Source organism: Anas platyrhynchos, chromosome 1 (genome assembly GCF_047663525.1).
Source record: "Anas platyrhynchos isolate ZD024472 breed Pekin duck chromosome 1, IASCAAS_PekinDuck_T2T, whole genome shotgun sequence".
NCBI lineage: Eukaryota > Metazoa > Chordata > Aves > Anseriformes > Anatidae > Anas > Anas platyrhynchos.
In genome coordinates, this window is record NC_092587.1 from 1,610,667 (window position 1) to 1,824,648 (window position 213,982).

Sequence of the window (213,982 nt, forward strand, 5' to 3'; positions counted from 1 at the left end):
TTGGTCAAAAAAAAAAAAAATCTGCACAGGAGGAGGTTTTAGCATGTGAGAGTAACGGAGCGCTGAGAGCTCGGCTGTTCCTCCTTGCTATCATTTGTGCAAATCCCAATTAATTCAATCAGCGATGCCGAAGCACAGGAAAAACCCCAACAGCTGTTTGATAAGGTGAACCCAATTAAGCCGGGAACCAAACGAGCCAGTTTTTGGGCAGGCACCGGGAAAAATCCGCATCTCCCCGGGGGGGCAGAGGCACGAGGAAGAGGCAGTTCTCCCCTAAACTCACGCCAAAAATCAGCAGCCTGCAGAGAAGTGACCATCCCAAATTCCCCTTCCCCTTTCTGTGTGCATGACGTAGGCTGGCAGAACAAAGCTCAACACGAAAAACATGGTACAAAAATATATTTTCATAACAAAACACACAGCACTTGGCTCCAGTGACAGGCCCATTATTCTCCCTCCTGCATGTACAAAGGTTTTTTTGGCATTTACAGGCACACCGGGCTCCGTTGGTCGCTGGGACAGAGAGGAGAACGAGGCGACATCCTTGCCTTAAACCCACAGAAACCATCAGCAATGAATTTTTATCCCTGTTTATAAAAATTACAGACTATGCACACTTCTGAAACCCTGCTTTGCCAGAGCCCCGAACAGATTCTTCCCCCTCCTTGTAAAAAAAAGATTTTTTTTTTCCAAATATTCCAAGTGCTCTTCTTTGAAACCAAGGCTTTTTTCCCCAAAAGGTCCATTCCAAAGCGGGGCCAGGTTTATACAGCCTGGTCTCACACTGAGATGTAGAAGCTGTGCGAGAGGCTGTATAGCCCCCAGGAGGAGGTTACTAAAAGAAAAGCTGATGAGAGGTTAAAAAAAATAAATTAAAAAATTAAAAAGCCAAGGCAGGGGAATGTCGTGGTTGTTCTCGAGATGCCCACAGTGTCACACAGCTCATGAGACAGTCACGTGTGCCTGGCATGCTTGTTTTGCTTATAAAAATAAAAATGTATTTTAAAAAACACCTTACATACTGAAAGCAGCAGGGTTTTCTCTTTCCTTTACATCTGCAACACGGAGACAGCTGGCAAGGTTACAACACCCAATCATAGCAGCAGTTGGGGATAAAAATTAATGTTTTTCTTACCGTCCTTAATAATATCAATGAAAACGGATCTGGCAGGGAATGGTACACACAACACAGACACCAAAGGGCCTTGCAAGATGGACTCGCTCAGGTGAAGGGCTGGAAAGGGAAAACCTGCCTGGAATTCGTATGTAGGAGCATTTCAACAGCAAGACATTTTAAAGAAAACGTTCACAAAACCCGCGGAGATTTACAAACGCTTCCCCTCTGCCCACAAAGCAGAGCTTAAATTATCTCGTTTCAGAGAATTCTGTGTTCAAGTAACGTAAGGATCCTGCTGGGTTTGTCTTGCCAGAGAAGCCAGGATCAGATCAGCGCTCTTCTGGCCTGGAATCCCGCCAGAGAAGTTGTTATTCTCCAAAAATCCACAGGACGTTGACTCCCGACAAGCCAAGATTTACACGCCTGCAGAAACAAAGTTATGACAACAAAACGCAAGTAAATAAAAGCGCCTGTTTAAACCAAACATTCGTTACAGGAAAAAAAAAAAAAAGCTTAATAAAGCTGCCACTTCCACAGCTCTGCCTTTCACCCCACTCCCAGGTGCTGCGCCCTGCCCCGCAGCGAGCAGAGCACTTCCAGAACAAAGAGCTCTGAGCAGAGGGCAAGTCAGGACGCTGCTTTTATTCCCCTCCTGGCTTTCAGTGTATGTTTCAAACAGGACTTGTTGTGCCAAAAACAAGAGGTTATGGCACGACTTTTTTTTTTTTTTGTCCCTGGTTTATAAACAGCAGAGCGCCTCAGGCCAGAAAGCAGAAGTCTGGCTGCTGGGCAAGGCCACAGCTCCCTGGCACGGATTCAACTCCATTTTCCTGCAGCACAAGACCAAGAAAAGCACAAACCCTTCCCCCCTGTGGTTCTCACACAAATAAACCATACCTAATTTTATTTAAAAGCTGGTATTTCGAGTGAGATGATTTTAATATCATTAATATCGTAGCAATTTCAGTTCGAAAGCACTTCAAACAGGACACCTGGCACGAGGACAGCGCTGGGTACTCACCCCAGCATCCCGGATTCTTTTGTCTTGATGATGTACAGAAACATCAGCATGGTGTGGAACATGTTGTTCCTGCCCTGGGTCCACAGAAAGAGAAAAGGGATGAGAAAGTAAGACACAGCGTGTGGTGTCAGGCTTTTGGCCTTAATACTTTGCTTCTTTCCACCAGGCAAATCTCAGAGAAAAAAATAAATTGTTTTTTGGCTGGAGCGTTATCCCCAAACACACATAAAGCAGAGATCCAGCTGCAGCCAGGGCTCAATATAAAATCAAAATTTGCAGGAGAATTTCACTGTTTTCATTTTGAAACTGAAAGCTTTCCCCCAGAATTCCTACAGGCAGTGATGATGATGCACTTCACAGATTACATGGCTTTTTTTTTTCCCTGATGATTTACTCTAAAATAAAAAAATAAAATAAAAAACAAGAAGAAGCTACTGCCTAGTTACTTATAAACCTTAAAATAACTATTACAGGTATTATTTAGTAACAGACTTAGTACTATGTAGCAGGCTAGGACCAAGTTAACGTTTGCTTTCTGCACTGAAAATGCAAACAGTGTGTGGCTAGTTCCTAAAAACATCTCAAAATAAAGGAAAAAAAGCCCATCTGCTGATCCTTTTCTGACAGCAGAGCACCACGACCACCGTACCTTGGGCAGGTTGTAGACGTGGCGCTGGTAGATCAGCTCGTAGTGGGGCGGGTTGATGCTGCTTTGGTAGATGCAAAACACGTTTTCATTTGAAGTGTCTGTGAATGAAAAAATTAAGAGAAAACGGGGATTTCAAGGGTGCTGTCATGGTCTGAGCAGCAAGTTTAGGGAGCGCTCTGCGAATGCCAGTACCTGGTTTATCTGGAGTCTGAATGAAGTGCTGGGAAGTGAAGGTTTTGCCATCGGGATATTTGGGGTGCGGGGGCAGCCTGGAGTCAAGGTAAGTGCAGAACACGTGCATAATGATCTGGGTAAACACAAACAGATTGCACTTAGTGTCCTGAAGGAGACAAAGTGCTACCATACCTCGCCTTTCTTTCCCTTATCTCAGGCACTTGATAGTGTTGCAACCAGAGACTAACTTAACCCCGCTGTTCAGGATCATTTTAGCACCATTCCAGTGGTCCAGGCCTGCTGCTGGGGCGAAGACAAGCTCATTTTTTTTCTAATAAATGAGACAGTGTCAGGCACGAGGTGATGAACTGATGCTGGACGTCAGGAGCTCAGCTCACACACATGTAACTTTATCCTGGTGTCTCGCAGAATTTGGCAAAGTCACGGATCTTATTAATATATTTGGGACACAAACTGCAAGCCATCTGCTTCAGAGATGGGTTTTCTCCTAGCTGCAAGGCTTTGGCTTAGAAGGGCAGATGCAATTAAGCTCCAGGTTTGCAAACACTACCCCTTATCCAGCAAATTTCGCCTTCTTCCTCAAAGCAGGCAAAACAAAAATAATTGGAGAAACCCGAGATGCCCACGAGCCTTACTAACGATGCCAAGATTTTGGAATAAAGTCCTAGGAAGAATATCTTAGTTCCCTACAGTGAGAACGCTGCACGTTCTGCATGTTTTAACCCAATTCTCAACGTTTTACGTGGGCAACGTGACCAAATTGCTCTATAATCTGATACTTTCTGTGTTATCTGTAGCATGACATTTTTTAGAGGCTTATTATACTGTCCAACACTACCTATCCTACCTGGTTTTGAGAAAAGATTGAATTTGAGGGTGTGATACTCTGCCTTGGGATCTTTAAACACTTCCAAGCTGTTCAGCTTGCTCTTAAGAGTTGCTCTGCAGCCAGTCACAATCAAATATTTAATCATCTTCACAATTAGAAAAGTAAATTCTATTTCAGGGCTGATTTTGTCCAAGTTTGGCTTCCAGGAGCTGAATTTCGTATCTTTGTCAGCAAGCTGTAAAGCTCTGACATTCAGATTTCCCATTTTATATTCTCCCAAGTAACTGAATATCCATACACAGTGGGGGAAAAAGAAAATCACTAACTCTACTTTCAAATACAGAGTTTAACTGAAGACTAAAAATGCAAGGCCTGTTTTCCACTTCCTGGATTGTTCTGTGGTTTTTATTATTTTTAATTAATTTCTCAGTTGATTTTTCAAATCATTGTTTAATGACTCAGGTGGTGTTATCCTGACCTTCCAGATTAATGGGATAAGCACCACTACAAGTCTGAAGTAAAATATGCAGCATCTTCAAATTTCTCCAAGAACACTGAATCAAAGAGCAGACGTGCCACCCAATCTCCATTTTTCCCTCTCCATTGCAGTAAATAAAGCGAGAACAAGGTGAAAGCTTCCCCTTGCATTAGAAATTACTAGATTTAGTTAAGGCACAAAGTTTGCTTTTTGTTTTCATGTACAGAAGAGAACTGCCCCAGCAAGACCCCGATCCTCACACTGCTCCCCAGAGTTATCTCAGGCTCTTTCAGACGAGTTTAAGTAAGAGGCTGGCCTAAGACTAAGATACTCAATTGCATTTTTGTAACAAACACAATGTCTAATCCCGTTTGTATCATTCCCCATTTAATCTCACTGACTACAATGGGATTATCTGTGCAGGGAGGCAAACACGATTTTTACCGAGTTCCTCAAAAGACTTACTGGCCACCACCTCCAAAACTGATGCTGACAGCAAGCCACTTTAAGCAGTTTTTAAGTCTTCAAAAACTTACAGCAGAGTCGGTGGGCAGGTCAGTGTCCCACTTACGGCCTTTGAAATCCCCTCCTCTGTTCCATCGGAAGGAGCTCATGCATCCGCCCTGAGAAAGCTCTGAAAGCAACAGGATTTATTCAGTTACTGGGGGTAGAAAGTGTATGAGAACAATATTCTGTGCTAGTTTCAGGGACTTCAAGCATATTTGCAGCATACAAAATAGGAAAAAAAAAACAACTAATGAAATGCTTGTAAAGATATAAATGTAGGGGGAGCAAATTTACAATTTTTTGTAATTAATGAAAGGATTAAATCCAGCACTTCAGAACCACAGTACGCAGGAGGAACACAAGACCAAGCTTTCAAAAACATTACAAGCAGCTACATCCAAGTCTTGCATCGTGATATTGCTATAAAAATAGAAGGTTGTGAAGACGTCTCTCCCACTTCAAAGCAGCTCTCATCCCCGCGGCGCTTCGGCTGAGATGTTCAGCCATCAGCATCCCACACCAGCAGCTCCTGGCTGCAGTAAATGAAGTTTTTTTACCCTTAGCACGGCGACACCACGCACCTTTGATCCTTTCCACCAGGTATTCCTGGTTGGGTGTGAGATCCAGGTACTGCACGATAGCGTTCAGGGTTGGAATGAGCGGAGCTTTGACGAGCGCTGCCTGCTTCAGGCTGCTGATGCTGGCTTCTGCAACACAAAAAGAGCCAGCACACATCAGCAGCCCCCTTTACAGGCCTCGACACAAAGAACTCTCCTTTCTGGCCCACTGTTAAGCCCTAGAAATGCTTAAGGTGTGACACAGCACCCTAAACACTCCATTCAAGGGCAGTCAAGTAGTGGAATTCAGAATTGTTCAGAATTGAAATGTTCAGAATCAAATGAAAAGGAGCTCTAGCTTATCAGATTTTTACCCAAGCAGTTCTTTCAGAAAGCAGCTCATTTTAAGGAAGACTTTGCAAAAAGCACGTAGTACTGGAAACAGTTTACAGCACGTCTATCCTCGAAATGTTTTCTGACAGTTTAATGCACAATAATGGATGATAATTCGATCCTGTAATTCCTGAGGAGTGAGTTTGGGGAAAAAAAGGGTTTATGAATTTTATATGAGACAAAAATCACCAAGCCTTCATCAGTACTATGAAGTCCTATGAAGAACCTTTCCAGCTTGATGAAATTAATGATGTGAAACAAAGCCCACACCAACACACAATGGAAATGGAACAATAAACTCCAGCAGACTGAATTTAAATGGCTCCCATTTGATGTCCCAGCTAAGGAGCATCCCCTCCAGGAATCCCAAAGCTCCTGCTGCATCCTACCTCCGATCTGCAGCTCCGGACACCCCATTCTTCTCAGCTGAGTGCTCACAGACTCGATCTCTTGGACAAGCGGCACGAGAATTGTTTCATTTATCCACTAGGAAAGAAAAATGAAAAGTCAAAAGCTCAAAAACAAGAATACGTAAAAAAACACCCTCAGCTTACCCCCTAATCCTTGTTACAATCACACAAATGGTTACCAACAGGAACACTGAAGCCAACGAAGGAGCACAGCAAGTAAATCAGAATGCCAACTTATGCTGAACTTCAAGGACTGGCTTCAAGGCCTTCTGAAAGGCCAGAAAAATCAGTGTAAAGGAGTTAGGAAAACAAATCTCTACCAAGTCCTAGATAAAGCTTTTCTGAACAATGAGGGAAGGGGTATTACGGAGCGCAGCCCTTCATCCATAAAGATAATTTGTACTGAGATGGGTCGGCTCCCTCCCAGGTTGGTTTCAGGAAAACAAGGAGCTGATAAGCACCCCACGTGGTGTTTGTACGTGATGGGATTTGGGAAGTGAAGCAAACTGGCCCTGCTTTTGTGAAAAGATGCTCAGGAATCTAGTAAGGATCTCACACAAGTCTATTTTCCACCCATCTCGCTACTATTTTTTTTTTAAACAAGCAAAACCACATATTTGATAGATATTAATGACTATAGGAGGATTCCAGGTTCAATTTATTAATTACATGGCCATCATGTGCAATTAAATCTCTGCTATAGCAGGTCCTAGTGATGAGATCAAGATTTTTAGCTTTTATTTTTATTACATTGCTCAGGATTGTCAGAAAAAGTCAACTTTTGGGTTGGAATTTTCCACGCTTTGAGCCCAGAAGAACATGTTTGAAGCGCTGCAGAAACATTAACTCAGCCCTCTGAGTTACTGAAAGGAAAAACAAACCTTGTCCTATCTAAGATGCTTTTGCTCGTCATTCAAAGGAGGCTGAACTTTACAACTGCATGATTTTCAGGACACAAAGCACCTGGGGCAGGTCGCAAACACAGCTCAGTCCTCCCCTCTTACAACCACGCTGTCTTTATCTCCTTGCACAAGCCCACCCCAGCCCCCAAACAGAGGGTGGGATTCCTCCCGCCACCTTGGGCACACAGGGGAGGTGGAGGCGCTTTTCTACTCCTCTCTGCTTGTTTCTAAAAGCCTCACAGTCCTCACGGACAGGACTTACATTTCTAAACTTAGCGGTCCAAGAATCCATGTGATCCAGCAGCTGTCGATTCATTGTCACCCGGGCCCAAACCTATTGAAAAAGAATTATTATATGGTAAAAACAAAGTAGTTTCTAGGGACTAAAATAATTTCTGATACTAACTACACCACATGATTCAAATCAGGTGTTCCCAAATTCATATACGACTGCTGGCTGTATCATGAATTCTACAGCAGCTTCAATACCACACTCCTGCTCTTTATTCGTGGAACAAAAGCCTTGCAGAAGTCCAAAATCATTTTTAAGCTCTCAGTTCTGCAAAGATAACATTGGTCTAAACTGTAAGATAGATATGAAAGGCATTTGAATTAGGAAGCCTAATTAGGTTTACGTAAAAAAAATAAAAAATGATCAAATTTAATTGAAGACAAGTATTATTTCTTCAAATCAGACTTCTCTGAGACCCTAGCGTGAAGGAGAATGGTTTTTTATCCTTCACATATACAGAAGGCACACAAATATACAGACTTCCAGTCAATTTTTACATCACAAATACATTTTATCCAGAGCACTCCTTGCTTTCCAAGGGAGAAATCATTTTTCAATGACCACTTGGAATTTGAAATGTCCCTTTATGGTGACATGGAACTTACAAATTGTATGACACTGGGTTAAGTGCTACAGGATTTCTCCCTCTCCAACTTTTCTGATACAGCTCAAATCCAAACCGCTGGATGAAGCTGTTTATTTTAGACCTGTTTCTTTCTCTCGGGTACCTTGCTGCTGAATTTACCTCTTCTGCAGCCTGTTTCGAGCTCAGATCAGCCTCATCTTTGTGTGCTGATGGAGCCTGGGACCTGCAGGCCAGCTGATACTGGAACTTCCTCAGAATCTGCGCATAGTCTCCCATGGAGCGGCTGTAGTTCCAAAAAGTTGGGCTGCTGGAAGGCGAGCTGGAATCTGAACTTCCTGAAACGAACCATGCACGTACAATTATGGCCAAGTAACTCTGGAAGCAACAGCACAGGCACTAGGTCAGTGCAGCAAGGCTTTGATTAGAGACAGACTTGAATTATCCTTAACACACACTGAAACCAGTTTGACTAAACACCGATTTCATTCTTTATCACGATAAGTTTTGTCCCTATCCAGGACAAGAACTGCCTGCAGGTGATTCACTCTTTATCTGGAATTCCTTCTCCCCAAGATATACCTCTCATTAAAGCATTTTGTCATGGTCCACACACAGCCAACACGCTTGGACATAATCCATCAGCACACACTTCAACGAAGCCCACTCCTCGGCTCAGCAGCCCTTATCCCATACAAAGGATTTTAGATCCCATACAACGCGATAAAAGGAGTTTAGAGGAAAGTTTCTGAAGCTCCTAAACCATAGGGATGTGTAGAAATTAAGGCATTCTACCTCATATCTTAATTATTCAGTAGAAGACAAAACTTTTCAACCTTTACCAGGTTCACAGGTGAAACTTCACATGTTGGGTTTAATTTTTAGTGCTTTCTGCTGGAACCCTTTGCAAATTTCTTTATCTGCAAAAGCACCTCTTGCATCCCAGCGACCCCTCCTCACCGCCAAGCTTTTCAGATCAACTAATTCTGCTTATTTACCCAGTTGAACTCGGTGCTGTTTCTCTTCTTCACTTCGAAGGAAGGTGTCCAGCGACTTGAGGTCTGTCATGTAGTCTTCTTTGCCAGTAGGAGAATTATACAGAATGGGCGAGGAGCGGTACCGAGACCTCAGCCCTCCGCTTTCCATCGGTCCAATACTCGCGGGGTATGGAGAGCCACTAGGAGATGGGCTGAAACTGGAAACCTTTGGCAAAGAAAAGCAGACAGTTGTGTCTGTAAGACACAGAATTCCACTTTGATTCACAAACTACATTAATATTAAAGATTCTTGGTCAGTTATGTTGTGTTTTTTTTTAGCTGATTTTGTCCAGTTTTGTTTTTTTTTTTTAGCTGCTTTGTATTTACATTTCAGTTTCTTATTTTTGCTTCGTCCTGAAACAAACCAGCTACCCTAAAATAAAGTGAAACCGGGGAAAGAGGACACAAATCCTGATACGACAATTTTACATCCCCTTTACAAACGGAGCAAACACACGTATGCACAACTCTGCTACCTGCTCTTCACCTCCCACGGCACAACACGAGGACACGATGAGCAAATCCAGCCTTTGCCTTGCTCCTTACCTTGCTGTAGCTGCTGCTTGGCGAATAGGTGATGTTACTGCTGTAGGAAGCGCTGTTGTTGGACAGAGCCTGCAGCTGAGGGCTGTACCCTGCCATACAACCCGTAGCAAACTTCGGGCTGGCACTTGGGGAGCGGGACGGGCTGTAACTCAGCACGCTCTGCCCCTGGATCGGAGGAGAAGGCGTTGAAGAAGGGACTTTTTTTGCCGCCAGCTCACGGGGTGGAGTTGTCTGTACCACTGCAAAAGGAAAAACAGGATTACCGGTGTGAACGCAGCAGCCCCAAACTTTCCTCCTCCCTGTAAAAGCACACACACAATGCTATTGTAAGGCAATTTTATAAAGATGCTAGAAACTTGCTGTGATGTTCACCAGCTTTCTGACTGACTGCTCTCTAGGCTGTCATTTTGCAGACTTCACGCCAACACCCCTGTCCCTCTACTCTGGTTCATGTCATATTACTAGGATATTGACATTAAATATAAACCTGCACTCTCCGTCTTGCTCCCAGGCCCATGTACAGGTTACAAATTCCTTGTCCAGCCTCAAAATACTTGACTTTTTTTTTTTTGCAGTCCTTCAGCAGCCTGCTATCCTGCACTTTATTACCTGTTTTTCCGCTCCAGTTCTCACAAACACTCGAATTACCACCTGATCTTCTGAGTTTGAATAAGCTGCATATAATTCAGCTTCCTGCTCGTGTCAGATGGGGTAGTTCAGAACCCTTCACTACAGAATTGGGCACTAAAAAAAAGGCAGCCAGAGACACTCATCACACCCACCTGCATTCTGCAGCCCCAGCAGGGTCTGCTGTCCAGGGCTCATCACCAAGCTCGTTGGTGCCACCGTGTACTTGAAGTACCTCCAGAAATCAAATAAGGCGTTCAGGCTGAACAGAGAGGCAAGTGCAAGTTCTAGAAAATAAAAAACAACAGAGAAGCTTTTATGATACTGGGTAGTTTGTGCACAGGGAATTATACAAGTATATGCCCTGGAAAAAAAAAAAACAAAAAACACAGAAATATGCTCGTTAAAAACATGTCATTATCAGTGCTTTCCCAGCTTGGGCAAGGATGTAAGATTTCTTCACCTTCTTACACAAGAAATACAGATTTCTCTTCCTATAGTGACATTAATTTATATTGCTAAAGATTTTTTTAAATGGAAGATTATTTCCCCAAAGGACATAAACTACTGCAACAGTTTCACGCTTTCTCAAATATCTTCTGACAAATCACCTGTCACTCATCTCGTGATTTTTCTCTCCCTCTTGCTCTTTTTCATCCTCTGGTTGTATTTGATACATCTAGCTTAGATTCTACTCACTTGAAACAAACTTTAACTTTTTTAAAAAAAAACTTTTTATTTTTTTTTTTAATAAAAATTGTAATAAATTAAAAACTTTTTTTTTTTAAATTATTGGGAAACACCACGTATACCCACAAGGTAACACAGCAGTAAAATCTGCAGGGTTATCCAAGGCCTTTAACATTAGACATGTTAATCAGACTTAAGGGAACAAATGAGCTTTTTGTCCCGTTTCAAGATGTAACTAAGAAAACTGTTACCACTCTTTACTTGTCACTAAAAAAATGACAGAATGCCAAAAGTTTCATGGAAGAAAAACGTTTGAGTTCAAAGAAAAGAGAAAGAAAAGAAGAGAGAGAGAGGAAAGAAGAGAAAGAAAAAAAAATGCGAGTTTAAAAATAACATCTCTGTCAAGAAAACTGACAGTAGAGAAGGGAAAAAAGACGAAAAGGGAAAAAAGACGAAAAGGGAAAAAAGACGAAAAGGGAAAAAAGACGAAAAGGGAAAAAAGACGAAAAGGGAAAAAAGACGAAAAGGGAAAAAAGACGAAAAGGGAAAAAAGACGAAAAGGGAAAAAAGACGAAAAGGGAAAAAAGACGAAAAGGGAAAAAAGACGAAAAGGGAAAAAAGACGAAAAGGGAAAAAAGAGAACCCTGAAAATTAATTTAAATGCTGCAGCAACTCACCAATATACCAGAGTGGCCAGTAGGTGATGTTGTAATAGGAGCTTATGAGTTTTCCAGTCCTGAAAAGAAAACCAATTAAGTTACTTTTTAGCAGCAGTTGGGTCCGAGGAAATATTTAGGGAAGGACAAAGCAGGATGCTTTGGTGGTTTGTAGCAGATATACCACTCAACACACATCTCAGTGTATATCATTCCTGCAACAGACACGTTAAGGAGTCCCCAGGCCAAAACCACTTTCCGGGCCTCAGTTTCCTTCCTCATCTTGATGGTCCTGTCAATGAGGGAAGCTGCTGGACTCTGTTCCGCCGTCATTATCTGGAAAACAGAGAAATGATAGAATTTGTCAGTTTTTATACAGTTAGATCTTTAGTCAGGATAGAATTAAAGAAAAACGAGTAACTCGAGACAAACTATGTCACTTGGCTTCACCTTTAGACCTTGAGTCGTTTAATGAATACAAAAAAGGGCTCAAATTCTGTATTTTCTGTATTTTTTATGTTTTATGGCCGTTCTTCATTAAACAGCAACACGAACGATTTGGGTTTGGGGACAAATATTTCAACTGAAAGGTGCTTCCTGCCAAAAATCACGTTCCTGCTGCTTACTGGTAGGGCTCAGAGGCGAGGCAGGACCACGACTACTGGAAGAATTATACAAGAACACGGAATATATAATAAAAAAATAAATATATAATAAAAAATATAATATATATAAATATAATGAAATTATCCAAGTTGTCTGGGATAGTTTGGGGAAGTTTTTTTATGTGGTTTGAGCCCTGAGGCTTCTCTCCCTGCCCTGAAAACAGCAGCAGCCGTAAACCTTTTTATAAACCTTTTTTTATAAAGTTATTTTCCGTTTCACTTCCCAGCATCTCCCCCCCGACCTACACCCTCCCCCAGCTCCCCCAAAAAGGAGACACCCCCAAAAAAAGCAGAATCCCCCCCCAAAATACCCCCCCAAACAGACACTCCCTCAAAAGAAGACCCCCCCAAAAGCCAAACCCCTCTCAGAAATCAGAAGCCCCACAAAAAAAAGAAGCCCCCCCCAAAAGCAAACCACCCCAAATAAAGCAGATCTCTAAAAAAGGAGCCCCCTCAAATTAGCAGAATCCCCCCAAAAAAAAGTAGGAGCCCCCTAAAAGGGCAGAACCTTGTCCAAAAATAGCAGGCCTCCCCCAAAAAGCTGAAAATCCCCCCCAAAAAAACAGAATACCCCCAAAAGCAGACCCCCACCTCAAAAAGCAGACCTCCCCCATAAAAGCAACCCCCTAAAAAATAGCAGAGCCCCCAAAAAGGAGACCCCCCAGAAAAAGGAGAAATCCCCCCAAAAAAGGAGAAACTCCCCCAAAAAAGGAGAGCCCATAAAAAAGTAGATCGACCCAAAAAAAGCAACCCCCAAAAACCAGAGCAGATCCCCCAAAAAGGAGACCTCACCCAAAAGAGCAGAACCCCTCAAAAAAGCAGAAATCCCCCCCAAAAAGCAGAAAATCCCCCCAAAAAAGCAAAAATTCTCCCAAAAATGCAGAAATCCCCCCAAAAAGCAGAACCCCCTCCCAAAAAAACCGACACCACCACCCCCAAAAGAAACCCAGACCCCTCTAAAAAAAACAGACCTCTCCTAAAAGCAGAAATCCCCAAAGAGCAGAAATCCTCAAAAAAGCGGGAATCCCCCCCAAAAAGCAGTGCCCCCCCCCCCAGCCCCGCTCCCAGCCCGCACCGCCACAACCGCCTCCTCTGCGCATGCGTTAAGGCGCCGCGCGCGCAGCGATGACGTCAGCGGCGCGTTGCCATGGCGACGGCCCCGCCGCGCCGTTAAGCGGGCGGGAGGGGGGGCGCGTGAGGGGGGTGGCCATGTTGGCGCCTCTGAGGTGCGAGGCGTGAAAAGTGTGAAAAATAGAGTGTAAAACACAAATTATGCAACGTAGAAAGCTGGAATTGCTAAATTGTAATGGAATCACGTAATAAGACTCAGCTTTAGTCACAAAATCGAGGCTGAAGAAGGAACGCGGTGCCCAAAGTCGAACTTGAAGGGTTAAATGAGCAGAATTTGTAAAAAAAGCAAAACTGCTGAAGTGGTAAACAATGACAGAATACACACAAAAACGGAAAGGAGAAAGTACAAGGTGTAGAAGATTACAAACCTGCATCAGAAATCCCCCCAAGGGTGACCACCAGAGGGTACTGTGCATGCGAAAGTAGGCAGGATAATAGAATTAATTGTAAGAAATAATTAACATAAATCCTGCCCTTTATTGGAAATTACATGAATTAATTTAATAATAATAATAATAATTAACTAATGATACATTACATGTATCACTGTACCATAAATAAGTACTCATTGTCTTACTTAGGTGTACGTGTTCAGTGGAATTATCCCCCACATACCCAGAGCTGTTAATAAAGAATTATCTGCTCACTATTTCTCCAAAATGAGTCTTGGGAAGTTACATCGCTTTTTGTATTTCTGTGTGTGTGTGTGTGCACGCACGAAGGAGGTGTGAAAATGTCTGTGGGTGTGGGCGAGGTGTGAAAATGGGTGGGTGGGTGGGTGGGTGTGTGAGGTGTGAAAATTGGGTGTACGTGTGAGAGAAATTGCCTTGGGGTGTGTGGATTTGTGTGAATTTGCTGCCTCCGTGTGCTGCTCCAGTAGTGTAGCATCACACATCACCATGAGATTTGTATAGCCCGACCAGTCGGTGACACACGGATGTATATCTGACCTCACGCTGCAATAAAAACTTAAAGAGACTGGCTATTTGTGCACCGTGCAGGCATAACTTCATATTTCTCACCTGAAGTGCTGTAAGTGAAGAGGGCTGGGTGAATTTTGTGGTGAATTGATGCATCTAGAAGGTATTACCTGAGGTATCCCCCCCCCAGTTTGACAGGATGGCTTTGGGTGGCATGCTCGACTCATAGGACTGGATGGAAAATCACACAGCATCGTCATGGTGTTGAGAAGGCTCTGAGGAGACCTTACAACAGTTTTCCTGTACCTAAAGGGGGCTGTAGAAAAGCTAGGAAGAGATTCCTTATCAAGGGGTGTAGGGATAGGACAAGGAGTAATGGCTTTAAACTTAAAAAGAGGAGATTTAGATTAGATATAAAGAATGAATTCTTTACTTCGAGGGTAGTGAGGCACTGAAAAAGGTTGCCCAGGGAAATTGTGGCTGCCCCATCCCTGGCAGTGCCCAAGGCCAGGCTGGATGGGGCTGGGGGCAGCCTGGGCTGGTGGGAGGTGTTGTGCCCAAACAGGTTGAGAGTTGGTTTTGTAGAGCCATGCCAACAGACAAGCTCAGCAGGTCTGAAAGCTCTCTTGCTCTTTGACTCATTTCCTAAGCAAGAAGATGAAAGCCTGAAAGGCATAAAGTGGAGATAATATTGAGGGGTTGTTAAAAGTCGAATTTAGCCTTCCGATATCAAACAGATGCTTGATATTCCCTTGTTCTGTTCCCTCGGAGAAGGGACAATGCTGGGTCCCACATCCAGCAATGAGGCTCCATGGCAAACCCTTTTCCCTGTCTTTTGTGGTACTGGCAAAATGACTTCTTGCTGTCTCGCACCAGTCAGAAACCAGATGAGAGGAAATATGATGAAGATGAAGAAGGCTTTGGGGGGATTTTAGGGAACATACTGCCTTGGTGCTGCACTGGCATTTTGATGACCTGTCTTGTCTGCTCTGCTTATGCTGGAGTAAGATATTTAGTTTTGTATTTTGTGCTGACATCTGCTGGTTCTTAGCAGAAGGTTATTGTGGGTCTAGAACAACACTTCCCTGCTTAAAAGGCTTGCACAGCCTCAGAAGTTGTTATTATTATTTATAACTATCTCACTCAGGGGATGATGTCACGGTTAGAACTGGTCTTTAATCTGCAGGTACAGGTAGCTGATTGTATCTCTCCCAGTACCCTTCCCATCCTCTTGTTATTACTAGTTACAATTCATACGTGTGCTTGGTGTCCTAAAATGCAAAGCCACAACAGGATCCGATGCAGTATGTGGTGCTATGTGACTCAGACACACGAAATCTGGGAACCCTGCAAAGTTGAAGGCCTTGATTTCCTGATTTGAAGAAATTTAAGCTGAAAATAAGTAGCTTCACTGCAATCAGTGTTGCTACATTGGCGTATAGCTGCAAATTTTCCAGAGAGATCAAAATGAATGTTCTAGTCCTAAAATGATGCCAGTGATGTCTACAAATGGTGAACCACATACTTAAATCCTGACTCATTCCTTATCCAGGGCATTGCTAAGGTGCCTTATGGATTAGGAATGCCTAAATAATCTACTTAACAGAAATAATAGTTCTCCTAGCAGTAATCCCTAGTGAATTGCATTATAGCCAATTGCATGGGATTAACTTTGACCATCCAGGAGCTGAGTTGCAGATGGAGCCCTCTGCCGCGCTGCTGTTGCAGGTCGAACTTGAGGTGGTGAAAAAAATAAAGATGTTTATATGTAACGTGTGCTTTGGATTTCCAAGGACTGCGGTCTTATCGGGAGACTCAGCAGAAAGGACAAGGACATGAGGGCTCCCCTCCTGGCAGCATTTTCCTCTGGCCCATGCTGAGGCACAGCAGCAGGGCAGCAGGGCAGGATCTGGCACCACTCCCTGTGCTGTAGCTGTGCAAACACCACTTGGTCTCACGTCCCAGGGCCATCACAACTGCCATTCTCACAAGCTTGCACACGCTGTGAGAATTAGCATTATGTATGAGCATTATGAGGATCTGGATAGGCTGCACTGATGGGCTGAGGTCAACTGTATGAAGTTCAACAAGGCCAAGTGCCGGGTCCTGCACCTGGGGCACAACAACCCCAAGCAGAACTACAGGCTGGGAGATGAGTGGTTGGAGAGCTGCCAGGCAGAGAAGGACCTGGGAGTGATGGTGGACAGTCGGCTGAATATGAGCCAGCAGTGTGCTCAGGTGGCCAAGAAGGCCAACGGCATCCTGGCTTGTATCAGAAACACTGTGACCAGCAGGGCTAGGGAGGTGATCGTCCCCCTGTACTCGGCTCTGGTGAGGCCGCACCTCGAGTACTGTGTTCAGTTTTGGGCCCCTCGCTACAAGAAGGACATTGAGGTGCTTGAGCGGGTCCAAAGAAGGGCGACGAAGCTGGTGAGGGGCCTGGAGAGCAAGTCCTATGAGGAGCGGCTGAAGGAGCTGGGCTTGTTCAGCCTAGAGAAGAGGAGGCTCAGGGGTGACCTTATTGCTCTGTATAAGTACATTAAAGGAGGCTGTAGAGAGGTGGGGGTTGGCCTGTTCTCCCATGTGCCTGGTGACAGGACGAGGGGGAATGGGCTAAAGTTACGCCAGGGGAGTTTTAGGTTAGATGTTAGGAAGAATTTCTTTACTGAAAGGGTTGTTAGGCACTGGAACGGGCTGCCCAGGGAGGTGGTGGAGTCACCATCCCTGGAAGTCTTCAAAAGACGTTTAGATGTAGAGCTTAGGGATATGGTTTAGTGGGGACTGTTAGTGTTAGGTTAGAGGTTGGACTCGATGATCTTGAGGTCTCTTCCAACCTAGAAATTCTGTGATTCTGTGATTCTGTATTTTCCCCTTAGATATTAAGGAAGCGACGTTTAGGCTTTGTTGTAAGTAACAAAATCTGTACTGCATGTTATTTTCCTACAGCAGGTCCTCCAGAAAGCTCAAGATAAATGGTTATGTTCTGACAAAAGGCAGACTAATTCTAAAGGTAAAGATAAATTTTGTAAATTTGTGCCTAGAGTTCAAAAAAGTTTTATAGAAAATGCCCTGGGACCCTGTGAGAGGGCAGGAGGTGATGCAGGAGGTATGTGGAGAAGGCAGAGGGGACACATGGGGAACTAGGAGCACAAGCAGAGCTCACTCCAGTGCTGGTCATCTCCCCTTCCCGGTCCCCCTCCTCGCTGAATTGCCAAATTCTTGTTTTGAGGCACAGAAGAGGACAGGTGACAGGCATGGATGGCGTCACAAGGCATGGACTTAGGCTCAGACATACCCTGAGAGCACAGCGAGGACAGAAGCTGCCTCTTCCTTCCCACAGGAGGGACCACTATGCTGGCATCTTGGTTGCAAAAACCTTTTTCCAGACAGGGAAGAGAGCCCAATCTTTACAAAAAGGAGCGACTCCACCTGAGCGTGGTGTCTTTGGAGGCCCTTCTGCCTGGCAGGAGGGGTTATGCCCACTCCGCTCCTGCATCAAAGACAGCACAGACAAACTTTGTAAGGCAACTGGAAGGAGGCAAACCTTGAGATACGTTCAACCTTCTGGTTATTAACGTGTTACCGTGGTGTTTGTGATTCACCGCCTGAGACCGCATCCACTTGGGGCCTGCGCTCAGACGTCCCACCCTGCCGGGTGAATGCGCCAGGGCCCAGACCAGCCTCGTGTGGGGCCCCCACCCACTCACCCTCCGCCCATTGACCCGGGAGCTGCATTTAAGCTGAGGCCATTCGATTTGGGCCCTGTTTCAGCTCTGCTGGTGGTGCACGGTGTCCTTGGGTTTGTGCTTCGTGACATCCCGGCCTGGCTTTGGACCTGCCTTGCAGCTGCGGATTTATCTGGGATCTGGAGCGCGGCTGTCCCCGGTCAGTGTCTCCAGACCTGTTTTGCTCCTCATTTTTGGGTCCTGTGGAGCCACGCAGCTTGCGGTGAGCTCTCTACCCTTGCCTGCCTTGCTGTCATCTCAGGCTTCTGGCTCACTCTTGTGGTACACCCCTGCTCCTGCTGCTCCCTAATTTCCTCAGGTGTTTTGAAACCTGAGCTGCGAGGCTGCCTTTCAGGCAAATCCTGCACAGGATTTTGCCCACAGGACTTCCCGTGTGGTTCAAGGCTTATCTCCAAACCCTGCAGGACCGCATGGCTGCAGTGGGAGGACACAGCGCCGCGGGCTTTCACAGCACCATATCCCCCGACTCCTTCAGTAGGAGTTAGGAAAGGGTGCAAAGATTTGGGCTTAAAAACAGTTCTTTAAATGCAGTGGGTGGAGGCCTTAGATGAGGCTGGTGATGGCACTTGGAGCTTGTCGGTGTACCCTGGGCCCTGACATAATGTTTGGCAGGATCTCTTGGCAGCATGTAGCTCCATGCAGGATATAGCATGAATAATGAAGCAAGCTGTAATTTTGCCCTAAATTAAGTCCCTCCTTCCTGTTTTCAAAGAGCGAATCCGCAGGAGATGGTGTGGACTGTCTATCAGTTCTTTAAGACATTTCGAAGGCCATCAGCTACAGTTTGAATTTGTCTCCCACCAGAATTATCGCAGCGCTAGAAGCAGGAAATTCTCATGGTGGACCCTTAGGATCCTAACATGACTTTTAGGAGAAGCTCGCATTACCTGATTTACTTTGAGGGGAGCGGAGATACCTGCTTATTTCCCAAGGACGGGGTTAGGTTAAACCTCAAAGACCTGAGGACTCGCAGGAACACACCTCTCCTCCACAGTGTGCCCCCAAGATATGGCCACTGCGGGATGAGTAATTCCCATCTGTCAAAACAGCCAGAAGCTCCTTTTCTTCCCCAAAACACGGGGCCTGCCCTTAGCAGAGACGTAACCTGGAATCGGCTGCCGAGGAGCCCCTGCCCCAGCTCCAGAGGGGCAGGGTGGGAGTGGAAGCCGGGGGAAGCTCCCTCAGGGAGGTGTTGATAAATAATTTAAGGAGAATATTATGTGGGTGAGGTCTGCAGCAACACCTCCCGCTGAGGATTGCCAGCCGTTTCCTTCCCTCAGCCCTTCACCTAGATTTTCGGAGTGGAAGGTGTGGTTCCTGGGAGGGGATGCCCGAGGCCGATTACGGAGGAGCTGAACTGTCTCCGTTCTCTCCCATATTAGCTCCCGGGATCTCTTTCCATATTGCAGCAGGCTCAACGCCTGGCTCTTCCTCAGTCACATTTGTAATGGGACAAAGGAAAAGTGCATCCAACAGCCCTACGGCTCGACCTGTCATTCTGGGACGACCGCAGCTGGGTGTTCCTGTGAGCAAAGGCAAGAGAAGAAGCTTTCGAAGCTCACCGTTACTCCTTTAGTGTGGAAAGTGACAGCTCAGATACCCGGGCACCTGTGTGGAAGGGAAATGAGATGAAGGCCTTCCCCAAAACATGAGGCATAGGCAGCATCCAACACGAGAACAAAGGGACACGCAGAGCTATCGGATCAGGAAAAAGCACTGCAGGTGTTGTAGAGCTACATGGACCCAACAGTGGCTGTTCCAGGACTTCTTTAAACCCATGTCACCTTCTTCTGGGAAGAATTATTCCTTGGAAGAGGTGTCTAGCAAGGTTGTCCAAGGTTGAGCTCCTGTGTTCCTGTTCACCCGTGGCTTTGCTTCTGCTCCTGTTGTACAATGGTCTTCACGTGAAGCTTGCTGCATCTTTAATTTGCTTGAAGCACTAGCAAGGCTGGCTGGATCTGAATGAAACCACCCCAACCGAGGACTGGGGGATACTAATAATTTCAATAAAGATATATTTAAGCCACCTGGAGTACACCTAGAAACGTGTAACTTATAGATAAGAGAAAATGTATAGCATTGTCTGGGCCCAGTCTATCAGAGACAACTTGTTGTATAGCAAACAGAATCTGGAGCTCATCCTTCAAAATAATTGCTCAATTTCTGTATTTTTGCTTGAGTGAGAGCTTTCTGCTAGCTGACTTTTTGGATCAAGGAGTAGGCTACTAGAAACCTATTACAGGAGGAAAAAAAAAACACGAGCAAGAATCTAATGGTAGAGCTCCATCCCAGTGAGAGCTGGGATAACATTCGGTTTGACTCCATTCCCCTCTACCTAGCAGAAAAATGTTTACCAGGTCACTGAAACATTTTGTGGGCAAAGCTTTGAAAACAATTCTTGTTACAGGTTTACATGGAAATTCAGGAATTTCCAGCTAAGTGGAAAATATTTTTGGAGGTGAAATCGGCCTTCAAGCTGCTGGTTACCTTGAAATGCTGATACATGTGAGAATGTAGTCACATGGAATTCAGATGTGTTTTGTCTGAAGAAGGGATTCTTAACAAGTCCTCTATAAATTCACCTTTGCCAGATTGAGTCGCTCTTCATATCAAACATGAAGCTGATTTTGATCTTCAGTGCCCTCTTTGGGGCTGCCTTATGCCTGGAAACTTTTGTTGGGTGAGTCACGCTTTTGTGTACGACCTTTCACTTCGAGACCTTCAAGACTGCATTTTCCAGTAATTCTTTTCCATTACTTTAACTTTAAAAAATCTGCTTGGGGCACATTCTTTGCTTTTTGTGACTGCCTTCTCTCACGGCTTTGGTTCCCCAGTGCTTGAAGGAATCTTTAGTTTCATCTGGGGTGTCCAAAGAGAAGGGTGTAGCTGCAGACTTGAGCTCCTGTATTCACCCAAGGCTTTGTTTCAGCTTCGGTGCTACGTAGGGAGTGGTCTCAAGCCTTGATCCCGAGCTTAACACACTGCGAAGCTTGAGAGCTTGACAGATCTGGTCCAGCACAGACCACAGCCAGAAAATCAGAACTTGCCTTCAGATCTGACAGGTCAATGGCTTCCCATTGTGTTTGCGAAGATTCGTATTTCTCTTTAAATGTTTAATCCTCTTCAGAGCCTTTCTAATTGACCTGACTCTATATTTCTAGCCATTACATCCTAAAGGGTTTTTTTTATGTTTCATAGCAAAACAATCTCATTCTGGGGTATTTCCTCACAGCCTTACTGACCGTGGAAGAACCTTAATCGAAAATAATAAAAAACCCTAATGAACACTAGATTCCAGTGAGCAAACAGTATATTAAAATGTAAGGATTAAGAATAAGTAAAATAGTGTACTTAATTTACTAAAATTCTGGCATTTGTTAAGATCAGAATAAACTATTTTTAGTCTTTTAATCTGGTCTCTGGCATATTGTAGACTGGGTTCTCATGGATTAATTCCTCAATCACCTTCAGTAGCTGTGGTTAATGAACCTCATCTCCTCTTCAGAGAAGAACCCAATCCAAAATAAGGCTTATGACTGTGGAAAATCCAATAATAAGTTAATGTGGTAAAGTACCTTCAGTGTTGGTTTAAGTTGGGCCAACAAAATAATTATTCTCCGTGGCTCTCAGGTTTCCTTCAGAATCCCCACTGGCTCTCCAGAGTAGGATCTATTATCCCACAAACATCGTGTACACTTGTTCGTAGATCCTTTTGCTATTTCATAAAAGCATTGGTTGGAAGGGACCTCCAGAGGTCTTAAGTCCCCTTTCCTGTTCAGAGCAGGGTGTGAAGATGTTACCCCTTGATACCATCATTTCATCGTTCACAAACTCTCTTTTTTTTTTTTTTTTTCCCAAGTCCTTGACTAAGAACAATAGATGCAGTGTTAATCCTTGTAACCAATTAAAAACTCATTCACTCGATGTCTTGTTTATGATGAAATCTTAAAGATTGCCATTTAACTAGTTACTAATCTAGTGCACGAATACCAGGCTGGCTCTGCAGGTTGTTGATTAAATTCTTGGGTAGCACGAAGTCAACTTCATTAAATGAGTCCATATCAGCTGATATCATGCAAGTAACTACTCACCAAATTCATAACCTCAATAGCCAGCTAGCTCTTTTATTGCAGGCACCAGGTCCTCCGAATCAAGATCAAAAATGAGGAACAAGTTAGGAATTTACAGTTTTTGGAAACGCTGGAACACCTGAAGGTACGTTATTATCACAGTGGCATTTTTTAACATTTCAGACTGGGGTAGGACTTATCCTGGTAGGACTTTGCATCGGATTTGGAAGGATCATACCATAATATAGCAGCTGCCGTGGATAGACATGCTCAATATTTGGGTTTTGATCTACAAGTTAATTTTCTTCCCACTGGGTTGACAGTCATATTTGAGTTGGTCTGCTCTTAATCTTAGGATCAAAAATGTTGTTGTTAAAATGGGAATGCTAATACTTTTGTACCTGTCTCCCAGAACAATGGGAAGAATTTTAATAAATTAGTCTCACCTCTATTGAAACAGGAAAACATGCTAGAAATTTCTATGTTATTATTGTTGTTATTGTCATTGGTGAAAATTTTTATTATCATTTTTAAAAATACTGTTAATGTTAAAATTTTTATTATCATTTTTAAAAATACTGTTTTGAATGGTATAGAAACTAAAATTTAGAAAAGCTCTACCAAAGGAGAAGTAAAAGCAATGGGTTTTATATTATCATATAATGTAATATGGAGCTTTTCTTGAAACTACTACATGTAGAAAGAAGAATAGTAAAATAACCACTATAGAAGACTGAATTTTTCTCTTGCATCCATTACCGGAGCTCTGAAGTCAGTGAAAGTGCTGCCTCTAACCTTCTGCTGGATCCTTATTTTTTTTGTGTGTGAGAATTTGTCATGGTACCTGATACAGGGTTGAGGTGAGGGAGCTACAGGATGGAATGTGCTGTATGATTGATGGGGAACAACGCTGCAGAGTTTGTTCAATTTGGGAGAAATTGATGTTTCTATAGCTTTAGGAAAGCTTGTTTGCAAAGCACGCTTTCCCCCAAACCAAATCCATTTTCCTTTTTCTTTTCAGCTTGATTTCTGGATAAATCCCTCCACCTTCTCCCGCCCTGTGGATGTGCGAGTCCCTGCTAACAGCCTCCAAGCAGTCAAAGTCTTCCTGGAGTCCCACAGGATTGAGTACTCAATCCTGATCGAAGACCTGCAGGTAGGTGATGCCACTGGCCCATGATTAGTTTTCAAATACAGTGGAAATAAATAATGGTTCACAGTCCAGCCTCCTTCATTAATTCACGGATTCTTCCATAGTCTGCCTTCTGTGAGGTCCTCCCCTTATTTTTATAGACTTTATAGTCCTCCTCTTATTTTTATAGACTGTGTTTTCTATGTTTTTTATAGATTGTCACTAATTTTCCAAAGGTAAGCTCATTGCTGCACTGAGAAACTGTGGAGATCACTTTGCAGATGCTATCCAAACCCATGTTCGGACCCGAGACCACAATTCCGTGTGGTCTTTTGGCCCCAAAAGTTTGGGAATCCCTACTCTCAGATACTTGTAACTCAGTAAACTGTTACGAGTGGCTCTGCATCATAGGCCATGAGAACTGTACACCACCATGTGAGAGAAAAATCACCTCTGTGAGCCCTAATCCAACATTTCTTCTTAAGCAGTAATGCCACGAGAGCATCTAAAATAGCAGAAACGCTGCCCCTTTTTCCAGCTTTCCAGTGCTATTCTTGTCCATCTTAACGTGTTAAAAACTTCATGCTGACCATTTAAACAGCAGTATTCTTGCCACTTCACTACAGATAAATTCTCCAGAAGCATGTTTGCTCCACAGCGGTGTGAAGTTTGGGACTGTGGCTGGAGCCAGTATGCAGAGCCACCGTTTCATTATCTTATAAACATTTGGTCAGGAGCTTATAAGTGAAGCAGGCTTTCCTCAAAATTTGAATTATTTCTTTTAGGCCGTTCTCGACAGAGAAAAGCAAGAAATGGTCGCCAGTCAACAGATGGAGCGCAGCAGCACTTTCAACTATGGAATTTACCATTCTTTAAGCTCTGTGAGTTCCTTAGAACTAGCTTTTGGGGAAAAGGATTCTTTTTTCTGGCTTTTTTTTTTTCATATCATCTTCAATCAAACATAGAATCATAGAATAGCTTGGGTTGGAAGGGATCTTAAAGATCATCCAGTTCCAACCTCCCTGCCATGGGCAGGGACTCCTCTCATTAGACCAGGTTGCTAAAACCCCGCTCCAACCTGGCCTTAAACACTTCTTCTGGTAAAAGTTTTGTTTTTAAATATATTAATTTCATGGTCAGAGTGTTGGAACAGGCAAGTGCTGGTCATACTTTTTGATGAACTCCCACAGAGTTCTCTCAAAACCCGTCAGTTCTGACCCTCAAAAGAAATTGGGAAATAAATGAATTTAGGAAAATACAGGAAGCCAATAGCCATCAAGCAAAGTGGAGGAAAAGGTATTTGCTTTACCAGAAGTTCTTAGAGAGGGTTCTGAACTTATTCCTGAGATAAATGAATCTTGATACGGCAGTGTTTCCCTCTGCATCTGTGACATTAGGAACAGCACCAACTGCACTGACGTAAGGTGAGGTGGGGCTTTGGTGAGGCCACGGTCATGAAGACAAAGGGAGATAAAAATGGATTTCAACAGATCCTATGGTTGGTCTGGGCAGCACAGTATACAAATGGAATGTAAATATTATCGTGGCTTTTCATTCCAGATTTATGAGGAACTGGATAATCTCGCATCTGAGTACAGCAACATCGTCAGTAAGCTCCAGATTGGGCAATCCTATGAAAAGCGGCCTTTGTATGTGCTCAAGGTATGGTCACACAGCATATCTTGGACTCTGAGTGTACACGTGTATGGATATACAGCACAACTCAGTCCAAAGCATCCTTGTGTTGGGGTTTAAGCTGGCAGGCAGCTCAGCACCACGCAGCCATTTGCTCACCCTCCCCCAGTGGGATGGGGAAGAGAATTCAGGAGAAAAAAAATAATAAAAGCTCATGGGTTGAGATAAAGACAGTTTAATAGGACAGAAAATGAAGGAAAATAATAATGATAATGATAATAATAATCATAGAATGTACAAAGCAAGTGATGCACGATGCTCACAACTCACTGTCTATATGGGATGTTTTGTGTTATCAGCATTATTCTCATCCTAAATCCAAAGCACAGCACCCTAACAGCTACCAGAAGGAAAATTAACTCCATCCAACTGAAACCAGGACACCCTGTCTATATGAGACGTTTTTGACTAAGTCAGTGAGGGTATTAAAACTTTTTCCTTTGTTTTTCAGTTCAGCACTGGAGGAAGCAACCGTCCTGCAATCTGGCTCGATGCCGGCATCCATTCCCGAGAGTGGGTTACCCAAGCGAGCGCGATGTGGATCGCTAAAAAGGTCACTTTGGCAGCACCTGATTTTCTTTTGCCTTGGGAATGCCTCCAGTTAAAAACATACTGCACCTGCACGTGTTCAGCCTGCTCTGAGAACTCTCCATCACCCCTCTTAAAACACAGCTGACTCCAGACACAGTCTGGCAACTATTTAGACAAAGAATTGAAAAAAAAATTGAAAAGAATTGAAATTAAAAAAAAAGGCAGACAAAATGTCCAGGTGAAAGTGTTGAGGATTCCAGGGCTGATAGCTCTGGGAATGACCAAGGACTCGGAGAAGGTCAGTGTGCTATTTCAGTCTGCACACGCAGAGGAACACTGTGTGGTTGGCTGCTTTCCACAAAGGTGCCAAACATTCCAGTTCTCGCTAAATGAGCATTTATTTCTCTTGAAAATGACCTAGCCACCAGGGGAGAGCAGCACAGCTGTACGTTCCCAACCTGGCTAATCTGCCTCAGCCCTAGTGCTTGTGTTGCCTTGGCCCGTGTTCAGAGACAGGCAGAGGAAAATGTTGTCGCCCTCTTCCATTAAATTCCTATTTTTGGAACAAAATAGTGAAATAGATTCATTGCTCTTTCCAATCTCCAAGTCTAATGAGGAACGGTTATTGCCAGTAGATAATTAGTGTGTCTTGTTTGCCTGCTCTGAAAGCCAGCTTTGCCTCTGCACGTAGTTTTTAGAGCACAAATGAGTGGGAAAGAAATATGCTGATAATCACGGTGTGCCTTATTGCCTCTGCATAGCTTGCTTCTGACTACGGGAACGATCCATCCATCACCTCTCTGCTGGACAAAATGGACGTTTTCCTGCTGCCAGTTACAAACCCTGATGGCTACGAGTTCACTCACACCACAGTGAGTAAACACATTGCGCCTCTAAGCCGGTTGAGAAAGCTGTCATGCTCTCCCAAGCCAACGACTGCAAGAGAAATAGGCTCTGAAAGTCCTTTTGCTGATGTTGTAATATATAAAACTCTGTTATAATAGAGTTGGGAAGCCAAAGATACCAATTACTTGTTTAACCCATCTTTCTCCTTCACTGCAAATTCACCAGTCCTTCAGTTGTGTCCATTGGCCCATTTTGGCTGTCAGCCCATCAGAAATGTTCTTAGGCTTGTGCCTAGGATCAATTTTCACTGAACAGCAACTATTTCTGGGTAACAGCATTAATTCAAGGATGAAGATTTGCTCCATAGTGTGTGTTTTTTTTCAGAATCGCATGTGGCGGAAGACCCGCTCCAAGCATGCAGGCAGTCTGTGTATTGGAGTTGATCCAAACAGGAACTGGGATGCGGGTTTTGGAGGTAGGAATAAAGTTTCTGGATTCTGGCTGGAAGAAGAAAGTTCCTTCCCTGCTCCTGGATCCCAGCGATCTCCTTAACATAAGGGATTCAGAAAGAAAATGGTCAAATAGAATGGTTGCTGTCTTTTGTGAAGATTTAATTAATTGGCAACAAGCAAAAGATGAAGGAATCTGTATCTTCCAGCAGTTGTGTCCCTTGAATATTCATGCTCTGTTGTTGCTGTTCCAGCATTTATCACACTTTGTGTTGGTCTGCTTTGACCTTTCACGAATCCTTACAGATCTCTCTGTGTTCCCCCTTTGTACCAACAGGTCCTGGAGCCAGCAGCAATCCCTGTTCCGACTCTTACCGTGGGCCCAGTGCCAACTCAGAGGTGGAAGTTAAATCTGTTGTAGATTTTATTAAGAACCATGGAAACGTCGTGGCCTTCCTCACCCTGCACAGTTACTCGCAGCTCCTGATGTACCCCTATGGTTATAAATGCACGCAGCCAGCAGACTACGCTGAGCTGGTGAGACACAATGACTTGGTTTTACCTTCCTCTGCTCTGTCCAGCTGGCTTTCCATACTGAAGTATTATAGTGAGCTATCAGGATAAAAACAAGGGGCTAAACTCTGCCATCCACAACAGTAACCACTCATGAGAGCAAGCAAAGACCTCGTGCAGTGCAAAGCCTTTAAAAGAGAAGTCTTGGTCACACACAAACGTGTGCCATCCCCACCCATTCTTGGCATTCTTGGATCATCCAGAAATCCTTCTTTCTGCTTTAACAACAGCATCACGTCTTTAATAATATCTTTGAGGGAATATAATTTCACTGCCTTAATTTAATTTAAGACCTCGGAGGTCTCTGGTCTGACCCTCTGCTCAGAGCAGGCGGGCTTTGGTGTCAGAACCAGTTTCGAGATCAGATCAGGCTGCCTAGGATTTTGCCCAGCTGAGCTTTGACTGCTTGCAAGGACAGATTCCACAGGTTCTTGGAGCCTGTTCCAAATTTTTCCCATTGTCATGGGGATTTTCTTTTCCCCTAATACCTAAATGCCATTTCCCTTGTGGCAGTTTGGTGTTGCCCCTTGTCCTTTTGCTCTAAACCTCCAAGATAAAGCCTGGCTCTGTTTTCTTTACAACCACTGGTTGCAGTGAGCACAAAGCTGGTGTTGGAAGGTCTCCAACTGCCTTGGCATTTTCTGGTGTATTTTGAACCTTCTCTTGACAAGGGCAGTAGGTGAGATGAAACACCGGATGATCAGATGTGGAACCTGCACATTTAATTTAATTCACCCCAAAATACTGGGAAAGCTGTGAGTGCTGTCACTAGTGTGAGTAATAAAGGAATTGATTGATTTGGCATAACTTGCTTTTATGGGGAGTGAAAGCAGGCTGTAAACTAGTTTGGTGTTTTCCCTGAGCATGGTTCAGGCTGGTGAAATCTTAACATTTAGTCTCATTAAGTGTGGCTGCTTTCTGACTTGTCCTTTCTCCTCGCCTCTTCAGGATGCCCTGGGCAAAGCTGCTGCCAACGCCATCCAGTCCCTCCACGGCACCACCTTTACAGTGGGGAGCATTTGCACTACTATCTGTGAGTATTTTTGCTGTTCTGAGCATCTCCGGGCTGTCCCAGGGCAGCAGCCTCTGGACATCCCCCTCAAGGTCTCTCCCTTTTGGGAGGAGGGATGCTTCTGTAGGGTGACCCCATCAGACTTTGAGTTTTTGCAGGAAAACCAAATCCTTGCCCTCACAAATATAACAAGGGTGGCAGCAGAGCTCAGATCAATCCTGTATTCACCCTCTGTGCCTTTTCTCATTTTTCAGACCAAGCCAGTGGAGGCAGCATAGACTGGAGCTACGATTATGGCATTAAATACTCCTTCGCTTTTGAGCTGCGAGACACCGGGCGCTACGGCTTCCTCCTGCCGGCCAGCCAAATTATCCCCACGGCGGAGGAGACGTGGCTGGGCCTGAAAACCATCATCGAGCACGTGCGAGACAACGCACACTAAAAGCAGGGCTGGGAGTCAGATTTTTGGAACAGCAAGCTCAGAAATGCTCTGAATAAAAACCCGTGTGCATTCCTCCAGGCGCTTCGTGTTTGTCTTGTGCATGGTAGACCCTTACGAGGTGTCACAGGTTTTAGGATTGGGTCAAAAAACGCACTTGGAAAGGAGAAATCCATCCCCTGGCCTGTGACTGCAGCAAATTATCCTGCCTTGTGCCCCTTTGGGTGCCCTCTGCAGTTAGTCAATGGAAAATGTTGCTTGCAGCAAGCAGCAACAGCCCTTGGCAGCGTTTTGTACCCCAGCAAACCTCCTCGCCCATGCAGTAGCCCCCTTCTCACAGCCAGCCCTGGCACCAGCACCGAAACCACCTCCCAGGGGTGATGAGGCAGCTCTCTAAAATGTTTCAGAAACTTGTGGCTGTCCCTTGAGAGCAGCGTGAGCTCTTCAGAGCTGCCAAAAATAAATTACACCATGCCGAATTTCTTCTGTCCCCGCTCTCCCTCCCTGGTGGGCACAGTCAAGCGGGAGGACCAGGGCAGGAGGACGCCTGCTCTCACCCTACAGGGCCAGTCCCCTGTCCCTTGAGCGCCTGCCTCCCTCGTTTCCCTGCTCAGCCTGCTCATTTCGTGGGGATTAAGGGCACACAACCCTGCATGGGAGCCACGAGAGGACCGGAGGAGATTAGCAATCCCTGCTCGGGGTGCAGCAGGCACCGAGTCGAACAGGTTTATCTCAACATCTCCTAATCCCCCAGCAGCTGGCGAGTTACTCACCGCTCCGGGAGCCGTGGCAGGAGGGCAAACACACGGGTAAAACATTCGGGCAGCCTTTTTGGCAGGGAGAGAGGAGGCGGAGGTGCAGTTGAGGCCCACGTGGGCCCATCTTTGGGTTCGACGTGGCCCTTTGGGAAGGCCAAGCTGGGCACGGGGCAGGCAGCACTCCCTGCACCCGGTTTTCCCACTGACCTCACCCTGCCAAAAACCAGCTGGTGAGAAAGGTAAAACCCCGCTGGCGGGCAGGACTCGGGGCACACAGCTCCAGGATCCGGCCCATCTGCTGCTGCTGCTACTGCTGGAGCTGGGCCCCTGCGTTGGGTGCTGGGGGAGGTCGGAGAGCTTCAAAACCCCATCCCAACACCCGTGTCTTGAGGCCACCCGGCTCCTCGTCTCGTAAACGTGTGGCCTGATGGCAGCGGCGTCCAGTTTGGGGATCCTCGGGACTAACAAGACCCAGAGCAAGGCTGGCGGAGGCCTAACAGCGACCCTCCCGCCCCCCGTGAGGAGATTATTGGGAACGTGGAACCGGGATTTCCACCACAACGTGGCGGTGAGGCAACGGCATCAGCTCCACCAGGAGAAAAAGGTTTTCTACCAGGACAGTGCAGCAGTGCCCAGAGGGGCTTTGTGGTCCCCATCCTTGGAGGGCTCCAAGACCCAACGTGGAAGGAGCTGGGCCGACCCCAAGATGAGTTTCCGTGGGCCAGGAGGTCGCTTATGGACCTCAGACCTCCTCAGCTCCCGTCCCACCTCGCCTAAATGAAGACCTCAGTGCTGGGACCTCCTCACCAACCTCATCTCCAGTGCCTGTAGGGTTTTCCTGGCCAGGAACCCCACGGTTGTGCATTAAGGAACCCTAAAGGACCCCTGAGCTTGGCGCCTTCCCCTTTTTACACCCAAATGGGGTGCACGTGTCCTCTCTAGACACCTACGCCACCACCCGAGCCCCGAGGAAGATTTTATCAGCTCCTCCCCAGCTTGGCTGCTCTTTTGTTGACTCCTCCAAATAAAACAAACGTGTGGGCTCACGGAAGCCGTCCTTGGCTTATTTGTTCACAGCTACCGGCCCCATGGAGGTGGCCTTGGTGGGGAGGTCCATGAATGTCCCCGGGGGACTATATAGGGCCCTGTCAACGCCCTTTGGGGCTGAGGCTCGTCCGTATCCACTCACCATGAAGGTCCTCCTGGTCTTCTTCGCCGCCCTCGTGGTGGGCGCCCTCGGCGAGCAGCTTTTTGTGGGGTGAGTCCTGTTGAAAGCAGGGATGGGGGGGACGGATCCTGCTTGCCTGTGCCCTCCTGCATGAGAAAAAAAGAAAAAAAAAGCCCCGTGAGGTATTTCTTTCGCTGAAAGGAAGGCTTGAGACCACCTCGGGCTCTCCAATGCTTCCTTTTTTTCCCCTGCCAGCCGTTCTGAATGTGCATTTCCCCCTCTCCACCCCAAACCTCTAATAACCAACACGATTTCTGCTGCTGCAGACCCATTAGAGCCACCTCGAGCTTCCACCCAGCCCGTGTTTGGGGCCACGTTGGTGGCTCGGGGCTGGGCTCTGCTGCTCACACTGCGTCCCCTTATGCTCCTTCGTGTCCCCCTGTGCTTCTCCATGTCCCCTCGTACCTGCTGATGGCTCTGGCTCCCCGCAGGGACCAAGTTCTCCGCATTACGGCCAGCAACGAGAAGCAAATCGCCCTGCTCAGGGCGCTGGGCGAGCGGGAGGACCTGCAGGTGAGCCACGCCGGTGCCCCACGAGCCAGCCCCGAGCTGTAGTATCGGGGTTTTGGGTTGGTTTCTTGGTTTTTGGTTGAGTTATGAACTGCCCGTGCGCCCGCTGCGTTTGCCGTGGTCGCTCTGGGGGAGTGAATCCTGGCAGAAAATTGGGATGGGGAGCAGGATCTGCACCCCCAGCCTGATTCCTGGAGTTACCTTTATGGAATTAAAGGTCCCCAAGCCCTCCTGATCCCAAAACCTGTCCAAAGACCTTCCCAGACCCTTCAGGGCAGCAGCAATGCCTCTTCTTGTCCCCATCAGCTTGATTTCTGGCGCGACCCCACCAAGCCCGGGCACCCATCCGACCTGCGCGTGCCCTTCCCCAGCCTGCAAGCGGTCAAAATCTTCCTGGAGTCCCATGGAATTTCCTACAGCATCATGATCAAGGACGTGCAGGTGAGGGCAGAGTTGCAAAACCCACCGGTTTCATGCTGAAGGCTCGTGGTCTTCCTCTTAGTTTTTTTTTCTTGTCCTTCCCCTTTGTACTCCCTTGGCACCGTATCGAGTTTATAGAACATCCCCTGCAGGTCTCGTCTCCCAGCCGTCCTTCAGCTTCTTTTTTCTTCTCCTTAAATCTCCTGGCCACCTGGCCAGATATCAGGGGCTTGCATAGTGTCCCATAACAGTCGCTCGTTGTTAGCAGTTATTCTGAAACCCCCAGACATCAGAGACTTCAAAGAAAGAACAGACAAACACAAAATTGCACGCTCTTCTCCAACCGTGCTATCTGCGCGCACAAAATGCCCTGAGCCAACCCCCAGAACCTCCCAGCCCCCTTTATGGCTTTATTCCCCATAACAGCAACTGCTGGACGAGGAAAAGAAAATCATGCTGCTGTCCAAGGAGAAGGAAAGAAGCGCCAGCACCTTCGATTTCGCGTCCTACCACACTCTGGATGAGGTACTTTGCTCTGCAGAGCATTCCCTTCACCTCCCCGGGGCCGTGCCGTGGTTGTGTGCACGGGGTGACATCGGTGGTGGTGGCAATGAGACCCTTGGGACACTTCTGCTCTCCTTGGGGGGGGAGTTTTGTAGAGCCTGGAGAGCAGGAATCCCTCCTCGTGTATAAATGTACAGCTTGGGCTCTCCCGGCACCTCCCTGCCTTGCTGGGAGATGTCTTCGACTTCATTTTGAGGTCAAACCCTGTCCTCGGAGCCTGGTGGGTTGTTGGTGGAGGCTGTGATGGTGTTGGGGGATCTCAAAGATTTTTTTCCCAACCGTTCACCTGGTGGTCCACCAACCTCCCTGCTCACACGAAGGGTTTATATCCAGTCCTGAGCACTTTTAGGGTGCCAGACACCCTAAAAACTAAAAAGAAAAACCCGGGTGAGTGGCATGACCCAGCAGCTCCTCCTTCCAGATCTACAACTGGCTGGACACCCTGGTGGCCAATCACCCCGGCCTCGTTAGCAAGATCCAGATCGGGGAGAGCTACGAGAAGAGACCCCTGTACGTGCTGAAGGTGGGTTTGGGGCCAACCTCACCTCATCCTCGTCCTTCCTGGGTGTCCCCAAGCACCCATCCTGAGCCCTGGCATGGTGGTGGGGGGTGTCCTCCTTGGGGAGCTTCAGAAGCCACCTGGAAATGGTGCTGGGCACCCTGCTGGTGGCTTCCAGAGGTGGCCCCAACCTCTGCCAGCCTGAAACCGGGGGGGTTTTGGGGTCAAATCCTGCTTTCTCCTCACAGTTCAGCACCGGGGGGTCGAACCGGCCGGCCATCTGGCTGGACACCGGCATCCACTCGCGCGAGTGGGTCACCCAGGCCACCGGCGTGTGGACGGCCAACAAGGTAACCCCACGATGGGGACGTTGACGTTTAGGTTTGGGATTTCCATGGGTTCAGCCCAGCTGCAGGTTGGGGGGTGGCTGTGAAGGGAGGGGAATGACCCGAAGGACTCCGGGATGGGACAGGAGATGTTGGAGATGGTGTCCCCCATCCCTGGGCCCACACGTGGTGAAGATCTGGGTGAAGGAGGGGCAGAAATTGCAAACCAAAGCCACTTCTTGGGTGCTGTGGTTGGACCCAATGGGGAAAAAAACCCTGCAGCATCTCCACTTCCCCCTCTCCCTACCTGAGCCCTCTTTTAACACCTTCCCTGGTGCTGCTCGGTCGCGTCCCTCATCCCTGGGGGGTCCCGAGGCAGCTCCTGCCCCTTCCCCTTGCAGCTCGCCGAGGAGTACGGCCGGGATCCCTCCATCACCGCCATCCTGGACAACATGGACATCTTCTTCGAGATCGTCACCAACCCCGACGGCTACGCCTTCACCCACAGCTCCGTGAGTGTGGGGACACCGTGAGCTGGGGACTTGTCCCTTGTCACCCGAGGTGGCATCAGGGCAGGGATTCACCTCCCTGCGGTCTCGTCCGTCTGCTCCTAGAACCGCATGTGGCGAAAGACGAGGTCCATCAACGCCGGCTCCTCCTGCATCGGCGTGGACCCCAACCGAAATTGGGACGCGGGCTTCGGAGGTGAGGCACGGGAGGTGTGCGGAGAGCCCCCACACATCCAAATGTTGGATCCTCCTGCACAAGGGGAGGAATCCAGGGGTAAAAAAACCCTTCCCCTGGTTTCACGGTGTCTCCTCCACGTTGCCCCAGGCCCCGGCTCCAGCGGCAGCCCCTGCTCCGAAACCTACCGCGGCCCCTACGCCCACTCGGAGAGCGAAGTGAAATCCATCGTGGACTTCATCCTCGGCCACGGCAACGTGAAAGCCCTCATCTCCATCCACAGCTACTCCCAGATGCTGATGTTCCCCTACGGCTACAAGAGCGAGCCGGCGCCTGACTTCCAGGAACTGGTGAGATGGCCCCAAAACGTCGGGGCTGCGAGCACCCCGGGACCCCCGCGGAGGTCTCATTAGGCTCAACCTGCACTTTGAAGCCTGTCTCGATTCTCGTCTCGTGGGGATTGCGAGATGTGCCTCCTGTCTCCCCAAAATTAAGGGTGTTTTGGGGAAAAGCAAGAGCAGAAGGGGTGTGGAGGGATGTAGGGAAGGTGCCCTGGGGTCTCTGCTACCCCAAGGAGATGGAAATGAGGTTTGTGTCCCACAGCTCTCAGTGTTTTGTTTTTTTTTGTTGCAGAACGAGCTGGCCGAAAAGGCAGTGAACGACTTGGCCGCGGTGTACGGGACGAAATACACCTACGGCAGCATCGTAGACACCATCTGTGAGTCCCCCCCTCAAATAAAATCATCTCCGTCCTCCCCCCAAGCGCTGCCACCGCTCACCGGGGCCGTGTTTCACCTCCTCTCCCCGCAGATGTGGCATCCGGCACCACCGTGGACTGGGCCTACGAGAACGGGGTGAAATATTCCTACACCTTCGAGCTGAGGGATACGGGGCGCTACGGTTTCCTCCTGCCCAGCTCCCAGATCATCCCCACCGCCACCGAGACGTGGCCGGCGCTGCTGGACATCATGCTCCACGTCCAGCAGCACCCCTACTGAGCCCACAGGGATCGGCCGGGGAGGGGAACCCCGACCCCATAGGTTTGACCCCGCTGCTCGTCTCAATAAATGACCCCACAGACAATCCCACAGCCTGTTGTTATTTTTTTTTTTCATGGTGGATTTCAAAGAAAGGGGAAAAAAAATGGTTGAAAAAAGGATTCTGAGCCCTGAGGGGGTTTTATTCTCCCCGTGCCACCAGCAGCCCCACCACGTCCCTGTCCTTTGGGACCAACGACCCCAAAGGGTGCAGGAGATCATGGGTGGCTGTGTCCAGATCTGTGGCTTTTGGGACAGCACCACCCCCAAAATCCCTCCCCTTTTCTTGGGGCTGGCACCCTCGGGGACAAGTGGGGACACTTCTGGGTGCCAAGTGCTTCCAGGCATTTCCTCGATTATTTTTTCCAGCTGGAAAAACCGCCACCCTCCCTAATCTCCGTCCCACACCAATTTTTAATCCAATCCCCCCCCAAAAGCAAACACAGCCTCTCCTGAGACCCCAGGCTCGTGAAAAAACCCACACCCTGCGCCTTTCCCAGCCCGGTTTCTCCCTTTTTCTCCCCGTAGCACCGAACCACGGCCGGCCCCGTGGGCGGTGGGATTTGGGATCCGGCGTCACCTCCCCACGTCCTGCCCCGCCACCGGCTGAGTCACCGACGGCCCCGGCCGGTTTCCAGCTCCTCGGGACGGGTTTGCACCCGGGGCCAGCAGGTCCACGGTGTCCAACCTTGACCGGTGCCAGCAGGAAGCTTTCCCAGGGCCCTGGGAATTGGGGCAGCTGGTGGGGGCCGGGTTGGGCACCGCCGGGATTTAAGATGCCCCGAGGTGCCGTGGGGATGTGGGGCGAGCTCTTTCGGCTGGAAATGAAGGTCCTCCTGCTGCTGGCTGCCCTGGTGGCAGTGGCTGCTGCCACCGAGGATTTTGTTGGGTAGGGAGGGGGTTTGGATGGTGGGGGTGGCTGGGATGGGGGCACGTCTGGGTTGGAGATGGGGTCCGGGATGGGGACAGTGGCTGGTTCAGCCCCAATGGGACACAGGCACTGGGGGAATGGGGATGGGATGGGATGGGATGGGATGGGATGGGATGGGATGGGATGGGATGGGATGGGATGGGGAGGGGGCTATGGTGGACCCCTGGGTGCTGGATTTTCGCCCCGTGCCCCTCCAGCACCCTCTGACCCCACAGGCACCAGGTGCTGCGCATCGTCCCCAGCAGCGATGAGGAGCTGAGGAAGGTGCAGGAGCTGCAGGACCTGGAGCATCTGCAGGTATCGGGTGCTGCAGTGTGGGGTGGGGGAGTTTTCGCCCCCCCCTTTACCTTTTTCCCCTGCTTTGCACCCACAGAACAGAGCAGGGGTGGCTGTGGGTTAGAGGTGATGTCTCCTTGGGGTGCCCGTGCCCTATTTTGGGGTGCTGTTGGGGACGGGAGAGGGGTTGAACCTCTCAGGGTAGAGGCTTGGGGAGGGGGCGATGGTGTCCCATGGGTGGACACCCCCTCCCCATTTCCTTTTCTCCCCCTCCCAGCTGGATTTCTGGCTGTCCCCCCGCGGCACCGGGGACCCGGTCGATGTCCGCGTGCCCTTCCCCAGCCTGCAGCCCCTCAAAGCCCACCTGGAGGCCAACGGCGTCCCCTACTCCATCATGATCGAGGACGTGCAGGTCAGCAGCGGTGGTGGCAGCGGGGGGGCGAGGGGCTCGGCGTGGCGGGGGACGAGGTCTCAGCCTGCCCCGTGTCCCCCCCCAGGCGCTGGTGGACCAGGAGCAGATGCAGATGCTTCGCCAGCGCCGCCGGCTCCAGCTGCTCTCCACCGACACCTTCGACTACAGCAGCTACCACAACCTGGACGAGGTGACGCCCTGTGGGTGGGAAAACACAAGTTTTGGGGCATTTTTTTGGGGAAAAACAAATAATAATAATAACGTGCTGGAATTGCTTTGGCCAAGGGGCTTGCTCCAACTGCAGGGGTCGTTCATTGCCCTCCCAATCCCTCTCCCACCCCCAGATCTACGCCTTCATGGACCTGCTGGTGGCTGAAAACCCCAACCTGGTCAGCAAGCTCGAGATCGGCCGGTCGACAGAAAACCGCCCCCTCTACGTGCTCAAGGCAAGGCAGGAGGGGTTTGTGGGGGTGAGCAGGTCCCAGGACCACGGGTGGTTCCCCCACGGCCCCATTTCTTCTCTTGCAGTTCAGCAAAGGGGGCACGAACCGCCCGGCCATCTGGATCGACACCGGCATCCATTCCCGCGAGTGGGTGACACAAGCCAGCGGTGTCTGGTTTGCCAAGAAGGTAGGGGCACCTCCTGGCCACGTCTCATGTCCCCAAAGGGCCACAAGGTCCCCTCTTTCCCCCTCTCCCCGGCTACGGCGTGGCCATCCCCATGGAGGTGATGGTGGTCCCGCAATCCCCAAACTTCCACCCACTGTAGATTGTCCAAGATCAGGAGAAAGATGAAGGTCTGGCCTCCATCCTGGACCAGATGGACATCTTCCTGGAGATTGTCACCAACCCAGACGGCTTCGTCTTCACCCACACCTCGGTACGGCTGGGGATGGGGGCAGTGCACAAGCTCCAGGTCTCCTTGTCCACATTTCCATGGGGTGGGAAGGGAACAGCTGTGACCTGTTAGTCCCCTCCCAGGACACTGTTTTGGCTTTTCTGCCCAAGGTTGGCGGAGCCCCAGCCCTGGGCACGGGCTGAGGTGGCTCTGTCCTTCCAGAACCGCATGTGGCGCAAGACCAGGTCCAAGAGATCGGGCTCCCTCTGCGTCGGCGTGGACCCCAACCGCAACTGGAACGCAGGTTTTGGAGGTCAGAGCAATCCCGTTCACCCCACAGAGGGGTGGTTGCACCCTCCAGGACATTTCTGACTCGGAGAGATTCTCTGATGTCCCTAGGGAAGGGCTGGGCTTTGCTCTCCTTGGCCAAGACATGGGTTTGGGCTCTCCCAAGGCTTTGGTGTCCCCTAGTGACCAGTAGGGAAGGAACCACAAAATGGGAACCGTCGTACAAATGTCTAGGTGGAGCCCTAGGAGTGTTCCTCTTTGGCCACCAAGCAGCCAAGTGGTGGGAGAAGCTCTTGGGGTTGTAAATGGTGAAGGGTCCTTTGCTCTTTTGGCTCTCCAAGCCATCCACCCTGAATTTTCTCCGTCCTCTTCTCCACAGGGTCCGGGTCCAGCAGCAGCCCCTGCTCGGAGACATACCACGGGCCTTACGCCAACTCGGAGCCCGAGGTGGAGGCCATCGTCAACTTCGTGAAGAACCACGGGAACATCAAGGCTTTCGTCTCCATCCACAGCTACTCCCAGCTCCTGCTCTACCCCTACGGCTACACCACCACCCCCGTGCCTGACGTGGAGGAACTGGTAGGGGCTGCTGTGGAGGTTTGAGGGGGGCCTGGGCACCCTGAGGCTGCTCTCCTCCGAGGGGTGGCCTCCCCCAAGGGGCAGCCTCCAAGGGGCCCATAAGGATCATCGGGTCCAGCTACTGGTTCCACACAGGTCTACCCCAAAATTCAGACCATAGGACTGAGAGCACAGCCCAAACGCTTCTTAAACTCTGACAGGGTCAGTGCTGTGACTACGTCCCTGGGGAGCCTGTCCCAGTGCGTGACAACCCTCTCAGTGAAGAACTTCTTCCTGATGTCCAGCCTGAACCTCCCCTTCCTCAGCTTGACACCATTCCCTCAAGTCTTATTGTTGGTCACTAAAGAGAAGAGATCAGCTCCTTCCCCTCCATTCCCCCTCATGAGGAAGCTGTAGGCCGCCATGAGGCCTCCCCTCAGCCTCCTCTTCTCCAGGCTGAACATGCCCAGTGCCCTCAGCCCCTCCTCATACATCTTCCCTTCACCATCTTAGCAGCCCCATTAGCCCTCATTTTATCAGACTTTGTGAAAGGAAATTGATTGGGGAGTTTGAAAAAGCTCAAAGGCCATCACCTCAAGAAACTCCACCTTCCTGGCATTGTTTTTGCCCATGGCATTAGTATGAAACCTCTTTCTGCAGCCTGCCCCAAGCCTTCCCCACCTCATCTTTCTCCTTTCTGTGTCCCCCCCACCACAGCACCAGGTGGCCAAGGAGGCTGTCACCGCTTTGTCGTCTCTGTACGGCACCAAGTACACGTACGGCAGCATCATCACCACCATCTGTAAGTAACGGGGCTGCTCCGCTCCCACATAAACCAAAACCCAAATTCCCAGGACGAGGGGGGACACCTCCCCACGCGACCCTACAAGGCGGAGTGACCCCTTTTTGCCGTTTCTTCCCCCAAGATCAAGCGAGCGGAGGAACCATCGACTGGACGTACAATCAGGGCATCAAGTACTCCTTCACCTTTGAGCTGCGGGACACGGGGCGCTACGGGTTCCTGCTGCCCGCCAGCCAGATCGTGCCGACTGCCCAGGAGACGTGGCTGGCACTGAAGGTCATCATGCGCCACGCACTCGAACACCCCTACTGAGGGGAGCTGAGCAGTGGCTGACTCAGCTGGAGAGAAGAATGCAATAAATTGTTGGAAAGAAGGAGAAAAACGCCTCTTATTGTGGGTTCCCTTCTTCCAATTGTGTCAAAAAGTTTTTTTTTCAGTGTTTTGGGGGGTAAAATGTTCTTTCTGAGTGACTCGGTGTTCCTGGGGGTGGTCAATGTGTTGGCCCAGCAGCCCCACAGTGGGATTAAGCAGTGGGACATGAAAAGAAAGTGCTTTTTTTCCCTCTGCTGGAGCAGAGGATGGAGTAGGGAGAAGCTTAGTTGGACACTGGGCAAGCAGAGACCTCAGATACCTCAGCCGTGCACCGTCCCCAGGGGTTGAGGTGGCTCTAGGATGTCCTCAGGGCAGGTTAGCAAGATTTATTTTGTGTTTCTGGTGTTGAACACCAACTTGCAGCACTGTTAGAACAGACTCTCCTCACCTGCTGCGATCCCTGGGTGATGGGAGCTCAGCCCCTGCAGAGCCTCAGCCCCCACAGACCCTCTCCAAACTGAAAAGAGGAACTCAACCATACATCATTTATTTTTTATTAAACATTTAAAACCCCCAGGCTATACACAGCCTGACTGTACCCATCCCCTCCAAGCAATGCCAAATCAAAAGTCCAAAATATACAAATCCATCAACAGTAGGGTGACAGGGAAGCACGTTCAGTTCTTGCTTTGTTGCCCTGGGTTAGGAGGATCGCAAACAGCTCTGAGAGTTTTGCCCCTCTGCTTCAGAAGTAGGTTTTCATGCAGCCCAGAGCAGCCAGGGATTTGGGATCCTTCTCATTTTGCTACCTGGTGGTTGGAGGAGCTGCCTGTTAAATCTATTTTTTTTTTTTTCCCTAATGACATTGTGATGGAGCTGCCTGCAGACCAGATAGGAGCAGCTGATTTGGGACATCAAGATCAAAATATGCAGCTGTACAAGCCCCATTACACCCCCACACTCAAAGATAGATGTAGCATTTTGAGGATGCTTCAATATCAAATTCCTCTGAAAGCTTTAGGGGGACATCCAGCCAGTAAAACCATCAGCCAGAAACTAAAACCCCAAGAGGTAAGTCCACGGCTCTAGACCTAGAGCATAGGAAAGCATGGTCAAGGTTCCTGCAGCTCCCGCTTTGGTCTCAGACCATTTAAACAACCACTTCTCTCCCCAGAGGTGACACAAAGACAGGCTGCTTCATTCAGAATGTGGTTGATTATGAAAGCTGAGCAGTTCATAAGATGGTGAGCTGCATTCACCTTCCCAGGGACAGGAAGAAATAAGATTAAGACAGACAGCCCCATTTTTTTTTTTTAATTTTATTGTTTTATTTGGGTGTTCACACTCGACGAGCCTGCCTCTTGCAGCACTAAGTACAAACATACACCCTCCCTGTAAAAATGCAAGAGACCTGTGTGGATAGGGTGGAAGGGCAGCTTGCCCAAATTAAAACTGCTTTGCACAACCATTTAAGGGTTCTCTGGGAAGCTGAGGGCTCTAAGATACCTCACTTTAATTGGCTTTTGTTACCTAGAAAAATATAGATCTGTATTTGATAACACGGGCATTCAATGCTGAAGTATGCATAGGCCTTCAGGATATTTTTAACATGGCTCTGCCCCTCCTTTCTCCCCTTATTCTTCCCCTCAGGGCATCCCTACACAGCATGGGAGGTTTGTGCTGGTCACTGCACAGAGCTAAATTCTGTGGTTCTGCTCTGCTACCAAAATTTGTCACTAAGAGGAGTGAAAGAATCTGAAAAGATTAGACCAGAGGCAGAAAAGCAGCTCGTTACACAACCTCTTGCTTCCACAAATCCTAAACATTCAAGGGGTCATGGGTACAGAAGGCAAAGCTCACTGCTGTAGTGGAGGTACAAAGAGAGGTTGTGATAAGTGTCCTCAGGGATGCTGAGTCTTAAACTGATAAACTTGGCCTTGTAATTTCTCTCACCTTGTCCTTTCACCTTAAGTTTCCCCTGTGACCTGCACCAGGGTCTGTTAAAGATCATTTGGCTTTTTTTTTCTTCCCCTTCTGACATAAGCACACAGTAAAACACGAGACCAAGAAGCCAAAGCCAGGTAAAGCTGAGCAGCACCAGGTGAGGGCGAGAGGAGCAGGATCTCTCCACAACCATCTACAAACGCAGGCAACCTCGGTTCTGCTTTCTCCTCATCATCCTGCATCAGTTTTTTCCACTGATGAGTTTCAGGTGATTTCTAGGTCACCCAGGCAATACTGGTAAGATGAAAGCACCAATTTGATGAAAGCTGTGATACCGGTTTCCTATAAAATCTTCTTGCCCTGCTCAGTTCCCAGATTTGTGTCCTTTCTAGGTTGTAGGGACCCAGTGAGAGGACAAAAGAAAATTTCACCCTAACCTTAAAGCAGTTGCTCCAAGTAGGAGTGAAGAAAGCACTGGTGTGCAGTTGAATCAGGGAGACAACTCTGCTTGCACATCTGGAAGAGGGGCATGGCAGCTGATCCTGCTCTAAGAGGCAGCTAAAACCCTGCTCAGCTCACAGCCTTACCCTCTCATCTATATTCAGAGCCCCAAACACAGCACAGGAGCATTCTCATAACCACAGCAGAACAAAGCAGAAAAAGCACAGTTAGAAGTCAAAACGACTGACAATAAGGGAGAAGAATCAGTTGTTTTCCTTTCCGACTCACTTTCAAAAATACAGAACTACTTCACAAATTGCCCACGAGTCAAGACAACCATCACGTTACTGTGCCATGCTGGGCATTATTTCCAAAACCAGCTTTATTACAAATACTTCTGTTCATAAACATTTTTTTAAAAAAGAAGTCACGGAATCCTTTCTCCATTATTTTGGCAATTTGCATCTCTGCTAAAAAAAAAACACCGAGGTTTTTGCTCACAGATGCTTTCCTGGCCCACTGACCTCCACGTGTTCTGCTGTTAGCACAAGCTGCAGTTCTGGGCACGGCACAGAGGGAGCGTTTGTTACAGACACAAATTTTTTTAGCCTGAACTACAAGTTTCACAGCACCGTTCCTGCTGGTCGCAGGCTTTGCTACCGGTTTTATTTCCCTCCCCTACAAAATCAGTTATTCCAGTCCTATCCTGCCACTGCACTTACAGGCCAGCCTTGCCAACGCGATGCTGTCGCTGCTTCTGTAAAACCTCAACCCCTCCAGCTCTCCTCCTGCCTTACCCAAGCTGCCTTTTATAAACCACCGCTGCTTTTCCCCCGTGGATTCCTAAAACGACAAACGGGCTGCACTGCTCAGGGTTCCCAGAACCTGGACATTCGTTTATTCAGTGCAAGGAGACGCCGCTGCTTATTTCCATGGCCTGTTCTGGAGGCTGCTCCTGCTGAACGAGCGGGTGGTGAGAGACCCCACATTGGCAGCAGTGGTGGGGAGGCTGGGGTTGCTCCTCACGGTCGTTGCCTTGGAATCGCGCCCTGAAGAGCCACGGCTAAGACGGCCTGGGGAAAAAAAAAATAAAAATCAGAAATCCAGGTGAAAATGTGTGTGTGATGGAGCACAGCAACATAAGATGATTTGCTGCCCCTCGCTGGCTGTCCAGCTCTTACCCTAAACACACAAACCTTTCAAAAATTCAGATTTTGGGGCAGTCTCAATCTAGCTGTGCAGGAACAGAAGGGCTAAGAGCTTGCCAAACCTACTAATGGTCAGGAAAACCTAAAGGCTGTATGGAGCCTGCCTGCCTCACAGAACCAGGATTTTGTCATAATGCTATAAAAAATTTAGTTTTGGGATCAGCACAGTGTAGTTCTTTCTCAGTTTGGAGAAAAAAACCTCTTCTTCTCCCAGCTGCCTCACGGAAAGAATTTGGCAAAGCAGGGAACTGCTGCAGGGCAGGCTCAAGGGCTACAGGATTTATCCTAGCATTCATCCTGGAGTCTTACTGGCAGTATCCGAAGGAATCTGCTCCTCTTCTAGGTAGTACTTAATCTTTTGTAGATCTTCTGCAGTAAATCTCCATTTATTCTCGGCACGTGTGGGTGGCGCTTTGGGAGCAGCCTTTTTTCGGGCGGATCCAGGGGGAGCTGCCCCCTGGCAGGATGGGGGGAGCGAGCCGGTGACGAGTCCTTCTGGGATTTTCTGTGCAAGGACTTTCAGGCCTGCAGACGGACAGATCGCTTATCAGCGGTGACCACCAGCTAAGGTGGGATCAGAGATTTGGGATTTTACCAGCAATGGGTGACCATCCATCCATTCCCACCCTCCAGCTCACAAAACCCTTGCTTTCATCCCACAGTGCCCTGTGCCCGTTGCCCCTTACCTCCAGATAACATGAACAAGTTCTCAAAGCCCCTCTCACACATGGTTGTGGCAGCCTGGCTGGCCAGCCTCTCGTCGTCGTCATACAAAATTATGATTTTTCCATGGGCATTTTTCTGAGAGGCAGTAGAGCTAAGGATTCGTTTGTAAACTCAGGGTGACCATCAAAAAAAGAAGAGAGAAACAAGCAGGGATGGAGGCAGAGAGACTCCCTTTTTGATTTGCAAGTACCAGGCAGGAATGCATTCCCTTCACCTGTGCTTTAAAAAAAGATTCTCCAGTAGCTGAAGCTTGCCAGACGCTGGAAGGACACAGCCTGATCCCCACTGCAGTGCAGCCCTGTGGACATGTTTCAGTGCTGATTTGAAGACTGGTTAGTAACAGGCAACAGCAAGAGGCAATTTGTTGAAAATCTCCCCTGCAGCCCTCGCAAGCTTCCAATTTGGGAAGTTCTCAGCCTAATCCCAGCTAATAATCCTCTTTGTGCCCTCCAGAGAAAAGCCAATCCCTATCAAGGTACCGAGAGGAAGCCAAAGGATTTGATCAGTGCCTCCCTCAAGAAGCTCAGCACTCCAGCAACAGCCTGGAACAGGCAAATGGCACAGAATTGCCTTCCAGCAGCCAGAGCAAAGCTCACAAAGTGCCAAAAAATTCAGGCAGCTCCCACTGGCACCAAGAGGCATTCGAGCTCTGAGGAACTCAAATCCAGCACCTGCTGGCTGCGGCAGAGCCCCCCAGGTAACCACAGCTAAGAGAAAGAACCTCCCCTCCTACTCTCCTTGGAATCCCAGGATCTTCATGGTTAAACTCTGTCCTGGTCACAGCAACTGCTAGAGCTGCAGCTGTTTTTGAAAGCCTTTGCCAACACCCCCCCCCCAGTTTTATTCTTATTTTTCTGTTTGATTCCAGCACTTTATAAGTAAAGGATACATATTCCAAAATACTGTTTGTATACGGGTTCATGGTTCTAGATAGTGTTGCGATAGGATATGAATAAGCTGCAGAGGAAGAAAAAAAGAAAAAAATCATACAGTTGCTGAACAATAACCCTCACATTCCGGAATAAAACTGACACGGGCCTGTAAGAGAACAACAGATTTGGAAACCTGCTGACTAAGGGATTAAAAGCAGCTTGGTGCCCTCATCCTTTTCCATGAGGGATGGGTGTGCTGGATGAGTGCAGAGAGGTTCTGCAGCCAAGGGATGTCCTCCTCAGGGGGAAAATTTGAAGTCTGGCCTGCCAGCACAACATGCAGAGCTGTGTGACCCCAGCTCACGCAAGCTGTGGTGGAACTCCATCTCCTCACCTCCAACAATGTGACATTGGTCATAAGCATCTCGGTCTCGCACGTCCAGAAGCAGGAAGGGGCAGTCGGGGTAAGGCAGGTCTTTAGCCTCAGCGTCCTCTTTCTTTGGAGTGTCCTTTTCTATATCCAGCTCGCCAACACCACTTATCACGCTGCAAAAGGAAAGGCGTTATGCTGCAAGCCTCCCTCTGAACACTTCTGTACCTTTTAACCAAAGTATTTTTTGATTAACTTCTCTTATAGCCTGTTTATGTTCCAATAGAGCACGACACCACATAAAAATGGAGAGAATCTATTTTGGGCTTGCCAGTACATTGTAAGAGACTGACTTCATTTTTATTTGTGTAAGAATAAACAGTACAGTGTCACTGTATCACCAATTCAGTCAAGTCCAGGTGTTTTACTCAGCACCCTAAGTGACTAGGGAACATTCTTTGAGGTGAGGGAGAAAAATTCTTCCTTGACGAGTGATGTGTTGGGTTTGGAAATTCTTTTTCTAAGTCTCGGGACAATGCATTAAGATTGATTGGGAAGACGTTACTGGGTTTATAACAGTTTATAACTCCTTGAGCCCAGGGAACTGGACTGAATCCCACAAACACATTTCTTTGTCAGCCATTCAGATGATCAAGTGGCAACAGCGTTGGGTTACAACCTCAAAACAGACTCAGATAGGAAAATCTGCTAACTCTCTATCTTAATTCCATCCTCAGACTTGCAAAAACAGGCTTTAATGAGAAAAAAAACAAACAATATAAAGCCACTAATAGCAATTTAAAATAACCAGTGGGGTAAAACCAGTCATCTGCCAAGACAGAGTTGTGTTAACATTATCATCAGGTACCTCTGCAGCGTGGACCGGTACGATTCCCCAGCTCCTGTGCTGTTTATGAACAGGACTGGACTGGGTGGTGTCCCACTGGGGCTTCCTTTCCCATTTGTCCCTGCCGTGAGTTCAGCATCTGCATCAGAAGAACCATCTGGGAAGAGAACGTGGCACCAAGAGTTAAAATGCTGCAGGAAACAAACAGGTTTTAAGCCTGGTTTCTATTTTTAGTCTCAAAGTGCGTCTCAAAGACGGCCTTATCTTCATCCTCTTCTTAAAATGACTTACTGAGAGCCCCATAGGAAAAAATAAAGAACCATACGATTTTTAAGAGCTCAAGATCTCACTTTTAAGCATTCAATAGAAATGTAAACCACGCAGCATGAGGTCTTTCCTATTTGCAAGCCTGCAAACAGCTGCAGGCCACAGATGATGCCATTTTTCTCCTTGATTAAAAGACTTGCTGAGTAACTATGTCTGTCAGGGCACAGTTCAGCACATGACAGTGATCTACAGCTCTCTCTCTTTGTGCTCAAAATAAATGTTGTTACCTTCCAGCTTGTGGATCTCCTCATTCGTCACTCCTAAGGTTTCATCAGATAGAGAAGCAACCTGGATGACCTGCAGCAAACAAAAGCAAGCAACAATGCCTCGATACGCACACACTGGTGTCACTGAAAGACAACAGGGATCATCTTAAGGAAAAATAATCCTCCAGCCAAAACGCCTTTAACTCAGCGTACCTGCTACCGGACTTCAAGGTCAAACACAGTCGGGTATTTGAGGTCTGCACTGCAGGTCTGCCTTTTTTTTATTAAATGGAAGTTGTACCAAAAAGAAACAACAAAACCTTAGGGCACAGAACAGCCAGCTAGGCCGTGCTGGTGATATCAGATGTGTCAGATGTTTTCTGACATTTACAAAGTTCAGTTGCTTACACCAACTGAAACAGCTCAGAATATATATCCTGGAGAAAACCTCAAACAGCTGGTATAAGTGGCCACCTACAACACTCCCATAACAAATCAGTTCATCCCAACAGTGGGAGTCAGTTTTGGTTGTGACAATCCAGTGTAACTGAAGATCTAATCCAGCAGAAGTCTGCTCCTTCAGTATTTGCAAGCTTAGCCTTCCCTTTTCCCTTTACTCCTTAGAAGAAAGCTTGTCTTTTTCTTATACCAACATAAGAAACACTTGGCTCTATTTGCTGATCAGATTTTTCAATTTAATATGTTGATTCATTAATTAAAAGCTATACAGAAAGCTTTGAAGCCTCAACCTTCCATATTCTGCAGTTACAGCTGCAGTTAGGGAGGGTTTCAGGCTGGGGCTACTTGACCCAAAGCTCAATGAAATCAGATTTGAATACTACTTTATGTGGTCCTTTTCTTCTGTAAGAGGCTTGAAGATCCTCTTAAGTGAATGGAAAAAAAAAAAAAAGCAAACAAGAAAACAAATAAACAGGGAACAAATTTCAAAACCAGAGTTATTGCAGCCTTCAATTTGCCATTGCAGGAGTTCGACTGCTCTGAAAACTTTGGCCTGTGCAGGAAAATACGAAGGAGCAGGAAAATCCAATTACAAAAGAATTATAGATTGTAAAATCCTACATAACTACACAGAAGGCATTAAGCAAAGCAAGCACGCTGTTCACAAGAGGGAGCTTTCAGCAGTCGGGGAGAAGAGCTATACATACCAGCTGGGCAAAAGTCGTCACTTTCAATCTTTTAAACAGCTCATCCTTCTTGTATCTGTAATCTTGAAAAACAAAACAAAGAGAACAATGAACATTTTGAAGCAATTCTCAGCTTTTGCAGATGCCAGGTGACAGGCTTGGTCTCAGCTATTTTTGTAGGCTCTTAATGTGTAAGATTTCAGGGCAGTAAGCTTGCTCCGAAGGATCAGAGCAGCAAACCTAAAGGCCTAATGAAAACTCCTAACAGAGAGAGATTGTGTCCAGGTACCATTAAAACACAGAAGACAGATTTAGTTGCTTTTACATTCTAGTTTTACACCTCTTAGTTTGGGCTTTCTGTTCTCAGAAGTCAGCTTCATGAATTTACCCCCCGTCGTTCTTTGAAGCCCACTATGACTGCAAATTCTTATATAAAAGGACTTAATTTACCTGCATTTTTAATTGTATGCATTTTGGCAGAATCAGTGTGGGTATACCTCAGCCTCAGCTTTTTAAACTACTAAGCTCAAGTATTATACACGTATATTTAATCTTACTGATAAAAATGGTCCAGGTTTTCTTGTTTTACCTGCCAATCAAATTTCAATTCCTATGATTTTTTAACACACATTTCTACGGAAGTGTCTTTGTCTTCTTAAGCCTGAAAACCAAGCGGGCTGTTGGAGCAACTGGCAGGGATTAAGGGTGCTAAAGAAGCGATGACAAGGATGGAAGCACTGAGATACTCGAGATGTGTAAGAACCAGGAGGAGAGGAGCCTTCAGGTTTGAAGCAAGAGGGTGTGTGCAGTAGGAGAGGGAAGCTAAGGCAAGTATCAGTAGGAACATCTTGATATGAAAGAGCCTCCCCAGGGAGATAATGGAAGGCCCATCCCTTGGGAAGTTTACAGCTAAAAAGAAGACATCGGGGAGGGTATGAAGGAAAAAGAATAAAAATAAAAACCTGTCCTGTACTGGCAAGGAAAGGCAAAGAAGATGAACAAGATTCCTTCAGTCCCAGGCATGGTGGCTGTAACAAAGCTCTGCGTGAAGCTCTTTAACCCCAAAAAGCCAAGCTCCAGTCACCCTAAGCTCCCTAAAACCCACAAAATTGCTCCTCCTTTTTCACCTCCTCGCTTACCGGGCTCCAGCCCTCAACTCCCACGTTTTTATATTTTAAATAAGAAAAATCCTTTGCGTTTTCCTAATATCTTAAATACCTGCTGGAGGATATTCCCAACTGCTCTCTCCCCAGCTGTTCAGCTAAGAGGGCTGATAACGCAGCCCAGGAACTTACCAAATCCAGCCAGTTAAGCAGCTCTAAACCTTGCCATCTGCTGAACGCTCCACAGCTTAACCAAGGGAAAATATGGGGAAGGGAGAGAGGCTCCATTCCATACCCCTGTAATCGCCACACAAGCAGCAGCCCCAAAATTGGCTCAGGGAACCCCTCAAGATGAGATATTTATAGAAAAGAAGCCAAGTGGATGCTGGAGGCTGGAATCTCTTCCTGGTACAAGGGGCAGGGAGCAGCCTGAAAGAAATTCTGCTCGGAGAGGATTCTCCCTGCACACAGTCAAGAGGCACTAAGATATTGTGAGCTTTTCCCTCTAGTTTTTTAATTCCCATCTCTTAAATACGGTTTCTTCAGAAGCAAAACAATTAATTTCCAGCATTCAGAGCAAGGAGAGTTCCCAAATTCAACATCCTGCCCTATATGATTGTTAGGCCACGAAGAACTGAATGTGCCACTAAATTTGTCTGAGCAAAATCAGTGCCCATCCAAACTAAGCCAGCGTGTGCTGTCCATTTCAAACCACATCTGAAGGACAAAACGAGGTTTCAGAACATCAAATAGCTTCAAAATGATCCTCGTGGTCCTTGAAAAGCTGACTATTCTCAAGCCTGAAGCTCAGGTTGTTAGAAACTCCCTCTGTAGCTCGGAATCAATCGTTATTTCAGCTGCCCAACACAAAACCCACACGTAGCCCACGACCAAATGATTCAAAATCCCCATCCACAGGCAAAAAGAGCTTGAGCCTTGTGGAGGGCAAGAAATTATTTTAATTTAGAGGGAAAAATAGATGGAAACACGGAAAAAAAGCTGCTATTCCTAAACCTGACCTGGAGCAAACCTCTTTAAATGCCTGGAGCTGCTACTTCCAAGCAAGAGCAGGTACCTGGTGCTGTCCTGGGAAGTCCATTTGGGTTCTCTGACATTTTGCTCCAGAAAACGGGTCTCAAGCCACGATTACTCTGGTGTATATTCAGAGAAGTTCTTCTCCGTGCTTCAGCAACGCCAGAGAAAGGGAAGAGACTTGGTGCCTCTCAAGCCAGCCCTCCAAAGGACGAATAATCGGGGTTCCAGCTGCTTTATTTTTGATTCCACGGCAGGCTCACGGTATAAAGCCCCTCTCTCACGTTACCCAAGGAACAGAGAGCTGACTGTGCTGGGTACCCAAACCTGAGGCCAAACGGTGTCATCTACCCATGAGAAATCAAGGGAGGGGAGTTTCTAAATTGCCTGGGAACACAAGGTGCCCATTCAGCGCCACGGTAATGAGAAAGCTTCTGCCGGGCTCCAAAACCCCGCTGAAACAAGAGATCTCCTGCACGAGATGAGATCAGATTCGCGGCGGAGATTTCAAACCAACAGGCAACACAACAAGATTTCCAGGGCAGATAGAGAGCGACGGCGAGCCGGCGTTGGGGGCTGAAACTTTAGCCAGGTTTTGGAAAAAGGAGGGCATTTCTCTGCTGACTTTCCCAGAAGCAAGCAGCAACAAAAGGGCCATTCTGCAGGAAGCCCGGCACGAACACACCCTGTGACCTCCCTTTCAACCCCAGCCCCGTTTTTAGGAGCACAGTAAGCGGGTCGAGGAACTGAAAGCGAGCATTCAAAAATCCTAATTAATCCCTGTTAATTACGAGGTGTTTTCTTTCACCTCAATAAACGCGCCCTGTGGGTTCAAGAGCTTTCTGGCTCTCCGTGTGAAAATAACCCTGACAATAGCTGAAAATAAAGCAGCGAAACATTTTTCAAAGCTTATTTTCAGGAGGAATACAGCCACAAACAGAAGTCAGCTGGGTTTTCAATAGCCCAAATAACCCAAAGCCTTCAAAACCTTGGTGGTGCTGGTAAAAAACTGATGAGGAATACAGGAAGGAGCTTGTCTAGCTCCTGTTTTGTAATATTCTGACTAAGTGTGCTAAAATTATATGAAAAAGAGACCTCTCACACCTGCCTGTCTCCTACCTTAAGTTAAATCTGTAATGTCCTACCAGGAGAGAGAAAAAAGATACTCGAGATACTCACTTCTTTTGATCTCCTCCAACTTCTCAATGTATTTCGTTAAGCTGCACCCTGTAACAAGCATCAGTTAAAATTTATTAGTGGATTTCTTAAGCTACAAAGGCTTCAGCATTTTGATTTTGAAGGAAGGGACCACACAAGAATAAAACAGTTCAGTTGAGAGGGACCCACAGCGATCATCACGTAAAATGGCCCGACCACTTTGGGACTAATTGAAAATTGAAATCATATTAACGAGGGCATGACCCAAATGCCTCTCCAACACCAAAAGCCGTGGGGCATCAGCCACCTCACTAGGAAGTGCCCCCACTGTCTCTGGGGGCACACGGTGCTCTGTAGGTCAAAGCCCCGGCCACTACCTAAGCCTCTGTATCTTAACAGAGTCTGAAGTTACCATCCTGAGTCTGAGGGAACCAAAATCAGGACCTTGGTACCCAAATCCTGCCTCTTAACACATTGTTTTGAGTGCAAACGTGGCCATGCAGCCCCTTTCCTAACAACTCTTCAGGTACTATAGGCAAATTGGGTAAAATTTGATCACTTCTACAGTGAAAAAAAGTTCAGCACAAACCCTCCAAGTAATTATTTTGATTTATCCCTTTGTTAAGTTATTAGTTAAGGCAAGAAAAGCTCGCATACAGAAACCTTCACAGCAGAACCTGATGTAAATAATAAGGGAAGACACAACAATGGCAACGAGAGTTCTGAACCGACTGCGTGGGGCAAAACATGGCCAGTTTGGGGCAAAACACGGCCAGTTTGGGGCAAAACATGGCAAGTTTGGGGCAAAACACCCCAGGCAGTGTATCCATTTGTGCTCTCTTATACCTGTACCCAGTGTTTTTACCCCCCCAGTTCCACTTACCGGTATCGAGGCGGGTTTTTATGTGCTGGTACTTGGGGTTCTGAGGGATGCGCCTGCTTAAATACTGGTTTAAAAGGGAAAAAAAAGAGACGGGGGTGTCAATGCCCAGCCACGCATCCCCTTGGAAGGCTGAGAGCCTTCAAAAAACCGGCAGAAAAGGCAATTTTAGGAGCTCCGAGACCATTTTAAGAGCTCCAAAAGACAGCGGGGGGGACGAGACTGCGGCCACCGCCCCAGGCAAGGCCAGCCCCGAGCCCCCAGCCCCTCACCACAGCGCCTGCAGGCCCCGGGGGCCGCCACAGCCCCAAAAATCGCATTTCTACCCCCAAACCCGGCCCCGCTCCCCCCGAACCCTCCCCAACGAGCCCCAGCCGAGGTCCCCTCGCCTCACGGGAGGAGGATGAGGAGGGGAGGAAGGCCCCGGCCCGCCCCCACCTCAGGCTGCCCGCCGCTCCTCCTGCCCGACATCTTGCCGCCGCCGCCGACTCCTCTCCTCTGCCTCACCCTCCCGCCCAAACCCGACCCCGCAACAACCCCCGCCGCGATTGGCCGCCCGCCCCAACCGCGGCCAATCGGACGCCGCCGTTCGGGCCCTGACGCCGCTCAATCGTTGCCAGGCAACGGGGGGGGGGGAAGACGCCGAGGCTGGGGGGAGGCCACGCCCCCTGGAGGCGGTGGGCGGGGCCTGGAGGCGGTGGGCGGGGCTTGGTGGTGGGCGGGGCTTGAAGGGGGGCGGGGCTTGAAGGGGGCGGGGCTTTGAAAGGGGGCGGGGGCTGAAGGGGGCGGGGCTTGGGCTGCCTCCGGCCTCCAGGTGGGGCCGCGCTGGGGCTGGGGGGGGCCTGGGGGTAATGGGGGGGTTATGGGGTCATGGGGGGGGCTATGGGGGGGGGTTATGGGGTCATGGGGGGGTTATGGGGTCATGGGGGGGCTATGGGGTAATGGGGGGGTTATGGGGAGGTTATGGGGTCATGGGGGGGGTTATGGGGTCATGGGGGGGGTTATGGGGGTAATGGGGGGTTATGGGGTCATGGGGGGGTTAGGGGGTCATGGGGGCTTTATGGGGGGGTTAGGGGGTCATGGGGGGGTTATGGGGGGGGTTATGGGGTCATGGGGGGGTTATGGGGTCATGGGGGGTAATGGGGGGGTTATGGGGGTAATGGGGTTTTATGGGGTCATGGGGGAGGTAATGGAGAGGTTATGGGGGTCATGGTGGGGTTTCGAGGTTGGGGGGGCGTGGGGGTAATGGGGGGGTTATGGGGACAGGGGGGTTTATGGGGGGGTCCTGGGGGGTAATGGGGGGGTTATGGGGTCATGGGGGGGTCATGGGGGGTAATGGGGGTCATGGGGGGGTTATGGGGGTAATGGGGTGTTATGGGGTCATGGGGGAGGTAATGGGGGGTTTTGGGGTCATGGGGGGGTTATGGGATCATGGGGGGTAATGGGGGTCATGGGGGGGTTATGGGGACATGGGAGGGTTATGGGAACAGGGACATGGGGGGTAATGGGGGCAGTGGGGGGTTATGGAGGTAATGGGGGCGTTGGGGGGTTATGGGGTTATCAGGGGCATGGGGGGGTTCTTGGGGGTGTGGGGGGTTTATGGGGACGGGGGGGAAATGGGGGGATATGAGGGTAATGGGGGGGCTATAGGGGTAATTATAGGGGTAATGGGGGCATGGGGGGGCTATGGGGAGTTTTGGGTTATGGGGGGGTTATGGGGACATGGGGGGTTATTGGGGTATCAGGGGTATGGGGGTATTGGGATTTGGGGGGGTTGATGGGGATGGGGGTGTTATAGGGACATGGGAAGGGCTATGGGGACATGGAGCGGGGTATGGGGGTAATAGGATATGGGGGGGTTGTTATGGGGGTATTGGGGGTTGGGGGGTTACAGGGACATGGGGGGGTACGGGTGGGGACATGGGAAGGGCTATGGGGACATGGGGAGGGTTATGGGGACGTGGGGAGGGCTATGGGGTCAACAGGGGGGGTTGTTGGGTTATGGGGTGGCTTATGGGGATGGGGTGGCTATGGGGCCACGGTGGGTTGGGGCTATGGGGGCGGACTAGGGGGCTGCTCTGAGCCCACGGGGGGGGGGTTATGGGGCTTTTGGGGACGGGGCTTATAGGGTCAGGGCCCTGGGGTGCTGTGGGGCCGATCCCACAGTTCCCCGCCGCCCCCCCCGCAGGATGAGGGGGCGCTGGGTGTGGGTAGGGCTGCTCGGCGTCCCCCTCCTGGCCCTATACCTGCACCTCCCGCCCCCCCGGCTGTCCCCGGAGCTGCTCTCCTGGCGCTCCTCCGGGGCCTTCTTCACCTACCAGGAGCGCAGCATCTTCTACAGAGGTACCCGCGACCCCCTTTTTTTGGGGGAAAAACGGGAGATATTGGGGCTGAAAACCTCATTTTTTGTTTTTTTGGGTTTTTTTTGTCGCCCCCCACCCCAGATTCAGCCGGCGCCGTGGGCAGCTCCGACGTGGTCGTCCTCCTGCACGGCTTCCCCACCTCCAGCTACGACTGGAACAAGGTAAAAAGGGCTCTGCGATGTGGGATCCCTCCTTTCCCGGCACTTTTGGGGCGAAATTTGTGGGTTTTCGTAATTTTTGGGGGTGTTTTTCCCCTCCCTGCAGATCTGGGAGGGGCTGACGCTGCGCTTTCACCGGGTGGTCGCCCTGGATTTCGTCGGGTTCGGCTTCAGCGACAAGCCCGTGAGTATCGGGGCGGGAGGAACCCGTTCCCCTTCACATCCCAAATCCCTTCCTAAAAAAAGAACCCTAAAAAAAAGAACGGGATGTTTTAAAGGTGGGGGGGGGCGAGGAGCTTCCTCGTGTCCCCAAATCTTGTTTTTTGGGGTGCCTCCAAAGCACTCCTGGGTCCCTTTGGGGCTCTACCAACCCCGGACGCCCCGAATGCTCGCAGATCCCTACCCTAAACCCCAAACTCTTCCACTGGGGGCTTTATTTTGGGAGGATTTGGGGTTTTTTGAAGCCCTCACGGCCCCGCTCTGCTCGGCAGCGACCCCATCGCTATTCCATCTTCGAGCAAGCCAGCATCGTTGAGGGGTTGCTGCGCCACCTCGGCCTCCACCGCTATGGGATCAACCTCGTGTCCCACGACTACGGCGACACGGTCGCCCAGGAGCTGCTCCACAGGTCCCAAAAACCCCGTAGGGATCCCCCCCCCGTGCCGCGTCCCCAAAAAGCCAAGTCCCTCTCCTCCTGCTTTTATGGCTGAAAGCGAAAAGGCTGGGATGGGGGGCGTTGGGTTTCGTCCCGAATCACGGCCCCGGGTGGGGGATTTGGGGATCCCGTGCGTCCCATCGCAGCTTTTGGGGTTTTTAAATTCCCTCCCCAAATTTTTCCTATTGAGCCGGGGTGGGGCTGTCCCCAGGTACGAGCACAACCGAACCGGGAGCATCCTGATCAAGAGCCTCTGCTTATCCAACGGAGGTGAGCTCGGTTTTGGGGTGGCAGCGTTTGGAGAGAGGTGACCCGGATGATTTGGGGTTTTGGAGCCCATCGGGGTGGGGTCAGGCGCCTGCCCTCCTTCCCTAATTAATTCCGCCACGGGGAATTAATAAAAAGGATTGCTGAAGGGGAGGAGAGGGGATGTGGCCTCACGGTTCTGCTTTCCGAAATATTTCCAGGTATTTTCCCCGAAACGCACCGGCCCCGGCTCATCCAGAAGGTGAGTGGGGTGGAAAAAATGCTTTTAGGGTTTTAGGATTTGCCCCCCTGGCCGATGCTGAGCGCTTTCTCCCCCTGCCCCAGGTCCTCAAGGACGGGGGCCTCCTGGCGCCCATCATCACGCGGCTGATGAATTTCTTCTTCTTCTCCAGAGGGTGAGTTTGGGGTTTGGGAAGGCAGGAATTGGGGGAATTTGGAAAGGGAGGGATCCCCGGGCTCTGTCCTAGTAGAGATTTACCCCAAATCTGAGTGGCCTCGGTCCCATGAGCTGTTCCCGTTGGGTTGGCAGAACATTTAATAACCACGTGGCTTTCCTCCGCACCCTACAATCCTCCTCTCCCGCATGTGCTCCACCTTATGGGGTCAACAAAAACCCTAAACCACTCCCCATACGACGCACGACCAAATAAATCCCTTCACCAACTATTACGACCCCTTTGGGGTGCTTTTGGGGGATGATTTGTGGCTCCCGAGGGATTCACGGTGTAGGGTTGCTGAGCCATGCGTTAATGGGGTCGCTGCCCTCGTTCCCCGGACCCTCTTCAGGCTTGGGGCCGTTTTCGGACCCTACACGCAGCCCTCGCAGGCCGAATATTGGGATATGTGGGCGGCGGTGAGGACCAACGACGGCCACCTCGTGGTTGACAGGTGAGCCGGGATTTCCGTGGGAGATCTTGGGGTCGGCCCCAGCAGCGCGCCTCGGGGCTTAAAGGGCTGGGTATGGGGTGCTCGGAGCCTCCAGGTGCTTTTTGGGGGCTTTGGGGTCGCTTAAACCCAAAAAAAGATGTGGGGTGTGATGGAGGAGCAGCTGGGAACAGGACGGGGTGGGGTGATGTCGTGTGGTAGGGACAAGAAACTGATGGGGAGAAATCTGGGGGCACGGCTTGAATTTTTGGGGTTTTGTTGACAAGCGGAGCTCAATCTGGCTCTCTACAATTTTGGGGTTTTTGGGAAGACCCCAAGCTGGTGGTGTGATTTTGGTGGGGCTGTTTTTCGTCCTGTTCAGCATGCAGACTCCTCTCCTCCTGCTGCGGGGGCACAGCCAAATCACCAAACGCAATAAGGCCCCAAAAATAAATAAAATCCGGCTCTCCCAAGGGCTCACCGGCCCCCAAATAGCTCCAGAACCCAAAATGCCGTGATTTGGGTTGTTTCTGCTCCTGGGAGGCAGCACCTGGTGGTGTTTAAGATGATCACGACGGGCTTCCCGTCAGTATTTTGCAGTACATCAACCAGAGGAAGAAGCACAGAGAGCGCTGGGTGGGGGCTCTGAAGGCCACTTCTGTCCCCCGTGAGTAGGATTTGGTGTTTTGGGGTTTTTGGGGAGGGGATGTGGGGAATTGGGCCCGTTTCCTGCAGGTGCTGGCTCCTTCCAGTCCCTGTGGGAGCCTCTCGGGATGAAAACGAGGAAAAAAGCTCGAGGAAAAAAAAAAAGCTCGAGGAAAAAAGCTCTTGGGGCTTCTGGTTTGCTGAGGGCTTGGGGCCCTGCTGGAAGTTCCCCGAGCTCCCTCCTGGGGTTTTTGAGTCCAACAATCCTCCCCAGCCCTGTTTTGGGATGTTCTCAGACAATAAAACTTCTGTTTGTGCCGTTTTTTTGCAGTGCATTTAATCTACGGGCCCCTGGACCCTGTGAATCCGCACCCGGAGTTCCTCCAGCTGTACAAGTAAGGCACCACCCCACAGCTGGGGTTTCATTTCGAGGGGGATTTTTGTCTCCCTTTCCATCCGGGCTGGTTTTTCTCCCCACCTGTAACCCACGCAGCCAGGCAGTTGGGAAGCTTAGAAATCCTTCCCTAATTTTAGGCATCAAAGTCCCAATTCTCAGTCGCAGCAATCACGCATTTGAAAATCACATCAGAGAGTTAAGATTTATTGTCTGAGTTGATTTTTTCCTCCTGTGGACCTGAATTAAAGTCCAAGCACGTGGACCAGAGGCCGGGTGGAGCTGTTATAAGATCTTGGGGTTTTATTTTGTGCTAAAACCACGTCACAGACAGCACCCCAACTGCACAGGAGCTCGCTGTGGGTGCTGTGCTTACCCCTCACTGCGTTCTTCCCCCAGAAAAGTGCTTCCCGCGTCCACGGTGTCCGTGCTGGATGACCACATCAGCCACTACCCGCAGCTGGAGGATCCAACGGGCTTCCTCAACGCCTATCTCAGCTTCATCGACTCCTTCTGAGCTGCTCCTCGCTCTCTGGTGACGAGTCAGGCTTCAGGGGCAGGAAAAAAATGATTATTTTTTATCCCCGGATCAATACTTTGCGCTGCTTTGGCTGCCAACCTGCTGCGTGCACACAAATCCTTGGAGCAGCACCAAAAAAATGAGCCTGCAGGGAGGCGTGGACAAAATCAGCCTAAGAGTTAGAGGATGCTGACAGCTCTGACTTGGTAAGGAGAGAAATGCCAGAGAGAAATGCGTGGCAGAACTCCCCTCCCAAGGAAATCACCACCAGCTCTTTCTTCCTCCTTTTCCTTCCCAATCTTTGATAGCTTTAAGCCCAAAAAAGCTGCAGGGTTTTGCAGTGTTACCTGACATAAGGCTCAGAGAGCCGTTAGGCCAGAGTAAAAAGGGAAAAACCTTCACCGCTGAAGTATAATTTCTCTAGACATTGATTTTTGTCTCCATCTCACGCAAAATCTTCAAAAAACTATATTTGCTGCAGGTTTTGGGTGTTTTTTAACTGCTTTGTTTTAAATTTATTAGCAACCTTTAAGAATAAGGGGCTTCTGCTGAGTGAACAGCCCCCGGGGACTGATTTTTCTGAATTGAAGACAGGGAAGCAGACAGAATTAGAACAAGAGTTTTCTATTTTATTAACAGCAGTTCATATGAATTCCAACCACTTGGACCAGTGTTTCTGTTAATAAAAATTAGTTTTGACAAAAATCCAGTTCCGTTTTCTTACCACCTACCTCTTTTCTTTTTCCCCGCTCTACCTCAAGTGGCCCGAGATGCAATAAGTTAGAGGGGAATGTGTAAGTGTCAGGGGGAGGAGAGGACACGGGAGAGGCTCAGTTCCAGCCAGCCACTACTGTAACATCATACAAAATATTTACCAAATCGAGGAATAAAAACTACATGCAGAAAGAGGGGCTGTGACAGCTGGGGGAACGCCCAGCTGGTGGTTTAAGGGATGTTGTTTCCACCTCGGCTGTGGCGCCGCAACGCTCAGCCCACGGAGGCCAGGATGACATCGACGGGGGTTTCTTCCTTGCTCCTGACTGTCACCTGCATGGTGACACCATCTCCTAGCGCCAGCCTCGACCTCACCAGCACGTCGCAACCGCCTCTGTACACACCTGAAGGACAAAAAAAATATATATAAAAATAAACCATTAAAATGTTTGGCACGTTTCTATTATGAGGGGCTCAGTAAGCGATGCAGTTCTAAACCAGGAACAACCAGCCTGGTGAGCGCGAGGCAGATACAGGCTACGGCCAGCTGCAGGGAGGGCGAAGTGACCCCAAAAAATCCCAAAGGTAACAGATTAATGCCTAAATTAGTAACGTGGAGTCAGCACGAGTTGCTGGAGGGCTAGGGAGGTGGAAACGGGCAGAAACCAGGCAGCTGAAGGTCACTTTTAGTCTGGGAAGGCAGCACACTGACTGCAGTTGTGTTTTTGGCTCAGTGCCCCTGCCACGAAGGAAGAACAGACCCAGGTTTATTCCAGAGGGCTTAGAAGCGGTGTTCCTGGAGGCAACATGCTGCAGGATGAGCCATCTCCCACCCCTCTCCAATATTACTATGAAAACAGCCCTGGAGTTACCCATTCTGTGCCTGGAACAGATCCAGCCCTACGGTCAGACCATTATATGCGAAGTCCATCGCAGTTTAACAACTGCACGAAGGTTTTGTGGAGTTCTTAACTTCCAGGGATTGCCCAAAAGCATAAGCCAGGAACACAGCCAACAAATAAAAAGTTGTAGGTACTGCAGGCTAATTTAGGATGCGTCTTCAGAGGCAGGAACTTGAAAACAAGATGTTCATAGGAACCCACTTCCAAAATAACAACTGGCAAGGAACTGAGTTTGGTGTGTTCTCTGGAGGTTCTCTGGAAGGCTTTGCTGCTGTTGCCACAGGCAGAACGCCTCCGTGCTGAGGCACAGAGCCTAGCCCGAGCGCACCCACAGCAGCAGGCTGAAAAATCAGCACCAGCTTCAATCAGCTCACAGCTTTTTAGAGCGAAACTCTCAGAGCAGAAACCCCAAACCCATTCCTCTTCGTTTAGTGAGAATCTGTCTGTATGGGGACAGGGAAACACCGAGCTCAGCAGCGTGAATACGTACCAGCTAAGTAGAGTGTGTGAGAATTTTTGTTCTCTGGCACTTTATCTGATCGCTCGCAGGGCTGCATGCCCAGGAATTTGATGATGTTATTGACAGCTTCTGCATTGAGATCAGAAAAGAAAGTTAGCTCCAGGTCGGCGCCAAGATTTCTGTGAGAACTGGTTCTCAAAGAACATTCTCCAAGCATCCACACAGCTTAATCGTTTTTTCATTCATTATCCTGGTTCACAGCTAACGTGCGATGTCTTTTCTGCTGCCTTAGCCTAGGAACGCACCCTTCCCTTCAACAAGGCTCAGCATGACAGCTCTGCCAAGCTTCTGCTCACTGTGATCCCAAACTGCAACAAAAACCCTCGTCACTGGGACAATGTCACATTAGAAGGCCCCAAATCCTCCTGCTCCTCCTCCTACCACACCAATTATTTCCCCACCATGGCAGATTTAACAGGATTACTATGTGGTCACCAATAAATGAGAGATCATCTCACCATCGAGGGTTTTAATGGAACTCAGCGCAAAGGTTTCTTCTTTCTCAAAGTCGTCCCCCACTTCTTCCCACGCAGCTGCGAAGTTCGGCTTTAAAACCTTCTGGATGTGATCAGCCACTGTCACCTCCAAATCTTCCAGCTGAGCAAAGCAAGGGAGAGTTTCAGCTGCCAGTTACAGGAAGGAACCTCATCTTAGAGAAAGACAGGGGGACAGCAGCATTTTGCCAAGACAACTCAGGCATGCCTGGCTTTAATTTCAGCAGAATTGTACAATAATATGCTAAAAAGCAGAGAAGAAAATCAGCATTTATAGTGGTTATCTGTAAAGCTTAAAAACATACATTAAATTATCAGTGAGACCAAATGAGTGCAAAAAACAGGGCAACTGCTTTTCAAGTCAATTCCATTCTCACCCTTACTGGGCATCCAAGCAGAGAGACTTTCCCACGTCTACCCCCACAAATCTTGTCTCCACAGAACACTAAAGTTAAACAAACTTCTGGCAGAAGCATGTTTTTGGGTAAGGATCTAATCACTCACAAGCTCTGGTATTTTGGAAGCGTTTCAGGCAGACCCCCCCCCATTTTCTCCTACTGGTTTCAGGTCTGGAAGGAAACTGTCAGCCCAATGGCTGGAATTAGCGGCAGGAAAAAAGAAAAAGAATCATGAACTCACCACATACTCATCATCGTAGCCATCTTCTTCCGGCACTCCTGTGTTTGGGTCACAGTCCCGAACGGTGAATTTCATCGTGCAGCTGAAAGTACAAGCAACTGGGGAGGAAAAGGAAAGCCCTTACAGGTTAGTAGCGCAGTTTCTTCTGCCTGAGCCTTTGCTTCCCAAAAAGGATTGAGAAGAAAATAAGTTAGTTTTCCCCCAGGAGATACAGACACAGCAGTGGTCAGAGCACTTCTCAGCTTCACGTAAAATTTCCCTCAGACTCCAAGATGAAGACTAAAAGAGGATCTCAGAGGAGGGAGGAGTATGCCAAGGCCCAGGCCCAATGACTTGCAGGGTGCTGCAGTGCAATCGGTCAGCACTAGCCACCAGCAGAAACCCTGCAAGGATTTCTGACCAGTGGATTACGATCCAAAAGCCACAGTGCAGTGAACTCAGACCAGTTCTGATCTTCTTTGGTTAAAGTGTTAACCAGGAAATCCACCTCACTGATAAGCTGAGGCACGTTAAATCAACTCCAAATCCAATACAGTTCCTTTCACGTGTGAATAAATTAAGAAAGTTTTATGCACAAGAAAATCACTCATTTCTAAATTTCACAGTAGTTTCCAATTCCCTAGGGAAAGGAAAATTTCCATGAGCTGAATTTGCAAAGGCCCAAGCCACCAATCATGTGTCTCCACTTGCATTTTTCTTTTGACAGTCTGTTCCTGAATAATATCAAGCATCCACGTTTTCAAACGTGCTGCTTTCGCTAACTCAAGCTAACAGGTTTAGTTTCCTGTATTACCTGCATGCTCTCCAGTCCTCATTACCACCTAATTTTTAACCACCCGATATCATTAATTAATGATTAATCATTAATTAATGATATCGGGTGGTTAACTTAATGATATCAGGTGGTTATCTAATTAATTCAAAAGCATGCACACTATTCTGCACTAACATAGGTGCTGCATAAATAACAGCAAGTGAGACACATCAGAAGAACAGTGCTAGCACCTCGGTATGCACTCACCAAATCCCACACCCTGAATGTTGTAACACCTGATCTCAAAAAGCTTTTTTTCCCCCTCACAATTTATTTATTCCCTCGCAATCCTTACCTGCAGTGGGGTCATCCTGGGGAATCTGCACGAGGGTGTAACACATGCCTGGCTGGTTGTAGGGCAGGCTGGGTGCTGGGATGCAACAGATCACATCGTAAGCGTCCGAGGGCTCCATCTGCACAGTGACTCTCTCTAACAGCTGATCGTTTAACGTGTTTGTGCAATCAAACTGCAGAAGAATAAATTGAAGAGGACTCAAACGCAGAAGAAACATTTCCAATCAGGTTTTTCCCAAGTCAGTCTCACTGAACAGCTTTTCTCCAATTTTACCAGAATTCTGCACCCTCACAGGGGTTTTTATTTCCCTTACCTGGAAAACAATGTGATTTGTGAACACGTGTTTGATACAACGGACAAAATACTCTGTTTCTGCTTCTGTGAGCTGCACCGGTTCTGAAGACTTGAATAATGGACCCAAGCTCTTAAACTCTGGAATGGCTGCCAGTTGCTCTGCACAGAAAGGAGAAGACAACAACAGACTCTCAGTGACAGGATTGCCCATTGCTCCTGTCTTATTTGTAGCAATCCTCCCCTTGCTTCAAGCACTGGCCACCCACTGATCTCCTCTCGTACCTTGGAATATATCCTGACGGGAAGGAGCAACTTTCTCAGGCTTGCTGGTCACTAAGGCAATCTCTGTGATGAGAAAAGCAAAGAAATCGTGCTGTCAATTCCACAATGCAGTGTTTTAAATGCCTTTATAGCTCCACTAAAAATTCATTAACCTGCAGCATTTCACACATTCTTATCGCTGCCAGCTCCTCACACACACACCAGAGTATTTTTTGCTTGGCATTGTAAGGAGAGAAGAGGAGAGATGTTTGAATCATGATGAAGAAAGGGCACTTCAGTCTGGAACAGCCAGCAAAAAGCTCACTATGCTGACTGCTCCAGCTTCAGTATGACCACAGCCGTGATATATGAGAACAGCAGTGTACAAGACAAGCTGCCATTTCTCAGAAAGCATTAACTTATTTACTCTACGTGACAAGTGACCTGTGTGATTTGAAATTAATGCAGCTCCTATCTCCCATATCTAATAGATAAGAAGGGAAAATGTGAAAGGGGAGAAAAAACACCTTCCCTAGAAAGCTTGTGCAAGGTCAAGATGAGAGAATTATGCAGGACCATGGAAGAAAGCCAGTGAAGTGACTTAGTGCTTCTGGAATGCACTTTTTCAAACATCTGTGAACACACTGATTCTGATGACGTACAAGCTTCCCTCTGACAACAAGATCAGCTGAATGAATAATGAAATCTTGCCAATCTGTATTTCTTTGGAAGAGGCTGTTTTTCCTCTAGCTGTGAGGATCAGGCAGGCTTACCTACACAAAGCCCGTGACATTAAACTGTGAGGCGTTCAGCTGAGTCACCTCTGCCTTGGCCTGACCTTGCTGCGAGGGCAGCAGCCAGTTTGCAGGCATCGAATATCATTACAGCAACACGAATGCTCGCAGTCTTTCCTATTTAAAGGAAGCCTGAGTGTTACCTGCTTTCTGTTCAAAGATTGGTGCAGTAGCCAGGGGAACTGTTTTCATATCAAAGGGTTTGTCGGAAGGCTCCAGCGTATACTGGTGCAGGGCTTTCTCCATTCCAGGAACAGAGACGGTCAACCCTGCAAAGCAGAACCACAGGCAGAAGATTTCAGTTTTAATGCTGAACCTGCCCCAGAATCAACAAGGTGCCAGGGTCTGAAAAAAATTATCAGCATTTCATTTCCATCCCTCGAGATCAGGTAAGGAAACATATTTTAAAAGCTCTTTTCTGCAGCTCAGGCTGCAGAGTAATACTCTTGCATGGAATCTAGTTTACAGCTAAATAGATACGGTTTGGACTTTGGCTAATAAAAAGCTGGTAGAAGTACTTCTGCTTCTCAGTAAACACATACAGAGCCTTGTATACATGCATGTGTGAAGCACTTCAAGACACTGCATAGAATAAAAAAGCTGCTCTGAAGATGACTGAGACTAAGCTGCCATTCCAGAGAGTATTGGAGTCACAACAGTTCACTCGAGAGAAGTTATATTGCAATAAACTTAATCGTTAAATATTTTGCTGCATAATTTCTCTGGCATAAACTCCAATACATTTTTATAACCGGCCCTCACAACAAGATGTGTCATCCGCATTTTGCAACAGAGAAGATGGTGCAAAGGTTAAGAAACTTGTCTCAAGTGAAGGAAGAGGCAACGATGAAAAAAGCCCAACCCATCTTCCTGCTCTATTTACCCAGACAAGCCCTCCTGTGTTTTGCTAAGCCTGCCATTTTCAGTTGACACAAATCCTTCGAGGAAAGCAGTAGTGCCAGAAGAAACACACGGTTCCATTTCTGGTTATTCTGACCTGAGTTACCCCAGATGCATCACAGAAAACTATTCTTACAGCAACTAAGCCCACCCATAATACAGAATGTGTAATAACAGCTCAGACTTCAGGCGTGCATACATCTCTTCCTATCACTGACCGTTAAAAATATAAGCAGCATTCAGGGCTATCTGTCTCTGCTGAAGGACATTCAGGTAGAACGTTGCTCTGTCCCGAACTTCATCGTCGCTGTCCATCATGCACCTGGTTTGGGGAACAAAAAGACAGAAGTCAGCTTGCTCAGGACATTGTAAGCTGAGCTACAAATGGCACTGACCAGGCTGGACTTAATATCGCAGTGATAGTCTGAGCTCTCCTGATGGATTTGGGATTAAAAAAAAACAACAGAAGATGATTGCAAAAATCATCGTGTTAAAGCTGCTTGCTATTTCAGACTGAAAAAATGGCCGTGTGCTCAAATATTCACCTAGTTTTTCCAATTAGAGCAGGTGCCTTATAAAAAGGGATCTTCTCCCCCTCCTAGCAACTCGTTCTGTTTTTTGATTCCACTTTGCTCCAGTCACTTGTCACAGCAGTACTTTGCTTGCACCTACTCTGAGGTTGCCTTTTGCCTGAAGCATTTCATAATTTGAATTATTTATTTCACAACAGAAGTCAGTCATAGCCTGGGTTTCTGGTACACTATAGTGCTACACACAGGAAGAACATGACATTTATGGAATAGATAACTTAGGAAGGTTGAGTGGTCTTCGTATGATGCACACAAACCTGGGGAACTGGAACACCTGAGAGCAGCCACAGACATTTTACTATTTACAAGTAACATGGAAATCTATTTTCTTGCTTCAAAGAGATGTGAAAATACACATGTTTACTAAATCAGTGTACATTTATTACCCAATTAAGGGATTCTCACATCAGATTAACTGTCAGATGATTTTATGACCCATCACATCCTTCATTCACATATAGTCATCGTGTGTTCCCACCAGCCAGGAAGGAAGGCAGCCACCTGCTCAGCAGATCCACCACACATTCTGGCTTGGTCTAACTTGCTTTTATTTTTTGGAGCCAGAGCACCTGGTGTCACCAACACTCAGCACGTACACAGCACAATCAGACCCGCTCACCTCTGCAAAAGCACCAGGATGCTTGGAAGAAGACTCTCATTCTGGGCACCAAACTTTGCCAGCGCGCTTACAGCAGCTGGAAGAGAAAACAGGGAAGCATCAGAGGTGTGAACACTACACGCACAGATTTTCACAGCAGACACGGAGCACTGTGCATACGGTTGTCCTGAAGTTCCAGTTACAAAGGTTGTCACTTCCTTGCCACTAATTCGTTAAAGATATGAAAAGATTAAACTATTTCTGTATTTTCAAAAGGAAATAGTTTGATGTTAGGGACTAACAGGCCAAGGCCTGCTTGACTTCTGCAACCCTGTTCTAAGAGAATCCTCTGCCAGATGAGGTTAGGTCAAGCTCCACAGCTTGTTCCAGTCTTTGACCCCTCTATCCTCAGCAGTGGCTCACACTCCTGGCTATCTTTGTTTTTCACATACAGATACTTCCAGTGGTGGGCAGGGCCAGTGACTCTGCGAGGAGGTGAAACTCCTCAGCAATTATCTAAAGCAGCCTGGCCAAACTACTCTCATTTCAGCTCAGCTTTGCCTTTGAGAAACTCCATATATGCAAGCAGAAAGCTCTATAAGGAACTTCAGTCTTTATGGCCTTAAGAGTTAATAAAAAAGCAGCTGTATGATGAAATATCTGTACAGAGTACGGTCTCAGAGGGATGCTCTTTGTGTGTTCCCAGGTTACAAGTGAGGAAACGGTGACCAGAAGAGCTGCCATCAAAAACCAAACACCAAGGCGACCATACTGTATTTGTCAGCTCATTTTCCTTCCTCCCTCCCAGCAGGGCTTCCACCTCCAACACTCTGGAGATTGAGCCAAGGCCAATACCTCTCCAAAACCAACCCCAAAACGTGAAAAAAGACTGCACACTCCAAAGGGTTTATCATTGAGGCCCTGCAGGAAGGAAGCATCTGTCTGTGTATTGGGTCTGGCAACAACCTTTTTTGGAAGAATCCTTATTTTGTGCACGGGAGATTTCCATGCAAACAGATGACAGGCAGAAGTCAGACATCAAGCCAAATTTTTAGCTCAACTCACCAGCCCTCACAGCCTCGTTCTCCAGCACCACCCTGTTGAATATGAAGCGGATGTACTTGGATGGGGACGGAGTCCTCGGCCCCTCTTTTCCCAGCAGGTGCAAGATCTTTGTGGCTAGGACGGTATGTTCACAGTCTTCGATGAACTCGCAGAGGTGAGCCAAGCCAGATTCTTTACTCTCGGGATTTTCCTCGATGATGCTGATTATGCAGTCCACAATGGCTCGCTTGTACTCGAAGCCACCCTGGGAAGAGCAAAGCAAGGACACTCACCCAGCAGGCAGAGCTCAAGCTGCAGTGCTATGCAGTTCCCCTCACGCTTCAATTCTTTCCATTGAGGAAAACAAAACATTTGTACACAAACAGAGAAGAAGAGATGGGCTGGATAATCTAATAGGGTTTTCCCAGTCCCCATTGGCCAGTACAGGCACATCATCTGAGAATTCCTTCAGGTTGTTTTTTTAATGTACCAGCTCTAATCCATAAGCGCATTTCAGACAGGTCTGACCCACAACATAAACAAGGTCTTGGTAATCACTCAGGCCCCAGCATTGCTGCGTACCCACTGGTGCAAGGACAGAGACCCTTCACACCACCAGAGCTCCCTGCCAAAAACTACACAGAATGTTTCAAACCTACATCATCCCTGAGCATATTGGAGAGGAAGGTCATCATGACGCTGTGCTTCCGAGGGTATTTCTGGCACAAAGCACTGATGGCCTGCACTACCACTACCTGCAAAACAACAGAGAAGGACGTTAGGCACAGGCATTTGCTTTTCCAAGAAGAGCACAGGCTTCTCCCTATCTCAAACTGTCACTTTGACAGATTACATTCTTGCACAGGAAGGATAAAATCTGGTGGTGGACTCTCAGCATGGATCGTTAACAGCTCTATGCTAGCACGCTGCAAGACTTGGCTGCGCTCGAGGGGCTGTATTCAGATGTTGTATGGCAATTCAAAGGCCCACCCCTCCCTCTGCCCAGTGCGAATCCTGATTTAATTTTAATTTAATTAGTTACATCCTGGCACTAAAGCTCTTTGCAATTTCAAAGCTATCTAAAACTTGGTTCTTTTGCTCATACAGACAGTTCAGACCACCGTAAAATAGCAGACAAGGACTTTGCAGGCATGCTGTGCTCCTCAAGGTATCTCTGCAGTGTAAGAGGGACAGGTACAGATCAACAACCATCCTTAACCACATTATCACCTGAATTTACAGTGATTAAACAAATTAGTAGTGTGAACTGTAAGTTTCCTATCAGACTGAGGTCATACAGACTTGATTAAGACATTTAAAATCCCTCTCCAGAGGCAACCAGAAGATGGTACGAAGTTTTACAGGAGACTGCACAGGAGCCAGGAATCTACCAAATGATGTTCATCCTTTTTCAGAGTGGAGGGAAGAAATGGAAAAAGTGTATTTTGACAGTTGGAAAACACAAAACCACATCTTCCGAATTTCAAGTCGGCTTTGCTCTGTTAGACTAAGTCACTGAAGGATTAAAAAGTGGGAAAAGCTTCATAAAAACAAGAATGGGAGAAAAACCTGCAGCTGGAAAGAGGAGAGGCCTCCAATGCCACACCTTAAACTCATCTGATATTTCTGACACGAAGGAAGAGATCTGTTTCATGAGCCTGTCTACACTGCTCTCACTCCCTGTCTTCAGCAGCGTGGTGATGGCGAGGGTAGCAATACTGCGGTTGGAGTCCGTGATGAGGTTTTCCAGGTCCAGGTTGCAAGCAGTGACTGCAGATGGATGCTTCATGGCCACCTGTAAAGGAAACAATTTTAAAAGTTATGTGAGAGCAGCGCCACCCTGCAGAATTCAGAGCTTTCAGTGGAGCAAGTATCAAAGTCCCTGTTTTTTCAAGCACTGCTCTGTTCCACAAGGACTGCAACTAAACCTATATCATGTGCTGCTGGCATGATGCAATCAATGCATTTTGATTTCGGTTTGCATTTTTGTTTCCGTTTTTGAAATGAACTCTTCTAACTTAAAGTTACAGCTCATGGGTTTGTCAGTTGCATAACTTGACCCACGTGTTGCTCTACTTCTGGTGTAGCGTGCTGCTCTGAAACCACAAGGTGATTTCCTTCACAGACACCCTATCCACACTTCCCACGGCATTAAATAGCAGGGGTTCTGCTTCTTTATACAGCTGAGAGGTTATCCAGCTACAGCTTGTTATAGCCCTGTGGTCTGGAAATGAGCAAACAGAGCTTGAATGAAGAAAAGATTTCTGTCACCCCAGGAAATTTGGCACAGAAAAGCCAATCCTCCAACATAGAATATTTTGGATTACAGTAATCACATGAGCAGTTGCTGGTTTAGGTAACACACCATTAGGCACTGAAATCTGGCTTCCTCTGATGCCCAGAGACTTATGCTTGTTTAGAAGATCTTGGAAGCACTCACTTTATTAAGGGTCCGTACAGCTGCGTATCTCAAGACAGGTTTGGGAGAACTGCAGAAAAGCTGCAGCACTGAAAATAAAGAATCAAGAGAAGTAAGCAACAACAAAATATTACGGAGAAGAGGCTGCTTAACAAAAACTGGCTTCCAGTACTGCCCCTTCAGAAGAAGAGAGCCCTTATGCCCATACTAGATGAGGAAAGAGTTGCCTTGTGCCAGCACTTTGATATTGAGAGGTGCAAATAGAGTCAGAGATCAGCACAGCAGGAAAGCAAACACGGTCTCTTTCTAGGAAAGGGAGCGGAGAGGGAAGTCTGACGTATCCGCATTCAACTATGCAGATGGCATGCTAAGCATTCGTGCAGCTCCCTATTAATAACTGATTTCTAGTTTCAACCGCTAATTAAGATCAACAGCAAATTAAAAAAAAAAGCTTGTTTTTCATCTTATAACAATAACAGGCTGTTTGTATAGTAGTTAGTGACACATCTTTGTTATCAAATTCTCCTCTACCTTCCCTCCCACCTTCCCTTGCTGCTGCTGGAAGAGGGCAAGCATCACCCTGTGCCACCTCTCCTGTCCCTTCTCTAAAGCTCTGGATGAAGAGGAAAAAGGGATCAAGTTGTTTCCCATCCAGAAGCCCCCTAAACTTGGGAAGAATCAGAAAATTTAGGTTTTGAGTCCAGTACTCCAGTTATGCCGTACTGTCTCTATACCGTGTTTCACCGCCCTTTCTTTCAGCCATGTCAGCAGCACAGAGGACTCTCGGACCAACCTGAAACAGCAGGTGCCAGCTCCCTCGCTGTGCAGTTTGGCAGGTGGATGATTGCAGAAGCAGCTTCATAAATAACCATTTCGTGCTTATTCCGCAGACAGCTCTCGATGAAGTCGAAGAGTGGACTTTCATGTCTACAAAGAGATGACACCTCACATTGAACTGCATGCAATCATTAATGCTGCATTCCTAAGAACTTGACAGAAAGCACAGTTAGTGCACAGGGTCTCATGTTTCTGGCACTGCCTAACCCATACTTGAGCAATAAATTTCCAATTTACTATTTTACTATTCTTTTTTAATTTATCTTCTACAAGCCTGAACTCCTGCACTCTACAAATAAATACTTTGTGGTTAATCATGTATCGCACACCACTAACAAAAATTTTTCACTGATAAAAAATTTCATCAGGAGGTTAATTCCTCAGATAACTCCTCTGCTAGTATGAGATCAGAATAGAGTTTTCCTTTTGTTTTTATCACCGTAATATAGATAGATCCTTACTCAGTCTGAAATACAACTAAGGAGGCAAAGTACAGAACACTCCTCCCCTCCAGAGATTATTCTGCAGTTTTAGCCGTGCTGTCAGGTGAGTTCTGGTGTGGTGCCAAAACAAAAATAAGAACACCACACACAAAACTCACAGACAAACTGCTACTCAGTTCAGTCTAGTGTTCTGCTTTTACCTGTGCTTCATTTTTAACATTACAGTTCTGTGTGTAGACTTCCACGTACATAAAAATAAATAAAGCAAGTTTCCTAGCTACTATTTACCTGAAACGACAATTAATTTTGTAATTCACACCTTGCTTCTTACTCACCCCTCTTCAGATTCCTTCAGGAGTTTGCTCGCAATTCGGATCAGCATGCAGTACGCAAACTGGGATTTCAGTCCGGATTTGGTGAATTTATTCAACATTTTGGTAACTGCGAGGCGATCATTTTTTCTAAGGTGATAGAGCAGTCCCAGAGCGTGGTACTGTTAGATCAGAAACAGATGTGCACAAGAACACATGAAGATATTAAATGCATCACACAGTTGGAAAAGACAGATCATCAGCCCTCTTCTGTGTCTTCAAATTGCTATTTCCTAGCCCAAGTACCTGTTAACCTCAAATGATCCAAGTTTCCTGACAAATAACAAAGACCTGCTGTACTTCCTTTCCTTTCCCGTCTACCCTCAAGAAAGCCTCAACGCATTTCTAAAGATCAAAGGAGTCATGAAGTTAGTTTACTTCACTTTCTCCCCATTAAACATGAGAACTTCAAGGGCTTCAGCTTAACTACGATACACAGTAGCATTTGCTTTTCTAGTATACTTAATATCCAGGGTACCCCAAGCCCTTCAAATCACAGCTGAGCACATAAAAATCCTTGAGACATTTATGTTTAAGGTACAAAGAACCATTTCCAATTGCTTGCAGTGTTTTGTTTTTTTTTGTTTGTTTGTTTTGTTTTCCATGAGACTGATTCCCAGTAAAGCTTAATGAAGCTGCTAACTGGGCACAAACAAAGCTGGAATTGTGGATTTGTTTCCAATTGTTAGCCATATATAAATACTGTCATTTCCATAACTGTTTTGATTATTTATACAAAGATTTTGCTAATAGGGCTATCACAGGTATTTGGGCTATTCCCTGTGGTCCTGCAACAACTGGTGAATTTTATGAAGGCCAAGACAAAAGATGCTGGTATTCTGGAAAGCAGTGAGATTTGTGAAAACTCAGATTTAAAGCCCTTCTTCCACAATACCTATTTGTGAAACCTGTCTGTAGCATTCCAGCTATCAAAAGGCTCGCAGGGAAAGGGCAGAGGATTGCACTAAAGAGCCACTTATTGTATTGCACTGCGATTGTGAAGGAATTAATGGTTTTTGAAACAGTGGAATCATTTCCCTCAAAACAAAACCATTGTTTTTAAAAGAATAAGGAAAAATGAATACCAGTTCCTTTTTCTAAAGCTATTATAAGAACTTCCAGAACACCATTAAAACCTTGTAGTGTTTGCAGTTTCCTGGGGCAGCCCCCTGAAACGTACCTGTACCATAATGTTGTCACTAGAAGCTGCTTCTTGAGCCTCGTTGATCCACCGTTTGACGACATCGTAACTGATCTTCATCATGTGCTGGAAGAAGCCACAAATTGAGACTGCAAACAAGCTGTTATCAGAAGCACCGTGAAGTATCATGAGCCTTGTTTTGCAGTTTCACTACTTCAAGATCATCAATTGCTTTATTGCATGCTACTGGGAACAAAGATTAACTCCCAGATTACATAATGGGACACCTGTTTCAATGAAGCTAGAAGTAGCTCAGAAAGATTTTGTTTACGTCCAAAGCAGACAAAAGACAAAACCAGGACAATCTATCTACCTGCTGCTAGTTCAGGAGGAACTCTTCAGTTGTCAGTATTAATACAGCTTCCCTTGCACCCCTGGGGTCTCACACAAGCCCTATTCTACCCTATCAGCTAAACTTCTTAGCTCCCGCTTTTTATTATTATTTTTATTTATTTCCCAGTGCAACCAGTCTTGTTATGTAAAAGCCAGCTGCTTTTACTTTCTGTTGCATAACTCAAACGCTCTTTCAGTCATCATTGTTAGTTCTTTCCCAACACAGAGCAGGTTGCTTTAACTTACTCTCAGCAAAATGATAAGCACTTTTATGGCTGTCAGTGTGCCTGACGTTTAAAAAGAAAGACAAGTCCCTCCACAAACAAATTAATGTTCCACATTAACTACACGCAGAGATGACCAAGCACTTTGTGCTTGAGCGATGCAATCAAAGTACTTTAAAGCAAGAGAAGATTAAGGAAGGAGCTAGAGAGGCTACTTGAGACAAAGGAAACTCCATTGCTGCTATTTATGTCTATTTTCCAGTGAGAAGACAAAGAGGAGCCCTATCAAAGGGAAGGGAGACGAAGAAAGAACAAAACAAAAGCCAAGCAAAGCTACACATGCAGCAGACCCACAACACAAGGCACAGATTTACAACAATTAACTGCTGCACTTACCAAGGAAGACACCAGTGCAGAACTTGACACACTGGGGACTTTGTCCACAATGGCTTGTTTCATGTATCTCTCAATGGCTTGTAACATCGTACCCTGTGAGAAGAGGGGGAGAAAAAGCATTGATGCTCAACCCCTGGTGGCTGAGTATAAATGCTTAGACAAAAACAAATGTACAACATGTTCAAAAAGCCCTCAGAAAAATGTTTCACCTAATTCTAAAAACTCAAGGGAGACATCAGTGCCCACTCCTGAAGATTCAGTGACACAAAGCCTACAGCAAGGCAGTCTCAGAGCAGAAACCAAAACTCCATAGCTCCTGATCTTTAATTCCATCTTTACAGCACTACAGCTCCAGAGCCTTCACATCAGCACAGGGCTTCGGAGCAGTCCTCCCTGAAGTGGAAGTTCCCTTTTTACTTTAAGAAAGCACCCTGCCACAGAGTAGTTTATTTTATTTTAAATACACTTTTAATCTCTCCAACAGAAGTGTTTTGTACTTACGTCAGTGATCCTGCACAGTGCTCTGATGGCTGGGCCTCGGTAAACATCTTCCTTCCCTGTCATGTCTTTGGTCAAACTGAAATAACCAAAGACAACCTGTTAACACTTCTGTAGTATCTCAATGTCTCAGTCCTTTTGCAACATCTCGTTTACCTATCCTTCAAGCTGTTACCACGTAACTGCTAAGATACAGTATTGGCTAGAAACAACTTAATTAGTTATTTGAAAATTATTAACATCAGATTCTATAGAAATACAGAGCATTAAAAAGATATGTAGTCCATAAAATTGCTCTGCCGTAGAATCAGTTTATTTAGCACAGCCGTTCTTCTTTCTACCTCATTAAATTTTGTTTGCTGAACAGCTACAGTCAACAAAAATTCTCGCAAAAACTCTCTCTGGAATTTGTTCTCACAACAGCTGTCACGTCTACTCTGCAGTGATAAAAATTAATAGTTCAGTGCTGGAGCGAACTGAGTTTTGCTGTTTTCCATAATTGCTCTCACGGCAAAGTGAAACAGAAACCACACGTTCAAAACATCAGACAAACAAGCAAAACGAATCAGCTTCGTAACATCAAAGCAAAAGCATCAGCACCAATGAAGTGGAAGAAAAAAGAAAACAAAAAAAAAGTAACAAGCTATTAATAAAGTGTATATACATTTTTCATTGTTTTTTAAGGAAGGCATAACAACACAGGAGGAAGAAATTAACACCTCCTATGTGGCATGGAACAACTTGTTTTCCCTTGCTGTATCCTTGCACAATTACAGAAAACCCTAGTGGCTAAAACAAACATGTCAAGATGTAGCTACTTGTTTCAGAGCTCTGATAGGGTAACTGCAGAAAAATCTGTACCTGCTTGTGACAATGATGACATCCTCAGAAATATTGGCCATCTCTTTGATTGTAAGGTAACACATTCGTCTAAGGGTTTGCTGTGAAAACAAATTGCAGAAAGCCATTCAACTCACAGGCAAGCATGAATAAGCACTTCCTGTAAGTTTTAGAAATAAACCGGACAAGTACACCCTCTTCCCCGTGTCCGTACAAAGTCACAAGCACACAATAAAACCCTGACTGAAAACTGGACACTGCTCTTATCTCCCACTATCAAACAAATCAGGAAACTAAGAGATGTCTTACAAAATGACAGGACTAATGGAAAGAAAATCTGTGTGTTGTTTACGAGTGAAGCGGCACACCAAGTCTACACACAGAAACCTCACAATTATCAGCCAAATGCTTTAAAACTTCCTTTTTTATTGAGAAAGAAAAACAGAGATATGCAAAGAGCACTCACATTTTAATTCTTTGAAAGCAGAAGACATTTTTGCATTAAAGAAAAAAAAACACAATGTGGATATGACAGAGGTCACAGAACACATTGTGTTTCCAAAATTTTCATTCTATCTTTTGACAGTTACACACGGGACTCTCTTCAGACAAATCTCCCCCAAACTGAAGTGCTAGCTCATTCTAACCAACGTGAATGAAATCCAACCCACAAAGCATATTCTGCTAAGTTCTACACCCTCTGCAGAAGAGATCAGAAAAGGACTTTACATCGGACAAAACCCAAAGCTTACTCCAATATTTTTAGGATGTTGTAATGCCTCTATTGCATGTTGATTAACAAATACAGCAAGCCGTTAGGGAACAGAATCACCTGAGCTACAAGCAACTTTTTAACTTCTGTTTTGAGATCCGAGCAGCTGCAGATTATTTGCAAGCATAAGAAACATTCATAAAGTTATACAGATTGGTATACTAAACCTTTCTGTCATTATTCACATTCTTTACAACAGGAATTCAAAATAAACCACCAAAAGCAACCTGCAGAAGGAGCTGCGTGTCACTGCAGCCATTTCAGTCATTTGTTTCCCAACAGTGAATTGCCTTCAGCAAGTGGTTTGCTCACCTCACCCTCCTCCCACAGCCCAGCACTCAACTGCTTTGTAATTACTGCAAGCAAAAACTAAGGAGGCAGAAAGCGTTAAACGCCTGGCACTTACATCATTAGACTGAAACAATCTAGTCATTGCGAAAAAAGCTTCTGTGGCTTCAGTGGTTCCAAAGTGTTCACCCTGAAAAAAGAGTAAGAGATATGAGAGGGAAAAAAAAAAAAAAAAGTATCATTATCCAGTAACCTCCACCTTAATTCCCACCTCAAACACCTACTCACATCCCAACAATCTTTTTCTTGAAAGACTTCTTCCTCACGTGAGGAGCAGTCCCTCCCTCGCCTCATTTCCCAGGGAGTAAGGCCAACACTGGCACTGTTACCCACTTGGCTTCAGTGAGTGTCACCCACAGCTGTACAGGGACACAACAGTCGGCCCCATAACCTCTGGTCCCTCTTTGGAGGTTTGTGTGTCAGCAGCTGGCTTTGCACCACGCTTCTTAACCACATGGATGCCCTTGCTTAAGAGGCACCTACTCGAAGATGACTGGTGTCAATAAAGAGGGAGCTGCACAGGTCATCCCAAGCAGCAGTAACCCTGTGTCAATAGCACCTGGCTCAGGCCACGTAGGCAGGAGACTTTTGTGATTACCCAGAGTAAAATTCCTTTCCTTACCACGCTTCCAATTGCTTCCAATTTCCCCACGAGCAAAATGACACCTTGTTTTCTTATCTCACCTCAGTTATTCCTACTTTAGGCAGGCAACCGCAAACGACTCTTAATTGCTCAATGACACTGAATACAACCAAACAGCAGCTCTCACTTGGCACTCGGAAAATATTTAAAAGCTTCAGGGACACACACATACCTCACCTTAACCAGAAAGGGATGCATAATACTATAGCATAAGCACTCTCTTTCTTAAAGCCTACCCCCTGAGTCTGACAGGAATTATAAAACCTCTTTCACAATGAAAATTATCAGAAACGAGCCTTGGGAACACGCACTCTGGCTGGCAAGAAACGATCATTACCTGGTTCAGCAAGTAAAGGATCTTGGTAAGTATGTGCAGGCATCTTCGTGGGTTTATGGGGGTCTCATTAAAGATACGCGCCTGCAAACACAGCACAAATACTGTATTACACTATAATCCAACACCAACAATTTGTCCTTCACCATAAAAATTAAAGCCGTTTGCTTTCAACCGAGCAGCTTATAACTTCGTTATTCTAAAATGTGTCCCAATGAACATATTTTTGGTGTCCAGTTCAAGCGTGGCTATCTCTTGTGTCTCAACAAGAGACAATGACTCAGTTTACTATTTGGTACTAACTAAATAATTTAAAATAAAAGCATAATCTATAAAACTTCAACTCTTCTCTCCTTAGCATCTGTAGCCCAAACACTACTTAGTACTAATCTATGGGTTAGAAAATTAGAAAATTGAAATTAAGCTCCTTCTTGTTGCTGTCTGTATCCCCAAAAAACTGTTATTTAACCACATATTCACCTCATCACTTCAGGGAACACAAGGAGAAACAGGAAGACCCATAACACAGTATATTGAATGAGAATAGGAAATCAGGCAGAGCATCTCTTCAGAAAGCTCTAATTGCCATACAAAAAAAAAAAAAAAAGCTTAATTAACTCTGATTTTAAAGCAGCTATCCAAACTTTGCTGTTCACTTTGCCTGCCAGTTCCTCCTCAGGCTGCTAACCCCTTCCGATCAGAAAGGGTTAAGTTACTGTTCATACCTCCTGCAGCACAGCGCTCTTCTCCAAATGCTGGAAAGGATTAGAGCCACTCCCTGGACAACAAGAGAGACCTCTCAATTAAAGAAATGTATCCATAACAGCGACAATAAAAGCAACAGAACCATACATGCAGGAACAGCTCCTAAACTTTAGAAAAACGCCTCAATGCTACAGTGACATCCCTCTTTGAATAACTCATGTTCCCCAACAACAGCTGTGAATCCACCTCCTTAGGCTGCATATTCAGAGCTACAGGAAAAAATGGGTGACAGGATTTAAACATAGCTGGAGGGTGAGGGAGAAAAGTATTAACCACTGAAGTAGTTAATAACGGTCATTTCATATAAAGATATTTGTTCTTTTTTTCTCCTAGCCCCCCCTACTTTATTCCTTCAGACACAGAGAGCACCAAACAGAGCAGGATGGGGCTGCTGCTCAGGATCTATAAGACAAATACACCACTAAGCAGGGCTACACAGCAAGCTCTGCAATCAGCCTGGCCACAGCACATCACAAAACCACCGCTCCAAGACTTATCTCCATGCTGTAACTTCTTAAGCTTTTAACCACCCAAATTCAGAGGGTGGGAAGTTACCTAGTGGCTAAAACTCAAATCTGCAGGAGGACTTCAAAAATATTTGTGGGGAGAGGGAGATAGCGGATGGACAACGGGATGGGACATGGCATGAGGCTCAAATCCATCTCGTGTCCATTTCAACTCCTGTGCCCCGTTTGGAGGGGCCAACTATTGCATATCTAGTGTCTAATACAGTCTGAATCTCTGCTGGGAAGCAGAGGGAAGCCTTTAGTTTCAGAGGTGGTTAAGCGGGACCATCTTCTCTTTGAGATTTCCGAAGAGCGCTGATGTTTCACTCTGAGCTTAACTCTGCTCTGAATGCACTGAACTTCTTGCAGGTGGCATTTCTCTGCGGGCAGCACACTGACAGCAAAAACACCCCTCAGAACCCCTGCTGCACACACACACAGACCCCTTCAAACCCTGCTCTTGATCCTTTTCCTCCAATAAGCACTTTTTAATGTTGAATTCCCTCTCCTCTCACCCCTCACACCCCCAGCAGAGGGGAACTGGGACCGGCACGACACCCAACCCCACCGCCCACAGCTCGGGGCCTGTAACGGGGCAGCCTCAGGGCAGCACCAGCTCCTCTCTGCCCCCTGAGCCCCGACCTGCGCCTCAGGGGCTCCCTCACCCCCTGAGATGCCCGACCGCGGCCCCCCGAGCCCCCAAACGGCCGCAGCCGGCCAGGGGCTGGGGCCCGGCGAGAGGAAAGCCGGTAACGGCGGCACGGAGAAACCCAATCCCCTCAGTTCGCACGGCCCCGGGGCTCCTCAGAGCCGCTCCCTCAGGGACCCGCCGCCCACCCCCGCTGCCGCCCCGCCGGACCGGGCTCCTCGTCCTTCTTGTCCGCCTTCTTCAACATGGCGCCGCCACCATCGCCGCCTCAGCGCCTGCTCCCGCCCTCTCCCCCCTTGCCGCCTCGCAGCCCGCGATCTGATTGGCTCCCGGGGACGCCACTCAAAGCTCTAAGCCATTCAGGGCCGTCCGTCGCTCCAAGCCACGCCCCCTCCCTGCTGCGGAGGGGTCGGGGCAGGGACTGAGCTTCTCGCCCCCCCCCAGTCTTAAAAGAGCCGCGGCCCCATTTTGTGAGGGGGTGTTGGACCCCCCCCGACTGACAGACAGACAAAAAAAAAAACAAATAAATATCTGAGCCCCTTAACAAAATAACGAACCCACATTTTAGCCAGATACTCTCATAAAGGGGCTTGAGTTGCCTGAGGTGTTTCAGCTGCTGTCTCAGCGTGCCCTTGCTTCACCCTGCGCGCTGATTCCCTTCTAAAAATAATAAAGCTAAAAATGGAGCGGTCATAAATCATTAATGCCTCCGAAAAGGCTTTCTGAATGATGTGGCGCAAATGGCCTCCCTCCTGGCTGGAAATGAGGAGATGTTTCTTCTCACAAAGAGCAGTCAGGCGTTGGAAGGGGTTGCTCAGGGAGGTGATGGAGTCAAACAAAAAAACAAAAATCAGAAATTAGGATCCTCCCCTCTCACAACACCATTCTCTACAGCAGTGGCCAACATGTGAGGCAACAGAGGGGTTTCTTAGGTGCCAAGTGCCACCAAGCCTTTTGGTGGCCATCATCCACTTTGGGAGCCATTGCCACCAGGCTTGGGGTGACATGGTGGCTCCGGACAACGGCAGATCGGGGATATCGCCAGGCTTTTTGGTGTCAAAATCCCCAAATCAGCAGAAATTTGCTGAGACTGGACTTGAGCGGGAATGTGAGTTAATTAACAGACAGGAATTAACACGTACATCTCGTTCGTCTGGCCAAAGTACAGAACAGATGTTGGAGGTTTGCAGTTGGACAATAGGCCTGGCAACTACAGTAATTAAGCGATCTCTCTGCAGCAATTAAACGATGTCTCCCCACAGCCTGATGTTGTTTCAAATAAACCTGGAAAGCAACCTGTCTCTATACTGAACACTGGAGGTCAACAGGAAAGGATCATCCCTAAACCTCCTTGCTTCTTCTCTTGTCTTGGATTGAAAGACAAAGACATAATTTCTTCTGGGGGGATCTTATAAATCTTTATGCTCCGTCTGATGTCCTGAGGACAGCCCTGTTAGCTTTCTACATGCAGATGGAAGAAGTGGTCACGTCCCTTTGCTCAATGCTCCTACAGACCTTGAATTTACAGAGGACTGGAGGACCTCTTCAGAGGGCTGGAGCACCTCTCCTATGAAGAAAGGCTGAGAGAGCTGGGGAGTTTCAGCCTGGAGAAGGGGGTCCACCTGCTCTTCTTAGTATAAAATGGGAAGCCCTAATCCATAAAAAAACATATACTGAGGGAATTGGTCAGATCTGGGGGCTGGAGATGAAGGGGTTTGGAGCATGGAGCTTAGCGTTTTTAATGGTGAAGAGTGGAGAGCCCCACAAAAGGAAAAAGCTGTACTGAGCAGGATGTGGGATAGGGAGGCTTTGATAGTGGCAACATCAAGGTCTGAGTGCTAAATTAGTTTGATATAAATAAGGGGAACAGGCTGAGAGTAGGCAGCAACACTGAAGAAAAGAGATAGAAGAAAATGAGAAATAAAAGGTACTGAGTGTAGAATTAGTTGTCCCAGTAAAGTATTCAAGGCAACATGTCATGCCTTACCGCACCTGTGATGTGTTTATGTCTTGTCATCTAGGAACCACTCGCTTGTGTGTCCATAAAAGTTTAATTTACCTTAAAAATAGGCTTGTCACGTTGATGTAGCTTCTTCACATGCACAAAGCATTAGCGCTTACATGGAGGTCTTCAATGGTGAGCAATGGTGTAACAGGTGATACGTACAGATCCCTGGGGCTGGGTGTGTGCAGGGTGAATTTCTGTATGGGTTTAGGGTAACTACAGCTCCCAGAGCAGCTTTTATTCAGGGAGCCAAGAGGTGCCTTCACTCACCACCTTTAAAACCTTACTGATTGCAGCTTTTTAGGAAATGGTGTCTGTTTATAGATCTGGTAAAAAGAATAGCTGCTGGTAAGCTAGAGAAGGAGAATCTGTTATCTTATTACACATTATTACCCACGGACTGGAAAGGAGGGTATCAACACCATGTTTCACCTTCTCCACACCCTCTGGTCCTCTTCTTACAGCTACTCGAGGAACTAAACATTGGTTGCTCTTTCCTTCTGACTTAAAAGCTTTGCAGTAGGTGATGACAGGGTGCTGGATATGTTCAACCCTTTCACTCGTCTTCTCAAGGAGTGGTAACTTCCCCCCGGGTTTAGGGAAGGACTGGTAGCAGAGTTGTGTTTGCTCCCTTTTTGTCTGCTTCTCAGTGAAGGTTTCTGAGAACCATCTTTCAGCCACAAAATCACTTTGGAGAACTTAGGGTACGAAGTGAAAACCAGACTTGGGGAACCAGACAGAGATCTCAGCAACAGATATGGGCTACTTGATCATGCTTCCGAGTGCTTAACAGCAAGAGCACCAAGAGCAGCCCTTTTTATAGGTCAAGCAGGATAAGGCAAGTGGATATTCATGACCTGAGAGCCTCTTCCTTGAAGGGTCTGGGTCAAAGTGGACTTCTGGATGTCTCTGGCAACCCCAAGTGTGGAAATGGATCCGTAAATGATCATTTAGGGAGAGACAGGGCCCTTTAAGTGCCCTTCTCAAGCTACAACTGAAATACCAATATTCTGGGGCTTCCAGAGAGGAGCATTTGGTTTTGGGCTCAAGCAGCTGCGCGATGCTGGGGGAAGCTGCAGTATCCATCAGAGCCCACCTGAGCCTTGGTTTAAAAACAGGAATATCCCACATGGTGGCCCAGGAGAAGGAATTGCCTGGGGGGAATGAGAAGCTGTAGAAAAATGCAGGCTAAAACACGTTCAGAGTTGTTCTTATGTACTGAGCCTATTTGGTGATCTTAATCACCACTGAAAAACATCCAAAGAGCTCCATTTTCTCCTTGCATTTAGAAGAGGCAAATCATAGCTTTGCTACCTGCTCCCGGTCCCTTTCTTAGTTTCAGATCAAAGTTAGGACTCAAGATTCATGCTAGTACTCTGGCATTAGGTAGGAAACGAAAGTGTTTGAACTGTACCTGAACGGCAAATATTTACCAGCCATCTCTCCAGGAAACCTTGCCCTTGGCTCTGTCAGCTCCTTCCAGTGGGAGAGCAAATCTGACTCCTGGGAGCAATGCTCTAGAAGGGAAGGGATAATTAAATCAAACTCAATGTACTGAGACGGGTTGGAAACATCCACTTTAACACAAGAGAGAAGCTCAAGCCCTCCAGACGGTTGTTCAGGGTGCTATAAAATGGTTTTGTATCAGGAATGAGGAAGTTTGGATTAGCAGGGTGTTTCTGTGAGAAAGCTAAAGCAAATACAGTTGCTGCTGGAGGAGGGAAGCAATGGAGGCCAAGCAGACTGAGCCACAGGGAAGGCAATAACACAAGTGTGCTTTCCAAAACAACCATGTAAAGACAGCTGGGCCATAAAAATAAGATTTTTTGTTTGTTTGTTTTGCTTTGTTTTGTTTTGTTTTGGTTTGGTTTGGTTTGGTTTGGTTTTATCTCTGATTTGCCCTTTGAGTTCTGTAGTTTCTTTTTGCTGCCATAGATACCAATGCTCAGTTTGAAAGAAATACTAATACGTTTTTTCTAATTCCACAGCACTGAGGCTGGAATTCATCTCACCTGACTTCAGTCTGAGCTGCTCATCTGGATGTCTTCTGCATTGAGTAGGAGGTGAGAGAGGGAGAGGGAAGGAGACATTGCTCATGGATGGAGCATCCTCTTTGGGAGACACCGACATCCACAGGACACCTTTACCCCCACATCTAAATATCCTTTATTATGAAGTTTAAAATAAAAGCCTTAAGTCTGAGGTGGCCGTAGTTACATGAGATGATTCCTTCACCTAGGCACAGGAAACTGAAGAGAGCTCTTGCCAAATCCTGCCCATGTTTCAGTGCAGCCCCCAGTGCTTCGCCACAGCGTGATCTTTCCCCTCCTGCTGACCACATCGCATGCTTTTCTCACTCTCCCTGCCTGAGAGACCGTAGCAAACAAGCAAGCAGATCCCAAACAGCCCTGCTCCAAGCAGTGATGCCCCATCCATGTTTAGACTTTTTTTTATCTCTCTTTTGCAGCCAAGAAGTGGAGGAGCACGATAGCACGATGTGCTGCTAGTCATGGAAGTGCAGGCACGAGGCTGTTTTGATCGTATTTCCTTAGGTAACAACAGAACCAGTTTGTTTATTATTTAGAATTTATTGGCATTTATCCATTTATTTAAACTTGGATGGATTTTTTTCACATTATCTGCACGTGGCTGGTAACAGGCAACCGAGCTGCCCAACCAAGGCAATGTTGCAAAGAGCAAAAATGGGTTGGGAATGGTTTGTGTGGCAGCATCACTGAAGGGTCTCAGACTTCAACCCTGCAGACAGGCAGAACGAAATCCCCTGTCTGTGGGTATGGGTTCTTGTTATATTTAGTACAGTTTAGGTGTAAAAATCCACATCTTCTTCCCACTCCTACCTGCTTGCTCCAGATGACTCCCTGTGCAGCAGGACCAAGGTTTCGACTCATTGATCATGGGAAGTGGATCCAGTGGATGGGATTTGCTTTCTGTTGGATCATCACTGCACTCAAAACTACAGCTGAAATTTTAAAATCAGCCTCCCAGCTCACTGCGTATTGCTGCCTGCCTCAGAGCTGTGACTCTGGGGTCTCCTTAGCCTTCAAAAACCTTCTTGATAGTTTGGAAATTAAGTTCCTCGTACGTTGATTAGCTATAAAGTGCTTTACAGTTCCATCTTGCTTTGCAGTGTAAGACACCATGTGGTTGCAATTCAGCTCAGGGAGGTGATTGTTATGGTCGGTGTTATCTTACCTCCTTATCTCACAAGCCTTCTGCAGCTATTGAGATGGTTCCAAAATGCGTCACTGGTGAGCAGCATAAAGTCATGTACTGGGACAAAAGTAAGAGCTGAAATAAGACAGCCAGTTCTGTATATCCATTTTATGATTACTCAAGTACGAGAACTGCCCTCCTGCACCAGTCCTGAATTGTTTGGGCCCACTTTTTGTCGAGGGGATAACCCGGAGAGATCCCAGTCTCTAGCAGAGACACCCAGAATATAAGAATCACCTGAATATTGCAGTCTTTCCTCACTCTGGCACTCTAGGGGTTTAGTGATTTCCATAGCTGGGTTGTAGTATTTAAAAGGCATCGCTGTCTCTCCGTGGATTTGTCTAGATGATGTTTAAAACAGCTTAGATTTATTTGTGACAGCTCTTCTTCGGAAGACACCACATAAAGATTCAGGTGCGGTGTGAGCTCCAGCTGCAGAGGACCATTTTATTTTGGAGGACCATCCACTACACCCTCTGTTATGATGGTGAAACCACCTTCCAGGAGCAAGATTTTACCCTGGGATCTCCAGAGGTCAGTAGAGGTGTCACCTGAGCTAAAGAAAACAAACCCCAAGGACCATTTCCATTTGAAGGCTGTAATCTCAGGGCATTTTTATTTTTTTTCACTTTTTAGTAGCTTTTTTGCTTCTTACTCACCCTTGATGGCAACAGCAAGTTTAATGAGAAGGAGTGAGGTGGAAATATAACCCACCCTTCGTTTGATCACACGGGGGAAGGAGCAGCCTGCTCTGCAAAGAGCTGTAAAATGAAAGTCCAGTGCTTGGTGCTCACCTGTATGAATCAGCCCCATCGTGCCTGGGACCATCATGCTGCATCCTTATCAGGGACTAATTAGTGTGACAGCAACCTTTAAAGTGCTGCCACTTCCAGTGGGAACAGCAGTAATAGCTTCAGAGAGCTGGGATGTTGTTCCACCAGAGGAAAAAAACACTTTTCCCTTACCAAGCAGGGAGTGTTGGCATGCCCCTTCTTGTGCCGTAGGGAAACATTTTCACGCTTGCTGCCTCCAGGGATGAAACAGAAAGATAAAATCAGGGCTCTGCACCACCAGAGGGGTGGGCAGCAGGGCAGGGAGGGGATTGTGCCCCTCTGCTCTGCCCCTGTGAGTCCCCACCTGGAGTCCTGAATCCAGATCCAAAAGGATGTGGGGCTGTTGGAGGGGGTCCAGAGGAAGCCATGAGGATGCTGCAGGGGCTGGAGCCCCTCTGCTGTGGCCTCATTGCAGCTTTTCAATACCTAAAAGGGGGATCATAAAAAAAGACGGCGAGTTTTTCCAATTTTGGACAAGACACAAAGAGTGGAGCGGCCGTTTCTGAAATGTCCGACTCAACCACTCAGATGGCAATAAGGCCAAATTCTGGCAGTTTTATGTTTTCCTGAGGAATGTCCTACTTATAAGTTCAAATAAAGATAGTTGTTTTCCAACAAAAGAAGTCAAGTTGACCAGATGGATGAATTAACTCGATGGCTTTTGCCCCCTAGAATTGCAAAATATGTGGGAAAAGAACAAAAAACAAAACAAAACAAAACAAAAAAACATCATGAATGCCACAGAGTTTGGTCTTCGGGTATTTGCTTTTCTTTTCCCATGCTTTGTCTTTTGCAGTTTGGTCTGTCACAGACATCTCCAGCCTAAGGAGCTGTCTCATGTTACATTTGTAAAGCTTGAGGAATGCAAAATAAGCAGCGTGGCTAAGAGTCTCACTCTCTGATATGAGATTAATCACTACTAAGGTGATCCCGAAACTTCTTTCCCACTAAAAGCCACAGTACAGTTTAGGTACACATGTTTTGCCAGATGTTAAAAGTGCTTGCTGCATACAAAAACCCGCTGGCTTCTAAGAATTCAAGTCCTTCAGGCTGTTCAGAAGGTTACAAAACCTCACTAAACAACATACATCTTCAGACGTTCGATCTGCATGAGGAATGTGGAACTGTCACCTCACTTAACTCCTTTTTTTTTTCTGCATTGCAGCTGTCCTCCAGCCTGGCACTGGTTCAAACCAAGACACAGCTGTTTGTGAGGAATCTGGCAGGTCCCGAGGATGCGTTTCCTTGCTGGACATGGGAGAGAAGCGTGGCTGTGGGTGAGCAGGGAGGGCTGGTGCCTTGCCACCAGTGCCAGAAACACCACGTTGGGCAATCACCAACGTGAAATTCAACAAAGGAAAGTGCTGGGTGTGGTGCCAGGGAATAGTAATGCCAGGCACGGGCACAGACTCAGAGACACGTGGCTGGAGAGCAGCTCAGCAGGCAGGGAACTGGGGGTGCTGGTGGCAGCAGGAGCCAGCAGCGTGCCCTGGCAGCCAAGAGGGCAAACACCAGTTTGGGGTGCACCAAAAGAGACAATTCTGCTGCTGTGTTTAGTGGTGGTGTGGCCTCACCTCAAATTTTGCCTGCAGTTCTGGGCTCCACGGTATAAAAAGGATATTAAGGTACTTGGAAGTGTCCAGAGGAGGGCAACAAAGCAGATAAAAAGAAGGCATGTCCTGTGAGGAGCAGCTGAGGACACTGGGGCTGTCTAGTTTGGAGGAAAGGAGGCTACTGGCTTGGTTTTCCTTGGCTGTTCCGCACCAGGTACCAGCTTCCTTACAACCAAACCAGCAGATATGTTGCTGTAAAATGCTAAAAATGCTGGGTCCCTTAAGTGTCCCTGAGTAACCTTTGACTAAAAATGTTTCCTGACCTTGGGAGGGGCAAGAAAAAAAAAAAAAAAAAAAAAAAAACAGAGGCAGGCAAATGTGTCTATATCCAACAGTGCTATACCATATAAATTCCTTAAAGGACAGAAATTTACATTTATAGCCTCAGTATGAGCTCAGGGCTGAGCTTGTAGCTGGCAGAGAGGCTTGAAGGGATTCCTCTGAGCCACTGCTCCAAAGGTTTTGCCTTGGATACGAAAAGCACACAGCGTGTGCTTTGAAACGCTGCTGCCAAAACAGTTGGGCCAAGACTGTGAGTAAATTGCGATTAGATTACTAAATCAAAGAAAATTCTTAATTGCTCCAGCAATTGGCTGCATGCATGAGAAATAACACTGCAGTCTGAAGTGGCAATGTGAGAGTTTTAAAATAACCTGGCTGGTTATTTTAAACACTGCATGCTATTAATGGGGAACAAATCCCAGCAGGCAGCGTGGTGGCCGCGGTGCCAACCTTTTCCTGGCCCTTCCCAAGCCCCACGCCTCGTGTTTGCGCTGGGTGTTTGCTCATTTCTGGGCAGTGATGGAGGACGAGGGTCAAGAGCTCAGCGTTGGGCTGAAATGAAGAGCATCTGTCCTCCACCACTGGTCCTGCGTGGGTCATGCTTCTGGTTCCAGCAAAACTGGGATGCAGAGGATGTGTCTGGATCCTGGGCACCCTCCAGCTACCACCTCTCTGGTCACCTCTTTCTTCCCCATGTACATTTCCTGATTATTTTATATTATTTTATATTCCTGATGTTTTTTTCTTCATAAAATTAACTAACCAATCTATCACTAATTTTAAATTTGCTCTTGCCAGAGTAAAGCTGCGGGCTCTGTCCTGACAAGTCGGTGCAGCCTCAAGCCTTGCATGGATGAGCTTTCCATGCTGCAAGATGACTGGCTTGTTTTCAGCGGGACAGCGACTGCCTGGTGACCACTGCCTGAATTTTCTTTGGCTTTAGTCTTTTTTAATTACTTGCCAGTGCTATTGAGGAGCTCTGCCAGCTAGGGTCAGCACCCGTGACCCTGTGATGAATGGCAGAGGAAAGAGGCTGCCCAGGGGGTGCCAACAGCCCCGGGTCCCTGCTGCACAAGCACTGGGGGAATCACCTGGCAAGAATTTAGCTGTATTTTTAGTGATTGAAGATGGTGAAGGGCCCAGAAGGGAAGATATACCAGGAGCAGCTGAGGGCACTGGGCCTGTTCAGCCTGGAGAAGAGGAGGCTGAGGGGAGGCCTCATGGCGGCCTACAGCTTCCTCATGAGGGGGAGTGGAGGGGAGGGAGATGATCTCATATTTTTAGTGACCAACAATAAGATTTGAGGGAATGGTGTCAAGCTGAGGAAGGGGAGGTTCAGGCTGGATATCAGGAAGAAGTTCTTCACCGAGAGGGTTGTCACACACTGGAACAGGCTCCCCAGGGACGTAGTCACAGCACCAAGCCTGTCGGAGTTTAAGAAGCGTTTGGGCTGTGCTCTCAGTCCCATGGTCTGAATTTTGGGTAAACCTGTGTGGTGCCAGGAGTTGGACCCGATGATCTTTGTGGATTCTTTCCAACTCGGGATATTCTCTGATTCTGTCTTTGTAGATCCCAGCCAACTGAACTGTTCTAGTTCCAGTGCCATGACGGAGAGTACGGCCACGGCCATGCAAGAACCATGGTGCCACCAGCATCCTGTCCTCACCTGCCTCTGTGACACCCACAGGTTCAGTGCTGGGGCTTCTGCTCACAGCAGTAATTAAAATCAGCAAAAACAGAGCATTACTACCAACGTGACGCCATTTGAAGTGTATGGTAAGTGCAGACGAGGTCAAAGGATGTGGACGGCTGCTGACTGCACTCCCTTTGACAGAAGGGCAGAATTAATCTTCCAGAATGCTGTGTGTCTCAGACATCCTGTCTGGGCCTTATTTTCAATTTTAAAGAATAATATATTTTCACAGGACAATTTATGACCCTGCCTGAGACAACTGTTTTGGGGCAGGTCCATTCAGATAGTCCCAGATTGTTTCCTGAGTAATTCTGAGATGTTTGCAGAGGGCTTAGAGGTTGCTGTGCATCTGAAAAATTCAGGTAACAAAATACTTTGTAAGAAAAAGTAAAAAAGTGATCTCTAACAGTGAAAAAGGAAAAAAAAAATGTATGTGTGCCAAATAAAGGATTGTAAATGTTGTGCAGAACCTCATACTGAATTATATACAGCCACACCAAAGGTAGAAACCAGTCTGAGAAACACTCCCCTTTCATAGCTTTTATTTAAAATGAATGCAAAGTGAAAATGTTCTGGTCAAAATGTTCTCAGCAGTTTATTTTTTATTTTCTTTGGCTGTGATTCAGCAATTTTTTGCAACGCAGATTCAATCTGAATTACCTGTGAATCAGTATTTCTTAACTAGCACTACTTTTATGCTTTCATTCCCTTTGCTAGCTGGGAATAACAAACATTATCTGATCTGGCACAGGCCCAGCTGGTACATAAGGAATCCAGTATCATTTTTTGAATCAACTTAAATCAACACACTGAATTTATATTGGGTCAGTGCTCTGCATCAGGTAGTCGTAGTAGGCTTTAATTCAGTTCAGAAGTTTTTAAGCTGGATTTACTTATCATTAAACCACGGCCTTAGAAATTACATCTTTCTTTGTGAAAAATGTGTTAGAACTTCTCAGAACAAATCAGAAGATACAAGTGACCCTGCAAAGTTCCTCTGAGTAATGCTTTCTGTGTCACCCTAATAAATAAATAAATAAATTCTGATCCGTGCTTCAACAAATTATTAACCAGGTGGGCAAGAAGGCAATATAAAAATGCTACATAACATTGCCACAGCATCCCCTTGCCCTGTTAAAATGTGTAAAGGAACAGAAGTTACGTGTAAGTGTGTCCCCAAAGCAGCTACTGACTTTGTGGGGTTTTGTTGTTTGTTTTTTTTTGTTTTCAGTTTTCTGCATAGATTGTGATGGCAAAACCGTGGGATTGTACTCAGCTACCTTGAGCTACCTAAAGATGAATATGGCCGAGCTACATCCTTCCATTTTGTTCACATTCTCCAGCCTGTACTCAACTATATCCTGTCTAATATTGAAAGTGGATATGGGAGGGTCAGATTTTAGTTTAGTTAATTTGCAAAAGGAAATAGTTTCAGTCAGGGGAGGCACAATTGCAACTTCTACACTCCTGGCTATTTACTAGGGGTGAACTGCTCTCTGTACATTTTCAAAATTAGAGCAGAGACATTTTTAGGAACTGTATATAGGGACCTCTGTATGTTTTTAGACATTTCAGTGCTTTAGCAACCTGTCCCTAAATACCTCCCATCCTGGAAATTTGACATTCATTGTTAGTATGCTCAAATATTACTCCTTGAAACTTATATACTGATCATTTCACACAAAAAATGCTGTCTAGCATCTTGCTTTCTCCCTCCCTAATTCCTCAAATTCTTCCCTTTCCTTTGCCGTCACCACCACCACCAACAGCTTCTCTCTCATGAAAAGACACCAAATTCCCACCCAGCCTCACCCCACAGGCTGCATTCAGATCTTTCTGCTTCTAGCCTCTCTCCATAGCCACCATCTCTCCTTTTCTTTCCAACCTCTTGGCTAAATTCTCTTTTAGTCCTTCACACAATCCTTCTTCAACCACTGTGCCATCACAGCCTCCATGTACACATGGGGAATTCTGTTAAAAACCCACCTCCCTTAACTTCGAGTGTACCGAGTTCCCCTTCCAACACATTCAGTGTCTTCCTACACACTCTTACATCAAAAAGGCTTTTCTGATCCGCTGTGAATTCATCTTTTGTAATTCTGCATACTATCCATCAGTCCCCTTAACCTGATTTTCTCATATATCAGTGTATTTCCAGCCACATTGATGCCTTCATTTTATGGCCCCACTGTGCTGTAGGACACTTCCCAAGCTCACCTGCTAGGCTGGCTGCTTAACATGAGGCTTAATTTGTTCTAAAAAATAATGCAATTTTGCTTGTCCTTTTAGTTAAAGTTATATTTGTTGTCAAATCCTTCCTGCACAGCAAAATGCTCCTACTGAGCTTGATTTACACAATAGAACACACCCTTTCCCTTCAAATACTGGGTTGAAATAATGTGACTAAGTTGTCAGTAGGTTTGTTGTTTCAGGCTTCCTGCTTTTTAAAGCACCGCTCCTCAAGACAGACAGAAAAAATAGGAAAAAAAAGGGAGTTTCTGAAACCCCCAACGAGGTTTCAGATGGAAGGCCAAGAAGAGAGGTGTCCTTTCCAGCTGTTTTGGAATTAGATTTTATGCAACTCTAATGACGCAGCAATTAAGGATTTATTATATACCTTTATAGCAAATAACAAGGCTAGATGACATGATTTTAACAGCACTCATCGGTAGGTAAAGTAGGTAACTATCAGTCAATTAACACAATGATGTAAAGGGATTGGCTACAATAGCAGCAGTGACTTACTTAAAGGTTTGGAAATGACAAGGTTCATCTGAGACTTACTGCAGGATCCTGGGGGGTTGTGCTAAATTTAGGGGCTTCAAAAATTCCCTCTTAGTTCACCCTACTCCCTCGGTGGTGTATGTCTGCAGACGAGCTCGTTCCTCAAGGATTCAGCCCTGAGATGAAGAGTCCCATGGGTCATCCCGAGAGGTGTCCCAGTTCAGGGGGAAATTGTGGGTTCAGTCCCTGGAGAGCTCCAAGAGTTCTTGTTTGGGGTCGCTATTCACAGGATTACGAGGCCATTGTCTTTTGGTCAGTAATTTTCCAAGATTCGGGTCTTTCGAATGTGTATTTTGAAACTAGGTTGCTCAATCCTCTTCCCCTCACAGGGGAGTGAGACACTGTCAGCCTTCACCAACAGGGGAATGGTGTCATGATGGCTTTTCCTTTCCTATTTATGAGATAAAGTGATCGACTGGTAGTCAAACGGAAATTTCTTATCAGATGGCTTCCTAGAATGTGCTCTGCCTTGGGCTGTCTTGTTTATGAGCTATCCTGTTCATGTTTACGAGCTATCCTGTTCATGTTTATGAGCTATCCTGTTCAAGGGGTGATTTCATACTCACAGACCTGACTACGACTTATGCCAAGAGCAGGAGAAGACCGAACCCATTGTGCTGTACAGGAGAAGACCATCCCCAACACTCTGTAGAGGAGAAGACCATCCCCACCAGGCTGTACGTGAGCAGACCATACCCACCACACCAACAACATGCCATAGAAATCGTGGCCTGGGGGAGCCAGCTGAGATGTGGTCAGAGCAGCCAAGCACAATGCACTACATCTGCCCTGGCTTTGCTCATTCAGACTACAAAAATTAATTGCGTAATCCAGCAAACAAATTAGCCCGCTGGAGAAAGAACATCCATAAATCTATTTGAAAACCTCAGCGGGAGCTGTTTGCTGTCAGCTAGGCAGCTGGGACAGTTGGAGTTGCATCATGGAAGGACACATAGGTTGGTCTGGTTTGGTAACCCAGGAAATTTCGGATGGACCAGCCTCAAAGTGCCACATTGCTATCAATTCCGTGGCTGTGGGCAATTTCTCTTGCTCCAGAAGAAGTACGGACTCTATAAAAGATCATCCTGTATAATCCGTTCCGAGAGCAGCTCTCATTTTGGTGTTTAGACAATTAGAGACTGGTGAGTGAGTTCACAGAGCTGGATGAAAAGTTTATCTTTAATTCTAGCCACAAGCAATATGATAAAGTGACCGGCTGGTTTTGTGGTTAGATATTTGCCTGTCTGATTTCTGCTGCCTAACAAAGCATTGTGTCATGTGGGCTTCCCTTTGGGACCTTCTGGGTTTACTACTTTCTCCTTTCGGTCTGGTGTGTGCCACGAGACCTTTGTACCATTCCTGAGACAGATATCATTTTTCACAGTCTTCTCCAATACCTTCTGAGAGTTTTTTCTTATCTCTGAGCAGCCAAAATTGCTGTTATTTACATTCCCTTGAGTTCACATCATCTGGGAAATGGGACGAGTGGTACTGCCTGCTCACAGGCAATGGGCTTGTGTTTCAGTCCCCTAACTCATGCAGAGAGATTGATAAAAAACACTTAATATTTCTGATTCTGCTTTTGTATGCAGTCCACCGAAGACAAATCCTGGTCAAGATGCGTTCTTTCAGCAAAATGTTTGAGTTTCTCCTTAAGTATGATTAATCTGTCCAAATGCCCTGAATGCCAAGCTTGTTTTCGTGTAATTGTGTACAATCTTTTGTAGCAGAAAATTCAAGTGGTGTGCGCTTGAACCAGAAGTGTTGCAATAAAAATTATTTAACTCTTCTGAAGCAACATAAGCAAGCAGAACAAGTAGGGCTCCACTTCAGCGAACCCTCCAGCCATCTGTCTTGTTTTCTTTATTTTTGTTTGTTTCTGTGGTTCTTTTCAGGAAAGAGCTATAAAAGGAAAGAAATTTTTGCTGGTGATGTCTGAATCCGAGGAAGGAATGCAAGAGTTAAAGCACAACTTGCACTTAGAGGGCAACGTTCATCCCTCCGCTGTCATCGTGGGACATGCTGCTGGCTCGTGTTCATTCATCGAGTGCTGAAATGTCTCTCCTCAAACCTAAGCTCCTCCATTTTGTGAAAGACACAGACGAGGCTGCTACGCTCTGCAAGATGGAAGGCTGGAGGCAGCTACTGTACCTTTCTGCAGTTCTCCTCATTAACGAAGGAGCAATTGAGGACTCTGTCCCCTAACCAGAGATCCTGACTCAGTCATCCCTATCAATTACATCCAGTGCATTCGAAGAGGCGGTTGCATGCCAGTCCAAGCTTTGCAGGCCTAAATCTTGGTGTCAGATGAATTCAAGGCAGCTGGCGGGGCAGAGCAGAGGGCTTCCTTCCAGATTTCCAAGCAATTCTCTCCGAAACGGTGGCAGATAGTTTATTCCCTTCCTCTTTGTCTTCTTACAAAATGCCCTGTTTTCTACAAGAAGAGAGGTAGTTGGCAAGTTTTGCTAAACTACTTCTTTTCTTGCTTTCTGCTCATGCTAAAGCTCTGCTAGATTAGATATACGAAATCATTTCAAGTCTTTGCAGGCATTTTCTACTGCTGACCACGAGTTCTGATGGAAACCAGCTAAGACGCATCCAAAAAGTGACTATTTTTTCCTGTGGGCTCCGAGGGAATCAAAGGCAACTGAGCTGAGCGGGAACATCCAGATGTTGGTATGTAAAGCAGATCTTCAAAGTCAATGACTTCTCGAGTGATTAACAGGCACAGCAGTGTTTGGGAAATGTTTGGAGTGGTGTTTGGCATCAACCCAGTCTTCTTCAGCAACGTATTCCCTACTTGAGAACCTGCGAGTAACCTGCGAGTAAGAGAAGAAATTTGTGCATAAGGCTGGTACGGAGCAGCTCTCGTGGCTGGAGGCTGTGGTTTTAGCTCAGAAATGTAAGAAAAGAACTTGAAAAGTTATAGATGATGATAAGGGTTGTGGAAAAAGAGCATCTGCTCCTTCGGGGGTGCCTGGTCACGGACCTTTCCCAAGGCGAGAAGGTGTAGTAGGAAAAGAAGGCGGTGATGGGAGCCCATCTGGTCAGACACACTGATTTAGGTGAAAAAGTAGGAATGTTTATGCCACCAGAGCTATCCGAAGGAGGGTTTCTAAGGTGGGAGACGATCACAAGAAGCAGAACTCCCAGTCACACTAATTGGTGGGCTAATGAGCTACCAGCATTGCTGCCACTAAGGCCAAACCTTGCTGCTGGTAGGATGCGGACCAAGGGGATTGGGAGGGTGCAGAAACTGCAGAGCTCATGGGGGTGTGCAGGGGGAAGGGGGAACAGGAGGATCAAAGAGGGGGGGATAGGGAGAAAAGAGCACGAGAAGGAGGTCCTCGCATCAGCCGTCCTGGCCCAGAGCAGCTGGAGGGAGCAGCTGCTCTTTGCTGCATTTAACAATAACAAACGAAGTCCAAGTACTCCCAAAATGTAGTATTCTAGTTTATTTTTCCTGTCTCGTTTAAAAAAAAAAAAAATAGAATAACAAATGATACATGTGCAGGAGCATTCGTCTTCCAAAAACAACCCCGTGTCCTTGCAGTCTTACTGAAAGCTGAAAATGCTGGCAGCACGGATAGTTTGTAAGAGTGAGTCCTTTACTTTGACAAATAACTTGCTACTACTGCTTAGAGCCTTTCAGTATATTTTTTCTGGAGTGATAACTCCGATGTTCAGCTTTTAGGTGTTCAGCTTTTAATCTGTCTTGCCTACTGAAGCTCTAATCGTGGTGTTAACCCCAGGAGAAACACTTGCTCATTTGAAAACCGTATTCAGTGTTAATTAACGTAAGAATATTCCTTTTTATCCATGTGTTCCAAGTGGCCCGTGGCTTCAGATGAGACATCTTGTACCAGAAAGTGCAGATTCACAAAAAAGTCCAGTCTGCCAGCTGTGCCAGCCCTTTCCTTGCTGTGTTTGCATTTTCCACCCCTTTCTCGAGCTCCCCTGCTCTTGGATGCTTTGCCCCATCTCAAAAATCCCAGTGGCAGCCGCTGGGAGAATTTCCCCTGCAGGAAAGCCCCACTCCTCAGCGGCATGTTTTCCTTTGGTTTATGCCAAGAAAAGGATTTGGTTTTATTTTTATTTTCTATTTTTTTTGCAGCTTTGCAGTGCAGAAGGAGACGAGAAGGAAAGGGGAAAGACAAACAAAATATACCGAGACACAGACCCAGTGGAGCCCAAAGACAAGCAAAACCTCATCAGTCACACTAATTCATGGACTGTTATAAAAAAAAAGAAAAGAAACAAACAGCTGAGCTGGGACTTTATGGATACAGGTGCAAATCCAAGGGTCCTTGAACTGGTGGAAGCATGCAGACTGGTGACGGTGTGTGCAGGGAAGTAAAAAAGGAGGAATTGACAGGAAAAGGTATAAAAGGGGCCAGCTTGATGGAAAATGGAGCTGGTCTGTTGGGCTTGTCTGCCCCATTTTCTTTTTCTTTTGCCTCCGGTGGCACCTTTTAACCTTATATTTGCCTCTAGGGTCTATGCAGAAGCCCCTGGCTCCCTGGCTGCTCAGGCTTAGCACCCACCAGCGCTGCTTCCCCAGCATTTTGTAGCTTTGTTGGCATCCACACATGGCACTGAAGCTGTTATGTGCTGAACACACGTCCGAAATCATGGTTACATGATCGTGGTTGTACCTCTGACTGCTTTCAGGAGCAGCAACGTCTGCTTAATCCTCTCCTCAGCAGCAGGATGGGGAAAAAGCTAAAAATAACGCAAGGGTTATTTTTATGCTCCGAACCAACCCAAATAATGACCTCACGGCTCTGCTAACTTGTTAGGCCACTCGATCCTCGGGCAATGCGTCTCCAAAACCAGGGCTTGGAGTTACTGCCTATAAATAGCCAGCTTGTTTGTTTGTTTGCTTCCTCAGCTTCTCCGCCAGCTCCAAGAATTCGTTGAGAAAAGCAGCGCGGCGGGCGAGCAAAGCACCCAGACGCCCGGTGCAGGACGTCCCTGTGAGTACTTTTTTCAGGCCAAAGAGAGGAAAAATAAAAACATCCTCGTGGTGAGGACAAGCTGGGAGGCTGCATGACGCCCTCAATCTCATCAGAAAGCCGAGCCGAAGCTTAACACCCTCAGCCATCTATAGGCGGGTGAGAAAATCCGTGAAATGAAAACCAACCCGCTCCTAAACCCGTTTTCCCCCAGCTTTTAGTCCTCTATAACGAGCTGTTTCCTTTGACACCTTAGAGAGGGCAAGGAGAGTTTCCCTGAGCTTCTTACAAGGAGGAAAACGTGGTTTGGTTTGGTTTTTCCAAGCCTTTGCTCTGCACGAGTGTTTTGGAGTAAAGATCTCCTAGATACCATAATTTACAGCTTTCAACAGCAAAAGCAGGCGAGTTTAATTTCACACATTTCAGGGCAGCTTTAAAAGTACCTTGTTACACTTTCTACTATTTTATGAATCCCGTGCAATGCTTTTCACCCCAAGGAAAGTAAAATGGGAAAAAGCCTCCTCTGACAGACATTTATACGCTTCTGGAGGGAGCCACAGAAACCGTGCATCCTCCTCATTAAAAAAATAAATAAAGACAAAGTGAGCAATATTATTTTTGCTTTCAGAGAAGTCTCTTGGAGATGTGATTTATGGACAAAGGGATTGCGTCCAAGCCTCTGGCTAGCGATGTTACGGGCTCGTGTTTCAGCACTCATTTCCCCCCAGGATGTACTCCGATTGCATAAATTGAATTTTCCCGGCCCAAATCTGCCAGCTTTCTTGGAGAAAAGGCTGCGGGCGTTCCTCACCGTTGACCTTACACTCTGAGAGCCGAAATTCCCCCAAAACCACGGATCCCAGAGGACAAGACCCAGAGCAACCCCGAGGCAGAAACCCCCTCTGTGGTTTCATCGCTGCCTCCCCATCGCCCTACGTGGAAACGGAGCTGAAATTCCAAAAAAAAACCCCGTCGGAGATCCCCTGCTGAGCCAAGCAGCCCCTCCACCTCTCTCTCATCTCCCGTGGGATTTCTTGGAGGTGAAGTCCTGCCTGATGAAACACGGAGCAAATCCTCTCGTCGAGCCCAGGAGCAGTTTTTGGAAGCCCCTCCAGCCAGGTAGCGCGGATTTCAGAGCCGCAGAGACGCTCACGCCTGCTGAGCCGAGCCAGGGTATTTGTCCGGGCAGGGAAACCAACCCGTTTCCAGGAACTCTGCCGCCTTGCAGCCAGAAATAAAAACTTGCTGATGTCTATCAGTGCGTAAAACCGAACGTGGGCTCCAGGCAGTGCGTTTGGGCTCCTAGCAAAAAATGGTCCCAACTAGGATGCCGAGCACTGCGTTGTCTTCTTACTTCTTTTTAATTCTTTCTCCTCCTCCTTTTCCTCCCTCTCCTACTTTTCCTGCTTCTTCTCCTTCTTCTGCTTCTCCCTTCTCCTCCTGGTTCTCTTTTCTCCTGCTTGTTTCTTCTTTCTTCTTCCCGCTTCCCCTGCTTCTCCTCATATTCCTTCTCCTTTCTCTTTCTCCTCCTCCTCCTCCTTCTCCTTCCCCTTCCCCTTTTCTCTCCTTCTCCTTTCTACTTCTGCTTCTCCCACTTCTTCTCCTTTCTCCTTGTCTTTCTCCTCCTCTTTCTCTTCCTTCTCCTTTCCCCTTCTTCTGCTTCTCCTTCTTGTCCTCCTCCTCCTTCTTCACCTCCTCCTCCTTTCTCTCCTTCTTCTCCTCCTTTTTCTCTTTATTCTTCTTTGTCCTCCTCCTCCTTCTCCTTATTAATCGACGCATTTAACTCTTCAAACTCACCTGCAACACCCGTAGGATCAATTTTTTTTACACCTGTGCACCCCTGGGTGGGAAGCACCGCCAGGTGCGGGTCACACTTTTGCCTCTCCAAACCTGCATTCCTCATTTGCAGCCCTAATTACAGGAAGCCTAATTGTTATTTCTGTACCAGAAAGCCAGCTGCTTCTTTCGCAGAGAGCCTCAGCGGTTTTGGAGCTGCCCTAAGGCAAAGCATTAGCACAGTGATTGCTTCCTGGATAAGGGAACAGTTAAAGTTTTGATGTTGCTTTTTTTTCCAGGGCTCTATTTTAATTTTAATTTAATTTTCTTTTTTTTTTCAGGTGCCTCTTCTAGACACAAAACTAGAGCAGGGATGCTAACCTGACGGGAAATCACTCCACCTGGCAAATCAGATCTTTAAAAACAGTTCCTAGCAACCTTTGGTACTCACCATATGCAAATAAAGCTGATGAACCAAACCCCGAGACATTCCTGGCAGATAAGAGCATTTTGTAATAATCTCACATCCCCGGGGGTTATACGTGCTCGGCGCAGGTTACGCTAGAATTGATAAGAAACGAATGATTCCTGGCTGCATCCCCCCCCCCAAAAAAAAAAAAAAAAAAAGCAGATTTATTGTCGGGCCCTGCGCTATCTTGCTGTTTAAGTAACCGTTTCCGTTGCTTTTAGCTGGAAAATGAACACAAAAGAACATTTTAACCCCATCAGCAGAGGGGTCATCGCTGGAACAAGCAAGTTTTCTCTCTTTGAAGCCCCCGGACTGGTCTCTACTGGTCTGAATCCAGCTTTTCTTACCCCAAAATCTTCAGTAAAATAGTCAATAATAAAACCCTTACGTAGCCAAGGAGGAAGAAACAAAACTCCAGCAGCAAAAAGTGACCTGACAAGGCAAATTAAAATATTGCCTATTCAAAACTCTCTTAAATTTGCATAGGAACTTGGAAACGAGGCACAGAAGGGGCAGGCACCACCAAAACTAGTCTGTGCTTGCGTCTCTGCGCCGTGACACCGCCGTTTGGGCCACGTTGCACGGTTCTCTGCGTGTCACCGGTGTCTTTAGGAGCCTTGTAGGGTTGTTTTTTTGTCTGGGACTCCCAGAATTTGCAGAACTCATCAGCTATTTCTACCCAACCTTCCCCAAAGCGATGCACGGCATCAGTGGATGATAGCTCAGCCCCAAACTCGTTTCTCAGATGCTAGAAGCAATTGAAAAGACAATTTTTACATCGTTAGCTTGGCCGTGGGATGGCAAAACCCCTTGAAAAATAGAAAAGAGGAGCTCAGCCCCTGGAAATCTCCCTGTCCCATGGCAAGGGATGCTTCAGGATCACTTTGTTGTCTTGCTGCATAGGGCAGGGGCGAGGTGAGAAGGATTTTTTAGTGCCACGGGCCAAGAACAGGGCACAAAGACCTCATTTACGAGCCGCAGGGCTTGTTTTTAAAGGCTTACAAAAGCCCTCCCCCAAAATCTGCTGTGATGCTCTCGTGCCCTCCGCGGCTTTCGGATGAACTCTTGCAGAAGTCTCTGCAGGCTGAGGATTTTCCTTACCAAATCCTGGTGTTATTGCCCTCAGCTATTTATTGCCTTGGCTCACGGTGAACTCTAACCTGCTGATTGCTTCACAACGCTCATCAGGTGAAATCTCGGCTGTCCAGAGTGCACAGATTAAGTGTGCTCGCTAAAATACGCTCGGAAAGATTTATTGACTTGATGAGCACTTGGGCCACCAACCATGACCCTCTTCTGCTCCGAGGGAGGTTAATGGGGGCTGATGCCTTCTCCTTGGGGGGCAGAGGAGGAGTTTACCTACTCCTCATGAAGGTTTTCTAATCAACCAGGAAAAATTCTCCTTCGAATTGCTCTTCTCGTTGTTGTGTTGGTAGTTGTGTCGTTGTTGTCATCTCCCCTCTTCAACCCTACTTCTGCTTGGTCCATGGAAGGGGAAACGAAGACACACAAAGCCAAAAAGCCCCCAACAAGGATCCTGGGGAGGGTTTGCTGGGAGCAGCACGGTCCCGAACACGCTGTGGGTTGAAATCCCAAGGCAGGAGCTCCGCGCATCTTCCAGGGCCTTGGCTCATGGCTTGGTTTCCAGTTTCAGACCAGCAAACTCCAGCTCCAGCATTTCAGGCTCTGACATCGACATCCCTGGGGTCCCCCCCACCCCAACCAAAGAGAGTTTTGGCTGAGATTTTGGTTTAAGAGAGTTCTGGCATCGCACCCAACTGCATTCCCTGGGATTTGGGGGGGGGAATTGCATTCCCCCATGGCACCACATTTCCCCTGATGCATCCGTGATGCATCCCCAAGCTGAATCTTTCCCCATCCCCTACCTGAAGCTGCATCCCCCCCAGATACTGCATTACCTGGGTATTTCTTCCCACCCTGGGCACCCCATCCTCCTGGCCCCATCCTGTTTTTGGGTATTGTATAACCCCTTTGGGTGTTTCATCCCCCCTTTGGGTGTTGCATCCCCCTTTTTGGGTCTTGCATCCACCTTTTTGGGTATTGCAACCCCCTGGGGTAAAGAGGGGTCTCCCCTTTTGGGTATTGCATCCCCTGGGGTAAATCATCTCCCCCCAATATTGCAACCCCACAGATAACCCCTCCTTCGGGTATCGCATCCCCCTGGGGTAACACATCCTCCCTCCCCCTACAGCACCCCTTGGGGTACCCCATCTGCCCGTTTTTGGGTACAGCACCCCCTGGGGTACCCCATCCCCCCCTTTTTGGGTACCACCCCCCCACCTCCGCCCTCGGGTGCCTCCCCCCCTTCCCGGCCCCATTCCCTCGGGGCGGGCGCGTCCCCGCCGGGCTCACCCGAGGCCGAAAGCGAAAGCGAAAGGGGCCGGGCCGGGAAGAGAGGAAGAGAAGGGAAGGGAAGGGCCATGGCCGGCGGCAGCGGCGGGCGGCGGGGCAGCGCCTCGGAGCCCCCGGGGGAGCCCTGAGCCCCCTGCCCGGTGCCGCCGCCCATGGCTCGCCCGCTGCTCTCGCTCCTCTGCGGGGCCGTCGCCCTCCTGCTGCCCTGGATCGCCGGCGAAACCGGTAAGCGAGGCACCCCCGGGGCTCCCGTCCTACCGGCGAGGGGCTCGGGCACCTCCTCGCCTTGCCCGAGCCCCCCCCGTGCTCCCTAGGGGGCACCCATGGGTGCCCGGCTTGCCCTGGTAGCGAGGGAGACGCGCGCTCGGTGCGCGCCCGGGGGCTCCCGGCGTGGCTGCGCTTCGCCCTAAGGCTCCCTGGTTCCTTCCCGGGGTGCCCACGCTGCACCCAAGAGCTCACCCGGCACCCACGGGTCCCCATACAGCACCCACGGGTGCCCACACAGCACCCACGGGTCCCCATACAGCACCCATGGGTGCCCACACTGCACCCACGCTGCCCCCCCATCTCCCCTTACACCCCACCGGGTACCCTCCAGCCCCACTTGGCGCCCACCCCAAATCCCCTCCGACATCCCCAAAGGCTTGGGGACGATTTTAGGACCCCTGGGTGCTGCTCCCCACGGGAGACGGATCCCACGGGGGGATTCCCGTTGGGGGCACGGAGCTGGGGCACAAAACGGGGCTCGGGGCAATTGGTGGGCATCGTCGCCGGACTGGGATCTCGTGGAAATTTGGCATCGCCTCTCCCAAATGGCTTAAAGAAAAACGGTGCCGTGGTGTGAGAGGAGCCAGCGATGCTCAAATCCCAGGGGAAACGCTCGCACCGGCGCCAAAACCATCCCCGGCACGTGTTAGCCCTGCTCAATTCACTGAAAACTGGGGGGATTTGGAAAGGTTTGCCCGAAAGTGGAAGCGCGGGACGCCCTGCAGAGCTTCGGGGACGGCTTTTCGTGCTCCTTTTATCTGGCTCCTGGCTGCCAAAACAACAACGCCCTGGAAAATGAGTTTATTCCCAGCTCTGAATTGCCCGCGTGTGCAACGCGGCGCTGTAAAACGACGCCGGCGGCGGGCGAAACGCCGGAGAGAGTTTTCCCCGAAGGCAGCACCTCCTGTCCTGACCCCACGGATGATGCTCGGATGCGGAGCTGCTTGGAGAGGACGTCGGGATCGGGTTTGGGGCAAATTCGGCTGCTTTTCGCTCAGTGCTGGATAATTCGGGATGTGCCGCAGCCACCGCGTCCCGCCGAGCTCACACCAGGTGTCGCACCCCCGGGGCTGCATTTCGCAGGGCAAAGCACAGAAACGCGGGGATATTTGTCAGGTTGAAATCTTTTTTTCTTGCCTTCGGGATGCGGGGAGGGTAAATCCGAGCCCGGCACCAGGGGAAGCTCCAGCACCGGGCTCCCTGCGGCTCCCCTGGCCGCGCGGGGCTGAAGCTTTCACCTTTTTTTGCGTGCAGATTTGGAGACCTGAGGATTGTGACCGGTGGGGACAGCACCAGACGTGTTCAGTTTTATCTGAATCCCAGTGAAAATTAAATATCTGCTTATTTTCTTAACACAATCCGTTACCATCGTGCCTGATTTTACCACGGAGCGATTCATCCTCACCAATAAGAGACGAACCCACCGGTGGCTCCTCGCTGGGTGTTCCCGTGCTAACACCTCTCCCTCGCACCCACGGGCACGGCTGTTCGATTTCACGAGCTTTGGGGCCCGTTAGCTGCAAAACAGCCAAAAGTTTGACTTATTTCTAGGATTTTGGTGTCTTCCATGGATTCTCTGGTCCCGGACAGAGTTGTGAAATTTCTCTTTCCTCTATTTATTTATTTTTTTTGGCTCACGTTCTTTAAAATGTTCGCGGAAAACGGCACCCGCTCTCGTTTGGCTGCTGATTTTTGGAGGAGGTTCAGCCACCACCATGGGAAAGCTTTCCCAGCGGGGATTCTCTGATGGCTGATTGCGGTTGTGCAGCTGGAGGGGGACGGCTCGGCGACGTGGAAGTGGGAAATTCGGGCTCCAAAACCCGCCTGGACCCGAGGTGTGCGCCCAACTCGCTCCCATGCCATGATTTTTTGAGCATTTGGGCCATCAGATTTATGGCAAAAACTCAACCTGAGACGCTGGGAAGGAGCGGGGATCAACAGAAAGCTGCTTTTGGCACTTTTGTGAGCTTCTCCTTGAGTAATCCAGGAAAACAGAAGGCAGATGGCTTGTTTCTTGTACGGAGAAAGCAAACTCTGGGAAGCACTGGCTGCACGCCAGTCCCCAGCACTGACCAAAATCCAGGGGGTTTTGTCCAGCTGGAAATCGGAGCCCCCGAAGCTTTTCTCCGGCTGGATTTCCCCCCGTGCGCTCGCTTCGCTTTGGCATTGTTTTGATTTTTTTTTTGGCAGCGGAAGGTCTTTCCACTGATTTTATGGCACCGCTGCAGGTTTATTGCCAGGCCGGCGTCCCGCGGCAGCGCTGCCTCGTTTTCCTCCTGGAAATGTCACCGCTGGCTGAGAACCGACGCGCTCGGCACGTGCCCGGCATCGCTCACGTCCTGGACCTCAGCGATGGTTTCTGCAGCATTTCGGGGTGTCCCAGCACCTGGAGACACAGCACGGAGCTGCCCAAGCACCAAAACGAAGAGAAAAGGGAGAAAAAAAGCAGCCGGGGTGGCTCGGACCACCCCAGGCGCGGCTGGGGCTGTGCCAGGAGATGCTGCGGATACAAACGGGGGCGTTTCAGCCTGAAGTAGCTTTTATTTTTGATTTCCGAGTGATTCAGCTCATCCCTGGCAGTTTGAAGGATGAGGGACACCCGCGGGGCAGCGCCCGAAGCTGCTCTTTGGCTTCTCCCAGGGTGGTGAACCCGTCCTGGCTGCCTGCCCGCTTCCTTTGCCAACACGTGCCGCGGAGCTGCTGCCAGCACGGTGGCGGTGACGGCACGCACCCCGTGCCCCTTGCCCTGGGAACGGGTGGAAATGCCCCAAAAAATGGACCCTGGAGAGGAAGGAAGGCTCGTGCAAGAGGGAGGCCGGGATGGAGTTTGCTCACAAAGCGTTTTTTTTGCTGGTTTTGTGATGGGAATTCCCGTTGTGTTCCCATTCCTTTATCCATTACGCTCCCATCTCCATCGTTCTCCTGTCCCCACCACGTTCCCATTGCTGTTGTCCTCCTGTCCCCATCCCCATCGTGTCCGAATCCTGTCCCCACCCCTGTCCCCATTTTTGTCATGCTCCCAAACCCATTGCGCTCCTGTCCCCATTGCCATCATTCTCCTGTCCCCGTTGTGCTCCCATCTGTCCCCCACTGCCACCACGTTCCCATTCCCATTGCCACCATCCTTCCATCCCCATCCTCCTCCTGTCCCTGTTATTCTCCCATCCCCACCACTGCAATCCCAACCCCGTTGTCCTTGTGCCCCTACCACCACCCCGCTCCTGTCCCTGCCACCCCGCTGCAGCCGCTGGGCACTTGCCAGAGCCACTGGAAAGAGTTTGGACCTCACCTGCAGCCTCAAGTCCTGGTGGCCTTGGGGACATCACCAAAAATTGCTCCAGCCTGGCGTCCCTCCCTGCCAAACGTGCTCCATCCACGCCATGCATCACGTCCCGGCCACGCATCACCCCGTGAAAAAACTTTCTCCATCATGGACAAGGGGAAAGGAAGCGAACTCGTGACGCCCTCTGGCAAAAACCGACCTCAAATCGGAGCTGAAGGGGAAGCACGAGGAGAAGGAAAGCAATAGCTCGGATCCCCACCGTGCCTGGCCACGCGGCGGTCAGATTTTGGCCAGCTTCAGGGTCAGGGGTTGCAGCCAGCAGCGGGGTGACAACCCCGGGAAGCAGCAGGAGGACTGCAGTGGCTTTTTTCTGCTAAAAGCCTTTTTTTTTTCTGCTTGAAGGGACCACAAACATGCCAAAAAAACAGCTATAACTGGGGCACAACCCCCTGCGTTTGTGCCAATGAGGCTCTCCCAGCCCTGGAGCATCACCAATACCCCGCACCCCTTCCCCAGCGGGTCGAGACCCCCCAGTTGGGCACGGCGAGCCCCTCACGCCCCCGTTATCACCTTAATTTTTATTTTTCCCCCCCCGTGACAGTGCGATGCAGCCGCCCCAAGGCCGTGGACAACGCGCACATCGATGCGGGCAACAGCACGCAGCTCCACGCCTGCCTGCGCTACACCTGCAAGCCGGGCTACAAGCGCAAAGCCGGCACCTCCGGCCTCATCCAGTGCGTCCTCCACGACTCCAAACCCGTCTGGACGCCCGCCAGCCTTCAGTGCATCCGTAAGATCTCGCCGGGTGGCTTTGGGGACGCGGTGGATTCGGGGATGGGGTGGAGGAGGATGTGGAGTGGCGGTGGCGCTGACGGCGTCTCCGCGTTGTGTTTTCCCCCAAGGGGACCCGGCTCTACCCCTGCAAACCCCCAGCCCCGAGCTCCCGCCCGTGCTGCCCACCATGAGGACGAGCCAAAGAGGTGAGGAAGGGGCGAACGCGGCCCTACAGGGGGGTGTTTGGGGTTGATTTTGGAAATGAGGAGCCATTTCTGCTCAGAAAGCGCAGCCAGGCGCTGGCATGGGTTGCCCAGGGAGGTGGTGGAGGCCACCGCTGGAAACTGCCCCAAAATTCCAAGGGTTTTTACACCCTTTCCCCAAGCAGGAACCACCGGCGCCGCTCCGACCTCCAGCCCCTCTCCAGCAGCAACACCCGCGCCGCCGGGGGCTGAGGGGCCATCGCCGGAGACGTCCACGGTGCCGGCGACGTCCCCGCTGCTGGAGACGTCTCCGCCAGGAAAAGGGATGGCCCTGGGGACAACCCCGCTGCCTATTGCCCCCGCGGACCACGCTGCAGGTTGGTTCACCTCCCCAAGGGAGACAACCTGCCAGCGGGGCTGCGTTTCACTCACTGCAGGCTCTTTTACCGTTTTGTCACTTTTTTCTCTTCCCTCCAAGCTCCTTTTTTACGCCGTTTCCCCCAGCGTCTTCCCCTTTCCTGGGCTTCCCCAGCTCTGCGGCTAAAATCTCCGTTTCTCTTTTGTTTTTTTGCAGTTTCCGCCCAGATATTGGCCTCTTCCATCGGTAAGCAGCGCTGGGTTGAACAAAAAACCTCATTTTGGCAAGCGTGGGCTCATTTAATTTATATTTTCACCCTAAAAGCCGTGCGAGGTTTGCGCCACGGCCGGGGGCGATGCCTCCAAGGGGGGGCAGGACGCAGCACCCACATTTCTTCCCCCGCCAGGGTGGGCACCTTGAAAATACGCTGTGAAAAGTTGTGAATAATGTGTTTTGGGCTCAAAAATGGAGCTGTTTTGAGCGGGGCTGTTCCCTCGTTGGGGGTTTCTCATCGCCTGCCTTGTCTTTTCCTACAGGGCTCCCGCTGCTGGTCATCGCCGGCGTCATGGCTTGCTGCTGCTGGAGGATGAAAACGTAAGTGTGCTGAGCCCACGCGCCACCCTCGGTCCCCAAACTTCCCCAAAAAAGCTGGGGGAAAAACCCTTTGGGTGCCGACGATGCCCCTCTCCTGTTTTCAGGAGCAGCCGGCAGGAATACGAGGTGGCGGGGACGGCCATCGCCATGGTGGCTCGCGCCACCGCAGCCGAGGACGATGAGACGGTGCCACCCGGCGTCTTCCCCATGGGCTGAGCACCCACGGCCCGGCCAACTCGGTGTATCTGCCAGCCCGGCCAGCGAGGAGGATGCTCGGGGCTCGGTTGGAAAGTTGGATGCTTCCCCGAGCGGCAGCGGCGCGGGGCAGAGCGTGTCCCCCCCCCAGTCTCCCCGGCTGCCCTGCGCACGGAGCATCCTCGCCCCCCGGGGCCAGGCGGCTGCTTTACCCAGCCTGACCAAGTGACTGTCATGGAAGAGCCAGCTCCGTCGGCTGAAGGTGGGGGGAAAAAATCCCGGTGGGCGAGCCCCGGGGTGGAGGAGGTGGTGGGTGGCCTGAAATAGGGGCCAAAAAGCAGAGGGTGGGCTGGGGGAGTGGGGTGTGAGGGACCGAGGCATCAGGAGCAGGATGCGCCCGTCCTCGCTGCAGATTGGGTTGTTGGTTCCAGTGGAAAATGTTTTGGGGTACAGGGTTTGTGTGCTGGACTTGAAACCAGGCTGCCCTGCCCCAAATCACACACCCCTTCCCTGGCTAATAGGGCCAGCCAGACGCCATCCCTAGAGCTGCTTTAACCCCAAACCGCCCCCAAACCGCTGCAGACCGAGGCGAGCATCCCTCTGCCGTGCTCTGACTCCCTCTTTGCTCTCTTTTCAGCCACCCCCAAGCCATCGACCGCAGCGAGGAGCTCCAGCACCAGCACCAGCACCACCCCGCTGCGGCTCAGGGACCCTCGGACACAGCTCCGGGATCCTTCGGGGGCATTTTCGGCACCGACCCCAGGTGCCCCCCGGCTCCGGCTGCTCGCAGGGGAGCGCAAGCAGGAGCCGTTCACTACAGACACTGCCAAAACCCGAAAGCAACGACACGACGACCCAGGGAGAATTCCCCTTTCGCTTTTTATAAAAACGTGTAAATATTGTATAGAAAAAAAACGCATTACTCGGGTGTCTCGGCCTCCACAATGATGGGGAGAGGGAGCGGGTTTGGGGTGAAATCCCACACTGCAGCCAGGGCTTGCTGCTCAACCCTTCTACGGCCCTATGATCACCCCAAAAGGGCACTGCCGTCCTCTGGAGGCAAAGTTTGGCACAGGGGGCTTCAGCAGGCAGCTGGGCAGCAGGAGGTGTCTCCTAACTCCTGTCCTTTCCTCCTTTTTGTCCCTTTTCCTCGTATTTGTGCGCTCTGCTGTAGGGACTCGTGGCCGAGAGCAAGGCCTCCTGTCCCGGCGCTTCGCTCCCCGTCTCCTCCCCAGTGCCACGGGGAAAATAAACGAGGCTGGAAGGGAGCTCAGGAGGACCCCGGGCACGGCTCGTGGCTCCAGGCTGGTGTCCAGGAGGTCTCAGTTTGTGTGGGTTTTGGTTTTGATGTCTTCGTGGCTCTGGGAGCAGCCGGGGCATCGCCATCCGCCCGCCCTGCTGCGTGCTGGTGCGGCCTCACCTCAGGCACCGTGTGAAGTTTGGGGTGTCACAGTCAAAGAGGGACATAAAAGTATTGGAGAGAGTCCAAAGGAGGGCTACGGGGATGGGGAAGGGTCTGGAGGGGAAGATGGGTGAGGGATGGGTGAGGAACCGTGGGGAGCAGGCCGAGGGGAGGCACGGAGCTGGGACAGGGGAGGGTCAGGCTGTGGGGTTAGGGAAAGGTTCTGCACCCAGAGGTGCTCAGAAAAAGAGGGTGAAGAAACCCCAACTCGGGGTGACTTCGTAACCGAAGGGAAGAGAAAAAGCCTTAAGGCTTCTGTTGTCGGTGCAACAAATTTTATCTCAGCATCTAAAACGCTCTCCAGCTTCTCTCTGATCGTGCGTTAGACTGGAATCGACCCAAAGCAGTTCTTCAGATGCTGCCTCTCCTCCCCTTCGGCAAGAGACGTGAATTCTAGGGAAACCTCTTGGCTGCAAGTAAGGAGAATTCCTTTAATTCAGCTAGGAGCAGCTATGACTGATTTCCTTCTTCCCCACCGATCCAGAGCTGAGAGTGAAACTTCCCCATTAAAGCAGGCTGCAGGAAAAGGTTCCTTTTCTAGGAATAAAAGCTTTCGCTGGGTACTTTTTGGCATCACGTTCCTCTTCTGCTGGGTGAGAAGGATTTTCCCGAGGCGTGATGTGATGGAAGAGCCAGGAAAATCCCAGCAGCTTTGTCACATTTTCCTGGTGACAGAGGAATGGATGGTAATGCTCAAATTAAAAAACCAAAAGCAGTTCTGTCCAGCAGAGTTGACATTGTGAATATTCTTCTGTGCAATGATGCAGGCCATGCTGGCCAGCCCCTGGAGGACAAGGCGGGGCTTGAGAAAAAGTCTTGCACCTCCTTGCAGAGATCCTGGAAGGTTCCTCCTGGAGCTGGTGCAAAATCCTGCTCCCGATATCCACCTGAGAAGGAGCCTGGATGTGAAAACCGGCCGTGTCCTGCACCCAGAATGGCTTCGGGGTGAAGCAAGGGCTCTCGGAGCTGGAAGGCTTCATTACGTTGGGATTTGTTATTCCTGAGGTGCTGGGACGACCAGAGATGTCATCGTTCCAAAATGCTTCCACGCACACGAGTAGCAAAGGTACCCACCTGCATCCCTGCTGTCATCGCTCTGCAAGGGAAAGAGAGAGTTAAGGGGATGCTGAGGCTGGAGGAGCGCAGCCTCTGCTCCCAGCCTCGTCCAGGGATGAGGGAAGACATCAGGGATGTGCCCAAAATATCTCCTGCCACCTCCCTTGCAAAAGAAATCCATTCTGGGGCAGTTTGCTCAACAGCTGCAACCAGATGTCCCCATTCAGGTTTTCTCTGGTGAAGCAGGAGGCCGCCAGCTGGCATCTCCTCCGTAAATGTTCTGTGATTCTACAATCCCACGGTTCTGTGATCTCCTCTCAGAAATATTCCACGATTCTGTGGTTCTGTGATCTCACCCCGGACACGTGCAATGCTGGGGAGCGAATCCTGCCTGCGAGGCTGGGCCCATCTCAGTCAGCTTGCCTTTTTTAGGGTCACATCCCCTGCTGATGGCTTGGAGCCATTTTCTGTCTCTTTTCCCAGCCGTGGAGCTCCACCAGATTCACCTCGTGCCTGCAGATCCTGGCGCTAGGAGAGGCGCTGGGTGAGGACCAACCCCGGAGCCACAAAGTGGAACTGAAACCAAAACTGGGAGCAAAACTCAGGTTGCCACCCTCTCGCCAGTTCACCTACGGCCACTGGCAGGGACAAAGGGTGACCTGCTAATCTCTAGGTGGGTGTTTGACGGCCTCTGCAGGGTAAGAAATGGGCCGTGACGTGACAAAAACCCCAAATAATTCCACCTGAGAGCACAATTAGAAGAGGTGAAAACTTAAGAGACTCTGCAGGAACCTCACCAGCGCCCTGAATCATGCACTGAGGAAGTCGTCCCCAATTAAAAGCCCGAGCTGCGAGCAGAAATAAGGGGCTGAACCACAGGATGCAGCCACGGGGTGTTCCCTGCTGACTTCCACGCAAGCTTAGCTCCAAATTTGTCCCTTGTGACAGCTCGGAGCAGTGACCGAGCGCGGCCACCCCGTGACAGCTTGTGAAGGCTCCTCATTTAAACACACAACCTCAGAGGCCCTCGGAGGGTTTGGCCAAGACCAAGAAGCAGAGAGGAGATGGGAGGAGACGTACGTGAGTCAAAGAAAGCTTCTTCACAGCCAGCCCGGGCTGCAGGGGCTGCCTGCACTCCGGCACAGAACAGGTGACTGCGGCCCTGTCCTCAGCCCTGCTCAACAGCTCCACTCGAAGGAAACGCTCCTAAGGAACAAGAAAAGGGGAAAAACAACATTTTTTAGGGAGCGGAGAGATTGGAACAGATTGTTTATTTATTTTTTTTAACCCCCCTGGGAAGTGACTTGTAATATGGCTTATTAAAAAAAACAAAGAAACAAAAAAACGCCCCAAATCCCAGTGACAAAATAAAATAAAAATAAAAATTGACAACAAAACCAAGCAGAATTCATGGCAGCTTTCAAGGAAGGAAGTGAAAGCTGGAAAAGGAAGGAAGTTGGCAGACAGAAAAGGGAACCTACACGCTTGTGCTGAGATAAGAAGGCAGATTCCTTGGAAGACAACACCCCAAAAAGGACTGTGGAAAAATGCTGCACGACTGCAAGCTGGTGCCTTGCTACCAAAAACACAGCGGGAACCGAGGACAAAAAGCATCCTCAGCTATTTGTCTGCAACAGCACAACCCAGGAAATCACAATCTACCATCAGCAAGAATCTTAGGACGAGGATGAAGCTCACTTAATGCTCCTCCAGCACACACGGACCCTGCAAATTTTAGGATGAGAGACGAGCAGATTTTATAGGGACTGGGTGCTGGCTCTCTCTTGTCACTTGTTGTCACTTGGAGAACGAATTCCAGACCCCAAACCCTACAGGGACAGTGGGAACTTGCTCTTCCCTGCTGCCTGAGGCTGAGGCACCGCTGCAGCTCCCAGAAAAAGCTTGCAGCGTGCTGCGAAGCGCAGGTCTCGGGGCCCCGAATTCCCTTTTCAAGGAATTGTTTACTTTGGAAAGATTTCGCTTACCCCAGCCAATGCCAAAATCATCTTCAGGGACCCTGACATTAACAAACATTTCTTTGCACGTGTCACCGCCACGTAGAGCAGGTTCCATTCATCCTCAGGATACATGCCTAGATGGGAGGAAAGATAACCGGTGGCTCTAGAAAACATGAATCAACAGCTCTGCCACGCTGGTGCTTCAGTGAGTGCTCCTGGAAGGATGCCCCATGCTCGGGGAGAGCACGGGCTCGCAGAGCAGCACCCTCCTGGGTTTGCTGTGCAGTTCTGGGCACCACTAAAAGTGGTTTCACCTCCCCTCGAGGTAGGGACAGGACTCTGCACGCCCAGAGGAGCAGCTACGTTTCTACGAGCAGTTTCTCCACCTCCCCAGGCACAGACTCAGCACTGGGGGAGTTTCTGTGTCATCAGCTGAGCTGGATTTGCTCTGCTGGCTCCTTTTTAATTACTGGGAAGCGAGCTGCTCTCCCAAAGCTTTTCCTTTGTGACGCCAAAAGACAGGAGTGTCTTTCCCAAGCGCGGTCCCTCTGTGTTTCCAGGAGGAAACCACAAGAGCAGCGAGCACCAGGACAGCCCGTGTCCCTGCAGCAGCTGAGAGGCAGGGCATTGTAGGACCAGCAGCAGCAGCACATTTTTATTTCCCACTTCCAGGTCAGGACGGGTGCCCCTAGCAGGTGTCCCCTTACCTATCAGGGCGTTTATCATTCTGCCATCGCGAACAGCCTGCGGCACGCTGACAAAGTCATCTGCAACCAGCACCGTATCAAACTCCAGGCCTTTGGCTTTGTGGACGGTGCCTATCAGGTAATCTGCAAGGAATCAGAGCAAGGAAAAGAAGGGCAAAAATATCAGTCGCCGCAGCCAAAGCGGTGTCTTCAGCTCACAAGCCAGAACCGCAGCCCCAGCTCCCGAACAGGAGCGCTCTTTATTTGATGAGTTTTCAGCACGATTCCTTTTTCCTCCCTCCCAGTCCCAAATTTGAGTCAGCGAGTTGCAGGGCAACTCCGACAGGAATCACAAAAAGAGAATAAAGCCCCGGGGCTTTCCATCTGCAGAAAATGCCACATCCTAAGCTTTATTTGCAAAATCGAGCGAAGCTGCCTTAAGCAATCCTTTGGTGGCAGATTTATTGCCCTGAACTCCAGCTGGAGCCCCAAACGCACCCCGAAAGCTGCTCTTCTACCCCTTTTCTCCCTAAAAGGCTGGCTTAACCCAAACGCAGCCTCTGTGCAGAATGAGGTGGATTCAGCACCGAAGCTGGAGTGAAAATGAAACCAACCGAGTTTGTTTCTCTAAGACACGGCTCGGCTTTACCTGCCGCAGCTTCTCGTGACACGTGGCAGCTCTCAATCTTCCGCACCAGCTCAGGGATCCGCTCTTTGTATTTCTCCACTATTGCAATCTTCACTTGCAGCTCCTTGTCATCCACGTGCGTTGCGTAGTCCCTCAGACCGATGAAGCCACCGGTTCCTTCCCATCTTCTGATGAAGGGGTCATTTATGACAAGGTTTGCTGAGGAGAACGTAGAAGAGGACACGTTTGCTTTACAGGCACACATAATAAAAGGCGTTTTTGATTTCTGATCGTATTTTGGAGTAAAAAAATCACGCTTGAGGGGAAAAACTGAGCAGGCTGGAAAGGTCCTGATGGGAGTTTCACAGCATGGAGCAGGGACTCAGAGCAGAGGCAGCTCTAGGGCCCTTCCAACCCACGTTATTCCCTCTTTTTACCCAGATGGAGAAGAGTTTTCCCAGTGTCTCGTACTCCAGAACCAGTAATGATATGTATATAATCATTCTCGACGATCTTGAGGTCTCTTCCAACCTAGAAATTCTGTGATTCTGTGTGTGATTCCCACACCCCTGATCATTTGTTGTTCTCTGCTCCGTCCATAACAAGAAAAACCACACAAATCGCTGCCAAGGCAGAGGGAGATTTTAAATGAATGACTCATTTCCTAAACGATACCCACGAGAGAAAGGGAACCACGTGACAGAGGATTCGACAAACTAGGCTATAGATATAAAAAAAAATAATTAAAAAAAAAAAACAATCAACAATCAACCAACCAAACAGGAAAAGCCTTTTGACAAATGAAAAACGAAATTAAATCAGAAAACAAAAGGCAAAAAAAAACCCAACCTCTCAGTTTACAGCAGTCTATCGGTCTCTTGCACTCAAGGCATGGCAGAGGGGAACTGCAGAGGGCTGCGTGACACAGATCCCCCAGGTTCTGCCTCTCTGGTATTAACACCAGCCAGGCCACATCGGCCTGAGGAAATATAAAATAAAACACCACGAAGCCTTCCATCGCCCTAGCGAGCACGGAGACATCAGGGCTGCTGGAGGGGAGGCTCCCAGAAAGAAGGCTGAGGAGGTACTCACCTTCCTCCCGCTTATTTGCGGGTTGACTGAGCTTCCAAATATCATAAATTCTGCCCAGGCCAAAATTGGCAAGCCCCTGTGAAAAGAAAACAACAAAAAAAAAGTCAAAAAACCACAACAATTTTTTTTAAAATACGCAAGTAAAGGTGCTGCCTAGATTTCTAGATAAGCCAACAAGGCCCAGTGGTTATTGATGTGAAGAGGAATGAAGGAAACGTGTTGAAGATGCAGAGGGAAAACCATTCCTAGAATTTTCACTAACAAAAAGTTTAACTTTTTGTTCGTTTTACCTTCTAATAGCTGCGCATGGCTTTGTTAAAACAAACTTGAGACATCTGTTGTGCTGTAAATGCTCCTGCCCTACGGACTTGATGTTGGGAGGAGACTTGATATTGAAAGCAATATTTGCTTTCGGACAGTAAATATTTCCCCCTCCTTGTTTCTCAATTTCTTTTGTCTTGTTCTCTCAAAGGCCTCAGTCTGAACTCACACTTCTCACTCCCCAACAGCTAAAACTGCAAGGAAGAATTTTGCTGCAGGGCAGCAGTCAGTGCAAGCATTTCCTCAATTCCAAAACGCAACTTCCCAATAGAAAGAAAAAAAAAAAAAAAAAAAAAAAAAAGAACTTAAAATATCAGCCTTAAATTCTAAAATTCAGATTTTCACATTTTTTTAGAAATGTGAAATTTTGAAATTTTCAAATTTCACATTTCTAGGTGCAGAGCAACATCTCAGATCAAATCACAGCTATCTGTGTTTCAGAGGCTAAGGATTCTTCTGACGCTTCTGAAATGGGGAGCATTGTTAAAACATCCCTGCAATATAAGTGTGTGAATTTCTGCAGGCTTGCACACACGGGCTCCTGCTTCAGCTACATGGGGGCTTTTTGCAGATGAAAATTCAGTGCAGACCTCAGAACTGCAAAGATTCAGATGAAAATTCAGTGCAGACCTCAGAACTGTGAAGCCACAATGCTCTGAGCTTTCCAGTAAATCTTTCAGAGGTGATATCTCAACCCACAGAGTTTACAAGATCAGAATTTTGCCTGTTTCTAACGAAGACCCTATGAGACTGACTCCAATTTATTCAGTGTTAGATTTATTATCAAATACGTTTACCTTCTAGATGCTGAACTCCTCCAGAAACATCTGGATTGAAGAACATTAAAACACTCAAACTGATGCAGAAATAAAAGTGAAATGGAAGGGACAGAAATCAGAGGAAGGTGAAGCCTCAGCTTAGCTTCCTTGAGGGTTTAATGTTCAGCATTGCTGGAAATCCCAACTCCTCTCACCAGCAAGGCTGGCGAAGCAGCTTACCCAGGCTTTCCTGGGTATATCAAGCCTGGGACCAGCCCACTGCAGGACTGGAAATTAGGAGTGATCACTGCATCTACCAGCCCCAGGGTCACCTCCACCTTCAACCGCTGTCTTTGTCTCACAAGAGAGCTTGAAAAATGTTTATTCTCTCGGGGCACAGCTTGCCTTTCCTTGCTGGCAGAGCCGAGGAGGGTGTTTATGCTCAGTCTGCAATTAGAGCTGATTTTATTTCCCTAATAGGGGATCACAGTGATGCTGCCAGCAGCCAAAAGCAATTAGCAGCACTCCATCTCATGCAAATAGTCGCAGCGACGTGTTGCAGCCATGTATCTCTCTCCCCTCGCCCTGTCCAGCAGACTGGAGCTGCTGCTGCCTCATTTGAACCCGATGAAATAAGAGGCCACACCGCACAGACAGAGCCTAAAAAGGGAGCCACGCTTGCATGGGTTTGAGGAGCAGCTGCTCCAAATAACCAGGCTTTCTCCTTGAGTGTTAATTTTAAACCTGGGTGCTAAGGACAACAGCGGCCACGCTTATTTCAAGACCTACAGAAGTGTCACTGCTACAGGCCTGGGGACATAAAAGACGCAGTGGCAATTTCTCCTTACCCCAATCACGCGTATTTTAACCTGCCCCTGTCTCCCAGTAAGCTTCACAGCATCCTCGAACACATTAAAATTGCTCCGTGATAGGATTGTTATCTTCCCTTTCACGCTGCCTCTCACATCACCTGCGCAAAGAAATTCCCAGTTAGCCAGGGCAGTGGGAAAGTTGGATATTTAAAAAACAAAGGTTCTCGTAAATCGGGATTAATCCTAAAATGGGCTTATTAGAGAAAGTCTAGAGGAGGCCACAAAGGGCTGGAGCAGCGCTCCTGTGAAGACAGGCTGAGGGAGCTGGGGGTGCTCAGCCTGGAGAGGAGAAGGCTCCGGGGAGAGCTCCCAGTGGGCTGCCAGGGCCTGAAGGGGCTGCAGGAAGGCTGGGGAGGGACTCTGTGTTGGGGGGTAGGGGTAGGGCAGGAGGAATGGCTTTAATCTAATAAAGGGGAGATTTAGATTAGATATTAGAAAGAAATTCTTTATTATGAGGTGGTGAGGCCCTGGTGCAGGCTGCCCAGAGGAGCTGGGGGTGCCCCATCCCTGGGGGTGTCCCTGCCATGGCAGGGGGGTGAAACTAAATCAGCTTTAAGTCTCTTCTGACCCAAATCATTCTGGGATTCTATGATTCTAAGCTTTGGTAGCTCTGGGACTCGCAGGCATTGAACAGAGGTGACACCGACACAGCTTACCCTCTTGGTTTCCACCCACTAACGTCTTATTCCTGACGCTCTTGCAGACATCCAGAATGGTTGCTCCAACGTAAGCTATTTCAGGACCAAACCTGAAACTCTGCGTGGAAAAGGGAAGGAAACAGAAAGCAGGAAAAGAAGAAGTTGTTATAACCTACAAAAGTATTGCAATATATGAAGTATACAACTTCCACCGACCTTCTGGACAATATTTCTCTTAGAAAAGGCACCAAAATCCCCCCCCAGCCATTCCAGGCTGCCTTGTTTTAATCCAATTCATTCTGCAAAGAGTCCTAAAGGTTCCTCCCTGATGCTAGCTGTGAAAATTGTGTAGCTGCATTGCTAATCAGGCCAAAAAACAATATCCCAATACCCATTTTTCAAGCCACATGCCCTTCCTAGTGACAAGGTGGGATCGCCCCAGTGAGAGGCACACTGGGTGCAGAGTTTGAAGAGTAAAGCCACTAATCCAGGAGCAGCAAATACTCCACGATGGTGAACTCAAGAAGCCTGGCAGCTAAATGCCTTCTGAAGAAGGGCATGAGACATTTTCCACTGCATTTGGTATCCTCCCAGAGAAAAGAGAGCAGCAAATCCTCATCTTACCTGGGTCAGGTAGTAGATGTGGGTGTGAGGCACGGTGTAGAGGGTGTTGACGGCACCTCGGAAGCTGTAGATCTGCTGGTGAGGGTCTCCTACGAGGATTATCCCGCACGCCTGTGAGAGCACAATATCCACGATGGCTGCAGGAAAACATCAGAGCATGAAAGGGGAGCCTGCCCGCAAAGCAAGAGGGGGCTGTGAATTATCGTGTGCCTGCATCAAGGTGAGATCTCTTCCCTCACAACGCACAGCGTTTAAGATGAGATCAGCACAGCTGCAGGAGAAAGCGAGCTGGGGAGCAGCAAAGGGAATTGTGCAAGCTCGCTAGAAGCTCTGCAAGCATCCTCCCACTATTTTAGCCCTGCATCACGCACAGCTGTGAAAGCACAGCCAAATCCTCCCAGTCCCTGTGTCCACAGAGTACATGTGCAGATGGTCTGACGAAGCCTAACAGCTGCTGAAAACACCAAAACATCTTCTGTCCCCCTTCCTGTGTTCCTTGGCACACAATTCAGTCCACCTAGATCCCCTGGGAGAAACAATTCAACCTGTGTTTACAACGGGGAGCTTCCTCATATCTCTGGCAAAGAAAGCCAAGAGTTTTCTGCTACATGGCTCAGTGGTTTGGGCTGGGAGTGAGTTAATTTTCCTCCTAGTAGCTGGTTCAGTGCTGCGTTTTGGGGTTAGGGTGAGGATAATGCTGGTAACACGCCCATGTTTTAGTTGTTGCAGAGCAGTGCTTGCACTGAATCGAGGACTTTCAGCTTCTCCGACCGCCCTGCAAGGAAGCTGAGGATGCACAAGAAGCTGGGAGGAGACAGATCCAGGACAGCTGACCCCAACTGGCCAAAGGGACATTCCGTACAGTAAGATGTCATGCTGAACAATACAGCTGAGGGGGCTGCTGCTGCTCAGGGACCAAGTGGCCACTGGTTGGTGAGTGGTGAGCAATTAACTTGTGCATTTCTTTGCCTGTGCAATTTTCATTTCTTTGTCTGTGCATTTTTTTTTTGTTTTGTTGTGCATTTTCTTTTTCTGTGCAAAGCACTCAGAAAATGGGCTGGATGGCATGTCTGGATGCCCAAAGCTATTAAAAGCTACCGCCCCTCTGCTGCTGCATATGTTCTCCTGAACCCTGCTGCTACTGCAAGCTGCTTTACTCAATTTGCAAGGACCTGGGCCCGAGTGAAGGGGCAGTTATAATGTTTAAATGTAGAAATTCTTTAATCGTGCTACTTCTCACACCCACCCTCCTGAGCACACGAACATGCTGCGTGTGAAGGTGCTTGGGAAGGCTGCAGCTCTCCTGCCACCACTCACCTGGGGTGCAGTCCTGTGCTTCATCGACAAAAATGGCATCATAGTCTGAAAGCTGAGGCTTGCTGAGCTGCCAGAGTTTCAAATAACCTGAGAGAAAGAACAAAACACGTCACTGAGAAGCTCATCTGCTTGTCATGATCTCTTAAAAAAAAAAACATCTTCTGGCCCTGCCCCTTGTTTGGACATGACATTTAGGAGGATTGCAAAATTCTGTTGCTCCCAGATGTTGCTTGTCCCTCGTTGGCTGCGTGAAGGATGAAATAAAGTAAAAAAGAGCAGCCTGACCACACTGGTGGAAGGCAGCTATGCTGATGACTTAATTGCACATAAAGATGACAAGGAAGAAGGTTTTCTCCAGTACAAGCCACCTCTGGCTCTATCTCACAGATGCCAAGAAGAGGAAAAGATGTCAGCAAGAAGCACTCCCTCTGTTAGCACTCATCTGCCCACTGCCTGACACCGAATTTCCATGATTTTGCTGCCTGACATGTCCAGAGTTCCACTAACTCTGAGGCCAAATAGGAAAAGCACAAACCTCCTGCCTTCAGGCCTGATTTGGGCTCCCTGGTGAGCTAGTGGCAGTTGAACAGGAATTCTGCACTTTTTTGCACGTATCTGTTCAGTTTTGTATCACTGCCCTTCACCTGAAGGCTTATTTGACATCTGTACTCTCTTACCATCACAAGTGATCTTGTATTTCTTCTCTACATCTCCGTTCAGGTCCTTCATGTTGCGCCATATCTCTTTTGCTTCTTCCACATTGATCTAGAAAAAGTAAACAGAAAGGTCAGGATAGTTTGCTTTAAGCAGAAAAATAGTCCAGGCAGAGCAGCCCTTGAGATGGCAGAGTAGCTGGTACAGGCAAGCTATCGGCTTGCAGCATTTAAATGCAATCTCCCTCCCGAATCCCTTCCCTCCTTCCAGACAACTTCCTAATTAAACTTCTCCTACTGGCTTAAAATGTAGTTTGTCCATGTCTAATTCTTTGAAGCCTTTCTCCTCCTATTTCTCCTTAGTTTCACTACCAGATAACTTCTCCCCATAGCAGTCTTTTCCAGCAGCAGCCTCCTGAAAAGAACATTTCTTTGGTCCAGCTATTAGGACAGAACGATACAAGACCCCCTGCCTTCTGTACACTTGCACAGACCTTTGTGTTTATTTGGGTTTCCCTGCGTGGCTTGCAAGGTGTTTAAAGGTATTTAATATTTTGAGGCTTATAATTCATTCCCTGCCAGCAGCAACAACTGCAGATTGGATTTGTGCCAGCTGGGCTGGATCTGATCAGCTGTTTCCAAGTCAGAGCAGAAAGGTTTCTTTTCTCCATGACTCCAGCCCACGTTGTCCACAAGACCAGTTCCTTAAGGCTTGTTAGGATGTTTGTACTCCAGATTAGAATGTTTTGCTTTGGCTTTGCATATCGAAATTACAACAGAAATGTTTATCATCTTCACATGCAAAGTCACAGTGCAGCCTGACTCTTCTTTCCTCATGGGTACTTACCTCCTTTTCTCGTTGGGTGACAAGTTTTTTCTCTCCGTGGGTGCTTATGAACCAAATAGGAGTATGCTCTTCACAGATCTCGTCATCTGAAGAGGAAAAGAAGTTTTCGAGGGTCTGCAAGACTGTTTTTCCTCTGATGACCCGAGACTGTCCCTCACGGTTCTGGATGAGGAAGCTCATGTTATAAGCTGTCAGCTTAGACACGTTCAGCTTGCCTTTTTCTTTATAGCTGTGCCACGGACGACAAAAAATAAGAGATGTTGAAACATACACGAAAAGCCTACTGGAAAAGATAGGTCACGTTGCACACTAATACGTAGAGAAGCTGTTTTATATACCCCACTTCAACCTAGTAATGGAACATCTAAAAAATCTGCACCTATTTATCCTCACTGTATTCCTGAAGGAAGCACGAACTCTTTCATTTTATAGATTTTCATAGACAAAACGTCAAGCCAGAGCCATTCCCATCATTCACCCCAGCAATTATGAATTGTTTCCAGAGCCAGGCAGGAGGATTCCTCTCCTCTTTTGTACCACGGCTCGTTTTCCCTTCTGTCTGCAGCAGAGATGCCCCAAGAGAAGTGCTGGCAGTGCTGGAAACTGAGTCCTTAGAACAACTCGGGTTATAAAATCCCCTTCTCTGCTGAAGAAAAGCTGAGTTTAGAAAATGGGTTTGCCACTGACTCACAAGGCAATTAAGAGTCTTAATTGAGTGAGACAGGTAAAAGTAATCAAGTGCTTCCTGCCATTATTTTTGCTTCCTTGAGTCATGGATAATTACTTCACAACCAAACCTTCCTTTCCTGCCGTGTATTCCCTTCTCCCCTGGTCTTCAGCAAAGGAATCGAAAATCCCCACTCACTGTTTGCCAACGCTCCCAAATGCTAATGAATGGAAAGTCCTGCACGCCACGTTTCTGGGGAAGACCGATTTTCCCCTCTCCACTACAGCTTTGTTAAATGACACGTAGAGGAAGTTGAGGTCGGCAAACTTCTCCGCGTACTTGGCCAAAGTCGAGGTCTTTCCCGTACCTGGAGAACAGAGGATAACCAAAAATCATCAACAGGGGTGAACGAACAAACCTGGCCACCTTTTAGCAGCTTTACCTTCCCCCTCCCCTGCTGTCCTAGTGGCACAGCAGGGCTGTTTGTGCAGCTGATGGGAATTTTTTCGCCGCCTCAAATGAAATCAGCAGAAGCCGTGGAGCAGAGCGGTTTTGAAAAAAATTACATCCTGCAGCCAAAAAGCTTTTAAAAAAGAAGCATTTTGCTCTCCAATATTCTAGAATTCTGAGCACAAGCGAAAATTCTGATTCCTTTGAGAGAAAGCTTGGTAAGTGAAATGTTAGAACTGCTCTTTTAAAAGATTTATGGGTTCCTTTCTTTTGGGCGATACAGCCCAGACCACAAAATGAACAGTACTGAAAGTGTATTTCCACCACGTTTCTCGTTTGAATTTGACACAAAATCTTTGGTGGATCCCATAGAGAAGGATCTGGTGCTTCCAAGCTGCATGTGTAACTTGGCAGAGAACAGGAATGAGCTCTGAGCCCTCAGCATGGTGTCTTTAAAGGAAACTGCAGGTGAAAGGAGATGGTTTACTTCTCCTTTTCTCTTTAAATAAGCTTCCTTGATTTTTAGAGATTCCCCTTTTCAAACCAGAGTGCAAGTGCAGACGATTTCTTGGCTTGTGTTGCTCCTACAGAGGTGCTAAGTCTGACCAAGTAAGAAGGACTCCGTCTAGTGGCCTGCAGACATTAACACCGTGAACCTGACTCAGCAACACGTGGAAAAAAAGCTTCCTCTGATTTTTGCAGTGATTAAAGGTAAGGCTGATCCCCTGACATCCACCAGACAGAAGAAGCAGGGAGGGAAGGAGCAGAATCAGCGGCTACGCGCTTATTCTTACAGCCTAATTTCTGGCTCTTACCTGCAAATGCCATGATTTTCACCACTTGACCAGGCTCAATTTTGTGATTCAAAATCCTTTGCTGTTCGTGAGTCAGTTTCACTTCGGACAAACTGCTAAAAAATGAAAAGAAAAGAAAACACCAAGGAGCAAAAGGAATTAAGAAGAAAAATCCTACCCCAAAACCAAATTGGCTAACAGCAGAAAGAAACCCAGAAGTGGTTTATCCCACCCCACAAGCAGGAATGTGGCACTGAAGACATTGTGCAAGTGAGAAAAGCAGCACCTTCCACTGAGAAAGAAAAGCCTGGAGAGTGCAGAACCAAAAAATAAACCTCGTGGAAGGTTATTTAGGAAAAGATCTCCTCGAGGGCCCTGAGCCATGCTTTCAAAATGAATTGGGTACCTTGTCGGCGTAGGCTCACTGAAAACAAACAGCAACTTGTGTTTGGGGTATTTTGTTGCTTTTAGGAGCATGTAGCTCAAATTGTTCTCGTATTCTTCAGCGTAGGACATCAATTACCCCTGCCTCACACGGGAGTTGAGAGCTTTGATTAATGTTTAGAAAGGCATTCAGCACTTCCAGCTGGAGTGCAATTGTTTTATTCATAAAGCTCTGAAACCTGTAATCAGCCAACAGCACGAACCAGCTCCTCTCAGGGCCTCCCCCATAGGATGCGTAAGGGCTGAAAGCCTCCTTTAAGTGTCCTTGACATTTCGCAGCCCCCAGGACTTATTTTTTTTTTTATGGAACGAGCAAATTTCTGCTCAGAAAAAAAGACAAAGGAAAGAGTGACAGGGCTGGGAAGTCAAGATGCAATGAAACCCAACATCTGTTGGGTTTTTCTTTTTCATATCAGTGTTGCACCTTAAAACATCAGTGATTTTATAGGGTTTATCTTTGCTGGGAGTCTGTGAGGGATGAAGATATTACTGGGGATGAGGACAAGGAGGCTCAGTGACTCAGATAACTGCAACAGAAGGGGCATCAAGCCTGGTTCTCTGCAGGCCCTGAAACTGTTTCGCTCCTACCTGCCCTTCCTTCCTAGGTAGCAGTGATAATTTATAGCACCTGTATAACAGTTAATAAATAACAGTTATCCAACAAAATCCAGAAAACAGGAGCTGATTCAATATCCGGCAGCTGGTGTCTTCCTTCCTCCAATTCACAAAAAAACAACATTCTTATGAAAAACCCCACATTATTTGCACGACAGTAACATCACCAGCAAGCCAGCCCCCGTTTTGCACGGCTGCAGCTTGCACTTCTAGAGGAACAGGCTGTTAAAATTAAAGCATGAATTCTCTCCTCTTTCCAAGGCCTCTCATCTCAGGGAGATCCATGATTTGGGAAGGCGTTTTGGGGTGATTAAGGCTGTGCAAAATTTCAGTAGCCCTCACTGTGTTCCACCAACACCTAGCCCCGTCGGTTAATACAGACTTCTAAATTCAGTAATTTTTCCAGATTTAAGGTCTGCCTCTGTTTTTCCTCTAAGAATTCAGGCAGAAGATGGCAAGGAGTAGAATAAGGTTTTGTAGCAATCCTTAGGAATCTTGGAGTCTTGTCAACTAGGCCTTGCCAGGAGATGTTTGCTCCACATCCAGGGTTCATCATTCCACCAGTGACCTTCTGGGACCACCTACAGCATCATTACCTGGTCCAGAAGTCCTGTCTGCACTGCGAAGACCGTGTTTCCTCTTGTATCATCTGTGGCATAGTTACAGAAGCATTTTCCATCAGATACAAGCAGTAGAAAACATTGTAATGGATCCTGGTAGAAAGGAAAAAAGGGAATCCATCAGTGGGAAATCATCAGGAAGAAATTAAACTTCTGCAGCCACCTGAAAGACGCCAGAACCGTGAATACTTTTCCAGCAAAGTGCCCGCATCTGGTAGGACCCAAACTCTTTTCCAAAGGGAATAAGCCAGCAGCTTTTCTGTTTAAGCTCGCTAGAAAGTTTTCTGCTGCTTGCACTGTGCATCAGGCAGCAAGATCTGAGACAACGCTGGAACAAATTGCAGGAGCAAGGCTCCAGCGAGTGCTTTTGTGAGTTGCAAAAGCCAATATTACTACTTTAAAATGCAGTTAGTGCTAGCTTGAAAAGTGACTGCAAAGGCGCTGTGGGGACAGCTCTGTTTGTGGCCTCTCCCTTGCTCCTGATTGGGGTTTGCAAAGTTTGTGTTCCAGGCTCTGTCACAGAAACATGAACTGGGAGCAGAGTCCACAGAACTGGGAGCAGAGTTCACAGAACCCTTGTGTTCCTTGTGTTCTGCCAAACCACCATCAGCAGGAGTCTGGGGCAGCCTGAGAGAGAATCTGGGGCCAGTTTAGACCTCTAAAGTCAAACAATTTCATGAACTGTCACATAATTATTTCATCCAATTGTGCTCCCCCTGAGAATGCTCCGTGGGGCTTTGTTACTGCAGAGAGCAACCCAGAGACTTGCTGGTTTTAAATTAATTTCACTGTCCTATGTCAGGCTTGGCACTACTGTGGTTTAACTCTTTTAGTGCAGCTTTGCTCCTGGGACCTACAAGTTGCCATCCTGGGCCAGCCTCTAGGACAGATTCCCAGACTTTGGGTCTCACATTAGGTGACCTGCATGCTCAGACTCACTGGTAGCTCTAGGAGCTGCAGATAGGTCCCGGACAGTCCCTCAAAGCCATTTTTCCTCCTTATAATCACAAATCCAGTGTGGTTTGAAGAGATAATGGCAGAAGAGAGATGGTCATTCATATTTCTCCTGGTGTAGGCTGTTCAAGGAGATGGAGACGGGATGTGGGTGACTTTGACTACTGGTGAGGGACGCCCTCTGTCTGCCATGTCTTCAGCAGCCGTTTGCTCAAGTTAAATGATTTTAGTCAGCAATTAGCAGTCACTGAGAAGCCAACCAAGCACCCTGATTGCCCTGGTTGGTCTCGCATGAGCACATGGCCCATGATCAAGCAGAGGATGAACTCTGCTGTGTGCAACTCAGGCTGGAGTAGAACTTGCAGAGGGCAACTTACAGAACTGTCGTCTTTCTGGCTATAGATTTATTTTCCAGTGCAGTTCTTTTCCAATCTTACATGAATTTATGTGTGTCCTTAATTCTTACCTCACCCTCACTGCAATTCTGAAGCAACCTGTGGGCTCTCACCTGCATTTAGAAGCACCTCTGTGGCCAGAAGGTGCAGAATGGAGACTGCTAAGCACAGGCACTGAGGGCCCAGGGGACCTGTAGTGTCAGGAGTTGAACTTGATGATCCTTCCAACTCGGGACATTCTATGATTCATTTAAGAAGGCAGAAGAGAGTAACTAGTCTCAAGAAAGTACTAAATGCATTGTTTTAACTGATACATATCTAATTCTAAGCAGAAATTCCTACAGTTGCTTTGAAATCTGCTTCTGTCTCTGAAAACAAAGTTATTTTTCTTGAATAAACAAATGGACTTGCAACGTGTTTTTCTTCTGAAAAACAAGTGGACTTTGAAACAGTCCAGGAATCAAAGCAGATCTAAAGGCAACGCTCCCAAACGTTCCTACAGAAAGCTGTGGTTGTAGACAATGTTCCTGAGAAACTGCATAAACTGGAGAGCCCCAGCCACCAGGAAGAGAATTGCCCACGAGCATATATTCACTGCGACCATTGCCATGCCTTGAAAGGGGCAGTAATGCAGGAAGCATCTCTCCACTCCTCACCTGTTCGTGATGGCAATGCCCTTCTCTCTCATCGCATACAGCAGCGTGGCTATGCAGTAAAGTGTCTCGGTCACATCCACGACGGACAGGGCAGAGCAGGGTCTCTGCAGACACGCTATCAGCTTTTGGATATCGCGGACGCCGTCGGAGAAAAGCACCATCGCTGTGATGATGGCCCACACGTGTTCAGGCTGGTACAGAAAACACCAAAGAAGACAAAACAATAAGTTTTGAATCTTTAGAGCCGAGTAAACCCTGCTTCAAACTCCAAAAAAAAAATACTTATGCCATGATGAATAGTTAAATTCTCTTCGGTCACCCTGAACAGCACAGAGTAAAACTCCAGAAGGAAAATTTCTAGATGTGAGAGGGCAGATATAACCTCAAAGCACTTTTGGGGGATGAAGGAGAGGAATAATTGTTAAACCTACCCCCGTCCTGCTCTGTAAGTGTGGCAGCGTGTTGGCGATGCAGACTTCAGCCTTGGAGAAGAGGGGATGACTCCTCAGGAGTGGAAAAACCACGCTGGGATCCACCTTCCTGTTGGTGGGGATGGCAGAGACGTACCTGCACAGAACGAGAGCAGCAGCGTGTGTAAATAAGCATTACCAAGCGAGCTTACAGGAAAATGCCCTCTCCAACGCAAAACAACACGATTTTTTTTCGCTGGGGATTCGCCTGTCAGGTGCTGGCAGCCAAGCTCGTTACCTGAGCTTTCAGCAAAGAAGAGGAAGAAGGTGGCACTTTTTTTTGCCTAATTCTATACCACCCCTGGTGATTTCTGTTGTTAAAATAATCCCTCCTTCCTCATATTTCTGTAGATCTACCTGTTTAGAAGACAAACCCGTTTCTCTTCTGGCGATTCACAGGTGAAGACCCAAAGCAGAGAGGCCGGAGGATCCACAGCTACAAAGTCAAGCGCTGAAGTGGACTTACCTGATCAGCCCCAAAACAGCCCCTCTGTGCTGCTTTGTTATGGCAAAATCCTGCAAGATCTGCTCCACTGTGCACAGGGCCACGTCCTCCTTCATCAGGTACCGGTGGTACAGCTTCTTCCAGGGAATGAACTGGAATGTGAAACATAAATCATCACCTTTCATCCCAGAGCACCAAAAAAGATGCTTTTCTGGCAATAAGCCAACCAACGTGACCTCCAAAGAGGACCCCAATTTCAACAAGTCCCTGTAGCCTGATGAAAACAGGCACCTAGCATGAGATGGGGAAGGAAAGAGAGAAGAGCTTGCTCCTCGTAGACTGCCAACATGTCTATAAAAGGCTGTTTTTTCCAGAATTAAGGGAACAAGATGACATCAGTTTGGTTTTAAATCTCCAATTCTTATAGGAATGAAGGTATTTCCAGCACTGTTGTGCAGATCTGCTCTGAGAGGGGTTTCAGACCTTAAAATCCACGTGTCCATGAAGCCCTACACCCTGCTGCTTGGATTTCTTCCGAAAAAAAACGACAGGGTGATGCCTTTTAGGCTGTTACAAAACAAAGAGCAGCCTTGGGAGAGGACTTGAGCACAAGGAGAATTCAGTGCATGTGTTTTCTAAGCATCTTGCTGGCCATTCAGGCTCAGAGCTTGCGTGCTGTGCTGGGAAAGCAATGAGCGCAGGACGCCTCCTGCTTGGCATCTTACCTTGTGCACTCGGATTTATCAGAAGAACTTGGCACCCTACAAAAAACGTGGGCTGTGGCCAGTCCCCCACCACTCCGAATGAGGCTGAGACAGCCTTTTTGTGCGAGCTGGAGGTTTATAAGTGAAACACTGAGATCTTTGCTGCCCCCAAAAAAACAGCCAGAGGGTTTGTGATTGTTTGTACCATGATGGCATTGACTGCAGATGGACCAAGCTCTGTAAAAACAGAGTTAAAGGCCATTCCTGTAAAATTATTTAACTACAACTGACACCACACACGCAGAGATGCACACAGGCTGGGGACTGTGACGGACTCCAGCTGAGAAAACACAACACTGAGAAAAAACAGAGCAGCAGAGAAGGACAGGCCCAAAGCAGGGCTTACCAGCGGATCGCTGACCACATCCCTCCAGCAGTGACACACCAGGCTCACGCTCTGAAACAGGTCAGTCACCGGCAGGAAAGCGAAGATGCTCCTCAGGACTTCAGCGGGGAGATCTTCGATGCTTCCCCGAGGCACCTCCCAGCTGCGAGTCCCCAGGAGCCCGTAGTGTGCATCAGGGATGGGCTCCACTTCGTCATCATCAAGTTCGTGCTCGATTTGGGCACGTTTGGGACAAATCCCTGGCTTCTGCTCAAGCTCACCCCATAAATTGTGCTCTCTCTTGGGTCTGCCTGCAGCTGCGGAGGACCGAGGCCGTTTTCTGGAGCTTTTCCTGGGAGCAGATACAAAGTCCTCGTCCTCCAGAAAGGAGGATGAATCTCCACTGGCCTCCAGCAAAGTGGAGACGCTGCTGAAAGACTCCTCAGCTTCGAGGAAAACAGGGTCCAGCATCTCTTCCTTCACTCTTTCATTCTTGTCCCCACGTACTTGCTGTGTTTGGGAGATCTTGAAGTAATCCGTGATGCTCTTCTGCTGCCACTGGGCTACAGAAAGAGGAGGAAAAGCATCAGCGAAGCATCAAAAACAGCACAATGCACGTTGCTCCTGACCAAACTAAGGAGGAAACCAGAGGCTGTGGAAGGAAATTGTTATTTCCCAGCTCAGAGAGAGATGAATTTATTACAGGTGAACTCTCCAGCTTCAAGTTGTTTCTCTGGCAGCCTACGGAAGTCAACAGAATGAGATTCATCTGTCTCACAGGCCACATAACCCGGTGCTGGGAGGAACGGATGAGAAAATGGATAAGAAAAATTGATTAAAAAAAAAAAACGGACCTGGACAGGCTGAAGAAGTGGGCCCGGGGGAACCGAATGAGGTTCAACAAGGCCAAGTGCAAGGTGCTGCACCTGGGCCAGGGAAATCCCAGACGTGAGCACAGACTGGGAGAAGAGCTCATTGAGAGCAGCCCCGCGGAGAGGATTTGGGGGTTCTGGGGTTTGGCTGCTGCTCTGCACCAGGAGAAGATCCCAGCACCGAGCCCGTGTTGGGCTGCTTCTATCCCAGGATAAGATATTGAGGCTTTTAAGAGAGAAACATTTTTAAGAGATAAACTTTTCTTACCAGAGACTTCCTGGCGGCAAGGCCAGAAAGCGCTGGAGACCAAAAAGGAAAGCAAAACTCGGGAAGGGAATGCTCTCAGCAGCTTCTCCCTTTTTTCTCTGCCAGCCAGCCTTTGTAGCCCACTGACTAAATTTATCAGCACCAGGAGCATTCCTTCTGTCCTCCTCCTGGTCTGCCACATATCCTGATGCTTCGCTACGAGGAAATTTGGGAATAAAAAGAAATCCCAAGCAGCTCCTGCTGATTTGAACGCGTTTCATTTCGGAATGCTGACGAAGAAATGAATTAAAGAGGTCTCATTTACAAAGTGCTGCCTAAAAACAAGCTGTCCTAGCGATTTCCCAGTCCTGTTCGAACTCACCTCGCCTGGCCTTACCCTCCATCAGCAAGAGTCCGACGACGGCTGACCCCAAAACCCTTCTGTGCTACCACCTTACTGACGTTTTTCACCCCAAATCCTTTTGGTTTCGGAGGGCTTGCGAGCAACCTACCTTTCCGATGCCTCCTTCCCCGCTGGCTGGGCTGGAGACCCTTGCTGATGTCTCGAAATCTGCTGTGATTTTGGCTCAAGGGCTGCGTCAGCGAGGACAAACCTTCAGCACTCCGCGCGAGGGCTCTGCAGTCGCCAGCCGTGAAGTGTATTTTTTTGCCTCGCTTCACTGTTTTGCCAGCATGCGAGGAGGAGAAAAAAAAGGGTTAGAAAACAGGAAAACATAGCATGGTGGCTGAAGAAGGCTGTGGAAAGGCAAGGAGGCAGCGGGATGCAGAGGGACCCTACAAAGGCCTCGCATCTGTTGCAATCTCCTGGGGCTCCTCTCTTCTCCTTCACGGGGCCAGGCAGCGAGAGGAGGGCAAACACTGATGGAAAAGGCACGAAAGGAAACCGAAAGCACTCGCTGCCCTCGCCCCGGCTTAATTCCTGCTGTGCTGAAGGGGATAAGCTCCCGTGAAACGTTTCTGGCAGTGAAATGTTTCTGGCAATCGGCAGCAGGAGCCCAGGGGCAGCAGGTTTCCCCTTTTTTGTGTTTTTTTTCCTCCTTTTCACCCAATTCGGCCCTGCGGGGCCGAGCTCCCCGCAGCGGGACGACAACGAAAGGCGAGGAAGGCCACGAGCAAGGAGGGCAAACGCTTAAAACTGGTGTTTTTTGCTCAAAATCGGGTGTTTTTAATGGCACAGAGCGCGGCAGGACCCCGATTCTCTTCCGAATATCAGCCAGGGAGCTCGGACCCCACATGGCCTCGTGAAAGATGGGGGCAAAACCTCTTTTCCCCGAGCCTTGGGCATCAAAACCCCGATGTGACAGGATCACGACGTGAGGCTCGATCCCAGAAGCCCAGGGCTAAAAGACGAGGCCCCTCCGGGCTTCAAATTGCCTGCGTTTTTCCCCTTTTCCCCACATTTTTCTGTCGGCACCTCAGCCAAAACAAAGAGCAAAGGGCTCCCTGCTTTTGCCCTTCCCCAAGGCCCCGGTGCTGCCTCACGGCTGTCCCCTCCTCATCCCATAGCTGAGGGACCCCCCTGAGACCCCCCCCCAAAAAAAACAAAGGGACCTGCTGCAAGGGAGCCCCCCCATTGAGAAGCCCCCTCCTCCATATTAACCCTATTGCCAAGGACCCTATTGCCACAGACCCTATTGCTAAAGGGTCCCCTATTGCTGAGCCCCCCCCTCATCCTTAAGGGCCGCCCTAATCCCTAAGGACCCCCCTCATCCCCCAAGGGTCCCCCTATCCCCAAGGACCCCCCCAATCCCCAAAGACCCCCCCAATCCCCAATTCCCCCCTTCCTCGAGACCCCCAACCCCCAAGATTCCCCCAATTGCCCCCCAATCCCCAAAGCTCCCCCCATCCCCAAGCCCCCCCTAAATCCCCCAAAGCCCCCCCCATCCCCAAGAAACCCCCAACATCCCCCAAACACCCCCAAAAATCCCCAAATCCCCCCAAATTCCCCCCAAATCCCCCAAATCCCCCCAAAATCCCCAACCACCCCCCATTCCCAACCCCCCCATCCCCAAATTCCCCCCCCCCATCCCCAAGGGGACCCCCCCAACCCCAAACTCCCCCCCCAAAACCAGGGACCCCCCCCGTTGCCATGGCAACCCCGGCTCTTCCCCCCCCCCCCCCCCCAAACCCCTTCCCCGGGCTAGGCCCCGCTCCCCCGTTGCTAGGTGCCCCCCGTTGCCATGGCAACAACTCCGTTGCTAGGGCCAGGTCTCCCCCTCCCCTCCCCAAACTCACTCGCTCCGCACCCCGCGCGCCATCCGCAGGCCAGGCCACGCCCCCCTCCCCCGCCGACCAATCAGAATTCTCGCCCCGGTGGGCGCGGCCCAATAGCGCGGCGCTTCCGGGTTTGGGCCGAGCGGACCGAGAGGAAACCTGTCCGTGACGTCACGGCACCTCAGGATAGCGCGGGGGGGGGAGGGGGCTCCAATAAGACCCCAAATTTGGGTGTTTTGGGGTTTTTTATCAGAAAAAAGGACATTTCTGGCATGTATGATGTCAAGGGAGCCCCCATCGCCCTCATCGTGAGGAAAAATGAAACGTTCCTGGCGTTTTTCTGAGGAAAAAGGGAATTTGGTGACTTTCCTTTTTTGAGGGAAAAGGAAACTTCAAGGTGTGTTTTTCTGAGGAAAAAGGGGTTTTCACTTTTATTTGTTCTTGAGGAAAAGGAAATTTTGAGGTATTTTTTTTTCTGAAGGAATGGTATTTTTTTCTTTCCTGAGGGAGAAGGAAATTTCCGGGTATATTTTCTGAGGAAAAAGGACTTTAAACATTTTTTTTTTTTTTTCTTCTCAAGGAAAGGGAAACTTCGAGGTATTTTTCCTGAGGGGGGAAAAAAAAATAAAATATTTTTAACTTTTAGATTTTTAACTTTCCTTTTTTCCTGAGGGAAAAGGAAATTTTGAGGTATCTTTTTTTTTTTTTTTTTTTCTGAGGAAAAAGGATTTTAAACTTTTTTTTTTTTTCTTGAGGAAAAGGAAAATTTGAGGTATTTTTTTCTGAGGAAAAAGGGCTTTTAACTTCTAGATTTTTAACCTTTATTTTTCCTTGAGGAAAAGGGAATTTCAAGGTCTTTTTTTCCTGAGGAAAAAAGCTTTTTAACTTAGATTTTTTTTAACTTTTATTTTTTCCTTGAAGAACAGAAAAGTTCAAGGTATTCTTCTGAGAGGAACAGGATTCCTTATTTTTATTTTTTCCTGAGGAAAAAAGTAAATTTGAAGGCATCTTTTTCCTGAGGAAAAGGGCTTATTATTATTATTTTTTTTCCTGAGGGAAAACGAACTTTCTGTGTTTTTTTTGTTTGTTTGTTTTCTGGGGGGAAAAGGAAATCCTGCTTTCCTTAATTTTTGTTCCTTTCCCTGGAGGAAAGGGAAGGTTTTGGTGTCCCTGCCAAAAGGCCCAGTCTCTGGTTTGGGTTGTTTTGGGTCGGTTTTGTTCCTTTTTCTGTGAGGAAAAAGGAACCTTGTGGGTTGCGCTCCTGAAGGAAAACAAAACTTCTGCTTTCCCTGAGGGAAATAGCTGGGAAACCTTGAGTATCCCTAAGGAAAAATGAAACTCCTGCATCCTATAAAAGCCCCAAATTCTGCTTTTTTCCCTCCGGGGTAGGGAGGAAACCTCAGCTCCCCCCCGGCAGCCATTTCCCTGAGCAAAACACCTCAGCGAGGAGCTGGGATATGGGTGGGGGGCTCTACCCCAGCACCCCCCATCCCTAACCCTGCCTTTCCCTGCTTCTTCCAGGTCCCCCAGAGATGACAGAAGAGCCTCGTCTCTTCAAGCTGGCCCAGCGAGGACAACTGGAGCTGCTGAAGGACGCCCTGCGAGGTGGGGACGCCGCCGGGCAGTGCTGCGGCCGCTCGGGGGACACGCTGCTGCACCTCGCCGCCCGCCACGGCCACCTCCACCTCCTGGCCTGGCTGCTGGAGGAGCTGGAGCTGGACATGGAGGTGGCCAACGGTGACTACAAGAGGCCCCTCCATGAAGCCGCCTCCGCTGGCCACGGGGAGTGCGTCTCCTACCTCCTGGCCAAGGGGGCTTGCGTGGATGCCTTGAAAAGGGGAGACTGGTAGGTGGGTGAGGCTGGAGCTGTGTCTGAACGGCTTTGGTTCGCCCAGGAAAGGTGGAGATCATCCAGAGGGCAAGGTGCACAAGGAGAAGCTCGGTTTGGAGGAGATTGAGGGCAGCTGGTTTGGTTTTTGGGCGGTCCTCTGTGGAGCCAGGAGTTGGACCTGATCATCCATGCGCATCTCATCCAAGTCGGGCTATTCCACGCTGCCAGGGGTGCAAATCGTGTGATTTAATTCCAGCCCTCTCACTGTTTTCCCCCATTTACCACTGAGGTTGTAAATTACTGCTTCCTTAGCAGATCTGATTCAAACAGATGCACACAAAAGCTTTTATTCTTCCCCCTCTCTCCCATTTGATGGGAATCAATGATACTAATTCACTTTTTTTATGTCCCTTTCCTCTGAAACTGTAATAACAACCACAAAGACTTTTTTTTTTAATTGTTTTATTTCCATTTCTTCATCTTGGGTCAAATTTGCTACTGATAAAACAACAGCCCATGACCCAAGAACCAGCTCATTCCTTCAGGGTTTTTTTTCTGCCTGCCTTGTGAGTAACACAGCATCAAAACGATGAGTGAATAAGCACTGGGAATAATAATTAAAAAAAAAAAAAACAAGGTCTGTTCCACAGGCGTGCGATGGGCCTGGCTAATAAAAATCACCACGTACCTGTCGGTTTCTCCTCCTGGGGAAAGAACTTTCTGCCTGCCACCTTGCAAAGGAAAGCAAACGCCTTTCTGAAGCTGAAGCAGCACGAACACAAAGGCGGGGTCCCAGAGCTCGCTAATTAGAGGCTGTGCCAGCATCGAGCTGACATCAGGGGGAGCAGAGGAAGGCAGGGATTTCACGAAATGCACGCGGACATTTCTGCAAGCCTGGCTTCCCGTGGTAGGCCTGCAGCTCTACCCCAGCATCAATGTGTCTGATCTCTTAAAAATCTCCCTAACTAGAGATTTCACCTCTTTTCTCACCACCTTATCTGGCCTTAAAATTGGAGCATTTATCCCGAGTTGAAGCCAAACCTGTCACTGCTTTTTAGGCTCTTTGTTCAGAGGGAGGAGTTTTCAGGCTGTTTTTCTGAATGGGGATTTTTTTTGATCCTGCTTTATTTTGTCTCTCAGCTGTTGTGTGGGGGTTAGTGAAGACAGGGTGGAGCATCTCGGTGCTGGAGGGCTTTTCCTCGTTTGTGGGGCTTTCTGCCCAACCTGTGCACACCCAGGTGATTAGGCAAAGTTTGTAAATAATTAAAATAGAGACCGCAGCTCACACCTGTGGCCGTTAAACCTTTATCGTTCCTGCCACCCTGCTGGTTAGATAACGTGGCAGTTGAGGAAAACATCTTGGTGCTAGTGAGGCCGGTGGAATTAGTCACTGAAATAGGGTCAAACACAGGAGGTGTGGGCTCAGCACCGCGAGTAACTCACGCTTTGCCTTTGGAGTAAACCTTCAGCCACCACCCACCTCCTTGGTCCCCTGGAGGAGGTGCAGACCCCACAACCTCATTATTTTCCCTCGGGGGAGCTCCCCAGAGGACAGCTAGGATTGACTACAGGTGCTTCAAACAGCTTCAAAGCATCTTTTTTTGTTGGAACAAAAGCCACCAGGCTCATAGAGCGCTCTCTCTCCCTTTTTAATCCCCTCTCCTCTCGTTTAGGACTCCCTTAATGATGGCCTGCACCAGGCAGAACCTGGAGGTGATCAAAGACCTCGTGGAGCACGGAGCCAACCCGCTGTTGAAGAACAAGGACGGCTGGAACTGCTTCCACATCGCCAGCCGGGAGGGCCACGGGCAGGTCTTGAGCTACCTGCTGGCCGCCTCCCCGAGCAGCTGGGACACGGAGAGCACGACCAGGAGAACTCCTCTGCACACAGCAGGTGAGGGGAGGGAATGGGTTGGAGAACACAAAGCTGCTCTTATTTCCATCCCTGTTTAGCACTGGGAAGCAGAGAGAGCATGTCTTGGTGCAAAAAGATGGAGAAATGGTAAAATTACCGATGGTAAATGGAGGTGAGGTTAATGGTGGGCTCTGGGTGCTCACTGCTCTGAGCTTCTGTTGTCTAGTAGCGCCCTGCTACGTCCGTGCAGGGTTTCACCTCGGGACAGATGCTCATTTTAGCTGCTTTGAGATATATAAATAGCAGGAATAATTAAGCTGAAGGTTTCTTAACGATGTGGCAGAGCTCGTGAGGTTCCAGGCTCGTGAAATTTGTGACGTTCATGAGGCTCACGGGTCCTCGATTCCCATTCCACTGCCTTTTGCTTGTCCCCAAAGTTTTTATGGTAAATAACAGCTCTGGTACCTTGGGAGGGCTGCATCCAGGCCAGGAGCATTTTGTGGCCACCCTCCCTCCGTGACAGACCTTTTGGATTTGGTTTGTGGCTTCCTGCCTCGTCTGGTCCATCACAATCTGAGCTCAGGGGCAGCGCTGCTCGAAGCCGGGGCTGCCTAAATTCATCTCCCAAGGACTGAAACAAGGATTGACTCTCCGCAAAGACCCCAGGTAGGGCGAGGAGCCCCCTGCTGTGCTGTAATTAATCCACTGGGGGTACGTTGCCCTTTGCTTGTCGTTCCCATTCCATCTCCAGCCCTCCGCAGCCACACGGCGGTGACAATCCCAGCCCTCGGGCACCGGCTGCACCTTTAGTCCTTGGGTTCAACCCAGGCATGAAAAACGGCTGGTTTGTCATCTGATGTTTTGTGCAGGGTGATAAAGAGCAGCTTGGCTGAAGGAGAAATAAGAAATCCTCGCTTTATCTGCGTTTTCCCTCTCCCTGCTCCATCCCAAGCCCTCTGTCTCCATGCCTGCAGCACCAGGCCGGGCGCACGGCCCCCCTCCGCCCTATTTCTTGGGCTGGGGATTTGGGGCTGGGATCGGGAGCAGGCTGAGGAGCCTCCTGGGGAACACCCGGAGCTTCAAGTCCTTCCTGCTCGCAGCATTTAGGCCGTGGGGGTGCAGGGGGCGGCGGTGTGATGCCACCTGGAGGTATCTCCACCCCTCTGCTTGACTTTCCCCAGGATTTGCAGGATTTGGGTCGCTTTCCAGTCACCTTTAGCCCCTGAACCATCCTTTAATGGAGCAGTGGGAAGGGCTGGAGCTCCTCAAACCTCTGCCCTCAGCTTAATTTTAACCCGGGATCATTCTGGAGGCTGCACAGCCCAGGAGAGGGCACGGACAAGGGCCGGAGGCGATGCTGGAGCTGCCAGGGGAAATCACGTCAGCCCCTCTGTGAATTTCCATCCCCGGGTGTGGAGATGAGCGTGTTAACCCGTGACCAGTCCAGCTGGCTTCCTGGCACGCTTCTCCCTGCCTAGATGCCGGGTCATTTTCTCCCCAATTTTTCCCTCTGCTTGATTCCTCGGGCTTTGCTGCTTCATATATCCGTAGCCTGAGGCAAGAGAGTGGGGGAGATGTGACGAGAGGAAGCGGAGTGCTGCTGGATCCCAGCACTGCAGCTTTTTTCTCCTCTCTGTTGCTACTAAAGGATGTAATCGTGTCGCTTGGGTGGCTTTTGTTTTATTTTGTTTTTTTTTTTCTTTTTTTCCTGACAGCTTGGGTGTTTTAAAACCTCCATTTCAGAAATCCTTTTCACAGTGCAGCTCTGCTGAGATCAGGGAGGATGGGAACCCTCTCCGGGCTCCCGAGGAGCATCTCTTGTGCTGCCACATCTGAAGGTTACTGCTGCGAGCACGCGTTTGCCAGGGGCTCTTCCTCTGTTGCATCGAGTAAATCACCTGATGTTGCAGCTCTGAGCTTGGCTGGATTATTTTTTCCCCTGCAATTTATTTCATTTGTTTTGCAAAACGACCTGCAGGGGAAAAAAAAAAAAAAGAAAAAAAAATTAATGCTGCCCGTTCATTGCTATAATATGATTTTATTTTTTTAAAAAAGAGGAAGATTTCAGCGTGTGATGCTCAGATCCTCCCCCACCGTTGTTGTTTCTCCTCCGAGCTGCGGTCTCGCCGAGGATGCTTCATTAGGATGACGAGATGGGAGCGATGGGGAGCCTGAGGGGCTGAGGAGAGGGGGGGTGGGCAAAGCCATGGGGCTGTTCGGCAGCTCCCGGCTTTGTGTTCTCTCTGCTTCTCCCAGATTTCGCTTCAGGGATTAACGAACCCTTAGCGAGAAACGATCTTTGTGTCAGCTTAATTACACGTGGGCTCTCACGCGGGCAGTCTGCAGGTGGAGGCAGACAGCGCTTTTATGCCTGCCTTTTCCCTGCTTCGTTTCCCTGTTCCCTATCGGAACAGGGGAAAGAGAGGCTGGAGCCCTGGAGGCGATGCTTTAATTACAAACAGAAATCTGCAGCTTTCCCCATGAAGCCTCCTGGACCTCCTCCCTGCACCATGAAGGGTCAGAAACGTGATGATATTCCCCCGTAGGCAGCCGGTGGCGTGAAAACACACATCACCAGCAGTTCCTCTCTCTTTTGCAGCGATGCACGGCTGTCGGGACGCAGTGGAGCTGCTCCTGGAGCGGTAAGCGGCCTTCCTCCAGCTCTGAAGGAAGCTCTGCCTCTCCTCTCTTCCCCTGCCTGCCTTCCAGTGCCAGCCACCCGGCCACAAAGAGCGTTTCTGCACTCGAAGCCCAGCTGCACAGCTGCTCCCCAGGCTGTCTCCGTTTCCTCCTGGGTTTTTCACGGCTGCTGCCGGGTCTTTCCGCCGAGCCTGCTCCCTGGCGGGGCTCAGACAGCCTCAGACCTCGTGGTGACATAAAGCCCTGCTTACATAACTCAGCTCTTCCTCCCTGCTGATTCATTCCCGTTGCCTCCAACGTGTCCGAGGCCCTGCGTTAAGAGAAAAGCTTCCTGGCAGCTCGCTCCGGGCGTGCAGCTCCTCCAGGCTTTATTTCCAGGCTGTGGCTCCTGGGAGACTGCCGTGGAGTGGCTTTAAACGAGCCCGTGCCCCACTCCTCCTGAGCCTGGTGCTTTCCTAACCCAATTTGCCTGCTGCCAGAGCTGGAGCAGCTTTCCCTGAGCATCGCAGCTCCCGTTAGCCTACTCATCCTAGCCTGGGTAATTCATGTTTGTGCTTGGCCCAGCATCAACGTAGCCCTGCGATTCGAGCCAGGCTTTCCATTTTAATTCACTCCTCTCTCATTTCAGCAGAGCTCTAACCTCGGTGAGACCTGCAGGCTTTGATTTTGATTTTTTTTTGTGTGTGTGGCACTGCTTTGTGAGGTTTTCCCCTCTGCCAGCACGAGGTCTGTGCACACCTTGCTCCTCCCAGAACCATCTGTTCGGGGAAATGGAAATGATCCGCAGAGCCCGAGCGAGCTGCAGCAGCTGAGTACCAGGTCTCTGAGCCCCCAAATCCCCTGCAGGCCCGTGCCCCGGGCTGTAAAACACCGAGAAAGGTTTATGCGTGGCCTTTGGGGTGGCTTTTTGTCTTTTTCTGGTGCTCTGCTGCCCCGCCAACACGAAGCACCTGGGCCAGGACGGGTTTTAGAACCACTGCTGATTCTGCCCTCGCTTTTGCCTTCTCTCCCAGGTGCAGGTACGAGCCGGACAGCAGGGACAATTGTGGAGTCACTCCCTTCATGGACGCTCTCCAGCACGGGCACGTCGACATTGCCCGGCTGCTCCTGGAAAAACACGGGGTAAGTGCCAAAAAACCTCGCCTCCCTCCTCCAGGAGGAGCTGAAGCTGCCAGGACAGGCAGGCAGCTCGTAACCAAATCCTAACAAACCGATTCAGGCAAATTCCCGTGGAGGTGAATGCCTCTCCTTTGCACAAGCTCCATTGGTTCTTGGACCAGAACAGCAAAGAGCAGACCAGGAGCACAATTTCCAAGAGAAGGGAACGTGGAAACACGTTTTCCAAAGTCATAAAGTGGTAGACGTGAGCCCCGTGCATCAACACAGAGCAGCAGAGACATCTTGATGCCCAGGTTGTGTTTGAGTGTGTAACTAGGTGTTAATTTCAGGAGACGTTTTGGCCCTCATCTTCTCTCCTGTGGTCCTTACAGGACAAAGCGTTTGCTTACATTTTTAGTCTCACACTTTAGACACCGAAGATGGAATAGATGATTTGATTTCCTCGTTCCGGAGCCCTGGCTCACAGCCACGGAGCCGGTGCTGGAAGCACTAATGGCAGCATAAAATGGCACTAAAACTTTCTAGGTTTTATAAAAACCTCGAGTCATGCCGAGAGGCTGGAAGATAGCCTCTAAGATGAGCTCGCCGGGTATCACTTCTGTTACCTGTCTTGGGTTTGTGTCTTTGTGGCTGCGTTCAGAGACTTGTGGAAGAGATTTCACGAGGTTCTCCACCCTTCTCCCTCCCTCTACCTGTGTCCAAATTCTCCTCCGCCACCACGGAGGCTGGAGATGGGTCATTTCGTGCTGCTTTAATGAACTGAAACCCAACGGATGTGCTTTAACTGAAGAGAGTCACCAGATCTGAGACTGGTAACTCTCCCTGAAGGTTTACCCAGGCTGTTCATCGCTTCCTTCTCCTCCTCCCCTCTCTTTCAGGCTTGTCCCACAGCCGTGGATGCTCTGGGAGCTCAGGCTCTGCACCGGGCGGCCGTCACGGCGCAGGACGGAGCCATTCGGTTCCTGGTGGCTGAGCTGGGCGTCGGGGTCAACGAGAGAGCAACAGCCCTGCAGCTCACGGCCCTGCACTACGCAGCCAAGGTCAGTCTCCTCTCCTCCTTCTTCCTCTGCACGGTCTTCACCACTCAATGCACTACCAAAAACAGGCCAGTTTAGGTGTTTCCACTGATGGAGGATTCACGTTACTGCCTCATTCTCTGTCACAGGCTGCTCCTGGCCACTCCCGTGCCCTGTTTGATGTTTTTTAGACCCTCAGTGAGCGTGGCCAGCTGTCCCTACAGATGTCTGAGCTGTTTTTTCACCACAAATCCTGCTGGTGACTGCGCTGAGGGCTGGCAAACCATCCCTCCTGGCACGTGCAGTGGAGCAGAGGCGGGTGGCACCAGGGCACGGTTCCCTTTGCCACTTGACCCACATCTCTGGTGAGAGTTACTCTTCCAATCTGTCCCCTTTGGACCAAAATGTGGTGCTTGGAAGGAGTCCACCCTGCTCATTAATGGGAGCTGGAGGTGTGAACAGCTCACGGGAGAGGAGAGCTCTTCACCAGCGTCTTCTCCCTCGCAGGAGTGGATGAAACACTGCTCAGATTTTTTCTCCTCTTCCTTCAGTCCCACTAATTTGGGTCCTGGGGGCTCGGAAGCTGGACTCTGTGCCAGCAGCTTGCTGTGCAGAGAGAAAAAAAAAGGGCTGATGAGCTGAGAGCCAGCACCTGTTTGTCCCCGGAGGTCAAATTCACTCTGCCCATGGCCAGATGTGAGAAAAGAGGTGTGGAGAGGAGGAGGGAGCTCTCGGTGCTTATCAGTGTCCTTCACACTGGAGCTGTTTTTGAATTCCAGTCGGAGCTGTTTGAGTTTTCGCCTCCTCTTGTCTCGTGCCCGTGCAAGGAGCTTGGCTGTGGGTCCCGCAATGCTCCCAGGGGATCGGAGGGGATCCCAAAATCCTCCCTGCTGACTGAGAATCCCCCCGGCTGCTCTCTGCCTGAGCTGAGGGGAGGCACAAACCTCCCTGCTCAGCCTCAGGCACGTTAAAACCTCACCAGCCCTAACGTGCAGCACTCAGGGGTCTGTAGTGGGAACGAAGCAGCGTCCCCGTGCCTCGATCCTACAAAAGCATCAATGGCACTTACCGCCAGGGCTGGCAACAGCATTCTCCTCCAGCAGGCCCCAGCCGGGGCGTTTGCTGGCTCCCACAAAGGAAACCTTTCTCCCAGCTTCCCCTCCTCATGCTCCGAGCGACCACGCTGAAAGCCCTTCTGGTTGCCAAGGGTACGTTTAACAGCGAGGCTTTTTTTGGGGACTGTAACGTGCCTTGGAGAAGCTCCCAGCTCTGTTTTGGGGAGAAACCGATGGGTTTCTCTCCCTTCCCGAGGCTCGGTGTCACTTCGTATTTACGGCGTCGTTTGTTTGGCTGGCGGGGTTTCTTTTTTTTCCTCCCTTTTTCTTATTCCTTCGCATTTATAAATACACGACAACGCTTTCTGCTCCGTTTGCTGCCAAGGCTGCGGCGGCTGAAGCAGCGCCCGGCTCCAGAGGGGGGTGCGCATGGGAGCCTCGAGCAGGGGGGCAAGGAGATCCTACAACAATGGGGGAAGGAGCGGATGGGGAGCTAAAAATACGGGCTTTCCATTCTCACACCATGTGATAAAGGCTAATTCATTGCATCGAAGAAGGAATCACAAAATAAGGCACATTATTTAGAGGGAGAGGGTTTATTTCAGGAAGGGTGTGAGGGCTGTATCGTGTTTTCCCCCTGAAGCTTTTAAATTCAGCGACTGGCAGAAAAAAAGAGGGGACACGGTGGGTCCCGTCAACAAAGCACGCAGCTCGATGCTGACATTTCCTCCTCTTAACTCTCAATTAGTAAAGTTAAGTCAGGGCTCCGCAGCCAGCTGAAGTTAAAAGCAGTTTAATTACGTTACTGGAGGGGAGGAGAGGAAAAGGTGGGATCGGCTGACAAATTAGGGCACTAATTTGCTATTAAGGAACATCTTTAGGTCTTGTCATGGGGTAATTTGTGCGTTAACTCCTCTGTAGCCACCGGCAGAGGGAAAACCTTTTGGGGACACAATCCTCCTCCCAGGCCCGGGCTGTAACATCACCAAATGACACAGCCCTGCGCCGTAGCAGGATTTTAAGCACCGTTGGTCTTAATTCACCGCTTTTAATTCCAAAATCACGTTCAAAGTTTGCTCCTGGGATGCCTCTGGGTCAAAACTACTAGCCAGGGAGCGCGTGGATCCGCTGAGCAAGGGCTGGCGGTGCCGGACCGATAACCCCTTGTGCTCCCCCCTGCAGGAAGGACACACGGACACCATCCGGACGCTGCTGTCCCTCGGTGCCGACCTCGAGGCGAAGGACGGGAAGGGTCGCTCCGGTAAGCTGCGTGCTCACCCCCCCTGCATCACAGCACGAGGAACTCCAGAGCTCAGCGGGGCTGCCAGCTGCGTGTATGCAAATGGCTCTTGGTGCAGCCTGACATGTCAAAAACCCTTTTTTAAATTTTTTTTTCTTTTTTTTTCAAAAAGGCTCTCGTTTGCCGGCCTTTCTGATGTCTAACCGTGTGTTTGAGCCTGCTGTGTTGGGGCCTTCCCCTTACAGGAAGAAATTACAACACTCATCTGGGCTTCTCTCTGCCCGGCTGCTTATTTTGCATGAAGCTCTGATCTCTCTGATACCTCTGATATCTCCGAATATCAGTCAAAAATCAAAATTCAGTCAAAACGAGGCAGTTCAGGGCTGATATTTTCAGCCAAATATCATCACCCGATTTCTTCAGCTTGATCAAAGTGCCTGGGAATGGGTCGTGAGCAAATAGTAGCGGAGCTCGAAGGTAAATACAGTTGCTATAGCGATGCAGCGAGCTGGCATTCCCGTGGTGAGACGATGAGGTATCTCTTGCATCAGCATCTCTCTCAAAAAAAAAAGAAAAAAAAAAAGTGTATACACACGGTTTCGGCCATTGCCAAAATTGGCAACTTCCCCAGCCTTCAGTTTGGTTAACAACACGCCTCGGTGGTGAGCGGGAGCAGCCTTGCATCTCTCCCTCCACCCCCTCAGAGTAAATTTGAGCTTTTCTGGCCTCCCTCCGCCCCCTCAGAGCGTAAATTGGAGCTCTGCAGCGGGTCCTGACCCCCCTCAGCATCACAATTTTGCCCCTGAGCAGGATTAGGCCCGGAGAACAAGGCTGGAACACACGCACGAGGTCATTTCCCTCCCTGCTCGCCTCCAAACTGAATTTGGTGGCCTCTCGGTTCCTCCTTGACATCTTTTTTTCCCCCCAACAGCCCTACACGCGGCGTGTGGCGGGCAGCACGCGGCCGCCGCGCGGATCCTGCTCGGCGCCGGGCTGCGGGACGGCCCGGATGGCGCGGGCACCTTGGCACGGCAGCTGGCGAGGAAGCCCGAAATCATCCAGGTTTTCCAAGAAAAAGATGTCAGCGCGTGAGGAGAAAAAGAAAAAGGAAGAAAAGAGAAGGAAAACCCTTTAATTTCAGCGTGGTTCGTTAGCTGTCGCTTAATGACGGCTCTGATGGTGGGATTTTTGGCCAAGGGGTGAGCAGAGAAACCACTCCTGGACATCCTGAAGGACAAGATCACAGCTGGGTCATTTTTACATCCCTTAGGGATGTGTTCTCTGCAAACCTGTTGCGCTGCTGTAAGTGATCAGAGGGAAAAAAGAGGTAAAAAGAGGGAAAAAAGAGGGGAAAAAGAGATAAAAAGAGGGAAAAAAGAGGGGAAAAAGAGGGAAAAGGAGGGATTTGTTATTCCAATTCCTCCTGCTGCTTCCCACCAGCAAGGAAACAACCTTTCTCTTTGAAAGACAAAAGGAAATGGCTTCAGATTTAATGTAGCCACTGAGTTTTAGTCTGGAACACACAAAAATAGGAGCTACTGTAGCTGCTGGGCTCGTTTGTATCTACCTGGACTTCAAAACTGGGTTTTGTAGGGAAACAAAGCTTGCGCGGGATGTCAACATGTAACAAGGGATTGTATCGGCAGCTCCGCTGCCAGCAGGTGATGAAGCGGCTCTAAAAAATAAAAATAAAGCTGGCCTGGGTGAGAAAAATCGCTTTTACAGGAAAAAAATGTCACAGGGGGCTGGGAGGAGGGGGAGAAGCAGAGCTCGGGGCTGTCCCAAGGCTTTTTGGGGCACGTCTTGGGGCCAGCCTTTCCCTGGTGTTTTTCTCTGAAATGAAGATTTTTCACCCCATAAAAAAACCCACTTTAAGGGTGTGCTGCGCAGGGGCAAAGAGGACAAAACCCCTCAAAATGCCTCAAACCCGCCCAAACTTCCCCAAAACTCCTGCTCCACGTGCTGAGACCCTACAGCAGCTGTAGGGCAGGGCTGCGCCCTGGGGGAGCTCCAGGGGAGGAGAAAGGGGGGACCTATGGGGTCGACAAGTGTGCAAGGCCCTTGCACGGGTGCTTCTGAGTGTGCACATGCCTTGCACGGGGGCTGCTGAGTGTGCAAGGCAGTTGCACGGGGGCTGCTGTGTGTGCAAGGCCCTTGCACAAGGGCTGCTGCGTGTGCACGTGCCTTGCACGAGGGCTGCTGCGTGTGCACGTGCCTTGCACGAGGGCTGCTGAGTGTGCAAGGCCCTTGCACAGGGGCTGCTAAGTGTGCAAGGGCCTTGCACAAGGGTTGCTGAGTGTGCAAGGCCCTTGCACAGGAACTGGTGAGTGTGCACGTGCCTTGCACGAGGGCCATTGGGTGTGCACACGCCTTGCACACGCACGTGCCCCTTGCACGCGCGCCTTGCACGCGCGGTCACGTGCCCCCTCCCCACGTGACCCCCCCCTTCCTCCTCTTCGGATGGGGGGGGGGGGGGTTGAAAAAGCTCCGCGCATGCGCGCGCCCACCCGGCGGCTCTCCCGCCGCCCTTCCCGCCCATTTCCCCGCCGCGCCCGCCGCCAGCCAATAGCGGCGCGGCTCCGCCCTTGATTGACAGCCGCCGGGGGGCGGGGCTGAGGCGGGTTCGTGAGGCGACGGAGCCCGCCCCTCCTCCCCCCCCCCCCCCCCCCTCCCTTTCCCTCCCTCCCTCCCCGTCTCCATTTTCTCGCCCCGTTCCCTCAGCCCCGGCTCCTCTGCCTCCGGCCCGGCCCCAGCGAGCCCCAGCACGGCCCCGCCGCCCGCTCAGCCGCCGCCATGAACGAGGAGTACGACGTGATCGTGCTGGGCACCGGCCTGACGGTGAGAGCAGCGCCCGACGCCGCCCCGAGGCCTGAGGCGGCCGCCGCCCCGCCGGGCCCCGCCGCGCCTCACGGGGCCCCCTCGGGCTTCACCCGCTTCCCGATGCTCCCCCCTCGGTTTTTTTCCTCAAGAATCCCGCCGGATTACAGCCCCCCCCGGCTCCTTTCCGCAATAATCCCGCCGGATTACAGCCCCCCTCCGGCTCATTTCATCAATAATCTCCTCATTTTATCGCTTCCCCTCCCTCAATAATCCCGCCGGATTATCTCTGCCCCCCCCTCCCCAATAATATCCCGAATTATCAGCCCCCCGATAATCTCATCGGGTTATCGCAGCCCCCTCCCCATTCCTTTCCTCAGCAATATCCATGGATTACAGCCCCCCAACCTCGTCCTTTCACCAATAATCCCCTCAGATTATCACCCCCCCCCCCCCAATCCCCACGGGTTATCACACCCCCTCTATTCCTTTCCCCCATAATCTCCCCAGGTTATCACCATCCCCTAATAATCTCCCCATTTTATCCCTTTTACTTTCCCTAATCTCCCCGGGTTATCACAGCGCCCCCCACCCCAAATAATCCCCCTGGGTTATCCCAACCCATCCAAACCTTTCCCTAATCTCCACAGGTTCTCCCAGCCCCACCCCCAATAATCCCCCTGGGTTATCCCAACCCATCCAAACCTTCCCCCAGTCTCCCTAAATTGCCCCCCCCAATAATCCCCTGGGGTTATCACACACCCCCAATAATCCCATAGGGTTATCACACCCCCTAATAATCCCATGGGGTTATCACCCCTCCCCATCCTTTTCCCCAATAACCCCCCCAGGTTATCGCATCCCCCCTTTCCCCCCGTAATCTCCCTAGGGTATCACAGCCCCCCCACCCTCCCTTCCCCAATAATCCCCCCGGATTATCACAACCCCCCCTGGACCCTTTTGGGGTGCTGAGCCCCACTGGAGACCAATTTTGCTGCCCGTGGGAGGAGGAGGCCCCAGGAAATGAGGTTCTTTGGCGGAGGTGGGGGACAGACGGGGACTCATCACCTATTTTTTTTTTTTTAAGAAAAAATACAAATTTTTTAACCTAATCTTGATTATTTCTCCCTCGCCTCCCCCCAAAAAAAGCCGTGTGGGGGGGTGCAGGTCTCTGGAGTCTCGCCCTCCCCGGAGCCGAACCCGGTTTTAGGGTGGAGGCAGAGCCGGTTACCGCTCCGCCTTTGCAGCCTTTGCAGCTCGCCAGCCAGCCCTGACTGCAGCAGGAGGGGGATGGGGCTGCGGGCGAGCCCTGGCGCAAATCCTTCTCGTTTTTCCCCCCAAAAAATCCCTCTGCTGTTGCTTTGGGGTCGGGGGGGGCTCGGTCATCCCTTGGCTCTCCCCGGGGGGAGCCATCGGGGCGCGGCGCTGGGGCTTTGTCCTATTGTCCTGGCAGGCTGCAAGAAGGGGGTAAAAAAAAAAAAAAGGGAAAAAATGGGAAAAAAAGAAACAAAATGGCAGCCTGCAAGGTTTGCTGGGGGCATTTCTGCTGCCTCCTGCCTCCGGGGAGGTGCTGCGGGTGCAGGGAGGGTTTTGGGGGGCGGCTGGGAGGCATTGTGAGGAGGGAAATAAATCGGAGGGGGTGGGTTGGAGGCTGCCTGCCCCGCTCCATCCCCGTTCCTTTCCTGCCTTTGTTTCCTCCGAGAGGTGGCAAGACAAAGAGGGATCTGCGGGGCTGCCTGTGAGGGTTTTTTTTTTTCCCCCCTTCCAGCTTCCCCTCTTAATAGGGACGCGTGCAGCAGGGTTGGTGCCCCAGGATCTGCTTGATTAGACCTCTCCCAGCATGGACACAGGTGTCCTAAACCCAGGAGGTGGCCCGAATAAAATGCACCAAGGGTGGGAGCGGCTGTAGGGTGAGCCCAGCTTTCCCCTTTCCTTTCATCCCTTCCTCTGAGCTGGCAGGAACAGCTCTGACAGGGAACCTTTTCCTAGGAAACCTGTCCTCAAACCTGTGTCCGCCTTCAGCGTAGCAAGGAAAGGAGATTTTTGGGGATAAAATATCAAAAACTGCTCAATAACCTCCTGGCAGGGGGGCCCTGATGGCCGGGAGCCCCGTTAAAATGGGAATTTCTGCTTGGGTAAAATTGACAAAAGGCCTCTTGTGGGATCGCTTCGGGGACGAGCTCGTGGTTGAGTTAAAAGGAATAAATTAGGGCTGGCTTCGAAGGTGTGCTGACCCGGAGAGCTGGTGCTGCTCCGAAATACCTGCTGGAGCGTGATGGGTGTCCTCTAGACCTGAGAAATTGGGATGTAAAACCCCCAAAATGTCCTTCTTTGGGCTGGCAAGCTGAGTGCCAGTGGACTCTGCGTTGGATTTTCGGACAGGCAGCGAGCGGCGGCTCTCCTGGAGGGCTTTTTTTTCTCCCCAGAGCAACACTTGGGTGATTTTTTAAAATAAAACCAACTCGTGAAGCCTTTATTTACAGAAGAGCCCCAGGTGGGCTGGTTGCGGTGTCAATTCTGGCTGCAGAATCGGACCAAGACAACCTGAGAACTGTTTTGATGGTTCTGGAAGCCCTGCAGCGATATCCCCGTCCTAAATTATGCTCCTCGAGCAGCCACGAAGATCCAAGACAGCCTCCGGGCTGGGATTCCCGTCTCCCAAAACAACATTTCCCTGTCAAAGCTGCCTCTTTGTGGGGTGGCTGCTGGGATTGGGGTCTCAGCAGGCCTCAATGGCTGTAGGGTCATTCCCTTGAGTGTTTTTAATCAGCCAGCAGGAGAGCACCCAGTGGTTTTGTTTCCTTTTGGGTTCACCCTAAATTTACGCCGCCGGGCTCTGAAAATCCCTCAAATCCCTCAGGGGCTGCTGGCTGCGCTCTGGACGGCGTGGGTTATCTGATGCAAACCCCAAATGCACCTGAACCTCCTCCCAGCAGAGGAACTCCGCCTTCCTGCAGGGTTCCCACCTGGAAAGGATTTGTGGGATCCTCCCCTCGGAGCTGTCAGATGGAACGATGCTGCCTCGAGTGTTATGGCTGGGAGAAAATCCTACAAACCCGCCTCCTCCCTGCCGTTCCTGAAGGTTTCCGCAAGCAAAAGGCCATCCCACCACCAGTTTCACGAGAGAGAAGCACTGATGGACTTGAGCATGGAAACCCCAACGCCTCCAGCTTCCCCTTTACTCCCCATTTGGGGTTTTTCGTGGATTTCTCTCCACATTTGGGTTTTTTCATGGATTTCTACGGGATGTGCCACCTCTAAACCTCCAACCGGCGCCCGCACGAGGTTTCCTCGGAGCTGCTCTGAGTGCCGCAGCTTTTCCTGCTGGTGCTGCCAGCAGCCACTTAATTTTACCCATTTATGCAGGATTTCTGCTCAGAAAGCTACGGGGTTTGAACCCTGAAGCTCCCCCCTTCTTTTTTTTTTCCTGCCTGAGCAGCCTCCAGCCCTTCCCAGGCTCTTTTTCCTCCCTCCCCAGCCCGAGCGCCGTGGCTGAGCCATCGTGGCTGCCAACGGGAACTGCTGAGCTGGGAGGACGATCCCAAACCCCATTGTGCCTCCTGCAGCGCGCTGTCAGCTCGGCGGCTGCGATGGGAAACGACCGCAGGAGGCCCCAGCGGGATCCGCAGGAACCCGGGGGATAAAAACGGAGCTGCCAAAGGGGCCTCGGATGGAACAGCGCCGTGGTGCCTCACCAAAATCCCCATTTCAGCGTTTAGAGGGCGTGAAATGAGGTTGGAAAGGCGTTTGGGAGCTGTTCTGTCTTCTCCAGGAACCTAAATTTGCTGTGGGGTGGTGCTGGCTGTGGGAATGGGGGCTTGGGGGAGAAAACCCCGAGTTACAGCGGAGACAACTGGCTCTGGTTTGGGTTCAGGCGAGGAAGCCACGCTGGCTGGCGGCGATGCCCCAGGTCACGGCAGTAAATCATTAACGTTTTCACTGGCACCATAAAGGCCACCTGTGCTTCCTCCACGTTGTAGGGTTCGTGGCTCTCTGGCGGTGTTGGAATATGGGATTAATATGGGATTTGAGACAGCTACGTATGCTTGGAGGCTCTCTGCCTGCTGCTGCGTCTGGGAAAACGCGGAGGGGCTTTGGGACAGCAGGGAGCTGGCGTGGAGGATACCCTAAAAGGAGCAGCTGGTGGATCACGGAGAGGTTTTGTGGGGTGTGGGGGCTGATTCTGCTCACAAATTTTGGGGGCAGAGCGTTGGGAATCACTCAGCTGGTTCTACGGGGCCACCGCTTGCGTCCCTCCGCGATTAGGCTCAGCCTCTTGGTGTCGCCTTCAGCCGCAGCAGCTGATCCCCTGCTCGGGTGTAATCCCAGGGGGTACAGAGCAAGGGTAGCGGTGTGTCCGCTGAGGTCATAAAAATCCTAAATGGCTTCATCCCATCTTCGAGCTACCTGCGCCTTCCCAGAGCAATTCTGACTGTCCTGCGTGGCGAATCCCAAAGATTGGGGTTTTGCTGATGCTTCCTGGAGCCCTTCGGGGCAGGATCTCACGCTCCTGGTGTCACCCGTAAGGGCTGGCGCTGCCCCTCTTAAGAGGATGAATGTCATTAACCCGATAGCTGGTGCTTTAGGAGCACGGATTTCCCGATCCTAAATACGTCAGCTTGTTTAGGGGAGCCCTGTGCAGTTGAAACGCCTGATTTGGCTTACCCAGCGTTGACCAAACCTCCTAACGGGTTAATCCACCCCAAGCAGAGGTTTTTCGGGTTGTAGGTTTGCTTCTGAGAGGCCACCGGCGTGTTTCTTCGAAGGACTGCCCAAACCTTCAAACCTGGGCTGCGAGAGAGCATCGGTAGCGCAAACAGAAGGATTCCCAAAGCCAAATAACCTCTCCTCGTGTCTTTTTTGTTCCCTCTGCGTGTAGGAATGCATCCTCTCCGGGATCATGTCGGTGAACGGGAAGAAAGTCCTGCACATGGATCGTAACTCGTACTACGGAGGGGAAAGCGCGTCCATTACACCCCTGGAGGATGTAAGTACGGGGGCTGACACCCGGCTATCGCGTCCCCCCCGGGCTTTTCTTTTGGGGCAGATCCAAAATTAATTCCTCGTTAAGGCTTTGCTTTGAGGAAAAACATTTTATGGCACCAATAACAATTTATGGCCATTTGTAAACACACCAGATAAATATTTAAAATATTAAAACTGGGGAATCTGCATCGAGTTCATGGTGGAGGCTGCCCCTCTCCTGAAGCAGGCGTTTTGCTCGGGTTCCCTGCAGCCGTGTTAAACGGTGTTTTGGTTCAGCAGGTCCTAAATTGCCAAGTTTTTAAAGCCTTGGGAGGAAGAAAGGATGGGGGAGCAAAATAATGCTGCCTGGTTCTCATCATAAGAGCTCCCTGGATGCGCTTTGTGGGTTTGCATCAGAAATTCAACTGGAATTAAAACCCTGGCCAAAAGCTTGCTTGTGTTCTGCTGGGGGAGTGGAGGGGGTGGAAAGTGTGTGCATGTGTGGGAGGAAGCCCACCCGTGCGTATTTCCTCTGTGCCAACGAGTTTTGTGTTCTCTCCCAAGCTCTACAAAAGGTTTAATCTACCAGGAACTCCGCCGGAATCTATGGGGCGAGGACGGGACTGGAACGTGGACCTAATTCCCAAATTCCTCATGGCTAACGGTGAGCACTGCCAGCTCCAAAACTGCCTCCTGAGCCTAGCTTGGGACCCTCAGGTGGGGTCGGTGGTCGGTCCTGGAATCAAATAAAGATCCCTAAATGGTATTAATGAAGGAGGTGCTGGAAACTCACTTCACTTGGCCTGCACGTGGACAGGTTTTAGGAATTTCTGCTCTTCCTGCCTTTGGCTGTGCACCTCTCAAACTTGGGAGGCGGCTCCAGCTTGGAGCACTCAGCCGTAGCCTGTGTTTTGGGTTCTAACGACCCTTTTCCAGCATCCTCCCCTGAAATATCTGCGTTTTTAATGCCATGAGCTCCTGCACTATCGTTATCCCGTGGCTTAGGGAGGAATCCCCTTTATTAGCCCACTTTTTTCCTACGTTACAGCTTGCAGACTCTCACCCCTTGTTGGTGCCGTGAGCCCTCGTCCTTTAATCTGAGAGTTGTGGTGCTGAGACAGCTCTTCTAGACCAAATCCATGATCAATGAAGTTTTTTTTATCAGTGGAAACCAGTTCAGGGGCAGCTCGCTGCCAAATATTGAGCACTGGCTACTGGAATCTCACATCCCTGAAGCAGAAGGGGGTGGGTGTGTTCTGTAGGGCCAGCCCTCTTCAGGATTAGTGCAGTGGAAGAAGGGTTGGTTCCAGACAAGGTTTGGTCACTGCTTTCAGCTTATTTCTAACTCACCTAAAAATCCCTCGAGGTGTGCTCCTGAGGGACAGCATCCTTCTGGGGATGTAAGGGGGTAAACCAGGGAGGAATTTAGGGTAAATCGGTGGACAATCAACGTGCAGAACATGCTAGATTCTAACAGGGAGGGTGAGAAGCTGTTTTGGGCCAAAAACACGGCCCTGTTGGTTGTGCTGAGCGTGAATAAACTGCAGGGAGCAGAGCAGCAGCGCGTTAACGTGCTGCAGGAGGGCTGGTGGAAACTGCAGAAATGACAAGAAAGCTCTCAACTGCCTGTAAAAAAAAATTAAAGCCGTGAAGCAACACGCTGGTGAGTGTTTGCTGCTCCCTGCCTGTCACACGGAGGAGTGGGTTGGGTGTGGGGCTGCTCTGGGAGGGATTTTGTGGTGCTGGAAGAGCTGCCTGCATCCCCCGCCTCCTCCCAGCTTCTGAACGACCCCTTGGCTTCTCCTTCACAGGTCAGTTGGTAAAGATGCTGCTCTACACAGAAGTCACTCGCTACTTAGACTTCAAGGTGATCGAGGGGAGCTTTGTCTACAAGGGAGGGAAGATCTACAAAGTTCCTTCCACTGAGGCAGAAGCCTTGGCATCCAGTGAGTAGTCGCGCTTGATTTTATTTCCTCCTGAGGCCATCGTCCCTAAATGGGTTTAAATACCAGAATATTTGGTCTGTGCTCATGTCAAAAAAGGTTTTAGCCTGATCCTGTGGTGCTGTGTGTCGGCTCCATCACTGTAACAAGTTATGCTTAGTGTAGGATTCTTCTGCACCTCCTCTGACTTCAGGCACCGCTTGCAGTGTGGGTCTGGGCTTCCTGAGCCTTGAGCTCCTGTTTTCATGGAGTTTTTGAGGAAGGAGAACTCTGCAGGATTTTCCTTCCTCGTAAGCCCCAAATGTAACCTTTTGCTTCCAGATCTCCCAGAAATATTTAGTGTCAGGTCCTGGTTGGATGGGATTATGTGAAAAACGTTACATTTATCAGCAAGCAAACCAGAATGACTAATTCCACGTGGCACCCAGCTCAGTCTTAATTCTTTTTGGCTACCTAAATTCCACTCTGGAGATAAAACTACTGCAGAACAGCTTAGTGAGGTGCCTTAGGAGCTAGCAGAGGGCAGTCCAGGACATGTAGAGACCCATCGTGTGGTCAAGCAGCGCTTGGAAATAAGGCTCCCTGTGTGCTGCTCGTCTGGATGCCGGAGCCTTCCTCGTGACAGACACCCCTGGTGCTGCTGTGAAGCAATCGGTTGTTCTTCAGCTTGGCTGCGTCGCTGTCCTCCAGCGAGCCTCTTCGGAGGCTGAGGCTGGCAGGAGGAGGAGGAGGTGCCTTTGTTGCTGTCTTCTCCTTCACGTTTCAGCAGGCCCGGTCTTGCTTCTCCAATTTGTAGAGAATTAAAATGCTTAAAGGGTGCCTCGTGCGATCTCGCATGGGGAAATTTTTGACTCCAGCAAAAATTTTTTGACTTTAGTAGCTTTGTGGGTTTGACAGCGTCTCGTTTTCAGGCTTGATGGGCTTGTTCGAGAAACGCCGCTTCAGGAAATTCCTCGTGTACGTGGCCAACTTCGACGAGAATGATCCCCGAACTTTTGAGGGCGTCGATCCCAAGAAGACCACCATGCGTGACGTGTACAAGAAGTTCGACCTGGGGCAGGATGTTATCGACTTCACGGGCCATGCCCTCGCGCTCTACAGGACTGACGAGTAAGTGTGGCTTCCCCTGGGGCTCGCAGCTCATGCCCCGTGGGATCTGGGGGGGGATATCCTGCAGTGTCTGTCCCTGGGTGCCACGTGGACCTTCAAACTCCTCTGCTGATGGGGTATTTATATCTTCTGTGCTCCTGGGGTTGATGCAACATCTCCTTCCCCAGTGAAACCCCTTGTGACGTGAAGCCCTTCTGAAAGGGCACCTCAGGGGAAGTTCTTGCTCGGAGCAGCCAGCGGGTGGGGAAGGGAACGTCACGGGAAGTGAAAGTTCCATTTTTCTGAGCGTATTCTGCCCTAAACTTTGGTTTTATGAATCGCTGCAAACCTTCTAACTGCCCTCTCCAGCTATCTAGATCAACCATGCCAAGAAACAATCAACAGGATCAAGCTCTACAGCGAGTCGCTGGCTAGGTACGGTAAAAGCCCCTACCTGTACCCCCTCTATGGCCTCGGAGAGCTGCCACAGGGATTTGCAAGGTGAGAACTTGGCTTTGGGGTTATCTCAGCCCTGCTGGGGGGGAGAATCAGGTGTGTGGGGTTGATGCTGCATAAAAATCCTGCTGTTGTTAACGCTTCTCACGCTGTCTAAGTCGAGAAGCGATTCTGTGTGTGACATTTCTGGTCCCTGTGGCGTTTGTGCTGTGTTGTGCCGAGCAGATCCTTTTTATCTGGCTCCGATGGCACCTGTAACTCCCTCCAAACGCTGGCTGGTGCCTTGCAGGAGGACTGGCAGGCAGCAGCCACTGCCTGGATGGTTAAACAGCATATTTTGAAATGATTTAAGTCTAATAATGTGCGATTTGTCCAAGTGGAACAGAAAGAAGGGGCTGGGAGGGCTGTTAAAAATAGTAATTAAAAAAAAAAACTGGAATATGCTCAAACGGCTTTATTCTTGCAGGCTAAGTGCTATATACGGAGGCACCTACATGCTGAACAAGCCCATTGAAGAAATTGTGATAGAAAACGGCAAAGTGGTTGGCGTCAAATCTGAAGGGGAGGTACGGTGCCCGCCGCTTCTTCCCTTACCCCTGACCCCGCATCTCAGAACCGAGGCTGGCGGAGTTCTGCTCCCTGCCAGCTCGTTCTCGTAGGGATCTCGAGAAGCCTTGATGGTGAGGAGCACAGTGCAGTAATCCCAGAGTTGGGGCGAGTCTTGAGGGAGTGGCAAGGTTGCTTTTTAAATAAATCAGGCTGGTAAAACTGGAAAGGAGCGTGGTGTGTCTAACCTGGGCACAAAACCGTTCTGCCCTTGACAATAAGTTTTAGCTTTGAGCTTTTCCACAGCTTCTTCTCAAGCTGGCAGTATAAAACTAACCAGCAAGAGTGCTGCGAGCTGCTGGGAAGCTATAAATGCGCTTCCAAACGCAGCGTGAGCTTTGTAGGACAGCTTAGCCCTCCCTGGTGGGGTAACGTGTCCCGCCTGGGTATGGGTGACACGTCCTGGCTAGCAGCAGAGGTGATAATCCACGCTACAGACTGATGTGCCCAAGTGCAGGCTGCCTGGAGGCTTCAGATGGGCCAAACGTTAAACTCTTACCGTGATAACGAGTTCTGGTTTGAGGTAGTCAGTCCTTACCTGCTTGTTTTGGCCTCAAGCACAGCAATTTGTGGTCCTGGCCTGGAAGGAGCAGGCTGTGCGGTGGTCAAAACATGTTTTGTATCCTGAGTGATGCGGGGAAGGTGTGATCAGCCCCCCAACTTCATGGGGTGGGTGCTGCCACCGGGATTGTCCGAGCTGCGCTGCTGGCAGCGGAATAAAAGCCTCGTGCAGCCGGGACAGGGATGGCCACCTCGTAGAGCTCTCAATTTTTCCCCTAAGCCAGCAGGTTCCCGGGCTGCCCGCGCGTTGCTCACTCGCTGCCTGTCCTCTCCCGCAGGTGGCTCGCTGCAAACAGCTCATCTGCGACCCCAGCTACGTCTCGGACCGGGTGACGAAGGTTGGCCAGGTGATTCGGGTCATCTGCATCCTGAGCCACCCCATCAAGAACACGAACGACGCCAACTCGTGCCAGATCATCATTCCACAGAACCAGGTCAACCGGAAATCAGGTGCGCACGCAGGTCTCGGGGTTGAGGCAGCAGCACAGGTCTCAGGTGGCCTCGCAGTGCATGCTCTGATGAGAAGCAAACTGCATTTATTGCAGCTCCTGGGGTGGTTTCTGTGCCTTTTTCCTGGAAAGGGACCTTTTTAGTGTGCTTTTTCTCCAGGAGAAGCCTTCTGGCTTCATTCTGGGCTCCACAGCACTTGCACGGAGCTTTCTAACCCCCGCGTGGCTTTGCTCTTCTGCTCCCCGGGTGTGTTCTGCTCCCTGGGTGTACTCGGGGGTTTGTTTGGTGCTGCTGCTGCCTGACAGAGCTGCTGGCACCCGTCAGAACCGTGGGATGGGGCTGAGGGAGTGTGCAGGCTGGATGGGAGCTGCAGCAGCGTTGCTTTAGTCCTGCAGAACCGTCCCCTTGTCCTTGGTGAGCTACAAGAAGCTGAATTTGGGGATCTCGCGGGGCTGCTCGTGTCCAAGCCCCTCAGTCGAGGCAGGGCAAGGACCCCTCTGCTCTCAGAAATGGACTTAAACAAGGCTAGGAGGTAGAAAGAGTCAGGGGAACAGGAAAAGGTGTTATGGGTATGTGAGGAAGAGGAGGCTTTGGGGCTGAGGAGGGCCCGACAGGCTGTGGGATCGCCTGGTGACCCGTGACTGCTGCCCTTCCCCAGATATCTACGTCTGCATGATCTCCTCTGCACACAACGTGGCGGCGCAGGGGAAGTACATCGCCATCGCCAGCACCACCGTGGAAACCGCGGACCCAGAGAAAGAGATCAAGCCGGCCTTGGACCTCCTGGAGCCCATCGAGCAGAAGTAAGAGCCCAGCGAGCCCCCTTCCACCCCCCCCCCCTCACCTCACCCCTCTGCGGCGCGTTGAAAACCCAAATTTCCTCTGCACCTTGTCTGATCGCACGCTGGGCAGACCAACAGCCTCTTATTTTGCTCTTTTCCCACTGCTGCAGCTACTCAGTGATGCTTTAAAACCCTGCTGAAGGATTTTTTTCTCCTTTTTCTTCCAGGTTCGTTAGCATCAGCGACCTGTTTGCACCGACTGACCTGGGAACCGAGAGCCAGGTTTGTAGCTGGGGGCGGCGGGGGCGCGAGGAGGGGGCCGGGCCCGGTGCTCAACCTCCTGCTTCTCTCTCCCCAGATTTTCATTTCTCGCACCTACGACGCGACCACTCACTTCGAGACGACGTGCGATGACATCAAGGATATTTATAAGAGGATGATGGGATCAGAGTTTGACTTTGAAGAGATGAAACGCAAGAAGAACGATATCTACGGGGAGGAGGAGCAGCAGTAATGAGAATCTCTAATTAGGAGAAATTAAATCGGCTAATATGAATATATAAGGAACTTAATGAACACTGTATGAAATTCAATATTGTAAGGCCTGCTTTTGTAATCCCATCTCTGAGAGATTGAAGAGTACTGCACTGGTAATGTTCCCCTTTTGGATATCATGTGTTAATTATTTCATTCTAGTAGGGCTGCTGTCCAGAATCTGGCAAATTACTGACTGATTTAATGACTAACCTCGTAAGTGAAAGGCAAGACTGAACCTTTTTTTTTTTTTTTGCAGACGTAGACGTTGGTGCAGATTGAGATAACTCATTGACAGCTGTGTCTTACCTTGTATTTTTAATCATTTGTAAACATCCTTCACAATTATGTGCTTCTGGTGAGCTAGTAGACGTGACAGTTGTCACTCAAACCTGATATCAAGGAAAATAGAAACTGAGCACTCCATTTATTGTGGACAGCATCCCTAAAGTCTCTCCCATCAATCTAACTCTGTGGCAAGTTGTATTATGGACAAAGCCCACATCTATTGTAGCAGCAAATGTTGGCTTAGTTCTGGGCACAGAACTTAACCTCCACTTCAGCTTCTCAAACTGTTTACATCGGTTGGGACACAGCTGTGCCTAAGGCTCCTTTGTGTTTTAATCTTAATAAAATTGAGAGAACAAATTACAGAGCAGGCAAGATGTGGAAGTATTTTCTGTCCCCTGGTGGCTTCTCAGACGGACCAAACGGCGCTGCGGTATCGGTATGACAGAGCCTGTGCTTCTCGTGTCTCCTGAAGGCTCCAAATGATTTCTGTACTGCGAAGTAAAGCCAAATTCTGGAAAACCAGTCCTGTGCTCTGGTCTGATTCACTTCAGTTGGACGAGCAGCCTCTCTTCGCCGAGATCCCTTGGATCTCTGCTTGCCAGGGCGAAATTCCTCCTAGAAAAAGGGCTCAGGCTTCTGGGGTTTGGCTTCCGAGGCCCTGCTGCTTTCAGGGCTGCTTCTGGCAGGGGAGATGATGCAGCAGCACAAGGCTGGTCGCTGTCTGCGTGCTCTCTGCAGCCACCCCCTAGTGCCTGCCTCTAGGAACAGCATTTCTGGCTGCAGCACCACCTAATCCTGCTCTCGTGGCTCTTTTGCAGGGTGCTGCTTGTGCTTCACCTCCTCGGTGGTGAAAAATGTGCGGCCCCTGGCTCAGAGCGAGGTGCAGGTGCAGGGGGCAGGTATTTTGAGGCGCAGGGCTTGCTTTCAGCCCTGTTAGAAGCAGGGAAAATGCCCTGCAACAGCTTTTCTCTGCACCTCTCGTGGCTGCTGAAGAGGGAAGCAAAGCAGGCTGTTGGCTCGCAGCTCCTGCACCCGGCGCTGCTCGATTTGGGCTCCTTCCTCCCTTGCTCGGGGCTTTCAGCGCTTCCTCCCCTGGCTGCTGGCGCCGTTGCGGGAAGCTCGGTGCCCTTCTCGCCGCCGCACCAGGCCCGTGGTGGTGGCCGCAGGGGAAATTCCCCCTTCCCCTGGGCTGCTTCTCCTACCTGGGAGCAGGAGCACCCGACCCAGAGACCAGCCACGCGGGGAGGTTTTCAGGTTTTAATAGACAAACTCTATACAAAGTCATCCTGTACACAGCTTCTCACGTCATTACACTTTAAAAAAAAAAAAGAAACACAACCAAAAAAAAAACAAAGCACCGAAGGACAACCGCGGCCTCCGCCTGCGTACGGAGGGGCTCTCGCAAAGGTCCTCGGCGCTGTTTTTCTTCATGGTGTGTGTTCGTTTGACCTACCATAAATAAAAGGGTTTTGTTCTGGCATTTACAAGACTTCCTCGTGCTGGAAAGCATCCCAAGTCCCAGCAGTGAAATGGTACCGAGAGGCTGACTCCAAATGTAGTGTAGAGGCCGCCGGCTGCCCCGACAGCTGGGCAATGGTCCCCAAACAGAGCTTTTAAGACATCCACCCCCCCGCCCCCCCCCCAGCTTCGAACGCATGCATCTTGTGTACAGCGACGGCCACGTGGAAAATGCTTTTACTACAGCCGGCTCCGATGGCTCCTAACCTTCAGGGAAACTGCTGCTCCTTCCGTGTTCCTATTCCTTCCCCTCTCGGCTGCTCTAACTGCTTAAAACCACCGCAATAACTTAAAACCGTAACGCGAACGGAACCTCTGCCCTACACCCAACTCGATGGCGGGGAAGAAAAAAATCCCCGCCAGGCTTTCTTGGCCATCTTTTAAATAATTTCTATGTACAGAACTGAAGCCAACCCGCCCCTGGATGGGGCGCCAGGACGCGGGGGGCCGGACCTGCAGAGGATCACAACGCCCCCGGCAGCGCTGCGGGGACCCAGGGAGGAGCCCTTCGTCACCTGCAAGACAGAGAGGTGGCACTGTCACTGTCACTGTCACTGCCCCGCTCCCCTCGTGGCTCCAGGCAGCAGCACCAAGGTTTCAGGGTCCTGCAGGCGGCCCCTTGGGATCCCAGCTCGCTGCAGACACCCAGGAGCTGTTCCCGGTGTGTTTTCATCCCGTTTCTCTACAATTTGCTGCTTTTTTTGGGGGAAAAAGGGGGTCGATCCCAAGCTCCCCCCCTCCTCTCCCTTACCAGTAGCTTCTCCGAAACGGGGCTGCCACTTTCTGCACCGTCCCAAGGAAGGTGTTGACGTCGGCCACGAGGATTCCTTTGCTTTCGAAGAGCTCCCTGCTGGCGCCGGGTTTTTCTGCAAGAGGAGGAGCGGCACAAAGTCAGACACGCACCCGGGAACTGTGCTGAGACCTACAGAAAATGCCCCCAAATCCCACCGCGGTTATTCTGTTTTGCAAATGTGAGCAGATTTCATGACAGCGCCTCGCAACCAAGCCAAGCCACGATTAGAGCGTGACACAAAGCCAGCCACAGGCCCGAAAACCTGCCAGGATTTACCAGACCTCCCCAAAAAATCTGTTCATTTTGCCTTTTACAGCACGGATTCACCGTGAGATGGCCCACACCGCACCCACACCTCAAAACAGTGATTCTGGCAGAAACAGGAGTGAAAATAAAGGCGATTCTTGTCCCACCCGTCCCGCAGAGTTTTTGGGGGGCTGAGGGCAGCAGGAGCGGCGCCCGGAGCCTGTCCTTACCCGTGAGGTACACGGCGAACCTGGCGCTGACGTGCTGGACCTGCAGGTTCAACAAACACTTCACGTACTCGGAGCTGGGGGACGCGCGGGAGTCGCAGGCGTGGTAGTGCAGCACCTCGATCAGCTCGGCTCCCTGGCATGATTTTAGGATCAAGCTCTTCTTCTGGGCATTGGTGTCCCATCTGCGGGGAGAGGGGCAAGGTGAAGCAGCCGGGGGCGAGGGGCAGCGCCCTTCTCCTGCCCAGGGAGCAAGCAGGCAGGATGGGACTGGCTTTTCCCCCTTAAATGCTTCTTCCACCCTCATGGGTACTTTTTAACTCGATATCCCGCACCACAACGGAGCTGAGGGATGCTACACGTGTGCCAGCAATAAGCGCAAGGAAAACTCTTGCTCTGAGCGCAAGGAAACACCTGGAGGACTGAAAAACAAGTCTTGGAAACAATTTCTGCGTGCTATCACCAACTGCTTGGTGCGGAGAGGATCTGAGCTTCCTCCCCCGTTGCTGCAGCACTCTCAGCTCGGTGAGAACAGACTGGTTTCCTCTTTGTTCCGAGGTCATTACTCGAAAGCTGACCTTTCTGGCCAGCGGTTTAGCTCTAGAGAAGGCAGCCTGGCTCGTAAAAACGTCCCTCTGAGCTGAGCTGGGATAAAAGCAGGACATTTTAACGAGCACATTATGCGCCAGCTTCTCTTTTTCTTACAGCTTCATTGAAACACGCTTGCTGTTGCAAATAGCCTTGAACGGGGGAGAAGTTCTGCTTTTCCCAGCAAGGTTTGATTTTAGACGCTCCCCGCAACATCCTGGGGCCTCTCTCAGAGCTCCCCCACTCCCACGAGGGATGGGGCAGAAAAGGAAACGGCAAAGAAGCAGAGGGAGGCCCCCGGAAAGTACCCTGAGCTCCCAGTGCCTGTGTGACTGGGCTAACTGGGGCAAGCTGGGTTTGCAGCTTCTCGAGCTTCATTTTGTGCCTTTCCTCAGCCCCTCGCAGGCTGTCACACACACGGGGAGCGTGCGTCTGCCAAAAGAGAGGGGGAAATTGCCTTCTGGAGGCACAGCGGGGTGCAGGAGGCAGCCGCCAGGGCTCTGCCTCATCCGGGACCGCGTGCAAGAGGCAGCATTTGGGGCCAGCTGATCCTCTCCAGGTCCCTCGTCCTGCTGCTCCCTCTTGTTTAGGTGATCAAAAATCCAGCACGAATTATTTGCTGGCGTGCAGACGCTGACAGTTCCACGCTCGTGGTCCCTCCCTGACGGGGAAAGCTCTCACGGAAACAAAAATCTTCATATTTTATCTCGTGAGAGGCCAAAACCCGAGCAGAGGCACCCGACTCCTCGCGTCCCCATGCCAAGGGGACGCCACACTCGAAAGGAGAAGGACGGAGCCATCACCTGACGTCTTTTTGGAGCTTTTTGCTCTCCTTGTAGTGCAGGAGCCACTTCCACCGTCCGCTCCCGTTCAGCTTCTCCAGCACCTTCACCACCTCCTTCAGCTGGCCTGGGGAGACAGCAAAAAGCCAGAGGGTGACTGAGGAGGAAACGAGCCCAGGAGCACGACCCCTGCTCAAAGCCAGGCACCACAGGGTGCTCAGGGCTTTGTCCAGGAGAGCTGCAAATATCTGCAGGGATTCAGCTTCACAACCTCTCTGGGATTCGGTCCCAGTGGCTGGAAACCCACCTGCTGCCAATTTTCCCCCCCAAATATCTCAGAGGGTGAGCGTGCAACCTGTCCCGTCACCGTGCATCTATCTCCAGGAGCGTGGCTGTTTTAACACCACGGAGGAGATGAAGGTAACAGCAGATGAAGATATCAGTCTTCTTTTTGCCCTCCCTTTATAGGCTGAGCATCCCATATGTCCCCAGCTCCAGCCCCTTTTGGTTTTGGTGCTTGCACCAGCACCTAAATATTTTGGACCCGCCATCCAGACAGGGTTTTGGACACTGATTAGAAGGGAACTATTAAAAAAATCCCATTAAAGCAGGAAGAGAGGATGTTTTTGGAAGCAGATGTCAGAAAACGAGCTGGGAACTGACCCTGAACATCTACACACAGGGGGTGGCAGCGAGACTCACCCGGTGTCACCGTTTCCAACACCTTGTCGTCGGACACCACGAAGCCACCGGTGTGGAAGAGCTCCTGGTAGGTGTGCACCGTGATGTCCTCGGGGCTGTCCACGCCGGCAAACGCCACGTTGGGGCAGTGCTTCAGGCTCAGCAAGCCGGGGACCTGCTCGAAGGCAGCCACACGTCAGCGCCAGCAGCTTCAGCCACGCGTGGAGCGCTCAATCCGCGTGGGGACAAGGTGAGGATCCAACCCTGTCCTCTGTCTGCGTCACCCCGATGCTCAGATCTCGACCCCAAAACTGTGGCTGTGATATGGGGAGCTGCAGGTGGCTCATTATTCCCTAGAGCTCACAAGCCAAAGCTCATCTGGGGTGCTCCGTTACCCTAAATAAGCTCAGCCCGGTTCATCTGAGCTGGGCTGCTCCAAGTGGTGTTGGGCAGTGATCAGAAAGGGAGCAGAAAAGCAGAATTGACTTGGTTTGTGATGTGAAAATAGCTGTTTTTAACAGATTTTTGAGAAGCACTACTCTTACCGTGTAAATAACAGCGTATTTCCAGGGAGTGACAACTGAATTTACAGGTATATTAAGTGCAAACTTTAAAAACCCGTAAAATGGATCCTGATATTCGTTGTTTCCAAGTTTTGGTTAGAAAAAAAAAATAAATAAAGCAGTCTCCGGTCTTACCTTGTGGATGTGTGAGGAAATGTCCTCGTTCCTGATCACCACCAGCAGCCGGTCGCTGTCCGGGCGTTTGGCGCTGCAGAAGCTGAGGGGTTCCATCTCCACGTGGCCGTCTTTCTTCAGCAGGGTCTGAGAAATTGGGGGAAAAAAAAAGATGAATTTTGTAGGTTTGAAGGTTTTGTACGAGGGATAGCTTCAGAGGTGCGGAAGAGCCGGGAGCTGGTAAGGACAGCAGGGGCTGCGACTGCTTGCAGAGGATGAAAAAGCAGAGAAAAAGCTCTCTGCACCTCCAGGATGTGCAGGGAAGAGGGCAAGGGGGAAAATATGGGGAAAGCAGGTGGGATACAAGCCGGCTGTGATGTGGGGTGTGAAATCAGGGCTTGAAGCCCTTTTTCTGCTCCACCTCACCCAGAGCCACCTCCTCCCCGCCCAGTTTTACCTTCACCCTTGCGAAGAAAGGCTCCTCTCCCGTCTCCACCAGGTAAAACATCCCCGGGCTCCCGCAGGCCCCCTTGGCCACGCTGCGCAGGCGGCCCCGCAGCGAGCCGCACAGCTCCGCCACCAAATCCCCGAATGCCTCCACGTGTGCCGAGCCCTTCCCTTTGTCCTCTCCTCCCGTCTCGACCCCGCTCAGCATCACCCCATCGAGCTGGGGGGACTCGCTGAGGATGGCCGAGACGACCCCCGGCGGCTCCTGCGGGGTTTTTTCGTATTTCAGCTTGCCGAGGTGGAAGGGAGCGGCGAGGTCTCGGTTTCGGGACCTCTCGTGCCACGGGGGGCAATGGGATGACGGGTCCCTGTGCGGTTGGGGACAGCCAAAACCATCCGGCCACGGGGTCGAGGGCAGGATGGTCACTTGCAGAGGGCTCCTGCTTCGTGGGGACGGAGGGAGGGGAGTTTCTTGCCCGGGGAACGTCTCGGAGGCCGCCTGGAGCGAGCGGTGCCGTGGGAAGATGCTCTCGGAGGTAGAAAGAGGAGGTTGCCCGCTCCTCAGGATCTGGTTTAGCTTATAGTAGAAGCGGAGGTGCTCCATGTCCAACGTGTGCTGGGTGATTTCCTCCCAGCCCCTCCACGGCCCCAGCAGGGCCCTCAGCAAATGCGACTGCCCCGCGCAAGGGCGGCGTCTCCTGGAGGGCCGCGCGTTCCCCCTCCTGCCCCGCTGGGTTTTTTTGGTGACCGTGAAGTTGAGGAAATCCTTGGAGACCCCCCGGCTGTCCGTGATATTGACGTAAGGTGGCACCTGCCTGCTGCTGGCCTCCTCCAGCCCGCTGCATCCACTGGGCTCGGCCCACCGGAGGTTTTCCTCCGAGCTCGGGGAGCCCCAGGCCTCGCTCAGCGAGGAGGAGGAGGAGTCGTGCTTAGTCCTTGCCCCCCTGGATGGGGTCAGAGGAGGGGAAATCGGTGCAAAGCACCCCCAGTGGGGAACGGGGATTGCTCCCTCTTCCCCCTCCAGCTCCGCATGATGAGGATCTGCGACCACGCTGGGCTCCTCGGCCTCGTACTCGCCCCGTGGTGGCACCAATCCTGCTGGCAAAGCCGCCGGGCTGGCACGAGGGATGCTGCTTCCTCCTTCAGAGTCCTCCTCGTGGCTTCCCAGCACGCCTGCTACCTGGATTTGGGGGGTGGCACACGTGTGGCAGGCTCCTGGGGGCTGCTGTCCCCCAAAGCAGGGTCTGGTGGCACCACAGGGAGCTGGATTCGCATCGGGGTGCACGCCGAGGACTGAGTCTGGCTCGGCGCCGTGCCAAATTGCTTCGGGGCTGTGTGGAGGAGAACAAGGAGCAGGTTCCACCTCACCAGGCATGAGGACACCCCGTGGAGAGCTCTCTGTTGGCTCCGTGCGGCACAGACCTGGGTCTTTTTTCACCTCTCCTACAAATCCAGGCTTTAAGGAGCTGGCTGCTGCTGGGATCTCGGCGGCCACGCTCAGCTCTGCGGCAGCTCCTGGCTCGCGGGGCTTCCCAGGGGGGCACAGGATTGCTCCCCGCTCATTTTGCCCGAAAAAGCAGCGAGGGGCACCCGCATCTGCACCCCAGGGAGGGTCCTGGACAAGGGGAGCAGCAGCTGAGGCCGTGCAGGCAGCCAGGGACGAGCTGTCTGGTTTGGAGTCCCCTGCCCAGGCCGTACAGTCGAAGGCGAAGCCGTGGCCGTCACCAGCTCCTGAGGGCTCCCCCAAAACATCGGGGTGGCTGGCAGGGGTGCTGCCACATTGCCCTTCCACCAAAGCCTTGTTCTGCTCTTGGTTTGATTCCTCAGAGCTCCCCGAAGCGAGCTCAGCACAAATTTCACCTCCACGCCCTCGGGGAAGGCAGCTTCTCCCTCCGGGGCTGCTCCTCCACGGAGCCTGGACGAGCGCCGCGGCCTCCCGGACCCCTGGAGCTGCCCCCGCAGCTGCTGCTCCGTCCAAAAACGCCCGGCAGGCAGAGCTGGAGCCAGGAGGGGATGAGCTTCGTGCCTGTCCCTGTGCCTCCATGCCAGCCGTGGCAGCAGCTTGGCTCCCAACGAGCAGCAGGCTTTCTGCAGAGGGCGCACGATCCTCGTTTTCCTGCTCCAAACCACCCCGCAGCGCCTCTCCGGCTCCAGAACCGGCTGTGGGGACACCAAGATGCGTGCTCAGAGCAGGTGGCACCGAGCTGCTGTCACCCACAGCGGCCGGGCTGGCTTCGTGTGCCAAAATGGTGCTGTTTTTTTCGGCACCTGGGGTGGCCAAAGCCCCCCAGGGCTCTTGAAGCACGCCGACGCTTGGGGCTGCATCGCCAGAGAGCCCCCGAGAGGCAGCCCCAGTCCCAAATAGGGCTGGCATCGATTTGCCCTCACGGGGAAGGGCTGAGGCAGCAGGGATGGGATCAGGACCCTCTCTGGGAACACCAAAATCCCTTGGGGATGCCAAATTCACCAGCTGCTGCTCCGTGTCGGCATCACCTCTTCCAGAAAATGCTAACCCAGAGGTCCCCACGCCCGTGCTGCCATGCCCAGAGCCCTCTTCCTCTGCTTCTCCCTCCTCCACTTCTTCCTCCTCAATTTCTGGATGTCCTGAGGGGTCTTGCGATGCCCTCTCTTCTCTGCCAAGCCCCTCGGGCTTTGCTCTGTTGGGATTTGCTTCTGAGGATGTGGAATGAGAGGCCTCACTCTCTGGCTGCTCTCCACGCCCGTGCGGCGTCCTCTGGGGAGCTGGGCTGAAATTCAGGGCTGGGTTGCGTGGTTTTTCCCTGCCCAGCACAGCTGGGGACGTGGAGGCATCGTTGGAGGGGTTGGGGGTGATGGAAGCATCCTTCTGTCCCTCCCGGGGCAGCTCCACCTGAAATAACACAAACCAGAGGTTAATCCTCAAGGGAGGCAACGGAGATGGATTATTTGAAACGCTCAGATGTCAGTGCAAGCACCCCAGCAGCATCTGCAGGGACAAGTTTGTCTCTAAAATAAGTCCAGGTGCTCTTTTGCTGCTCTAATTCTTTGGGATTTCTCCTCCTCGAGTCCCTCCCTTGGTCAGGGATAGATAACTCCTGTCAGAGCCCAGCTCAGTCCAGGAGGACATCCAAACTGGAAGCCTTTTTATGATAAAACTGTGTGTGTGTGCGTGGCTGTCACCTGGGGCAGCCAACTGTTGGGTGACTTCCCCGTGCCCTGCTTTGGGGACCCCCCTGCATGGTTCCAAAAGAGCCCACAAGCCCTCCTGCTCCGTTCCTCTCGCTCCCACGAGCACAAAAAGGGATCGTGGGCACCCCCCAGGCTCTTACCACAGCAACAATCGAGCCATCACACCCGTGCTCCTCCTCGGGAAGCTCCAGCTGCCTGCATTTCTCCACCAGGTTGCTCCGAGCAGCGCGGTCAGCGAGGGAAAGGCTCTCGGAGCTCGTGGAGGAAGGTTCCTCCTCCCCGGGGGGCAGCTCCCCTGAAGAAGACGACACCGTGCTGTCTGCAAGGCTCTCCTCTGGGCGAAAAACCCCCTGGCAGCGCGTGCTGGGATCCAGAGAGCTGCTAGGAGCCTGCTCAGGCTCTGACTGGGAGTCCACGGGGCACGGCTCCGACCCGAAACAATCCTCGCCGTCGTCGCTCAGCTCCAGGAAATCCCCGGTGCTGTTCAAGGAGACGAATTTCTTGGGGTTGCTGTGCTCCACCACCTTCCTGCGGCTGCTCAGCACCTTGCTGGGCTTGCTGTAGAACAGAGCCACCCACATGTGAAGTATCAGCTTCATCTCCTCCACGTCGTCGGGCAGCTCAGGGTCCCAGGGCCTGGAAGAGAAAAAGCAAACACAGCCTGAAAGGGGGAGCTGCAACCCTCATCCTCCCTCCTGCTGATGCAGGTCACTCATTTTCTGCGTCCCCAAGGTGCTGAGCCCCACTGAAGGAGGGTTTTGAGTGCCCAGCTGCGTCATGGATTGCTTGATGTGGTTTGCAACGGGTTGAAAAGAAGAGAAACAAGCACTCGATGTGGTTTGCAATGGGTTGAGAGGAGAAACAAGCACTTGGGTGCGTGTTGCTGGAAGTACCAAAGCCACAGGAAGCTTCAGCACAACACAATGCGGGTTTAGCACGGAGAAAAGGGCAATTATCTCGCAAAAACAACACAAAAAGAGCAAAGAAAACCCATTCTACAAGTGCTCCAGGTGTCTAGCAAGAGATATCCCCTGCAGGAGGTCTTCCAGGCTCACTCACCCGTGCAGGGCGCGGATCACCGTCTTCTCCAGCTCGTCGTTGGTGTACTTGCTGTCCGAGCTGAAGAGGTAGCCGGCCTCCCAGCGCCGCGTCACCTGCAGGGATTTCCCGCAGCTTTTCACGCTGTGGCTCTCGGCGAAATCCTCCTTCAGCCTGGGGGAGAGGAGGCAGCCCCGGCACCGCGCCGCCGTGGCCTCGGCGGGAGGCTGAGGGTGGGCGCTGCTCTGCTGGTGGCGGAAAGGCAGCACCTTGCCCACCAAGGGGCCCGCCCGCGCGCCCCTCGTCCCGTTTCTGGCAAGGGCAGGCCCAGAATACGAAGTGTTTTTGGGATACGGAGGTTTCTTCAGGTTTTCGGGCAGCAGCGAGGCGTAGGAGTGCTCAGAGGAGATGAAGGAGTGCTTGTTGGCCTCGGTGGCCTCCTGGGTCTCCCTGGGAAGCAAGGCGCGGGTTTTTGCGGGGTTGGGGTTGGGGTTGATCTTTTTAGCGGCAATCCCGGGGTTTTTCTCCCCGGGAAGGGGGTCTTTCAGGTCTGTTTTGGCAGCAGGAGGAAGCTTCAGGTTGGGTGACGCTTTGCCAGGCGAGGCAGCTCCCTTTGCCAGCTTGTCCACCCTGTGGTATTCGTGGTCGGAGGCAGCGCGGGAGGATTTCTGCTTGCGGAGGCCCTGCTGCTCCTTCGCGGGGTCACGGGGTGGGCTGCGGGGTGAGGAGATCGCCCCGCTGTCCCTGGGGATGAAGGAAGGAATACAAGAGCCCAGAGCCAGGTCAGCCAGCAAGTTGAGGGCGTGGGATTCGTAGTCGTTCCCCTTCGGATCAAAAAAATGGCTCGCAGAAGCACCTGGGTAGATCTCGCCCACCTGGCTCTCCGCCGCGGGGCTCTGCGAAGAAACCTCGCTGGGAACGGTGGCGAACGGCTCCTTCCCCTCTGTATTGAAATAAAAAAAAAGGGAATAAATGAAGGGCAAGCAGTTCTGCCTCGAGAAGGGCTTCGGAGCAGGCTTTCACAGCTAACAAATGGTGTTCAGACAGGGACCGTGGTGTCCGGCACATCGCAATTAATTAAAGGCCTTGTTTTGGCAGGAAAAAGCTGCCTCTCCAACACTGACTTTGCACACACAAAAATAACCCCAAAATAACCCCAAAACCTCTGTGGTCACGCCAGGCATGGCTGCTACGGCAGGATCCAGAGTTGGGATCCAGCTGATTTCAGGAATGGGGTTAATCCTCCTAAATAAATGGCCCGGGATCCAGGGGGAAGAAAATTTCCCTTTGTTTCTGTGCAGTTTGGGCAGTTACGAACAACCTGAGATGTTTTTAAGTGCTTCATTAATCTGTTTTTTTATTCCTTCATGCTTTCTTCTAGTCTGAATACTTGCACCCCTCACCACGGAAGAAACCCCGTGCTGTGTCTGCAATAACCCACACGGTTAAAACAAACCCCTCGGCCCTCTAAAAGACAGAAAAAAAAACCCCTCAACAGCATCACCTGCCCCTGAGCTGCCCCTCAGGGCACACGCAGAAACCTGGGGGCTCCCAGAGCACAGCAAGTAAACATTTCATTTAATTTTTGGTACTAAAAACACCCCTCACCCTGGCTCAAGGCTTGTGTTGGTAAAGCATGAAGTCATTAACCGAGGTTAACACCTTCTAAAAACCCATAAATTGAGTGTTTTTCACTGCTAACCGCTCTTATTTTGCATTTCTGGCAGCACCTGGCGTTCAGCCTTTTAGATTTAGGTACAGAAGTGTGGACAGAGCCCTCCGGGTGAATCAAACCCAGCTCAGGACCCATCCTGAAGCCCCTGGAGCACAGTGAGGAGCAGCACCCGACAGGCCCGCCGATGAAAACCGCCACGTATCAGGAAGTCTGACAGCAACGTGGCAATAAAAGAGCAAGAAAAGCAGACAAACAGAGCCAGGGTGGCGAAACCAGTCCTGAAAGCCTCCTGCTTCGCTGGGAAGAGGGAAAAAACCCAGACGCAGATCCGAGGAAGGACATCAAAGCTTGAGGTGTGAGAAAACGCGGCAAATTAACAAAAAACGACTGCTGCTCCACCATTTATCTTGGCACCGTAATACTGGCTCTCAGTTTAAAAGCAGACTCCCAGCCAGCACCTGCAGACGCTGCACTCTGGGACTATCCAACTCGGCCTCCTAAACCCACTGCAGTCTGTCTGCGAAAGGTGTGACAGTTTCATTTATTTTTTTTAAAGCAACTGGATTGAAAAATGGACTAAAAACCTGGGCAGGTGCTGGCCGTGAGCGGAGGTTTCGATGCCCTGACCTCACCCGTTTCAGAGCTCAGCAGCTAAAACCCAGCACTTTCCCTGAGCGGTTTGCCAAGGGTGCCAACTGAGATTAGAAAAGGGCTCCAAAAAAAATTTAGAAAAAGGAATTAAAATTAGAAAAATGGAGAAAAATCTGAAAACTTAGGAAAGGACTCAAACAAATTTGGTTCATGTGTGCTGGGAGGGTGTAACGGGAGCCTGCAGGCTGCTGGGCAGCAGCAGACCCCAACCCAGACCCTAATCCCTAAAGCCCTAAACTTTGTGAGGCCTTTTGGCTGCCGCTGCCCGTGCTGTTCCCTCCACCTGGGCACGACCTGCCCCGGGTGTTTGCTGGCTCTGCTTTTAAAGTAAACATTTCCGCAGGGAACAGCATTCTTACCGCTTTCTGCTGTTTTTTTGGCTGCCGGTTTCAGCGGGCTGCTCGCCACGCTTTTCATCACCTTACTCTTCAGCGGCTTTGCGCTGGTCTCAGCAGCAGGAACCTTTTTCACGTCCGAGTTCTTCAGCGTTTTCGGCCTCTTGGTTTCCAAGCCAGGGCTGTCGGGGGCCGAGGTTTCCTTCTGGGCAGGTTCAGGCTGCGTATTGTGCACAAATTCTGCAGACAGGACCTCTGCACCTGGGGCGAGGAAAAGGGAGGGCAGTTCTTTTCGTTTGGGACAGGCTCAGATTAAAAAAACAACAATCACAAGATATTCAGTTGAAAAATGTGGAAAGACTGCTCTAGAAGTGACCAGCAGCAGCAGAATGGTCTTCATCAACTCGATTTATGCTCCTGATCCAACGGGTTACTGATGCAAATGATCAGAAAGCCCCGCTGCTGTGCACCCCCTGGGCATCCCCACCCATCTCCAGAGATCCAGAGATCGCTGGGTGTGATCCACCACCTGAATTTTCACTGAAATCCCCCTCTTTTTCTTTCCAGGCTGAACCAGGGAGCACGGAGACACTGCTACAGATCTATGACACAGCACTTACCTCTTTTCCTTCTGTGTGGAAACTCTAAATTGGCTAATTTCAGCATGGGCTCGCTCGAGCTGGCCGTAAGCCCCGTTTTTTTTGGAAAGGAGAAGGTGATTTTCTTCTTGGTCGCTTTCCTGTCCCTGCTGCTGTCCCCCCCAGAATGTATTTGCATCTTGAGGGGTGACCATTTCTTCCCGGTGCTGGTCCCAGCGGTTTGGCTGGATTTCCTCTTGTTCTGCTGCATCCAAAGCTCGCTGCCTGAGCTAACGTCTTTCGGGGCCACTTCGCCACTCCAGCCCAGCCCCACAATAGTGGGCTTTGGGTTTTCGCCTTCGAGTTTGACTTCTGCTGGTACAGGAGGAGCCGGGTCCGGTGGCAGAGCCAAAGGGCAGTCCCCTTTACGAGCAGCCTCCGAGCTGCAGCAAAGAGAAGGAGCAGCACCAGCCAAACACCCTAAGGCAGCCGACAATTCCAGCGTGTAGCTGCTGGGATCGGAGAGATAATGCTGCAGCTGGCAGAAAGACTGCTCCGAGCTTTTTGTCGAGGATTTAGTGCATTCATCCTTGGCTGATGGCAGGTGAGAAGGACAGGGAACGTCGCCGTTTTGGCCCGAGGTGTGCTGTGCGTTTTGCTCCAGCTTTGCATACTCCTGGAAGTGCTGTTTGATCCGCACGTCGGTGCTGAGCGCGTCCCCCCGGGGAGAAGTGGTGGCTTTCTGCAAGGCATAGCGAAGCCCGGGCAAAACCGAGGCTATTTTTAAGGAGACGTCGCTCCCTCGCCTTTCATCTTTCGGATCGTGCTCTTCAGCTGGGAAAGGAAAAGAAAAAGAATTTTCACTCGTCTTACAAAAGGATTAAACCCCCCCCGAGTCACCTCACCATTAGATGCTAAGAGAACGCTGGCCCCAGGGACAACGTCCTGCTTTGAGAGGTGATTGTCGCTGCTGAAGGTAAAAAAAAAATGGCATGTGGGAGTCAAAAAGGAATTAAATGAAGAGGAAAGACTCCTCTTGTATCCACTAGCCCTATTTGCAGAAAATCACAGCGAGATCATACGCAGCAGACTCATCCCCTCGCTCTAGCAATTTTAGGACAGTCAGAGCTCTGAAAACGCTTTCTTTCTTTAAACTTGCATAAATTCAGGCTTGCCCACGCTGAGTGTTTAGACTACCACCGTTTTCAGACCACTCATGGGGTTTTTCCTGCTCAAATGCAACCCCCAGCAGCTCCATCCCTACCTGCTGCCAGCGTGGGCGGATGCAGAGCACACGAAGTTGCAGAGTTCGTGCTCTGGAGCGGGATGGGGAAAGGCAAGAAGCAGACTGAGGGATAGTATGAACACCCAGGGGATTTTATACAGCTGGAGGAGGCCTGGTCCTACTGAAAGGAGCTGCCTGTCACTGATCTCAGCAGGAGCAACGTCCTACCACATACGGTGTGTGGTATCATCCACGCTTTGGGTTTAGATCTCACCAGGATGGACAGGAACGAGACCCACGGCTTGAAGGAGCCCAGGCTGGTGGATGGCTCAGTGGGAATGGGTCCTGCTTGGCACAATGATGGCACAGAACCACCAAATATTACGGATTGGAAGGGACCTTGAAAGATCACCTAGCCCAATCCCCCTGCTGGAGCAGGAACTCCTCGATCAGGTCACCCAGGAATGCATCGAGGCAGGTTTTGGATGTCTCCAGAGAAGGAGACTCCACAAGCCCCCTGGGCAGCCTGTCCCAGTGCTCTCAGCCTCACCGTGAAGAAATTTCACCCTATGAACACCTCCCATGTTCCAGCTTGTCCCTTGTCTCTTGTCCTATCATTAGGAGAGCCTGGCTCCGTCCTCCTGACACTTGCCCTTTCCATATTTATAAATATTCACAAGATCACTCCTTAGTTTCTTTTCCTCCAAACTAAAGAGACCCAGTTCCCTCGGCCTTTCCTCGGAAGGGAGATGCTCCACTCCCTTAACCAGCCTCATGGCTCTGTGCTGGGCTCTTTTCCTGCGTCCCCTTAGCACCCAAAAACGCCCAGAGAGCCTTTTGGTGGCCTGCCTTCCCTGCACAAGCAAGATTTGTCCAGCTTCACCCTCTGCGAGGCTGCAGACGGTCTGATTCTTGTCTGATTCTTTGCATTGCAGGCTCGGCCCGTGTGTGTCACCACTCAGAGCTTCCTTTTGGCTTCAGGGCCAGGCTGCCAGCCCCAGCATCTTTCCTTGTCACATCCCTTCCCAACTAGCCATGCCTGGAGGAACCTGGCTTTTTTTTCCCTTCCTCAGACGTGTGGTTTTCTGCTGCTGCCTGGTGCTGGCACTGCTGCTCCTCCTTACCGGCAAGCCCGGGTGTCCCTGTGAGCCTGCCTCCTCCTCTGGCTCGGGGACGCTGCGGCACGCCGGGCTCGTTACGCCCGCCCTACATTCCTGCCGAGCTGTCTGGACAGGAAGAAAAACGCCTTCCGAGGCTGCTCCTTCCAAAATGGGAAACATTATTCAAGCCAAGTGGCTTCAAACGCGTCTGTACTTCACCTCCTTTTCTCTTCGCGTCCTCCTGCTGTCTTCGGTCACCGTCTCCTTCTGTCCCCCAGACCCTGACGTATTTATCTTCAGAGAAAGGAGAAGCCACGAAGCAGAACTGTTTATAATCCCGGCGAGGAGAGCTCTTGGTCCCGGAGGAGAGCCACGGCTGGCTGGGGTTACGCCACTCGCGTAGGAAGAAACGGGACAGCACGTGCGGGAGCGCTGCTGGCACCGGAGGGAAAACATCTGGAAGCCATCAGAGCTCAGACTGTGTCACGTAAAAACACGGAGCATTTTGCTCGACGTTATCCTCTCCCCCTGCCTCTTCACTTGGCTGCCAGCTGCTCCCTGGCTGCCCACACTTTGCCTCCTCTTCGGCATCAACGTGAACCCCGGGCAATGTCTGCTACAGCCCCTGAGCTTCCCACCAAGCAGCCACTTGTGCCCTCTCTGCTTCAGGATGCTCCTGTTTAACCAAACCCCTCTGCTCTGGTATTTTCTCCTCTCCCTGCTGCAGGGATCGATATCTGAGTGGTCAGTTCCCATTTTCAGTCTTATCTCCACGTGTTTTCCCCCTTGGCCTCACCAAACTTTATGCCCTCGCTTCAGGCATCACAGCAAAAACCTTCCTGATCCCAGGCCTGTCCCGGTAGTTTGGATTTTCAGGCTGCCTCTGGATATCCCTGTCTCTCTCCTCTACCTAAAAAAAGAAATGAGAAAGGCTGCCAGGCTAACACAGCCACCAGCAGCCTGCCCTTAAAGCCTCACAGACTGAATTCAGGCCTCAAAGACATTTGCAGCTCACACTGCCAAGTTACCATCGCGTCTTCACAAGACTTACAAGCCCACTTCGTGTGCGGATCCTGAAGGAGAAAGTTTATAGCTGCAGGTTAAACCCCAAAAAGGACAAAGCAATCCGTGTTCTGAAGTGCTGGCAGCCTCTCTTGACGTTTCTGCTGATTTTTATCTTCCGGGGAGGGGAGTTGGGAATGTCCTGTCCAGCTCCACTGGCAACGCCAGTCATCGCACACCCGGGCAGACTGAAATACCAGGGTGTGCTGGCATGTGCGGTCTCTTGGCTTGTCCCTGGGATGACTCAACAAAAAGCAAGCCAGAAGTTACACAGAGCAAAAGGCCCCTGTTTATATCCTGCTCGGGGATCTGCAAGGCCAGGAGGATTCCTGTTGAAGCGCATGAAGTGAGAGGTGTGCAGATGAAGCCGTCCGGGCCAGCTGGGCAGTCACTTTATGTCCACGAGAGGAAACTGGAGAGCGAATATTTCCACAAAACCAAAAGATCCAGAGAAAATGCAAATGCCACGGATGCTGAAACTCATTCTAATTTGGAGATTTGTGTTCAAACTGGGTCATCTTGAGCTGTGCCTCATCTTGATGGCAGCAAAGCACCGTGGCTCTGCCCGACAGCATCTCCCTGCTTCCCTCAAATGCCCTGAAGGGAGCAAATCCCCTTCCCTGCCCCTCTTCCCCCTGCCAGCAGTGACACAGAGCCTGTTGCATTTGTTATCTCAGCAGAGAACGATTCACTTATATTTTAGGCTTTTTTCCCACTGGTTTAGCAAAACACATCACCTCCACGCAGGGTCCAGCAAATGCCGTGATGTTTTACCCCCTTATATGACACAGTGCAGGGAGCAGATGCTGCTGAAAACCAACTCAGAGGAAGAAAAGCAATTGTTTTTCACTCAAGAATCGCAGAAAAGCAATTATTTTTCACTATTTTTGCCCCTCCTGTGAAGGGGCAAGGATGTGCAGAAGGGTCAAAGCACGGAGACCTGGTTTACATCGGCTTAAAAATGAAGTATGGCTGAACAGATGGGACTCATCTCCTCTTTTAACACCCTTTGCACTGAAGCTGTAGGTGGTGTTGAGCTGAGAAATCAGCTTTTCCAGAGGAACACGTCTGCTAGAACCCTCAACTGAAGATCCTGCACCCAAAATGTAGCATCTGAAGCCAGCCAAGAGAACCTCCCTACCTCTCAGGCACACTGCTCGGGACGAGGTGAACAGAAACAGGGCCAGGAGGCTGACAGGCTCCTTGGGGTCGAATCCTGTGAAGTAAAGCGACAGGTTTTGTTTAAAAAACACACAAAAGTGCCCATCCTCTACACTAGGGCAGGTTATTTAAGCCCAAGTGTTGGCTCCTAGGTGGCCGTGCATTACCATCATCCCGTGCCAACGCGGAGGAGGTCAGGAGGATAAGAACTCCTTGATCTTGTAAATATTTGATGATCGCCTGGAACAAACAAAACAGAGTTAGAGCAGCCTCTCCCTGCCCTCCTAAGCACACTTCATGTCACTCAGCGCCGCTGTCAACAAGCCCCGAGTGCTGGTGAACGTGTGCCAACAGCACCAGCTCAACCCTTGCCGAGGACACCGCCGTGCCACTTGAGTCACCGGGACTTGGAGCCCAAAATATTCCATTTAAGGCTGTTATTCATCCCAAAGTCCTCCCATCTGTTACTTAAAACAACAGAAATGCTTAGCCAAACCGACTGCTAGGAACAATTAACGAGCAAGGTTAATAATTTTAGCCCCTTTCGGTTCAAAAGTCCCTGGGCATCTCAGCCACGAAGACTTCTCAGCAGCGCGAGGGGAGGGCTTTCCCAGAAGGGGAAGCAAAGCTGGACACGAGCGTCTGAGTCCGCAGCCAACAGCTCCAGGCACGAGCCCGAGTGAGTTCAGTCCCTGCAGCCTGCTTATTAGCAGCAGCAGCATCAATAAATGTTAAAAAAATCAAAAAGCTGAGCCTAAGAGACCGCCGTGCCTCTGTCTCAGGAGTGGATGACCACATGTCTAAAAAGATCCGTGGGCTTCTCGAGGCTTTTCTGGGATTTGGGTGTTGCCTAATACCTCGGAGCTGGGCTCGGGCTGCCTTTTCTTCCATGAGGACACCCATTTGGATCTCTTTCTGCCGTTCAGACATGTCTTTTAAGGGGAACTTCCAGGACATGAGTAACTCCGGGGCTCCTAATGCTCGGAGAAAGCTCGCTGATCCCATTCAGCACACGCAGACATAACGGAGGATTGGACTGGAGCCCAGCCCACATGACAACGGAGCAGCTTTGGAAATGCTGAATAATTTCAGCGTGATATTTGCTCCTCAGAACGGTAGCTCCTTGCTTCAAACCGTCTCAAGCCAGCCGAGCAGGGCGGATAAAAGCCAAGATGTCACCTAGCTCAATGAAACTGCCATCGTTTCTCACCAGCGGGGTGATTTTCAGGCACACGAGGGAAAAAGGCAAGCCACGAGTCAGCAGCTGCCTGACACAGAGCTGAGAGAAGTCACCCTCCACCCAGAGGAGTGCAGCTGGCCTCGAGCAACCCTGCTCGTTCCCAGCTACTCTTTCATTTTCACTTGCAAGCCAGATGCCAGTGCTCCTGCTGCTTTCAGCACCCAAGCTCCTCACGGCTGCATCTCAACCACCTCATCTTCCCCAGCTCCTCCAGAGTCCAGCTCTGCGAGGCTTGGCAGAAATGAGGAGAAAAGGAGCACGGACAAGGTTACGACCTTGCAGATGCTGGGAACCCCGAGCAGTGCAGCATCAGGTGAACTTCAGCGTGGGTGCCACAACCAGGTGCCCATCTGATGCCACCAGCACGAGAAGGGACATTTACCTCGTCTACGCTATCTCCTTCTTCATTTCTCCTGTTGTCACCAATAAAAGGCAGTCTCATCAAGGATTTATGGAGGCTGAGAGCCTTTCCTGCAAACACTTGCTCTGGTATGGCAGAAGCACGCTGGTGGGCAGCTCTTCAGCAGTGCCTCACAGCACCAGCCCTTCCAGGCAGCTCGTGGAGTGCTGCCAGCTTACGCTGAGGGGAGGATGTGCCCAGCCAGTTGTATGTTTTCAGCTGGGAATTTACAACCCTGAACCTACAGGCAGGGTCAGATGGGACAGCGCAAACAGCAGCAGCAAAGCCAAACCCCAAGCACGAATCCCAGCAGTGCTGAGCTCCTCGGGGGTGATGCTCAGCCCCGGGAGTCAAAAGGAGACACGAAGATTGTGCTGTGAGCAGGAAAACCCCAGTGTGCTGGAATAACTCTTATCAGGTCTTATTGTGCAAGCAGCCTTCAGCAACAACAGATGGGAAATTCTCTGTTAAAGCAGAAATAAATCTCAATATCTTCAGAAGCTCCCGAGGCTTCAGCAGCGTAGCTGTGAGGAGCTGAGTGGGGACTATTTTTCAGTCAAGAAAAAAAAGGAAGAAAGGCAGGCACGTGGCAGCTTATGTCTTTTGCTTAGTAATTCTCATTCTAGCACGGAAAGCTCCCACTTTCTTAATATCTAAGATCCCCTTGCAGTCCTTGTCCACTATGGAAATGCAAAGACAAGCCAATAAACCAGTCTCATCTGGCACAAAGACACTCAAAGAGGTCTGCCTGCTACATTTCTGCTCACCCCAGAAATCAGGTCCCAGCTCATAGGGAGCAATCTTCAGTTAGCAGAAAGACTAAATTAGGTTGGAGAATAACTAAGCATGAAAATAATACTTAAAGCAGAGAAATTTGTTCCATTTTGCATTATTTCAGAATCTTTGAATAATGCTACCAAAGATTCAGAAGAATATTTAAAAGAGTATTCTCCTGCCAGAATGAAAACGTTTTAAAATACTTACCAAGTCCCTTTTCTTTAGATTTTCTAATAATTGATTCATTTTATGTTGATCCTTATTTGCTATTTCCACTTCATATAGACTGAAGTAAACGCCCTGGAAGCAGACTGCAGACAAAAGAGAGAGAACTTCACGTAGGATGTCTCTTACATCAACTCCAAACAACCAAGCACTCCCCTACCAGGAAGGTGGGGGTGCAACTGATGGAAGCACTGGTTTTGTTTCGTATTTTTTAAAAAAGAAAAGCGAAAAACAAACCTGTTATCAAGATTTCCTAATATAAGACATATGCATTGATATTATAGTGAGTTTCCTCTTCAACCCTTGGTTCATAGGAGATGTTTCCTATCCTAGCTCTGCAGCTACAAAAAGCAATTTGAGTGATGCTGCAGGAGGTGCTGGGTCAGACCCCGAGAGGTGGAATGTCCCTCACCTCACTGGGAAATCACGTTAGAAATTCTGTTTTCCTGCAAATCCTAACTGCAAACATCCCCTGCAAACGCTGGCGGGTTTTACACTCACCTTCATTCTCAATGTAATTTCTTTTCCCAAACGCAGCTTCTGGCAGCTTTTTCTTCAAGTCAGACAGCCCCATGACGTGGTTAATGTCCAGGTTGGGAGGCCTGTGGGGAGAAAGCAGCGGGGCTCACGTCCAGAAAAGGCTCTCAGGATTAAGCCCTGTCACTGTGAACCACTCCAAACACTGATATCGGTGCCCTGCTACTGGCTGTTCCAAGTTGTTACCTGCTGGATGGCCCCTGACTAATGAAGATTTTAAATACCTCCCCTTTTTTGAATGCCACTTACCTCAATAATTTATTTGCCACCGTGCCAATCTGTAAACACAATTGGCTAACTTTATTTGCACTGTCAGGAAGCCCACTTCTCACAAGGAGAAATAATCCCCAGCAGGGGTAATTGTTTCAGAATAAACATGCCCAAACTGTTAACATAACAAAGTGGTGACAAAACGCAGCTGTTTCCAGCTGCTGTAAGAAGCCTGATCTCGTGTCCTCCTCCAGCTGCTACTGTGTGTGTGACACCACACTGCTGGCTGCCCCAAATCCCTTCCTGACACTGATAATTCCCCCGACTGTGTGTAAGGTAATTTGGCACAGCTGCAAGAAGCTGTTGATCAACAAAAGGATGGGGCAACAGACACAAAATTGGCTTTTCTGGTACATGGATACCCAGGTGCTGGAAGCCAACCTGCCTGCTAAAGACCCAAATATAATCCCAAAAGGGTCAGTAAGAGTGGTTGGAACGCTGCACACCCCAAATATTGCACAGAAAGAAGAGGAAAGAGCAACTTACAGCTGTGCTGGGATCGTGGAGCTGTACGGGGTCCTCAGGGCAATGTTGCACAAGAGCTGGCCCCGGATGGAGAGCTGCCCCCTCCACGGGCAATAAAATGCTACTGGCAGAAGAGAGAACGGCTCAGAAAAAGCAGGAAAAAGAGGAGGGCGAACAGATAAAGGCACATTTATCAAACAAATCCAGCTGCCAGATGTCCTTACCTTTGTGGTTAGGCTCAGGTCTAGAGAAAAGGGAGAAAAAGAAGAATATTTAGCAATGGGAAGGGGAAAAACAGCCCACACAAATAGTGTTTTGGAAGGACAGCAAGCTGCTTACAGGCTCTCTCTAGCTAAGACGGGCATCTCCTTTGGCTCTCTGTACTGGCAGGTGATGACTATGTAGGGGCAGATCTGCCTGGGGCGCTCCGCAGCGCTGCCGTCGGACACTTCATACACGTAATACTAGGGGGAGAAGGGAAACAGATGAAAATACGTGGTGCAGAAGGAGCAAAGGCAGCTCAGCCAACGCTGTGCTCCCCTGCTGCCTGCAGGCGAGCTGTCTGCACAGCCCTTCTGCTCCAAACCCCATACCTGGCTCTGCTCGAAGGCCTGGCAGGGGCTGGCCTTTGACGGGACGATGTTCTTGCTCACGGCGACGTGGCAGTCGTAGCCGGGAGAGGGGCAGGTGTAGCTGGTTGTGTAATTCTCAGACACCACCTTCACCTTCCCCTGGGTAAGCAAATGTAATAGTAATTTAAAGAAGAATACACAAAAGCGTTTGCAGAGACGTATTTTGAAGGACCCCCGAATCATCTTCTTCCCTAAACAGCAGTGCTCGCGTCTTGAGGGGGCTGTGGGTGTTTGAATCCTTCCAAACAGGAGGGGATGACTTGTCTGAGCTTGGTTTGGCACACAAACCAGCTCCAATGAGAGCCAAGAGGAGCAAGGTGCTTTCACAGCCTGCTACGGAGAGCAGGAGCCAGTGGGGAAGTGAGAAAGGGGCCCTGCGCCAGCCCCATGGAGGAAGGGAGTCCCTCCTTAAGGAGGAACTTGAGCTTCAAACTGTCTCAAACTGTAAAAATGCATGAAAGTTTGGGGGAAAAAGTGACCCTAGTGGAAATTTCTGATCGCAGGGGTGGCATTTGGAAGGTTTTCTGCATCCCTGAGCCACCAGCCAAGCCCAGCCTGATGTCTTGCTTTCCAGTCTGGCGCATCCCATGGTCAAAAATCCCAAAGAGCTCTCCACAGAGCTGACTTTTACACCCTACCCCACCACACTGACGGGCACCAACGTGTCCTTAAAAACTACCTGCATCGTACACCGATTTAGGAAAACCACTCCACGTAAAAGAAAAAGTTGTGTTTTACCTTAATTAGCTTGCAGATGACAATGTAGCCTGATTTCCCATGGTACCAGGGTCTTGGAAGAAGACAGTCGGCGTACTTGGATATATACACCCCTGTGAAACCAAAGCAGTGCAAGATAGCATGAACGGTCTGTCGAGAAATGCTGAGTGCTGAAAAACCTGTCAAGAGGAAGCTCCTGTGAAGAGGATTCTCTGAAGAGCCAGCGCTGCAAACCTCATTGGACTCTGCTGCCATAAAAAGGGTGAAACTCTTCTTGACTCTCTTCCTATTTTGCCTGCTGGTGTGGAACAGCATTTTATGTTTCAGGGTCAGCTCTGGGAAAGGAGTGAGCAGTTCACTCGGGTTTCTTTTGGGACAAGAGCCCGGTTAGTTTCAGTTTTGTCTGCAACACGTGAGAGTGCATGAAAAAGTACCAAGCAAGGGGTTGTGTCTCCTAGGAAGATGTGAAAAAGGGCTTCTATATTTGCAGACAAGATGGGTGTTGAAGTACTTTGGGGGAATATGGGGACGAGCCAGGGCTGTGAAGGGCTTTGGCACATCATGATCTGCTCTGGTTATTAACAGGACTGCTGGCAAAAGCTCAGCACAGCGGTTCTGAAGAGCAAACCGGTGTGCAGAGCTGCCAAAAAGTCACTTTGGTGACAAAAAGGTGGTTATTAACACAGGAAAAAAAAGCCTGAAATGGAGAGCAGAAGAGACAATACACTTGCTGGGGAAGATCCTCATCTGGTTGAGGGGTCAGAAGGAAAACACTGCTCCTTCCTTGATCCAAACAAATGCAATTTGGATCAAATGCAAATTTCTTTCTGGTAAGAAACACGTGTGGCTCTGTGGGTCTTTGCAGCAAATAGCAAGGCAGTACCAGGAGTTTTATCTGGGCTTTTGGTTTTGTTTTTAAAGGAGATTATGTCTCCAGAAAAGTGAACTGAATGGAAAATCTTACCTTTCGCTGGATCACCAAGCATGGAAATAGAGCTGCTGTTAACTCGGAGGCCCGTCTGACACACTTCTTTGGCCTTCAAAAGAAGAAACAGCCTCTTTTACTGCCTGTTTGCAAAGGTAAGGGGCACAGCCACCTAAATCTGCAGTACAACAGTCAGCAGAATACTTGCAGCAGGCACGTACGTGCTGCAAGTCAATTATAAATCACTGCAGAGCCAAAACACATGCAGCATAAACACTCCTAAACGCAACAACCACCGAAACCAACAGGAAGAAAATGTGTCATTTTGGGTGTGAAATGCTGAGTGTGCTTCTAAAGGACTGCTCCAACAACCTCCGTGGAAACAGAAGCGTTTTCTGCATCCGTGGGGCGAGGGAAAAGCTTCAGAAAACCTGGAGAAAATCCAGCATCTCCAGAAAAGGGTGCAAGCATACGGCTGGACTTTGCACTTTCTTTATGTGCACAGGAAATTTGTTGAAAGATAACCACAATGGGGTTGGCATGAACGGCAAGGATACTTTCTGCTCCGTGCTTACACACGCATGGGGCACAATTGCTGCCTTGGGAGTGCCTCGCCCACTGTGGTTTAATCCAAACGGATTTCTTAAAGCACACAAAGACCAAATTTACATTGACCAAAGAGTGACAACAGGAGCAGCCAGTTTGAACTCATGGTGGGTGAGAAATTAAGGCAAATTGGTCAAACTGCCCTCGGCCTCTTTATAAGCAACATGGAGAACTTATCTCATCTAATATCTGCCTCCTAAAAGCCAAGTGCTGCCTTCTGTCACAGAAATGTTTTTCTCTTCTAATTGTGTGTGGAAGGTTTTCACCTGCCCGTACTTGACTGTAAACTCACTGGAACAAAGGAAGACTTCTTATAGCTCCCTGCAGAGGGCAAAGGAGACCTCAAACAGTGATCAACTGGAGAGTCTGAAAACAGGATCCATCAATAAACCTCCCAGGTGCTGCTTCAGAACCTGCTTTGGAATATTTATGCAGCAGCAACTGCGCAGGTAACCAGGGTGTGAAAAGCCAGGACACTTTGTCGACAGAGCTGCTGGGCTTTTGTGGGAAGGAGCCCATGTACAGGCACTTGGCATCGACCTTCTGAGCTGAGTAAACATTTTAGGTTACCTCTTCTTCATTGTCAAACAGGAGAAATGCAAAGGTCTCCTCCAGCTCCTCCTGGCTGTAGCCGGCGGCTTCCTTTGCTTGGACAAAAGCTTTGAGCTGCAGAAAACACAACAACAACATCTGGTTCTAGTCCATTCGTGCCAGAGCCAAGTGACTGAGCAGTGAGAGAAGGTGTGCTGCCCACAGACCTCCAACTGCATGGGCATCCCCTTCCCCAGGCACACGCACACCCCATATCCCACAAGAACCCCAATCCGTACAGCTCTCTGACTCTATTTTGTCCCCAGAAGAATATTTAATATCATCCAAGAGAGAGCAGGCACATCCAGCCTCGCAGCATCCCGCTGTGGCACAAAGGTGATCGTGGCTGTGTGCATCCCAAGAAAATCCATCTTTATTCTCCTCGCCCCTCTCACCAAGCTGCTCGGGAGCTTTTCAAGCATCACATTTAGTGGCCAGCTGCAGCCATCAGAGGACAAATCAACCATGGATACCTACACGAGGGGGAATGCTTGGAGATGTTTTTCTAGCCTGGGAAGCCTGAATTATTTGATCAGAGAGCAGATGCTGTCGTGTAGCTACAGCTCAGAGGGTTTGGCTCCAGCCAGATCACAAATTACTCTGGTTTTTGTCTGATGATTAAAGCAGCACACGTTCCCAGTGCTGGCAACAAATAGAAAGCTGTGTCCGTGATGGTTTTGGGCTTTGCTAAAAGAAGTTGTGGAAGGATGTTGTTTTTTTTAATGGGATTATAAGATAAGAAAACAATAGTCTTATCACTGCTTTTGCTTATTTTGACTTCAGAACTCACAACAACTGACTTGCTTCCTGATTCCCCAGCTTTTCAGCCAGTGAATTCCCTGGATCTAAGCAGCCAAGATCTCTAAGCTCTATTTAATTCACGACAACAAGCAGACGGGTCAGCTCCTGCCTTCAGAGAATACAGCTCATCTTCCACGCCAATGGCAACGAGACTGGAGGGATGAAGGCATTTAAAAGCGGTTCCACAAATGACCCCAGACAGCTGGAAGAGGGATATTTGGGGTTAAACCTGGTGCCTGCAGAGGTACGAGGGCAGAAATACCATGTGGGCATCTGCCTTGCTGTGAAATCAGGGCTAAACGTGACGTGCAGTGCTGTTAAAGCCCTGCTACCAGGCATCACAGCTGCATTTCAACCAGCTCCACGAGCTCCTGAAGTTGGCTGAATCGACCTCTGTTCCTGATCAGACTGGGAAGGAAGGAGGAGAAGAAAGCAAAGCAAAGGCTCTCCCCAGTCAGGAACTACAAACGGGGCTCTGCAAGGCAGGCAGATGAGCCACACGCTACAGAGGAAAGACAGATGTGCCAATAAACCAAAATTTACAGCCCCTACAGCCCCCCAGTTGGGGCCCCAAAGAAACGCCACCGTTTCCTGAGCTTCCAGCTCTCCCAGGGGTCTCACCTCGTTCAGAAAAACAGCGTTTTCCACCAGAATTGCTTGGCTGTACTGAAACCCATCCTGAGACGTCGAATCCAAGTAGCAGCTTTGCAGCACTGAAACCGCTGTCTGCAGCAGGGAACTCGACTCTTGTGACTCCGGATGAAAACCTTGGGGAAGGAAAAGCCAAATATTAATCCTGGTCGTTCCCAGATGGGTGCGGGGCCTCAGCAGAGCCGGGTGGCAGCTGGCTGTGACTCCCAGCACGCTGATTTAACAAGCCCAGATCTCCACGGAGCTGATCTATCAGCTCTGAGGCTCCCACTGGGACGTCTCCAGCAGCTCCCCTCCAACCACGCAGCCCCCAGGTCTTGCTCTGAAAGCAAAATTCACCCTCAGCCAGGAGGAAAAGGGGCTGCCTGTTGGCTCACGAGCTCTTAAACGTTCTTTCTTTGCAACAGAAAAAAAAAGGGAAATTGTTAACAACTGCCAAAGAAGCAAAACCTGCTGGCAAATTAACTTTACAACCAATGAGCAAGGTCAGAGTTGTTTTTTTTTCTTGTGCTAAAAAGTTGCTTAGATTTGTGGCGAGCTCCTGCAGGCTGCGAGAGCTGACGTCTGCACACAGCTGCTCCGTGGCCAGGTTGGTTTCTTGGGGTTATGGGTTTTGCTCTAAAGGTCTTAATGAACGTGGTTTGCAGTGCCACGAGGGCAAAACCTCCTGCACAGCCCCATCACGCAGAGCCCAACCTCTCCCCGCGTATCTCCTAAGGAAAACATCCCAATAAAACACCTCCCAACAGCAGCCCACCAAGAAGAGATCCCAAAGCAGTCACCAAATGAAACACGCAGGCAGAGACAAAGGAAAGCCCTGCAATATTTACGCTCCTGCTGCTGCTAACATCCAAATATCAATTACAGCAGCCGTGGAGAAACACAGAAAATCCTGGGCTCGGTCCCTGTTGCAGATTTACAAAGCTTTACTGCTGGTGATGATTCACGACCTACGGGATTTGAAATCTCGAGCCGAGCTTGCAACACAGACACGCTGGAAAAGCTGATTGCTTACGACCCCGGGAACTTAAAAAAAAATATAAAAGCAATCATTTGTGAGAAGCGTGGAACCTCCAGACCTCGCACCAAGGTTTGGCGTGCTGGCTGCTTTTTAAGAAAAACCTCCCAGCATTTTTGAAGACAAACAGGTAAGGTCCCACTTCAACCTCCAGAGCAGAAAGGCCCACGAGGAGGATAGCATCAGCTGTTGCCTTGCGGCCTCTTCGGGGTTTTAATCCTATATTTAAAGGGTTGGTTGTCATCTTTCCCTCCCCTCAACTTAAATAAGTAAATAAGAGAGAAGTATTTAGAGAAATAACAAGATTTGTGACACACGTGAATTACTCAGGGTCAATAAAGGATTTTTTTAAAAGGGGCAGAGGAAAATATCAGCTAGAACTGTGTGCATCCAGACCATCCTCAGCAAGTCTGAACTACTGGGTGTGACAGGAGACAGTCAAATTTTTAGCAAACTAAAAATGTGGACATGGCAAAAGGTGGGGGGAAACGTTATAAAAACGTGTCCAGAAATACAACACAACTGGGCTCTCAGGGCAAAAAAATAAAAGATGAAGAGGTCTTGCAGACCTCTGCCGGTATTATTTTCAATCTTTGAGCCCAACGAGGATGGGAAGGGGTACGTTTGCTCATCTTTTTCCTTGCTTGCCTCTTGTTTTGCTTTGTCTCTGACTCCCTCTTGCATCCCCTCAATCTCAAGGCAGCAATCAGCGAGTTCAGCCTCCCCCAGGTAAATCAGAGTGGGGAATTACATCCCAGCTCTGCACAAACACAAAACCCCTTTCTGCCTCTGCCCCCAAGAAACATTTGTGTCCAGAGCCATGTCCCGAGCTGCAGAAGGGCGACCAACCTGTCCTCAGCATCTTCTCCAGCCTAACCAAGCCCGGCTCCCTCGATTGCTCCTCTTGGCCCCAAAACACCAGGTTGCAACCGGTGCCATTTAATCCCGTGGCTCCTGCTCTGAGCACCTCGCTCCTCGGGCCGTGGTGCTCCGCTCCTCCCGCTGACAGTGCCGGGCAACGCCGCGTCCTCGGCAGCTCTGGGGAAAGACTGAGATGGGAAGAGGATGAGAAAAGTCTTGGCTGAACCCCGCTGTGAGTTTCCATACAGACACCGAGCTGACCAGGCAGCTCCCGGGGTTAAAAACCGCTTCAGGAGTGGAACATCGAGGGTTTGTGGTGCTAAATCAGCAAAAGCATCGGGTGTTCTCGCGGGGGTGAAAGCGAAAGGATTTCTAAAAAGCCTGAGAAGCTCTGGGAAATGCAACATAAGCAGCAGTTTTGCAGGTTGTAAGTCAAACATTTTGCTCCTCCTGTTCCCTGCGAGTTTAAGTTCGGCTGCTGCGTAAAATTGAAAGTCCAGGAATCCCCCCCCCAAAAAAAAGTTGATGCAAAAATAACATAAATAAACGAGATGAAACAATCACAGAGCGTGGCACCGAGTCCAGCAGCTCGCTGTTGACCCCCACCTTCCCTTTCAGACTCAAGAAGCTCCTTCAGATCTGTTCCCACCCCAAAAAAGACTCTTTTTGCCCCCCAAGAAAGCCCTACAGAACCCTGACATGGCCAGGCTGAGTGCGCGGCACTGAATGGGTGAAAATGAAAGTGCCTGAAGGAGAAGCAAAAGTGAAAGCGGCCGCCTTCCCTCCCAGTAGCTTGCACGTGCCACCACCCGGCATCCTCCGGGGGCCGGGGACGGCACAGACACGTGGGGAAACGGATGGATGGAGAAACCCAGCACGGCCAGGTCCTGCTGAACCCACGCTGGGTGTTATCCGGGCCCTGAAATCCTCAGGAAGGGCTTCGCAGCCTGTCCTGGTGGTCAGGATCTCTTCCTTCTTCATTTCCCGTCCTGCTTTTGCTGCTCCCACTCCAAAGCCGCTGGATTTTACTTTCTCATCAACCCCAGCACGTGATAATTAATTGCCGCGGCGATTACACGAACTGTCCCTTTCCATCCAGCCTCATAAAATACCTGCCCGATCAGCTCTTTACCTGCAAACTCCTTTCAGCGACAGCCTGCACAGCCCAACATTTATAATGAACCTTGCTTCGTTAGTGCCGAAGATGCTCGACTCAGCCCAAGGCCAAAATTGGGCCAAATTACGCCAGAAATGGTGCATTTGCAAACCGATCACCCGAGGCAGACCCCAGAGGCATATTTGAGAGGCTTATTTGAGCCTCTCGGGGTTTTCTTGCATTTGAATGCGGGTTCTGCAAAGCCTTCCAGCCTCAAAATATGCCAGCCAAGCGCCTCGTTCCTGCTCCTCCTGCTGTTATCGGCCACTTTTCCAGCTTTACTGCTTCCCAGCGCCTTTTTCTGTTGCTTTCTTGCTTTTTTCCTTCCCGTTCTTTCTGTCTTAAGATGCAGGCAACTCTTCTAACCTCGTATTTTTAGGGATTTTACTGAGCAGAGCTGCCTGAACCTGCCTCGTGGGAACGGAGGGGCTCCAATAACCAGCTGCCCTTTCTGAAGGTCTCACCACAGACGGGTTAAAAAATCCCATCAGATCTGTGGGAGAGAAAAATAATCTATGAAATACTGATTCCAGCTCTTCCTCGGGAAGTCCCCGAGGCACAAACCTTTGGCAGGGAGCATGAGTGCTCAAAAGGAGTGCTGGATGGCCGTCTCCTTGATATATTTTTACTAAATTCGTGGCTCCTGGAGTCAGGGCATTGGCTGAGACAGATGCAAGGGCTCAGAGATATCCCAGAGAATCAGCACGAGGTTTTACCTCCGGCACGTAAATCCCAAATCCCTGTAACAGACAATCCCAAAGCACCTCTCTGCAGCGGATGTCTCCTCGTACTCTCACAAAAGGAGCCACGGGAGTTCAAGAGCCTCATAACTGTGACGTTTTCCCCCAGAAACGCTGGCTTTGAGCATTCAAATTGCTGCGGCAAGGGGAAGTTTTTGGGTGGCACGGCTCTTTGTGTATTTAAAAGCACCTCTAGGATCAGGTAATGCAGACACCTATGCTGAAAGAGCATTTAAAGGCTTTTCATCTCAGTATCAGTGAGTGTCAATATTTATTTAGGTCACATTTTAGGACCAGGGCTATGCAGGGTGCTGAGGCAGCCCCTCAGGAGAGACACCACTCTGCCCAGAGGACCAGCAGCCAGAGTCCTGCTCCAGAGAAACCTTTGATTTTAACGTTTCTTTGATATTAAAACCTCCCTCCCGGTACCTTCAGCTGCTCGTGTAATTGAGGATGTGGTTATTACGTTTTTTTCTCTCGTTAATACACCACGCCGGCAGTTGTTGCTGCCTTTCATCTCAGCAGATGCTCCTCCAAGGCCTCTCCTGCTGCAGCTCCCCTCTTCTGTCACCTTCTGATGCGTTGCCAACCGTCGTGCATCCCTTCAGCTGCAGGTGTCCGCATCGACTCTTCCTAAATCTTGCACTGTGATGGGTATTTTAGCGCTTGGACAGCTAAAAACACCCCTTTAAAAACCAGCCAGCCCAACAGCTCTCCATGCTAGCACACTCTGGCCTAAAACAGTCAGTCCTGATGCCGTGGGAGAGCTGGAGACGCGTGCACAGCAAGCCCTGAACCTGCTGCTGACAGGTTTACCTTTGCTCTGTGATATTTCACGGGTCCCTCGCTTGCAGCCCGCAGGCTCCACGTTGCAACCCATGCGTTGAAACCCAACACAACCCATGCGTTGAAACCCAGGCAACCACAGCGTACCCGCAGAGCAAATGCAGCCCTCCTGAGAAACGTCACCCCGTGAGCTGGAGTTCCTCCGCTGAGCTGCTCAGGACATCCCAAAAAATCGATGCCAGTGATGCCCTGGACCCAAAGTTCAAGCTCTGCAGCGATGCCTAGGGTTTCCCAACACACAGGAGGCTTTGTGAGAGCAACGCTTCACGCGTTAAAAACAACCTTTGCAATAAACAGCTCCTTCATGGGCTTTCCATTTGAGGAAAGAATAAAAAAAAATAGTGTTTGTGGCTGGAAAAGTGGGCTTATAGTTACCCTGCCTGAAAAAAATGCAGCTACGCCCCTCCAAACTGCCAGTCACTTGCTTATTTTTGCCTTTGAGCAAGCTTGAGAACCTCCAAAACAGGGCCAGAGCCTTCCTTTGGCTGGCTTCTTCTGCTCTCACCGTGGATGCTCTTCTTCTAGAGTTGACTTTCTTTCTTGTTCTGCTTGATTTGGCAACAAACCTCTACCCACACGTTCTCTACGGACCCTTTGGTTACGGAAATTACCACGACACACTTCCAGTTTCAAGCACAAAATAGAACCGAAGCCAAAGGCTAAATAAAATCTACCCCACGTGCATGCCAGCTTCAGCCATCCACCAGAACTTTCGGGTAGTAATTCCACCACCAGGAAGAACAAAAAGCCAAAGAGTGCCCAAACTGCCCTTACCCAAAAGGATAAGCATTTCACTTTCTCGGCTCAAAGTGATTTTAACCAGTAAATATCCATGCGTTAGCCGACGCCAAGGTGACCAACCTGCTTATTTCGTGTAAATAAAACTGGCCCAATTCCACCAAAACTGTAATTTCACGTGCAATTTTCTTGCTGGCTACACTGATCTTCACAAGCACTTGCCCCTGCGCTCCTTCTCGTCCCCTGCTGGTACAATCAAGGCTGAGTAATGAAGAAAATCATCAAACTGCAGTAGAAAATGAAGTCAAAGAGGCCACTTTTAATCCAGGCGGGTTCAGCATCTGGATTGCCAACACAGATCAGAGTCTGGCAGGACACAGACAGGGAGTGTCAGGGGGTCAGTATTTGGGACCAGGGAACACTGAAGCAAGCCCTGCTGCTGCAGAAAACACCAGGTTTAACAGGAACACTAAAAATAGACCAAACTAGTATGTAAAACCAGTTTCAGTGCCACGTAATGTGATCTCTAGTCCTGGGCAAGCACTTAACTGTTGTTCTTATCAGAGAAGATAGGGAATTCTCTGACCAAACGCTGTTTTACATTGGAAAAGTGCAGTTTCTGTGAAACCAGTCATTTTCTTGACGACGTCCTGTATCTAACCCATTCAGGTGCAATCTCCAGGCACAGCCATAGGATGGTTTGCACAGCAGAAGACCTGTGCTCGTCTCCCCCTTCGTTAATGCACGCACCGTAACGAGATCCTCCGAGCAACGCTGAGAAATGTCCACTCTGCAACAAGCAGCCACCGAATGCTTGGGGTAAAACCAGTGGGTTAATGTCTGACCTGAATCCCACAGAGATGAGCTTTACGCACCACCTCCTGCATCCACCACGAGTGCCAAGCCCCTGGGCTGCTGACTATTCTGCACCACGCAAGCTTTCTTGCATTAAAAAAAAAAAAAAATGTTGTTTCCATGCAGAAAATAACATGTTTTACAACTATTTTGGTGTCATTCATGCTCCTGCCTGCTCCGTCTACCCGGATTAACCCCAGATAAGGAGTGCACGCGTGGGACAACTCGCAGGGGGATGATCTGGAGGCAGAAACCAGCGTGGAAACACCATTTCCACCCCAAAAAGGCTGCTTCACAGCCTGGCAGGGCAGCACGGCCGCTCTGAAGGGGAAACAAAGAGGCCTGCCAGCCTTCTGCACGTATATATGTCACAGGGAAGGGGCTGTATGCCTCGATACCCGTTTGCATTTCCACCTCCTGCTCCTGAAGGGCACCTGCGGGGACAAAACCCAGCTCCCAAGGACAGCCGCAGCTTTTCCCAACCATTTCCACCACCCAGCTGCAAGCGGGAGGCAGGACAGCCCCTCGCTTCCCCGAGAAGCCAAGGTGACATTAAAAAACGAAAAAAAAGCTTTTTATAATGGGTTTTAAGGCCTGCTGGAGGCTTGGGGCTGGCGTCCTTATGGCCGAGCAGGTGCCTCCATCCCTCCTCCCCCAGGGGCTGCTGCGGAGGGATGGGGGGACCCCAAGAAAGTCCCTGGAAGGGGGGTGTTAAGGGGTCGCAGTCCATGGAAAAGGGGTTTTATGAGGGATAAGGGGGTAAACACGGATGGGTTTACCCGTCCCGGTGGAAAGGCTGGGGGCCGGTGGAAGGGATGGGGCCGGTCCCCGCTCACCCGTAGCCGGCCCTCCGGCCGCCTCCTGCCGCCTGTCGCCCATAGCAGCCGGGGCTCGCCCCTTTCCTCGCCGCTCTGCTCCGGCCCTGGCTTCTCCGTTCCTCGCCACCATGGCCACCAACACCACAACCACCACCGCCGCCGCCCGCCCGGCCCGAGGACGGGCTCAAGCGGTGCGGGGCGGGCGGGCAGCGGGCAGCCGCCATCCGCCGGCCCCAGGAAGGGAAAGGGAAGGGGAGGAAAAAGCCGGCCGAGGGCGGGCCGAGGGCGGGCGAGCGGAGAAGTTTTGTGGCGGTGGGAGGGTAAGGAAAGAAAAAAAAAAAAAAAAAAGAAAAAAAAAACAGAAAGTGAAAATTGAACCGGAAAGACAGCGCGGCCGCGCCCGCCGCTTTCCTCTTCCTCGCAGGTCACCCAGGCGGGCATGGCTCGGCTGAGGGGGTGCGGGTGCTGAGAGGGGTTGTTTGGCTCAGCCATCCGTCAGTCCCTGCCCCGAGCTGCTTGGTGGTTTCACTCATGCCTTCCCTCATCCCCCCGCAGCTTTCTTTCAGCCCCTTGGTGCCTTCACTTAGTCCCCCTCAGCCCCCTTGGTGCCTTCCTTTAGCAGCCTTCCCTCAGCTCCTTCCCTCAGCCCCCTGCTGCCTTCTCTGAGCCCCTTGGTGCCTTTGCTCAGTCCCCTCAGCCCCTTCCCTCAACCTCCCCGCAGCTTTCTCTCAGCCTCCTGGTGCCTTTGCTTAGTCCCTCTCAGCCCCCTTGGTGCCTTCCTTTAGCAGCCTTCCCCCAGCTCCTTCCCTCAGCCCCCTACTGCCTTCTTTGAGCCCCTTGGTGCCTTCGCTTAGTCCCTCTCAGCCCCCTTGGTGCTTACCCTCAGCCCCCTCGGTGCCCTCCTTTAGCAGCTTTCCCTCAGGTCCTTCCCTCAGCCCGCCGCAGCCTTCTTTGAGTCCCTTGGTGCCTTTGCTTAGTCCCTCTCAGTCCCCTCAGCCCTTTCCTTCAGCTCCTTCTCTCAGCCCCCCACAGCCTTCCCTGAAACCCTTCCCTGAGCCCTTTGGTGCCTTCCTTTAGCCCCGCTCAGTCCCCTGCTGCCTTCCCTTAGTCCCTTCCCTGGTCCCTTCAGCCCCCTCCCTCAGTCCTGTCCCTGATGCCTTCAGCACCTTTCTTCAGCCCTTCTCTCAGCCCCTTGCCCCTCGGTCCTCACCTCACATCCCAGGGCCTCTCCCTCACCTCAGTCCTTCCCTCATGCCCTCAGCACCATTCTTTGGCCCTCGGTGCCTTCTCTGGTCACTGTCTTCAGGCCCACCCCTCAGGGCTTTCCCCCATGCTTTCAGCGCATATCTTCAGCCCTTTTCTCAGCCCCTCCTTTCACCCCTCAGCACCCTCCTTCATCTTCTTGTCCCTTCACAAAATCACAGAATGGCTGAGGTCGGAAGGGACCTCTGAAGATCATCCAGTCCAAACGCCTGCTGAGCAGGAGCACCTAGAGCACGTTGTGCAGGATGGCGCCCAAGGCGGGTTTTGAGTATTTCCAGAGAAGGAGATATCTCTGGGCAACCCGTCCCAGTGCTCTGTCACCCCCCCAGTAAAGAAGTGCCCCCTCACATTGAGCCAGAACCTCCTGTGCTTCAATTTGTGCCCATTGCCTCTCATCCTGGCACTGGGCACAACTGAAAAGAGACTGGCTCCATCCCATCGACACCGTCCCCTAAGATATTTATATACATTAATGAGGTCTCCCCTCAAGTCTTCTCTTTTCCAGGCTAAACAGGCCCAGCTCTCTCAGCCTGTCCTTGTATGACGGTGCTCCAGTCCTTTAATCATCCCCATAGCCCTCCTCTGGACTCATTCCAGTAGCTCCATGTCCCTCTTGTACTGGGGAGCCCCAAACTGGACCCAGTGCTCCAGGTGGGGCCTTCTCTCATCTCTCCCTTCATCCCCTCAGCCCTGTCCCCGCTGCCCCCTGTCCCCATGCCCCCAGGTCCCCAGGTGGCCCTGGTCCCCACTCCGCAATGTCCCCAGGGCAGGGTCCCCATGCAGTGGGGTCGCTCATTTGCCCCATTTCCATAGGATTTTCCCCAGCGTGTTTCAAAGGGCCTGCTCACCAGGCACTCGTGGCTTTAGTTCCTCTTGAAAATAAGGAAAGTTCCCCTTGAAAATAAGGAAGCGTGTGGCCTGGGGCTGGATTTGCTCCAAGAATGAGCGTTTTTAAGGAGAAAAAAAAAAAAGCAGATAAATAATCCAGTTTCCCTCCACTACCTGGGATCCCAGAAACAGGGTGTGGGGCTTTGATCTCACTCCTCTCTTCCCTTGCCCAGTCGTCCATGCTCTGCTCAGCCCAGGCTGTGAACAAGCTGTTGCAATAGGTGGTGCAAGGAACGAGGTGATCTGGACCGCCTACACAAAGCATTGAGCAACCAGGGTGCCTTTGGGGTGTCCCAGCTCTGGATTAGCTCCGTTTTGGGTGTATTTTTACATGTTGGGGTAGTCACAGCCTTAGCAAACTGAGGAGAAAAAAAAAAAAAAAGAAAGAATCATGAGGTGATGACGTGACAGCCCACATGGCATTCATGTTGTAGTCAAGGCGATGCTGCAGGTCGTTAGCGTGCTGTTGAGGTAATTACACCACGTTAACACCTCCCAGCCACAATAGCAGTGTGCAAAGTGCTATTAAGCAGTGAGAAAACAAAGGTGTGGGGAAGAGTAAGGGATTTTTCCAGTGTCCTGCAGACCATGGAGCCTCAATGATTTGCCAGAGTCCTTCTAGATCCTACTGACATGTCAGAGACTGGAATTCTTGTTGGTGTTGCTGGTCCTGAATGTAGCTGCCCAAGGAGTAAGAAAAAAGGCTTTCCACGTCCCCATGCTGTAATATTTGGGTCATATGTATGCAAGTTTAGGGTCCCCACTTGTCCCACAAGGGTGGAAGATGGACAGCCCCATGTAACTGTGGGCCTTGCTCTAGGAGAGGGACCCTGAGGTACTGCAGCAGTTGTAAGGAAATGTGGATTGGGAATTATTTCTGGTGAGGAAAAGCATGATTTGTGGGGAGATCTCCCTTCAATGACTAGTTCCCATTTTGTGTTATGAAAACATGAGGAATTTGAGGGAATTTACTATCAATTTTTGGTGGGGGAGAGTAACAATTGGAGCCTCTGGAGCTCAGGCACCATTTCTACCTGGGGTTTCTATGTCAGAGGTTCTCCTCGCCTTCTGGGGCAGAGAGACACGTGTGGTCTCTGTAAGAGGAAAGCCCACGGCCTGCCTTTGGTGTGGGCCTATTTCCTGGCAATTCACTATTTCGGCTTCTTTGAAAGAATGACTCATAAAGTTTTCTCTAAAATACAGAAGTAGTCATCCGAAGATCTGCTTCCTCTTTTATTCAGAAAAAAATATGAATGGTACATGCAGATGCTGTCAGTCATTTCTTTCTCAGAAGAGACGGAAAATGGTTGCAATGAAATGAATCAGCTGGGAGGTGGAAGCAGCAGTTCCTGAAAATGGTAGTTGCCTCCTGTGTAAAGACAACAACATGAAGATAAAGCAAATAATTGTCTTTGAGATCATTATTGACTGCGTGGGGCAGCCTTAGCATTGCCAGCTGCTGTGTGAAGCATACAGACCCAGCCTGCAAACACAGAATGGCGCAGGACCTGTGGGCTCCCTCCCTGTTTCCTGTCGCGTGTAAATCATGGGACAGCAGATGACACAGAAATACAGGGAAAATGTGAGTTTTTATTTTATAGGTGTCAGGAAAGAAGATAAGCTTGGCATTCGCTTGGCTTCCGGAGAAAACGAGGCTCATGGTTGTGCTATTTCTTCCTATCTCTTCTGTTAACTTTTGAAGCCATCGGCTGGTTTCAGCCCAATTTGGCAGTGACATGGTGGTTTCAGAGGCTCCTTTCTTTGATTTTCTAGAAAATCTGTGGCCTGCTGGATCCCCCTCTTTGCCTCCTGCCTGTGGTAGCATCGGAAGTGTGAACTGCCCACTTGGCTGCTGGAGGGAATCCAGATGGGAGGAGGTTGCTTGTTGCTGAAGGTAATTCTGAATAAATGTTTGTGTGGACCTCAAAGCCAAACATTTTGGATATACTGCACCCTGGCTGGCACTGCTGATGCCCAGCACAACTGCTCTTTCACTGGCACAGCTGTCAGGACAGATTAAAGCGGGCAATCTGCTGTAGCAGACCGAAGAGGTGAAATGAAGTTCTGTGTTTTAGCATAATTTTATTTCAAGATGAAGTTTCCCCACCCCGGGGGTGCTTCCAGGAATGAAACAGCAGGATTCTGCCTGACATTTTGAAATTGCCTGTTTTTGAACAGAAATGAGCCTCAACCAGCAGTCTCCCTAAATGCAGCATCACCAAAACAATTTGAAGAATTGCATAGGCCCCCATGTCCGTTGTTTGGGAACTTCTGATATGTAGTGGTAAAACAGCAAATTTAGGGACATTGGGCTTGGGAAATGTTGGCTCAGGACCTTCACTGAAAGAGAAAGCTGGGGAAGAGAGCATGTGGACTTGGTTGACCTCTTTGTTAGCCCATTATGTTTGGTCATTCCTGCTGTTATGCCCAGAAAACAAAATAATTTCTCTATTTAAAGGCATCATGGAAAGTTTGTGTGAAGACTTCAGGGCATCTTAGGTGGGAGCAATAAATGCACAGCAACACAAAAGTTGAGCCCTCCTGGTTTAATCCAGCTGGACAGAAAGAGCTTTATTCCCACCCATTTCTGCTCTTTGCCCTTTCTGTAAATGAGCATTGAACCAAACAGCAAGGAAAAAGGTGAAACGCAAAGTCAGGCATTTCTTGACCCCAAAGTCCACTTTATTCAACAGTGCTGTGAAGCGTGTCATCCATCCCCTGTAATGCTGTCTTGCCACATCCTCCACTCAGCTCAGGCAAAACTCCTGCAATCAGTTTGGGATCTTGCAGCAAGAGAACCAAATTTTGCCTAAAATCATTCTTTTTTTTTTCATCCTTTCATTAAAATTTTAGGGGAAGTCCTCTAAAACACCAAGGAAATGCCACCTTCAGCTCTACACAGATGCAGGAGTCCTCCAGCTCTACGGTATGTGTGTGGGGCTTCTCTGGGCACAAGAATAACATTTATCACCTGTTTCCATGTCTGTGGTGATGGATTGAGATCAAATGCAAAGGCTTATTACGCCCCAAGAAATAGCTGATTGAGTCTTTTCTATTGAAATCTTCCTTCTTGAGCCCAGCATAAGTTTACCTAGGTAGGCCAGCACATTTTCCAAGCCTACTGATGCTTTCAAGAGTCTCTCATCTCTGAGGAAAGCCCAAATAACTCTTCACCTCCTGACACACCCAACACATGTTGCTTCTTGCTTTCGTTGGAAAATGCATCGTATTTTCGTGGTGATTAAATTCCAATATTTGCTCGTGGTGTATTTGTTTAGTGTACGCCTGCCGCAGTAAAACACAGGCAAGATTTTCAGTTTCTAGATTGATTTTTTTTTTTTTTTTTTTTTGCTATTTTGGTATCTTGCAGCTTCCTAAGAAACCAACTTTTTGTTCAAGTTGTGGTGACAAACGTTTGAGTAATTCTAGCAGCACTGGGGGAAGCCAAACCAAAGTTGTGAAAACAACCAACCAACCCCCTATAAAAGCCTCTGTCAAAACCCAGCTTGCTTTATGGTGTTTTCATAACTATAAAACCACACACTGCACAGGCAGCTACAAGGCCCAGTCAGGAAATGAGTCAAAAATGATGAGTGCAGATTAGCATTTTCAGTGATGAACAAGTGATTTTTTTTTTTCATCTAATCCCTTCACCATTTTTCCCTTTTTTTCCAGTGATTATTGAGGTAATTTCTTAAAAATGAATAGCTGTGCTGCTTACCCTATTATTTGCAATGTAAACCTGGCAATCTCTGAAGACAGAGTGTTTTATGTAGTACTTTATAAACATTACTTATTCTTCTTTACCAGGCACACGACTGGAGCCAAGGGGACACAAGCTCATTCCGTGACCAAAATGTTCCTGCTCGATCATGGCAAAACGTGAGACTACGTGTATGAGACTCCAGATCTTCTAAACAAAACATCTCTTTCCTCTCTTGCAGTAATTAGTCCTGTAGCAATTAAGCAGAGGGAGCATTTGCAATCATTGTTATTATCTTCAGAGTTGTTCACATGCTTCAGAGCTGGAGTAGGTTGCACCGCTGTTATTGCAGGCTATCTGCAGATGCAGGGCAGTGACATTTATAAGGGATTATATTCTCCTAGATGGAAATATAGATTGTGTCCATGATTATTCCTGGCCGTTTGTTCTAAGCAGCTGCTTTCAGGTGTTGTATATATATGGATATGTTTTAAAACAGGAATACTTACTCATATTAATACTCACATAATACATAATACATACTCATATTACTCATTACTCACTGATCATATTAAACTGAGGTAGACACTGTTCTTCTCTTCACATTATTGTCTGTATCACAATTTCTTCATCTACAGCTGATCGACCCCCAGCCTGGTTGGAACTGCAGCTGGGATTACACACAGGTATTAGCAGAGTGTGGCCACTCCTGCTGGCACTACCTGCTATTCTCTGGTGCTAAGCAGGGTGATTTATCCATTTAGTGTCATCCCTGGACAAACCCTGGGGCAAGAGGTGAGTGGAATCTGCTTGGTTTTCCACCAGCTCTTCCAGCCCTGCTTGTGTTTCGGTGACAATGAGTGGAATGTCAGCTCTTTGCAACTTTAAATAACGACTGGAGGCCCTGATAAATCGAAAAACAGGTTGGCAGCTATCACATCCTGCCCTTGGGGCGGAATGGATGGCTGCAAGGTATGGCCAGAAAGGATAACATCTCGTGCTTTGTGAGGTCCCATCCTGGGCCTAATCTTTGCACTGCTGCAGTTGAAAGGAAAGCACTTTTAGTTTTTATGCCCTTCGTGCAAAACACTTTGTTTTCTTATTACGTGAAAGTGCTGAATGGAAGTTTCTCACTGGACTTAGCTCTTCCTCCTACGATGTCAAAATTAACACGAAAACATCCACTGCTGGAAAATAGAGATTTTTTTTGTGGTGTTTGTTCCCTACTTAACCATCAGGGACTCAGCTGCTTTCCTGTCCAAATGGGGGACAAGCCCAGGACAGACTTACATTTTGTACAAGCAGTCACTGCAGAATCGTAAGCAACAGATTATTTTCTAAAAATGTCTTTTCTTATTTTTATTTTTATTTATTATTATTATTTTTTTATGGTTTCGGACTATGCTGCTGTGGTTGGGAGGGGGACACTGGTGTTCCTCAGTTCGCAGCGTACCCAGAGCACAGCTCCCAGAGCACAACCGCTCTCTCACTCCTCTTCCTCAAAGGAAAAACAAGAGAAAATAGGATGGAACAGGCTGAAGAGTTGAGATAAGTACAAGGAGATCACTCAACAGTTGTCGTCACAGGCAAAACAGACTCGGTGTAGGGAGATTAAAAAAATTTCTTACCTATTACTAGCAAGCTGGTTGAGAAACAAACAAACAAAAAAAGATGAACTAAAAACACCTTCCTCACATCCTTCTGCGTGCCTGGAGCACCTCCTGCCCTCCTCACTATGGGGCTGCAGGGCTGGTGCTCTCCCCTCTCTCCCAGCTGCTGTTGTGCGGCGTTTTTTGCTTAAATTTCTCAAACCCGTTCCTAAATCTGCTCTCACAGAGGCTCAAACAGCCCCCGCTACCCAAACCTCGCCCCACAAACCCAACACAAAACACAAAACCTGTGGACATGGGCACCCACCGAGGCTTCTTCCTCACACCTAAATAATCCCACCTAAAAAAAAATCCCACCTAAAGCCCTCACACCTAAATAATCTGTCGGGAATTAGGGCAGGAAATGCTTTGTTTGAGGGGAAACTCGCTCTCAGAGGGAGAAAAGCCAGGGGTGAATGGCAGATAAATGCACAACCTGGCTTCTTTCTCCCGCATTTAATAATTTATAAATTATTGACAATTTAGAGACGGAGCAGGAGGAGAAGGCCGCATGTTAAGCACCGCGCCCCAGTTGTCCCAGTTCATCCCAGTCCAGTCCCCTCCAGCAGCCCCCAAACCTCTCTTTGCTGCAAGAACCCAATTCCCGCCCCCACCCCAGTGTCCCCAGTATCCCCTCTTCCCACACACCAGTCCTCCCAGTTCTCCCATCCCCACGTACCAGTACCCCACACCAGTTCCTCCAGTCCCCTTCCTACACACATACCAGTCTCCCCACACCCACGAGTCCCCCACACCAGTACCCCTTCTCCCCCCACCCCATTACCCCTTCTTCCCACACCCCAGTTCCCCCAGTCCCCTTTTTAACCCATGCACCAGTACCCCTCCCCATCCCAGTTCCCCCAGTCCCCTCCCCACACATCCCAGTTCCCCCTATCCCGCAACCCCAGTGTCCCCCCTCCCCACACCCCAGTACCTCACCCCAGTTCCTCCAGTTCCCCCCAGTCCCCCTTTTCCCTACGCCCCAGTCCCACCTCTCCCAATACCAGTTCCCCCAGTTCCCCCAGTCCTCCTTTTCCCCACACCCCAGTACCCTCCACTAGCCCCCCCAGTCTCCCTTTCTCCCCCACCCCACTCCCCTTTTCCCCACCCCAGTTCTCCCAGTCCCCTCCAGTCCCCCTTTTCCCTACACCCCAGTCCCCCCTCTCTCCATTCCAGTCCCCCCAGTCCCCCTTTTCCTGACATCCCAGTACCCTCCACCAGTTCCCCCAGTCTCCATTTCCCCCCACCCCAGTCCCCCCCACACACCCCAGTCCCCCCTCTCCCCATCCCAGTTCCCCCAGTCCCCTTTTCCACACACCCCAGTACCCTCCACCAGTTCTCCCAGTTCCCCCAGTCCCCCTCCAGTTCCCCCAGTACCCCTCCAGTTCTCCCAGTCCCCCTCCAGTTCTCCCAGTTCCCCCAGTCCCCCTCCAGTTCCCCCAGTCCCCCTCCAGTTCTCCCAGTCCCCCTCCAGTTCCCCCAGTTTCCCCAGTCCCCCTCCAGTTCCTCCAGTTCCTCCAGTTCCCCCAGTTCTCCCAGTCCCCCTCCAGTCCCCCTCCAGTCCCCTCCCAGTCCCCCTCCAGTCCCCCCCCAGTCCCTCTTTCCCTCCCCATCCCCCTCTCCCCACCCCAGTCCCCCCCCAGTTCCCCCAATATGGCCGCCCCCCCTCGAACTACAACTCCCAGCATCCCCCGGGGCGGCCCCGGCCATTTCGTTCCGTCCCCCCCCCGGTTCCGTCCCGTCCCAGCCCCTCTCGGGCCGTTCCGGGCCAGGCAGGGCCGGGCCATGGAGAGCCCCGTGGGCAGCGGCTCCCTGAGGGGCGACATCAGTGCGTGGGGCTGCTTTGGGGGATTTGGGGATGATTTGGGGGATTTGGGGCTGGTTTGGGTCTGATTTGGGGGGATTTGGGTCTGATTTGGGGCATATGGGGCTGGTTTGGGGGATATTGGACTGGTTTGGGGGATATTGGACTGGTTTAGGGGATATTGGACTGTTTTGGGGCTGATTTGGGGGATTTAGGATTGGTTAGGGGCATTTGGGGCTGATTTTGGGGATTTAGGATTGGTTAGGGGCATTTGGGGATGATTTGGGGGATTTGGGGCTAGTTTGGGGCATTTGGAGCTGCTTTGGGGCATTTGGAGCTGCTTTGGGGCTGGTTTGGGGGATTTAAGATTGTTTTTTTGGGATTTGGGTCTGGTTAGGGGCATTGGGGTCTGGTTAGGGGCATTGGGGTCTGGTTAGGGGCATTTGGGGCTGCTTTGGGGGATATCGGACTGGTTTGGGGCTGATTTGGGGGATTTAGGATTGGTTTTTGGCATTTGGGGCTGATTTGGGGGATATGGGGCTGGTTTGGGGCATTTGGAGCTGGTTTGGGGCTGATTTGGGGGATTTAAGATTGGTTTTTGGGATTGGGGTCTGGTTAGGGGCATTGGGGTCTGGTTAGGGGCATTGGGGTCTGGTTAGGGGCATTTGGGGCTGCTTTGGGGCTGATTTGGGGGATTTAGGATTGGTTAGGGGCATTTGAGGATGATTTGGGGGATTTGGGTCTGATTTGGGGGATATGGGGCTGGTTTGGGACATTTGGAGGTGGTTTGGGGTTGATTTGGGGGATTTAGGATTGGTCTTTGGGATTTGGGTCTGGTTAGGGGCACCTGGGTCTGGTTAGGGGCATCTGGGGCTGCTTTGGGGCATCTGGGGCTGCTTTGGGTCTGGTTTGGGGGATTTGGGGCTGGTTTGGGGGATATTGGATTGGTTTGGGGCTGATTTGGGGGATTTAGGATTGGTTAGGGGCATTTGGGGCTGATTTGGGGCATTGGGGGTTGGTTAGGGTTGTTGGGGGCTGGTTTGGGTCTGATTTGGGGGGATTTGGGTCTGATTTGGGGCATATGGGGCTGGTTTTTGGGGTTTGGGGCTGATTTGGGAGATTTAGGATTGGTTTTTGGGATTTGGGGCAGGTTTAGGGCATGTGGGGCTGGTTTGGGGGATTTGGAGCTGGTTTGAGTCTGGTTAGGGGCATTGGGGTCTGGTTTGGGGCATATGGGGGTGATTTGGGTCTGGTTTGGGGCATATGGGGGTGATTTGGGTCTGGCTTGGGGCATATGGGGGTGATTTGGGTCTGGCTTGGGGCATTTGGGTCTGGTTTGGGGGTTTATGGGGGATTTAGGGTCAAGGGGCTTTTTGAAGGAAAGAGCTTGGAGGATGCTTGTGGGGAGCCATCACCGCTCCCCCACCAACACACATGTTGGAGGGCGATATAGGGCAAACCTTTAATTCATGCTGCAGGGCAAAACGCCCTGCTCAGGATTATAGGCAAAGGCCACTTGTGTCCTTAAAATTCCTTTTTTCCCCCCTTCCTCTGTAGGTTTTTGGGCCGATCGGACGCCGGTTCACGAGGCAGCCAGGCGGGGAGAGATCCTCCAGCTGCAGCAGCTGATCGAGAGCGGCGCCTGCGTCAACGCCGTCACCTACGACTCCATCACCCCCCTGCACGAGGCGAGCCTGCGGGGCCAAACGCAGTGTGTCAAGCTCCTGCTGGCCGCGGGAGCCCAGGTTTGTGTTTGCTCCTGGTTTCCACCACGAAAACGAGCCCCAAAGATTGATTTTTTGCTGTAGGATTTGGGTTGAAGCCGCAGCTCTTGCCGCTCTCTCATCCTGCGTTGAGGTCGAGGGGATCCTGGGGTGCTCATCCCTTGTAGGAGGGTCTTGGGGTAACCTAAGGGAAAAAAAAAAGGCTTGAGGCCGCTTCGTTGTGATGTCTGGATTTGTTTCTGGAGTCTGGATTCGCTCCATCTATACCCAGGCTCTTAATTTGTGAATTAAGAGACAGCTTTAGGCAGTCTGGGCTTTCTTGACAGTCAGCAGAGGGAGGGAAGCGTCTTCAGGAGGTGTTTGGGCTTGAGGAGATCTTAAAACTCCCTGTAAGTATTTCCCTGTCCCCCTCTCCCCACTCTGACTATTGACAGAGTTCGGGGTGAATACAAATCTAATTAATCTAATTTAGGTGACTCAAATATCTAAAGCTATCCAGGATGAACCAGAAGGGGAGCAGGGCACACGTAGATGCGTGAGGAAATTTTATATTTATTCTTAAATTTCTTCTCTGATTTTATTATGCAAACACAAATCTGCCAAAGAGTTTTTTGGACGTATTTGGAGCCCGCTGCCTTCAAAATTTGGTTCCGCGTCTGGCTGTGCCCTGGGAGTGTTCAACAGCACCAGGCAGGCTCCTGGTGGTATAAACCAACTCCTTCATGAGCTCAGCACAGTTCTGGGATTAATAGAAATAAAAAACGAGGGTGCTGCCACGCAGCAGTCTGTAAATATTCGGCTGTTTTTCTGCCCTGAAGGTGGACGCCAGGAATATCGACGGCAGCACCCCGCTCTGCGACGCCTGCGCCTCGGGGAGCATCGAGTGCGTGAAGGTGCTGCTGTCCCACGGGGCCAAGGTGAACCCTCCCCTCTTCACGGCTTCCCCTCTCCATGAAGCCTGCATGAACGGTAAGCTGGCCTGCTCCTCCTGCGGGAGGATTATTTATTTGATTATTTATCAAAATAAAACCACAAAAAAAAAAAAAAACAGCTACCAAAAATCTTAATTAAGGCCGTTGTTGCTCAGCAGATCGTTAGGGCTCGAAAATGTCCACCTTACACGGGCGTAGCTCCCTTTGAGGAAACAATGCGTGGCACCAGATCCTAGGCAGATAAAACACCGCCTTCCTGACTCTCTGTGAGCAAACCTTGAGCTGAACCGGCTGCGTTGCTCTTGCAAGCAGAGGAGAATCAGTGCCATCAGTGCTATTCAGCGCCAGCCCTCGGATTCAGGTTTATTTGACATGATTCCCTGCAGAGGCTGCGAGCTGTAGCTCGCTGCCACGCAGCTGTGACTTCCTCGTGCTCCGTTCTCAGCCTCCATCCTGCGATAAAACCTTTTGGCTCGCAAGCGTTTTTATTTTCCATCCGCCACCCCAAATATTGATCAGCCTGGGCTCAGGCCCATCCCAGTGTGCTCCATTTGAACTGGATTCTTTTTTTTTTGACTCGTCTCTTCTCTCCCCAAAGGTAGCTCAGAGTGCGTGCAGCTCCTCATCGACGTCGGTGCCAACTTGGAGGCCCACGACTGCCATTTCGGGACTCCCCTACACGTGGCCTGCGCCAGGGAGCATCTGGACTGCGTGAAGTTGCTGCTCAAGGCAGGTATGGCAGCCGCGGGGTTTGTTTTGGGGCAGGCAGCTTACGGAGGTGCCTACGTGCAGCATTTCCCTCCTGGTGCTCTGCAGTGACATTCTTCTGCAAGAACTTACCCATTTCCAGCATGATGTAGGCAAAACCTTCCACTTTGGTCACCTTTAACTGAGCAAAGCCTAATGCTTAAGCAATTTTTTTAGCAGATGCCTGTCAAAATCCAGCTCAGGATGACTCCAGCGATGGTTTCACTGTCCTATTTTAATAAAAAAATCCTAAATCTTCACCCCTCTGGATCAACATCCCAGCAATACCAGCTGGTGTGCGTGCGTTCAGCTGTGCTGACGTGTTCCTGTGGCTTTGCATAGATGTTAAGAGTTTGATGATGTCCAAAAAAAGCAGAGGTGAAGTCACCTCATGCCTCTGGGAGATCTGCTTAGCGTTATGCCTAGAGGAGCTGGCTGGAATTTCAAGTCGGTGCCGCGTGCTCCAGCTTTCACCTCCCAGCTTTCTTGCTGCTCATTTGCAGGGAGCTTGGAGCTGAGCTTCTTGCTTTTGCCCCTGCTTACCAAGAGGTGATTTGGCCCCGGGGACGATTTGTTTTGTGGAATGTGACTTGTCTGGAAATCGGGCAGCTAAGCCAGCTTGTTTCCTATCCCTCCAGTTCTTGTGCACCCATCTTCAGATTATACTAATTAATTCCTGAGACATTTAGCTCCATTAACTCGGAGGAGTGTGGCTAGCTCAGATGTAGATACAAAAGAATCAGCTCTATGAACTCGACGAGGTTCAGCTCACCTGCACTGAACAAATCAGTTGACAGGGAAAATATCACAAGTTTTGGAGGCATTAGAAAGACCTTTTGTTGTCAGCTAATTAAAGCCCAATTTTCTTAGCCAAAATATCTAAGCAAAGCCTCAGTAATGTCTGCTGGAGAGCTTCCACAGCTTGTGAGCTTGGGTTTCTGTTCAAATAGTTAACAGGGAGGGTCCTGTTTGCCTCGAGAGTGAGTGCTCCGCTGAGATGACCGAAATGGCTCTGCTGGTTTCAGAACTTCACACTCAGCAGCTCATTTACCTAGTAAATTGACCAAAATCCTTTCTCTGCAAGGAAAACATAAAGCTGGAGAAGAAAACCCAGGCATTGCCAGCACGGAGAACTTGTTCAGCACTTTGGTTTCCTGTTTGTGCTGTTTTGTTTGGATCTCATTCTCGCCGCTCGTACGTGTGTTAATAGCATTTATTTTTTTTTCCCTCCACTTCAACCACTCCTTACATTTGGGTCAAGTGAGGCTCTCGTAAACGGGTTTGTTTTCCTTTCTGGTCTCAGGGGCAAACGTGAACGCTGCTAAACTCCACGAGACGGCCCTTCACCACGCAGCAAAAGTGAAAAACGTGGACCTGGTGGAAATGCTGATTGAGTTCGGAGGAAACATCTACGCGAGGGACAACCGAGGCAAGAAGCCATCGGATTACACCTGGAGCAGCAGCCCCACAGCAAAGTGCTTCGAGTACTACGAAAGTGAGTGAGATACGATCCCTTCCCTGGGAATTCGGTGACTGATGGCTCCGTTGCACCATATCAAGATTCCCAGTCCACTTTGATGCGTAGATACCTGATCATCTCCCTAGGAAGGTGTAGAGTTCTGGGTGATAAACGTAAGCCAGATGGCTGAAGGCTAGCTCTGCTTGGTTGGGGGTGAATGACAGAGGTAAGATGGCCCAAATCTTGCCCTCGCCGAATTCAGGTCCCTCTCGTGTGTCAGCGTCAGCATTTTCACTTCGGGGCCTTAAGTCAGATCAAGGAAATCAATGAAAATTCGTTCTGTGCAAGGCAGGGAATGTGTTAAACTTCAGCTGCATTGGCTGGCTGCTTTTGGAGGAGACATTTGAGGTTTGAGGATGACTTCAGGTCTTTGAGGACCTCAGAAGTGGGATTCACAAACCCTTCTGTACATTTGCATGCTTCAAACCCACAGCACTGCACGATCCTAAAAATCTTTCCTGGCTTTACAGCTCTCTGCACAGCGAGCACCTTACAGCCCCTTCTCTCCCTGACTCCTGTTCTCCGTGTAGGAGTCTCTCTGAATTATTCACTGCTTTCAGAGCGCAGCAAAGCATCCTGTTCTGGCCCTGGCAGAGCTGGGTGAAGAGCCTTAAAATGCTCAATAAATACTTCTTACACCTCGCCAGGGCTTACTGCCCTCTCAGCTCAGCTGCAGAGCTGCGTGTGTGGCTGCTTTTTAATGCAGGTCGTTGTAACAACACCGTGCTAACTAAATAGATTATTTTTTTTTGAAATTGTGTGGTTAAATTCAGGACAGATCTGAATCTTGGAGGCTGGTGACTCTCGAGGCTTTTGGGGGCGGGGATAGGAGCTCGTTAGGTCTGACAACACCAGGAGCAAAGTCCCTGATCCTGATTCTGCCTGTGTGTGCGTGCGTGCATCGACATCTGGGCTCGAGGCTGCTGAGCTGCAGCACTAACCGTGCACCCTTTTTTTTCTCGTTTCAGAAACTCCCCTGAGCCTGTCACAGCTCTGCAGGGTTACGGTGAGGAAAGCTGCCGGGCAGCGGGCACTGGAGAAGATTGCCAAGCTAAACATCCCTCAGCGATTAATCCAGTACCTGTCCTACAACTGACAGGGCTGAAGGTGACCGGCAAAGGACAGGACAGTGGCTTTAGCTCGCACAGCATGAAGCATCCGTCTCTTTCTCTTCTACCTCCCCACGAGAAATGAATTTGAACCGAAGCAAAACCCCGATGTAAATAAGTATTCACGAGGCAGCACCTCGCTCCCCTCCCTCTTCTCTGTTTCGGGCAGAGACGGACTCGAGGCAAGGTGCAGCCCCGACCTGCAGCCCCAGCCTCTCCCTGGGGGATCTCTGAGGCTGCCGCCGCGTTCCAGGCTGCAGTGCTCACTCTTGGCACGGGATTAGCCTCACCTAATTTTAGCCGTCCCTCTCCTTAACGCGTCTCCGGGTGATCTAGCCAGGCTCCCTTTGCAGTCAGCGGAGAGAAATGGATACTCGGCGAGCGTGATTCATGTCTCCTGTTTTAGATGGCTGCGTTGGGATGCTCCACGGTGCTTTTGGAGCGCCTGTCTGCTGCCTGCAAAGGGATTTAGAGGTGATAACACTCGGACACGGGTGGCTGTGCTTCTGAAAGGGGAACACAGGGAGCCTCGGTGTTAAAAACTCGAGCAAGAACCACCGCAAGCCACGGGACGAGGCTCGTGTGAGCTGCGTGCTGCAGCTGGAGGCGAATTGCCTCTTGCTTCTGGTGCCTCTGACAGCAGGAACCAGCCCTGGGTCGGGTGCTGTGAGCTGGGAGAGGTGGTGGGGAAGGGATGAAGCTCCCTGATGCCCCCGTGGCAAGTCCTGGTGCCGCGATGAGAGCAAATTCCTGCCCCGAATGACAGCACGTGTTCAGAAATCCTCTAACTCAGGGCTCTCACCCTCCTTCACGCTGGGAATAACCGGCAGCTTGCCTCCTGCCCGCCGCTCCTGCACCCTTAACAGTGCTCAGCCTCACAACGGAGGGGAAAACGTTGTAAGCACAGGGTTAAAGAGCTGCCGTGGAGCCGAATGCACTTTAATGTTGACCACTAAATCGCTTCGTTTTTTTAATTTTTGGTTAGGCTCGTTCCCCCCTCACCCCTTTTGTGGATTTTTTTTTTTTTCGTGTAGAACTGGCACTGAAAGCTTTGGAGGTTGTGCTCTTTGTAGGACTGTCTGTTACTCTACCTACTCTACCTGTTGTTTTTTTTTTTTTTGTGTGTCTGAAATACCAGAAATGTGAAATTTTCGAGGCGCTCAGGGAAGCTCTGGAGGTGTTTGTTGTGGGATTCACCCCCGCGTAAAGGTTTTTAGTGTATCCTTCACCAAAAGCTTCCTCGTTAGGCTGCTTTCTCAACATTGCCTGAGCTGTTGAAATACCGAAAATGGCCAAGTCCACGTTTCCACTGTAAACCCAACCCAAAACCTCTCCCGACCACCCAAAATAAAGCGACCAGTTCCCTTTCTGTTCCCTTTCTTCCCTCCGAGTCACCTCGCTGACGGGTTCCTCGAGTCGTGTCGGTTTTTATTCGTCTTTAACCCTAGGAGAAAATTTCCTGGAGCTGCTCGAGCAGCTGTGATGAGTCCTGCACAGTTCTCCTCCGTGATTTACCCCTTGGCCAGGGTGAGTGATAAAGGATTTGGAAGATCCCAAAGCCCCGATTCACTCTGGGTTTATAGGGACGGGCCAGTGCCGGATTCCTTTGGTGTTTCAGTGGCAGTCCCTGAGGGTTTGGGTGTTGTAGGGCCTCATTATGGGTTCCAGCCGTCTGAAATAACCCCGTTCCCATCCCATTTGGGAAATCCAGGTGCAAAATAGGGCCTGGCTACTTCTGGCCCCGCTCATGAACACTGGGGATCTCCAGAAACCTAAATTACACCCACCTGGCTTGCCTGGCCTGGCATTAGGGGCAGGCTCTGCCCTCCACGCTGCTGCAGCGGGACAAAATCCTCACGTTTCCTGCACATAATAATTAAAAAAGTAATTTTTCACCCAACAACACAGCCGCAGCTCGTGCCTGTGGTCCCAGGTGCCCTGCAAACATCCCTTTAGGGACTGAGACACGGGCTTGGAAAGCTCTGACCTCACTCCAGGAGGAGTCCGGCACAACACAAAGATGTGATTTGTGTTTTTTTTATGTGTGTTTTTATCAGATTATCTGATTTTTAAGGGTTCCTGTTACAAGGGATTTTTAAGGGCTCCTGTCTGTGTGGTTTTTGGGCTTCTGCCTTCGCTGGTTTTATTTTTTATTTTTTTGCAGAGGGATGCCGGGATTTGGCTGATGGTGGCTGAGAGCTGGAGGGGATGCTGGAGGAAATAAAAAGCCCCAAAATATTCATATTCCTCCCAAATATCAATCCCCAATCCCTGCTGAAGAGCTGGGATGGAGGAAACCCCTTCCCCAGCGGTGCTGCTCCCTCGTCGGGCTCACCAAAAACCCATCAAAGCAGCGTGCTCCCAGCAGCTCTTACAGCCCTAAACTCTGCCCCCTTGGGCCCTACTTCACCCTTTTTTATTTTTTTTTCCCCTTTAATTGCGTTTTTCCTAATCCTGCATGAAAATTAAGGGTGATGACAACCTGCCCCCGCAAAGCTCTTGGCTCTCCTCTAGCTCCGGGCTCCAATCCACCGCCTTTTAAAACCTTTTTGGAGCTCCTCAGATCCCCCAGTACCCAAATCCCCGCTGATTTGGCTCAGGGCGTGGGGGCGTGGTGTGTTTTTTTGGGGAAAAAAAGCAGGAATCAAGCAAAAACCCAGAGAGCAGGGGAGGGAAAAGTCCCCAAATCCCCGCTGTGGCCCTGGGGGGGCTTCCAACATCTGGGGCAGAGGTTCATGGGGTGATTTATTTCCCATTAAATACCCCAATGGTGCTGGGATGGAGCCTGGACCCGCTTGGCTGTGGCCTCCTCCTGCTCCCCGTTAGCCCCTGCGGAGCTGCTCCTCGTCAGCATCGTTTTGGGCTGAAAAAACCCAAATCCTGGCCCCTTCCCAAGGTGCCAACCACAGGTGGCATCCCTGGAAGGGACGAATGGATGGACGTGTCCCCAGCTTGTTGCCAGGCTTTATTATTTTATTTTATTTTATTTTATTTTATTTTATTTTATTTTATTTTATTTTATTTTATTTTATTTTATTTTATTTTATTTTATTTTATTTTATTTTATTTTATTTTATTTAATTATTTTTCTATTCTATTTTTTGCCACGCTTGGTTATTTACTCCCCTCTCTGGAGGGGAACCCAGCTCAGCTCTTCTCCACGGGCATCCCACTCCCTGCCAACCTGGAGCTGCAAAAAAAATACTTTTTCCCCACTTTTTCACAGCCTCTCCTTTTTCACAGCCTCCCCTCTTTTTGCAAGCTCCCTCTTTGGCAGCCTCTCTTTTTTTTTTTTTTTTCTTTTAGCCTTTTTTTTACAGCCTCTTTTTTTTTCAGCCTCTTTTTTTTTTCCAGCCTCTGTCTCTGCAGTCTCCCTTTTTTTTTTCCATCCTCCCCTTTTTCTGCCCTTTTTGCAGCCTCCTTTTTTTTTTTTTAATATTTTATTTTTGCATCCTTCCTGTTCTGCACCCTCTTTTTTTTTTCAGCCTCTTTTTTTTAGCTTTTTTTTACAATCTCTTATTTTTTCACTCTTTTATTAGCCTCCTTTTTTTTTTTCCAGCCTCTTTTTTTGCAACCTCCTTTTTTTTAGCCTCCCTTTTTTTACAGCCTCTTTTTTTAGCCTTTTTTTTACAGCCTCTTATTTTTTCACTCTTTTTTTGCAACCTCATTTTTTGTGCAGCCTCCCTTTATTTTTTCAGCCTTCCCTTTTTGCAGCCTCTTTTTTTTCATCCTCTTTTTTTTGCAGCCTTTTTTATCCTTTTTTTCCCAGCCTCTTTTTCTGCAGTCTCCCTTCTTTTTGCACTTTTTTTTTTTTTCAGCCTCAGCCTTCCCTTTTTGCAGCCTTTTTCTTTTTCTTTCTTTTTCTTTCTTTTTCTTTCTTTTTCTTTCTTTTTCTTTCTTTTTCTTTCCTTTTCTTTCTTTTTCTTTCTTTTTTCTTTTTTCTTCTTCTTTTTTCCTTTTTTCATCCTCCCTTTCTGCAGGAGGGCTGGGAGTTGGTGCAGATGCCAAGGGGCCTCCCCTTCCCTCAGGCAGCCGCCTTCCCTCCCTGCACATCGCCTCCACGAAGAGCAGAGCTCTTGCTGGGGACAAGGCCAGGACTCCATGGAAGAGGAGCAAAACGGGGAAAAATGGGGAAAAAAAAAATCCCTGCCTTTTTTTAATGCCCTTTGGGAGCTCAGAGGAAAGCCTTTCAGTGCCTCCAGCGGGGCTGCAGAAGTCATTGGACCAATATTTGATGTTTTGAAAACAAACGTCACGTTTTAAAACAAACATTTAGCAGAAACATCAAAATATTTCTGCTAAAATCTGCGGGAACGGGGCGGATTTGGGGCTGACCCAGCGCTGCAGGTGAAGCTTCTCCCATCTCCCCTCCCCATGGGGGCTCGCGAGCTGCGTATCCCCCAGAAACACCATTTCAGAGAACAAAAATCCCCAAAATATGTAAAACTCCAGGTCTCCCCTTGCCAGGTGGCCCCAATTTGCCACCCCACATAACCCCTGGGTCCCACCCCAGGTGCCCCTCACCAAGGTCCCACCCTGGAGGATTTCCCAGGTCCCCACCCCACTGTCCCCATGGTGAGGTTTTGGGGTGAAACCTGCAGGTTTCTGCCATTTGGCACCCCATGGCCACCCCCTTCTACTGCATCTCCGAGGGCGGCTCAATTAACGTAATTATTAACGAAGGCCGGATCCCAGCCTCCCGGTGAGTCACGGGGCGGGGTGCGAGCTTGGGGCCAGATCCTGGCCCCTTTCCACCAGCCCCATCCCTAAAATTTGGGCCTCGAAAGCCAGATTTGGGGAACAAAATGACCTCTTTTGGTGATGCCAAACCTCCATCCATCCGTCCATCCGTCTGTCTTTCCATCCCAAAAAGTGCCAGGGGAAACGGTGCCAAGCCGCCGGGAGCCCAAATTGGGTAAAAAAAAGGGCGAAATTGGGCGCTTTCCCCAGGCTGAGAGATGCCGACGAGGGTGCTGGCGTTCCTGGCCGGGCTCCAGCCTCTCGTTTAAGGCCGTCATTAAGAAAAACAGCCCAGGAGGAGCGGCGTGAAAAACGGGCTGATAATTAAACAGCCCCGGAACAGAAGGAGAAAAGGTCAGCCCCAAAAATACCGCGCGCCGCTTCGCCTCCGGAGCAGCGCATTAATAAATAATCGCATTTTTTTGGGGAAGGTCTAATTTTAGCGGCTCGGTACGATAGCCTGGTGTGACCCCGTTGATTGTCTCGATTTTTCCAGGCTGTTTTTTTTTTTTTTTGGGGCCAGAAATGCTTGTTTTGTGTCTGCTGCGGGGCTGTGCGCGAGCAAGAGGGCAGCGCGTGGTGAAGGCGCTGGGTGCTGGCACGGGGCGCTTGGTTCGTTAGTGACTGAGCGTTAATGAGGCCCATTGTAATTAATCCTCTTTCCAAAGCCTCCAAATAGAGAAAGGAAACCGCCCCGGCCAGCAGTGGGAGAGCTGCTGCGGTTGGGTTTCGCCCTCTTTGTAGGGAAACTGAGTCACGGGGAGGGCTGTGGGGTGGGTGACAGCTGGGAAAGGCGATTCCTGTCCTGACTTTGTTTGGGATGGGGTTTTGGGGCTAAATTCACCCCCCACCAATCCTCTGGAGATAAAAATGGGGTGAACTGGAGGATGGGTGAAGCCAGCAGCCCCCAAAAGTGAAGGGATTTGGGGTGTGGTGGCCACAACCCATGGGCAGGGCGCTGAGGCACCACGTGGGGCATTTCCCTAGCTCGTGGGGTTAAAGGATGGGGGAAAGGGGATGGGGGTGACACGGGTCCCGTCCCCAGCCCTGTTACCCCACCAATGGTGGTCTTCTTTTTTTTTTGGGGGGGGGATTAGCCGCAAAGAGAAGCCAAAAAAAGCTCTGGCAGCCACCCGGAAAATTGGGGGGGGGGACATTTTATTGGGCTCGGCGCAGTGCTGGGGGACACGCGGTGGCCTCTATCCCCTCCATGGATACAGGGGGATGCATTTTTGGGGGAAACCCTCATGTCCATCAGCATCCCGGGGGGGGAGCAGGGTCCCCGAGCCCTGTCCTGCTGGGGGGGGGATGCCCGCATCCGATGCAGACGCTGGCTGGTGATGCTCCAGCAGGGATAAAGGAGGATTTTCCAGCCCAGGATGGTGGAGAGAAGGCAGGGAGGGGGTGGAAGGGCTGGGGGCCACCACGGCCTCGGTTCCCTATGAAAAAAAACAAAGGAAAAATAAAATATATAAAATAAAAAATAAGAAAACACCACGAACATCCAAATTTCTAACCATTGAGATAGGGGAGAAGGAGAAATTTGGGGTCCCATTCCCAGGGAGATGGTGACCCCCCACCCCTGCCCCCTGGCTGGGCGCAAAGCTTCGTCCCGGCTAATTACCTGCGGGCTGGGGGATGAAGGTCACTTCTCCGTCATCATCCTCACGAACTCCTCGTAGTTGACCTGCCCGTCGTTGTTGCAGTCGGCCTCCTTGATCATCTCGTCCACCTCCTCGTCCGTCAGCTTCTCGCCCAGGTTGGTCATGACGTGCCGCAGCTCGGCCGCGCTGATGTAGCCGTTGCCGTCCTTGTCGAAGACGCGGAAGGCCTCGCGGATCTCCTCCTCGCTGTCCGAGTCCCTCATCTTCCTCGCCATCAGCGAGAGGAACTCGGGGAAGTCGATGGTGCCGCTGCCGTCGGCGTCCACCTCGCCCACCATGTCCTGCAGCTCCGCCTCGGTGGGGTTCTGCCCCAGCGAGCGCATGACGGTGCCCAGCTCCTTGGTGGTGATGCAGCCGTCGCCGTCGCGGTCGAAAAGGGAAAAAGCCTCCTTGAACTCGGCGATCTGCTCCTCCGACAGCCGCTCGGCCATGGTGTCCCCCTCTCCCCGCTCGCACGCGGCTCTGCCCCGGCACGCAGCGCCGGCGGGGAGGTGCGGATGGGGGCCTCCTCCCTCCGTCCTCCCTCTCCCGGAGGAGGAAAAGGAGGAGCTGAAGCCTTCAGGGAGCTCCTTGCTCGTGCAGGTCCAGGCAGAGCCCAGCTGCCGACGCTGACGGGGATCTGAGTCAGCCGTGATGCCTCGTCCGGGCTCCCCGGGAACATCCGCGTGGCCCCCGAGGGGGTTGAGGTGGCCGTGCGGAGGCTCATGCCCTGGTTAGTCAGGGGTTAGCCCCGGGCTGGGTGAGGGTTAACCACCTCGTGACGTGCTGCTTTCAGTTTTTGCTCGTCTCTCACGGCAGTGAGGTTCAGAAGCACGTGGTGATGAGGTCAGTTTTGCTGTCCATCCGTCTGTCCATCCAGCCAGCCAACTGTCCGTGCATCCACTCAACCATCCATCCGTGTGGCCTTTCTTTTACCCATCTACATTCCTTCCATCCATCCATCCATCCATCCTTCCAGCCAGCCAGCCAGCCAGCCAGCCAGCCATTGGATTCCACCCATCCATCCATCGTCAACTAACCATCCATCCATAGTCACCCAACCATCCATGTATTCATTTATCCATCCATCCATCCATCCATCCATCCATCCATCCATCCATCCATCCATCCATCCATCCATCCATCTTCACCCAAACATCCATTTATGTATTCATTCATCCATCCACATGTCCATCCATCCATCCAATGTCAACTAACCATCCATCCATCCATCGCCATCCATCCATAGTCACCCAACCATCCATTTACGTCTTCGTTCATCCATCCATCCATCCATCCATCCATCCATCCATCCATCCATCCATCCATCCATCCATCCATCCACCCATCCATCCATCCATCCATCCACCCACCCACCCACCCATCTCTTCCTTTTTTTGCTACGTGCCCAAAACAGCCAAGCGAATGCCACCAGCTGGACCAAGGACCAAACAGACCAGATGACCTGGCTGAGCAGCAGAAGATATTTTGCCTTTCTGGGCTCCAGGAAAAAAACACTAATTCTCCCCAAATTTCCCCGGTGAGGAATGAAAGCTGGGATTCGAAGGGAATGCCACGAAACAGAGCCATGGGACAACGTGGGAAGTGGGGCTTCCAGGTGGGACAAAATTTGGGAGGGGGCGACCAGCTTGAGGAAAACCTCACCTGGAAAAATAAAAAAAAACTCTTGGCATGAAAAGCATCGCAGAGGCGGGGAGGAATTGGCTGAGCCCGTGCTGGGAACCTGTCTGGCGAGAGGCACGGCGAGCGCGTTTCGGGGAGGGGAGGCCCTCCCTTGGTTTTCTGCCCGCTCTTCTGCTCCAAAAATGAATCAAAAATTGTGAAAGAGCCCCGGGCGGGACAGGAAAGTGCTGGGCTGGGGAGCGGGGGCTGGTTTGGGGGTGGCTGGGAGAGGCTGGCAGCGGCAGATGCTTTGTTTTTTTTTTTTTGGGGGGTGTTTTCCCAGGTTTTGGTAGGACCAGTACCCAGGTGGGTAGGACCAGTACCCACCAGTACCCACCAGCAGCACCCAGCACCTCCCCATCTCTCACCCCCATCCCCACCCTTCCCCTCCCCATCACCCTCTGCCTCCCCCTGCCCATCCCAAATTGCCACCCAATCTGGGAGGAGGTCGGGCCAGCCCTTGATTTTGACCATACTTAATTACAACCTCATTAGCACGGCAGGCTAATTAACCTCCTCAACCCGCCTGCTGGCCCATAAAATCCTGATGGAGCAGGGGGAGGACGCTGATGGGCGTCGCAGTCTCGTGCGGTGTTTTGCTGCTCAACCCTACCCCAACATCTGCCTTAAGGCGGTCTGACCCCCCAAAATGGCTAAAAAAATCCCCAAAATGAATGTTTGGAAGCATCCTGATGAATTATCCCGACCCATGTGGCTTGTACCACAAGCGCAGATGTGTCTGGGTTTGCTTTCCCCGACGAGTTTTTGCGGTTTGTGGTTGAGGTTTTGGTGAGGTTTCCCAAAAAACGGGAGCAAACAACGGGGTCTGCATGCCCAAAGTTGTGTTTTTCTAACCCAAAAGGACCTGCCAGGTGTCCCTGTGGAGCAGAGCAGGGTTGGGGTGCTGGGGAGGTGCTCGGGGCAGGGGTGTAGGATAAGGATAAGGAGGAGAGAAGAGGAAGAAGAGGGAGAGGGGGAGAAAGAGAAGGAGAGAGAGAAGGAAAGAGGAAAGGGGGAGGGAGAAGGAGAAAAGGAGAAGGAAAAGGGGAAACGGAAGAGAAAAGGGAAAGAGAAGAAGAAAAAGAAGGAGAGAAGAGGAAGAGGGAGATGGAGGAGAAGGATAAGGAGATGAAAAGAGGGGAGGGAGAGGGAGAAGAGAGAAGGAGAGGGAGAAGGAGATGAGGAAGGAGAAGGAGGAGAAAAGGGAGAGAGAGGGAGAAGGAGAAAAGGGAGAAGAAAAGAGGAGAGGAAGAGAGGAGAAGAGAGGAGAAGGAGGGGAGGAGGAGAGGGAGAAAGAAGGAGAGGGAGAGGGAGAAGGAGAGGGAGAGAGAAGACAGGAAGGGAAGGAGAAAGAAGGAGAGGGAGAGGAAGGAGAAGGAGAAGAAGAGGGAGATGAGAAAGGGGAAGGAGGAGAAGAAGGAGGAGGAGAGGGAGAGGGAGATGAGGGAGAAGGAGAGGGAGAACGAAGAAGAGAGGAGGAGAAGAAGGAGAAAGGAAGAGAGGGAGAAGAGAGGAGAAGGAGGGGAGAAGGAGAGGGAGAAGGAGAAAGGAGAGGGGGAGAGAGAGGGAGAGGACAAGGAGAAGGAGAGGAGAGGGAGAAGACAAGGAGAAGGAGAGGAGAGGGAGAAGGAGGAGAAGGAGAGGAAGAAGGAGAAAGAAGAGAGGGCCAGGACCTGCTGGCAGCCAGGCAGCCCCGGCGTGTTTAGTCTAGCAGAGCGAGGGCGGAGGCGGCGGCCGTGCTGCGGTTTTGTCCCGGGGAGCGCGCGGGCCCAGCGCCGAGCGGGGGCAAGGCGGCTCGCGGCCAAGTCTCGGCTGCGTGAAGAGCAAAGCGAGCTCTGTCCGCGCCTCACCGCAGGATTTCCTCTCCTTTGAGGCCGAGCCGTGTGCCCCCGCAGCTCCCCGAAGCTTTTTTTTTGCGTGTGTGGGTCTGCAAAAGGAGCTTTCCTTCAAGGCGCCTCGCTCCTAAGCCTCCCTCCAGCTTCAAAGTCAAATTCAGGGGTCGAAAATGGGGAGGCAAACACAAAGCCGTGCCCTACGCGGGCAGCCCGCAGATTTTGGGGTGATTTCGGGGTGATTTCATCATCACCACTCGTAATTCGCCTCCGGAGAGCCTCCCCAGGGTGCTCCCCAGGCCTGTCCAGCCACGTTCTCCTCCAGCTCAGGGATTTATTTCTAAACACTCACTAAACAGGGACACCTTTTTCCCCGCCGGGGTTGTGGGGTGGTTTGGGAGCTGTTTTTGGGATC

At 49.9% G+C, this 213,982-nt stretch overlaps 14 protein-coding genes and 2 long non-coding RNA genes across 34 annotated transcripts; 10 read left to right on the top strand and 6 right to left on the bottom strand.

The window, feature by feature from the left end:
* Window positions 1-384: 384 nt before the first annotated feature.
* On the bottom strand, window positions 385-13,297 carry TMEM209 (transmembrane protein 209). 3 transcript variants are annotated; one of them, XM_072038977.1, is made up of 15 exons: window positions 13,230-13,297; window positions 11,686-11,825; window positions 11,511-11,569; window positions 10,299-10,430; window positions 9,517-9,755; window positions 8,932-9,136; window positions 8,096-8,271; window positions 7,321-7,392; window positions 6,136-6,232; window positions 5,378-5,503; window positions 4,826-4,923; window positions 2,980-3,094; window positions 2,788-2,885; window positions 2,139-2,212; window positions 385-1,540 (listed from the first exon to the last, which is right to left on the bottom strand). In XM_072038977.1, exons 2-15 carry the CDS (start codon window positions 11,820-11,822, stop codon window positions 1,486-1,488), a joined length of 1,683 nt encoding a protein of 560 aa, XP_071895078.1. In that variant the 5' UTR covers window positions 11,823-11,825; window positions 13,230-13,297; the 3' UTR covers window positions 385-1,485. The 3 variants fall into 3 exon arrangements, with proteins under 3 accessions (XP_071895078.1, XP_038026662.2, XP_027317387.3); XM_038170734.2 differs by having other exon boundaries at window positions 13,126-13,243; XM_027461586.3 differs by having other exon boundaries at window positions 11,674-11,825; window positions 13,126-13,243.
* A 4,042-nt stretch (window positions 13,298-17,339) lies between these two features.
* On the top strand, window positions 17,340-28,778 carry CPA2 (carboxypeptidase A2). 2 transcript variants are annotated; one of them, XM_072039146.1, is made up of 13 exons: window positions 17,340-18,090; window positions 20,359-20,456; window positions 20,543-20,631; window positions 22,085-22,166; window positions 23,043-23,177; window positions 23,939-24,034; window positions 24,714-24,815; window positions 25,300-25,401; window positions 26,141-26,251; window positions 26,610-26,700; window positions 27,012-27,211; window positions 28,196-28,280; window positions 28,514-28,778. In XM_072039146.1, the coding sequence occupies exons 2-13, from the start codon at window positions 20,445-20,447 to the stop codon at window positions 28,699-28,701; spliced, it is 1,293 nt and encodes a 430-aa protein (XP_071895247.1). In that variant the 5' UTR covers window positions 17,340-18,090; window positions 20,359-20,444; the 3' UTR covers window positions 28,702-28,778. The 2 variants fall into 2 exon arrangements, with proteins under 2 accessions (XP_071895247.1, XP_027317350.1); XM_027461549.3 differs by lacking the exon at window positions 20,359-20,456 and having other exon boundaries at window positions 17,350-18,090.
* A 217-nt stretch (window positions 28,779-28,995) lies between these two features.
* LOC101805302 (carboxypeptidase A1) lies at window positions 28,996-34,785 on the top strand. The gene is made up of 11 exons (XM_072039040.1): window positions 28,996-30,714; window positions 31,116-31,197; window positions 31,501-31,635; window positions 32,041-32,139; window positions 32,600-32,701; window positions 32,926-33,027; window positions 33,405-33,515; window positions 33,618-33,708; window positions 33,838-34,037; window positions 34,321-34,405; window positions 34,498-34,785. The coding sequence occupies exons 1-11, from the start codon at window positions 30,545-30,547 to the stop codon at window positions 34,683-34,685; spliced, it is 1,365 nt and encodes a 454-aa protein (XP_071895141.1). The 5' UTR covers window positions 28,996-30,544; the 3' UTR covers window positions 34,686-34,785.
* Window positions 34,786-35,333: 548 nt separating this feature from the next.
* LOC101789381 (carboxypeptidase A1) lies at window positions 35,334-39,230 on the top strand. The gene is made up of 11 exons (XM_038173359.2): window positions 35,334-35,613; window positions 35,871-35,952; window positions 36,209-36,343; window positions 36,429-36,533; window positions 36,688-36,789; window positions 36,872-36,973; window positions 37,113-37,223; window positions 37,404-37,494; window positions 37,849-38,048; window positions 38,745-38,829; window positions 38,954-39,230. Exons 1-11 carry the CDS (start codon window positions 35,501-35,503, stop codon window positions 39,139-39,141), a joined length of 1,314 nt encoding a protein of 437 aa, XP_038029287.1. The 5' UTR covers window positions 35,334-35,500; the 3' UTR covers window positions 39,142-39,230.
* Window positions 39,231-42,395: 3,165 nt separating this feature from the next.
* CEP41 (centrosomal protein 41) lies at window positions 42,396-51,994 on the bottom strand. The gene is made up of 11 exons (XM_027461521.3): window positions 51,839-51,994; window positions 51,404-51,467; window positions 50,542-50,589; window positions 47,249-47,310; window positions 46,104-46,173; window positions 45,571-45,706; window positions 44,727-44,878; window positions 44,350-44,417; window positions 43,421-43,535; window positions 43,044-43,259; window positions 42,396-42,599 (listed from the first exon to the last, which is right to left on the bottom strand). The coding sequence occupies exons 1-11, from the start codon at window positions 51,869-51,871 to the stop codon at window positions 42,451-42,453; spliced, it is 1,113 nt and encodes a 370-aa protein (XP_027317322.3). The 5' UTR covers window positions 51,872-51,994; the 3' UTR covers window positions 42,396-42,450.
* A 158-nt stretch (window positions 51,995-52,152) lies between these two features.
* On the top strand, window positions 52,153-57,579 carry MEST (mesoderm specific transcript). Of its 3 annotated transcripts, none has more exons than XM_027461531.3 (12): window positions 52,153-52,214; window positions 53,589-53,743; window positions 53,845-53,924; window positions 54,028-54,105; window positions 54,413-54,549; window positions 54,788-54,846; window positions 55,044-55,084; window positions 55,168-55,238; window positions 55,630-55,731; window positions 56,298-56,374; window positions 56,684-56,747; window positions 57,146-57,579. In XM_027461531.3, exons 2-12 carry the CDS (start codon window positions 53,590-53,592, stop codon window positions 57,261-57,263), a joined length of 981 nt encoding a protein of 326 aa, XP_027317332.3. In that variant the 5' UTR covers window positions 52,153-52,214; window position 53,589; the 3' UTR covers window positions 57,264-57,579. The 3 variants fall into 3 exon arrangements, with proteins under 3 accessions (XP_027317332.3, XP_071895560.1, XP_071895546.1); XM_072039445.1 differs by having other exon boundaries at window positions 52,210-52,248; XM_072039459.1 differs by lacking the exon at window positions 55,630-55,731 and having other exon boundaries at window positions 57,146-57,410.
* A 295-nt stretch (window positions 57,580-57,874) lies between these two features.
* On the bottom strand, window positions 57,875-78,028 carry COPG2 (COPI coat complex subunit gamma 2). Of its 2 annotated transcripts, none has more exons than XM_027461506.3 (24): window positions 77,915-78,028; window positions 76,510-76,562; window positions 75,788-75,868; window positions 74,866-74,937; window positions 73,709-73,788; window positions 72,851-72,926; window positions 72,350-72,442; window positions 71,376-71,462; window positions 70,160-70,317; window positions 69,338-69,471; window positions 68,566-68,633; window positions 67,732-67,920; window positions 66,785-66,880; window positions 66,147-66,390; window positions 65,103-65,178; window positions 64,112-64,215; window positions 63,137-63,262; window positions 62,221-62,283; window positions 61,958-62,097; window positions 61,645-61,816; window positions 60,536-60,633; window positions 59,861-59,999; window positions 59,373-59,471; window positions 57,875-58,384 (listed from the first exon to the last, which is right to left on the bottom strand). In XM_027461506.3, exons 1-24 carry the CDS (start codon window positions 77,949-77,951, stop codon window positions 58,254-58,256), a joined length of 2,616 nt encoding a protein of 871 aa, XP_027317307.1. In that variant the 5' UTR covers window positions 77,952-78,028; the 3' UTR covers window positions 57,875-58,253. The 2 variants fall into 2 exon arrangements, with proteins under 2 accessions (XP_027317307.1, XP_027317313.1); XM_027461512.3 differs by having other exon boundaries at window positions 77,893-77,988.
* A 16,320-nt stretch (window positions 78,029-94,348) lies between these two features.
* LOC113844122 (uncharacterized) lies at window positions 94,349-99,711 on the top strand. Its single transcript, XR_003498375.3, has 4 exons — window positions 94,349-94,437; window positions 95,040-95,124; window positions 95,732-96,222; window positions 97,221-99,711. It is a non-coding gene; the product is annotated as an uncharacterized lncRNA (long non-coding RNA).
* A 93-nt stretch (window positions 99,712-99,804) lies between these two features.
* On the top strand, window positions 99,805-107,048 carry IL15RA (interleukin 15 receptor subunit alpha). 3 transcript variants are annotated; one of them, XM_027461482.3, is made up of 8 exons: window positions 99,805-99,946; window positions 103,873-104,061; window positions 104,174-104,251; window positions 104,431-104,625; window positions 104,823-104,852; window positions 105,143-105,200; window positions 105,305-105,657; window positions 106,033-107,048. In XM_027461482.3, the coding sequence occupies exons 1-7, from the start codon at window positions 99,874-99,876 to the stop codon at window positions 105,414-105,416; spliced, it is 735 nt and encodes a 244-aa protein (XP_027317283.2). In that variant the 5' UTR covers window positions 99,805-99,873; the 3' UTR covers window positions 105,417-105,657; window positions 106,033-107,048. The 3 variants fall into 3 exon arrangements, with proteins under 3 accessions (XP_027317283.2, XP_038029133.1, XP_027317292.2); XM_038173205.2 differs by having other exon boundaries at window positions 104,434-104,625; XM_027461491.3 differs by lacking the exon at window positions 104,431-104,625.
* Window positions 106,261-129,384, bottom strand: FBH1 (F-box DNA helicase 1). 3 transcript variants are annotated; one of them, XM_038173204.2, is made up of 21 exons: window positions 129,282-129,384; window positions 127,538-127,705; window positions 125,928-126,469; window positions 124,839-124,969; window positions 124,334-124,469; window positions 123,903-124,093; window positions 121,874-121,990; window positions 120,240-120,334; window positions 119,173-119,341; window positions 118,308-118,536; window positions 117,485-117,572; window positions 116,808-116,894; window positions 115,491-115,627; window positions 114,885-114,984; window positions 114,205-114,326; window positions 112,278-112,353; window positions 111,207-111,404; window positions 110,579-110,701; window positions 109,899-110,005; window positions 108,994-109,119; window positions 106,261-107,953 (listed from the first exon to the last, which is right to left on the bottom strand). In XM_038173204.2, coding segments are annotated over exons 1-21 (3,045 nt in total). In that variant the 5' UTR covers window positions 129,283-129,384; the 3' UTR covers window positions 106,261-107,851. The 3 variants fall into 3 exon arrangements, with proteins under 3 accessions (XP_038029132.2, XP_071895643.1, XP_071895595.1); XM_072039542.1 differs by lacking the exon at window positions 129,282-129,384 and adding an exon at window positions 128,308-128,530; XM_072039494.1 differs by lacking the exon at window positions 129,282-129,384 and adding an exon at window positions 127,825-128,074.
* A 21-nt stretch (window positions 129,385-129,405) lies between these two features.
* ANKRD16 (ankyrin repeat domain 16) lies at window positions 129,406-141,733 on the top strand. Of its 5 annotated transcripts, XM_072039657.1 has the most exons (10): window positions 129,406-129,568; window positions 129,601-129,657; window positions 130,782-131,106; window positions 132,765-132,985; window positions 135,546-135,588; window positions 136,600-136,708; window positions 137,584-137,745; window positions 139,959-140,037; window positions 140,948-141,343; window positions 141,376-141,733. In XM_072039657.1, exons 3-9 carry the CDS (start codon window positions 130,793-130,795, stop codon window positions 141,106-141,108), a joined length of 1,089 nt encoding a protein of 362 aa, XP_071895758.1. In that variant the 5' UTR covers window positions 129,406-129,568; window positions 129,601-129,657; window positions 130,782-130,792; the 3' UTR covers window positions 141,109-141,343; window positions 141,376-141,733. The 5 variants fall into 5 exon arrangements, with proteins under 5 accessions (XP_071895758.1, XP_071895673.1, XP_071895716.1 ...); XM_072039572.1 differs by having other exon boundaries at window positions 129,406-129,657; window positions 141,397-141,733; XM_072039615.1 differs by having other exon boundaries at window positions 129,406-129,657; window positions 141,386-141,397.
* Window positions 141,734-142,636: 903 nt separating this feature from the next.
* GDI2 (GDP dissociation inhibitor 2) lies at window positions 142,637-155,032 on the top strand. Its single transcript, XM_027461439.3, has 11 exons — window positions 142,637-142,854; window positions 147,713-147,820; window positions 148,363-148,462; window positions 149,610-149,744; window positions 150,653-150,851; window positions 151,200-151,331; window positions 151,753-151,852; window positions 152,732-152,903; window positions 153,562-153,706; window positions 153,913-153,967; window positions 154,044-155,032. Exons 1-11 carry the CDS (start codon window positions 142,810-142,812, stop codon window positions 154,197-154,199), a joined length of 1,347 nt encoding a protein of 448 aa, XP_027317240.1. The 5' UTR covers window positions 142,637-142,809; the 3' UTR covers window positions 154,200-155,032.
* A 721-nt stretch (window positions 155,033-155,753) lies between these two features.
* TASOR2 (transcription activation suppressor family member 2) lies at window positions 155,754-188,654 on the bottom strand. Of its 4 annotated transcripts, none has more exons than XM_072039955.1 (25): window positions 188,350-188,654; window positions 183,167-183,366; window positions 181,270-181,415; window positions 179,827-179,922; window positions 178,690-178,762; window positions 177,747-177,838; window positions 176,970-177,107; window positions 176,716-176,840; window positions 176,601-176,620; window positions 176,398-176,497; window positions 175,606-175,706; window positions 175,087-175,190; window positions 172,630-172,702; window positions 172,443-172,517; window positions 167,957-168,748; window positions 167,361-167,597; window positions 164,697-165,618; window positions 163,778-164,273; window positions 160,480-163,338; window positions 160,044-160,169; window positions 159,367-159,520; window positions 158,686-158,791; window positions 157,298-157,479; window positions 156,780-156,894; window positions 155,754-156,543 (listed from the first exon to the last, which is right to left on the bottom strand). In XM_072039955.1, the coding sequence occupies exons 1-25, from the start codon at window positions 188,553-188,555 to the stop codon at window positions 156,540-156,542; spliced, it is 7,542 nt and encodes a 2,513-aa protein (XP_071896056.1). In that variant the 5' UTR covers window positions 188,556-188,654; the 3' UTR covers window positions 155,754-156,539. The 4 variants fall into 4 exon arrangements, with proteins under 4 accessions (XP_071896056.1, XP_071895984.1, XP_071896079.1 ...); XM_072039883.1 differs by having other exon boundaries at window positions 176,398-176,500; XM_072039978.1 differs by having other exon boundaries at window positions 176,398-176,500; window positions 188,293-188,432.
* Window positions 185,956-194,614, top strand: LOC119715563 (uncharacterized). 2 transcript variants are annotated; one of them, XR_011810344.1, is made up of 4 exons: window positions 185,956-188,059; window positions 192,256-192,376; window positions 193,336-193,408; window positions 194,293-194,614. It is a non-coding gene; the product is annotated as an uncharacterized lncRNA (long non-coding RNA). The 2 variants fall into 2 exon arrangements; XR_011810347.1 differs by lacking the exon at window positions 185,956-188,059 and adding an exon at window positions 188,549-188,651.
* A 2,899-nt stretch (window positions 194,615-197,513) lies between these two features.
* ASB13 (ankyrin repeat and SOCS box containing 13) lies at window positions 197,514-205,038 on the top strand. Its single transcript, XM_072040170.1, has 6 exons — window positions 197,514-197,662; window positions 199,196-199,383; window positions 200,181-200,331; window positions 200,893-201,027; window positions 202,345-202,536; window positions 203,529-205,038. The coding sequence occupies exons 1-6, from the start codon at window positions 197,620-197,622 to the stop codon at window positions 203,654-203,656; spliced, it is 837 nt and encodes a 278-aa protein (XP_071896271.1). The 5' UTR covers window positions 197,514-197,619; the 3' UTR covers window positions 203,657-205,038.
* Window positions 205,039-209,549: 4,511 nt separating this feature from the next.
* Window positions 209,550-210,609, bottom strand: LOC101805317 (calmodulin, striated muscle). The gene is made up of 2 exons (XM_027461432.3): window positions 210,034-210,609; window positions 209,550-209,848 (listed from the first exon to the last, which is right to left on the bottom strand). The coding sequence occupies exon 1, from the start codon at window positions 210,502-210,504 to the stop codon at window positions 210,055-210,057; it is 450 nt and encodes a 149-aa protein (XP_027317233.1). The 5' UTR covers window positions 210,505-210,609; the 3' UTR covers window positions 209,550-209,848; window positions 210,034-210,054.
* Window positions 210,610-213,982: the final 3,373 nt, after the last annotated feature.

Bases quoted from the DNA above. Each gene is read 5' to 3' on its own strand.
- IL15RA (XM_027461482.3), top strand. From the start codon at position 99,874: ATGGCTCGCCCGCTGCTCTCGCTCCTCTGCGGGGCCGTCGCCCTCCTG. The intron at 99,947-103,872 runs GTAAGCGAGGCA...CCCCCGTGACAG, and splicing joins CTGGATCGCCGGCGAAACCG to TGCGATGCAGCCGCCCCAAG. The intron at 104,853-105,142 runs GTAAGCAGCGCT...CTTTTCCTACAG, and splicing joins GATATTGGCCTCTTCCATCG to GGCTCCCGCTGCTGGTCATC.
- CEP41 (XM_027461521.3), bottom strand. From the start codon at position 51,871: ATGTCGGGCAGGAGGAGCGGCGGGCAGCCTGAG. The intron at 44,418-44,726 runs GTGAGGAGATGG...CTTCCTCTGCAG, and splicing joins CCAATGTCACATTGTTGGAG to CTTATTCATATCCTATCGCA. The intron at 42,600-43,043 runs GTAAGACTCCAG...TTTTTTCCCCAG, and splicing joins GATTCCTTCGGATACTGCCA to GCCGTCTTAGCCGTGGCTCT.
- LOC101805317 (XM_027461432.3), bottom strand. From the start codon at position 210,504: ATGGCCGAGCGGCTGTCGGAGGAGCAGATCGCCGAGTTCAAGGAGGCT.
- GDI2 (XM_027461439.3), top strand. From the start codon at position 142,810: ATGAACGAGGAGTACGACGTGATCGTGCTGGGCACCGGCCTGACG. The intron at 148,463-149,609 runs GTGAGCACTGCC...TCTCCTTCACAG, and splicing joins CAAATTCCTCATGGCTAACG to GTCAGTTGGTAAAGATGCTG. The intron at 151,853-152,731 runs GTACGGTGCCCG...CCTCTCCCGCAG, and splicing joins GCGTCAAATCTGAAGGGGAG to GTGGCTCGCTGCAAACAGCT.
- ANKRD16 (XM_072039572.1), top strand. From the start codon at position 130,793: ATGACAGAAGAGCCTCGTCTCTTCAAGCTGGCCCAGCGAGGACAACTG. The intron at 132,986-135,545 runs GTGAGGGGAGGG...TCTCTTTTGCAG, and splicing joins AACTCCTCTGCACACAGCAG to CGATGCACGGCTGTCGGGAC. The intron at 140,038-140,947 runs GTAAGCTGCGTG...TCCCCCCAACAG, and splicing joins GGACGGGAAGGGTCGCTCCG to CCCTACACGCGGCGTGTGGC.
- MEST (XM_027461531.3), top strand. From the start codon at position 53,590: ATGAGGGGGCGCTGGGTGTGGGTAGGGCTGCTCGGCGTCCCCCTCCTG. The intron at 53,925-54,027 runs GTAAAAAGGGCT...CCCTCCCTGCAG, and splicing joins CCAGCTACGACTGGAACAAG to ATCTGGGAGGGGCTGACGCT. The intron at 54,847-55,043 runs GTGAGCTCGGTT...AAATATTTCCAG, and splicing joins CCTCTGCTTATCCAACGGAG to GTATTTTCCCCGAAACGCAC.
- TASOR2 (XM_072039883.1), bottom strand. From the start codon at position 188,555: ATGGCGGCTGCCCGCTGCCCGCCCGCCCCGCACCGCTTGAGCCCGTCC. The intron at 177,839-178,689 runs GTAAGATTTTCC...TTGGTTTCACAG, and splicing joins GCTTGGTGATCCAGCGAAAG to GGGTGTATATATCCAAGTAC. The intron at 168,749-172,442 runs GTAGGGAGGTTC...TTCCTTTCCCAG, and splicing joins CCGAGCAGTGTGCCTGAGAG to CTGAAGAGCACGATCCGAAA.
- ASB13 (XM_072040170.1), top strand. From the start codon at position 197,620: ATGGAGAGCCCCGTGGGCAGCGGCTCCCTGAGGGGCGACATCA. The intron at 197,663-199,195 runs GTGCGTGGGGCT...CTTCCTCTGTAG, and splicing joins CTCCCTGAGGGGCGACATCA to GTTTTTGGGCCGATCGGACG. The intron at 199,384-200,180 runs GTTTGTGTTTGC...TCTGCCCTGAAG, and splicing joins TGCTGGCCGCGGGAGCCCAG to GTGGACGCCAGGAATATCGA.
- LOC101805302 (XM_072039040.1), top strand. From the start codon at position 30,545: ATGGAGGTGGCCTTGGTGGGGAGGTCCATGAATGTCCCCGGGGGACTA. The intron at 31,636-32,040 runs GTGAGGGCAGAG...TCCCCATAACAG, and splicing joins TCATGATCAAGGACGTGCAG to CAACTGCTGGACGAGGAAAA. The intron at 33,709-33,837 runs GTGAGGCACGGG...ACGTTGCCCCAG, and splicing joins TTGGGACGCGGGCTTCGGAG to GCCCCGGCTCCAGCGGCAGC.
- TMEM209 (XM_027461586.3), bottom strand. From the start codon at position 11,822: ATGACGGCGGAACAGAGTCCAGCAGCTTCCCTCATTGACAGGACCATC. The intron at 9,137-9,516 runs GTAAGGAGCAAG...TCTTTGCCAAAG, and splicing joins CAAGCAGCAGCTACAGCAAG to GTTTCCAGTTTCAGCCCATC. The intron at 7,393-8,095 runs GTAAATTCAGCA...CTTTTTCAATAG, and splicing joins CGAAACAGGCTGCAGAAGAG to GTTTGGGCCCGGGTGACAAT.
- CPA2 (XM_072039146.1), top strand. The intron at 26,252-26,609 runs GTGAGTAAACAC...GTTTTTTTTCAG, and splicing joins ACGAGTTCACTCACACCACA to AATCGCATGTGGCGGAAGAC. The intron at 26,701-27,011 runs GTAGGAATAAAG...TTGTACCAACAG, and splicing joins CTGGGATGCGGGTTTTGGAG to GTCCTGGAGCCAGCAGCAAT.
- FBH1 (XM_072039494.1), bottom strand. The intron at 124,470-124,838 runs GTAAGTCCACTT...CGTTCTGTGCAG, and splicing joins GCTGTTTTGGGGCTGATCAG to GTACGTCTCTGCCATCCCCA. The intron at 120,335-121,873 runs GTAATGATGCTG...TTCATTTTTTAG, and splicing joins AGACAGGACTTCTGGACCAG to CAGTTTGTCCGAAGTGAAAC.
- COPG2 (XM_027461506.3), bottom strand. From the start codon at position 77,951: ATGTTGAAGAAGGCGGACAAGAAGGACGAGGAGCCCG. The intron at 72,443-72,850 runs GTAAGTACAAAA...CTCTTCTCACAG, and splicing joins CACTGTGCAGGATCACTGAC to GGTACGATGTTACAAGCCAT. The intron at 60,634-61,644 runs GTAAGGATTGCG...TTTCCTCCCCAG, and splicing joins CCAGGATGACCCCACTGCAG to TTGCTTGTACTTTCAGCTGC.
- LOC101789381 (XM_038173359.2), top strand. From the start codon at position 35,501: ATGCCCCGAGGTGCCGTGGGGATGTGGGGCGAGCTCTTTCGGCTGGAA. The intron at 35,614-35,870 runs GTAGGGAGGGGG...CTGACCCCACAG, and splicing joins GCCACCGAGGATTTTGTTGG to GCACCAGGTGCTGCGCATCG. The intron at 36,344-36,428 runs GTCAGCAGCGGT...GTCCCCCCCCAG, and splicing joins TCATGATCGAGGACGTGCAG to GCGCTGGTGGACCAGGAGCA.